Below are 288,358 nucleotides of genomic sequence, written 5' to 3'. Positions count from 1 at the left end.
AACACTGTGAGATCTTGTCTCTACAAATTTATTTATTTTTTAATTAGCTAGGTGTGGTGGTGCATGCCCGTAGTCCCAGCTACTTGGGAGGCTGAGACAGGAGGATCACTTCGGCCCAGGAGATTGAGGCTGCAATGAGCTGTGATCGCACCATGACACTCCAGCCTGGATGACAGAGTGAGACCCTTACTCTTAAATAACATTTTAAAAAGAAAAATGTCTTTGTTTAGTGTTGCTCTGTGTGTGTGTTTGTGTGTGTGATTTGAAACCGAGTGTGTGTGTGTGTGTGTGTGTGTGTGTGATTTGTAACCGAGGTTGGGATTTCAAGAGAAGAACAAGAAAGTCGAATATTTCCAAACTCTTCTCTCATAAAAGGAAAGAAGATTTGGCTGGGCTTGGTGGCTCACACCTGTAATCCTAGCACTTCGGGAGGCTGAGGCTAGTGGATCACCCGAGATCAGGAGTTCAAGACTAGCCTGGCTAACTGGTGAAACCCCTTCTCTACTAAAAATACAAAAATTCGCCAGGTGTGGTGGCACATGCCTGTAATCCCAGCTACTAGGGAGGCTGAGCAGGAGAATCACTTGAACCCAGGAGGTGGAAGTTGCAGTGAGCCGAGATCATGCCACTGCACTCCAGTCTGGGAGACAGAGCAAGACTGTCTCAAAAACAAGAAGATTTTTAGCAATCTGATGACACAAAAGTGAAATGGTTACGACAGCTGCCAAATTCGGAAAGATTACTCCTTCCAAACATTAGGTGAAGCAAGATGGAACTAGTTTTAGAAGCTGCAGGGAGTTTGGATCCCGCTTTCATCTCATTATATCCACAGTTGAGAGAATTTCAGGGTGGAAGTGGATCTAAAGTCCCAGCACACTGCATGTCTAAGGGTACCATGGTTCTCAGGGGACACTGGTGACCTGCCCACCTGTCCTTCTTCTCTTGCTTCCTTGGTATTCTCCTCCCCCATTCCTGATGGGCTGTTATTGATTCTGTCTCCACAGCTGAGCTGTAAAATGCTGCATACCGCAGATGACGCACATTTGCCCTGGAATCTTTTCCATCCCTCAGCAGCCTGTGACCCAGCCCTTTGCCAGCTGCTTGGGAGCCAACACTAATGACTGGGCCGTGAGCATCTCAGACGAGAAAACCTGCAGGCAAGAAGGAATTCCTACCGGGCAGCATAGCACTCAGACCAAACTGCAGTTCAGCAATAATCGGCTGAGAGGGAAATGACTGGGACATTTCTTGATGTCTGGAAACAATATTTTGTGGAGAAAGGAACTGACAGAATTTCTATGTGAAATTGTCAGAACCAAGGGGGCTCAGGAAATCCACCTGGGTTCCGAGAAGACTCCCTGAAGGGTGTGGTGGGGAGCTTTATCTTCAAAAGGATGAGTGATTGATGAGGTGGCAGGGGCAGGCTCAGAAGAGTGAGGTAGAGAGAGAGAAAGAGCTGAGGCCCAAGCTTGGCGGCTGGTCAGCAGACAGCAGGGAAGGTTTTCGGGTACTGGGTGGGGCTGGAGGTAGGGTGACTGTCGATCAGGGTAGAAAGGGTATTAAGCACCATATTAGGACACTTGTACTTTATACTTCAGGGAAATGAGAGTTTAAGGAGGGAAGTAACAGGATCAGGTTTTTCTTTCTGGTAATCATTCTGGCTGCAGTACAAAGCATCGACTGGAATCTCTTCGTAGTTCAGTATCACATGGTAGGTGCTCAGTAAATATCTGTTGAAAGAATGGTCAGTGAAAGAAAAAAAAAATCCCTTTTAATAGGCTTAATGGACTTGCAGCAAACAGTGTCGCCTATGAAACTCTCCAGACAGGTGGGGTGTGGAATTTGACACAGATGCTGCTGCCCTACTGCAGCTGTGTTTCGTTCTGTCTTTAATTTACCCATGCTGCAAGGGAAAGGATGACTTCTGGGTCTGCTGACACCATTCTAGAGCTCTGCTCCTCACAGCACAGTCAGGCAGCAGCGGCATCAACTGGGAACTTGTTGGAAATGTAGAATTTCTGACCCCACCCTAGACCAAGGAAGTCAGAATCTGCATTTAACAAGATCCCCAGGTGATGAGTAGGCATTTGAGGGTTAGAGGAGCTGAGTGTAGACTCGGAAGCTCCGCCCTGCTGATGAATCATCAGGAGAACCCAGGATAAGTCAGAAGAGTTGGGAGGGCCGGGTGCGGTGGTTCACTACAGAAATCCCAGCACTTTGGGAGGCTAAGGCAGGCAGATCACCTGAGGTCAGGAGTTCGAGACCAGCCTGGCCAACATGGTGAAACCCTATCTCTACTAAAAATACAAAAGTTAGCTGAGCGCGATGTCAGGCACCTGTAATCCCAGCTACTTGGGAGGCTGAGGTAGGAGAATCTCTTGAACCCTAGAGGTGGAGATTGCCGTGAACTGAGACCACTCCGTTGCACTCCAGCCTGGGCAATGAGAGCAAAACTCCATCTCAAAAAAAAAAAAAAAAAAAAAGAGTGGAGAGATCTGAGAAGTCCATATTTTTCTAGTCTTTCTGCTTGAGACTACAAGTGGGACCACACTAACAGAAACCTATGGATTTCCCAGAAACCTCAGCAATTTCATATAATTCAATCTAGTACCCTGGAGAGTCCCCAGAGTATGACTCATGAGGCCCCCTCACTCAGTTACCACATGGCCTTCCCACTTTCCTGCTCTCTGACCTGGGCACCAGCCACGGCTCCCAAGGATGCTTGCTTTGTGGAGCACTCTGTCTAAGAGGCGAGAATTCTTCTGCGCTGCCTTGAATGACTTCAGCAATGACCATGAAGACAACCAGCAATGTCAAGAACGGCTATACACCAGGCACTGTTCTAGGCACTCTTTTGGATTTAACTTTATGAATCGTAATGATCGTTCCTGTTTCACAGATGAAATTCCTATGTCACAGATAAAGAAACTAAACCCCGAGAGGTTAAGGAGCTTGCCAAGTCACAGGGCACGTGAGTGGAGTGACGTCCGCTTATCATTTGGGCCCAGGACAGAGCTGCTTGGTGTTCCAAGAATCACTGCTCCAAACGAGCTGTTTTTATTTATTACTGAGAGCATGAGCTAAAAGCTAAATTAGACACTTAAGAGTAGTTTTAAGATAAGAAAACCTAATGTGGTTAGGGCTTGGCTGCTGTGGGGGTGGATATGTTCCCAGAAGCTGATATGAACTACTGAGTCCCTATAACCTAGCATAATAATCAGGCTCAGACTGTAGCCCCTGCTTGCAGGGCAGACAGAGGAGCTCGGTGAAGGCTGGTACTATCACAGGCAAGCAGCTTTGCCCGAGGAAGCCTGGGTGGGATGAGCAGAAGTGGGATGAGGCTGGTGAGGAGCCCCAGGCCAGGGCCATAGAGACGTCCAGGACAGAGGTACTGGAAGGGTCTGTTGAAGGTGATGGGACACCCCAAAGACAGTGCTGAATGTCTTACATGAGGAAGTGTCTTCATCACCGGTGGCCCGGGGGCAACCTGAGGGAGCAAAACATGACCAGAGGCTAGAGGTCTAGCCTCAGGTCCTGTCCAGGGATGAGAGAAAGGAGAGAACCCGTGTCCAGAAACGCCTTCACTCCAGGTCCACTGCGGTCTCATAACTCACAGTCCTTCCGCTTGCACCCAGCACAGACAGTGCTGAGGAAGGGAAGAGGAAGCAGGAAGGGAAGAGGAAGCAGGAAGGGAAGACTGTGAGTGGACCCGCTGTGCCAGTCTGCAGGAGGCTGAGCTAGGATAAGAATCTCGTGACTTTCAGCAAACCACCATGGCATGTGTATACTTATGTAACAAGCCTGCACATTCTGCACATGTACCCCAGAACTTAAAGTATAGTAATAATAAAATAGAAGGATCTTGTGTCTTGGAAGTCCTTCGCTTCCAGGATTTAGACTCTCTCATTTCTTCCAGGGCTGTCCTAACTTCATTTCTTTTAATTAAAAAAAAAATTTTTTTTTTTGAAACAGGGTCTCACTTTGTCACCAAGGCTGGAGTGCAGTGGTACAATGTGAGCTCAGCTCACTGCAACCTCCCTGTCCTGGGTTCAAGCAATTCTTGTGCCTCAGCCTCCCGAGCAGCTGGGACTGCAGGTATGCTCCACCAGGCCCAGAAAATTTTCTATTTTTTGGTAGAGACAGAATTTTGCCATGTTGGCCAGACTGGTCTTGAACTTCTGAGCTCAAGTGGTCTGCCTGCCTTGGAATTCAGTGTGAGCCACCATGCCCAGCTTCTAACCTCATTTTATGGAACTATGTTAAAAAGGAGCCTTCCTTACTTGGATGGAGAATGGAGGTGTCAGTCAACCCCCAGAACTAGCAGTAGTGCTGACTGCAGTGAGTTGCCTCAAGACCTAGGCATGAGCCAAGGAAGCTGGCATCGGGATGTCAGGGCACTCAGAGGGCAGGGCTGAGAGGCTGCTGGGAACCTGCTCATCCCTTCTCTCCTGGACTCTCAATCCTCCTCCTCCTGCTCCCTTAGTCACCTCCTTCAGGCTGTGTTTACTCTAAGCAGGGTCCTCCTCTGCGGGGCCATTAGTGGGACTGACCTAGGGGAAGGCCTTCTTTAGGTCACATCCCTCTTTCTCCCCTCTCCTGACCTCGGGGTCACTTTTGAGCCTCTGGCCACAGCAGCAGGGACTGGGGAAAGACTGCAAGCTCCAAAGATAATCGCATTTTCTATGTATTTTTAACATTTCCAGTTGAACCCTGGAATAATTGAATACAGGATTCAGCACTAAAAAAACTAGAAACTGTTCTGATGAATAGACGCAGGGCAGAAGCCCTGGTGCCCTCTAGAGAGGGTCTGCCCACAGAGGCAGCTGTGGGCGAAGCCAGGCAGATGGCAGCCTGCCCTCTTTCCTGCCAGCACACACATCAACCATTTGGCTTTTTACGAGAAAATCCAAACAAAGGGGCATGATTGTGTGAGATGCCAGCCTGTGCGCCAGCCTGAGAGCCTGCCCAGGGGATGGGATGGCCAAAGGCTGGGGCTGGACGTCACAGGTCAAGAATGCAGAAAGGCTCCCTGCAGCCTCCTCTTTCAGCAGAGGAATGGAAAGCTATGAGCTGGTGTCTCCCGCAGGAGGAAGAGCTAGGATCAACTCCAGGCAATAGCCATACTGTCTTCCTCCCAGAGAGACCCCTGTCAACACTGCTAGGGGTAGAGGAAAACAAATAAACAAAAAAGGAGACCAGGCTAATGAGGGAGAGAAGCAAGAGCTCTTTGAAGGAGTCAGCCCTCATTATTAAGCTGCATATTTCGTAATAACACATCTTGGCTGTTTCAAGAGCCCTGGTTTGAGTCCATTCACCTACAAGAACCTGAGTCCTTATTAATATGTGAATTTCATTAGACCTGCTAGTTTGGGGGATGTACATGTTGCTTCCTGTATGAAAATAACCCTGATTTCCAGCCAAAGCGAGTGAATGATGTCCACTGTGCAAAAATTAGCGGGTGCGCGGGCTGGCTGTGCTTACTTGCGATTGTGTTTCTTTCCCCCGCGGGCTTGGAACCTCTGGAGGCTGGAGCATGTTTATCCACGTTCCCATCCCTAGCACGGTGTCAGGCACTGTAGCAGGTACTCAGCAGATACTTGTTGAAGTGAAACGATGATGAGATAGAAACATGACAGAAGGAACTATTAGACTCAGGAGAATTTCGGGATAGGTGGAAGATAGCCATGGTGGGACCAGAGTTTTGAACCTCTCTTTACCATTCTCCCCTCACCTTCCTCCTCCCCTGGAATTGATGAGAAACTAACCCTATGAACTCTCAAAAGAAACAATCAAAATTCCCTTTCAGAACAAGACTTCTAGTGAGGAGAAACTGCTGGAAGCAGATCCATAATAAGTAGGATAGGATTAATAGCTGCAAAGGAAAGAGAAGATCCAGGTGAAGCAGGGAAGGAGCCCTGAAGCCGAACTCTCAGCAAGTAGGTCAATAACCAAAAAATCACTTTCTGAAAACAACAGAAGGGGGCACTATAGATCCATGCAGCTATTAAACTATGGAAGTCTTTCTTTTCCTCCTAAAATTATAGGAAAATGAATTTCGCTTAAAAATGAACAACGGAGCCTGGGCCTGGTGGCTCACACCTGTAATTCCAGCACTTTAAGAGACTGAGGTGGGTGGATCATGAGGCCAAGAGATGGAGACCATCCTGGCCAACACGGTGAAATCCTGTCTCTACTAAAAATCCAAAAATTAGCTGGGCGTGGTGGCATGTTCCTGTAATCTCAGCTACTTGGGAGGCTGAGGCTAGAGAACTGCTTGAACCTGGGAGGCAGAAGTTGCAGCGAGCCAAGATCACGCCACTGCACTCCAGCCTGGGTGACAGAGAGTGAGAATTTGTCTAAACAAAGAAAGAAAAAAGAGCAACAGAAAAGGATCATGATAAAATACTATACAAAAATTCTTTAAGTCAGGGTCTCATTCTGTTGCCCAGGCTGGAGTGTCCCGGCATGATCAAAGCTCACTGCAGCCTCGCCTGCCAGGATCAAACAATCCTCCCACCTCAGCCTCCCTAGTAGCTAGATCTACAGGTACAGGCCACCACACAAGGCTAATTTTTGTATTTTTTGCAGAGATGAGGTTTTTGTCATGTTGCCCAAGCTGGTCTTAAACTTCTAGACTGAATCAACCCACCCATCGTGGCCTCGCAAAGTTCTGGGAACACAAGCATGAGCCAATGCTCCCTGGCCCAATAAAAATAAGAAGAATAAAAAGCAGAATAATGTCTCTGCAGATGATGAAATGATGCTAGGAAGACAACAGAACCAAACTAATGAAAATGTTAACCTAAAATTTCAAAATAGCATTTTAAAAAGATCAAAAAAAAAAATCAAAGGAAGGATAGCAGATATGAAAGAAAAAATAAATGAAAATTGTAAAAACTTTGGAATGAGATTCTTGGAGAAAAAAATCTGTTAAAAAAAAAAACAAAAGAGACTGGGTCTGGTGGCTCACACCCATAATCCCAGCACTTTGTGGGGCTGTGGCAGGCAGATCACTTGAGCTTAGGGGTTTGAGACCAGCCTGAGCAGTAAGGTAAAACTCCATTTCTATAGGGAATACAGAAATTAGCTGGGTATTCTCCCGTCTCTATAGAGAATACAGAAATTAGCTGGGTATGGTGCCATGTGCCTGTAGTCCCGGCTACTTGGGAGGCTGAGGCAGGAGAATGACTTGAGCCCAGGAGTTCGAGGCAGCAGTGAGCCAGTGATCACACCACTGCACTCCAGCCGGTAGCCCCAGCTATTCAGGAGGCTGAGGCGGGAGAATGGCTTGATCCTGAGAGGTAGAGGTTGCAGTGAGCAGAGATTGCACCACCGCGCTCCAGCCTGGGTGACAGAAAGAGACTCTGTCTCAAAATAAATAAATAAAGATAAAAGGAAGAAAGAAAGAAAGTGCTCAGAAGAGGTAGAAATAAACGGGCTTGGCACGGTGGCTCATGCCTGTAATTCCAGCACTTTGGGAGGCTGAGGTGGGAGGATCACCTCAGGAATTTAAGACCAGCCTGGCCAGCATGGTGAAACTCTGTCACTACTAAAAATTCAAAAATTAGCCAGGTGTGGTGGTGGGTGCATGTAATCTGAGCTACTCAGGAGGCTGAGGCAGGAGCATCGCCTGAACCTAGCAGGCAGAGGTTGCAGTAGGCCAAGATGGCGCCATTGCCCTCTGGCCAGGGCAACAAGAGAGAAACTCTGTCTCAAAAAAAAAAGGGAAGAAGAAGAAGAAAAAACAGTAAATAGTAATAAATGAAGTCTAAACTACAGGCACACAAGCGAATAAGCAGAAGAGATACTTCCATAAGAGAATTAGTAGGTGGAAAGAAAGAAAAAATATTTTAATCAAAAGGAAATGAAGGCCAGGTGTACTCAGCACTTTGGGAAGCCAAGATGGGAGGATTGCTGAACCCAGGGGCCGGAGAACAGCCTGTGCAACATACTGAGACCTCATCTCTATGAAAGAAAATTTCTTTTAATTACATAGGTGGCTGGGTGTGGTGGCTCATGCCTATAATCCCAGCACTTTGGAAGGCTGAGAAAGGTGGATGACTTGAGCCCACAAGTTCGAGACCAGCCTGTGCAACAGAGTAAGACCCTGTCTCAATTAAAAATAAAATGATCTGCACACACCTGTAGTCGCAGCTGCTGGTGAGGCTAACACAGGAGGATCTTTCGAGCCCAGAAGTCCTAAGCTGCAATGAACTATGATCATGCTAGGCAACAGAGTGAGACCTTGTCTAAAACAAAAATAAAGGCAATGAAGAAAGGACTTCTGCTTTCAGCCAAGATGAAGCAACAGGAATCGAATTTACCCTCCTGACTGAAACAGTGGGAAAACTGGGCAAAGTATATGCAACTGTGTTTCTCAGGACATTGGACATCAGGCAATGAATGACACTGACTCTAGAGAAAAGGGGAACAAATGAGGTAGTCATATAATTTTCCCAATTTACTATCTGGAGGTATTTTCCATGCTGTATTGCAGGAGGGGAGAAACCCAGAAAGAGTTTGGTGGTCTCATTGAGTTGAAAATACAGAAATCAGAATTCAGAGCCCAAGTTAGAATTTTGAGAACCCGTCAGCTAGAATACAGAGCAGAATGCAGAAGCGGAAGGAACTTCACAGAGAGAGAGCTTGGAGGTCAGCAGAGAGGTCCTCTAGGATCTTCAGCTGAGAACTGATATGCACAGGCAAGGTAAGAAACTGAGAATAGGGAAAGAGCAGCAGGAAAGCAGTAGACCAAACAATTCCCATTGCTCAGACAGGTCAGAATGGAAACACTTCATCATGCAAGGGGCTTTCCTAACAAGGGGTGTAAAAGGCTGGGCCTGGTGGCTCATGCCTATAATCCTAGCACTTTGAGAGGCTGAGGAGAGTGGATCATGAGGTCAGGAGTTCAAGACCAGCCTGACCAACCTGGTGAAACCTCATATCTACTAAAAATACAAAAATTAGCAGGGTGTGGTGGCAAATGTCTATTATCCCAGCTACTAGGGAGACTAAGGCAGGAGAATTGCTTGAACCTGGGAGGTGAAGATTGCAGTGAGTGGAGATCGTACCTTTGCACTCAATCCTGGGCGACAAGAGGGAGACTCCATCTCAAAAAAAGAAAAAAAAAAAGAGGTAAAGGGGATGTTCCATGTAATCAAGGGCCTTGAATTTAGCCTTGAGCCTGTGGGCAAGACGGAATATTTCTTATCTCTAAGTGAGCCTCGCCCTCAGTGGCCACTCTGGCTGCCCGTTTTCACCGGCTGTAATAACTTTCTTGGTGTTATGTTGCAAAGGTCATGCACTATGGAGTCAGAAACCTTGGGTTTCTCTCCAGGTTCTCCACTGAATAACTCTAGGGCAAGTTTTTTAGTCTAAGTCCAAGTTCTTTCAGGATTAGTTTCCTAAATGATGAGACTACTGATCGCTTGGCCCTTCCTTACCCACCTCAGAGGAGGACCCAGTATCCAGGCTGATCAATCACTGTTGCTCTTACCCTGACCATAGGACTGATTCAGGGATGGGTACATGACACAGTTCTTGCTGGTCTTATTTATTTATTTTTGATGTAGGGTCTTGCTATTGCAAGGTCATTTAGGCTGACTGACTGCACCATGGACTGCATGGTAACCTTGGTGACCTGCATGTACACCTCCAGATGAGTTCCTGGAACTAGAAAGTCTGAAGTAACTGGAAAACCACAAAAGGAGAAGAATGACCAACCCCTGCAGTGCCTAATTAACACTGAGACATTCTTCTATTGTTTCTTATTCCTGCCTCAACTGATAAGGCAACCAGACTTTGTAACTGAACTTGCTCAACTGATAGGTCAACGTTGTGACTCCAGGCCCTATGACCCCTTCCCAGCTTGCAAAAACCACCCTGAACTGTAGCTTCTGTAACTTTCCACTGCCTACCCCAAACCTATAAAATCAACTCCTATCCCACTGCCTTCCACTGACTCTCTTTTTGGACTCAGCCTGCTCGCCCCTTGGTGAATAAACAGTCATGTTGTTCACACAAAGTTTGTTTGGGGGGGTCTCTTCATTCAAAGTGCACTTAACAGCTATGTTGCCCAGGCTGGCCTTGAACTCCTGGGCTCACGTGATCCTCTTGCCTTAGCCTCCTAAGTAACTGGGACTATAAGTACATGCCACCATGCCCAGCTATGAATTTTTTCTGTAGCAATGGGGTGATAGAGGCATAAAGTTGCCACTATCTGGGAGATCTTGCCAAAGAATAAAGACAAAACTGGGGACTACAAAGCTAAGAGAGTAATGCAGAAAGAGAAGGTTCTGATGATGTTATTAGAGTCTCCTGGACTTTTCAATTACGTGAGCCAATAATTTCCCACTCTTACTGCTTTCATAAGCAAATTTTGAATTGATTTCAGACACAATCAAAAGCACCCAAACTACATGGTATTCTTTTGAGGATTAAATTAGATAAACAGGCAACAAACTGCACATGTTCAACATATACTATTATTACTTTCTTATCGCTACATATCTTAATGTTATTTTATCCCCTGTACAAGCAGATACCAAAAACTCTATTTTATAGAGGGATTTAAAGAAAGTAACTTGTTGACAACAAATTGATAACGATATCCAGGATTTGAACTCAGAGCCAGAACAAATAAACACAATAGAGGTCTCCATTTTAAACACATAAAACATGCATTAACCATTTTAAACACTCAAAATATTGATCGGCCATTATTGAAACCCATTTTAGGAATGAAGTAATATTCCTTTTTCCCTCTTTTTCTTTTTTTCCCCTTCTTTTTCTCTTTTTCCCTAAAAAAAAAAAAAAAAAGAAGAAAGTAACTTGTTAAAAGGTCCCAAAGTTCATAAATGGCACACTTGAGCTCTTTTTCCATCTCACGCTATAGACAATAGTAACGTCTCCAGCGCATAGCAGACACTTGAGAAATGTGAATTCCTTTCCCCTTTCCTGCAAATCAAGATCCTCAAACCACACCTATCTACCCAGAGATCTACACGAAAGCAAAAGTTGTAAGGGTGCTTCTCTGCTTTCTCCCTCCCTTAGGTACAGTTTGCTCTTCAGAGATTTATCTTTGAATGATCGGACCTGCTAAATGCTTGTATCTTCCAGTCTTAACCTCTCAAGGCTCGCCCCTCTCAGCTGTCCTTCCAGATTCTCAGCCACTTCTGGACCTGGTCATCTAACACGTTCTCTGGCACTGACTTGCCCTCCAGTCCTCGGACTTGCCTTAGTTCCTGTTGTCTGCGGGTTTCTCCCTGGACAATGTCCTCTCAGAGACCATGCGGTCCCATGGCTGCCTCATGACTGGTGTGCACCTGGGTACCTCTTCTTCCCACTCAATTCACCAAGTCGTCTTGTTTCTTTCTCATCAATGGTCAATCATGCAAGTCACAGTGAACATGTTTATTTCTGAAAAGTCCAATGTGTAACCTGATATAAACATTTTCTTGTCTACCATAGAAAGGAATTTCCCTAGAAGTTCTGGGAAGTTGTCATAAGTTGACTAAAAGCTAAAAAGAGAGTAGGTGCGGTGGTTTATGCTTGGGAGGCCGAAGTGGATGGATCACCTGAGGTCAGGAGTTCAAGACCAGCCTTGCCAACACGGCAAAATCCCATCTCTACTAAAAATGCAAAAAATTAGCTGGGCATAGTTGCAGGTGCCTGTAATCCCAGCTATTTGGGAGGCTGAGGCAGGAGAATTGCTTAAACCCAGTCGCAGTGAGCCGAGATCACGCCATTGCACTCCAGCCTGGGCAACAAGAGCGAGACTGTCCCCCCCTCAAAAAAAAAAAGGCCCAAGGTAAGCAGAGTAAACATTTTGATTCAGAAATTCAGTTCAAGAAATCTTTCATTTAGTCCTTGGCTGTTTTAGAAAATGAAGGGTCCTCATTAGCATGAAACACTGCAATCTTACATTTACGAAGAGCACTGGAAGAGGTGCTAAGAGAGTGGGTTAGTATCAGTTCTTAGCCACTGTCTATAGAAGAAACTGCTGGTTACCTGTCCAGTGCCCATTCTCTGCTTCCTAAGAGAACCTTTAAATCGTTGGGGAGATCACGTACCCAGCTCAAATATAATCTTGCTCAGTCAGCTTGTGGAAAAAGTGGGGGCCAAGGAAATGCAAGCAGAAGTCATTGAGGGGATCCTGGCACAGATCTGCAGAGAAGCCTGGCACAGGTGGATGGTGACTTTTTACTCTCCCAGTTCCTTCTCCGTCTTGCCTGGAACTAGGTGCCATGGCCAGAGCTGCAGTAGCCATCCTGCGGCAGGAGACCTTGATGATGGCAGCTGCTGGCAGTGTTCAGGAGAGCAGAAAGAGAAGAGTCAGGGATGCTGAGGGTGTTGTGAAGCTACTCTCCCTGGGCTGTGTGCCACTACATTATATTTTTTAAGTGAGAGAAAAAAATAATCCATTGCCATTGTTGCTTGCAGTGAACATCAGTCCTAACTGATGCAGTGACCTGGAAACATTGCTTAATTAGGGCCTTGGTTTCCTCATTTGTGAACTGATGAAGTTAAATCAGATCTCTAAGGTTCTCTCCATTTCTAAAACCTTATGATTCTAAGACTCTATAAATGCACGAGTACGAAATGCTTGCCTGATCTGTGTTCCACCTTGGCCTTCTGGGCAAATCTGAAAGTGTGTGTGTATTGCTAGCTGGAAGTCAAAATGATTATGTACTTAGAGTTGCCTATGACCGAAAAATTCCACTCCTAGGTGAAATGAGCTGAAAACATGCACATGGACAAACACATGAATGTTCATAGCACTGTTACTTTTTTTTTTTTTTTTCCTGAGATGGGATCTGGCTCTGTTGCCCAGGCTGGGCTGCAGTGATCTGATCTGGGCTCGCTGCAGCCTCAACCTCCCAGGCTCAAGTGATTCTCCCACCTCAGCCTCCCAAGTAGCTGGGACCACAGTCACATGTCACCACACTCAGCGAATTAAAAAAAATTTTTTTTTTTTGAGACGGAGTTTCGCTCTTGTTACCCAGGCTGGAGTGCAATGGCACGATCTTAGCTCACCGCAACCTCCGCCTCCTGAGTAGCTGGGAGTACAGGCACGCGCCACCATGCCCAGCTAATTTTTTGTATTTTTAGTAGAGATGGGGTTTCACCATGTTGACCAGGATGGTCTCAATCTCTTGTGATCCACCCGCCTTGGCCTCCCAAAGTGCTGGGATTACAGGCTTTAGCCACTGCGCCCAGCCAAATTTTTTGTTGTTGTTGTTGAGACAGGGGCCTCTCTATGTTATACAGACTGATCTCAAACTCCTGGGCTTGAGTGATCCTCCTGACTTGATATCCCAAAGTGCGGGGATTACAGGCATGAGCCACTGCACCCAGCTGCAACTTGATTCTTAATAGCAAAAAAGTGTAAGCAGCCCAAATATCCATCAACAGAAGAATGAGTAAACAAAACATGTCTATCCCTACAATGGCATAGTATTCAACCATGAAAGAATGAAGCAGTGACACATGCTTCAACATGAATGGCCCTTGAAACTATATGCTAAGAAAAAAGGAAAAGGCCCAGCCAGACACACAAATAGAATGATTCCATTTATATGAAATGTCCAGAATAGGCAAATCCATAAAGACAGAAAGAGTAGGCTGGGCGTGGTGGCTCATGCCTGTAATCCAAGCACTTTGGAGGCCAAGGTGGGCGGATCACCTGAGGTCGGGAGTTCAAGACTAGCCTGACCAACGTGGTGAAACCCCGTCTTTAAAAAAAAAAAAGAAAAAAAAAAGACAGAAAGAGTGGTGGTTTCCCCGGCTTGGAATGGCGTGGAAGATGGGGGAGGGGCGTAGGGAGAGTGACTGACAATAGGTGCGTTTCTTTTTTGTATGATAAAAATATTCTGGACTTGGTGATATAGTTGCACAACTCTGTGAATATACTAAAATCCACTGACTTAAAGTTTTTTAAGTGGTGAATTTTATGGTATGCAAATTGTATCTCAATTAAAAGACAAAAAAATGACTGTGAAATGTTTTGAGTGAAACAAGCTTCTTTGGGTGTGTGTCAGCAAGCACACCTGCAGAGAAACATGAGAGGTGGGGAGGCAGGAAGGAGGTGGTTAAAAAACAAAGTATGGAAGAGTCTCTTTTCAAGGGAACGGCTTGACTTTGAAGTGCATTTAGAAAAGCATGACCTCACAGTAGGTCATCTCTTACACACCAGAAAGAATTCGCCTTATAGCAGTTTGCCAAGCCACATCTTAACTAAATTAGGGATTTGAAAAAAGGGCCACTCCAGTCCTCCTTAACGTCCTACTTATTTTCACAATAACTAACCCCTGGTAGAATAGTCCCTTTTGTAACCATATTTGCATTAGAGCATTGTGTATGTGGTGTTTTAAAACCAGGCAATTCAACATCACCTGTCAGTGACTTCATTACAGACAAAAGGCTGGCACTATGTCTGTGCCCAACCCATCTGGGAAAGTTGAGTGGGACCAAGGCACAACTTCAGGTTTTCCTTGATACCCGGGAAATCATTTCCCCTTCTTCGTGATCCTCATGTGGCTTTGCATACAGCAGAACCTGAGCCATGCAGCTGCAGTGAAGTCAGCACAGGGGTGAAAGACCCAATTTGTACAGAAAGTGTACCGGGATCCTAAATCATTCTCTGATCCTCAGTTTCCCTACTTACATACCAAGGAGGCCAAATGAGAGATAATCTCTCAAGGGGATTTTTGTTCAAATTGCTATCAAACTAATATCAATCACTTTTGGTGATAAAATGGAAAATCTAACATAGTCTTAGATTATCCCTGAGGCTGATATAGAGGTGGAGGCCAACTTAGGGCACACTGAGGTTTTAGTTTCTTCTCAGACTCTCTAAATGACCTCAGGGTGACTTCAACTCCCCTTCCCTAACTGCAATCTCTGAATCACGCATCACACCTCAGTGGGTCTTGTAATCTGGGTATTGTATCTGCCTGAAAGTAAATATCCTCCTCAGGCCATATCAAGGAGGGATAAAACAATTTTTTGGGGAAATGTTGAAAACAGACACACACCACCACTACCACCACCACAACACTACCACATCACCACCAGCACCATCACCACCATCATCACTACCACTACCACCGTGATCACCACTACCAACACCACCACCCCTGCAATGACAATAGTACCACATTACAACCACCATTACCATCACCACCACTACCATCACCACTACCACCATCATCACCACTACCACCATCACCACCACCATCACTACCATCACCATCACCACTACCACCACATCACTACCACAATACTACCACATCACCACCATCACGACCATCAACACCACTACCACCACCACCACAGCACTACCACATCACCACCACCATCACCACTACCACCATCACCACGACACTACCACATCATCACCACCACTACCACCACCATCACCACTACCACCATCACCACCACTACCACCACCATCACCACCACCACCATCACCACCACTACCACCACCATCACCACCACCATCACCATCACCACTACCACATCACTACCACACTACCACATCACCATTACCACCACCACCATCAGCACACTACCATCACCACAGCACTACCACCACTACCATCACCATAATTACTGCCATCACCATGACAACACTACCACATCACTACCACCACAACCATCACCATCACTACCACCATTACCACTACCACCATCACCACCATCACAACACTGCCACCACTATTACCACCATCATCATCATTACTGCCATCACCATCACATTACCACATCACCATTACTGCCATCACCATCACTACCACCACCATCACCACTACCACCACCACCATCACTACCAACATCACCATCACCACCACCACCATCACTACCAACATCACCATCACCACCACCACAACACTACCACCATCACTACCACCATCACCATCACTGTCATTACTGCCATTACCACCACAGCACTACCACATCACCACCACCACTACCACCACCATCATCATCACCACCACCACTACCATAACCACCATCATTACTGGTGTCATCATTACTGCTATTATGACCACCATCACTACCACATCACCATCACCATCACCACTACCACCATTACCATCACCACCTTCATCACTATTACTACCATCACCATTGTAACACTACCACTATCACTACCATCACCACCATCACCACCACCACCACCAGCACCATCACCACCAGCATCACCACCACCAAATGCCATCACATAATGGTAACATGACAAACAAAACTGATGGTTCCAAAATAGTATCTTCATCCAGGTATTAGTTTGAGCTTTTTCTTCAGTTTGAACTGTTTTTTGATGTATACATTTAAGGCCCCAGAGCATCTGCTTGACAGGTCAGTTTGGCGCCCACTAGTCTAATCACGCCAAAATAAGCTTTAGCAGTGCAGATGTGGTTGTACTGACAGGCTAGCAAGCCTGTTCCCTTCTCACCAGGTGGAAGAGCAGTACCACACATCCAGTATGCCAAGAGGCCCTTGGATACAACCCCACTATTCTCTGAGGGTACCGAACATGTGCCTGACAGGTTGTAGGGAATGCCTGCCCAGGGGCAGATCTAGGGAGCCTTGGCAGCTGCCCCAGGTGTTCGGGACATTTAAAGCTAATGCCACCCTTCAGTTAGGATGTTGGAAGCTTTACACCAGCTCAGCAGGAATCACATCTGCCACTCTGCAGTTAAATATAGAAAACTGAGCTGAAGCCACTGGCTCCAGACACCTCTTTGACTCCACTCACCAGCCCGTCAAGTTTTAGAGATGTGTAACGCTTGATAAAGTGAACTGTGCTCTTTTCCATTTATGGGAGCTAAGTAGCAGAATTAACTTATTTTCACACTATTTGGAATTATACAGCTTATAGTTTTCTTTGTAACTATTTTCAAATATATTTAAGCCTTTTTAATAATGGAAATCTTCTTTCTACACCTTTTTCTTTTTTTAACATATAAGTAAGAGTAGGACCAAGCAGAATAAAATAAACGTAAGGTCAGGTTTGAAGTCTTATATTTTCTAATTTTGAGTTTGTGTATCTTAAACCTAGTTTCCTTGATCCTTTCTTTCTACAGGGGCATGTAAACAAGTTTGTACATTTGCTTGTAACTCACATTTTTTCCTCCTCTCAAAATGAGAAACTAACTGGCCCAGATTAAAGCAGAGTATCAGCACTATTTTGACAAGGTGCAATTTATCCCACAGGAACATCTTAACCGAAAATCCTTTATTGACATTCCGCAGCTTCTTTAGTGGTTGAGTTCAAGTCCAGTCAGACTTGGGTTCAAATCCCCGATTCTACTTCTGCGTGGAAAAAAAAAATTGCAATAGGCTGAAAACTATTCTGATTGCCTACTTAAAGTAAAATTCCCCAACAATTCAGAATTTGTAATTCCATCTAAACTCAAATGATGATAAAATAAGTACAAACAGTTTGTAATATAGTACAAACGACTGCCTGGAGAAAAAGTTGCTTTAGAATTGAGAATGAGCCTATTAACTATTTATAAATCTATAGCTATTCCTAAGTGCAGGTGATACGACTAACTGAAAAAGGCATATGCCTTTGACAAAGAAGTCAAGTCCATATATGGAAATTTACAAGGTAACTATTCTCATCTGCACACTAATAAATGAACAAAATTATTCATTGTGACACTATGCTGTGGGAACCGGCTAAATAAAACAGCGCAGCTACATAATGGATGCTACATATCCATTTAAAGGAGACGTTCTCTGTAGGTTCAAGATACACTGTTTAGTGAGAAGGCTGCAGAATTGTGTTAGTATTACATCATGTGGGAGAAGGAAGAAAAAAGGGAAATACTCTACATGGGCTTGAAAATATATGGAATATTTCTGCAGGGATGTAAGAAAGATAACCATGATTAGAATGGTTCCCCTCCAGAGGATCAAGGAACAGGAAAAAGGGAGACTCACCTTCCACTCTAGAATTTTATGCTGTATGTAGGAACTACTCTAAAAACCCATTTTTTTGTAAAGGAGGTAAAGTCATGGTGGGCATTGCACGTGAAGACACAGTGTGCTTTGAAGTAGACATCTTTGCAACTAATATTTATTAAAGGCATTTTAAAACTCAGGTTGATCTCTCATCTTAACTGTGGTATGTTCAATTTTACCATATCCAAAGAATCAATTCAGTTGTGTTTTGACCTATGCTTTTGCTTTTTGTTAAAGGAAGAATTTAACGCAATGTGTTCAGAAAGTTATATTTAAATTGCTAATGAAGAGAAAAAGGAAGAGAAAGAAGAGAGGACACCATTCCGACACAAATGTTTATGTGATTTTAGCCATTACAACAGTAATTCAGAAATATCTCAAATGTTACATTGATGTCATCAATATTACAAAAGGAAAAAAAAGTGACAGGCAACAGTGAAGAGCACCAGAGACCCAGCGCACACCTAAAGTAGACCATGCTTCTTTCCTTCGACCGCCAGGGTATTGTCCCGGGAAGCCCCCCACCCCCTCGCCTTCCTCCTCAGCTTTCCCTAATCCGCCTCGCGGGGCGTCTACGCCTCGTCCTCGCCCTCCTCCTCCTCGAACTCCCCTTGTTCGTCAGCCGTGGCATCCTGGTACTGCTGGTACTCAGACACCAGGTCGTTCATGTTGCTCTCGGCCTCGGTGAACTCCATCTCGTCCATGCCCTCGCCCGTGTACCAGTGCAGGAAGGCCTTGCGCCGGAACATGGCCGTGAACTGCTCCGAGATGCGCTTGAACAGCTCCTGGATGGCCGTGCTGTTGCCAATGAAGGTGGCCGACATCTTCAGGCCGCGGGGCGGGATGTCGCACACGGCCGTCTTGACGTTGTTGGGGATCCACTCCACGAAGTAGCTGCTGTTCTTGTTCTGCACGTTGAGCATCTGCTCGTCCACCTCCTTCATGGACATGCGGCCCCGGAAGATGGCAGCCACCGTCAGGTAGCGGCCGTGGCGCGGGTCGCAGGCGGCCATCATGTTCTTGGAGTCGAACATCTGCTGGGTGAGCTCGGGCACCGTGAGCGCGCGGTACTGCTGGCTACCCCGGCTGGTCAGGGGCGCAAAGCCCGGCATGAAGAAGTGCAGGCGAGGGAAGGGCACCATGTTCACCGCCAGCTTGCGCAGGTCTGCGTTCAGCTGGCCGGGGAAGCGCAGGCAGGTGGTGACCCCGCTCATGGTGGCTGACACCAGGTGGTTGAGGTCCCCGTAGGTGGGGGTGGTCAGCTTCAGGGTGCGGAAGCAGATGTCGTACAGGGCCTCGTTGTCAATGCAGTAGGTTTCATCTGTGTTTTCCACCAGCTGGTGGACGGAGAGGGTGGCATTGTAGGGCTCCACCACCGTGTCTGACACCTTGGGTGAGGGCATGACGCTGAAGGTGTTCATGATGCGGTCTGGGTACTCCTCCCGGATCTTGCTGATGAGCAGGGTGCCCATCCCGGACCCCGTGCCGCCCCCCAGAGAGTGGGTCAGCTGGAAGCCCTGGAGACAGTCACAACTCTCTGACTCCTTCCTCACCACGTCCAGGACCGAGTCGACCAGCTCAGCTCCCTCTGTGTAGTGGCCCTTGGCCCAGTTATTCCCGGCTCCGCTCTGGCCTGCCAGAGGGAAAGAGAAATCTTAAGTCACTGGTGATTGTATTAAATACCTTACCTCAAACCCCTTAATATAGATCAGTGAGTCGATGCTCAGATAAGAGTATTTCAGATTATCATCGAAATGGCCAAACATTAACATATTTTTTCGTAAATATTCTAAATAAGGAAGGCCGGGATACCAAGCTCTTAGAAGTTGTAAGGCAAACATTTTTACCCTATAGTAAAGCTAAGCCGGCACATGAGTGGATGCTCTTCCCGCGTTCCCACTGGCAGTCACACCTCTCCAGCCCCAGCTGCCCAATGTAAAATGAGGCCCTCATGCCATCAGCCACACCAGGCACTCACCAAATACGAAATTGTCTGGTCTGAAGATCTGACCGAATGGTCCAGACCTAACGGAATCCATCGTGCCAGGCTCCAGATCCACGAGGATGGCCCGGGGAACGTATTTGTTACCTGCAGGGAACAACAGTGACTTAGACCCTCCGGCAAGGAACTCTGCAGAGAAGGGCTTGGTGGCTGCTGCCATCCTGCAGACGTGGATGATGCCCCAAACAAAGGGAGACCCACCACCAGTTTCTCAAAGGGCGCTGTCGGCACAAGGAAGCCCAGTGAAATAATGCAGGGAAGAGTGGGGCTCCTAAATTAAATAGTCCACCCTCTCCCAGGGCCACACCCCTGGAATCCCACGAAAGGGAAAGGGGGGAGGGGTAGAAAAAAACGGAAAGGAGTGGGGGTGGGGCAAGGGCGATGATTACCAGTGGCTTCATTGTAGTAAACATTGATTCTCTCGAGCTGCAAATCACTGTCTCCATGGTAACTGCCAGTGGGGTCAATCCCATGTTCATCACTGATGACCTCCCAAAACTGAGACAGAAAAACTGCCTTTAGCACTGCACGATCCCCAGAAACGCCAAGGCTCACAATGAAATGTCCTCGACTCAGTTCCGAAAACCCAACATTTCAGGAGCTTTTAAGGGCCCCGTGACCCGGAACCAGCCGCGGGGCTTGTATTTTGCACAGTCAGAAAGTTGAAACTGGGCGTTTCCCAGGGGAACAGCTGCTGCTTGCCGCGGGAGGTAGGGGTCCGGGGGTGGAAGGACCAGCCAAAGCCGGGCAGTGGCTGAGCTCGGCGCATGGGTGGCAGCCCCAGGCGGCGGCAGGAGGCAAGGGCAGCCCGCGAGGAACGGGTGAACAGGGCAAGAGGGACGCGAAGGAGCTAAAGGGCCGCAGTTTTAGATTCGAAGCACGTCCTACGACCGCAAGACAATCGCTCTCCTCCCCACCCCCCGCAGTTCGACTCGGGCTCAAGAGCGCTAAATGAATACTTCTCGTGTCCCAGTCCCTCGCGCGGGACGCCACGCATAGCCTTGCGGACACACCCTCGTCTTCTCCAGGCACGCGTGCCTGCCAAGCAGCCAGCGGGGAGGGAGGCCAAGGGGTGACCGGGACTCCAAATGAGTTACCGCAGAAAGAGAGGTGCCCCCTCTGTCCGCGAAAGTCGTCTCCGAGCCCACGCCACCCTCGGCGGCACAAAGCGGCCGGAAAGGTCTGCAATTGGCGATCCCCAGGCCTTCCCTGGACGGCGCCTGGGAACCCCGAGGGGCGTTCAGCCCAGGTTCCCGCCCCCATCGATCCCCTCCGCCGCGGCGCCCCCACCTTGGCGCCGATCTGGTTGCCGCACTGGCCGGCCTGGATGTGCACGATCTCACGCATGGTGCCTCGTCAGCGTCCTCCTGCTCCGGCGGCGTCTAGTGGGTCTGTCCGTCCTCCCCTCACACACCCACAGCGGGGTCACCGGGAAGGCGCTCGGGAACCGACTGGCTGAGAGCGCCGGCCCCGCGGGCTCCGGCTTTTATGCAAGGAGGGTGGGGCGGCCGGCGCAAGCCGCGCCCCCAGCCCGAGCCCCCCAGTCCCCTTCGCGCTGGCGCTCTCCAGGCCGGGCTGACGTAATGCTCCGAGCCCTAGGGACCGTCCGGGGGGCTGGACCACCGGCCCGCGGCCAATCAGAGCGGGCGTGCGGACCGGGAGAGGGGTGGGGGCTCCTGGTAGTAGGGTGGGGGCGTGCTCATTGTCTGGGGCTGTGGTGGGGGTCTGGGTATGGGGATATGGGGGAAGGGTGAAGAAAAGGAGGGCGAGAGGGCGGCGAGGCGAGGGCCACCAGCGCGGCCTGACCGGGGTGGGGGCAGAGCTGGCACCGGATGGGAACGATGGAGGACTGGAGCAGGTGGAGAGTCTGTCAGGTGCCGGTGCCGGCTGGTGGGAGGGTTGAGGTGGCACAGGCTGCTCGGCCACCTCGGATTGCGGCTCCTCCTCGGCCACTGGCCTGAGTCCCTCCAGCCAGCCGCCCTGGTGAGATCACTGCCCTTTTCCTCAATCCTGGAAGTCAGCGACTTCCCAGGCGCCGATGCCCGTCTTATAGAGGGCTGAGGGAGGACAGGTGGCCCCAGAAGCAAGTCGTGTGTGATGGCGACCCTGGACACCTGCGGCCCAAGAGTACCAGCGCGGCCTCCGCCCCGCCCCAGCTTGGGCCTGCCCTCTCCTTTGTCTGTCTAGGGCTGGTGGCTCCTCTCACTGCGCAGTAGCATCCAGGAGTGAAGTGACCTTAGAGCCCCTCACCCCTGCCCAGCCCTTTCCAGGAGTGCACAACGCCCTGGTGGTACCCAGGACCCCTCCGCCCCGAGGGTTGACTTTTGTTCCTCCCAAGTGATGGAGTGGGAGTGGCCGGCGGCTCTGCACTAACCGCCCGGAGGGCAGAAAGAGGGTGGGGTCCCGGGGGCGGGGCTGTCGGCGGAACAAAGGGCTCTCAGAAGCGTGGGATATGCTGTGCAACCGAGTATTTAAAATCACACGTCAGGCGCCCCCCGACCTCGGGTTCAGTTCATCTATTGTCAAGTAAGAGGGTGGGGTCCAAGGGCCGGCCGCCGCCTGAGCAACGAACTTTCTTATCTTCCATCGCGGCGGCCTGGAGGTCCGAGGCTTCGTGCTGCAGTTGAAGGGGGGGCAATAAGACTGAAAACTGCAGCACCGCGAGGGCGAGGCCACCCAAGACCCATGCACACTGACACGAGCGCGTGCGCAGACTTGGAGCACCAACCCTCCCTTCAAATCCGCAGTCTCTAGGTACCGAGGAAGGAGCTGGTCTCTTTGTTACTTTTCGTGTGTGTGTGTGTGTGTGTGTGTGAGAGAGAGAGAGAGAGAGAGAGAGAGAGAGAGAGAGAGAGACACGCTGATCCTGCGTGCGTTGAGGGTGGGAGGGGAAAGGGTGGCAGAACTGCACAACCTGTTCCCTGCAATTCGATGACTGAAGCGCGCCGCCTCACACTTGGAAAGGGCCGTTGGCGAAGTGAAATGACCTCTTTCATACCCTGGTGAGAGAGGCCGAATGACCCGGGCTCCCGCGGAGGAGCCGAGCCTGCAGCTGTTGAACGAGACCCTCCCAGAACTATCAGCAAGCTGTCATCGCCTTCCTTTCCTGCTGTGGGGTGGGAGGGGGGTTCAAGTCGATTCCAATATACAAAGAGAAGTAGCGAGAACAAAAGCCCAGGCATCCCCCAACATCCTGGGCTCCCAGACTGGAGCTCGCGGGTCGGTATTCCAGATGCGGCTGGGGTGCCCCGGTTAGGGTGGGGTCCGGCGACAGGCAGGGACGTGGGGGGGGGGTCTGTCCACATGCCCCCTCTCTGGGTTCCCAGATCTCAGGGCCTGACCTCTGAGTTTCTAATCCAGATCCTACAGATGCCGAAACGTCGAGGGCTAGCAATTCCCAAGGTGACACAGCAAGTTAAGGACAGGGGTCGGACCGGAATCTCGTCTTTAGGGCACCCCAGACTTCAGGGAAAGTTACCGGATCTCAGCCAAAAGGGCTGTGGCAGGTGTCAGTCTCGAGGTGGCGGCTCCGGTGGGATCAAGCCGCGCCGGAAGGAACAGAATGAGGGCGGCACCGGTGCTGCGACTGAAGACATTGTCGGAGCGGTCACCGCCTTGCTGCGAGCTCCCGGGAGCAACCCTGATGCTCAGCGCTGGGAAGTGGGGCGGGGGGCGCTCAGCTCCACGCTGGGTAACTTGAGCTGACCGCCTCCTGCCTCCCTCATCTAACGGTTTCATTTCTTAGCTTCTGTTTCAGAGCCAAATCTCCATTGAGTACCCGGGTGAAAACGCGTGTTCAAGAGCATACAGATGAAAGGACTCTTTCCTCTCAGGTTTCTTTTAAACGAGGAGGTTTGGAATAGGGTGAGACTGAAAATCATACCTCTGAAAGCCCAGAGTGCCCTTGGGGACGTTTCTGGCCCAAGATCTGCTTTCCTTTCATGCGTTTTGCTTGAATTGTCCCCATACCCCTGCCCCTTCCGGGCAGCCATTCTTGTTAACCGTCTACACCCACCCCCACTCCCACTGGAATTGTGATGCTGCACATTTTAATTTTCACAAGCAGCTGATTTTGTGTTGAAACGTTGACAACAGCCACTCCTTTCTCTAAAGTCTTTCGGTTTATCTGATAACCCTTAAAAAAGATAATTATTAATCCATGTAGCTCACTTGAAGAGACTTTCACCACCCGACTTTCAAAGTAAAAAAAAGTCGTTGGCAGTTCTGTCCCCAGCATTTCTGTCTATTCATTATATGCAATGCTTTTCAATCTAGGTCATCGTATATCAGGCACGAAGATTTAGGGGCAACATAATTCATGATCTCTTAATGTTAGTCTTAATGATGTACTAACATTTAAAGATTTTCCCTTCCAGAGACAATTGTTAAAATATCCCTGCATAAAATACAATTCAACATTAGTTTTATACATAACCTATTAAGCGACTGAAGTGAGCAAGATATCCCCTAAACTATTAAAATTATATTTGCTTTCACAATTTTCAGATTACTTTCAGGGCACGTCCTCAAGTGAATTTGCATTTATCTATTATACACATAGTCATTGTCTTTAGTTGAGGAAGTCTGATAGAAAGGAGGTTTTACATAGTAGTAAATTTTTAAAGCATTGTTTTCGTAATGCAACATATATTTTTGACACATGTATTGAAATTACTAGACATTTGGCATTAGGGTTATTTACTGCTTGCCGGCATTCACCGCCTAAAACCCAGCCCGCAGCCCCCAAGGCTGGCTCTACGGCCGAGATGCACGCGGTTTCCTAGGCAACCAACATTTAGCCATTGAATGAAGAGGAGTTGAAAGAAAAAGACTGCAAATCCATCATTATTTCCACCCACACACACACTCACCACCTCTTCTCATAGCTCTCCATTTAAAAATATTGGAAAGCTACCAAGCCTAACATTTATGTAAAAGAGCCAAATGCCCGGGGCACGGGGGCTAGGAAAGGGTGGCAGCACCATACTGACTTCAGAAAGGAGCCAGTGGAGGAGGCACCCGGGATCTGCCAAGATCTGCGCCTTCTCAGCTTTGTCGCTCCCCAGCTTCTATTCCACTGCCCTCCCCCTTCCACCCAGGCCTTCCCTCCTCCGCCTGGGAAGCGCCGCCCCGGCGGAGCTGCCCGGCGCTCTTTAATCATAGGGGCTGCAGGGTGGCAGCCTCAGAGCTCTGTCCTTTCGCAGCCGTGGGCCCCGCAGGGACCAGCCCAGCAAGGTAACAAAAGGCTGGAACCAGCAGCGAACACCCCGAGCCCACGAACGCGGCGCAGTGCCGGAACATTTGCTCTTTGTTCCTCAGTAAGGCCGGGTGTTTTCCCATCTCTGGAGGTCGCGAATTCGGGTTAGAACGGCCGAGAGTGCCGAGCTTCCATGAAAGAGCTTTGCCTTCTTTGTCCTACAAATGGGCGGAGAGCGTAGAACCCTGGCTTTTCGTGGCACCATTTCCCGGCTACAGGCAGTCTCCCCTCCCCCACGCCGTCAATGATTTGTGAGAGTCTTAGGCAGGCGGGGGAGGTCGAGCCCGGGGAACGCACGCTGAGTCCTAGACACAGAGCTAGGCCTGGTAGAAAACAAAAAGAGAAGAAATGATATGAAATACTAAAACGGACAGTGTGCAGGGTGCGGTCTGTGAAATCAACAGACTTACGAATAAGTCCTGGAGGAAGCGCGTGAACGCAAGCAGGAGACTATGGCGGGGGAGCCACTGAGAGTTCCACGGCAGAGGCTAGATCATCGCTGTAGCTGCGGGGCTCTCACCCGGCCGGGGAAACCCTCCGTATCAGCTCCTGCTCGGAAATGTCTCCGCAGCTCACTCCTTCTCTTCGACATCTGCCCAAGACCTTTGTTTGCCATTTAAATGAAATGTAATGAAAACGTGTGTATCCAGGAGGTCACATCCATGCAGCAACACCCCTGCCTCTAGGCTCTAGCTGCCTGGTGGGCAATCACTGGCCACGTCGCAAAAACAGCAGGGCAGCTTCCAAACGGAGCTCTTGGGGCTTCACATGCCCAGTCTTCTTCTTTTTTTAAATTTCCATTTTAATTTTAGATTCAGGGAGTCCATATGCAGGTTTGTTAAAAGGTTCTATTGCGTGATGCTGAGACTTGGGGCTTCTATTGACCGGATTATCCACAACATAGTACCCATCAGGGAGTTTTTCAGCCCTTGCTCTACTCCTTCCTTCTCTCCTTTTGGAGTCCTCAGTATCTATTGTTTCCATTTTTTGTCTGTGTCCACCCAATATTTAGCTCCCACTTATAAGTGAGAACATGCGGCATTTAATTCTCTGTTTCTATATTAATTCTCTTAGGATAATGGCCTTCAGCTGCAACCATGTCGTTGCAACCGACATGATTTTGTTCTTTTTTATGGCTGTGTAGTATTTCGTGTTGTATATGTACCACATTTTCTTTCTCTGTTCCACCACTGATGGACACCTAGGTTGATTCCACGTCTTTGCTATTGTGAATAGTGCTATGATGAACATTAGAGCTAATGTGTCTTTTTGGTAGAATGATTTATTTTTTGAGGGGTATATACCCAGTAATGAGATTGCTGGGTTGAATGTAGGTCTATTTTTAGTTCTTTGAGAAATCTCCAAACTGCTTTCCACAGTGGCTGAACTAATTTACATTCACACCAACAGCAAATAAGCATTCCTTGCTAATAATCTGGTTTTTTTTACTTATTAATAATAAAGACTGCTGTGAAGTGGTATTTCATTGTGATTTTGATTTACATTTTTCTAATGATCAGTGATGTTGAGCATTTTTCATGTTTGTTGGCCATTTGTATGTCTTCTTTTGAGAAATGTCTGTTCACGTCCTTTGCTCACTTTCTAATGAGGTTATTTCTTCTTTTCTTGTTGATTTAAGTTCCTTATAATTGTGGATATTAGTCCTTTGTCTGCTTCATAGTTTGCAAATATTTTCTCCCATTCTGTAGGTTGTTCATACATCTCGATCAACTCTGTCTTGCTTATGGTGTGTGGTCCAAATACCTAGCATAGAATTCAGGTCCTTCAGTTTGGACATCACCTACCTTTGAAGCAGGAAATGCTGTGAAACAAACCTCTCGAACAGGTGATTTATTTGGCTGGGAGCTCTCGCGGCATAGATGCCTAACAGCTGAGCTCCCCTAACAAAGAAAATCCCTGCCCTTTTAAAGGCTTACAACTCTAGAAATTACATGTGAAAGGGTCTTGATCCATGAAGAGGTCCCAGGGTATGTGACTTGGGTGGGGGTGTGAATGTGTTTAAGTAAAAACAATGCCTTCCAGAAAGCTTCCTCCACACCATGCCTGCAATCTATGGGAGTGTGATCAAGGGTGGCGTGCGGCTCTGCCAACCTTTACTTCTCCTATTGAAATGCAATGTAGAAGTCTAGGGGGGAGGGCTCTTAGAAGCTTAAGAGGATTAAGGGTCTCCTTCCTCACTTTTCCGGTGTTATTTGCCACCCTTCTGTAGATGCAGTGTGTTTCAGAAGGCATTTACCTGCCCACTGATCTCCAAAAGGACATGCTTTCTGAAGTCTCTGAGTCTGCTCACAGTAACCCATTGCCCAGAATGACCCTCTCTGCTTCTTCACCCAGGGCATCTGACTCATTCTACATGATGTGGCTCACCTACCTGCGATACATCCCACAAGTTGCCAGTAACAATGAACTGCCTACGCTCTGTGCCCCCAGTTTGCATCATAGGCTGGTACAGGTTTTGCATTTATTACATCAGAGCAGTGGTGTACTGATTTTTCATTGTATATCTCTACTAACAAAAGAAAAAGGAGGTTATACATTCCCAATACATGTATATTTATTTATTCATAAATTATATGTATTTATTTATTCTTATAAGCTGATATCCAAGGCACAGTATACTTAGTATGAGGTACATTGTTAATGATATCAGATATTTCACAGTTAATGATATCAGATATTTCACAGTTTTCTATGACTTCAGTTTTATTTTGGCCAACATCTAGTCAAACTTGGGGTTCCTCATGACTTCCTTACCCTGAAATGAGTTTGACAAAACGCTTCTATAAGGAGCAGAGTGTCAACTTGGCCATTTCCTTATTTTTCGTGTGTGTTCCTATCACAGATGTCATCCTCACTTTGCAGTTTCTTTGCTGTAGCCTTTAAAGCTGCTTGCCAGTTGTGTGAGTCAGGGGAGCAAACAGCAGATAATATGCTCAGCAAACCCAGCGATAATTCCTCCTCTATGGATCTCCCTTTCTGGGGAACAATTCATGACACACCACCACAAAACATAAACGTCCTGTGAGGGCACCGGTGTCATTTTGAACTCTACCTACCTAAAGCATAATTTCTATATTTTTATATGAAACAAAGAGAAGTTCTGAATTTCTTCCAGCATTTCAACAGATGCTCTTGCCTGCCCCATTCTGATACCCCCGATTGGATTTGAGTTAGTTCATTGGCTTTTATACCTTCCACATTGCCTGAAACTAAGTACAGGCAAATAATAACAGAACTTGGGTTAAAAAAAATCACATACATAAGGCAATTAGGAAAAGCCCCCAGGGACCTCTAACCTGAAGCAGGAGCAGATTGTTCTACAGATAAGTACAAAGAAACCTTCTTCCTCCTTCTCCATCATTACCTCTTGGCCAGCTCCAGCCCACATTCCATCCTTCCCAGACTCTGCGGCTCCAGGCTGTGGTGGACACAGTAGGGCTGGATGATGTACCCTCCTCTGCAATCATCTTTCTCTCTCCTACAGCCATTTTCCTACATTTTCACCCTTGTTTGTCTACATTGGTAACACATAGCTAAGAAAACTGATTAAGACAGAATGGAAGAACAGAAGGAAATACTTCCCCAGGAATCAGAGTTGAATTATTAGTCTGCACTCTCTTTTTTTGGTTTGTTTATTTGTTTGTTTTTTTATATTTTATTATTTTCTTAGAGACTAGGTCTCTCTGTATTGCCCAGGCTAGTCTAAAAGTGATCCCCCTGCCTGGCCTCCCAAAGTGCTGAGATTACATGCGTGAGCCGCCCCACTGGTCCACTAGTCTGCACTCTGTTTCTTGCCACGCAAACCAGGGCTGTTAAACAGACTGCTGTCTTGGGGATGAGGTCTGGAGAAGACAGAACCAAGTAAACTTTCTGCTTCTCTCAGAAGTCACCCAAAGGAGAACCAAAATGCAAACCCCATCTTGCAGGAAATTGAGAAAAGATTAAAAAGTGTCAACTTCCTGGAGCTCTTTGATAAAGGAAGAATCTTTTGGACAAGCTAGAAGAAAGATTTGCTGGGAGTGGTGGCTCACGCCTGTAATTTGGGAGGCAGAGGTGGGCGGATCACCTGAGTCGGGAGTTCGAGACCAGCCTGACCAACATGGCGAAAACCTGCGTCTACTAAAAATATAAAATTAGCCGGGCATGGTGGAGCATGCCTGTAATTCCAGCTACTCAGGAGGCTGAGGCAGGAGAATTGCTTAAACCCGGGAGGCGGAGGTTTTGGTGAGCCAATATGGCGCCATTGCACTCCAGCCTGGGCAACAAGAGCAAAACTCTGTCTCAAAAAAAAAAAAAAGAAGATCAAGTCACTCTCATGGGGTGGGGGTGGGGAATCAGGGTTCTTTCAGACTTTTCCAAAACAATAGTCAATGCTAGAAGATAATAAAACAATTTCTATAACATTTTCGAGGAAACTGTGCCCAAGGACTTTTTATATCCAGTTACATTGACTTTCAATTTTAAAGGTAACATATATGTTTGAACATAGAAGAACGAAAAAAGTATTCTTCTTGTGAGTCCTTTTGAGGGGAAGAAAAAAGGACCCCAGAGAATGTAGAAGTAGGTCTCAGAATGAAAGTGCCATACAGAGGTTTGGAGGCCCTGGCAGAGGCTGCGAGACAGCCTGTGAGCTAAGGCGTGCGGGGCCTCTGAAATGGCCTAGAGATAAATGCAGATGTCCCGCTGTGGTGGAAAGCTCTGCACCTTCAGGAAAGATGTTGACACGCTCTTTCAAGGCACTTCTGGGGGCTGCCAGCTTCTCTGAGGTTGTAATTATTATCCTGCAGGGAGCTGGTGTTAGCCAGTTTATTCTGGAAGCTATTCCTGCTGCAAAGAATAGAAGACCTCAAGGAATGGACAACAGACTGCACGGATCTACATCACCACGTGAAAACACGGACGGACTCTCAACAACTGTGAGATTTTAGACAGAAGATCAAAGCAGCAAAGCATCTTCTCAGGAGCTCGTGGTACACAACATGCCTGTGTTTGAGGTGAGCAGGCTGAGACAGTCAGGGGGCCTGAAGAAGGGAATTGGATTCCTGGAGAAAAGCCCCTTCCTATTTTTGCTGCTAAGGCCAAATGTCATGTAAAGAAACAGGATGAGCTACTAGAAAATCAAAACTGTATGAAAAATGTACGTGTTTTAATATAGCATTTTGTAAAATTTTCAGAGAGAAAAATATGTCACAATAAAGGCTGAGTAAAAAAAAGTCTAAGTTCCAACCAGCATAAGAAAAAAATAACCAAATTTCAAATTTCAGAGGTGCATGGAACAATTACTGAGGAAAGATGATTGGAATAAGAAATACACTGAACTCAGGGAACTAACAAAATCATAGGTGAAATCTTTGAAGGATATATAAGAAACTCCTGCTTGCAGAGAGAAGGAAATTAAAGTTTTAAAACATTGCATTTTATAGTTGAAGCTGATCACTGAAGTGAGAAGTGTTTTTTTTTTTTTTTTTTTGAGATGGAGTTTCACTCTCATTGCCCAGGCTGGAGTGTGATGGAGCAATCTCCATTCACTGCAACCTCTACCGCCAGGGTTCAAGCAATTCTCCTGCCTCAGCCTCTCGAATAGGGAACACAGGCACGTGCCACCACGCCTGGCTAATATTTTGAGTTTTTAGTAGAGATGGGGTTTCTACACGTTGGTTAGGCTGGTCTCGAACTCCTGACCTCTGGTGATCCACTGGCTTTGGCCTCCCAAAGTTCTGATGGGCAAATGTTTGCCAAATTCTTTGTTTGCAACATATGGTGACTGATGAGGGGTGATGTAGGCATGACATTCAACCAAAATTCCACCAGAATGCAAAAGAAAAAACCTTACAGCAGAAAGCAGAGAGATTCTTAATGACCTCTATGGAGAGATATGCATGGTTAAAAGAAGCTGATTCAGGACTGGTATAAATAGGAAAAGAAATGACAGAAGCTACCAGCTGCAGAGGAAATGAAAATTTACAAGTAGAGAGTGAAGAAATGTTGAAGGAATTATGGCCAACAGCGAGATCTCACACCACCCCAGACCATTCTTCGTGGTGAGAAGACTCATGATAGCTGGCCCGCTGTCCTTGCTGAAGTGGAAGGGGAGCTATGCCAACCTTAGATAGAAACTAATACAGCTGAACCCATGATTTCAGAGAGAAACCCCCTTCTCCAGGCTCCCGTGCTCTGTACACTGATATTGGAGGAAAACAAGCTCGGCCTACTACCCACGTGGCCACTGGTCACTCCTACAGAATACACCTGGATATGTCCCTGCCCTGGGTGCTTTCAGGCCTCCTTGCCTTCTGCCTCTCATTCCCACTGGTCTTACTCTCCTCCAGACTTAGAGAATGCTGCACTGTGACAGGCTTTCCCATGCAGTCAGGGCCATTTTTTTGGGGTTCTGGAGAGACCTTACCCTTTATTTTATTTATTTATTTATTTATTTATTGAGGCAGAGTCTTGCCCTGTTGCCCATGCTGGAGTGAAGTGGCGTGATCTTGGCTCACTGCAACCTCTACCTCCCAGATTCAAGTGATTCTCCTCCCTCAGCCTCCCGAGTAGCTGGAATTACAGGCACGTGCCGTTATGCCTGGCTAATTTTTGTATTCTTATAGAGACAGGGTTTTACTATGTTGGCCAGGCTGTTCTCTGACACTTGACCTCGTAATTTGCCTGCCTCGGCCTCCCAAAGTGCTAGGATTATAGGCGTGAGCCATCGCGCCCCACCTGACCTCACCTTTTAGAATCAGAGGTCCCCAAGGCTCTGCTTCTGACCTGAAATCACCACTCCACATTCATCCTGTCCCAGAGCAGAAGGACTCTGTCTCCATCTTATGCAAGATTCGAGAATGCCAGGCTCCTCTAGTGGCAGCTCACAGGAGGACCCACAGGCTCTCCCATTCCTTCAGTGCGACAGTGGGTGGAACGTCCCCCATGCTTCGGATCCATTTCCATTTTCCCATTTTTAATTTCATTTTTATTTGCTTAGGCTGTTCTGAAATTGTGGGGTTTTTTTTGAGATGGAGTTTTGCTCTTGTTACCCCTGCTGGAGTGCAGTGGCACCATCTTGGCTCACTGCAACCTCTGCCTCTCAGGTTCAAGTAATTCTCCTGCCTCAGCCCTCCCAAGTAGCTGGGATTACAGGTGCCTGCCACCACGACCAGCTAATTTTTGTTTTTTTAATAGAGACCAGGTTTCATTATGTTGGCCAAGCTGGTCTCGAAGCCCTGACCTCAGGTGATCCACCCACCTCAGCCTCCCAAGTAGCTGGGATTACAGGCATTAGCTGTGCCTGGCCGAAATTGTGCATTTTGAGTCACAAGTGAAGAAGACTCTGACAATGAAGCCATCTGAAGTATTACCTGCCTGCTTTATTTAGCATCAATCCCAGTAATTAACAAACATTATGAAAATGCTGTGAAAACACCTTTAATAAACATTTTCAAAGTTCAAAAATATTGCCAAGATACTTCAAAATGGAAGAAAAAACCCTCACAACCTTATTGTAATTGGAAGTAGTAAGGAGGTCCCCACCTCCACATCATAACAATTTCTTCACTTGGGAATCAAACCATCTGGAATGCCACTCCCTGGGACTCGTTCCTTTGTGCTACGAGTTACCTTTATCCTAGAAACCTATTTAAATCACGCAGTTCCTGAGTGGGCAACACATTGCCTCTAGTGCCTTTAAAGGTACAGGAACTTTTCAGGCTCAGCTTCCTTCAGGATCAGAAGAGCACAGATGTGGTGGGTTCTGCTGAGTGGGAGGTGCAGGGGAGAAACTACCCCTTGCTTCACCATGCTCCTGAAGCTCCCATGATTCTGGGTGCAGGACCAAGCACAGGACACGAGGGCTTCTCCCAGACAGACGCTGGAAAAGGCCTGGCTGACCTTCCCAGGACAATGCGGGTGGCCGCAGTCCTCCTCCTGGTGATTGGGACATTAGCTGGGGAGTCCTGCAGGCCTTTGGAAGTATTGCCACACAGCCAGGCACACCCAGCTTTCGTGAGTGCAAATGGCATTAGAGGCCATGAAATGTGTCTGACAAATACTTCCTGTGCATCAGGCACTGTTGTAGGCATTGGGAAGACAGCAGCAGATAAATCAGACAAAAGTCTCTGTCCTCCAGGAGCAAACACAGTAGGTGAAGCTGTAAAGTTAGAAAAGCTCGATTCTGGCCAGGCGTGGTGGCTAATGCCTGTAATCCCAGCACTTTGGGAGGCTGAGGTGGGTGGATCTAAGATCAGGAGTTCAAGACCAGCCTGGCCAATATGGTGAAACCCTGTCTCAACTAAAAATACAAAAATTAGCCACCTGTAATCCCAGCTACTCGGGAGGCCGAGGCAGGAGAATTGCTTGAACCAGGGAGGTGGAGGCTGCAGTGAGCCGAGATCGCACCACTACACTCCGGCTGTACTGCAGCCTGGGTGACAGAGCAAGACTCTGTCTCAAAAAAAAAAAAAAGGAGAGCGTGATTCCTCAGGTCTACAGTGTCCTGCCTTTTTGTTGATTCCTCTTCATTGACCTTTATTGGATTTTTATCCCAGTTTCACTCTTTTCCGTACCGTCCTCCTTTCTCTGCTAAACAGAGTGTGGTGAGACTGAGAAATTAAAGGCTGCAGATGACTTTGATGACAGTGTAATGGAAAGAGTCTGTGACAGCTTATTAGACCAAGTGCCATCAAGGTTATCTGAGTCACGCTGACACTTTCAATAATGGCACTGTTCCATCCCCTTCCTCGTCCCTTTCTCTCTCTGAATGATTGTAGTTTACCTGGCATCGGAAAATCAGTAACTGATTCTTGGAAAAGAAACAAACAAACTCTCAGCCTAAAAATCTCGTCTTTGGTCATTGTAGAATCATCACTAAGGTGATCTCTAAATCAAAAACCAAATTATGTTGGAAAACCCAAATTAAACAGTGCTAGCCACCTGTAGCCACAACCAAAAATGACTCCTTTATTCTGTAGCTATAGCCAGGAGAAACTGAAGCTTCGATGCGAAATGAATTTCACCCCGGGGCTCTCCTCCATGTGTCATCCCACTGCAGAAATACGGAAGAGAAGGACGAAGGTGAACTTATTTTCCCAGACTTACAGGTCCATTATCAAGTTAGCCAGGGGAGGTTTGGATGGCAGGTCCTCTGGGCAGGACACTGTTTTTACAATGACAATTTGATTTTAGAAGGCAGCAGGAGATAGCTTAATTCACTCAGAAGAGGAGTTGCCCACCCCAATTTGCTTCCTCTGCCTTTTGCAGACTTCAGCTAAGAGGCCTTGGACACAATGCCCAGGCTGTTCCTGCCTCGCATCTGTAAATGGTAATAATAACACGCTTCTTCCTTTCCTCTTGCTTATGGGAGCTGTGAGAAGAGACAGGATAGGTCGCTGCCGTGTCCAGCCTTGCCTGTCATGTCATGCCTCCACATGTGAGATGGCGAGCCCTGGCTGCCCTCACCTTATTCTCACTGTCGTCATGGGTCCGAGCTCCCTAACTGTGACATTCCAGATTTCAGATGTCTGATGTCCCCCACACCACCACCAGCCTTGACTTTGTCTTAAATCATTTTCTCTCTTCGATATATGAGTGCCATTTTGGGGGGAATAGTTTCATTTCAAGTGACTTTGTGCCTCAGTTTCCCAGCCCCAATATTATCTTCCAGTGTTCAGGTTCTCAAATATTTAAAGTAAGTGGTCACAGACTGTAAAGCTTCTGTCTCTGGGACACGGCGCTGCTCCTCCACCTCGCTGCTGCTCTCTGGGCGCTCAGCTACTTGATTTTCTTTCTTTGCTTTGCCTCTCCTTCCTCTTCCTCCCTCCCTCATTTCTTGAATCTATCTCATTTCTCCAAAAACTACTTTTTATTTTTATCTTATTTTAAGTTCTGGGATACATGTGCTGAACATGCAGGTTTGTTATGTAGGTACACATGTGCCATGGTGGCTTGCTTCACCCATCAACCCATCATCTAGGTTTTAAGCCCCTCATGCATGAGATATTTGTCCTAATGCTCCACTCCCCTTCCCCCACCCCATGACAGGCCCTGGTGTGTGATGTTCTCCTCCCTGTGTCCAAATGTTCACATTGTTTAACTCCCACTTATGAGTGAGAACATGCAGTGTTTTGTTTTCTGTTCCTGTGTTAGTTTGCTGAGAAAGATGGCTTCCAGCTTCACCCATGTCCCTGCAAAGGACGTGAACTCATTCTTTTTTATGGCTGCATAGTATTCCATGGTGTATATGTGCCACATTTTTTTTAATCCAGTCTAGCATTGATGGGCATTTGGGTTGGTCAAAAATTACCCCTAAGTGTGATTAGCCTAACTATTGAAAATACTCCAAAAAGACCAAGTAAGACCAAGGGTAGTTGCAGACCCATTTCTGTGCCTTTGGCAGGTGATCGAGTATGTGGGGTTACACTGGTGTGTGTGTGTGTGTGTGTGTGTGTGTGTGTGTGTGTGTGTATCCAGCAAGCTGCATGTGGTTGTCTTTAGTTCTGCTCCTGCCCCCTAGGCCTGTCTTCTGCCCTGGAGATGCCTCTCCAATCTTTCTCCTTTTTTTTTTTTTGAGGCAGAGTTTCACTCTTGTTACCCAGGCTGGAGTGCAACGGCACTATCTCGGCTCACCGCAACCTCCGCCTCCTGGGTTCAGGCAATTCTCCTGCCTCAGCCTCCTGAGTAGCTGGGATTACAGGCATGCACCACCATGCCCAGCTAATTTTTTGTGTTTTTAGTAGAGACGGGGTTTCACCATGTTGACCAGGATGGTCTCGATCCCTTCACCTCGTGATCCACCCGCCTTGGCCTCCCAAAGTGCTGGGATTACAGGCTTGAGCCACCACGCCTGGTCTCTCCTTTTTTTTTTTTTTTTTTTTTGAGATGGAGTTTTCCCTCTTGTTGCCCAGGCTGGAATGCAATGGTGCAATCTTAGTTCACTGTAACTTCTGCCTCCTGGGCTCAAGCAATTCTCCTGCCTCAACCTCCCAAGTATCTGGGATACAGGTTACAGGCATGTGCCACCGCTCCTGGCTTATTTTTTGTATTTAGTAGAGATGGGGTTTCACCATGTTGGCCAGGCTGGTCTTGAACTCCTGACCTCAGGTGATCCACCTGCCTCGGTCTCCCAAAGTGCTGGAGTTACAGGTGTGAGCCACTGTGCTTGGCCCTTTCTCCTTCTTATGTATATGAGATGTTTACATTTCTTCCTTTTGAAAAATTGTCACCTTAGACTATATTGCCATAATAAGCAAATGTAAAATTCAATACTATCGCCTCTCCATGTTTCTACACATAATTCAGTTCTTTGTTAATAACTGATGATGATTTCTACTTTCTCCAGTTATTTCCACCAACTATGCCTTTCTGCTGTCCCTCATCTGTGTATACTTCTTTCCATTAACCCAGCCAGTGTCCAGCACTTCCCTCAGCAGGCCCATCTGGTCACACCCTAAGTCCTTTTCCATCCACAAAAAGTGTTCTTGCACTCTGAGACAGAAGGAGCGCGGAGGCATGGAGGCTTGCCCGGGTTTGACTCTGGGATGAAAAGTTGTTGTCCTTTCCACATCACTCGCTAATTCTTTCCTCACTCTGCTTTGCTCTCCTGGGACTCGGGTGCCATTTATTCTTGAATTGTCCCTTGTTTGGTGTCAGAGAGTTTCCACTCCCTGGAGCAGTGCCCACGGTGCAATTCCAGAAGGGAAGAGGCTTGCCTTTCTTCTGTGCAGTAGGGGAAGCTTGAGCTTGAAAGGGCGGTTGAAAAAGCAAGACAAGCTCTCAGAACCAGAGCACCTGCCTGCAGAGTGTGTCTGTATAGGAAAGAGCACAGGTGTCATTTTAGATCTGGAAACCAATCCTTGACAGCTGTTCATGACTCTGCACCCCTCCAACGTCTTCATGTCCCCAATCTGCTAGCCTCACTTTGAAGTCTACTGCTATAGCCCAGTCACCCACTGAGGGAGAGAAAATCTCTGTGGGTCCCAAATGCTAAGTCCTTGAAAAGGGATTCTGTTGGCTCCAGTCTCTGGGCTGGAAACTTGGAATCTTCAGTCTCCTGGATGAGCACTTTGGGGAGCTCCCTGTGGCCAGTGTGGGACAATAGAAGGGTTCTCTTCTAGAAAAGTGTGCATGGTGGGGTGTAGACAAGTTGGGGTGTGCTAAGAGGCCGGGGGGTCGGGAGCTCTCCAACTACTAAAGGGAATTTTCATTTCCACCCATGAGAAGACAATTTACCCTACCATAGAGCCAGATTGTAGATCATCTAACTTTAACAACTATTAGAGTTTGTATGTTTGTGTTTTGAGATAGGGTCTCCTGCTGTCGACCACACTGGGGTGCAGTGACACCATCTCAGCTCACTGCAGCCTCAAACTGCTGGCCTCAAGTGATCCTCCCACCTCAGTCTTCCAAACAGCTGGGACTACAGGCACATGCTACAATGCCTGGCCAATTTTTTTTTTTTTGAGACGGAGATTTGCTCTGTCACCTGGCTAGAGCACAGTGGCGCAATCCTGGCTCACCGCAACCTCCGTCTCCTGGGTTGAAGCAATTCCTCTGCCTCAGCCTCCTAATTAGCTGGACCACAGGCACGTACCACCTAGCCTGACTAGTTTTTTTTTTTGTATTTTAGTAGAGATGGGGTTTCACCATGTTGGCCAGGATGGTCTTGATCTCCTAACCTCATGATCCACCCACCTCCGCCTCCCAAAGTGTTGGGATTACAGGCGTGAGCCACCACTCCCAGCCTTTAAAATTTTTTTTTTTTTTTTTTTGTAGAGACAGGATCTCAGTATGTTGCCCAGGCTGGTCTTGAACTCCTGAGCTCAAGCAGTCCTCCTGCCTCAGCCTCCCAAAGTGCTAGGATTACAGGCGTGAGCCACCGCACCCCAACCTATCTGTTTAGAATTAAAAGGTTCTACCAGTCTTTTACGAGCCTGTTTTCTCTGTGCTCAGCTCTGTCTCAGCCATGCAGTTTGGAAAGATAAAAGAGGAATCAGCAAAGGTGTCACCTCTCCTTTTGGGTTCCCTTCTACTCTGCTGCAAGAATTTCTGCGATGAAAAGAGCTGATTGCAGGGCAGGATTCCGATGGTGACTTACTCATTCTCTGGCCTCAGCTGGGCTTTGCTGCAGGTGCAGGGCAGGACCTGGGAGGCCGTGGGAGCTCCTTCAGTCAGCAAGTAGGCAAGTGTGTTGTGTTATATGCAGAGGTGTTTTGTTTATGGTCATGGATATTGTTACTGGACTAGATACACAGTCCTATAAAAGGCCCAGAGGGAAGGGGTAAACTGGGAAGGGTATAAGAGAAGCAGTGGATGACATGGACCGGCATGCTGGCACATTCTCTCTAACCTAGAGAGAACCTTAAATACACACTTCCGAGACCAACCCAGATTGCATAAACAAAACAGAAGAGCCAAGTGGGAAAAGCACAGCATTTGGAATCAAATGGCACATTAAAAAAACGGCAGAAACAAGGAATATTAATTTTTAATTAATATTAATTTTTAATATTAACCATAATGTCAACACCTAAAGTTCATCATGCAGTTCCTGACACCGGCTAGGTGCCTGGTGATTAGAACAATTATTCTCAGTGTTATATTATAGGATGGGTGACTGTCTTAGTCCATTTAGGCTGTTATAACGAAGTATCTTAGACTGGGGAGTTTATAAACAACAGAAAGTGATTTCCCCTGGTTCTGGAAGCTGGGAAGTTCAAGATTAAGGTGCCAGCACAGTCTGTGTCTGCTGAGGACGCTTTGCTTCGTGGCACGTTTTTGTTGTGTTCTCATGTGGCTGAAGGAGAAAGCAGCTCTCTGGGGCCTTTTGTTTTATTTTATTTTACTTTTTGAGATGGAGTCTTGCTCTGTTGCCCAGGCTGGAAGGCAATGGTGCCATCTTGGTTCACTGCAACCCCTACCCCCTGGGTTCAAGTGATTCTCCTGCCTCATCCTCCCAAGTAGCTGGGACAATAGGCACGTGCCATTTCACACAGCTAATGTTTGTATTTTTAGTAGAGACGGAGTTTCGACTTGTTGGCCCAGGCTGGTCTGGAACTCCTGACCTCAGGTGATCCACCTGCCTCAGCCCCTAAAGTGCTGGGGTTACAGGCATGAGCCACCACGCCCATCCTGGGATCTTTTTAATAAGAGCACTAACTTCCCAAAGTCCCTATCTCTTTTTTTTTTTGAGATGGAGTTTGGCTCTTGTTACCCAGGCTGGAGTGCAATGGCGCAATCTCGGCTCACCGAAACCTCCGCCTCGTGGGTTCAGGCAATTCTCCTGCTCAGCCTCCTGAATAGCTGGGATTACAGGCACGCGCCACTGTGCCCAGCTAATTTTGTGTATTTTTAGTAGAGACGGGGTTTCACCATGTTGACCAGGATGGTCTTGATCTCTTGACCTCGTGATCCACCCGCCTCGGCCTCCCAAAATGCTGGGATTACAGGCTTGAGCCACCGCGCCCGGCCCCCAAAGTCCCTATCTCTTAATCCCATTACCTTGGGCGTTGTGGGGAGAAATCTAGGACTCAGGACTGAGAAGAGAAATCTGCACTTCAATACCATCACCTTGGGAGAAAGCACTAGAAGCCATCAGGAATGAATGGGAAAAGCACAGACCTCATGCCAGGAATAATCCTGGTCTCACTCTCTACCCACTGCATAGGCCCAGATTATATGCATGAGTCACTGCGCCTGGCCTCAACTTTTTAAAATTTTTAAATTTTCATTGTGATAAAAACTACATAGTGTAAAATTTGCCATGTTAACCATTTCTAAGCGCACAGGTCAGTGGCATTAAGCACATTCACATGGCTATGCAAGTGTCACCGCCATCCACCTCCTGGAGTTTTCATCTCCCAGACTGAAAACTCTGTCGCCATTCGATACCAACACGCAGTCCCCCTAGCCCTTGCGTGGCCACCCCCACTCTCCTTCCTGTTTTTTTTGTGTGTGAATTTAATTACTCTAGCCATCACCTATGAGTGGACTCATATAGTATTTGTCCTTTTTTGTCTTTCACTGAGCAGATGTCCTCAAGGAGGTGCATCCATGCTGTGGTCTGTGTCAGAATTCCGTCTCTTTTTTTTTTGAGACGGAGTTTCGCTCTTGTTACCCAGGCTGGAGTGCAATGGCGCGATCTCGGCTCACTGCAACCGCTGCCTCCTGGGTTCAGGCAATTCTCCTGCCTCAGCCTCCTGAGTAGCTGGGATTACAGGCACGCGCCACCGTGCCCAGCTAATTTTGTGTATTTTTAGTAGAGACGGGGTTTCACCATGTTGACCAGGATGGTCTCGATCTCTTGACCTCGTGATCCACCCGCCTCAGCCTCCCAAAGTGCTGGGATTACAGGCGTGAGCCACTGCGTCCGGCCCAGAATTCCCTCTCTTTATAAGATAAGATTACCTTTGTAAGTGGATTGCCCCTTGTGTAGCTGAAGGTTTTTCATAGGATCTGGTCAACTGGGAGCATTTTGCTGAATTTAGTTCTGCCTTTCCTCTACCCCTGATGCCTTCCTTCCCTTGGCATCGCTGTCCTGATTCCTGTACCAGCTTCCTAACCTGCTCTATCCTGTGCTCCCCGCCTTTGTGCTCAGTCTTGCCCCCACCTTTTGATCACCTTGCAGTTCCCAGAGCTGCTTATGTCTCTCACTTGTTCATCTGAGCTGGGTGTGATGGCTCACACCTGTATGTAATCCCAGCACTTTGGGAGGCTGAGGCTGGTGGATCGCTTGAGCTCAGGAGTTGGAGGTCAGTTTAAGAACATAGTGAGACCTCATTTCTACAAAAAATAAACAAAATTAGCCAGGTGTGGTGGCATGTACTTGTAGTTGCAGCTACTGGAGAGATGGAGGTGGAAGGATTGCTTGGGCCCAGGAGGTCAAGGCAGTAGTGAGCTATGATCACACCACTGCACTCTAGCCTGAGTGACAGAGTGAGACCCTATCTCAATAAAAACAAAAATAAAAGGTGCTCTGACCACAGGTGTTTGACATTCTAGAAGCCCCCTTGGTGTTCTCCCCATCTCCTACCCCAACAAGCAGCTATTGCCTTGCCCTCCAAGAGGAGGTGTTAGTTCTGCCGGCTTCAGGGCTTGATAGAAATAGAGACGGAGTTTCTCTCTTGTTGCCCAGGCTGGAGTGCAATGATGCGATCTTGGCTCCCTGCAACCTCTGCCTCCCTGCTTCAAGCGATTCTCCTACCCAGCCTCTGGAGTAGCATGACCCACCTCACTTGGCTAATTTTGTATGTTTAGTAAAGATGGGGTTCCAGCATGTTAGTCAGGCTGGTCTTGAACTCCTGACTGCAAGTGATCTACCTGCCTCGGCCCCCTCAAAGTGCTGGGATTATAGGCACAAACCATCTCGTTTGGCTAATTTTGTATTTTTAGTAGAGATGGGGTTTCTCCATGTTGGTCAGGCTGGTCTCAAACTCCCGTCCTCAGGTGATCCACCCACCCCGGCCTCCCAAAGTGCTGGGATTACAGTCGTGAGCCATGGCACCGGGCCTACCATTCTTTTTGTGATTCACTCATGTTGTTGCACATTCCATAAGCATCCCATGCAATCCTAGTTCCTTTAGGTGTCATGAACTGTGGATGGCTAACTGTGCCGTATTTATGTGTGAGTCTGCCTCCCGGTTCCAGTGCAGGGAGAGTCAGGGGTCACCGTTCTCAAGGGCATCTTTGTGTCTTGCCAGCACTCAGGACAGTGCCTGGCACACAGATGCTTCAGTAAATGTTTGCCGAGTGAACCCGATGAATGGGCATTTTGTCACTGGGTCTTTTCATTTATTCCTTGGCTTGCTCCCTGACTCCCCTTGAAACACAGCTGCTTTCATTGACCGCGTCTTTATTTGTTGGGTGGATGTGCTTGTTTTCAGTGCCAGGAAGGAAAAACAAGCACAGAAGTCGCCCCTCCCGGGCAGCCATATTCCCGGCTAAGAAGCCCTCCTTTGTGCCAGGAGCAGAGCTGTGCACCGCTGGGTGGACAGTTACAGCCCGTGGGGGTAGGGGGGTCGAGCACTGGCTTGCAGGCAGGCGGTGACTCATGCAGCGTCCCGGGACCAGTGCGGAAAAAAGCCTTTGACGTTCTCAGCAAAACCGCATGGCAAGCTCAACGAGCAGCCCACCTGCCCCTCCCACCCACGCAGGGCCTTACAGATGAATCTGTTTCTGCATCACATGATCCTTTTCAGCAGGAGAGAGACGGAAAGAGAGAAACAGCCTTTTGTTCTGCCAACCTCCATGATTGAATATCTTAAGCACAGCGCTCTGAAGTCAGGCTGAGGATTCTAATAAAAGCATCGGAAGCTTTACCCGGCAGACAAGGTGCTCTTTCACTAGGCATGATTTGGACTCAGGATATAAATTCTCTTTCCTGGGACGGGGAGTTGTGTCTTTGCTCATCCTCGGGGAATCTCACTGCACCCCACTGATCACGCGTGCGTTCCAGAGCTGTCAGGTAGCCCCCTCCACAATCACACATATGTGCAACTACATATTTTCCAACACAAATGAGGGTACACACCATCTGGGGAGGGATTTCCCCTTCCCATATGCGTGAATTCATTTAGCTAAAAAGCATTAACAGTCAGAAAATAAAATCACAGTGAGACCCACATTTTAATGGAAACATTGGACCTTGGGTTTGTGCTGGAGATTTCCAGGTCTGGGATAAGAAACCCAGAGGGAGCGGGTGGAACAGTTCCCACTGGCTTTGGTGGCATGGGCCCAGGACCCATGTCTACCTGCACGGCCTGTTTGGCTGTTTGGAGCTGACTTGGGAGAGGTGCATGTCTCTCACTCAGTGCCACTGTGTGCATGCCCCCGACCTTGCCTGGAAGCCTGTGTGTTCACTTAAATTCAGGTCCTCGGTTCAGCACCCCATAGTTCCCTCATGGATCCTCACCTTCCATCCCTGCCTTGCATCCTCATTCTTCCACCTGGTGAGGGGTGTGGGGAGGTGGAACAGGATCCAAGCCTCAGCTCCACCCTTGATGACCAAGTGCCTTGTGGGCTCTCCATTTAGTGTTCAGTTCCTTGTTTGAAAAAATGAGTCATGGCCAGGTGTGGTGGCTCACGCCTGTAATCCCAGCACTTTGGGAGGCTGAGGCGGGTGGATCACCTGAGGTTGGGAGTTCAAGACCAGCCTGACAAACATGGTGAAACTCCATCTCTACTAAAAATACTAAAGTAGACTGGCGTGGTGACATGTGCCTGTAATCTCAGCTACTTGGAGGCTGAGGCAGGAGAATTGCTTGAACTCAGGAGGTGGAGGTTATAGTGAGCCAACATCATGCACTGCACTCTGGGCTGGGCAGCAGGAGTAAAACTCCATCAAAAAAGAGAAGAAAACAGAAAAGTAAGTCATAATACCTGCTGCCTGGGGCAGTGGCGGGATCATAGCTCACTGAAACCTCCAACTCCTGGGCTCAATCGATCCTCCTGCCTCAGTGTCCTGAGTAGCTGGGACTACAGGTATATACCACCATGTCTGGCTTTCCTGGGATTTCTGTGAGGCTCTTCAAATATGTGACCTAAGTCTTACTGCACTGGGCTACTCTACCCCCCAGGTCTGATGCTGCCCTGGGCCACTGCTCGCCCGTCTCCCCTGCCCAGCACACCCTCTTTCTTCCTCTGGCCTAACTCCCCCTGACATCTCAAGCCCAGCTACCTGCCCAGCGTGGCTCGGCCCCTTCTGACTCCTGAACTGTGTGGTGTTTCATGCTCTGTCTTCTATCGTTGATTATCATTCTGTGTTTGCTGGTCTTGCTGCGCAACAAGCTCTGTGCCTGGAGTTCCGATCAAGTACACAGTCGAGTGCCCGGAGCTCAGTGCATGGAAAATCTGCTGGAAGAAAGGGTCAGCAAGGTGAGGACCAATTGGCCAACTGCTCTCGTGCTGGAAACCTCTTTTTATTTTGCTGTGCTTACTTTGCCATCTTGGTACTGCCCTTCCTTAAAGCAAGTGGGTAAAAAAGCCGGCCTGCCCCAGCCAGATGGGAAGGAATCTTTTCATTCATCACTCATGGTTCCTCCTGAGTCAGAGCCCAGGGCTGACATCGCAGCGGCAGGGCTGGGGAGGGCAAAATTTGGGCTCCTGCTACCCCCATGTCCACAGCAACAGGGTGGAGTGAGCAGAGGTACCTCCTTCATGCCCTTTGGAGGGGTTGCCCAGGGTCTAAGGCCAGAGCTGTCCTCTGGGTAGGGCAGGATTGTATTGACACTTGCTGGGTTAAGAAAACTGTGCTGACATTTTAGGAAGAGCTTTAGAAAAATCTCATCCTGGTTGATTCTGCTTATGGATCACAGTGATGCGAGGCTTAACTTGTTTCCATCCACTTTAAGCCTTTTTCCCTTTGGACCAAACAGGATTATCCTATTTTTCCTTTTGAACCAGGGCCTGAGGACATCAGAACTTGGGCAAGTCTTCTTCTTTTGTGTGCTGGGAAACAGCTGCTGCTGGCCAAAGTGTTTTGTCTGCACTTGCGAAGGGTGCGTGGGGACGGCTGGGACCCACACCTGGAAGGATGCAGGGGCTGCTTTCTGAGATGGGGAAGGCTGTGGGAAACCAGGCTTGGAGGGGAAACCCCTCAGTAAGTTGGAGGTTTCTGTTGGAGATGCTGACCATATGCATTGGAGCTCAGACGAGCAGTTGGCTCCAGAGAAACCAGTGTGGGAGTCATCCGTGCGCAGAAGGAATTAAGCCATGGGCTGGGGAGCTGGAGAGAACAGGGCGCTGGACACTTTGGCAGCACAGGTGGGACGATGACAAAGAACCAGCCAAGGAGCCTAAGAAGGAGGGGACTGGAGGGACGAGGGATCAAGACACAGCAGCGCTCTGAAGGTCAAATGCCGCCCATTGATCAAGGAAGAGACTATGACGTGGCGTGGCAGCCTTGGTGGAAGCAGTTTAGTGGAATGTCAGGAAAGAAGCTGATTTGGGTGAGTTCACAAGAGCAAGGGAAGAGAGGAATTGGAGACAGCACACAGAAAGTCCTTTTCCAGGGGTTTTGCTGCAGAGGGAAGCAGAGGGGATCAAAGGAAGATTTTTGTTGTTGTTTTGGGACAAGATCTCATTCTGTTGCCCAGGCTGGAGTGCAGTGGTACAATCATAACGCACTGTAGCCTGGAACTCCTGGACTCAAGTGATCCTCCCACCTCAGGCTCCAAAGTAGTTGGGACTACAGGTGCACACCACCATGCCTGGCTAATTTTTCCTTTTTCTTTCTTTCTTTTTTGAGATGGAGTTTTTTTTTTTTTTTTTTCTCTTGTTGCCCAGGCTGGAGTGCAATGGCACAATCTCAGCTCACTGCAATCTCCACCTACTGGGTCCAAGTGATTCTCTTGCCTCAGCCTCCCAAGTAGCTGGGATTACAGGCATGCGCCACCACACCCGGTTAATTTTGTATTTTCAGTAGAGATGGGGTTTCTGCATGTTGATCAGGCTGGTCTTGAACTCCAAACCTCCACCCACCCCGGCCTCCCAAAGTGCTGGGATTACAGGCATGAACCACTGCACCTGGCTAATTTTTCATTTTTTGTAGAGATAAGGTCTCACCATGTTGCCCAGGCTGACCTCAAACGCCTGACCTCATGTAGTCCTCCCACCTCATGTAATCGCCCCCCAAAGCGCTGGGATTACAGATGTGAGCCACCTTGCCCAGCTGGTCCCAGAGCAGTTTTCTTATCCATCGTCTTTGAATCTTTGTTCTTAATGAAATTCATGCCAGACACAAAGGCTCACAATCTAAGCTCCTCACAGAAAGAGGAGGGGGTGAATCAGCACCGTAGGCCACCCTGCCTTTTCTCTTTGAAGCGGCCTCTTTCGCCTTCTGATGCTGGGTGGTTTTGCATTTGTGGGCTGTGGACTACCTGGGAACCAGGACCTGCTTCATCGAGCATTCTGCAATTGCAGAACCTGGAGAAAAGACTGTCCCTGGCCGACTACTCTGGAGGAGCAGGAATCCGAGGATTCCCATTGCTTTCTGAAAGCAAAAGCAGCTTTCATCCTGCCCGATTCCTTCCCACCTGCCACCTAGTGGCCCCCTGCAGAATGACACCGGCGGCGATGAAGGGTTCTTGTTACCATTCTGCTCTCTTATCTGATCTTCATAGGTTATTAGCTGGGGAAGGCGCCTTAGAGACAATCTAAGCCAATCTTCTCAATTTACAGCTAAGGTAACAGAGACCTAGAATAAAGGTATAGAGATAATGAGTGGTGGAGCCAGGACTAGAGCTTAAGACCCTGAGGAGGCCTGTGGTGAGGCCCTTCTGTGTTCTCTCTCACTCAGCCATTCAATCAGCATTTGCTATCTGCCTCACATGCAGTCCAAGGCGCTGCACTGCACTGCAGAGTAAAGGCCCTGTGGCTCTCCTTAGGAGCTTCCAGAGAGGAAGGTGAGCATGCAGAAAGACCATTATATAAAACGTATCTTATTTTACATTGCATACAATGATTGCTCTATGGGAGGTAAAAATGAGGGCCAAGAGAAGCTGCTACAAGCCGGCCTGGAGCCAGGGAAGGCTTTTCTGAGGGGTAGTGTTGGGGTGAACCCAGGAGGAGCAGTCTCTCAGGCAGGTAAGGCAGGGCAAGTCCCTGCCCAGTGGCGCCGTGTGCATGGGCCAGACAGATGTGCAGATACTGAACTGTGGAGTTACTGCCTGAGCCTGGTGTCAGGGACACACATGAAGGGGACCAGCAGCTGGGTGAGGGGCCTGGTGTGTCTGCAAAGGTGTTGGGCTACACACCACCAAATAATTTTTTATTAGAGGGCGTAGCATCATCTATAGATCTCTCTGGTAATAGTGAGAAAGAAAAATTGGAAGTCAGTGAATCAAGAAGCAAGGAAATGTCAGACTGCCCCAGCAGCAGTGCAGGCCAGCATGGGAGATAACTGGGAAGAGTCCCATGCTTGGAGTTTGGGAAGTGAGTTAGTCTGGTATGTGTGCCACTGTCGGGAATGCAGGCAAGCTGGCCTGGGGGTGGGATGGAGAGAGGGGAAGGAAGGAGGAGCTCAGCGTGGCTGCACCCACGGGCATGCTGGGAAACAGTCAGGTGGGAACGCCTGCAGGCAGCTGGGTGTGCCTGTGCCTCTGAGAGCAATGCTGGCTGCAGATGCACACTTTAGAGATTAGGTAAGGAGCAAAATCAGCCATGAAAGGGCCAAAATGGCTGTCAGAGTTGACCATGCACATTGGGCCCAAGTGGCCATGTCTTTAATCTGTTGTCCTCATCAGAAAGTCCCCACAGGAAGGACCTTGGGCAAGGCAGTTCTCAGTAGCTGACGGAATCCCTGTGGGGGATGACCCTTGAAGGCCCTCTGCTCCCAGCGCGACAATTCTTCCCTGGCAAGGGGATCTGCCTTCCCAGGCTGGAGTTGCTCTTTCCTCCACTTACTGTCACAACTGGGCAAGGGAGTCCCCTTTGGCACCCAAGTAGATCAGAGCGTACTGAACACTTTCCTTCCTCTTCCCGTGGGGTGTCAATGGCCCTCTTCCTCCTGTTGACCAGAGTGCCTCTCCCCTGCCAGGATGGTGACTGTTCTCAGCTCGCCAAGGAGCCCAAAGTGGCCTGCAGCCGTCATGGCTTTTTGCTTAGTGCGGGTCCTGCGTCCAGGTGGAAGTGTTTTCCCGCAGTCCACAGGGGCAGGTTTGGGAAGCTCACTCCCCTTCAACGGGCTGTTGGAAGAGACGACTGCTCCTGCTTCCACTCTTGGTTCCCTGATTCATGCAGTCTTTTCACTGGGGACACAGCACCTTAGAAAATACTTTAATTGGCCGGGCGTGGTGGCTCACCCCTGTAATCCCAGCACTTTAGGAGGTCAAGGTGGGCAGATCATGAGGTCAGGAGTTCAAGACTAGCCTGGTCAACACAGTGAAACCCCGTCTCTACTAAAAATAGAAAAAAATTAGCCAGGTGTGGTGGTGGACACCGGTGATCCCAGCTACTCAGGAAGCTGAGGCAGGAGAATCGCTTGAACCTGGGAGGCGGAGGTTGCAATGAGTGGAGATTGTGACACCACACTTCAGCCTGGGTGACAGTGCAAGACTCTGTCTCCAAAAAAAAAAAAAAAAAAAAGAAAATACTTTACTTTAATTCAGGGTGCATATACAGGAGCCTGGCTCCCTTGTAAGTTACCATCTCTGAGCTGGCGCATCAACCGTGCCCTCAGAGGGCAGCAGCTTCTGGGTGGTGTGGAGTATGTGATGTGGCCATGGATCCCATGGCCCTCGCCCACTCCCATGTGGGAGCACTGGGAGAATGGTGTTACCTGATGCCCTGTGGACAGGAAAGACAAACTCACACCTGCAATGTGCTTCTATTCCTGTAAGAAAAATTGCCGACTCCTCTGGTAAAAGGAGTCTGTTAGATAGAGTGAACCCCAAGTTTCTCTTCAAAGAATCAGTCGGCTCTCTTATTCTTTAATTCTCTATTTTAAAGTTTAACTTCATTGTAGTTTCAGTAAACAACTTTTTCCACCAGTTCTAATCAGTAGTTCACATCTGTTCCCCTGGTCCCCTGCCCGGTCCTGACTCATCCCAGTCACCTGCTCTGGTCACCTGCTTTGACCCCTGCTTACCTGCTCTGACCTGCCCGTAACCATCCTTCCCACCAAACTACCCACCCTGCCACTCCAGCTCATACCCCTGCTCCCTTTAAAATAGCCAATCAGAATTAGACTAGACTGTGAGGTCTAACCCTAGCCAATGGGGGAACGACATAGGAGTAGGAGCAACCTCCATCAGGTATAAGTACCCCTTCCCCTCCTTGTCCAGGTGTGCACTCGCCATTGTTCCAAGAGCCACACCCTTCTATAGAAGTAAATTGCCTTGCTGAGGAAATTTCTATTCAAGTGCGACTTCTCTTGCAGCATCAAAAATTTTACTTATAACAAGTCCAACATCACCAACTTGCTGCCTCGTGGCTGGCCATTCTCTTTGAGGAGTGGGGCCATACTGAAGCCTTAGCTGAGCTCTCTGCTGGTGGTAGATAGGAAGTTTGGTGGCAGCAGGAGCAAAATCAACCCTCATGAGCAGAATTCCACGCTGTTGGGTCCATGCATAATCTCTGCCACCTTGGGCCCATCGTGCCCATCCTGGGATAGTGGAAGATGAGGCTGACTAACATCCACTGGCCCAGTCATTCTGTCTACGTAGTTGCTTAATCTCTCTTCCGTGGTGGATGTTGTTTGCTGAAAGATAACGTGACACAACGACGTTCACACTTCATGGACACTCCATCCACATGTGCCGTCCCAGACCTTCTTTTTTATCTTCCAGTTTTTCTCCCCAAAGGTCCCTGACCAGCCCAGCCAGGTCATTCCCCACTGCCCATAAGTCTATCTAGAATCCAACCTTGGGCCACTGCTCTGTCCACATGAAGTAGATACCCAGACCCACTGCCTGAGTGAGGCCCCGGTGCCACTGTCATCCATTTGTAGCTTAAACCCACACCCTGACCCATCCGAAAGCTAAGGCTCTTACCTCATTCTCAAGCGATTCCTATGAGATTCCCCTGTATGGCCAAAGGCATGCACTGAAGCAGGGGCATTGGTGAAACAGAGGTGGCAATGGCAAATGCACCAATGTGATATTCTGTGTAATGTCCAGACAGTCCCAATCTTTTCAGACAGAGGGCAGAGATTTGACAGAATCCTGAGCAAAACTGTAAATGAACACTGTCCATCTCACATGAGTGCAAACTGTTTCTCTTCCTCTTCGGATTGGGATAGAAAAGAATACATTTGCTGCCTCCTTGGTGATGTACCATGTACCTGAGGCCTTATCACACCACTCTAGCAAAGATCCCACACCTGCCATGGCAGTTACAATTGGGATTGCTTCTTGGTTGGGCTTATGGAAGTCAGTTGCCATCTTCCAGGACTTGGCTGCTGAACTAAATAGAGATACAAAGACTACCACCACTGCATCCTTTGTCTCCTGATGGGTAGCACTAATTTTCACCATCCTCCCCAGGATGCCATACTGTTTTTGACTTGCTTATGTGGCTGGGGAAAGGGCAATAATTTTAGAAGCTTCCATTTGGCTTTCTCCACTATGATAGCTCCTACCCTATCAGCCACAGACCCAATGTGGGTGCTGGGCCAATGTCTAGGTATGTATATCCGAATTATACATTTGAGGACCAGGGAAATGACCCCGATGGGTCCACAGACACAGTGGACCTTTGGCCAAGACTCCATTTATTTTTTGTTTCTGTATGCATGGTTCCCCAATCTAGAGAAGGACTGTGATGACACTTCAGGTCCCCAGATCTCAATTCCAGCTCTACCCCTTGAAATGTTTGCATTTTCCTCTTTCTCTACTGTGTGGCCAGCCTCTCACTCAGTTCATCACTTGGGGAATGGCTGTGGAATTGCTACTGTACGTAGTTGTGCAGGCAACCTGGTCACCTCTCCAATTCTTGGGTTCCAGGCTCAGAAACTGAGAAAGGCAGCATAATACTTTTTGGGAGTGACTGCATTCAGCCGCCTGACCATCCATCTTTGATTTCTTTTTATGGTGTAAGGTGGATATCGTCCTTGCAGTAGGCAGGCTTGACTTACTCTATGGGCATCCTGGAGCCAAAATGGCCCATCAGAGTTGTGAGTTGTCCTGCATTAGGCCAAAGTGGCCTGGCTTTCACACTGCCTCCATCAGTTATTAGATGTAGGCTGCCCTGGGGAGGGTGTGCCGGCTCTGAAGGAGGCCACAGCAGAAGGGAGGATTTCTAGCAGTTGAGAAAAGTCCTTTCTTGAAGTGGACCTAGGTGGCACATGCAGACTCTTTGGAGACGCCATCACAGATAATGAGGGAGGTTCCTGAGGACGTGAAAAAACAGGGTCAGAGCACAGGTGGATGGATTGAGCTTCAGTGCAAGGAGGGGCCTCTCTCACTGTCACAGAGCGAGCAGGAAATAAGATAGGGTCCAGTGAAGAGAAGGGTTTTAGGAGAGGGACAAGGAGTTGGGAAAATCTGGCCTGATTACCTCTGTTTTCTTTTCTTTCCCTCTCTCCCTCTCTTCCTTCCTTTTCTTTCTTTTGACTTTTCCTTTTGTTGGGAAAATCTGGCCTGATCACCTTTCTTCTTTCTTCCTCTCCTCTCTCTTTTCTTTGCCTTTCTTTTCTTTCCACAGACTTTTGCTCTTGTGGCCCAGGCTGGAGTGCACTGGCACAATCCAGCTCACTGCAACCTCTGCCTCTCAGGTTCAAGCAATTTTCTGCCTCGGCGTCCTGAGTAGCTGGGATTACAGGTGTGGACCACCATGCCTGGCTAATTTTTGTATTTTTAGTAGCAATAAGGCTTTACTGTGTTGGCCAGGTTGGTCTTGAACTCCTGACCTCAGGTGACCCTCCCCTCTTGGCTTCCCAAAGTGCTGGGATTACAAGCATGAGCCACCGTGCCCAGCCTATCAGAAGCAAGGGCGTCTGCTGAACCTGGACTTGGGTCAGCTCAGGGCTTGGGAGCATAGTCAAGGGGAGTGAGAGAGGACGCTGTCTAGGGACTGCAGGGCAGGGTTTCAGGGTGCTGATATTGGGCATGACTGGCTGTGACCCCCTGCCTGTGTGTTCCCCCCAGCAGTGACGGAGAGGAGCACTGACGTTTTGATACATGGATAACCAGTGAAACCATCCTTACAATCCAGATTTAGAAATGTGCCATGCCAGCCAGGCCTTGAACTCTCCACCGGTAGGTAACTTGGTTTCCTTAACCTTTGAGTCTTCCTAGCTGATGAAGGGGCATCTATTTTGGTTCCTCAGATCACAATGTAAAGGGATAAACAGCCGTGATATAGCCATACAATGGGGCACTGCTTAGCAAGCTGCTGACACACACACAGATGAACCCAAGATAATTATGATGAAGGAAGAAGTCAGACAAAAAACAGTACATACGGAGTGATTCCGCTAATATAAAACTCAGGAAAACGCAAACTCATCTGTGCGGCAGGAAACAGATCAGTGGTTGGGGCAGGAGTGATTACTGAGGAGCAAGAGGGGTACTGGATGCATTCACTCTGGACTGTGATGGCTTCACTGGTTATACATGTGTCAAGACTTCAATTTGTACACTTTAAATACATGCAGTTATTGTATGTTAATCACATTTTAATAAAGCTGTTTAAATATTGACCTGAAAGCAAACTGTATTATTGAATCATCGATAATTAGCAAATAGAACAAAACAATGGAAAATGCCCTCTTAAATTTCAATTTAGTCAACTTAGATCTATGAGAGATTTAAAAAACAGATCTTTCATGGGGTTCCAAGTTAAATCCTAAAGTCAGGTGTAACAGAATCTGACAAAGTGGGCTGTTTTCTTTTCCCACGTTCTCAACCCATTGAAGGCTTCCTTATTTCAACTCTGTAATGTCCCAAAGAGTTTAAGGGGTCTCTCCATGGGTATGACAATGGGATGATTCATGGTGCTTCTCATGAAACTCTATTGCGATCCTTTCTACTTCTCTGAAAAGCACCTGTTTTTATTTGCATTTTACAGACGAGGAAACTGAGTCTCAGGGAGATTAAGGGCGTAGTCTGAGGCCTGTGCTTGTACACGATTGCAGCTCGGGACTCGGCGTCCAAAAGGGTGCCTGCCCGTCCTCCTGCCAACTTAGTAGACACAATTTTCCTTTCTAAAGGCTTTCTCCCAATACCCTTGCCATTCTTAATTAGGGCTAGCTACAATGGAGGCCTCCCTGGAGTTAAAGGGCTGCTAGGAGGAGGAGGTGGGACGAGAGATGGCTGTTCTCAGAGTGCTTAAAGAACTAATTAAAAGTGAATGTCTGTAGGGCGCCGTGTCAAGGCCTGGGAGGGCGGTGCGGCTGGCTTCAGTCCTTGAATGCCCCACCTCAATAATAATATATTAATTAGGGCGGGGGCAGGGAACAAAGCGAGGGAGAGTTCTGTTGGGCGCCCGTGGGCTCCTAGAGGTCACCGTCGGACTCTGCGACTAAAATGGGTTTTCCCGGCGCGTCCAGAGAGGTAATGGAGTGCGGCTGAGGCCAGCAGGACAGCCCAGGACAGCAAGGTCAAGTCTCGGTCTACTCAGCTCAGGGCCGGCAGCCGCCCCGCCCCGACCACGCCCCCAACCCAAGCCCCTTCCGAGCTCGCCCCGCCCTGATCACGCCCCTCACCCCGCCCCTCCGGGACCGAAAGCGAAAGCGCGCCCGGCCTCTCGGCGCTCGCTCGATCGGGTCTGGCCGGGCTGGCGGCTGTGACGACCCGGTGCTGTGGGTCCGGAGCTGAGAACGGCATGGAGGGTCCGGTGGCCGCCGCGGGCTGGGACGTCTCCCTTCACAACTTCAGTGCGAGGCTGTGGGAGCAGCTGGTCCACTTCCACGTCATGCGGCTGACGGACTCGCTGTTTCTGTGGGTGGGGGCCACTCCGCACCTGCGCAACCTCGCCGTGGCCATGTGCAGCCGTTACGTGAGTGCCTGGCGGCAGAGGGTGCGGGCTGCGGGGCGGGGGCGTGGGGGCGCGGGGACTGCGCGAGCCCCAGGCCTCTCCTGGCTCCACTGGTCGCCCGACTCCCCCGAAGCTCTCCTGCGGTATGTCTTAGGGAACCCGCGGGCGCCCGGGCCTGCACCACCCCGGGAGCTGAGCGCGGGCCCCGAGCCCCTCTCCCTGTCCCGCCGCCCTGCGACTGCGTCCCGTGGTCTCTGTAGGTCAGAATGTCCTGGACCTCTCCTCGCCGCGCGCGCTCGGGGACTCGTCTACCTCGTAGCTCTCGTGTCATCTGGATTTTGACCACGCTGATAATTTTTAGGGGACTCCTGCTTCTCCACTTGATATCTCAGGCACCTTGCAACAGGCAAACACCAGGCTCTCGCCCCCACACCTTTCCCTCCCTCCGCGTGCGCGGTGCTGTAATGGCAGCTCCATCCTCCTCGTTGTCGTCTTTGATTCCTCTTTCTTCACACTTCTCTTTCTCAGCATTCCACGCGCTGATTCTCCAGGCACTGCCGCCAGTCAAAGCAGACAAAACCCAAGCCCCCCTCACCTTCACCTTGCCACGCTGGGCCGAGCCTGGGACATCACCATCTCCCCTCCTCTCCCGCCTTTACAGCGTTCCGCATCGCTGCCTAGTGTCTCCTGGTTTCTTGGGGCTGCTGTCGGGAAGTGTCACAGACCTAGCGACTTAAAACTGTAACAGAGGTTTATTCTCACAGTTCCGTAGGCCAGAAGTCTGAAATCACGGTGGCGGCTGAGTTAGTTCCTTCTGGAGGCCCCCGATGGAGAAACCATCCCAAGCCTCTGTCTGCTTCTTACGGTGCTGGCGATACTGCGTGGTCCTTGGCATGCCGATGCCTCACTCCAGTCTCTGCCTCTGCCATCACATGTCCATCTTCTCCCTGTGTGTGTCTCTCTGTATTTCCCTCTTCTTTTTAAAACATTAAACTTTTTTTTTTTTTTTTAATAAAGATGGGGTTTCACCATGATGGCCAGGTTGGTCTTGAACTCCTGACCTCAGGTGATCCACCCACCTCTGCCTCCCAAAGTGCTAGGATTACAGGCGTGAGCCACCGCGCCCGGCCTAAACATTTTTATTTATTTATTTTAGGCTAGTCAAGTGGAGCAGTGGGAGTGGAAAAGGAACAGGAAATCTGACCGGTTGTGATTGGTTAGTTGTAAACACCACTCCACTCAGACCAGCCTCTTCTCTTCGTTTTTTTTTTTTTGAGACAAGGTCTCTCTGTCACCCAGGCTGGAGTACAGTGGCATTATTGTAGCTCACTGTCACCTCAAATTCCTGGGCTCAAGTGACCTTTCTTCCTCCACTTCCTGAGTAGCTATGACTACAGACATGTGCCACCATACCTGGCTAATTGTTTTTTTTTTTTTTTGGAGATGGGGGTTCTCACTGTTTTACCCAGGCTGTTCCTGAACGCCTGGCCTCAGTGATGATCCTCCTTCCTCAGTCTCCCAAAGTGAGTCTGACCCTTTTCTCATAAGGACATCAGTGATGTTGGATTAAGGGCCCACCCTACTCCAGTATAACCTTGTCTTAAATCAGATTTTTTTTTTTGAGATTAAGGATTGCTCTGTCACCCAGGCTGGAGTACAATGGTGCAATCTTGGCTCACTGCAACCTGTGCCTCCCAGGTTCAAGTAATTCTCCTGCCTCAGCCTCCCGAGTAGCTGGGATTACAGGCACGGGCCATCATGCTGGGCTAATTTTTGTATTTTTAGTAGAGCCGAGGTTTCACTCTTGGCTAGGCTGGTCTCGAACTGCTGAACTCGTGACCCACCTGCCTTGGCCTCCCAAAGTGCTGGGATTACAGGCGTGAGCTGCCACTCCCAGCCTGAATTACATCTTAATTACATCTGCAGAGACCCTATTTTCAAACAAGGTCGCGTTCATAGGTACCCAGAGGTTAGCACTTCAGCATATTTTTTTGTGGGGCACAGTTCAGGCCACAACACTGCCTTGAAACCAGGGCAACAGAATGATAGTTTTAAGACTGAAGTTGGATATTTTCATTTCTCTGCTCAAAACCTTTCAGGAGGTGAACTCAGAGCACCCAAAGACTCCAGTGACCTTCGGGCTCTGTTACCCCTTAGAGCTCCTCCCTGCCCTCACAATCAGTAGTGCTGCTCTTCCGGCCTTGTTAGCTCCCTCTCTCAGCTATTGAGTGTTCCATGGTGAGGTTTGTCTGGTTGTCCAGGGTGAGTGTGTGTATCCCTAGCTCCTGATACGCTGCTCTCTATGGCCTAGTGGAATGAATGAGTGAGGCCGCCTTAGTGAGGCTATTCTGAGGAAGTGAGCCTTCCTGCCTTAGTCAGGCAGTGAAGACTGAAGATGCTGGGGGCAGGAAGTCATGGGCAAGCCCTTTAGTTGTGCCTGACAATACCTGGAAAGGCCTCAGGAAGGAGATGGCATTTGAATTCTTTTCTTGCTTTTCTTTTCCTGGGTGTTTCCTTATTTTAAATAAAGCTGTTGTTTTAAGCCATGTAGCCTGTGACACTTCCTGGGTGTTTCCTATTTTTTTTTTTTTTTTTTAATTTTCTGGAGGGTCCTGGTGGTGGGCCTTTGAGCAGGCAGCAGTGGAGGAGGCCTGTGGGGACCATGGGTGATGGGTGGGGTCGTGTGCTCTGTGCTACCTCTCATTCTTTTCTTAATCCCAAGACTTTAGTAATAGTGGGCAAGGCTTTGGGCACTGGTCAGACCTGGTGTCGCTTCCTTGTCTCCCTTTGTGCAGTGTTGGTTTGGGCTAGCAAGTTTGGAAGAAGTAGGCTCCTCTTGTGGGCGGCTTTGGTCACCCCACCACATGGTGGTCACAGCTCCCAGTGGGGTGTATTTTCCTCATCTGGAAAGAGACCCTCCAGCAAGTCCAGGCAGGAAAAGGAACAGAGGACTGATTCAGTTATCTGACCTGTCAGAAGTCCAGCCCCACTCTTCACTGGCCACAGTGTGCCTGGAAGTTCTCCCCAGGGGCAGAGGGCTGAGCCAGCTGGGGAAAAGAGGTGCAGGCCTTAGCCTGAGGCGGGAAGCACAAGCTTCCTGTGGCCCGTGGGCTGGCCCTTCATCTACCGTCCATGCAGGTAGAGTCTATGGGAGCTTTTGCACTTTGGTGGCAGGGCTGAGAAGTTCTAGTAGACTTTGTAGCCCATAAAGCCTAAACTCCTTACTCTTTGGCCCCTCTCAGGAATTTTACCAGCCTACGTGTGGAGAATGGCTCCAGATGATGTGTGAGGTCTCCTTCCTTCCGCTTCCCCAAACTCCTATGTGTAAGACTGTAGGCAACAGAAACAATGCAACCTGGAGCTGGCTGACCTTGGATTGAGCAGGGATTTTTGGCGCCCAGAGAGGCTGTAGGACTGGTGACACTGAGTCCTACCAGCCTGGGGGAAGCTGGCCTGGGACCTGGGCCCCTGCCTGTTCCAGGATTCTTGGACCCTCAGCCGGTTTCTAGGAGTGGAAGGCGGTGCTTCAGCTGCAGCAACGCCTCTGGGTATGCATCTGCTGTGAGACCGCAGTCCTGGTGCGATTTTTGAAATAATAAACTGTGAAGAAGGGTAACACGAAGGGGCTTTACTTTTTACTTTTGGTGGAAAAGACCACCCTGGGTAAGGTAGATTTTCTTTTTTTCTAGGAGGTTTAACTATAAATACTATTACCGTGCAGTTAAATGTTGAACTTGAGGAATCTGTGTACGGCAGGCTCATTAAGATCATATTTTTTTGTATCATTTTCAGTGAAAAAGCATACAGTAAATGCTTTCATCCTTCTGTGCGTTTTGATCTGTCTTTTGTAAAGTCGCTTTGAGCCTTTAGGAGATGAGCAGCGCCTTTGGTCTGTGCCATGCTGTACTGTCGGACGCGCAGTAGCTTTGTTCCGTTCACTTGTCCCCACCAGGACAGTTGGGGTGGCAGGGGGACCAAACCCCAAAGTCTCTGTACCTCTAGAAATCTTGCCACTTTCTAAGATTTTCAGACCTCTGTATCCAGGCTGCTTATCCTAGAAATCTGCTATATTGATAAGAGCAATTTTGGCCATATTACCAATAAGTTTTTTTTTTCTTTTAAGCTAGACCTTCTTTACTTTTTTTTTTCTTTTAATAAAAATGTAGAAACAGCGTCTCACTTTGTTGCCCAGGCTGGTCTCAAACTCCTGGTCTCAAGCATTCCTGCCTCCACAGGCTCCCAAAGTGCTGGGAGCACTTATGGAACTAGCTAGACATTTTTAATGGTGAGAGATTGCTCCCAAAGTAGTTGGGAGCAGGTTACCCCCGCATCTCCGAAGGCCCATTTGTTGATGTGAGCATCACTGGTGCTGCTTGTTTCACCTTATTGCTTCTTGTCTGAAATGCGGTTGGCCAAGCATGTTCGGAGTTGTTGTATTCCCTATTTGGATGCTGGTGGCTGGTGCCCTTTCTCAAAGTCATAGGACACTTGCTGACCCCGAGGAGCCCGCAGGGGCTGGAGTGGCATGCTCCCTCATAGGCTGAGATGGGGAGATTAGGCGTTCTGCCTCTGTGCTAGCTGCTGTGGGGTGCCAGGTACCAGGGCACAGGTGCCCAGACTGGAAGTCACCTCCTTCTTGCTGTGGCCTGAATGATCTTGTTTGCTTCCCTTTTGATTGTAACGTTGACCTTCATTCAGCATGCTTTGGAGTTTCAGACCCTAAAATGAGCCCTTCATGTGAAATTGGTCCTGAAACTTATTAACAGCACTGTGGTTCCATCTTCATCTGTCCCAACTATATCAACCTTGTATGTGACATGGGGTCTACCTACTTGGGTGTTGACGGATGCCACCCCCTCTTTCCCTCGGTTACCTGTGTCTGCCCTCTCAGAATCTGCCACTGCTGCCCTTGTGAAGAATCAGAAGCCCCGACGCCAGAAGTGTGGCTGGCCTGCGGGGGCTGGAGAAGCTGCAGTGCCCTTTGCTTTTCTTTTAGGACTCCATCCCCGTGTCTACCTCTCTCCTTGGAGACACTTCCGACGCGACCTCCACTGGCCTTGCCCAGCGCCTAGGTACGTACCCACGGCTGGTGCTGCAAGCCAGCCAGGTGGGAGCCCCACTCTAAAGGAACCATGAGGCAAGTCCCTTTGGAAGTAAAGAATCTTCATGTTGAGAACAATCACCTCATTGGTGCTGGGAAGCTCAGACCTTTGCATGTTGTGCCTTCTTTAAGGGACACATCCGTGCCCACCTGTCACTGCCACTGTCCCAGGTCTGGCCTGTTCCCAGAGGATGCCTACTTCGTCCTCGGCTTGAGTCCACGAGCCGATTTCCCTTTCATAAGTGCCTTACCTCCTCCTGGGAGAAGAGAGTGAGCAGTGCCCACAGCCCTTGTGTGCAGTGGCTCAAGGTGTAGCCTCCAGCGTCTTAGGAGGAGTCATTGCAGCTGGTGGAGCAGGTGTCACCTGTGCAGGAAGGACTGTCCTTCACTCACAGTGTGATGCGCCTCAGGGCTGGGAGGGGAGACTGGCCTGGCCTGTGAGTGTGGCATAGAGCAGGGATTAAGGAAAGGCAATGAGGCTGAAGGCTCCGCCCCTCCCACACCCCAGCACATACTTCCTGTACATACCCAGGTGGGCCAGGTAAGGATGCTGTGTGTTCTGTGATGCCCAGCCCCAGTACCTGTGGCCGGTGTGCACAGGATATCTGTCTCCTGCCCAGACTTGGCCATCTCTAGCTCGCCCAGATGCTTCTGCTGTGGAGTCAGTGACGGAGTCCCTCTGTGTCTTGGGCAGAGAAGGACCTGATCCCTGACAAGCCAGAACCTCTGTGTCAGTCACACTGAGGTGAATACACATGAACAGCATGGCATGTGGCCCCGGGGAGCGCTGGCCAGCGAGGGAAGGCAGGGCAGGGTAGAGCGTCCCCAGCAGGCCCAGGGCAGTGTGTGGAGAGGACAGAGATCAGGGAGGACACAGGTCAGCATTTCAGGAACTCGAAGTATTCTTTTTCACTCCCCTGGAGGTAAAGACTTGACTTGTAAGTTACTTTGGTAATTTTTAACCAGGAAGTAATTTAAAATTTACAGAAAAGTTACACAGAAGATAGAATTCCTGCTTAGCTTTCGCCCCGATTTCCCGATTGCCGTCCTTCCCGCTTTGTGTTTACATCTTTTTTTTTTGAGCCACATGAAAGTAAAAGCCCTCTTTTGTGTCCGTGTGTTACTTTGTGTTTGTGAATATGTAAGGGGTAGCACGCTTAGATGGAACAGGTTACTGTGTGGCCCTGGCTGGTGGGAGAAGGCTCAGGAAGGTGTTCATATTTATACAGACAAAAAGCTGGGTGGGGTTGCAGAGACACTCCAGTAGAGAAGGTGCTGTGAGCTTGTCTGGCAGGCTGTAAATAACTTTTATATCAATAAGGTAAATTAGGCTCCAGAATGTCTGTGAGATGGAGGCCTCGTATCTGTATGCAAAAAAGGGGTTCTCAGTATCTCGACAAGTCGAGTGTGCTGTGGCTTCCAGCATCTCTGAAGGGACTGGTGCTGCAGAGCTCAGACCAAGAAGGGGTTGTCCAGCAAAGTCCTGTACTATGCCAGTTGTCTCGAGCCTGGGCCTTGGCCCTAAAGTTGAAAACGCCCTGTAATGAAAAGGGAGTGATGTCCCTAGTCAGTATCTTACTTGGGAGATGAAAGCAAGTAGGGAAAGGGAAGGCCTGGGGGGTTCTGAGTAGCTCTGGAAGCATCGCAGGAGTTGATGTGGCCAAGGGGAACCCCCCCTCCTATGGCTCTGGAGGGCAGAGCTTGGGTCTGAGGGGGATGATGCCTCCACACACAGCTTTGTTTCCTGTCTCTGCAGTTAGAGCAATTGGAATCCCAGGGGGCCCCCTTGGGGTAGAGGGGATCTTCCTGCCCCTGGGAGAGGGCAGGGCGTGACTTACAGACTCCTCCTGGCCAGGCTTGGCGAGACCCAGCTTCCTACCACATTGCCTGCCTTCAGATCACCCTCTGCACGAGTGGCCCCAGCCTGCCTAATGGAGCTAGGAAAGGGTGAGGCTGGTCCCTGCAGGGCTGAGCAGATAACTGGGCACAGCTGTCTGCCTGTGTGGCACACTGCACCCAGCACGGTGGTCTGAGGCTCTGTGCTAAGTACTGTAAGCTGTTCTTTAAACACCAGCTCTTGGAATAACCGAACAGCCACCTTTCACCACACACATTCCTTTTTTTTTGAGAAAAACCGCTTTACCTCGATGTAAACACATGCCATACAGTTCAGCACTGTCCTGTGGCAGAGGGTGAGCTCTCCACCTTCTCATTTTCTCATAGGTGCATTGGCTGCCATGTAGGGACAGTCAGTTAAGCAATCCCCAAGACCCCTTCAGCCGTAAAAATCACAAAGCCTTGTACAGCAGAAAAACAGGCCTTTGGGGTCCTGGGCTCTCTCCTTCCTCAATTTACAAACAAAGCTGGAAGAGGTGTCTAGGCCATGGTGGGGCCTGTGCCCACGCCTGCACCCCCAAGCGACACTGCCTCTCAGGGTTCTTCGTGGGACTGTAGCTCAGACAGCAGCAATTGAAAGGATAGAACTGCTGCCTGTATGAGATCCTGTGACGTGTGTTCTAAATCAGCCTTTAGTAATGGTGCAGGTGGCCTCGTGCCCCTCAGCCTCACCGCACCACCTTTCTGCCTTTTGGTGATGAGGCTAAGTACATGGTTACCATATGCAGAGGTGGGGACAGGTCAGTGCCTCTCCAGAGGTGAGTAGATCCTGCACTGGCCCTAGGTGTGGGTGTGGGGGAGGCTGAGGGAGGAGGCCCTGCACTGGGACAGGCAGCATTGAACTGCCTTAGCCTTCCTGCCCACATGTTTTCAGGGTATCAGCTTTTAGATTTCTGGGCATGTGACTCTGCTTGATTTTTACATTTGGCCCAATGTGCACCTCAGCTATTTTTTATTGATTCTGTGGAAAGGGGCTAAAACTTACATTCACTAGAAAATTACATGTGTGTCCACATGTCTATATATACACACATGAATGTGTGTGTATGTATACACATACATGCAAATGCATGGAAATGCAGGATTACCATTGGGAGAGAAGTGGAACTGGTTAGGGGTGGGGTGGTGCTGAAGGAGAGCTTTAATATTTTATTTAAAATACTTTATATTTTGTGTTTTTAAAAAATTAAGAAAAAATGAGAACACCAAAAACCCATCTGTGTAGAGCAGAGGTTCTTAAGCAGTGCAGGGCACCTGCAGGGCCTGTCCCTGCAGACAGCTGGCCCCAAATCCTGGCTTTCTGGTTCAGGAGGGCTGGGTGGGGCCCAGGAGCTGCCTCTCAAACAAGTCCCAGGGAGGCTGCTGAGGTGGGGCATGCCCTTCAGATCCCCGGGTCAGGTGCAGAGACTGGGAGAGTCCTGAGTGACTCCTCTGCATTTGCAGCACCTGCCTGAAGAGAGGCGTGGAGATTAGAGCTTGCTTCTCTCCCTCCAACCCCTCCTCTTTCCCAGCATTTCCCAGCTGCATGTGGGTGTGAGGAACACGGCCTGCAGCGTTTCAGGCATGGCTATACCAATGTGTTTTCTCTTTTTAGCCAGGAAGACCAACAAACAGGTGTTTGTCAGCTATAACCTTCAAAACACAGACAGTAACTTCGCATTACTTGTAGAAAACAGGATCAAGGAAGAGATGGAGGCTTTCCCCGAAAAGTTCTAGCTGAGTGGCAGCAGTGAGAATTTGTAACTTATGTACAATGTACATGTAAATAAATGGATCGAATTTTGATTTATCATCAGGCTGCTTTCCCATTTTGTTTTTAAGGGGTTAATCTTTTGAGCTTCCTTCTCAGCAGTGTGTGGGCCAAAAGGCTTATACTGAGCCACCTGGGGAAGGCGAGGCAGAGTGGGAGGTACACACGTCCTCATTTGGCTCTGAGTGCTAGAGGGATGAAATAGGATTTTTGTTGGGATTGAAGGCTGTAATCTAATCTAAAAGAGTTTCAATTAGACAGGACTGTTATGTACATCTAGAATTAAAGTGCTTTATAAATATGCTTTAGGTTTGTGTGTGCATTCTTCAGAATTCCGCCTTGTGAATTGATGCATTGATCTCTTCACTGCGGTGACCCCTCCCCAGGGCACTTCTCTTCTTGCTGTGTTTTCCCTAAACCCTTCCTCTGGGGACTCCTTTTTTGCTGTGTTCTCTCTTGGGCCTACATTTGAGCACCTCCCTATGTTGCCCCATTACTACATTTGTGGTCTGGTGAAGTCTGACTTCTCTAGGCTCTGTCTTCTCATCTATGAAGTGGGAGTAATCCCCACATTGATCAGTTCTTGTTAAGATTAAGTAGGTAGGTAGAAATGCTTTGCAAACTATGGCAGTTAAATGTCAGTTATGCTTTTATCCCTTTTTATGGATTCAGAGGCTTCAGGTCCTTCTTGCTCTTCCTGTCATTTCATCATCTTCCCTTCTTCCCTCTCTTATATCCCCAATCCAGAGTACCTCAGGCACCTGCTCTGGTCATTTGTACTCCTTAGCCTTTAATCTTTAATCCTACCACTTGAAGTAGGTTCCGGTCTTGGCCCTTCTCCAGAGGTTCAGATGGTCTGGGGCCCAGGCTTTGGCAGGATTGAAAACCCCCCTGGTGCCTCTGTGCAGGCAAGGTTGAGGACTGCTGGCAAAGAACTTCCTAATCTCTGGGGTCCATCTGAACCCTTTTGTTCAGAGGCAGATGGTTCAGGACCCTGTAACATGTTTCATTCAGAGGGAGAGTCTTGCACTGTGCCAGCAGCAGGCAAATAGAGGTGGTGACCCTGGCCAGGATGGAAAGGCGCTTCGGAGGAGTAAGTCTGTGGTTCCGGATGCTTCCCTCCTTTGCAGACTGTCCGTGCTAACCTCAAGGCCTTGGCCAGTCTCATTGCAGCTTGCAAAGCCAAGTGGACACCTCTCTGGGAATATAATAATAAGTGACACAAAATCAGGGCTATGGAGAGAAGAGTTTGGTATAAATACTTTATTAAAGAAATATTGTCATTTTCGTTAAAAAATACTACATTAGAGAAGAGAGTTTTGGGTTACCAGTCTTTCCTCACAGAATCACAGTGTAAGATACTCATTCTTGAGACGTCTCTAGGAACCTTCAGACCACGGATCAGCAGAACATAAATGAACAAGGGAAAAAAATTCCTAATTTTACTGATGGCCCCCATCTCAGGTGGTCTGAGTGGCACTCGGTAAACAATGTGTGTTTAATCCAGCCTCTGCCTCTGACTACGTTTAAGACCAGGACTCGAAGCAGAGTGAGCCGCCTCCCTCCATCCCACTCGGGGTCAATGAAGACAGCTCACAGAGGCGTTAACAGTAGTGATGCAGTGAGGTCTGAATGAACGCGGACTTGATTACTCATCAGTGGTAGTGAAATGCCCTTCGTTGGATACCATCAGGTGAGGTAGCGAAGACATTCCAGAGGAAATCTGTTAATGGGGCAACATTTTTATTTCTGTACATTTACATACAAATTTTCCCCAAAGGTACAACAGATGGGACACCATGCAGACACACAGCTGTGAAGGACAGTTCAGAACTCAGTGTAAGCTTGTGCTATGAACGAGCACCGTCAGAGAATCCCCACCCACACGCACAGAAACACGGTTACTATGTTACAACCTCAGAACAGGGAGGGAAATGTTCCCCACTAGACAGGACACACCATGCTGCTTTTCCAAAACACAGGGCACATGGAAGTGAGGCGGTGCCTTCCAGACAAGAGGACAGTGGGAGTGCTGGCCTCTCCCGCATGTGCGGCACCTTGGGCCGGGTGGTGTGATGTCACAGGCTCACTTATGGTACTTCCAGTTTGGGATTGCTCATTTGGCTCTAGGAAGTGGTGGTGTCTTGGGTGCTATACTTCCCTTCCAAGGTTTGTTTTTGTTTTCTTTCTGTTCTGTAGCCAAACCATCTTACCAGTAGGGGATCTTACTGTCAGTAAACAAAAACATTTAACCCTTTTTCCTGTTTGTGATAACTAGAGTATTTGATAAGAGTTTGACTTCAGGAAAAGAAGAAAGTGAAGAAATGTTCAGCTCCATCTCAGGTGTTCATAATTGTGCATAATTTTATTGAAAGGCTGACAGGTAGGCTGGTAGAACGCAGGGGTGTGTGGAGGAGAGTAGCAGGGGGTGGGAGGGCCAAATTGAAACACTGGGTGCCTGAGAAGGCTCTATTAGCCAGGAAGGGAACAGGACTGAGGGGCTCAAGCGCGACAGACTGCTGGGAAGCAGGCGGCCGTAGCAGCCTCCCCTGCAGAGCCTGGCGGCCTAGACGTGTGTCAGGCTTGGGTGGGCCCTGCCGCCTTACTCACTTGGTACCAGATTTCCTGTGGGCATAGCCCACAGAGAAGCATTGCTCTGGTAACATTTCATAAAGTGCTTCTTGGCAGCCTCAGCTATCCCTAGGCTGAAGCTGCAACAGAACGGGCACCCAGCCTCCTCCTGAGGTTGCACTGGGAGGAGAGCTGTGGGACTGCCTTGCTGTCTGAGAGACATAATCCGCTAACCGTCGGCTAGTCAGCCTCACACCCGCTGGACTCTGGTCCCAAGAGCCCAGGCCTAAAGCTAGCCCCTTTTCCAGTCACTGATGGATTAGTCCTGATGGCAGAAGTGCTGAGCACTGTCTTTGTTGGAGGATTTTTATTGTCATTTGAGGTGGAGACCAGAGACCACGACTGGAAGAGTACGAGTGCTGTACCTTGCCGCCGCCTTCCTAGAGACTTCGGGCAGCACTCTACAGCTTCAGTTTCTAAAAAAAACTGTTTACACGACCAGTATGCGACTGCTTGCAACTTCCATCACTTAGCAAGTCCTTCCACAGTATAGCAAGTGGACTGCGGGGTGGCCTGTTGCTGAGGGTGATGGGTGCAGATGTACACATGTCCAGGTGCAGGTTCAGGGGCTCGCTGGATCCTTCTCACCTTCCCCCCTTCCTCAACTGCCTAGTGGCCTGGCTGCTGGACAGGTCCTATTCTGTACGTAATGGGGTTTGTTGACAGGTGGCTTTGTAGCAAGTACTCCAAAAAAGGTAAAAGGAATTTCACAAATTTGGCACGCAAAGGCTGCACAGATCTAAAGAAAGGCCTTTGTATAGGTGAATGCAAACTAATGTTGAAACATGGAAATGTGACTTTAAAAAAGAGGGAAGGTGAGGAGGAGCTGGACGTGGAGCAAGGGAAGTGAGGAGAGGCCGGCCAGACTCCCTTCCTGGGCGTCTCAAGACCCCAGGTGTTGGCCTGGCCCAGCCACTGGAAACAGGAGTCTGCTTGCCTCTTGCTGTGTCTTTACATATCACTACGCTCCTACTGATGTGTGGACAGGATGTGGAGGAGACATGGGTGGAGACAGCAAGAAGCAGGCCAGGTGGAAAGCTGGAAGGGGAGATAACCCCTTTTCTGCCCTGTGAATTCTAGCAACCATCGGAAGTCAGTTCATTGTCTCACCCAGGCCTGAGACCACAATTTCCCTGGATGGACACAGTTTGTCTCCATGGCAAAGACACACTTTGAGAACGGGTGAATTGAACAATTCCAGTAAGAAGCCAGGCTGTCCAGAAAAGCTGGTGCCCAAGTTGCTATAAAGTGGTGCCTGCCTTTACCAAGGAGGCTGTCTCTTAGCGGCCCTGGATGTCCTACAAGATTCCTCTGAAAATGCCAAGAGGAAACCTTGACTTTCTGGGGTGAAACGAGGAACATGAAGAAACCCTTGGAGATCGGGGCAGGGGCAGCGTTGAGCTTTGGTGAGTTATTGCTTTCTCTCAATTTGTCTTGGTGCTTTTGAGAGGCTGGAGGTCATTTGTACTCACCTATGAGGATTCAATCTTGGCTCCCTGCCCGAAGCCCTGCCCCTGTGCTGAGCCAATGACTAAAAGCAGGAAGCCGGCCCAGGAAGGCAGGCGTGAGGGGGCCCAGCTCCTGCAGGTGCTTCCTGGAGTGATGTCTGAGGGATGGCCATCCAAGCTGGTGATCTTCGTGGTGTGTGCTCGAGGTGTGGGTGATGGGTGTGTGTGGGAGGGCAGCCCCGCTTCTGTGGATTTGCTTCCACCATCTTTTTGAGTTATTTTCCTATTGTTTGTAGCTTAGAAAGGAGCCATGTTTTCAAGTAGTGCCAGCACAAGGGCTGGCTGTGCACGAGGGGCTGTTCTGCTGGAGCCAATCTGGGAGAGGAGGAATAAAAACGAGCACAGCTCAGGCCTCGACGCATCTGTTAGCTGTGTACTCATAAAGCTGTGGCGATGTGACTGCTGCTCCGTTAAGATTTCTGGTGAAATGTTTAAGCTTTTTCTCCAAGAGCTTTCAGCATCAAGTACAAAAGGATGATCCTGAAGGAAAGGTGCAGCTGGTTTTAATGGTGTCTGGGAGCTGTTTTCTCCTGCATATGGAACAGAAGCTCTTACCTTACAAACAGAAGGGGAAAAGGACCTTAAAAAACCATTGCAGACTCTCTAGCAAAAGCCTAATTCATGTACATTTCACTCTGTCTAAAATGCAGTCCCGGAAACGCTCCATGGTCATGTCCTGCTTCTGCACACAGGCAGGCAGTGTGGGGGGCTCCTGACGGCAGAGGTGACATCTGGCTCCCGGGTGCTGCGAGGAGCCACGTCCCATCTCCGGAGAGGGGCAGGCCGTGGCCGTGATCACTGTGGCAGCTTCCCAGAGTGCCCATGTCTTGCTGCCGAAGGAGGTGATGCCATTTGTGATCAGTGAGAGGGAGAGGAAATAAAGTGCTTCTTGTAAAAATGACCAAAATAAATACAAACATTTAATGGCAGAAAAGAAAGTCTTGGAAGGGTTATTTCCAAAGAGTTTGTCTCCTCCGACCTGTGCTCCTTGGACTTTTAGAAAGACAGGATTTCCCCATACCACTTGAGAGGCTCAGCTTGGGTGAGGCAGCTTTCCCACCCCTGGCCATGTGTTCGGTCCCCGGTCTGTAAACCTGTGTCCAAGCTGCCCCAGATCCTTGAGCCCCAGGTTTTGCAGGCCCGGCTACATGGCCTTCATGCCATTGGCTGTGGCGCCCTCAGGCAGCGTGTCCCCTGTGGCTGCGGCATCGTGGAGGCCTGAGTAGTCCTTGAGCTCAGCATTGGTGAGCAGCAGTGGCTGCTCCCCCTTCTTGTGCGGCAGCAGTGGCTGGCGCGTGTAGTGCTCCCCATTGGAAATGTTCTCAGGCAGGTTCTGGTCCCTGCTCTCGGGCAGCAGGAGGATGCAGATGATGCAGATGAGCGTGCAGCAGGCAAAGATGATGTGGTGCAGGAAATAGCCTTTCTGGTTGTGCAGCTCGATGATGGGTGCTGTCAGCATGCCGAAGCCCGCGCTGGCCAGCACCAGCCCCAGCCCGCCACATCTGCAGGGGGAGGGAAGCACAGGATGAGCCACTTTGGCCCAGCGGCCAGATCCCGGGAAACCTTGAGGTGGACTGGGGAGCTGCCTCTGCAGGGGCCCTGCTGCCCTGGGCACTGCCCAGTGTACCACGACCTTGGACATCCCATACCACCTGCACCCTGGCTGTATCTGTCCCGGGCCACTCTAGGTCAGTGACTGTTTTTCCTCATGAATTTGAAAACTTTTACTTACTTTTTTATTTTATTTTTCTATTTTTATTGTTTTTTCAGGGCTAGGGGACCATGAGAGCTTGCCTTAAGTAATATACAAGGAAAAATGAAATATAATTAAATTATGCCATTTCCCCAAGGCAGGGGGATTACCAAGGGTTAAAGAGGGTACTAAGGACATATCAGCGAGGACAGAGACTTTCTCTTTGTCATAACTGGAGAGATTGCAAGATACCTTAAAAGAGTGATTTCTTCACTGAGTTGATGTCCCACGTGTCTCCTAAAATTGCTCTGTGAACCACCAGTAGACACTGTCCCATCTCTGAGGATTGTGCTTGAAGGGTCCCCCAGGTGAAGCTGTGCACTGACAGAGAGGGATTCACTGCAGCTCTGAGCTCAGGACAACCAAAACCCAGAAGGCCAGCCATTGATCTGCACTCCCTGTGTGCTCCAGGTGTGGGAGCGGCCAAGAGTCCGAGGATTAGTAGAGACACAACACCTACAAAACCCCTATCCCTTAAACCTCTCTACCTTGACCCAAAAACACATTACTGGAACTGAGGTGTTCTCTGGCCCCTGAGAAAGCAGTGCTGTGCCAGGCTGCAGTAGGACCGTGGTGCTCAGGTAACAGGCCAGGGCAGAGAGGGCTGCCTGGTCCCCAGTTCTGGGGCCTCACTGAAGGGGGCAGGCAGAGGTGGCCTTGTCTCAAGGAAGTGGGAGTGGAGTTGTCTTCCTAGCTCCAGAGCAGTGGGCAGAGTAGACCTTTGGTTTGGGGAAGAGCTTTTTAATGGGGCTGCTCAAGAGGTAGGCACCCTCCTGGAGTGAAGAGACCTTTGTCTTTGGAGCTGCTGAGGCTGAGTGGGCTGAAAGGGAGGTCCGTACACAGGTAGGAGGCAGGTACATGACTCCTGGTCTTGACTAGTCTGTGGTTCTCTCGGTTGGCACCATAAGTGGCTCCTAACTCACCAAGACTGTCCTACAAGGTTACAAGATACAAGGTCAGCATACAAAAGTCAATTATATGTCTACATGCTAGCAACAAAACACCCAAAATTGAAGTCAAGAAAATTCCATCCACGGCTGGGTGTGGTGACTCACGCCTGTAATCCCAGCACTTTGGGAGGCTGCAGCAGGTGGATCACAAGGTCAGGAAATTGAGACCATCCTCGCCAACATGGTGAAACCCGTCTCTACTAAAAATACAAAAATTAGCTGGGCATGGTGATGCGTGCCTGTAATCCCAGCTACTCAAGAGGCTGAGGCAGGAGAATCACTTGAATCCAGGAGGCAGAGGTTGCAGTGAGCTCAAATCGTGCCATGACACTGAGTGACAGTGTGAGACTCCATTTCAAAAAAAAAAAAAAAAATCCATTCATGATAACATCCAATGAATAAAACGTTTAGAAATAACAAATGGAATGCAAGACTGTACGCTGAGAAAGTTTATTGCTGAGAGAAAATTAAAAAGATAAAAAGAGAGAGTGACATTCCATGTTCATTAATTGGAAGACTCAATATTGTAAAGAGGGTAATTCTTCTATAGATTCAACATAATCCCTATCAAAATTCCAGCTTTTTTTTGTTTGTTTGTTTTGAGAAAACAGCCGATCCTAAAACTTATGTGGAAATGCAAAGGACTGAGAGTAGCCAAAAACAATTCTGGTAAAGAACAAAGTTGGAAGGCTTGCCTTCCCAATTTCAAACCACAAAGCTATACTACTTAAGGCAGTTTTGTATTGGTGTATAGATCAATCAGTGGAGCAGAACGGGGAGTTCAGAAACTAACCTTCACATTTATGGTCAACTGACTGTGGACAGAGGCAAATCCAGCAAGAGGGAAGGGATCATTTTTCAACAGATGGTGCCGGGACAACAGGATATTCACATGCAAAAAAATGATGTTGGACCCTTCACATCATGCAAAAAAATGAACTCAAAATGGATCATAGAATCTAAGTGCTTAGACTCAGCTCAAACTGTAATGCTACTAGAAGAAAACAAGAGAAAAGCAGTGTGACCTTGGGTTAGGCAAAGATGTCTTACACGTGACATCAAAAGAAGGATCCATAAAAGAAAAAGCTGGCTGGGCGCAGCGGCTCACGCCTGTAATCCCAGCGCTTTGGGAGGCCGAGGTGGGCAGATCACAAGGTCAAGAGATGGAGACCATTCTGGCCAGTATGGTGAAATCCCGTCTTTACTAAAAATTCAAAAATTAGCTGAGTGTGGTGGCGCACACCTATAGTCCCAGCTACCCTGGTGGCTGAGGCAGGAGAATCTCTTTGAACTCAGGAGGTGGAGGTCGCAGTGAGCTGAGATACTGCACTCCAGTCTGGTGACAGAGTGAGACTTTGTCTCAAAAAAAAAGAAAAAAAAACTGATCAGTTGGACTTCCTTAGGATTAAAAACTACCCTTCAATAGAAGATACATGTTTAAGAAAAAGACAGACCATAGACTGAGAGAAACTATTTGTGAAGCATATATCAGATAAAGGACTTGTAACTAGAATATATAAATAATTCTTACAACACAAAAAGAAGACAGATAATCCAGTAAAAAGATGGGCAGGCCAGACATGGTGGCTCATGCTTGTAATCCCAGCACTTTGGGAGGCCAAGGTGGGAGGATCACTTGAGGCCAGGCATTTGAGACCAGTCTAGGCAATAAAACCTCATCTCTATTAAAAAAAAAAAAAATAGACAAAAGATTTGAGCAGACATTTCTCCAAGGAAACTATACAAACTGTACATCCAAGAAGACACAAGAAGATGTGCTACATCATTAGTCATCAGAAAAACACAGATAAAAACCACAGTAAGACACCACGTCACACCTGCTAGTATGACTAATGAAAAAGACAGCTGACAAGGACTGTAATAAATAAGACGTGTCAGGATGTAGAGAAACTGGAACCCTTGTTCACTGCTGGAATCAAAATAGTGTGGCTGGCTGGGCCCGGTGACTCACACATACGATTCCAGCAATTTGGGAGGCTTAGATGGGAGATCACTTGAGGCCAGAAGGCTGAAGCCGCACGGAGCCACAGTTGTGCTACCGCCCTCCAGCCTGGGCGACAGAGTGAGGCCTTGTCTAAAAATCAATAAAACAGCCACTTTGGAAAACGAGGTTGGCAGTTTCTTAAAAAGTTAAACTTTTGTATGATCCTGCAATTCTACTCCCATGAAACAAGTGAAAACATAATTCTATATAAAACTTACAGGCAAATGTTTACTGCAGCCTTATTCATAGTAGCCAAAACTTGGAAATACCAAATGCCCATCAACTGGTGAATGGATAAATAAAATGCAGCCTGTCATATAAAATGGAATATTAATCAGCCATAAAAAGGAATGAAGTCCCGATGCTACAAGGACTTAAAAACATAATGCTAAGTGATTGTATGGATCAGTTTATATGAAAAGTCAAAAAGGCTGGGCGCAGTGGCTCACGCCTGTAATCCCTTTGGGAGGATTACAGCACTTTGGGAGGCTGAGGCAGGTGGATCACAAGGTCAGGAGTTCCAGACCAGCCTGGTCAACATGGTGAAACCCCACCTCTACTAAAAATACAAAAAGGTTAGCTGGGCGTAGTGGTGCATGCCTGTAATCCCAGCTACTCGGGAGGCTGAGGCAGGAGAATCACATGAACCCGGGAGGTGGAGGTTGCAGTGAGCTGAGATCACGACCCTGCACTTCAGCCTGGGTGACAGAGTGAGGCCCTGTCTCACAATCAGTCAGTCAATCAATGGCAAATGTGTAGAGGCAGAAAGTAGATTCGTGGTAGCCTGGGGCTGGAGTAGGGATCACTTCAGAGGAGGAGGAGGGGATTTTGGGGGAGAAAGAAATGTTCTGTACTGCATTGTGGCAGTGGCTGCATAGCTATGTCCGTTTAGTAAAAGTTATTGAATTGTTTAAAGTGGATGAATTTTTTGGTCTGTAAATTTTGCCTCAAAAAAAAAAGATATTCTTTTGCTTTTTCAAAAAAATAAAACTGTTCCTGCTGTGGGGGCTGGTACAAATCTCCAAAGCTTTTAGTTCTGGGCAGCTGCCCAGGCCTTGCCTCTTCTTTCCAGGAACTCAGAGACCGGCCCTGACTCCCCTTTCCACTGCTACCTCCGGCCAGGGTTTCTGCTTCACTCTGCCTGCTGTGGCGGTGAGCAGCCTGTCCCTTGTGCTGGGGTCTTCGCAGGCTTTACTGCTCAGGATGGGGAGAGCATCCCTGCCTTTGGGACCTGCTGCCTGCTCCCACAGACCCTCTCAGGCTGTCCTGAGGTTGACAAGGGGGGACATGAATGGAGGAGGCAGGGAGGATGGGAGTGCCAGGGTTCCCAGGTGGCCCTCTTAAACCAGACATATACAGGTCTATGCTAATAACCCCAGGAAGAACTGCAGATTCGGAGCCTTTTCCTCAGAATGCAGTGGAAGAATAGTGATTGTGTGTGTGCGTGCTGTGTGTGTGTCTGTGTTTTGGGGGGTGGGGGATAATGAGTGATCATCCACCACCTTTTGTCCTGTTTTATAACAAAGGAATAGAAGACACGTCTCCCTCCCTTCTTTCCCTCTAATGTAGAAATGGCTGCCTCTCTGTAGGTTTGCAGTCTACCCATCTGCATCCACAATGGGCCCAGGGCTGGGGGGCACAGGTGCAGCCTTGCCAGGACTGCAGCTCTAGGGGGCAGAGAGTCACAGGATTGTTCCCCTTCCCAGCTCCTTCCTGTCCAGCCCGTCTTGGGTCTGCTCCTCCCTGGCGCATCTTCTGCACCCCCTGGACTTTGTTTCCTCACTGTTGCCAAACCGATTTTCCTAGAACACAGAGCTAATCATGTCACCTGGCTGCTCAAAGTCCTCCAGTGCCTCCCTCCTGCCTGCAAGGTGATGGACAGGTCCCGGGGGTGCCACTTCTTCCTCCTGTCTTCTCCCTTTCAGTCCCACTACTCATGGCCTGGGGGTCCCTCAGCTCTGTCCGGGGCTTACTCAGTGAGGTTCGCCCATGGGGGCTCAGCCGAGCTCCCACAGGTTAGCTGGGTTGGGCGCTGTCTGTGTGCTTTTGGAGGAAGGAGAGTTGCCTTCCGGTACGGGGGCTTTATTAATGTCTGTTCCATTAGATGACTGTCAAGACCAGAGCATCAGCCGTTAGCCTCCAAGCCTTGAGTAAACCCACATACAAAGGAGCAGCCCAAAAGCTATGGAACGGACTTTTGCTGCCACACAGGTGTAAGTGCCATGACTGGAAGCACGAGTTCTGGAGCCCCTGAGCCTGGGCTAGAATCCTGGCCCCCCACCCATCAGCTTCACCTCCTGAAGCCCCAGTCAGCGTCTGTACATGGGGATGAGAAAAGCTCCAACGTTCAAGTGCGGTGGGGTTTAAAGCACAAATGTGACTGGCATGGGAACAGGAAGATCCTGGATTGGTTCTAGGGAAGGTGGTATTCAGTGAGTGCCAGGGAGGGGGCCACCCAAGTCCTCCAGGGTCTAAGGAGTGGGAGGAATGGGAGTCGAAGAGGTTTAAGTGGGAGGCGAAGAGGATGAGCCTCACCCATGGGCCTAATGCCTCCAAGAATGACATGGAGTTCTAAAAGTTGGCAGAAGGTGCTGTGCCACTGGGACCCTTCTCCTCCGCCCTGGCCTTCTCTTTAGCGAGGCACCAAGCCCTGCAAACACTGCCTCAACATGCTTCACACCTACCCACCCTCACCCTTCCAGGGACCTCCGCTCCTGCTCCCCAAGCCCTGGGCATCCTATCCCGCCTCCTCCACCACTGTGCACTTGCTGCACACGCATTCCCTCTAGAGCTGCTATTCGTGGGAGTCCCCAGTCCCAGCCACCCTTCCTGAGTCCAGGCTGAGCAGGCTCTCCTGGGTGCTCCCCTGCATCCTCAGGACACTTGTGTCACCCAAAGACACATTCATGTTGCATGTCTGTGTGTCTCCAATAGACATGAGACATTTCCAGGGCAGGACCAGGCTCCACTCAGAGTGCTGTCCCCAGCAGCTGCTTGGCCACGGAGACCGGGCTGGCACCTGGTCATCTACTCAGCGCTGTAGTCAGATTTCTAGACTGGCCCCAGTGATTCCCACCCTCATGCCTTGAGTATGCACTGGGCTTCAAGGTACAGATAACTTACTTTTTAGCAATAAAGTACAGCCAGGATAGTGAGATGTTCCTCCACAATGAGGTTCCAAAAGGGACTCTAGCAGACTCTTGCTGGCTTTGACAAAGCGAGCTGCCTTGTGATTGTGGCCAATGGCCAGTGAGGAGCTGAGGCTCCCAGCCCCACAGCCCTTGAGGAAACAGATTCTACCAGTGCCTGACTTGGTTTAGTGGTGGACCCTACCCACTGATGGCAGCCTGTGAGGGACCTGGAGCAGAGGACCCAGCCAGGCCATGCCCAGACTCTAGGGCAGGGAAGCCGTGAGATAGTAGCTGCATGCTGCTTTAGGCCCCTATGTTTTGGGGCGATTGGTGATGCAGCAATAGAAAACCAAGATACTCGGTGAGTGGCAGATTCCCAGCCTTAGCCACAGAGGGAGACTGACAGCTGCCTCTCATGCAGGCTGTGATGGGCATGAGCATGCCATACTAGACAGCCCTTCCCAGGGAAAGGCTGAAGAGTTGCTGGAATAGCCACACCACTGTGCTGCTGGGCCTCAAGGGGATATGGATGAGAAAGGGCAAGACTTTGGGGGGATATCTCCCAGATACTCACATTCTTCCCAGGCAGAGGGTCCCAGACCACCATTCAAAGACACTCTGCATCTTTCTGTCATATGTGTTCATGTGCCTGACCTTACTAGTCTCTGAGCCCTTCAAGGGCAAGAATTATTTTCTAGGACGTCAACAGGCACGTGTTGTTTGTGTTTAATGAATACCAGATGCTCGCGGATCACACTGGCTTCCTGGGTAGGAAGGTCAGCTGACCCAGATGAATGGGACAGGTTAAATATAGATGACCACTGCAATGAGCAGTAAGAGCAAATCCTTCTGTAAGATGAAGACTGAACACCTAAAATAGCCAATTAAGTCTTTCTGGTCGACCTGGCTCTTTCAGGAAGCCACAGGGCATATCAGATGCTAGGGATAATGGACCCGATTTTGATGGGGACATTGTTTTTTTGGAAACTTCCGAGATTTCTGTCTGACCTTCCTGGCACTGACAAGCAGTGAGCAGACTCCCCTTGCTCACATGGGAGTCATGTACAGGAGGGCAGAGAGCAGACCCCCCAGGAGGGGTGGGCATGGGGCCACCATTAAAGGGCAAACAGCACGGGGCAAAAGCCTCATGTGGTGCCCAGTGAACCACATCATACTGATCTATCTTGCTAATTGTGCCAAATGAAACATATTTAATTTGCAGATCATCACAAAAATGCCTACATAAATGTGGATATATAATATGCAACAAATGTACATATGCATATATAATATGGAATATATCTTTTTATTTTTTTCTACAGAAGCAACTCTCTTGTTTTCTATCAAAGATTCCTTGACATTATTCAGGAATATTAGGAAAATTTTGGCAGAAGTTGGTATACCATTTTTGGCTTTGTTTTTCTTTCTCTCCTGAAATCTCAGATTAGAGAAAGAGATTGTTACACCCTTGGTTTTAAGGTGTTGGGTTCATTTCCTGCCCCTGAAAATGTAGGCTCTACCTGTGCCTTTTCTGCTTTTCTCTGGGTTGTCACTAGAGGGCAGCATACGCCCGTGTTTACAAGTCAGAGCTGCCTGACTTACGGACAGAGAACTGAGGGCACGCGCTGCCTCCTTGTGCTTTAGGAGCAGAAAATTGTAATATCCACGGGATATCATTATTTTACTAGCAACAGGATCTAAAGAAGGTAGAAAGATTGCTATTCAGACCGACGTATTAGAAATGGCAAACTTCACTGAATTAAGGAATCCAAAATCAAATTGCTGTTAGCCATGTGAACGTGACCATCTCTCACTGCAACACCAGAGACCAGCTTCCCATTCCACCTCCTTTTATATTACTTAATGTATTTTAATTATGTTACGTGACTACGTTCCTGTGAAGTTGAGGATGAGCAAATATTTGTACTATTTTTTACAGAAATAAATGTAACTGCTGCAGATACCCAGCGAAGAAGAATAATAGGACGGTCCCAAGCTGAGCCAGGCCCTTTGCACGTGGTTTCTCTCCATTCTCCACCCCCGCCTAACAAGGTACCTTAATCAGTTTTGTTTTGAGACAAGGACACGAAAGCCAGCCAAGGGACCCACCTGAGGCCTCACAGGGAGGTGGCCTCAGGATCACGGGCAGCTTGTCCGGCTCCTTCTCAGGCTCTGGGCCGCATCCTCAGCACCATCCCCTCATCCTGCCCGGCTCCTCAGCGCTTGCACGTCACAGGCGCTACCGGCATGGGTTACCTGTTACCTTCCTGTCTGTCTCTCACTACTTGTTTTCAGATGTCAGACATTTTTAAAGAAGTTGAACAGACTCCAATGCTCCCTTAACCCCAGGCCATGCTGGCCCTTGGTGCCAATTCTGGAGGCAGCATTAGAGCAGAGGACAGATGTCAGGGAGGCGTCAGTCAGGGAGGGTCTCAGGGAGGCCCATCTGACTTATGACCTAGGAAGGGCTGGGGTCGCCGGAGTGGGCAGAGCAGGAGAGGGCAGGCAGGTGTCATGATCTCCAGCGCCTGCCTCCTCTCTCACCTGGACCCCTGCGCGAGGGCAAGGGAAGCCTCGCAGCCTACCTGCAGCACCCAGATGGACAGTGGATAGAAAAGATCAGCCCAGCACAGCCAGCAGCTGCTTCCAGATCCACCAAGGACCCCAGGCCACTTCCGCCCATGTCAAGCTGGGAGAGGCGCATGGTCAGATACATGGTTCCTCCTATCCCGCCTGCAAAGTCACCCAACTCCCAGTGTCTTCCAAGTGAATCTGATGAGCTGTGCACTGGCTGACAACACACCTGGCCTGGGCCTGAATGGGGAGCTAGTTCTCTGTCATTGTGAGGTCTGGACAGTATCTCACGAAACAATACTTTACTTGGCCTCTATTATTATCCTTGGGGTAACAGATTTCTGCAAGCCTTTGTTGCTTTTTGTTGTGGAACAAGTATGAAAAGTATGAAAGCATTTTTTGAAGTTTTTGCAGAAAATTTCATATCCTCGTATTGGCTTCTGGGCAGTCCATCCTGGCCCCTTACCCTTTGCTGCCAGAAGGCTTATCTGTAACATGGTGTCACAGGGAAAGGCTAGTTCTGTGCTAAGAAAGTTGGAGCTCATGGACCCCAGGCCATCCATCCCAGCTTCTCTTGAATTTCTCTCTGTCAAGTGGGGGGATGGGAGGGGAGTCCACTTCCATCCCAGGGCCTCCATGGGAACTGTTCCTGAGTACATTTACAAGAAAGGGCTGTGGCCTCCTGATGGCATGGGTGAGAAGGGCTCCCAGCGAGAAGAGGGATTTGTCAGGAATGCTAGACATTCTCCCAGCCTGGGCAGGGACCCCCTTTGGACTCAATTTCCTTTCATCCTCTGCAGGCACAAAAACATCACCAAGGGTCACATACTTTTTCTAGTTTGTCATCTTGGCAAGCTGAATCTGAGAAAGCGTTTGTTAAATTTCTATCCCCAAATCTTTCCTGGTTTGAATTAAAGAGGAAAAGGATACAGCATTTCCTGCAGTCTAGCTTGCCAAGCCAAATCTAACAGAGAATAATGAACCCTACCAACTGCCAGAGTTAAGAGGCACCCACCAGCCCCCCAAAAGATGCATAATCAGGCAAAGGCTGCAAGAGGCCAGCTGGAAACCACAATGTCTGACTGTGGCTTCTGCTCTATTGAGAGACTTGCCTTGGCTGTTATCTTTGATAAAGGAGGGACATTTAGGTAGGTGAAGGGAGGACAGGGAGTGAGCTGGCCGTCTGCCTGAGGTGTCTGGCAACTGCAAGCACTAAATAAGCTCCTGACTCATCTCTCCCCTGTGGCTTCTGCAGAAGGGAGAGACAGAAGTTACTTGGCACTTAATCATACAATACCTTGGCATTTCTGCCCAGGTACCCAGGTACCCATAGAGGCTAGGCCTCTATGATACAGATCCAAGAGAATGAATTAGAGTGCGGATGTGAAGGTGCTGGTGTCAGCATGGCTACTGGAAACGTGGGAAGGAAGAAAGTCCACAGACCTGCCTACTTGCTCCCCAAGCCTTCCCCCGCACCAGAGGGGCTGAGATGATTCGCCTCCACATAGCCTGCCTTGGAATGGAGTGGCCCCTACTGGATTTTGACAAGGGTGTGACCATGCGGGCTTAGTTCATGGCTGCGCTCCTGCTTCCTCTCCAGTTCTGTTCTAGGAAGGCACACGCATGAGGAAAGCTGACGGCACTCCTGTAAGAAGTGCAGTGTGGTATAACTCAGGCTCCTCAGTAAGTCACAAACGGTTTAGGAAAATGACTGCGGCTGAGTGATGCCCTTTTAGGGGAGGCATGCCTGTTTATTAGGCTGCAAGCATGGCAGCCGTCAATGGTGTGTAGCACCATGAACCATCACCCAGGGACAGAGATGGCGCCAGGAAGCGGCCGGCCTCACTTTCCGAGCTAAAACCAAAGCAGCTGAGTGCAGGTCAGTCACACTGTTGGGAAGGATGAAAGGTCCATGGACTCCACGAGGCTGGGACTGCGCTCTTGTGCTTTCTGGGCCTAGTTCTTGGCACACAATGGCTCTCCATCATGTTTCTTAAATGAGTCCATGACTCACTTGCTGGGCTTTCTTTCTTTGGGTTCATGACATCAACTTCCCAGGTCAGTAAAAAAATAAGGGTCTTTCTACTTTTTAAAACATTTTGAGATAGCTGAGCTGTGAAGTCTCTCAGCAGAGCTGGCAGCACAGGGTCTGGTGGAAGTGGGGACAAGTGCTCTGCTGAAGTCCCCCCTCTGGCCAGTCACTGACATGTTTTCTGGGCCCAGAGTAGCTCCCTGTCTCCCCTTCCTCCTGCTGCTTCCTGGACAGGACCCCAGGAGCAGGTTCTCTTCTGACTCTCGGGAGCCTCAGGGTTGGGTGCAACCAACACCTGAGCTGTGAACCACGAAGCCAACGTGCCCAGAGCCAGCAACGGAGCTGATGCTGGTTAATCCCACACCAGCCTGGAGCCAGGGACTCATCTTTGAGTCCTGAGAAGCTGGCATCCCCTGGGGTGTCTCCCATTACGTACCTTATCACTGTGGGGGTGATCTCCGCACAGAAGAACACGCTGAGGCTCCCCACTGCATGGGAGGCAAACATGCCCACGATGGAAAATGCGATGGAGAATTTGTCCTTGACGCTGTCACTCATCCCTGGCAGATCAGAAGAAGGGCATGGTGAGGGAAGAGAGGAAGCCAGGCCAGGGCAGGAGGGAGGCCCGGGGCTGCACGGCATGGCTCCTCCCCTCTGCCCAGCGTGCGGCAAGGATGGGTGTGCACTTCCCTCTGGGGACCAAGCAGCACCTCCAGGACTAGAAGCCCAGAGCCCCTGAAGTAGGTTCTGGGGCTCCTGTGAGTCCCTGTGTGTCAGGCATGCTGGAGCTCATGGCAGCCTCTACTGGAATTCCTCAGCCCAGAGCTATGCCTGGTGGGAGGGCAGGCTGGTATGTCCCCAGTGCCACACCAGCGTCCCTCTGCCCTGGCCTACGTTTGCTCCAGAAAGGGCCCTGCTCTCCACAGAGCCCCCACTGCCTCAGGTCTGATGTCCCAATGTGTGGGACAGGGTAGCTGAGTCAGTGTTGATTTAAGGACACAAACAATCAAGCCACAGAATTGATCGCCCCAGAGGGAAAGTGTTCAACCCATCAAAGCCCTCGGAAATGGCGCCAGAGACCGACCTCGCACCAGGGCAGTGTCTGGCACCGTGCATGGGCATGCTGTCAGGCCACACAGCTGGGGCTCAGCTCAGCTCCCACGGGGCTGCAAAGAGGGCAAGCGCTCCCCAGGGACACGGCGAGGGCTGGGGCAGGCCAGGCAGGTGCAGCAGCAGCTTCGAGGTGCAGGCCAGGACTCTGCTGTCCCCATGGCTGGAGGGCAGCAAGCTTACATGAGTCAAAGGGGGGCACTGGCTTCCCCTGGCAGCACAGACAGCCGGGCCCCAGCACTCCCGGGCACTCTCACCCCACCCAGATGCTGTCCACAAGACAAAGCATGTTGGTGCCAGGCCAGGGCCTGTGCCTGGTGTCAGGGGAAGGGGCGGGGCATGCGTGCCAAGCAGCACAGAAACAGGGAAGCACCGATCGCTCTTTCTAGAGGCAACAGGGAGAATACAAATGTATCCGTATAGTGTCCAACCTACGGCCAACTTCAGCTGCAGTTCTTGGAGGGCAAGGGGGAGAAAGAGAGGAAATGGAAACCACAGGTCCGTGAGTCTTCCAGAAAACGCCCATTTGGATGCAACACAAGATGCGGACGCATAGCCCATGCGCTTGGGACTCACCTGAGTCTGGGTGCTGGCTGTACTTTCCAATCACTGGGCCCGCCGACAGGATCACAGCCACACGCACAAGGGCAAAGCAAGCGGGAAGAGAGGAGAGAGCACGTTAGGGGTGGAGTTAGCTCAACGTGTTCCCACGTGTCTTGCTTCCAGAAAATTCCTGTCCATGTCTGGGATGGCGCTGGCTGCCAGGGCAGTGGAAGTCATACTGCACTAACACAGATCTTTTTGGTAAGAAGACAGGGGTTAGAACCGCTGGACTCAGAGCCTGGGGATGAAATGGAACTGTTACAGTGAGACCGTAGCAGGTGCAAAGGGTGAGCTTCCTCACATATAGAGCCACCCATGGGTCACTGTGGCCTGACTGAAGCAATGTCAAGTGCTGTGGGGAGTCCCTGCTGGCCCAGCTCTGCCCCTCATGGCTGGCCGCTTGGGGTTCCTGTGCATTCCTGTGCAGGGCAGAAGGGGCACTGCAACACCAGGGGGTGAGGCCCCTGCCACTTCCATCCCACCCGTGTGAGTGGGGCAGAGTATCCCCAGAAGGGCAGCTGGGGAACGGGGATGGAGGGAGACATCTACCACGTCTGCATTCCATTAGCTAAGCCTAATAGCGTCTCCCGGCAAGGGACAGATTGCATAGGAACTGTCCAAGTTAGAAAGCTGCTCCTGAGATTGAAACAAGCCATCTCTAATCCAGGCTGCACGACAAGGCCGCTCTGATCAGGGTGCAGTGGACAGCCCTGGCGTCTAGTTCTGAGAGCCTGGGTTCATTTTCCTTATAAGGGCAGGGGAGCCCTGTGGGGTGGATGTTCCTGCAGGGTCCCAAGCCTGTCCCAGGAGGACCCTGCCAGGGCAGGAGAAGAGGCTCAGAGGTCCTGCCTGCTCATGTCACACCCTGGGCTGGCCACGGAGGTGCCGTGGGGTTTGTCCACACACAGGGGTGGGTATTTGTTGGTGAGGAGCTACACAGAGCTTGCCGGAGCGGCCTGATGGATTCTCTAGCTTTGCCTTAGATTATTTCTAACTTTTACTGAGAAATTCTTTGGTTCAAAGAGAAACTGATGAACCCGGGAACATCTGCTGAAAGCAGGGCCCCATGGGAGGGTGACAAAACAGATTATTTCCCCCTTAATGTCACGAAAAAGAAACAATCCTCTTTCTTCTTTGTCATGTGGTGAGTCACACAGAAGCAGTGTACCCTTTAGCAAAGTCCCGGCCACCAGACTCGGAAGGAATAATAGTGCAGCCTGGGCCAGGCAGGGGAGGAGGACAGCCCAGTGCCCTCTGAGGCGGGCTCCACAGACGCTCCCATGGAAGCTCTGTCCTCTCCAAAGCAGCTCCTTCCACCGACAGATTTTAGAGTGGCCACTGGTGTCCGACCCAGCCCTTTCAAACACCCTTGGGGGTTAGGCAGCTCCCCTCCCCACACCGGCCCGCCTCCCCAGCCCACTCACAGTTGAGGAGCCCGAGCTGCAGGAGCGAGGCCAGGGCGGTGAGGATCATGAAGAGCAGCAGCCCTCCCCGGCGCCCGAGGAACCGGACCACCAGGCACATGGCCAGGCAGGACACCAACGCGATGCTGGCCGTGGTATAGTAGTCGGCGTAGAAGTTCTCTAGCAGCGGCACCTTTACCTCATGGCCCATCATGCTCCTGGCGAAGCAGTGGTGGATCCCGTACCCTGTCAGCCTGCAGAGACAGTGAGGATGGCGGTGGGTGGGCTGCGCCATGCCAGGGCCTGCTCGCAGGGTCGGGTGACCAGGAGACGGAGAAGCAACTCAGTGTGTCATAGAAAAGCCCGTCATGACGGAACCATGAGCAGATGCAAAAGAGGAGACGTCAGAGAAAGATGGAATGCATCCCCTGGTGGAGGTCCACGCTCAGACTCCTTGCCGTGGCTTTAGTAGACAGGTGTGGGCACAAGAGCGGTGAGTTCTTTGGTTAAAACAACATGTGCTTTCATGGGAATCCTCCAAGACAAAGCGCTTTCTGGTTACTGACTCATCTAATCGGGGTCACACAGCAGACCCTGTACACCCCCACTGCACAGCGGCAGGCGGGGCAGAGCAGCTCTGGTGAGGCTCGCAGCAGGTAAGAGACAACTCAGAGACAGCCTCTCTGAGTCTATGCTTCTTTGGGCACTTAGAGTTCTGGAAAGGTGGAGATCTACCTATACCAGCCTCAACTCCACCCACACAGCCTGGAGGAACCAGGCAGAAGCCAGGCCACTGGAAGGTATGGTTCTCAGGAAACTCTGTCTTGATTTGTTTTTTGAGACAGCCTTGTTCTGTTACCCAAGCTGGAGTGCAGTGGTGTGATTTGGCTCACTGAGACCTCCCCTTCCCTGGTTCAAGTTATCCTTCCACTTCAGCCTCCCAAATAGCTGGGATTACAGGCACTTGCCACCATGCCCAGCTAATTTTTGAATTTTTTGGTAGAGATGGGGTTTCACCATGTTGGCCAGGCTGGTCTCGAACTCCTGACCTCATCAAGCAATCCACCTGCTTTGGGTTCCCAAAGTGCTGGGATTACAGGTATGAACCACCATGCCGGGCCTCTATTTTGATTCTTAATTTATCCCCGTTTCCTCCAGACTGCCCTGGGTCAAGCTTCTTTACTGCCCCACATGAGTGTATCAACCTGCTGGGAAATGTGTCTGCCCTGGAAAACAGGCACAAAGGCATGGCCGCGCCCTCTCAGGGAGGCTGCTGATGGCCATCTATGGGGTGCCTCAGGGCTCTCAGGAACCTCTGGGATGTGCCTGTGCGTGATGAACCTGTGCTGCTGAGAGGGTTCCTTGTTATGTCTGCTCTCGGCATCCATCCAAGAGCCAAAAACTCCCCTCCTCTCTCCCAGCCACCCTTTTGTGCTTCAGGGAAATCTAAGTACTTTTCATCCAACCTTGAGGATGCATCAAGGTCAACTGTAACAAACTCTGTCATAGGGGGAAGCCACCCAGTGCCATGTGGATGCCTTTCCACTCGGGAAATATGCAGAGGACCCAGCCCCCGGGCAGCAGCTTTATAATCCAGCAACTGATTTTGTTCACTGAGCCTCCAGAGTTCCTCTTCTGGCCTGCTGAGATCACAGGGCAATCTTCTACCTTCTTGTTCTGGTAGAAATGAAGCCTCCCCGACCACAACAGGTCACCTGAGATAACAGAGCCGGAGAGCTTGGTTTCCGTCCCCACGAAATGAATTGTTAAAATGGAAACTTGCCATCTTGTCTATGTCAAGTTTCGTTTTTTCCAACAACATAAAATTTGGAGAAACCATTCAACTCCTAATGCCACCAGCTCACATAGCATCTACCTGAGCCAGACAGCAGTGGGGTGGCCATGCCCAGTGCCAGTGCTGGGTGGAGGGGCTGAGGCTGGGGCCCAGGGCTTGGCCTGGTGTCACTGTGGCTGTGGCAGGTCTCTTGCCTCGGCCTCCTGAGCTCCAGGACAAGGCTCTACTGTTGCTTTGGCGGTAGAGCCTCTTGTACCCCTCCCAAATCAATTTCAACCCAAAGCCCCAATATGGAGAACTGAAGAAATGAGCTGCTTTGACAGAAAAAGCTGTGGGGATACTTGTCCCTGAGCCCTCACCCTGGGCCTCTGTCTTCCTTGCCTGGTGACAGCCCTGAGACCTTTCAAAAATGAGTGTAACACCCCAGATGACCTCTAACCCAAATGAGTCAAATCCCTCCCCTGCCCAACCTTAGTGACCTCTGACCCTGAACAAGGGACCACATTGCCCAGTCGAGGCCACTGAGCTGTCAGTCAGGACAGGAGTGATCTTCTAGGTACACACCAAACCCAGGGACTGGGCTGCCAAGAATCTTCGTGAGTGATGCCCCTGCCCCTGCAGGACCCAGCAGGTGGGGTGAGACTTGTCCTCTGTGACTCATGAGTTCACACATAGGACCATGATATTCTTCCACAGGTTCCATGTCCCCACCCACCTGCCGCCACCCGTGGCTGCCCTGGGGCCTCTGGCCAGGCTGGCTGTGGGTCCAGGAAGAGCAGGGCCAGCTACAGGCAGGGGGCATGGATGCCTTGCAGCCAAGGCCTCATCGGTCTCGAATCCCCTGTCCTGAGGCAGGGCTAAGAAGCTCCAGCCTTGCAGCATCCCCCACCGTGCCCCTGAGGAAGTGCATTCATGTGCATCCTGGTTTCCTGGGCCTCATGGGCATGGGAGAGGCCCTGCTCACAGGATTTACATGCCTGGGCTGGGGGTGCTGGCTGCTCGAGGCTTCCGGGAGGGGGAAGTCGATACCTTCTAGCCCGCCCATGTCACTCTTCACACATACCCTTAGGATTCCAGGTTCAGCAGGGTAGGGCCCTGGTCTTCACCGATGCCCGCCTTCTTCCCCGGCCCCCTCCCACCCAGCTGGCACTTGTCCTCTGTGACTCACGAGTTCACACACAGGACCACGATGTTCTTCCACAGATTCCGTGTCCCCACCACCTTCACGATGCAGACCTTCTTGGGCCTCCGGGAAAGCTCCTTCTCCAGCTCTGCAAAGAGACAGACCCTGTGAACCCTCGGCAGGCACCCACAGAGGACTGGGGCAGCCAGCACAGCCCTGGCTCCCCAGTTCAGCTCCACAGAAGGGAAAGAAAGCCTTTTTCTTTTCTTTTAAGCCAGCAGATAGGGTCTAGGTTTCAGGATAGAAAGGCTGGAAACCTAGACCCGCCTCCAGCTTTGCAGTTCAGGTTTCCCTAGGGTGCCTGAGAGGGCGCCAGGTGCACCGTCAGCACGTTTCCACTGCAAAGCCTTTTTTTGGAACCAGGCAGAGTACACACAAATAAACACACAGCATAGACTCGGTTCACTTTTGTCTGAGTACAGAGCTCAGGGATGATATTCCAGGCGACCGAGCCACTCTTTAGGCCCTGGGCAAATCTAAACGAGCAGTTCTGTTCCGTACGGTCTGCATCCACTGTTGTCACCTCCGGCTCCGAGACTGGGAAGGCCACACCCAGATACACTCCTAAGCCTTGTGGGGTGAACTTACCACAGCTGTAGCTACTTCTGCAGAAACTGCCCTTAGGGCATATGAATCTTTGAAAGACAAAACATAAGTGAATCCATCTGCGTGTATGTGTCCATATGCGTACATGCACACATTCATACGCATATGTACACGTGTGCACATTTTAGTTAACAGAAATCCTTGGGAGCTGGACAAGTTTGCTTTCAAGGGATGTGACTAACTATAAAGTCGTGAGACTGAGTTTCTTGTGCGGCTCCTGCCACGCTGAAAGCCCCTCTAAAGGGAGTCTGCCAGCCCTGTGTTATATTCACCAGGCCAATGGGCCTGTGGAGGTGCTGGGGTCCATTTGGCAATTTACAGGGAAGATTCAGACTGGAGGTGCCCTGGCCTCCAGGAGCTGTCTGCCTGTGCATCAGGGAGCAGGAATGCCACTCAGCCTTCTGTCACCTCTCTGCCCTCCTAGCCTGCTATGTCTTCGTGGAATAATCCCTTTCTGGGGAGCTTAAAAAAAGACTTCCCGAATCAGAGGGGAACTAGGACTCTTCAAGACCGTCAAGGTCATGAGACACAAGACCGAGCAGCTGTCAGACCAGGAGACTAAGGAGGGAGGAGGACGAGATGCAGTCCTGGGCGGCACCAAATAAAGGCTGGAGTTTGGTGAATAGTAGTGTTCCAATGTCACTTTCTTAGTTTTGACAATAGTATCATGACAATATCAGATATTTGTAGTTGGGGAAGCAAGTGGGGGTATATGGAGATTCTGTAGTATCTCAGCAGCTTTCCTGTATATCTAAAATTATCTAGAAATAATACATTTATAAAATAAAAAAAAGCGGGGGGAGGGGAGGCCTCTGTCTACCGAGGAAGGCTTCAGTGCTGGGAGGAGTGTTGTTGCCTCTGGAGGGACCCTCCTATTCCCTCAGGGGCTGCGTCTCCAGGACCCCGGTCTTGTGCTTCTAAGGGCCACTCTGAACCCTGGATGACCCAAATTCAGTCCTCCTCTTCCACCTCCTTCCTGCCATCCAGTGGCTGGAGGGTTACAAAGCTCCTTCATTACAGTTTGAAGAAAACGTGTTGCTTAACTGTAGGGATTTAACTTTTTATTCAAACACATTGTTTTTGAACTCAGTGCCACCAGCCAGGGCACAGAAGGGAGAAGGAGAAGCCTTTTTCTTGTCTAAGGGATATCAAGCCTCCTGAATTTCCAGAACTTTCTTCCTTCCCATACAAGGTTGAAGTCTGTGTGCAAGCCAGCGCATTTCAGCTGCCAGCCCATGGGTCCTCTCAGCTCCCAAGGTCTCCTGACCATTATTTTTCCTCAGCAAAAATGGACCACTTTGACTACAGGAACAGTTACTCTATGCAGAGAGCTTGAAAATAATCACGGTTAACAGAAAACCTTGGATCCAATGATCTGAGGATCTTTGCTATTAGAAAACTCACCAGAAACCAACTGTAATAGCTACATTTTCTCACCATGGAAGACTGAAGAGAATTTAAATGTCCATTAGCATATTCATATAAGTTTACAGTTTTAAAAAAAATACCCCCAAATGAACTCCTAATATGTTATTGTTTATGAAGTATGATGTTAAGGAAGCAAATACAGGCCAGGCCTGGCGGTCACACCTGTAATCCCAGCACTTTGGGAGGCCGAGGCAGGCGGGTCACGAAGTCAGGCGTTTGAGACCAGCCTGACCAACATGGTGAAACCTTGTTTCTACTAAAAATACAAAAAGTACCCAGGATGATGGTGTGCACCTACAATCCCAGCTACTCAGTAAGCTGAGGCAGGAGAATCACTTGAATCCAGGAGATGGAGGTTGCAGTGAGCCGAGATCATGCCACTGCACTCTAGCCTGGGTGACAGAGCAAGACTCCATCTCAACAACAACAAAAAGGAGCAAATACAATTGCATTATGACCTGAGCTTTTTAAATAAAATTAAACCTAGAACCCAGCATGAAAAACTGACTGTAGTCTGCAGAGGTAACTGCATTCTTCTAAGTGGAATTAGATTAACCTTTCCAGGGCTATTGATACGTTGTCAGGGTGTCTATTACTCACACCACCAGCCTTGTTACTCACAACACCACCACGAAACTTCCACAGCACTAAGTCTATTCTTCTGGGCCCAAATCTACAAGCTCTGTTATAGAACATTTAGATGGCTCTAACACCCTCAGTGGTAGCTGAATCCAAGAGGCCTTTTTGTCTGTCCAGGTATCAGATGGACATCTAGAGACTTCTCTAAACTCCTCTGCACGGAAATGAATGGGCAACAGGGAGCCGAGCCAGGTTGTGTGACACTAGCCTCCAGGACATGCTGCTGTGAGCACCTGGCTCTCACGGTCCCCCTGAGACAAAGGAGGAGGACGACACATCAGCCTGCTTGACTAGAGCCATCAGAAAATTTCCAACCAAAAACCATGTCAAGCCTACTGATTGATGATCCAGGTACGTCCAACTCCATCCTGCAGCCCCTGTGCCTCTGCATTTTCACCAGGTCGGGGCCGAGGTCTGGGTGCTGTGAGGAGCCTGATGAGCTTGGGCAGAAGCCCAGCTTCTGCACTTCTGGCTGGCTCATTGGAAGAGCTACACTGTCCTTGCTCTTAGCCCAGCTGCTCATCTGTGAAGGAGGATAAAGCGCTTGAAGGCCAGATGGGAGAACTCCTCAGGGAGCACGTGTCCTCCCACCCGTGCTCAGCAAAGCCAACATCTCCCAGCTTCCCTTCACCAACAGAGCAAGGGAAAGGATGCCCTGCTGACCCTGCTGATCCACTGGAAGGAGGGCGTGACCTCTCCACATCTGGCCATCCAGTGTGAGAGTTAACAGGCTTCCTGCAGACAGCAGAGAAGGAGGAGGCAGTGGCTGCTCACCCAAGACCAGGTTCGGGAGGAGCAGGGAAAACACACAGAGGACTGGAATTTGCTTGTGTGGGGTGTGAGATAAACTGGCTTTACTGTTGTCCTAGTGGACGACGCTAGTGCATTAGGAGTGAAATTGGAAAAATACCAATTATAGAGCTAGAAAGCAAGAAAATAAAAAAGAAGGGGTAAAGGAGCAGGAGGAGGAGAAAAAAAGAGGAGGGGAGGAAGGGAAGCTGCCACTTCTGCCACAAGAGTCATTAAAAATGCACACTGGCGCACGCCTGTAATCCCAGCACTTTGGGAGGCTGGGGTGGGTGGATCACGAGGACAAGAGGTAGAGACCATCCTGGCCAACATGGTGAAACGCCGTCTCTACTAAAAATACAAAATTAGCTGGGTGTGGTGGCACGTGGCTTTAGTCCCAGCTACTCAGGAGGCTGAGGCAAAAGAACTGCTTGAACCTGACAGGCAGAGGTTGCAGTAAGCAGAGATGGTGCCACTGCACTCCACCTGGCAACAGAGGGAGACTACATCTCAGAAAAAACAAAACAAACAAACAAAACTGTACACTAAATGCTCCAAGGAGGCAGCCCTGAGCCTCACACCCGTGTTGGGAAGTAGAAAAAGCACCTGCTGCCTTTCCCACCAGCCCCTCTCCCCTCCGGGATGGATTTAGAATGGGTCCACTCAGCCACTGGAATAAATGCTTTGAAAGCAAGCGTAGATAAGCATCCATAGGAATCTTATCATGAAATCACCTTAGACAGCACAATCTTCAATGTCTAGCCAAGCTTTCAACAACTGACCTGGCACCGCGACCTCTCTCATCTCTGTCCTTTTCTGCCCAGGCACAGGCTCCACCTCACCCGAGCCTAATGAGTGAGCCACAGGCTCACTTATTTCGGAGCGGCAGGGAGCCAGGACCCCATGCAGCCTGCCTGAGGGCAGATGTCACTTTTATCACTTACTGGTGGTGTGACATGCGCAAGGTACCTAGTGTGGAACGTGGAGGTGGCCTGACACATCCACCCTCTTGTCATCCCAGGATCTGAACACATTGTTAAGACAGAGTGAGGCAGGTCAGGACAAAACCCAAGCTCTGTCATTGCTAAGGGAAGGGGGGAGTCCCACACTGGGCAAAGATGAGGACGCTCAGATCACAGACTCACCCATGTGCCCTGGCCATGCTAGGCAGATTGGCTTCTCTGGCATAAGGTGTGGGGCTGCCAGGAGAGGACTGACGCTGAGCATGGAGGATGCCTGCGCCCTGTACGTTCCTCCCCACAAGGAGAGAAGACAGGAGCGCATTTGCTCTCCCTCCCCTGACGCTAGAGGATCATGGAGTTCCTGTTCTCCAGCACTCAGCCTCTTTGTGCCCGTTCTGTTCCTGTCAAGTAGGGAGAACAGCTCCTTTCCCTCCTGAAGCTCAGATGCAGATGAGATGTGTGTGAAGCATTCCCCATCAACCACCGTACCTGGCAGTCACTGTCCAGTGACTTTTTGCTTATCTTACTATCTGCTGAGCATTCTACATTAGAAGATCTGAAAACTGAAATGTTCCAAAATTGCGTATTGTTTGAGCGTGCACATGATTCTCAAAGGAAATGCTCTTTGGAACATGTAGATTTAGGATTTTTGGATTTGGAAAGCTCAACTAGTAAGTCTAATACAAATATCCCCAAATCCCGAAACATCCGATCCCCGAAACACTTCTGGTCCCAAGCATTCTGGATGAGGGATGCTCAGCCTGCAGGACTGAAGGCACAGCCTTGTGTGTGGCACTCATCCTGGGTCTCATTTTTGCATTAGGCTGCTGGCCATGTGGCCACATTAGAAACCAGCGGGCCTTCTGCTCCTGCTATAAATGCTCGAAGCCTCAGGATTACGAGATGGGAGCGTTGTTAGCACTTGGGCACGTGATGTGATATGAAGGCTGCAGGACTGACACTGAGAGAATGATACCCAGGAACACACCCTCATATCTGAACTAAGTCAGCAGCCAGGCCACTGAGAACACCCAATTTGCTAGAAGATAAACCAAGGATAGCTTTACCAGAGAAAAGGAAATAAGAAATCTGGGAACATCAGGTTTCCTCCTGGCATAAATCCAAGGTTAGGGTGACCGACAGGGCAAGGGGCAGCCCTGCTGGACCCCACACATACTCCAGCCAGGCCCAAGATGTTCATCTACCCAGAGGCGATGCAACCTGCAATCCTAACCCTTCCTTCCTACAGGAGCCCTGGGTTTGTTTAGCCCATAAATATTCACGGCACGCCTGCTATGCGTCAGGCTTTCATCTGGGCTGCTGCTGGGGGCACAGAAGTGTCTGGCTCTACAGACAGGGGCCCTGTCTTGTCTGGTCTCGCAGCTCGGCAGGGGTGACAGGCACTAATAAGGAACCCTGCAATTATTTGTCATAGCTGGGATGAGGGGAAGCAGGGAGAAGGGCTGAAGCTATAATCGTGAATAACTGGAGGGCTGACTTGATCTCTGAGGAGCTGGCCAAGGCAAGAGTGGGAGAGAGGACAGGGAGTATGCACGGGGAGGGCCCTGTGCAGAAGAAGACAGTGCATCCTGGGAGCCAAGTGAAGGCCAGGGTGTGGGGCGCAGGAAGGCCGAGATCAGAGAGGGCCTCTGCGGTGGCTTGGGGGACCTGGGGTCTGCCTGAAAGGCACTGGGAAGCACTGGAGAGGCTTGAAGCCGGTGGTGATGTGATCAGATCATGTGTGACCTGGTGGCAGGGAGGACGGAATAAAGCTGGGAGCCCAGCCAGCCAGCCAGGGCGCAAGAGGGTGACAGACATGAGGCTCAGAGCGGGTGCTGGCTGTGGGATTAGACAGGGTCATGGGAGGAAGAGTCCATGCAGAAAACCCAGTCTGGGCAGAGGAAGCTGGAAGTGGCAAATGTAGCCTCTGAAGGCACGTTGCCTTCTCCGGCACTCAGCACACCTGACAGCTGGGGTGGCAGAGCACAGAGGCCATTGTGAAGGGCTGCTGGGCAGAGCGAGTGCCTGAGGACTGCTCCCCATGGAGGTGAAGGTGAAGCCTCTCTCCTCTTTGTTAAGTCCCGTGTCACCAACTACCTCTCACCCAGCCTCCTGCCTGGGACACTGGAACGGAAATAAGCACCAGCAAAACTCATAAGCAAAGAAATAAATTTTTAAAAAGGATTTAATACCACTTTCCAAATATAGGAGGGAAATGAATCAGTGTAATTAGGATTGAGAAACAAGCTACTCCCAGACAATATTTTAACGTGAAAGAAATGGAGTGTGATGACTTAATTAGGGAAATACCACAAACAAATTGTCCTGTAAGCCTAAGAGCATTAACCTGCTAATGAGTGAGGTCTGGAGAAGTCTGTGGAAGCCATCTGGACCATCCAAAACGAGCAAGCACAGCCCCGCTGGAGAAACCTCGACTGAGACTCACTGCTCCAGGCAGGGAAGTTTGCATCTCCCCGGAGCTCTCCCTCATGTTAGAGCATCATGGCAAAGCCACCCCTGCTGGACTCTGCGGGTCAAGTCCTAGCTCAACTGCTTAGCAGCTGTGTGACCTGTGGAAGCTACTTAGCCTCTCTGTGCTTCTGTTTCCGCAGCAGCAAATTGGGCTAATTATAGTGCCTCTCTCATAGGCTGTCATGGAGAAATAATACAAGTAAAGCACTTAGGACTAAATATTAAATATGAGTTAATATTTGCACATTCTTTAGAAAAGTAACTGACATGTAAGTGCCATGTGAGTGTCATCTTGTTTCTTGTCATTGTCCCTGGATAAGAAGGGACGACGGACGCACACACCTGCACTCAGCACTCTTCACGTCAACCAGACCTGGCTCACGGCCTTCTTTGGTCCAGCCAAGCAAAAGCTTCGAGCGTCCCTGGGTAGGCCCCACCCCACCTAGTATATGGTCCAGCCTGGCTCTCCTGACTCTCAGGGCACTGCACAAGTTGGGGCAGAGGATGACATCCTGGCTGAGCTATGGAAGCACCGAGGAGCTTCTAGTGACATAGTGTCCCCGATCTTCTGAACTGGGAGTCTCACGAGAGGCCTGTCCAGGTACCAACGGCTTCTCTGATTCAGGGTTCCCGTGCATCCCTTCCCATCATAAATGGATACCTGCAGGGCACATTCTCCCACCTCACTCAGGCCTCTGCTCACCTGTGCCCTGGGAGCGAGGCTTCCGCAGCCACTCTGACTGCAGTCACCTTCCATCCCTCAGCCCTCCTGATGTACGCACGCCTAACTTCCCTGTCTGTGCGCCCCACCTGCCTGCAAGCTCCGTGAGAGCAAGGCTTTGCCCCTGTCTTCTCTGCTCTAGAACAGCGCCTGAAACACAGCAGGCATTTAGTAAACACCTGCTGGTTTAATGAATGACTCATCAACACAAGCATTTCTGGTTATGGGGGAAAATGGGCATATTCTCTCTTGGACAATGGCCTGGATGTTATTTTCCCAGGGAATTTTATAACAATAATCTACCCCAGGTCTTCGGTTAGGGCAGTGAGTCAGAGCTTGGGATGAGCCCCCCCAGTGATTTTCAGAGGGAGCTCTGTATACCACTTGCATCAAAATCTCTTCTAGTGCTTATTCAAAACGCCAAGTTCTTAGGGCTTATCCCAAATCTAGTGGGTCAGAATCTATGAGTGTCACGAGAGGCCCAGGAATCTGGAGTTTAACAACCTCCTGGTGATACGTGTGGATGTCCAGGTTGAGAACCCCACCTAGCTGTGTTAAAGCTCCCAACACACACAAATTCTATGGTTCTGAATAACTGTCCAAAAACGCTTCGCCTTCCCGCCTTCAGCTGCCCAACAAATAGGTCATGGCCAGGTAAAGGCAATGGTGGCTCTCTGAAGATCATGCTTAGCAAAGGTGAGGTCATGAGGGCCATCTACGCCCTGAGCCAGCGCTCTGGCCATGTTTAAACCTGGCAGGCAGGCGGGCTATGGGCCAGATAGCCAGATCTTCCCTTGAGCAGTGTATGTTGGGCTCAGGGCACACTTCTGGATTCAGGCAGGAGGTGAGGAGAACCAGAGTGTGCTGGACTTGATCGTGAAAGAAACCAACGCCTAGAAAGTGAGGAGAATGTCGAGGCTGCTAATTGCCCTTGTGCAGGCCAAAAGGTCACAGGAGAAATGTACAGCTGGTTAAAACAGCTGTTGGTGCCACAAAACCAGCCCAGGTATCAGGGACCTGCCCCATGGAGCCTCTTTGAGCCTTGGCCAGCCCGTGGTGTGCTCACCTGGCATCACGCCCTTGATGTCGCTCTCAGGGCTCACGCAGTTCTTCTGTGTCAAGTGGAGGATCAGCCTCTTGGCAGATTCAAACTGCTGGGTAGCCATTAGCCACCGGAGGGACTCAGGGAATATCCTTTAAAGACACAAAGGGAATGGGTGAATGTCTTCCAATTCTGCACAGCACTGGGAAGCGTGGCTTAGGTGTGGCCCGGGAGCTTCCCAGGCAGGTCGCGGTCAGTCTCCAGACACGCATCAGCCCAATCAGGGGAAATAAAACTGTGGGCACTGAAACAGTCCCAATGTTCTTTTCCAAAGTGTAAAAATCGAGACCTTAAAAATGCTTAACCAAAGTTAAAAACCACGCGTTCTCACCCACATATGGAAGCTAAAAAAAAGTGATTTCATAGAAGTAAGAAGTAGAACAGAGGACATTAGAGGCTGGAAGGGTGGGGGAAAGCTGGGGATAGGGAGAGGTTGGTGGAAGGATACAAAATTATAGCTAGGTACAAGGAGCAAGTTCAAGTGTTCCATGCCACTGTAGGATGACCATCGCTACTAATAATGTAGAGTTTTACATCACTAGGAGGAGGAAGTTAAATATTCCCAACACAAAAAAGTGATATTTGAGATGATGTGCATGCTAATTACCCTGATCTGATGATTTTACATGTATTGCACCATCACTGTGTACCCTATAAATATGTAGAATTACTATGTGTCAATTAAAAAATAAAAAATAATTTAAAAGTATAACAGAGTAGCAGATAAGAACAAAATTCTACCAGCTATGTCAAGAAATCAGTATATGCCTTTCAAAGTAACCATGATTTCTTTTTTTTTTTTTTTGAGACAGTGTCTCACTCTGTCACCAGGCTGGAGTGCAGTGGCGCAATCTTGGGTTAAAGTGATTCTTGTGCCTCAGCCTCCCGAGTAGCTAGGTCTACAGGTCCACACCACCACACCCAGCTAATTTTTCTGTTTTTAGTAGAGATGGGATTTCACCACGTTGGTCAGGATAGTCTCGATCTCACCTCGTGATCCACCCGCCTTGGCCTCCCAAAGTGCTGGGATTATAGGCGTAAGCCACTGTGCCCAGCCATAACCATGGATTTCTAAAACATGCAGAAACAATTCATGGAAGGCTGGCGATTTTTTTGTATTTTATCACAATAAATAGTAATAGAATAATTTTACATTTAAAAAGTCACTTCCCAATGCGACCAACCTACAGTTATTTTCAGTTTTGGAACACAAAAGCTCACTCTCCGGGGTTTCCTTCAGAGCTCTTTCCCTTTTGCTGCTAACTGCACGCCACTTGTCCCTCAGACATGCCACAACACAGTGGTTTTGAGTTTTACCAAAGCAACAACATCTATTTTTTTTAAAAGATGGAATCTTGTGAGGAGCTCCAATACAAAAAAAAAAAAGCTAGTGTTTTCTTATCAATTTTATAAATTTACGCTTATGACATGACAATACTTCCAAGCCCCTCAAAGAGAACACCGTGACTGCGCAGAGCAGGAGTTCCATCTCTGCAAAAGTCCAAGTCATCAAAGCCTGAGAGTGGATGTATGGGAGTGGGTGTGGCTATGGGCTAATAATACTTTACTGCAAAGCAGAAAGCTGACTCCCGACTGTTTGGGAGACAAAAAGTAGAAATCAAATCTCAGGATGACAGCCCTAGCCTCTTGTAGCCCTCAGCGTTCTAGGTATCACTCCACTTTATTTTAGTTAAATCCTTTCAAGAAAGTCAGGGCTGATGCTGGTAAGAAGTTATTATAGCTACCTAACACCTGCTTTGCAAGCTTGGGAGAGTTTTTAAATGACTCTAGCAGCTGGAAAAAGTATTAGTGGGGTTTCCCTCACGCCAGGCCAGATTCATTATGTTGGAGACTAAACCCCAGTGTGATAGTAGCAAGAGAAAGGGCCTTTAGGGATGATCAAGTCATGAGAACAGGAGGCTGAAGAGCGGTGCCTTGCCCCTTCCTGCATTTGAAGACATGGAAGCCTCCCTCTATGAACAACACACGCTTGCCGGACACAGAATCTGCGGGTGCCTTAATCCTGGACATCTCAGCCTCCAGAACGATGAGCGATACATTTCTGTGCTTTACAAAGCCTCCAGACTAAGGTATTTTGTTGCAGCAGCAGGAAGAGACTGTGAGAAGTAGAATTTTTTTTTCAAACTCACATCACTACTGATATCTAATAACTACTGCCTCCTCCTTACTTATTTGAAGAGAGTTCACATTTCTATTTGTTTGTAACTGTGCTTTACATAAAGAGCTGGTTCCCACTGAATTTAGTGGTACCTTTGGGATGGTCTGATCTCACTCACTCTGGGAGACACGAGAAACTTCTTGAAGAGCTAAAAGCTGTCCTGCTGAGCAGGTGTGTGGAAAGCAGGAGGCCTTTGCGGCAGGGACAGGGGGTCTCCAGTCATCTCACATGGAAGTCCCAAATGCGAATGTAGGCATTGATTTTTTTTTTAAATAATCAAAGTTAATGTTTGTTTTACTGGCCTCTAGCTATAACAAATTAATTGTGAATAACATAATCCAAGCAAATAGAAACGCTCAGATACATGACATTCATATTATATAGTATTCACATTTTGCTGTATTTTAAAAATCAGATCTTTTCTTTATAATAAAATAACCAAATACAAATGCTGACCCCTTGTAATTTAAGTTCTGATCTATAAAATTTCCATCTTTCTGATGCATTTGGGTTTAGTATCTTTTTCTGATTTCTCAGGACAGACATAGAGGTCATTATTAATTTTTCTCATGTATATTTAAGACTTTGAAATTTCATCTAAGTATTATCACTTGAGATACATTTGTGATTTGATTCTAAATATTTTGTGATTTCCATAATTTTTGCTTATCTCAGAAACAATATATGAATACATATAAATATGTTAAGATGACAGCACAAGTGATTTTGCAGATGGACTCTACAGTTTTAAAATGTGGCATACAACATGGAAATTTGTGTCCTTTCAAAATAATTAAAATTTATTTATATCAAATGCTTATGGAACTAACTCCACGTCAGGAAATGGATTTTGAAAATCAAGACCGTAAATGAAGAACAAGGCCCAGATGACACGGCAGTGGAGGAGCTGTGCCATACCTTCTAACCCCTAGGGCCAGACCCCCAAGGGCCACTGCCCAGGGCTGAAGGCACAGGTGGAATGAACAAGCGGGGAAGAGCCTCCACAAGAGGACGTAACTTTTTCATTGCCCCCAGCAATCTCAAGTCCTCTTCTTTGATGTATCCTCAATTGTTACCTAAAAGGCGGGGAGAACCGTGGAGATGTGCTCACTATACAGTTTTGAAGCCAGGATGGGAGGTGAGTGACAGCTCAGGGAAAATCCAAACTGAGGCATGTCTGAGTATGGACATTTGAGTGGTGTCATTTTGCCTTCAAGATAAGGCCCCTGTCAAATGAGTTAGGAAGAATTCCTTTTGTTTCATTTTTCTTTTGGAATAGTTTGAAAAGAGCTGGTATTAAATTTTTAAGGGTTCATTAGAATTCAGCAGTGATGCCCTCTGGTCCTGGATTTTTGTTTTTTGGAAGACTTTTTATGACTAATTCAATCTCATTACTGGTTATTGGTCTGTTTAGCCTTTCTATTTCTTCTTGGTTCAGTCATGATGGGCTGTATGTGTCAGGAATTTACCCATTTCCTTTAGGTTTTTGAATTTATCGGCGTATAGGTAATCATAGCAGTCTCTGATGATTCTTTGTATTTCTGTGGTATCTTTTGTGATGTCTTTTTTTTTGCTGTTGTTTCTATTTATTTGGGTCTTCTCTTTTTCTTAGTCTACCTAATGATTTATGCATTTTTAAAATCTTTTCAAAAAAAGCAACTTTTTGTTTCATCGATCTTCTCTATGGCTTTGCTAGTCTCAATGTCATTTATGCCTGCTCTGACCTTTATCATTTCTTCCCTTCTACGGCTTTTGAGATTAGCTTGTTCTTGCTTTTCTAGTACCTTGAGATACATCATTGGGTTGTTTATATGAAATCTCCCTGGTTTTTTGGTGTAGGCATTTGTTGCTATAAACCTACCTGTTAATGCTGCTTTTGCTGTGTCTCATAGGTTTTAGCATATTGTGTTTCTGTTTTCATTTGTATCAAGACATTTTTTAGTTTCCTTCTTAAGTTCTTCCTTGACTTATTGGTTGACTTATTCATCACTATGTCACTCAATTCCCAAGCATTTGTACGGTTTTGAATGTTCCTCTTGTTACCTTATTTCTAGTTTTATTCCATTATGGTCAGATAGGCTACTTGGTATGATTTTGATTTTTAAAATTTTTTTGAGACTTGTTTTGTGTTGTAACATATAGCTTAATCCTGGAGAAACTAAAACTTTCTGCATAGCAAAGGAAACAATCAACAGACAGAAAAGACAACCTACAGAATGAGAGAAAATATGTGTAAACTATTCATCTGACAGGGGATTGATATTTAGAATATATAAGGAATTCAAATACCTCAAAAACAAAAAAAGAAATCTGATTTTCAAAATGGACAAATAATCTGAATAGACATTTCTCAAAAGGCACAAATGGCCAAAAAATACATATAAAAAATGCTCAACATCACTACTCATCAGGGGAATGCAAATCAAAACCACAATGAGGTATTTATTGATTCACCCCAGTTAGGATGGCTATTATCAAAAAGACAGAAACAGATGCTGGCAAGGATGTGGAGAAAGGGAGCTCTTATATGATGTTGGTAGGAATGTAAACTAGTACAGTCACTATGGAGAATAGTAGTAGAGAGGTTCCTCAAAAAACTACAAACAGAACTACCACATGACCCAGCAATCCCACTACTGGAATTCATCCAAAGGAAAGGAAATCAGTCAAAGACACATCTGCACTCTGAATTTACGACAGCATTATCTGCGATAGCTAAGATGTGAAATCCACCTAGGTGTCCAACACAGATGACTGGATAAAGGAAATGTGGTATATAGACACAATGGAATACTATTCAGCTGTAAAAAAGAATGGAATCCTGTCATTTGTATCATCATGGATGGAACTGAAAGACATTGTTAAGTGAAATAAACCAGGTACAGAAAGTTAAACACTACATGTTCTCACTCATGTGGAAGCTTAATAAAAGGTAATCTCATAGAAGTGAAAAGTAGAACGGAAGATATTAGAGGCTAGGAAGGGTAGGGAAAAGGGAGGAAAAGGGAGAGATTGGTTAAAGGATGGAAAATTACAAGAGATGGAGGGATATGTTCTAGTGTTCTATACCACTGTAGGGTAACTATAATAATATATCATATAGTTTCAAATATTGAATGTTCCCAACGCAAAGACATGATAAATGTTTGAGAGGGTGGATATGCTGCATGCTGTGATGTGACCACTATACATTTAACGTAGCAAAACTATGTATCCCACAAACACGTACAATTATGATGTGTCAATTTAACAGATGCCATTACAAAGATACAGGCCTGCATTGTGGATACTAGGCAGATACTGAAGTTACTGGAATTCCATCAGTCCAGGCATTGAGTCCCAGAGAGGATTCAATTCTGCTGTTCTCCTTTCTTATCTGGGCCCACAGAGCCCTTGCCCTTCAGAAGAAAAGTCTCTCCTTGTCCCAGACTTCAAAGCCATAGGCACAGATCAGAGCCTGGGGCAGGAGGGCATGTGTGCAGCCCAGCAGTGCAAGGGCAGACAGACCTCTGAGATTCTGCCTGCTCCTTAGTGACCACTCACTCATCTCTGTCATACTCAAACTGGGTCTAAAGACAACACAGTTTGGATACCTAAAAACTGACAACAGCAAAAATCAATGTCTTTATGAGAAGTGATGATGAGCAAGTACCCTTCTAGAGAGACTCTGAGAATTGCAAAGCTCACGGAAAAGATTTCACGGACAGTATTGTTCACACAGGCAGGAAGTGACCTTAGGATTTAAGAAGTGGGTATGGACCTCTTTGGGAGCCCAACATTTCAATGGGTCTCCAGATTGCTTTTTCTAATACGTACCGAACATTGTCATCTCAAATGAATGTGTAGTGACAAATCCATTGAGTGAGTTGGATGGAAGCCTGCATGGTGTGGATTACAGCGGGGGCATTCCTAGGCAGGTGGTCCAGGGGCTGGCTGGTGAGGGGAGGCTCTGGGAAGTCCAGGCTCGGCTTGGGCTGTCTTGGAAGGTGAGTGGCAGCAGGGCAGGCCCTGCATCCCCTCATACTGCTGGAGGTGTGTGGGGCAGGACCCAGAGGTAAGGCATGGGGGTGTGGGACAGTGCGCTTGTTGTGTTCAAAGAATTGCAAGCTGATAAACTCGAATGCTGGGAATGAGGTGAGAAGAGGTGAGAAGAGGAGAGGACTCAGGGCCCAGGTAGCAGAAGATCCTGAGCCTTATGGGCTCTGATGAGCAGCAGCCACAGGACTGGAGTGGACTGAAGTAAAGAGTGCTCCCCAGGAGATCTGGACATGAAACGAGGGACAGACTTCCCTTAGCCACACTGCTGTCTCCACGGGCAGGCAGCACTGCCAATCACCTTCCCCACGATGGGATTTATGACCAACAGGCATGGTTTCACCAGCTTCCCCCATGTCTAATGCTTTCCAGTTCATTGTGTAGTGGCACTATGATTGCTCCCATTTTATAGTTGGCAAAATTCAGGCAAAGAGAGTTCAAGTACGTTGCCTATTCCACAGCTATTCAGTGGCAAAGCTGGGATCTGAACCTAGGCAGTCTGATGAGAGAGTGCATACCCTTAACCTCTGTGGACACAGCACAGCAGCAAATCCATATTGCCTGGATGGCACACCAGTGACTGAAGTCGGGAAGTACTGCTCCGGAGAGCATTCCTCCTCTGGCGTTCCCAATGCCACCAGCCCAAAGGGAGCAGGTGGGGAATACTTCAGTTTTATGATGCAATCCATGAATTTAAATTTGCTGCAAAATCATAAAGAACTCATTGGTCTGTCAGCCTCTGAGCAAGCCCAGGGATGGTTGTTTTAGTTTGGACCATGTGCAGTGTAGTTGCATTATGGGAACTTAATATGAAATCTCTGCTGACAAGTACATAATGTAATAAAGCCATGCAAATTAAAAAGCCAGCCAAAGGCCCAGGACTTGAAGAAACAGAACTGAGCCTCAGAGAAATGGATCATTTTCAACAAATATCAGGAAGCATGGTAGGTAGCTGGAGCCACATCTTCCTGGTGCATCCTCACGTGTAGACAGCCAGAGAATGACCTTGAGAGTGACTTCAGCAACTGTAAAATACAACCAGGCATAAAAACCACAGCAGCTTCTCTGGGAGAAAGTCTTGAAGTTGGCTCTCAGAGTGGCTGTGGCCAGGATGGCAGTGCAGGAGGAGAGGCGCAAGCTGGAGGAGTCTCACTATCTTAGTCTGTTTGAGTTGCTGTAAAGGAACATTGGAGGCTCTGGAGGGTTATAAAGAAAAGAAGACTAGCCCGACCAAGATGGAGAAACTCCATCTCTACTAAAAATACAAAAATTTAGCCAGGCGTGGTGGCGCATGACTGTAATCCCAGCTACTAGGGAGGCTGAGGCAGGAGAATCACTTGAACCCAGGAGGCAGAGGTTGCAGTGAGCTGAGATTGTGCCACTGCACTCTAGCCTGGGCGACAAGAGCGAGACTCCGTTTCGAAAAAAAAAGAAAAGAAAAGAAAAGATGTTTATTTGGCTCACAGTTCTGTTAAGGAAGTGTAGCACCAATATATGCTCTGCTTTTGGTGAGGCCTCAGGAAGCTTTTACTCATGGTGGAGGACAAGGGGAGCTGGCATGTCATGGGGTGAGAATGGGAGCAAGAGAGGGGGAGTTGCCAGGCTCTTTCAAACAACCAGTCCTCGAATGGCCTAATAGAGAGAGCTAGCTCATTACTGTGGGGAGGGCAGCAAGTCATCACATTGGCGGGGGAACCACCCCCATGACCCAAACACCTCCCACCAGGCCCCACCTCCAACACTTGGGGGCACATTTCAACATGTGATTTGGAGGGACTCATATACAAACTCTATCACAGGTAAGGGAAAAAGAAGTTGGTTCATGCAGCAAAGGGCTTCTCTGAAGCCACAGGAGTAGAACAGAAGTTTCTAAAGCTGTAAGTATTTAATTCTTTACTTTGTGATGGTACTATCATTATCCCTACTTTACAGATGGGAAAACTCAGGCCAAGAATGTTCAAATACTTCTCCCAGGATTATACAGCTATTCAACAGCAGAGCCGGGATTTAAACTGACAGCCTGACTGGAAAGACTGCCAGGCTGGGAAGACCTAAAGGAGCCCAGCCTTCACACCTAACAAGTGATTGCTCTAAGCTGGCCAGCTCACGGATCCCCAGGGCTTGGGAAGGTCGTGGGCAGAACTAAAAGCCTCCATTCACCCTCCAAGCCCTAAACCCCATGTGGGGAGCAAGAGGCAGAGAAGGACAGAGAGCCCTGCAGAGGTTACTCAGATACAGAGTGGATAGTATTTTTCTCTTTGCTTCTAAAGAGCCGTTCAGGACAAGGATTCTGTCTAGAGCAGAATGTTCAAGCCGAGGTCACCCAGGACCAGGAAGGAACAGGCAGAGATGCTGCTGGGCTGTGTGTCTGCGATCTCTCAGTGGTAGTGAGAGGCAGATAGCTGCCTTCCCACCAAGCAGGTGCCAGCATCCCCAGCGCGGGGTGGATACAGCAATGGAGGGTCACAAGGATTCCTCCTCTAGGGTGAGTAGGATGCTTGCTAATTTGGAGGATCTCACAATAGATGTTTGCTGATGAACTGTGAACATGCTGAGCAGATGGCACACGGCAGTGCTACGCCACACACAGGTGGCACTTGGTTACTGACGAGGTGAGGGTGGGCATAAAACCTGTGTTCTCAGCAGCACGTCCAAGCAGCTGTCCTCACTGGCTCTGGGTCTCAGTTCATCTTGATGCTCTGATCCCCCACATTCCAGTAGAACTAGGGGACTGTGGAGAGGGCTATTTCCTCCTGATGACACGTCTAGTGGACCTCTTGTCTGAAGGCGAATGACAGATTGGACACAAGCCCTTTTCAAAAACCCCTTCAGGATGGTTAGAAGGTCCACAATCTTCATTCATGATTCCAGAACCCCTAAAGTATTTTGGCCATGATACCTGAACTGGCCTGAACTCAACGCGGGCAGAACCGAACTGGGATACCAGTGCCTTTAGCCTTCAGTTGTCCTTCCTCGTGGAGCCCCGCTGATGTTCCACTGCAGGGTATTTGTATGCTGGATGACAGACTAGCACCAGGCCTTACTGGCGTCCAATATGGCATGGATCTCGGATCAGCAAGAGCTGCACAGGAACCACGCCATGGTGCATGCTGAGCACCTGCTGGTACAGCCCCCTGCCCCGGGACACTGCCCACAGCAGTTGGAAGCAGTAATCGTCTGTGAGTTACAGTGGAGGACACTGGAGTCAAGAGTTTGGCTATGGAATTAATTAAGCAAATCACAGATAAACCCATTCGCTACTTAAAAACTAAAAATTTACAGATTCCATCAACGGATGACTGGATAAAGCATGGTCCATCTGTAAAATGGAATATGATTTGGTCTTGAGCAGAAAGGATCTGACGCCTGCTATGGCCTAATACGGGTGAAACTGGAGGACACTGTGCTCTGCAATAAGCCAGTTGCAGAGAGATGGACACCGTGAGGTTCTGCTCACATGAGGCACTACAGGAGTTCGACACCAGAAGGTGGAGCGGGGGCTGCCGGGACCTGGGACCAGGGAATGCGGAGCTACTGTTTAATGGGCAGGCAATTCTGTTTGGGAAGATGAAAAAGTTCTAGAAATGGACAGTGGAGATGGTGGCACAACATTGTGGATGTGGTCACTGAGTTGTGGACATGGTCACTGAGTTGCACACTTAAATATGGTTAAAGTGGAAAATTTTATGTTATGTGTATTTTACCACAATTAAAAGAAAATATCACAGAGAAGAAGAAAGCCCCCCTCCCCCGATACCACTTACCCCAATCCCAGTGTCTGGCACTCACCTTCCCATCCTCCACAGCTAAGCCCTCTCCAGCTGGGCACGTGTCCTTCTAAATCGTATTCAGGGCATCGACTTGCACCTGCATCTCCAGGTGCCTCCTCCACTATGACACACTGCCGCCACACTCAGTGAAAAATGCCAGTCTCACTCTAAAAATGCCCTTCCTTCCAGACTGGCACGTTTGCCCACCTGGTGCCCAGAGACAGTTCCCCCAGGTGTGTGCAGTGGCTCATCTCCTGAGGTCTTGAATACAAGCACATTAATGCCTACTTGTAAGGAGAGGGCACTAACTCAAGGTCAATGGAACCTCACAACAACATGTGAATCATGCCATTTTCCAACATGGACTTGGGACATAAAACCTAACATAAAACCACAGCTTGGGCTGGGTGCAGTGGCTCACAGCTGTAATCCCAGCACTTTGGGAGGCCAAGGCAAGCGAATCACGAGGTCAGGAGTTTGACACCAGCTTGACCAACATGGTAAAACCCTGTCTCTACTGAAAAATACAAAAATTAGCCAGGCATGGTGGCGTGGGCCTGTAATCCCAGCTACTCAGGAGGCTGAGACAGGAGAATCACTTGAACACGGGAGGCAGAGGTTGCAGTGAGCCGATATTGTGCCACTGCCCTCCAGCCTGGGCCACAGAGCGAGACTCTGTCTCAAAACAAAAAACAAAAAACCACAACATGGATTGGTGGGTCCCTTACCCCATGGCTTCAATTAATCTAAAAAGAGCCAAAGATCAGGCACTTTGGGAGGCTATGGCAGGGCAGGAGTTTGAGACCAGCCTATCTAACACGGTAAAACCCTGTCTCTACTAAAAATACAAAAATTAGCCAGACGTGGTGGCGGCCACCTGTAATCCCCACAACTCAGGAGGCTGAGGCAGGAGAATTGCTTGAACCCAGGAGGCGGAGGTTGCAGTGGACCAAGGTCGTGCCACTGGACTCCAGCCTTTGCCACAGAGTGAGACCCTGTCTCAAAATGAAAATAAAAAGAAAAATGAAAAGAGCTAAGAATCAGAAATTAAGTAAAAAGGGTCTTTGATTGAATGCAGAAGTTACTCAGTCCACTCACTGAAAACACAGACTTGCTTTACAGAGGAGTGCCCAGGGTCTTCACTCAGACAACAGAATCCTTGAGGGGTAGGTCTGGAACCTGGGGCTGAAGGCCCCTAGACCAGTAGAGTTTTCTCTACATCATACCATGAATGCGGTATTGCTTACACAGCAGGAAAAATGTATTCTACAAAGAGTCTCACCCAAATTAGCTACACGAAAGTGCTGGTTCTTAGAGACTTATATGGAAAATGTGTTTATGTGGAGCTTTTCCCCAGTGGCATCATGTACACGATGTTACTATATCAAGGCAGGGGAATTTCTCTGTGTTTTCTTAATAGCACCACATCGTCGCTTCTCAAAGCTGAGTGTGAGCGCGCAGTTGAAGTCGGAGTGCCCTGTCTCCTGGGGCACCCGGCACAGCGCAGGGTAATTTATGATTTAACAGCAGTGTGTTGCTTGTGGTCTGCATTCCCACCTCTGCCCTCTTTCTTGGAGTGGAGATTTGGCTACGTTTCAAGCCCGTCTGATTTACACTTCACGGATCTGTTCTACATCCCTGTAACCTGAATAATTTCTCAGTAGAATCTGTAATTAAAACTCAATACTGTGAAACACTATGAGGTTGATCATTTTTCCTTGACGTCTAAAAATAAAACAAATTATTCCTCTATCCAGTTGGAGTCTCTGACATAGACAAGTATACTATGTTGGCTGCCTTCTTGCCAATTCACCTAACACTCCCTCTGATGAAATGCCAGCTTGGCAATTCTCTGTAAAGATGCACGTCTACCCTCATTAACATACTGTACTAGCACATTTACTCATAAAGAAAATATAGGAAGGAAGTAAGATGAACTGCCCATGCCTATTAATTTTACCCTCAAGTCATTCCTTTATTTGTTTTTCAAAATATTTAGTTTTAGGGTGACACCTGTGCAGACAGGTGTGTCTTCCTGTCTGTGGTTCCACGTGATGCCATTCACGGGATAAACATGTACTGGGCACCATCCACCTGCTGTGGATGAGCTGGCCCTGGAGATGAAACACACAGTGTCTGGGTCCCAAGGAGCTCACTGTCTAGTTGGGGCAAAAACGTGTAAATTAATAAATGCCGAATAAAGGAGGAGCTTCTATCAAATAGGCCTTCCCATCACAGAGTGGGGGACACAGAGCAGGGACCGGGGCAGGGAGGAGAATCTCCAAAGGCATTATGGAGATGAGATTTCCCTGAATGTGACGTGAGAAGGGCTGTCGGCTGCAATGAGGGTACTTCTGATCTCAACGGCTGATTCTAGCTGCTGACGCTTTGGGCTGTTGTCAAGCATCAGAGTGTTATAAGATTCTGAAGAATTGTAAAAAAATAATAAATTAAATGCTAAAGCTGAATTAAGTACCAGTTTGGGGAGTATCTTTAGTTTCTGGTTCAAAACTTTTGCAAAAAATATAAGCTTGGATTCTGTACATCATCTTCCACTTGGATTTTTTAAACGTTAGTTCTGTTTGGTATAAAACAATAAGGTGGCTTTCATTAAATGTCAGAATTTAGAGAGAAGGGATGAGTGTCATGAAATCGAATAGAGATAGGCTCTGAGGATGGTTAGACCCCAAGGTTTTCCTAAGGCAGATGAATTCTTGGAAAATCTCTCGAGAAAAAGTGTTTTTATAATTTAAATGACTATCCTGCTAATTTATCTGTTACAAAAGCTCAGAATCCTGTGTCTCTTTTGTCTTTCAAAGTGATATACACTGAGGGTCCAAAGTTCTGTTCTAGAAGAATCCTGGTGGGAATCTCCTGGGATCCCTGGGTTTGTGTGCCAATTTTGTAGCCTTGGGCAAGTCGCCTTATTCCCCAGGCCTCAGTTTCCCCACATCTGTAGACCAGGGGGGACGGAGGGCTAATGCTCGCTGTCACCTCCTTCTGAAAGGTGAAGACGCTGCTCCTGGCAACACACGCAATAAACGCACTTATGCCGCTTTTGGCTTTTGCCAGACCAAATGAAGTCAGTGCCTAAACGCCTTTGGAGTCAGACCTTTCATGATTAACCATCTCTGAATATATAACAATCAGCATACATTTAAAACATGCCTCAATTCATATTATAAGCGGATGAATACTTAGAGTCCAGTTACAGATTTACCTACAACCTGTAATCTTCAATGTAGCTGGGTTAACTTTCTCCCTCCATCTGCACCTTTCACTCATTTATCCGTAGAAGCAATTATCAGGCTGCAGAAAATATAAGGCACGCAGAACCTTAAAAATATAATGTGGTAGGGGGATGAATGTGGCATTTTCGCAAATGGTTTTTTAAAAGTTTGATGTTGTAAAACAATGTGAGGAGGTAAGTGGGCAGACGAATAGGGGACTCTTGCTTCTGCTTCTACGCCGAATTTTATTGACAACTATGTTGGCAGCCTCACCTCCCAACAAAACGAGTCACGATACCTTAAGCAATTCTGATGGCTGAGGGAGGCTGTCCCGATTGCACTCAGGACTGCCACTCTTTAGGTACTGGCCGTGTGCTCTGCCAGAGGCCCTAGGGCCAAGCAGACGGGTGGCTGGGTCCCTGCTGCCCTCACTCCAGCATATCAACACCCTAGCAACTGGCCCTGGACACCTGTCAGCAGAGGCCTACCCACTTGGCCTCTGTCAGTTGCCAAAAGCCCAGCCCCACCACCCCACAAAGTGCACGCACATGCACATCTGTACCTGTGCACACATGCACACGGAGACGCACGCTGGCTGCGCTCTGCCCGTTTCAAAGCTGCAGTACATCTCAAGCTGGCCTGGAGCGACCTCAGCTTCCTGGTGGGAGCAGGGTGGTGAGATGGACTCTTGGGGCACATCTTAGCATGGGACAGGAAGGACGAAGCCTGGCACTGGGGACAGCAACACTGGCCTCCAGAGCAGAGGCTGGATGCTCCCTTCCCGGTCCGCAGGAGTCTCTCCACTTCTACTTGCAGGCATTTGTGTTGATGCAGGGGTTCCTATTGTCTTACACAATCTCTGAGGAGTGTAGCCTGAGGGATCCCTAAAATTCCATGCCATCAGCAACTCCCAAAATACCAACTTACAGAAAGCATTCCAATCTCACTTTTACTTGCTCCATTTTCATGACTGAATATGGGATACCATTTCATTTCCACATCTGCCTTTTGTCAGTATTACCCAATCTTTCTCCCATCTAGATAGTTCACAGGCAAACAAGATTTGACCCAAAATTTTTTTTGATGTTTCCTATCAAATTGATTATCGGATAACTTGTAAAAATAATTATTGCCTATTGCCTCAAGCTCCCAGTTTCATGACTGGCTCTTCCATTTTCCTTGGAGGACAGCATTTTCCTGCGTGGTTTAACTGCTGCTATAACTGAATTCAGTTTCCCTCCTCTCATGCAGGGATACCACAGCACTGACTCTTTCTGTAAAGAGTCTCTTTGTATAATACAGAATTTTGCCCCTTTTTAAAAATAAAACTGTTTTTGACAGAGGTGTTGTGTCTGTCAAGTGTGTTTGGGCAAGAAAAAAAGGCTGATACCTGCTGGATTATGTATGTATAAAAATTCTTAAAGGGTCTTTTAAAAGTCATTTCAGGCCAGCAGCAATGGCTCACGCCTGTAATCCCAGCACTTTGGGAGGCTGAGGTGGGTGGATGACGAGGTCAGGAGATCAAGACCATCCTGGCTAACATGGTGAAGCCCCATCTCTACTAAAAATACAAAATATCAGCCTGGCATGGTGGGGGGTGCCTCTAGTCCTGGCTACTTGAGAGGCTGGGGCAGGAGATTCGCTTGAACTCAGGAGGCAGAGGTTACAGTGAATGGAAATTGTGCCAGCCTGGAGACAGAGAAAGACTCTGTCTCAAAAAAAAAAAAAAAAAAAAAAAAAAAAATTCATTTCAACAATAAAAAGAAGCAAAATGAATTGATCAACTTAATGTATTTTTATTAAGCCCCTTTTAGGGCAGGTGCTCAATAAAATAGCCATGGGGACTCGGCAACACTGCATCTCTCTGTGCCTCAGATGCCTCATCTGTACTGGAGGCCATCCTTGTATCTACCTCAGAGGGTCTTCAAGCAGATTTAAGGAGCTAAGTTACGTAAAGCTCTTAGCAGTGTCTAAGAAATAAACCCTGAAGAGATGCTAAAAATCGGTATTATTTCGATCAAAGTATCTTTAATAGTATTTAAAGGAGCCACAAAATTATGGCTATTTACATATTGGAATTGTATTTTTTTAAAATGAGGCATTCATCTAACCTGAGGTCATTTAAATGTTTTATAATAGCTTTCCTTTTGAAATTAAAAAATACTGAAACTCCTTTTAGCATGTCCATTTTTTTCTAAGAGTTTCTACAGAGCCAGCTTTGGGAGTGCCCTCCTCCCGGCCAGTGTCCTTTAGGGCAGCGCACGCTCACGTCCTCCACACTGAAGTTTAGCTCTTCATTTGTCGGTTCTGTTCCTTACTCTCCATGTTACGCAGTGCAGCTTGATCCGTCTCTAATTTCCTCGTGATTTCCCATATGACTTATTTTCTTCTTCTTACTGCTTTTCCAGGTGCTTTTGACAATCACGCTGATTGCCAGTAGTTCTTTCCTCTCGTCACAGTGAAATTCCAACCGAACAGAGCGCAGTTAATAATTCACCAGCCTCACACACTCAGCCCTTTGCATTTCTTTCTCCAGGTGTTTCATGCAAGACACACACATTAGGTAGGCTCCAGGTGACAATCTTTTTCTAATAGCTATGTGCCTGATTAAAAGCCCTGGGGGAAAGTAGAAGAAAACTGTACCCACATGCTTCTGGCAGGCTTGGAGGGATGGGTTTGGGTGTGGAAAGCACTTTGCCAGCAAGATGCCTCCTCTGTGCCTGTGGGGAGGTCAGGAAAGCAGGCTGGGCAAGGCTTCCCTTCTCTGAGCCTGGAACACTGCCGTGACTGAAGACTCCACAACGTGCCTGCACGTGTGTGTGTCCCCACAGCACGGAGGAAACGCGTAGAGCCAGGACCCAGCTTATTTTACTTTCTTTCATCACTTCCAGGAATACATATGACTTCTGCTGTCTGAGACGGTCAGGACATCCGCTCCCATCGTGGAATTGGACAGGACCATCAGATCTCACAGACCCTTCGAGGATGACATCAGTTTCATTTCACTACAGAATCTCGAACCCTCTTTCATGTATGAAAAGTGTGTGTTCTACGCAGCTAATTCATAGGATCTTCTTTTGCAACTTACCATCCTTTTTCAAAATATGTTAGGTCCTATGTGTGCTTCCCAAACAGCACAGCTCAGCAGCATCTCCGGAGTCCTTCTTAAAACACAGGCTGCCAGGCCCACCACAGAGGTTTGATTCAGCAGGCCTGGGACTGGGGCTGGGGCTGGGTGTGAGATCCGGGTGTCTAACAAATGCCCAAGTGATGCTGATGTTGCTGCCTTAGGGACTGCACTTTGAGAACCACTGACATTTGAAAAACAGTTTTTAATGCTTTTCCCACACTTGTGAGTGATTTGGTGAAGCTTTCTTCACTTCTTGGTTTCCCCACTTACAAACAGGAATAAATCCCCCAACCCCCAGTTCCTTGGATCCAGGAAGGGCTAAGGAATTCGAGAGTACTATGGTGAATACATCTTCACACAGAAGCAGTGTGCAGCTGATTTGAGGAAAAGCGTATCTCTAAAAAGTTAAGACGCACTCAATTAGCCGACGTCACAGTGCCTGTGTCTGCCACAAGGGAGGCATAGTATGTCCAAGTGCGATGTCTTCTTTCCTTGCCCCACTGCTCCACGAGGGCAGGGCTGTCTGCCTTGCTTACGATGACACCTCCACCCCTAGAAAATACCGCTTTAAGCACTCACATGTTGGGCTGAGAGCCCTCACTGGGGTGCTTGTTGAATTAACATAAAAATCCTGCACCTACTCTTAGAGCAGATGAACACATTGTTTTTTAAGAGATGGGGTCTTGCTCTGTCACATGGGCAGCAGTGAAGTGGCACAATCATAGTTCACTGCAGCCTTGAACTCCTGGGCTCACATGATCCTCCCCTCAGCCTCCTGAGTAGTTGGGACATAGGAATGTACTCCCATATCTGGCTAATGTTTTAAATTTTTTGTAGAGATGGGGTCTCACTGTGTTGCCCAGGCTGGTCTTGAATTGCTCTGCTCAAGTGATCTTCCTGCCTCAGCCTCCCAAAGTGTTGGGTACAGGCATGAGCCACCACGCCCAGCTGCAAATTTTTGCGTTATAAATGATACTGTGTACTCAGTACCCTTAATTCACCTGATGAGCAAAGGTGATGCAGGCACCAACGTTTTGGGAGAGTGGCACTCACATCTCCATTATCTCTAGAAGCCTTTACTTCCTGTGACTTCCTCTAAATCACTTTAGATAAACACCACGTGGGCAGCTTCTCCAGCAGCCTTCTCCCTCCTTTGTCATTCCTCAACAGTGAATTCCTGTGCAGGAAAACTGATGTCACCCTGTCCCACATATTACCTTCCTGATCTTCCACGCTGCAGTTTTCTAGGATGTTCTAACATATTGCAGATCTGGACCTCCCTGTCCAGCCTCTGGGTACATCATGCTGTTGCCACTGCCACCTCTTCCTGCCAGTGCCTCCACTTTGGGTCACTTCATTCCAGAATCCTGGAACCCTGTGGCTACTGCATATTAATTAAGCCTCTGTATTTTCTGTTTGTCCTAATGTTTTGACGGTGTCTTGCAGAAGGACTCCCAGCTGAGCGGGGAGCTCTGTCATTAAGCCATACACCTGGTGCAGGCTGCGGACACTCAGAAGGGGCACCTTTCCCCAGTGTGTACAATTTCAGAGAGGCAGCCCTTGCACCCAGCTCCCTCTTCCATCTAGGCACCCCCGGCCACTTATCTTCCCAGCACATCTAAGCGGAAATCCTCCCAGATACTCCCAGATGTTCCCTTCTTCTGGTGGTTTGGATCTTGCATCTGCCCCCAACCCTTCACTTGTTGGCTGTGACCCTGGAAGGATTTCACGTTTATTCTGGAAGATGTATCAGTCGGTATGACTTTCTTCTAGATGAGCGCTGAAGTCCCACTGCTCTTTACTGAGTGATAATAAATACCTGAGGAAAATGACTAAAGGTGCCTTTCTCTTCAGGCATCTGCACCCATCAGTGGAATTACCGCTTTGACCGGTTTACTTTCAGTTGAAAAACATTCACAAGTACTCTCTCCTCTGCTGCTCTTCCTTCACAACTAAGTGCTCAAGTTTGACTCTGCAAAGCACACAAGAGTACCAATGCCCAAGCACATGCCCTCCCACTCTCTGGCCACCGGCTTCTGCAGCTCTTCCTTCACCTAAAGCTCAGCCGGTCCTGCCACAGTCCAGAAGGCTCAACATATTATAAGCATCCCCCAGCAGCTCATGCAATGACACTGCTCGCCTATCTTGGTTCCACTTGCTGGGGCATAAATCATTCATGCGTCCCATTTTCCCCGCGTCACTGGAGAGCTCCTGTGCTCACTGCATCCCTGCCACATCTCTGCCCAGTCTCTGGGTGCATCACGCTGCTGCCTGGCCAGTGTCTCCACTCTTGGGGTCACTTCAGTCCAGAATTCTGGAACCCTGAGGTTGCTGCATATTAATCAAGACTTTGTATTTTCTGTATTTCCTAATGTTTTGACATCTGGGGCCTTGCTGATTCTAGAGAGAGTGTTCCTCCCATGGTTGGCTAATTCCTAGACAGAGCAAAAGATTCACCTGCAAGTGCACTTTTCACATGCAAACCAACCCATCCAGAGCCGACACCCCAACCACTTTCTGCATTGGGCTCTCACATGTGGGCCATTATCTACCTGCCCCAGTCACCCAGGGGCCAGGTTCCAGACCTGAGGGACAGCCCTATGCCCACGAGCTGCAGAAATGACCAAACTACCAAAACTAAACCTGTGCAGCCTGCCTCACCTGCTCCTCCTGCAGAAACCACAGTAAAGGCTCCTGCCCACATTTTCCCCTCACCGGCGGCCTCCTGACCTACCCTGGTGCTTCCCAGGAGGCCCTGTGTAGCCCAAGTGCCCCCTTTACCTGGGAACTGAGAGTAACAAATGATCTTTCAATGGCAATTGTCTCCTGGCCTGCTGACCTCACTCTACCTGGATCATAAGAAAACCATATCTTAACACAGGCTGCAGCCTCAGTCAAACCTCTTGCTCCCCTCAAGCTGTCACTCTCCATAGTAGGATGGCAGGAGAGGACTTCAGGCTCCAGCCCTCCTGAGCTTCCATGTTTCTTAGAGCTCTGGCCTCCCCATCTCAGGAAACGGACCCAGCTGCCGTCTCTGCCTCCTCTCTCACCTTGATAGTCACCCAGATCCATCAGCAAGCCTCACCAGGATCACTCTCAAAACATCTCTCGAATCAGCCCTCTGCAGGTAACACCTGGCCTTCCCAAGTGCAGGCACCAGGACATCACACAGTCCAGCGTGCACACTGCCTCTGTCCCGGGCCTCGCCCGGCTCCATGCCTTCTCCAGAAAGCAGACAGATGGGTCCTCACAGAGCCCAATACAGGGCATATGACCAACCTGGGCATACAGCAGCCTGCTTAAGACCCTCCAGTGCGTCTTATGTCTTTGTAGAAAAAGCCTGTGCTCCTCAGGCCCCATAGGGTCTGACTCCACCTGCCTTTCTGAGTCAGCTTCCATCCCCGTCTTGTCCACCATGCTCCAGCCACGCTGGCCATCCTCTCCTTGTTCCAGGATAAGCTGAGCAGAAGCCAGCTTTTGCCTTGGCTGTTCCCATTCGCCTAGGACTCTTTTCCACCCAGAAGTTTGTGTGACTTTCTCTTGCCAAATATTTAGGCCCCAGCATGAACATTGGCCCCTCAGAGGGGTCTCTCCTGACCACGCTACTTGGTGTGTAAACGCTATTTAAAAGCATGTTTGGCTGGGTGCGGTGGCTCATGCCTGTAATCCCAGCACTTTGGGAGGCTGAGGCAGGCGGATCACGAGGTCAGGAGATTGATCACCCTGGCTAATGCAGTGAAACCTCATCTCTACTAAAAATAGAAAAAGTAGCTGGGCGTGGTGACCTGTGCCTATAGTCCCAGCTACTTGGGAGGCTGAGGCAGAAGAATCGCTTGAACCTGGGAGGCGGAGGTTACACTGAGCCGAGATCGCTGTGGCCATTGTTACCAGCCTACATGACAAGAGTGGAATGCCATCTCAAAAAACACAAGGCATGTTCCTCGTGTTTGTGAGTATGCGGTCTTTAGGCTCCCGCCCACCTCTGCCCCACAATGTGCTTTTCAGGTGATCGGGGGCTCACTCTGGAGACGTATCTAGAATGCCTGGCATCGGGGAGAGCATGAGGTGGTGTGGCTGCTTAACAAATATCAGCTCCCTTCACATTCCTATATCTTCCACAGTTCCTGAGAGGCACACTCCCCAGTCTATAGGTTTTGGCCCTCAGGGGGGTTTCCCCGTGGATCTGTGAACTTTGCCTGTGAGCTCACCTTTAAAGAGTCCTGAATGCCTCTGTGGGAGGCTCTGTTTTGGACCCTGAGGGGTCCAATGAGCTTCATGGGTTCTTCCATTGATATTTAGCCTCAGGGAGCACCTGGAATTTGGAACACACAGCCCTGTGTGGTACAGTCTTCAAGGCTCCAATTTCTTCAAGTGAATCTTTCTCTGCCCATGGTCCAAGGCAGTCTGCCAGCTCTGGGCTGAGTCCCTGTGGCAGGCAAAGATCTCCCAGTCCTGTGGCCATTGACAGTTTTACCTCCTGGCTTGACTGAAGGAGCTCAGTTCTAACTAAATCAGAGGCCTGGGAGCTCAGTGCTAGCCCCCACAGGTGTTCAAACCCAAGCTCCTCACACTCCTCTCTGGTGCAGATGCCCTGGGAGCTGCCTTGGTGTCTGCTCCTGCTGGGATTCCCTCCTTGGTTTGACCCCTGGGGACTTCCCTTTCTTCTTCTTCTTCTTTTTTAAAATAATATGGAGTTTTGTTCTTGTTGCCCATGCTGGAGTACAATGGTGTGATCTCAGTGCATCACAACCTCCGCCTCCTGGATTCAAGCAATTCTCCTACCTCAGCTTCTCGAGTAGCTGGGATTACAGGCGTGCGCCACCACACCCAGCTGATTTTGTATTTTTAGTAGAGATGGGGTTTCTCCATGTTGGTCAGGCTGGTCTCAAACTCCTGACCTCAGGTGATCCACCATGTCGCCTCTCAAAGTGCTGGGATTACAGGTGTGAGCCACTGTGCCTGGCCTGGAACGTCCCTTTCTTGCACTGGAGCTCAGCGTCACACTTGTAAAAAGCGCTGTATTGTATCCAGCATTTGCGGGTGTGTGTGGAGGGGTCATGTCTGTTCAGTCTGCCATCTCCACCAGAAGATCCCTTCTGGCCAGTCCCAACACTTTTGTCTTTACTGTCCCTACCCAAAGAAGCCACCCCTTGGGGACTGTGCCTTGTGTAGCTTGGTTTCTAGTCCTTGTTAATGTACGTGCTCCCTTGTCTGCTCTTCAGAGACACAACCCTCCGAAACACCCTGGGGCATGCAATAAATACTTGCTCATTAAAGGAAGGCAAGCAACTTTCAATATTTTGCCACCAACAGCTGGTCATGCTGGCTGGTGCTACAGCTCACCCCCTCTCCCCAGCGGGCCACTTCATCCTGTCAAGTAACAGAACCCAGCAGCAGATGGGAGGAAGACTATAAAAAAAAGAGTAGGCAATGACTGGCTTTTAAAGCCAACAATTCTAGAGGAGCATTTTAAGGCTGGTAGGCAAAGGTGGTTTACATTTCTCACCATCAATGTTTTTAACCTGGCCCCATTACACCCAGACTCCTATATATATTAAGAGGATGCAATAACAGTAACAGCAGTGACTAATATTTAATATTTATGAGTATTTATAGAGCAGACATGTACTAAGCACCTTAATAGTAATATAAACATGAAAATAATTATGATTATCATGGCGGTTAACATACACATGGCAGTAAGTGACAGGCATCATTCTAAATGTCTCATACATTAATTCACTTCCTCCCAACCCCATTATTGACCATGATGACTCAGCTGGTGAACTCGAGGCACACAGAGATTAAGTGACTTGTTTAGGGTCACACAGCTATTAAATGGCAGAGCTCCAGGCTCCATGTCCGAGCCTCCCTTCAGACTGTGCCTCCGTGCATGTGTTTTCCACGCATTATTTCAGACTTCAAAACAACCCCATGAAGTAAGAACTATCATGATCCACTTTTTACAGAGATGACAAAATGGGGGCTCAGGGAGGTGTGCAGCAGGCTGAACGCAGCACAGCCAGTCGCTGGGCCAGCTCTACCCAGACTGCAAAGCTGGAGCTGTAAGTGGGAGGCAGAGCACCTGGGAACCACTGTCCTCACGCACACACAGGCACATACATGCACATACACATACACGCACTTACACACACACGCACACACATTTACTTCTGCAAGTCCCCTAGATGCCTTTTCAAAAGCTATACAATTTGTTTTGTTTTGTTTTTGAGACAGTTTTGCTCTTGTTGCTCAGGCTGGAGTGCAATGGCACAATTTCTGCTCACTGCAACCTCTGCCTAGTAAGTTCAAGCAATTCTCCTGCTTCAGCCTCCCAAGTAGCTGGGACTACAGGCATATGCCACTATGCCCGGCCAATTTTTGTATTTTCAGTAGAGATGGGGTTTCACCATGTTGGTCAGGCTGGTCTCAAACTTCTGACCTCAAATGGTCCACCCACCTTGGCCTCCCAAAGTGCTAGGATTACAGGCATGAGCCACTGTGCCTGGCCTATGATTTGTTTTTAAAACTGTGTATTTCAAAGAATTTTGCTGAGGTTTTAGAATATATTTAAATAAATGAATACCTTACCTTGCCGATCAATAGACCTCAATATGTTTCTAAAGTTAAAAAACAAAAACAAAAACCCAGCCCTTCTCATACAGGTCAGCCCTGCACAACTGGAGCTGCTTCAGAAAAACCTTCTCTGCCATGTCTCCCCGTCATGTGTCCTCCTGCCTGGGACAGGTGGGAGCAGAGCCTGGGTGAGGGAAACAACCCTGTCTGCCCTCCCAGGAGTATGAGTTGCCAACAGGGTGTGCTCTGTTCTCCCAGCCTAGGAGAGAACCCTGGTACAGGCCAGCAGCAGAGGAGGTGGCAGAGAGGATCTGCTGGGGTGGGGACGACGGATGGAAGCTGAGGGAAGATGGGCCTGCTGGGGAGAGGGGGTGAGCTGTAGCACCAGCCAGCATGACCAGCTGTTGGTGGCAAAATATTGAAAGTTGCTTGCTTTCAGCATACTTAATGCTTTGGAATGCTGTATCTCTAAAGAAGAAACAAGGACTAGGGGCCAGGCAGGGGAAGACAGGAGCCAGATGTGACAACAGCCAGCCCGCTTCAGGTCCAGGCTCTGACATGAGCCAACGGGGGTCGGGGGACCACAGTTCTGTCCTCTGTACGATGGGCTGCTGAGATATGGGGGGGGGAACAATTTATTATGACAAAGTGCTTGCCATCTGTACCTGGTACATGAGGAAGCACAGAACAGCATTTGTTAGATAAATCGGTGCCCTTGAACTCTGAAACAGCTAAGTCCAGCAAAAGCCACCAAAAGGGAAGGGGTAGAAAGGCTTCCTTAGGAGATAAAAGGAAGAGAGCTGCCCACTCCATCCTTATCCAGGGAAACTACTGCTCATTCTCTGCCCCTTAAGGCCCTGTTGGGGCACAAAGGCTGTTCTAGAACACACCTGTGTCATGGGAGGGGTCTGGACGTCTGACTTCAGACAAGAACTGGAGGGGGCCCCAGCAGAGGAGCCCCATTCTGGCAGCTGTGGCTGCTGAGTGGACTCTCTGGCAGGTGACCTCTTCCCAGCCACTACTGCTGGCCCCATGCTGCTGCCAAGGTCCTCACGATACAGGGAGCGAGACCCAGGCTCTTGAGGAAATGCACCTGCACCCTGTGGTACATCTACTACCAGGGAGGGGATGGGGACAATACCACTAAACCAAAAGGTAGGTGCTTTCTTCCCTCCCAGGCACCTGAGCAAAGGAGGCTCGGCTCCAGAGAAGCCTTAAAAAAAGGACACGGCTGACTGCAGGGCCAGAAAGTTGGTTTTCTTTGTTGACTAAATAGTAGCAATACAGTGTCACGTGCATAATCTACTTGTAGGTGAGGTGAGAGTATCAGCATGGAGGGGGATAGGAAGGAAGGGAAAGGAAGAAAAACAGCATTTATAAAACGGTAAAACAATCATTTTTTTGGTAATTATCTCTCTATCCATGGAGCAGTGGTTTTTAACCTTGACTCAACATTAATTCCCTAGTGAGTTTTTTTTAAAAAACCCAGTTGCCCTATGAAACCCCCTATACCAGTGTGTTTAGTGTTCCCCCCCCCCAAAACTAGCAAATAAAAACATTTAAGGTTACTCTTAGTTCAGAAACACACATTGGACTGATACTGAGCAGGGGTGGTCAAGCTATTTTTTGTAAAGGACCAGATAGTCAATATTTTCAGCTTTATACCACAGCATCCTGCTGCAGCCACTCAACTATGTGTATAGCCAGAAAGCAGCCATAGTTAATACCTATGTAAATGCATGAGCATGGCTGTGTTCCAATAAAACTTTATTTGCAAAAACAGACAGTGGGCTAGATTTGGCCCACAGGGTGAAGGTTACCTACCCCTCACCTAGAAGAGATAGGGGGGCTTTTCTAAATCACTCCCTTAATATCTCCAAATTCACCCCTCCCAACACAAGACCCCCACCTCCCTGCAAATCCATTCATAAAAATTCATGTCAGAATAACCCCGTGGGGTGGGTAGCAAGTAGGTGTGAAATCAGACTGACCAGTACATTTGCAGATTTATGGAGCTGGGTGAAAGGGATGGGGGGCTCATTCCACTCTTCTGTCTACTACTCTATATATCTGAACACTTCCAAGGCAGAAAGTTTAAAAAATAAAATGGTTTAAAAAGGGAGGAAAACCTCAGACAGAACCACAAGCTGAAATGAGTGGAGAGTTTGGGGATCATGTCCTGCCCGTGGCTGGGCATTCAGGAAAAACGTGCAGACACACCAGCCCAGGGCGCCGTGTGGAGGATACTCACGACCAGTACAGCAGCATGAGCAGGAAGGGGCAGATGATGAGGGCCTGCAGCACCTGCCAGTCCCGGCACAGGGCGGCTAGCCCTGGCATGAGGAACTGCCCCGCCATGGCCACGAAGCTCGCCACCATCGTAATCATGAACCGTTTTCCAGGGGGACACAGCTCTATTCCTAGAACACAGAACCAACGAGAGAGAGATGAGTGCCCTGCTCGACGGCCCGGGGAGAGTCCTGGGTGCACTGGGGCCAGTGCACTGCTCAACCCACCACCAACTGAAATCATTTCCATCTGCTGCGCACCACAAGTGCCCTATGTGGTGTGCCAATGTTTTATGAGGGCACTGAGGCTCCCAATTGGGAAGGGAAGTGAGATGGTTATTCAAGGCCACAGAACTAGTCAATGACAAGGGGATGCTGTAATTCAGAGGTGCTCAGCTCAGAAACCAGGAAATGGTGCTGCTTATGAGAGAGATCACCTATTGTTCCCGCTTCCTCTGTTCTCCAGATGTCACTGAGCTTGCTGTCCAGCATGTTCCCCCTCATGCCCATCCTGTTGCCATTCCTTCCTGTCCATGATGCTGTATTAGGGGCCATCTTGACCTCTGGACAGAACACCAGGCATGTCCATCTACTCACTCCAACCCATGTGTACCACCCACCCCTTCTTCTGGTTCTTGCTCCAGTGTGCCTGGGGCACTCCAAGTTCCGGGCAACCTACTCACACTGTGAGACGGTGGGGAGGCTGAGCTGAATCCCACTTTGTCTATTAAACAAGACAAAAACAAACTATAAGGCTGACTCAGACCATATAGCAATGATCCTACCAGAAAACCCCTTCTCCATGTGGGAGTTCTGTTGGCCGTTGTGATGCAGGAGAGTTGTGTGTCCTTTCTCTGTTACTATGAGACACCTCTCCCTGGGCAAGGGCCATGTCTAATTCATCCTCATAGCTCCAAAACCAAAAACAGTGTCTATTTTCAACAAATGCCCACTGAGTAGAGGGGGGACTACGGCCCCTCCTATTTGCAAGAATCTATTCTTTTCCTTTGACCTTGAGTCAAAAAGATCAGAAAACTTTAATCTGTAGCACCCAAGTGACAACCAGTACAGACCTACTGCATGAATCACCGTAATGAAAGCCCTTTATAGTAGAAAAGCAGCTGGGTTATATATATTTTTTCCCTATAGAGCATGTAAAATTCTTCTGCAATATGTAGTATTTTCAAAGGTTTCTTGCTTGCTTGCTCTCTTAAACGTAAGGTAAGAAGAAGAGGAAGAAGGAAGATGGGCGAGAAGAAGAGGACAGAGGAGGAGGAAGACAGATCCTTGGGAGAGAACACTTTCTACGCCTGTGTGTTAGAGGCTGTTTGGACGGTGGGCTTCATGGATCAGTTGTGACAGCTCATCTGCTGGCTGTCTAGAGACCACAGCATAGGGAGGAGGTCAGAAGGCAATAAGAAGGGAAACAGACTAGAGAGAGAACAGATGAATTACACTTGGCTATGAGGATATTATCAGCCCTAACAAGGAGAGGGCACTATGCCAGCCAATTCCTATAGCAGCTCATCTGCTGGAAAAAAAATTATTATGCCATCAGAATTTCCATTCCTGCTCAGTCACAAGCAAACAGATCATCATCATAGCTAACAGTGAACAAGAGAGAAACCAGATTTTACTGATTATTGCTTAAAAAGAGGTTTCTACCATTTAATTAGGAAAACACGATTAAATGGCTCACTCTTGCCCATTTGCTACGATGCTGTTAATTTGGTACCATAGGTCAGGTTCATTTAAAAGATCACTTCCTAGCAGGGTCCAGATCTGGCATTTCTGCTCTTGCAAATAATAAAGAAAACAAGGTCTTTAAGAAAAGATTAACAGTTGTAGGTCTCGTTTTCACATATTAAGCACAAGCAGTAAATTGGCTGCTATGGAAACCAGAAATCTACATTAGGGTGGTTAAGTTCAGTGTTGGAAGCTTGGCATGGGCTAGTATCAGATAAGGAAATTCAGCACTTGGCCATCCAGGTAATCTTTTAACAAAGTCAAAGAGATAATATGGAAATATGATGGTGTTGTATCAGTGGTTTGCTGGTACAGCAGACATATGTTGCTTGCTGTTTTTCTCTTAAATACCTCTCTTTAATTTAGTGACATGATACAATGAAAATGTCTGCAATTGGCTGGGTGCGGTGGCTCACACCTATAATCCAGCACTTTGAGAGGTGGAGGCGGGTGGATCACGAGGTCAGGAGTTTGAGACCAGCCTGGACAACATGGTGAAACCCCATCTCTACTAAAAATACAAAAAAAATTAGCTGGGTGCGGTGGCACATGCCTGTAATCCCAGCTACTCCAGAGGCTGAGGCAGGAGAATCGCTTGAACTTGGGAAGTGGAGGTTGCAATGAGCTGAGATTGCACCACTGCACTCCAGCCTGGGCGAGACAGTGAGACTCTGCCTCAAAAAGAAAAAAAAGAAAAACGAAAATATCTGCAACTACACTTCTTTTACCAGAGCCCGCTTTGGGATGTCTAACCCCACATCCTAATCTACACTGATGTGATGTCACACAAAGGATCATGAGGCCGCTTCCCAGACCAGGTTCTAGGTTTGAAGATGAGCAGGGAAAATGGTCCCTGGCTGGGCCAGTCTGACTTCAGTCTCCCCTTGCTACAGGTGAATTGCTGTGGCTGGCACATCTCTTAGTGTGACTGTCAATACGACAACGATTAAATGGTCATAGTTTTTCTTCCAAAGGTTCTCTCAATCCTCTCCTGTATGTAAGTGGTCAGTGTGGTCCCTAACCCTTCGCTGCCTATGCTGCCTAAAGAGTAGTACATGAACCTGCTGTGTCGGTATCACATGTGAGCTTGTTAGAAATGCAGCATCGGAGGTCCCGCCCAGACCTATAGAATCAGCATCTGCATCTGAATGAACTCCCGAGACAACTCCTTGAGAAGCACTGGCTCACTGTGTTTCCCCAAGATTGTAAGCATGTTTTGCCTCACAGACATATCTGTGGGAGCTGAAGAAGTGGAATAATTTTCTGATCTCTCCACTCCTTCTGTTTTTGCTACTAATCCTAGTAGAGCCTCGACTTTATTTCATCAGGTAGAAAAACACAGAGCACTCCAGCAGACACTTGGCATTTTAGCATTCCTGCCAAGGCAATGGAAAAACACAGCGGGCTGATGGAAGGACACAGGTGTGGACATCTGCAGCTAACTACCTTATTTGCCTTGACTCACCAGAAAATCTTTCCAAACTGCTTGAATCTAACTATATTCTGAATATGGCTATAAAGATGTTTTTGTAAAAGGAAGCAACGAGTAAGAAACCGCCGGTACTTGAGGATTGCCATTAATCACGTTTCTCTGGAAGATGAGAAATCCGTTTTTTTTTTTTGAAGTGGGGAGGAAAGAACACATGAGGACATTAAGCCTTGAGTCCTGGCATCCCTAAGGAGGGGCGGGGATGCAGGTGGATGGTTTCTGCTGGGCTCTACAATAGAAGCATTTGGTGCAGCAGCTCCCACACCTTGGAGATGGTTCCAGCCACCTGGCCAGGCCCACTGGGGCTTGAACTTGCAAGGCAGGGAATGATGTCCGCAGTCCAACTGCCCCTTCAGGGCCTGGCTAATGTGGGGAGCAGATCACTCACAGGCAGGCGTCCACAGTGCCCACGGAAGACCTTGGCTGGCAGCTGTGTCCTGGTACTTGCTAGAATCAATCTCTTTGCCAATGGAGCCAAACCCAGATCCTCTTAGTAGATTTTCATTTATGGGTAGCAAGACTCCCCCTGGTTATCTAAAACATTTAAGGGCCATAATAAAATATCGTCTTGGGTGATGCATCAAAGATTCAAACATTAAACTATTTCAAGTGGCCAGTGTGCAGCACTTCCACTGCTGTGGTTAAAAGCCTGGACTCCGTAGCCACAGTACCCGAGTTCACATCCTGCTCCTGGTACTCAGAAGCTGCGACCTTCGTTCAGTCAGTTAGGAGTTCTGTGCCTCCATTTTGTTGTCTACAAAAGGGGGTGCTGTGAGCACTAAAGAGTGTATTTTGTTGGAACATAAGTGCTATGTGTTAGCGTTTATGAGTAACAATCTCATGCATGATTTTTGCAGATTTTGGAATACTTGCATATGTATAATGAGGTATTTTGGGCAACAGACCCAGGTCTAAATACAAAATTCATTTATGTTTCATCTACATCTTACACACATATCCTGAAGGCAATTTTATATAAGATTTTAAGTAATTTTGTGCATGAAACAAAGTATTCACTGTGACCCATCACATAAGGTCATATGTAAAATTTCCTACTTGCGGTGTCGTTTAGGTGCTCAAAAAGCTTCAGAGCATTTTGGATTTCAGATATTCTGATTAGTTTCAGATTAGGAATACCCAACCTGCATAACAGTATAATTATTGCCAAGTCTCTCTTTGGTCTCATTTGACATGGTGAGATCCCATCTCTAAAAACCAGCCAACCATCCAACCAATCAAACAAACCACGTTACTTTTCCCTAACACCTTAATGAGGAATGCTTATGAGCTACTCTTGGCAGCTAGATATACTTTGTCAATAAGCAGAGAAATTATTGAGGGCTGTGAGAATGAAACAGTACGTAGCTGAGACTGAACTGAGGCATTTGGTCAGTGAATCAGCAGGGACCATGACTCAGTCTGCGCACAGAGGCCGCCTGGAGGCTCTGATACAAACATGGCATTGTTAGGAGGCCATAGCTCGGGGAGATTTGCTTTTCAGAAGTTGTCAGATTCTTACCAATTTTCAGGAGGAAAAGAACATTGTGCCTCCCAGAGTAGACACTTCACATGATGGAGGAGGAGGGCCCGAGGGAGTGGGGTGTGGGGGTCTGATGTGTCATGTGGCGAGGCTATAGTCACAGGAGTTGCTCAAGCATGAACTTGGGTGCTGCCGGGAAGATGGCTGATAGGTGTGAGTGAAGTCCAGAATCAGCTGACTTGGAGGGAGGGGCTTCTAGATAATTTGGGTGGGTCTTGCCTCATCTGTTGAAAGACCTCATCTGTTGAACACCCAGCCAAGGCTTCCTTGAGGAGGAAGAAGATTCCACCTGTGAACGGCAGTGCCTGCCCTCATGCCCAGGAGTCCTGATGCCTAGCCCTCCTGCTGGCCCCTCATGGATGTCAGCCTAGCCAACCCTCACAGTTGTGTGGGCACAATCTCCTGTTGTTTCCTTTTCTCTGGTTGAACTCTGAGACAGAGGTCAGAGAATCCTGCACATCACACAGGGTCACATGGGGCCTTCCACAAAGCCCATCTCCAAAGCTGCACCCCTTCCCCTCCCTACTCCCCACTCTCTCATCCTGTCGCTGCTTCTCTTCCCCAGCCAGCCTGGACCAGGTCCCAGCCTCACAGGGCACTGCCGAGCTCAAGGGGCTGTCTGTCAAAACACTGCACCATGCAGGGAAGGAGCCCCATGGAAAACACAAAGCTCCGAGCTGTGCTGCTTGACAGGGCTCAGCCCAGCTCCAGCAGCTAAGGCATCTGCCGCCCAGAAACAGCAGGGGGAGACCAGACTTATCATTCCCCTCCCACCTTCCTCACCCTCAACAAACACACACTGATCTAACTCTTCATTGGATTCGGTAATTATAAATACAATTTCAAAAACCTTTTGAAGCCAATCTTTAAAAAAAAAGTCCCCATCTTCCCATAACACACAAACGAATAAAATACAACACGTATTCTTCCTTAAATACGTTTAAGAAACTCTTGAATGCTTATGACAATAGGAAAAATAGACATTTTCTTGGGATTGCTAAGTGCTCTGGCTTCTCTGAAAGGAGTGTACAGGATTTTTCTGGACTGGAGTTGGCTAGTAACAAAGGAATATATTACGTTGACTGACAATACTTAAGCCAGAGGACAGGAATTCACAGAATCGTACCCTCAGAACAAAGCGTGCCCTGCAGGGTCGGGAGGAGGCACGAGCTCTGGTCTAACGGTGGGGGTTAGATTCCTCCCTGGCCTCTGCTGGGAGGTGTGAAGTTACTCAGCCACTCTGAGCCGCTGTATCCTTGTATCCATGGTAGATAACGCCCGTACCTACCACAGAGGGTGATCATGAGAAATCAAAACTCATGAAGTGCTCAGAGTGCATTGGCTCATTCTGATGCCACAGAAGGCTTCCTACATGTCACTGACCTCACAAACACGAGGCCGCCCTGCTAAGCGTCAGGGTAGCCGATGTTGCGATGAGGCTAACTCTAGTGAATCAAGCTCTTCCATCTGGGACCTAAACTATCCTGTGTTTTTAAAAAAGTTTGGTCAAAATGGACTCAGATAATACAGTGCACCAACTCCGTGTGACAGTATTCTTTTCTTTCTTTTTTTTTGAGACAGTGTCTTGCTCTGTCACCCAGGCTGGAGTGCAATGGTATGATCTCGGCTTACTGCAACCTCTGGTCCCAGGTTCAAGAGATTCTCCTGCCTCAGCCTTCCGAGTAGCTGGGACTACAGGGGCCTACCACCATGCCCGGCTAATTTTTTAATTTTTAGTAGAGATGGGGTTTCACCATATTGGCCAGGCTGGTCTCAAACTCCTGACCTTATGATCCGCCCACCTTGGCCTCCCAAAGTGCTGGGATTATAGGTGTGAGCCACCATGCCTGGCGACAGTGTCCATTTCTTTCTGGGCCTCTGCTATCCAGGGAGAGCTGGCCAGGCTGCTTAAAAAGGTAAGCATCTTGTGGAGAAGGGTGTTTGTCCAGTCACAGACATGTGAAGGACCCTCATGCCTGACGCTTGTGTCTCCTCTGAGGGACTTCATTTCAGCCAGAAAGGCATGCACAGACCCCCAACTACTCCTCACTGACTTATGGAATTCCGAGGAAAGCTGCGCAGAGGTCTGAGTTGAGGAGCAGCAAGGCTCTCAGGAGAGAAGAGCTCCCAATGAGCCCAGCAACGACTGAGGACCCACTTCCATGGTGCCTTCTACCTTGAAACCCCTTGGTGAGAGAAGCCAGCCTTTGTGACATCCCAGCTGTGCTGCCCCAGGCATTCCACAGGCCCAAGGCCACTCTGGGGACAGGGCGAGTCTACACAACTCACTAGCAGAGGGAGGTGAGACGGGCTCAGGAAAGGACAGCATCTGCCCACGTGCTCAGGCTCCCAAATTAAACACAATTCCCAGAACAGGCCTGTGGAATGAGAAATCCCTTCACACAGAGGCCAGCACCAAACAGCTGGGCCATCCTCTCCCAAGGGCAAGCCTTCGCGAAGGCTGACCGGGCCACTAGGACACGGGGGCTTGGGGATCCCACTGCCCTGTCCAGTCCTGGAATGCACAGGATTCACAGAGGCTGAGTCTCCAAATCCGCTGTCCTTACAAGTGGACCACACCCCCTCCTCTCCTCTCCCAGCCCTCCTCCATCATTCAATAGACTAGAAGCCCATTTCTGCCAGCAGAGGGAAAATGTGAAAAGGAAGGAGGCACAGCTTTCTGAACAGAGACTGAAGGGCTGGCCAAGCCACCTGCCTCGCTGGGCTTCCTCCAACCTGGTTCCAGCTCGGCCCTAGGCTGCTAACGCCCACCTGGAGGCTGCCAGAGTCCTCTGAAGACAGCCCCATCATCCTGGACTGCTCACCTCCCTGGCAAGGTGGAGAACTGCAGGGAGCTTCCTCTTGCTGGATGGCCTCACCATCTCCGGGGTCACCAAACAAACCTCTCTCCTCTCCCATGCACTCTCCCTCCTTCCTGTCACTCCCCAAGTGGGCCTGGAAGTCAACACATCACTCAACAATTACTGCCACAGGCAAGAATGCATGGCCCCCAGAATCCTGGAAAATAGACCTTGGGGCCTGTGATTGTGGAGCTTCTTATTATAGCAGAAGGGCCTGAAATTGCCAGTCACGGAGACCCAAATAGCATGTGAGGGTATGACCGTAAAAGGCTGCTATTACAGCTTTACATCTTTCCCTCCACATGGAAGACTTCCTTTTTCCTCTTAACTTAGGACCTGCCAACCCAAAGGAATGGTCAGAACAATCTGAAAGAGTAGTTTTATCCATTTAGAGAAAGAGAAAATTTTAAAAAACAAAGAAATTTTAAGCGTTTCTTACAAATCACATTCTGGTGCCTGCCAGACATGTAGACATGGGCATTAAATGCTCAAAGGCAGAGATACTGAATTAATTACCAACTGAATACCTATCATGTCTCCAGTAACAAGCTAAGTAACAGCTCTCACTTGCTGAAAGCTAAATGCTTTGGGAGGTATTTTTCATGTGTTAAACTCATTTCATCTGCACAATGACTGTATCACGTAGGTATCATTTTTAGTTTTTCATGCTCATTTTACACGAGAGGACCCTGACGCTCACGGTGATTGAGCGACCTGTCCAAGATCCCACAGCTAAGAAATAAACAAGATGGGAGTTGAAGCCAGCTTCCCTCATGTTACTCCACACCTCTGCAGTCTTCAAGTACAGCCTCCTCTGTGCCCCACCAGAATCTAAGCTCCAAGGACGGAAGGGCTTCTTAGGCTTTGCCCACCCCTGCTCCTCAGAGCCTAGGACTGTGCCTGACAGACACCAGAAGCTCAGATAATTGTCAAATGAATAAATGCAAACATTTTTTCCTAATTCAGTCACTTTACCTGTGCCCCTCAATCAATTTAGTCAATGTGGAAGAAATTGGCCAGTGAATCTGTAGCAGCTAGCCTGGCACCTTACGTGGGGACTTTTCAAAGTCCACATCATGGTTCCATATATTCATATGCAAGTAACAATTTGAGGAAAATCAACCATAAAGCCCTATATGAGAATTAAGTTTCCTTTCAGATAATAAGTTATTTTTACTACTTTCTGTCTTTTCTCTAAAACTAACATTTTAATGACTCAAGTGAGGAATAGGGATTTAAATGCTCAGCAATCTCCTGTTTAAAAACAAAGACTGACACTCAGTAGCACATGCTCAAGAATTTAATGACACTTTTAGTCTCCTAGTATCTAAAAAGAGCAGAAAAAGCCAACGAGAGGAATGACTTCAAAGATTAGAATCACCTCCCAACCACTAGAATTCTTTCATTTCAGGTCTGTCATGCATTTTCAAGCTAAGTGAAGGAGTAGAGAAGGGACAGGGTGGCTTCAAGGTGGACGCTAGTTTACCGCCCAGGTTTTCCAAAGTGACAATTGTCAGTTTTTTCGGTGCTATCCTTTCTATGGGTCAGAATCACACGCAGTGAGTGGCTATGTATAATTATACCACGCCTTTGAGCAAATGGAAAGCTCACAGGCCTTCACATTTGAAACCTCCAAGGAGTGTGGTCAAATAGATGAGCCCTACTTCATGCTCTGACCCACAACAGCTCTCAGCTCCCCGGCTGTCAGAGCGTAGGAAAGATCATCTCACTTTTATTTCTCATCATCAGTGTCATCGTCAGTTGTCATGATTTTATGAGCTTGGCAAACAAGAAAGATCTCAACACCAGTTCATAGTGTCATTACTGTGTGGCAATCTAGTAATAGTAAATGCATTTTACTTTTTGGCATAATTCTCCTAAATAGAGAAGAATTATTAGCAACTTAGTCTGTCCAAATAAGTCTTTTCTCTTCTTCTCTTATTTTCCCATCTTCTCTTACATCTGGATTTAAAAACACTTTTCTTTTGACTGTTCACATATTCACAAAGAAGAATCATGTAATGAATCCTCATATGACATCTGCTGGGTGCCGCAATTATCAATATTTTGCCCTCGAGGTTCTTCTCCCTCTCTCTCTCTCTCTCTCTCTCTCTCCCTCCTTGTAATATTTTAAATCAGATTCCTGAAATCATGTCATTTTACTTTTAAATACAAATATGTCTCTTCTAAAAAAGACATTTCACATCTAACAAAATTAACAATAATTCTTTAGTATTATTCAGTATCTAGTCTGTGTCCAACCTACTCAATTACTCCAAAAAAGTTTCTTGATGGTTTCTTTTTTCAAAAATCAGGATCCAAACAAGATCCACATATTATATATCTTAATTCTCCTTCAATCTAGAGACCTCCCTGCATCCTCTTTCCCCATGACACTTGAAGAAACCACTTTTATGTGACTACTTTTCCACGATGCTGTTCACCTGTTCCTTCATACCGTTTTAACCTCTAAACGGGAAGTTCCACCTAACAGTCCAGTGAGACCCGGGTTCAGGTTTTTGGAAGAGCATATCGCAGGTGGTGTCTGGGCATCCCAGTGCTGCCCTGCGGGAGGTCACCTTCTGGGAATGAGGCTATCACTGATCCCTGGAGCCAAGTGGCGGTGCCTCAGCCTTCCATCCTAGAGTCGTTCACCAACGTTTTCCCTAATGGTTTTGTTAGGGAGTGCAAAATGGTGCTTTGATTTTCTAATTCCATCCTTCACTGTGCACTGTTTTCATCTTGAATAACTTTGTAAGAAAGAACTTGTATGCAGCAATAAGGGCCAGCTCTTTGCCCTGAAATAGTCAGTTCAGAAGAGGCAGCACCAAGAAATCACAATCGCTCTGGGTGATGGATAATTTCACACTATATGCCCCCTCCGAGGGTTCCCATTCCACTCAGAGAGAATGTGAAGTCTTTCACAGTGACCCACATGCTTTCCACCCCCGCACCCCTCAGACCACATCACCCGCCCCTCCCTGCCCCATCAATCCACGTCAGCCACACTTGCTTCCTGCCACTCCTCAAACCCAGCAAGCACACCCCCGTTCTGGGCCAGGCACTCCCTGTCTGTCCTCCCCAGAGAGTTGTCTATCTCCCTCCTCCTTTCCTCAGGTCTCTGCCTAAGTGCGATCTTGCCCGGCAGCTTTGCCCTGATCATACTATATAAAATGCTAATCCCTGCCCTGTTGCTTCCCCATGTTGCAATCACACAGAGGAGACCACCTCCCAGACAGTGGTCTGCAAGTGTGGTCCCAGACCTGCAGCAGCAGCCTCACCCGGGGCCACCATCTCAGAAACACAGAGTCAGGGCCCTTCTCAGTCCTACCGTGTCAGGAACTGAGGTTGGTTCCAGCGATCTGTGCAGTAATTCTGGCGCAGGCTCCACTTGAAGAACCACTGCAGTGTACTTTGCAGATATTAGCCACTGAAGCTTCCAGATAAGTGGATGAGATAGGGAATGTTGATCCAGCTGCTTCAGGAACACCCTTTGAAAAGCAGCGTTCTGAACACTGAAGAGTTTTATACATCTCAGCCCTGAGAATCCATAGTTAATTTTCCCATTGTAGTATTAGCATATTAAAAAATAAACAAAGCCAAGCTGCTTTAGAGCTTACAACACCTATTGGCCTACTGGCCTTGGGGTAACTGGATACTGACTTTTTTTTTTGAGATGTTATTTCACTCTTGTTGCCCAGGCTGGCGTGTAGTGGTGCAATCTCGGCTCACTGCAAGCTTTTCCTACTGGGTTCAATCGATTCTCCTGCCTCAGCCTCCCGAGTAGCTGGGATTATAGCCACCTGCCACCGTGCCCAGCTAATTTTTGTATTTTAAGTAGAGACAGCGTTCATCATCTTGGCCAGGCTGGTCTGAAACTCCTGACCTCAGGTGATCTACCCACCTCGGCCTCCCAAAGTGCTGGGATTTATAGGCATGAGCCACTGTACCTGGCCTAGATGTTGGCGTTTTTAACCAACACCAGGCATGTGACTTTTTTTTCCACTAAAAAAAAAAGTAGTTCTTCCAACACCCAAAGGGCAAAACAGGCAGAAGCTTAAGAGACCCAACATTGCAAAGAAATTCAACTTTTCTCAGCCTATTTCAGATGAAAGGAAACTCAGAGAACACTCATCAGGGTTGGCAGAGTCAAATGCCAGGCAGATAAGGAACGTGTGAAGCCCGCCGGGTGCTAGGGGTGGAGCCTATGGCACATTGCCCAGTGCTTGCCCAGTTTAAAGGCCTTTAAATTCAATTAGAAATGAAAACACTGTCTAGGTCACACAGAACATGAGTGGGGTCAGGGGCTGACTGCACACTGCCAGTCTGCAGCTGCTGAGCCTTGTCCAACCTGCTCATTTTATTCAAGGGGAAAATAAGGTCACAGAGTTAGCTGGTAACGAAAGCAAACTGTGATTTCACTGGGGGCTCTTCAGGACCCTCACCGCATTGGCTTTGGAGAATACAAGTCCCTAGGATTACTTCTGAGTTTTTGTAAAAATGGACGTTACAATAAAAACAAAAGTTGGAGTTGATAGGACATAGAGCAGTTAAAAGTAGCTTCCTCCTCCTCTACCAAATCAGAAAGCTCTTTCGTGTTCCATTCAACATAATGATGGCACCAGCCAATGAAATAAAGGGTCAGACCAGGCCAGCAACGGGAAAGGGGTTTTCAAGAAACAGGTCTGTGATTGAGGAAAATACTGGCAGGTGAGAGCGATATGTGGTCTTCCTTTCAACCTAAGTGAAAGTGCAGCTTAGCAGTGGCAGAGGCTCCGAGACCTTGTAAGACCCAGTGCCGCCTTGCTCTGGTGCCATCTTGTTCCTGGGCCATCTTGTTTTTGGTAGAGTTTGTCACACACAGTGTCTGCCTTTGAATTTCCTGCTCGTGGAGACAGAGCCATGAGGATTCTGACATACGGAATACTAGTTCTCAGCCAAGTCCTGCACCAAGAATTTAGTGACAGCATCCTCCCTGAGTCTCGGCCATCTCTGGGGTGAGTTCCTCTTGCCCATGTGTCAGGTGGGAGCAAAGCCTCAGCGGGCAGGGCTCTCACATCCCATACAGGGGACTCGATGGGTCACACTGTGTGTATCACACCCATGCCCTGCGGTGTGCACAGCTTGGACTGCCAAATAGATGCTGAGCTGGGGGCTTTTCTTCCCTGGGGGCTCTGTCTTGCCCTCCAGTTCTATAGCTTGGTTTTTAAACAGCAATGACTTTTGCACCAACCTAATAAGATATCTGAGAAGTGGCTGGAAGTTGTAGAAAGTGCACACAGCCAGGTGCAGTGGCTCACGCCTGTAATCCCAACACTTTGGGAGCCCAACGCGGGCAGATCACGAGGTCGGGCGTTTGAGACCAGCCTGGCCAACATAGTGAAACCCCATTACTACTAAAAATACAAAAAATTAGCCGGGCATGGTGGCAGGTGCCTGTAATCCCAGCTACTCCAGAGGCAGGAAAATCATTTGAACCCGGGAGGCGGAGATTGCAGTAAGCTAAGATCACGCCATTGTACTCCAGCCTGGGCAACAGTGCAAGACTCCATCACAAAAAAAGAAAATGCACACACACAGATTTGCACTTCACCCAATTCAGTGTTAAGCAAATGCTTCTCAACCAGGTGGGAGGCTGGGAGTCAGAATGTGTGTGTGGTCATCTACTTGGGTGGGAAGGAGGAGACAACACCTCCATGCCACGCCCACATTGTTCTCACCTGGACTGCCACAGTCACCTCTGATGAGGGCTTTTGCTACCAAAGAGCTCTTCTCTTTAATCCATCTGACATCCTGCTGGCAGGTTACTGCCGCTAAAACACAGTTCTATTTCAATACTGCTAAAAAATTCTACATCAGTCCAAATTCTGAGCCCACCAAACACGGTCCTCCATGATTTTGTCCCAGGCCTATTCCCCTTCTCACAGGCTGTTCTTCTCACATAACTCAATGTTCCTGGCCAGCCAGATGGTTGTAAAGCCCTATCCTGCCACGGTAGTGAGCTCCTCAAAAAGGAAAACCACTCTCTCACCTGTATCCTTCCTAACATCTAGCATTGTATTCAGCACTTACCGGACGCTCCACTAACTCCCCCTGAATCAGACCACGTAAATGAGAGAGCCACATTTTGTTCAGCTAACAAATTGAGTGCTTTTTTTTTTTTTTTTTTTTTGAGACAAGTTCTCCCTGTTACCCAGGCTGGAGTACAGTGGTGTGATCATGGCTAAATGCAGCCTTGACCTCCCCGGCTCAAGCAATCCTCCCATTTCAGCCTCCCAAGTAGGTGAGACTACGGGTACATGCCACCAAGCCCAGCTGAGTTTTAAAAATTTTGGTAGAGACAAGGTCTTGTTACATTGCCCAGGCTGGTCTTGAACTCCTGAGCTCAAGCAGTCCTCCTACCCCAGCCTCCCAAAGTGCTGGAATTACAGGTGTGAGCCTCCGCGCCTGGCAGACTAGCTTTTATTAAGCATATGCACACAACAGCATGACTGTCCGTCATGAACATAGCCTCTGAGGGCTCTGTTCTGAACACAAATGCCACAGGAGGGCCAGGCGGCCTGTTTGTCAGAGCAAATCTCCACCCACCCCACACAGTTGCACTCAGTGACTATGTGTGCGTAAGGCGGAGGTGCCATTTACAGAGCTGCCAGTGGTGCTGCTGGGGAAGGCGGTGAGCATTCAGGGAGGCTTTGTGGGTGCAGGTACTGGGCACAGTGCCTTTTAGCAGCTGCACAACCACCTCTGTGGTAAGTGTTACAATTCTTTCTTTTTTTTTAATCTTGCCTTGTCCTGCCGCCAGTGTTAACACTCTTATTTGAAGCTCAGGAAAAACTAACTCACTGACTCCCATAAATGCAATTAGTAAAAGGAAGAGCTAGATTTCAAGCCCAGGCCCCTGCAAAGCCCTGATGGGAAGGTAACAAGAGGCAAAAAAGCAGGGACCCAGGTGAGTGTTTCCTGCATGCCATGTGCTCGGGCTCCACAGAGGGCATGGACAGCCTGGTGTGGGTGTCAGGCACACAGAGGCCACAGGCTGGGCTCAGCCTCCGTGATCCATGGGGACTCACTCGGGTCCCGGGTTATCAAATTTGTGAAAGGGATGTGGAATGAGATCACAAAGTTGTCAAGAGGCTCAGAGCACATCAACTTGAAATATGTAAATATGCTGCTTTTGCAAAAGGATTATTTTGGGTTGAAAGCAATTGGGAAACAGCAGATGCAGGAAAAGCTCTCAACTCACCCAACTTTCTGCCTAGAGGCAGGATACAAATTTCTCTTTGTGAAGTTGTCACCCCTGAACTCCCTCCCTTCTCCCACAGGAGCAAGAGGAAATGAGATGACTCATCACTGAGGACACTACCGACTTGAATCCGCATAAACAAACCTCACAAAATAGCCTCGTCTTCCATCAGTTTTCCCCATATATTTACCCATAATGCACTGCTTCTAGAACCCTAAAACCTTTTCCTTTGTCTTGTAATTTCTCAAATCATTTATCACTTTCTGTTAAAATGGTATATAAGCTCTCAGGCTCAACCATTTATTTGGGCTTTCATTTCTTTTTCTGTGAGACTCCCCTATACACGTAAAAATTGAAATGCTGACATCAAGTACAAGTATGCCCTTTTCTCCTGTTAATCTGTCTGTATTCATTTTTTATTTTTTGAGATGGAATCTTGCTCTGTCACCCAGGCTGGAGTGCAGTGGCACAATCTTGGCTCACTGCAACCTCCGCCTCCCATGTTCAAGCGATTCTCCTGCCTCAGCCTCCCGAGTAGCTGGGATTACAGGTGCATGCCACCACGCCTGGCTAATTTTTATGTTTTTAGGAGGCGTTGTTTCACCATGTTGGCCAGGCTGGTCTTGAACTCCTGGCCTCAAGTGATCTGCCCGCCTTGGCCTCCCAAAGTGCTGGGATAACAGGTGTGAGCCACCATGCCTGGCCTTAATTTGTCTTTAGTCAGTTTTACTGACAGGTTCCCAGGTTCTAAACCTAAAAGGGTAGAGAAAAATGTTTTTTCTTCTCTTATAGTTACATCCTTAAAATTGTACCATTTCATAATGTGATAAGAAGAAGAATGCTGTTAGAGATTTAAAAGCCCATACAGAATTAAAAGTGGCAGCACGGAGTTGAATTATGTAAGATGATATTGCCTGTTGGGTTTCTTGCTCTTGTCTGAGAACATCAGCTTTTCCCAGTCTAAACCACTGTTCCATCAACATTGACCAGATGGGGAACGTGGGGCAAGAGAGGTCAAACAAAGGTGCCCAGGAGGGCCCCATGGAGAAAGTGACCCCTAAGGCTGAAGTCTGAGCAATCTGATGGGGATGCCAGATGAAGAGGGGATGTGTGTGAAGAGCACAGAGCCGCAGAGGGAACAACAGGGTTGAGGGGAGGCAGGAGCCAGTCATTTCTTAGGTGATGCAATAGCTCTGTGGCTATTATTGCTACTGCAGCTAAAATCTATGTCAGCCTCCTACCAATTAGGATCTCGTATCCTTTAAAACTCCTCCCTCAACTTAAAAAAAATTAAACAGTGTGATTTCCCCCACCCCTAATCTGATAACCCACCACCATGCACACAGGCCACTGATGGAGACAGATGGTGATCTGTCTTCAAAGACCTTGTCAAGTCTTGCCACAAAGCTTTTTGTTTTCTGTTCATTCCCCAGGTGCAGTTGAGTTCCCAAGCCCTGGTCCTGTCCCTTCTGGGGTGAGAGCTTTCCAATTCTTAATGTCAGAGGCGTGTGAACCAGAGCAATTCCATCTTAAACAGGAGCTGGGCAAAATGAGGCTGAAACCTATTGGGTTAAGGCATTCTAAGTCACAGGATGAGACAGAGGTCAGCACAAAACACAGCTCATAAAGACCTTGCTGATAAAACAGGGTGTAGTAAAGGAGCCAGCCAAAACTCAACAAAATTAAGATGGCCACAAGAGCGACCTCTGGTCATCCTCACTGCTACACTCCCACCAGCGCCGTGACAGTTTGCAAACACCATGGCAGAGTAAGGAAGTTACCCTATGTGGTCCAAGAAGGAGAGGCATGAATAATCCACCCCTTGTTTAGCACATCATCAAAAAATAACCATAAAAATGGGCAACCAGCAGCCCTCAGAGCTGCTTTGTCTATGGAGTAGCCATTCTTTTCGTCCTTTACTTTCTTAATAAACTTGCTTTCACTTTGCACTGTGGACTTGCCCTGAATTCTTTCTTGCATGAGATCCAAGAATCCTCTCTTGGGGTCTGGATCGGGACCCCTTTCCTGTAACAATGACACTTGAGGAACATCTGAGCCTCCTTATATAGATGTATGAAATTAAAAATGTGTCCATGAGAATACACCTTCCCTCCTCTCCTCTCCCCACAGGGGAGGTATTTCCTAGTCTAGAAAGCGCTCCCACAAAAGCAGTATTATCCAAAAGGGATGGATTGGAGAAGGGAGTGGCAAGGGCAAGGGCTTTGAAATTGGTTGGAATTTCCATTTTCCAAGTACCAGCTATATGAATGACATTGAGCAAGAGGGTTAACATGCTTATGACTCTCTTATGAAATGACAAGAGGTCCTATCTGTTTGTGAGAGTCAAATAAAGTGATGATATAAAGCAAAACGCCTGCCCGGCACATTCTCTCTAGTGTTTTCAAACAGCACAGTTTAATAATTCAGGGATACGATTAAACAGCCCTGTGGGCTGGCCTGAGGACCCATGCACAATCACAACAGCCGATGATAAATTGCCCCTTTACTTCCAGGCAACCATGATATAAACTAATTTTTGCAAAAGTTTATAATTCTTGCAAAAGTTGGGAACATTTTGCATAAGAAGAGCAACTTGCAAAGTGACCCGATTTCTAACCACAGTATAAGGACCTTTGTAAATAATCCTTTGTGTAAAGGCCAAAAACGATTTTCAAGGTCCCGTGTGAAAAAGCAGGGGACAACTGCTGTAGCAAATTTTTAGTGACTGGAGTGCCACCCTTATGGAAAACAGCTGGGGCTTCTGAGAAAAGGGCAGTCTCGTGATGTGCTGGAGACGTGAGAACTGAGAGACTGTCCCTAGGTACTTGTGGGTTCTGATTGGATCCATCTGGAAAGGATACATTAACCATTTGGGAAAACAGAAACTGGGGCAATATGGGATTAAGGGAATGATATTTAAAGGACTCATGTCTTCACACTTATGTGCCTTTTTTCAGGGTCAGGTTAAGGAGGAGGGGTCAGTCTCTCACACTACACACAACCTTCAGCATTCCCATCACCAACGCCTGTGGTGGCACCTTCCCTCCTTTCACAGGGTTGAAGGTGGCCTGCTGTGAAGTCAGGGGTCACATGGCTCCTATGAGCTCCTGGCTCTGAAGGAAATATGTTCAGAACACACAGCAGTTAATACAGAGAAACACTCCCCACACAGAGGTTCTCCAGAGGCTGGCCCAAGTCAGATGACCTCAGAAGCTGTTTCGAGGTTCAGCGGAAAGAGGGTTTCTCAGAATGCACTCCCTCCGATCAAGTTGAGAGGAAAAATGTTAAATATGAAGGACTGAAATGTTGAAAAAGTTATGCCACTGAAGCATACTTTTTGTTGTAGTTGTTCAAAAGATTTTGTTCCAAAAGCCTAACTTTTATGCAGTGCAAGAGGCTGTTTCAAGGTGAAGTTTGGAGGACGCACCTGAAACTTTTTAGAATGACAGGTGTCAGACCTCACTGCGAAACTCCTAGGTGCATGGTGTTTGTTCTCTCTCTTTCTTTCTTCCAACTCCTTGGGTCCAGAACATGAAAACCCAGAAAAAAATCACAGTGTTACTCCAGTTAGGATGTGACTTTGCAGTGACTGGTTAATCACTGCTCCGGTGTTAGATGACATTCAAATGTAAATGCTGTCATTACCAAACCATCTCAGACTTCTTCTGAGTTAGTGTTCAGCCAGCTCTCCTGATGGCGCTGAGCTGCCTCTGACAGAGTTGGCAAAAGAGAAAAGAAGCAAAAGAGAAGAAACCACACGCACAATGTATTTGTCATCTGTTGTGACTGAAGTGACTGAAGCTTCCCTGTCAAGGGAGGGAGGTGGGGTTGGGGAGAGCAAGCAGAACAAAAGCTGGGAACAACGTTCCAGGCTGGGGCCATTCTTTCCACACCTGTAAATCCTTTAAAAGAAAAGTTAACAGATTTTTAAAAATCATACAACTTAAATCTTCATGTACTACTTTCATTTCCTAAACAAATCCTAGGCCCAAGTGATTATCTACATTTCGATTCATAGATAAGAGGAAGAAATCTGTTTAGTAGCATTAAAAAGATAATCCTGGCTCAGCAGCTCCTAAACTAGCATCTTGTTCCTCTGGGAACATAATATGGGTTTAAATTCTAGGTGTGTCTATGTGAAAATGAAAACTTATTTTCAGTTACCATTCTGTTTTAAGATGGAAGCCAGATTTTGAAATCCAGCCCAATGTAGTTTGCTGTTTTAAGGATATGCATCTCCTTAACATAATTCTCCTTCAAAGTCATTGTGTGGCCAATAAATTGAGATAAAACAAAATTTAAAGGAATGCCTTACTTATTTATGCAACTTATTATTTAGGTAACTTATTTAGTTACTTATTTAGGCAACTGAATACTAAAATTTGAAATTCATAATGAATATAGTCCCAGAAACTACGAAAGTGAGGCCATTTGGGCTTATGGCTCACCCTCTGTGAAAAGCACACAGGCCTTTTCTCTTCCAGTCTGCAGAGGTCTCTTAAAACAGTGCTTCTCAAAGTGGGGATTCCTTGACCCACGGCATCCGAATCCCCTGGGGTCCTGAGTCCAGATTCCAAGAAACAGATGCCTTCAGGAAGGAGTCCAGGAAGCCAATCAATGGGGGGGCCCAGGACATTAGAACCTTGAGGAACTTTTGCCATCAAATGTCAGCAAAATTGCTAGGATTTTGCATCTGCCTGAAACTGCCATCAATCATACAAGTAACAGCTTCATCTTACTGCTGGGGAGTAAAACCTTTCCCTCCACCCTCCTAGTTTTAGTGCTTTGGGCCTGTGAATTAAACCGACAGAAGAAAGGCTGGCAAGAGAAAAGACAAAGTGTATTCACGCACCTGCAGGAGCGTGCAAAAAAAATGGCTCCGAGGAGAGGCTGGAATCTGGGGCTTTATACACCATCCTGACACAGGGCGGGGGTTAGGATTTCGGGAGACAATAAATCGTGGAGAATGACTGAGAAATACACGGGGAATACGTCAGGGAAGGTTTTAGAAAGGTGTGATTATGCAATTTCTTATCCTACACCAACTTCTCATCTTCGCCTCTGTTGGGGGAAATCTCCTTTAAATGGGGATTTACTACGGTTGAATTCTTTGGGAAAGCTCAGCTTATAGGTAGATGGGGGAGGGCAGACAAAGCCACACCCTGATCTACTGGTTCTCAAATGCTTTCAGCTCAATCCTTATGCTCAGCTCAAAATAATCCTTACGGCCAGTGGCACAGTCTGGACCACTTCAGCAGCAAACAGTCACTGCATCTCCACATCTCTTCCTAACCACACTCTGGCCATGTATACAAGTGCTAATCCCATTTAACAGGGAGGCCCCAAGTTTAGTTACCAAACAGGCCTGAGGTCATATGCTTTATAGTATCCAGAACTTGAATTGAGATCTTGGGATTTTAAACACCAGATTTATCCTTTAAGAACAAAGAAAACACCACTAGTCCCCACAAATACACACACACATGCACACATGCCTGCCCAAATCCTCATGAATTAGACATAATGTCTTCCTTTTAGACATCTTGTTTTCAATAAGACTAACATAATTTATCACCATGACCATTCATGAGACCAGCCCTTAACAAGCTAAGCTCATCAGTGAAGGCTCTCTCCCATGTTTGTTGAGACATAATTAAATACTCAGCAACCAGCCAAATGTCGAAAGACCCTAGGTTGCTTTTGAACTGTCCATCTGCTTCCAAACATAATGACAGTGATCGATGACCTTAAGGAGTCAGCTGTATTTAAACCTAGAGAAGAGATAATCACTGTCAAACATTGGTGCTGGCCAGAGAACAGCCCTTAAATACATACACACAAGAAGGAAGGAAAGGGTTTCATTTAGAAAAGACAGAACACACAGGATGGCAGAAGAAGGAACTTACATTCTATAAATACTGAGAATATTTTCTCGAGTAAATTTTAGACTTGATTCACATTCCTAAGTTAGAAAATGTTTTAAGAAGATTTTTGCTAAGGGGAATGGCACACAAATTAGAATCTACTGTCCATTCTGACAGCACTGGGGAATGTCTTGGTTTCTGTGGCTTTTTCTTCCAGAACTGTATTGTCCAATACAGTGGTCACAGATGGCTATTTAAACTTAAATTAATTAAAATGAGGTACAAGTAAACCTTCAATTCTACAGTTGCACTGACTGTCCAGACTTCAAGTGTTTTACTGGACAGCACTGATCTAGAATCTGATGTTAAGATGTCGAAATGAAAGCACCTTCCCAGCATTCTCAATGGCATGTAAGTAAGAAGGAGGGAAAAACTGAACTTAATTTAAAAAAATGTAATATTTCACATATATAGAAAAAGCATAAGAAATAATAGAGAACACTTGTGTACCCAAAACAGCTTGGCCAAATTTCTACATGTGCCATATTCTCCTCCCCTCTTTCCTTCCTCCTTTCTAGCAGACGCTCGACTGGATCCCTCTGATGAGTCTAAAAGGCGCTATTGAAAAGTTCAAAGGACGCAAGTGATAGTGTCTAACAGGACCATGTGGTTACGAGCTGGGCTCCGGAGCCAAACAGCCTGGGTTCTAAGTTTTCTGGAAAACTAAAAGCCATTCTAAAATGTCTGGAATTTCACTGAAGGTTAAAGTGAAACTGATTTGTACACAGAGTGATGCATAAAGATCCCTTTTCTGGAGGTAGTAATGAACAGCGTGTCTCGAAGGAACCAATTCCAAACTTTAATCATAAAGAAGTAAGTAAGCGTTAGGCAATCATGAACTCCTTCAGTATCACCTTTTGGTCCTTATAATTTCAGAAGCAAGCTTCTTGCAAATGATCCACCTGCTGCCTCCTTAAAATGGGGTAGAGGTGCTTCTGGAGCTAGAAGCAAACACAGGACAAAACTCATTTATTGGCAGCACTGGGAGTCTGTGCTGAGGGAACCATCTTCCTAGTCTTGGTGAATTGTTCAAGCAAATTTAAGTATCAGGAAACAGATGGACCCCTCACTGAGCAAACTTCCTTTACACAAAGAAAATGGCCATTTGTTGCCCAGTATTGGAATAGACAAAAGACCCATGGCTGAGACTGTAATAAATATGTCCCTATGTCCAAATGCAAAGAACAACTGGCTTGGTCAGAATTCTTAACTTTCTTTTATCTCAGTGTTACTTCTACTATATTCTCAAATTCAGTACCTGGCCTCAGCATCTAGAGAATTAGCCCGCATAGGTGTTTCAAGTGGTACCGAGTGATTGAGAAGCAAAGACACATGTTTGAGTTTTGTATAGTCCGCCCCATTCATCTTAAGAAAACCACCTCTTACAGGGAAAGCACTCATTTTTAAGTTACAAAGAAAGTACCAGTAGTTTATAGTTCTCTTTTTTTTTGAGATGGAGTCTTACTTTGTCACCCAGGCTGGAGTGCAGTGGTGTGATCTTGGCTCACTGCAACCTCCACCTCCTGGGTTCAAGTGACTGTCATGCCGCAGCCTCCCAAGTAGCTAAGATAACAGGTGCACACTACCACAGCCGGCTAATTTTTGTATTGTTAGTAGAGACAGGGTTTCATCATGTTGGAGTTTTGGGATTACAAGTGTGAGCCACCACACCTGGCCCCGGTAGTTTATATTTCTAAAAACATGGTGCCCTTCCCCAAGATAAGAGGATAAGAGAGAAATGTGGGACTCGTAATCATATGGAACTGAGATGGTCAAATGTTTGCTGACTACAGTAATACATTTCTATTATTATATAAAACCAGCTCTGCCTCCAAATAATCATGAAGTAGAACTGGCCTACCTGCTGCTAAACAGATTTTGTTTTAGTTTTAGTTTTATGTATATAACCTGCTGTACATACAGCTGAGCTTGTTTCTATTTTGGTGTCTCCCATTCTCTGAGAGTGTTGGCTGCCGTGGCTTTCCTTGGTATCGCAGAATACACCAAGTGACTCAACACACACGCTTGCTGTCAGCTGTCACACTGCCACTAAAGGGTTTCCGCTTCGGCATTTGAGATGTTCCCCTTACAGCTGATGGCTGATTCAGCCTGGCGTTACTGAAGCTCTTCCCGCCCGCCTCGAACTGCTCAAAGCCCAAACGGGCTCCTGGCTGTTAAAGGGCACGGCCCCCTTTGGATGTGCACAACGTCAACTTGACATCCGAGCGCCATCTTTGCCCAGGTCCCAGCTCGACATCTCTGCTGACCTGCTCACATGCTCACGTACCTCTAAAACCCAAAACTGCACATCTGAAGTTGCACTCACCCCTGCCCCTCTTCACACAAAAGCCAGCTCTTCCATCCACTTCATGTCTGTTAATGACCCAGGCTGAGAACAGGGGCAGCAACCCCTTCCTCCCTTGCATGGATGAAGTCCCAGGGTCCGGCCAGCTTCCTCCCTACAAATCCTCTTAGTGACTGTGCACCCCATTGCTGCTGCTCTGCTCCAGCTCAGGTAGGGTCCCCTCCGTATCTGCTGCCACACAGCTTACAATGGTATTCCGAAGCAAGCGTCTCTCCAAACCCTTGTGTTGGCCGGGTATGGTGGCTCACGCCTGTAATCCCAGCACTTTGGGAGGCCGAGGTAAGTGGATCGTCTGAGGTCAGGAGTTCGAGACCAGCCTGGTCAACATAGTAAAACCCTGTTTCTATTAAAAATAGAAAAAATCAGCTGGGTGTGGTGGCATGTGCCTGCAATCCCAGCTACTCGGGAGGCTGAGGCAGGAAAACTGCTTGAACCCAGGAGGCGGAGGTTGCAGTGAGCCGAGATCTCGCCATTGCACTCCAGCCTGGGCGATAAGAGGGAGACTCCGTCTCAAAAACAAAAACAAAACAAAAACCCTTGTGTCGACCCCACAATTCTGTGTCATAACATCCAGATCCTGGGTGGGCATGCAGCACCTCCAGCTACTCCCAGCTGCACCCTCCCACTGCCTCTTGGGAGTCCACAGAAGCTGTGCCCATTCCCTGGCCATCCCTTGGACTCACCTGCCAGTTGGTTTCCTGTCATGCCTTTGCTCAACTCAGTCCTATTAGAAATATTGCGCCCTTGATGACACCCAGGATGAATTCTAACCTAGGACCTGGTGAAGCTGTCTTGGGTCAGGGCACACACATGACACACAGCATATACCCGCTAGTAGTATCTACAGGGTAACATACATACATTTTAACTATTCACATGAAGCAAAGATACCATGGGAATTCCCTGAAAATACAGAGGTACGTATTAAGGGAATCACCAATAACCCAAACACCCAGTGTTCATATTTTATATTTGTATATTTCCTCCCAATCTTTCAAAGTTTTTTTTTAATTATCAGCTTGCTTTTATTATTTTGCATTATGTTGCACATATTTCCCCAAGTCATTAACTTCCCCCCATGCTGTGATGTCCTATGAGTGCCCAAAGTTTGACCATGCGGCCATATCACTCGTGGACTTACTCCTCGCGTCACTGCTGGACATCAGCGGCTTCCTATTTTGTACAGCTGCATTGTCTTACACGCACATGTGTGTGTCCCCCTGACTGAACCCTAGCGTTCTTGTGGGCCATGTCCTCCTCTCACACTTCCTCACGCCTCTCAGGATGGTGAAGAGCTGGCATAGAGAAGACTCTGGTGGGTGCTGACGGCTGACCTGAGCAACCCACCCCCAGCGTCGGGCGTCATCACAGCTGACCTCTGAGCGCTGAACTGCACAGGAGGGTTTAACTACCCCAAGAGCACTCCGTCACTCCTTTCCCTGGTAACAGGAAGCAGGGCTCTGCCACGCCATGACCTCTCAAATGCCTTGGGTCTCTGCTGGATCTCTTGGGTCTCCTAAGCTGCCTCTCTCCCAGTCTCCCTCTCTCATTCACTGCTTGTGTTGGCTACCTCCTGATTCTCCTCAGTGGCCTCTTCTTGCTCCTCCTACTTTACATTTTCTGATCTACACCTTTTAGGATAAAAATCTGATTTTTTAAGACTTCATATTGAATTTTTAAAAAATCTGATATTTTCTCATTATTCCTCTAATCCCCACTGGAGATTCACTTTATCCACAAGATTCCTGAGTCTTTGGCTTGGCATTGTAGGTCCTACAGTCTGCCCTGCCCTCAGGCTGTGGCCAAGAGCCCTTCCTTCTACTGCTGGAGATGAAGCTCTGCCCAGCGCCGGGAGGAGTGCGACTGGTGCCCCAGCCTGGACGCCCTCCTGTCTCCGTGCAGTGATGTGTTCTCATGGAGGTTTTTGCTCTCCACTCCTTCGTCTAACTCAGGCCTGCCTGGCTCCTATCTCACTGTAGGCTCCTCCTTCATAGCACCTGTCCCATCTGTGGGGGACACACGTATCTAATTACCTGCGTGCCACGTGTCTCCTGCCCTGGACTGAAGGCTCCAGGAGGAAAGAGACATTATTTTTTTTTGTCAACCCCAAACCTCTAGTCCTCGGTGGCTGCACGTTCCACGACTCCATGCTTGTGGATGGAAGGAGGTGGGGACGTAGGGAAGTGAGGGAGGGAGTTGGCTTCTGACCACGGCCTGGAACAACTACTACAACTATGGAGTCTGCCCTCTGAACCAAGGCCTAGGCGCCATCTTTCCTGGAACAGGAGCTGTATTTTCTACAAGCTTCTGTTTTCTCTTCTTACCCGAGCTTTGGTTGACCTGTGGCTATCTGCTCAGAGTGACAACAGCAGCCTGTGTTGTGTTTGTCTTGCTTTCAGGTTCTTTGCTGAGCAAAGCCACTGCTTGCTTACTGAGTCCCGTCTGCACCTAAGTGAGTGCACACTATAGAATCTAGCCCTGTTGACAGAAAAATGCAGCCCACTACTTGGCACTTACTGACCTGGCGATCACATGAGCATCCGCCACATTCCAGGCACTGGGCTGGTGCCCTTCCCATCTCCCAGGACCTGACCCACCCGACACCTGAGGCCAGATACTTCATCCCAGTGGCTGCTCACTCATCCCAAGATCCAACTAGGAAACTGTCCAGGAAAAACAGAGCTTCAAACCTTCCAGCTGCAGAAAGTCACTGAACCTTACAGCAAGCATCCTCAGTCACAAGGAGACAAACCCATCCCAGCCAACAGACTGCGTCCCCATGCCTCAGGGCCAGGGTAGGGAGGGCTCAGGAATTTAGAGGCTTTGCTCCAGAGGAGAGTCAACTGGTCCTCTCTCCCTTTCCACCTGTCTCCCAGCCTTCATCACCACTCTGGAAATAGACATTCATCTTTCATTACCCTTTCAGAATAGTAAACAGTGTCTCCCTCTGAGTAGACCAGCAAGCCACAAAGCCTCCCCTGAGCAGGATGGCAAGGAAAGGGAAGGCTCCTCTGCTTCTGCCCTCAAGGACAGCTGCCTTTTCTGCAAACAGCTGGGCGATGGGGCACTTCCCACGGGGGCCAGCTGGCCTCTGCTCTTCACTTTTCCCTGCCGAAGTCTGCAGAGCCCTCAAGGAAGCCTGCCCTAGCCAACAAGCAGCTCGGCACTGAGCTGGAGCTTCAGACTGCGCAGCGGGAGCTCCAAACACCTTTCTGTCTCCTGTCTTTCTTCCTCCCCACTTCCTAGGGACCTAAGAGGCAGCCTCTCTCTTCCTGTCCCACCTACCAGGGACTCTTCAGCCAAATTGACTCCTATCACCAAATCACAAAGCCAACCCCCAGGGAAGCCCTGTGTCCCCTGGAGTTTCTGGAACCATCTCTAGAATGTGGATCACTCACGGGGCATCCCCCGCAGGCCCTGAATTATTACAGTACCAAAATATACTTTCCTTTCTCCTCCACCTCCTCACAGCCTGGCTTGCATTAGGCTAACCTTCACGGCTGGCATAAGCTGTTTTCATCAGATTAAAATGCGTGGCCCCTCTTCCCACACACTACTGTATTTCTGTTTGGTGAAGAATATTCAATACTCAACCAACCAAGTGCTTTAAATATCACTGAATCTTGGGAGGTGGAAGAGCAGAGTGGAGAAGATGAATTCTTTGAACTAAAATAAGCCTAACATGAAAGTAGGAAAATCACATGGAGTGGGCAGTGCTGCAAGCAACCTAATACCTCAGGAGAGATAAGGGGGTGGCTATGGCTCCCATCGATCACAGACCTGGGACACAGCACTTCCAGGGCTCTTGATTCCTGTGACACATGAAGGCAGATGACCACAGTCGCCTCCATCCCCTGTTGTAGGCTAACTCAATTCACACTCCCTTGGTTCTTCGTCTTGGTAGGACCATGGTTGATAGAAAATTCTTTCCCAGTACTGGACGGCATAGTGACTCAGCATGTGCTCGCACACTCACACACATACATACACCCCCCCGCCACAAAAAGTTTCATAAAACAATACTTAACCCTTATTGTGTGTGATGTACTTAATTCTATTCTTTTTCTTTAAAAATGCTGGCAGGACTGATGGGATGGATTTTATCACCCGTAACCCAATCCCTAATGTGTCATAAACTCCAGTTTTAAAAGCTGCTCTAAAGTCAGGTTGGAAAACTATGACCCTCAGGCCAAATCCTGCTGAAGGCTGCTGTTTTTTGTACAACACACTACTTGTTTTTACTCAGCTTGCCTGTAAGAATGGTTTCCACATTTTTAAATGGTTCAAGACAACCAAAAATTTCAACGTGAAATTGAAATTTTAGTGTCAACAAACGTGGCTTTTGTGGAGTGCAGCCACACTCATTCACTTCCAGAGTGTCCGTGGCTGCTGTTGTGGTAACAGCAGTAGGCTTGGCAGAGACCGCATGGCCTGAACAGCCCAGGATATTCGTGTTCTGGCCCTTTGCAGAAAACCTGGCCCCTACCTGCTCTGAAGCTTTGACAGCTGCAGACTGGATTAGCTGATCCATTCGTCAAGCTGGTGGTCAGAGCCAGCATGTTTTAGTTTCCTTTCTGTTTCTAATAGAAAAATCAGCATTTTCACTCAAAAAATGCAAATGGTGACTTTTATTAGAAGAGTAGATTCCTCAATGGAGACTGAGTTATTTTCACATCAGAGACAAAAAAAAAAACAAATGGAATTTCTTGGGGGTAGCAGGGAGCTGGTCTCACTGTCCTTCCCACTCCCATTCTGCGGTCAATCGTCTTGTATCTTCAAAGGGCACTTGAATTTTTAATCATCTTCTCTTATTGAGGCATTTAATTTGTGGTGAAAGAGAAAGATATTTTTCTGAACAAAAATCCCTTTTGAATGTCCTAACTTATAATGGTGAGCCTGCATTTCCTCTATGAGAAGTAAGGCCAGGCCGATTGGAACAAATTCCACTTAAAATTCAAGAAACCCATGTGAGATGAAAAGTACCCTCAGAATGGCCACAAACAAAGACCTCATAAAAGGCTAATGCCATCTGTATAGAATTACAGGAAAGAAAGTGAGAGCTGGAGAGGCCCTGCAGCTAAAGCCCCCAGCTTTTGTGAGGCTCAGGCGGGATGGAAAAAAAAAAATCTCCCTATTAGCATTCTAGCCGGATGGCCCTTTGTCCAGGGTAATCAGAGTGCGGTGGAAAATGCCAGGCCATTTATCCTCTTGGGGTGGAAAACCAAGGGGCGAAGGAAAAGGTCGGGGGAAAAATAATCTGATGTTATCAGCTAGTGTTGGCAGAAAGACAAGTCTTGAGATTTTATGGGGTGGGGGTGGCAGAGCTGGGCAATGAACACAAATCCTAGGGGTTGCCCTGAGCGTGCCAGGCAGTGGGGAATGTTCAGCCCACAAGTACTGAATGGTTAGGACTAATGAGCAGTCATCCCAGCTCAATCAACAGCCTTCTCTGTGGCTTCCTGCCCACCCCTCCCACCCGCTGCTCTGGAAACCTCTCTCGCAGCCTTTCTTGGCTTTAGCCTAAGAACATGCCACTTGCCACTTTGAAGATTCTGTAACACATCTCCCCGAGCCACACTGCACCACAGGGCGGGCCCTGTGCATGCCATATGTCTGCTGTTTGGTATCAAAACTGTCCCCAAGGAGACTTGCTACTTCACTCAGGACTGAGCCAGGAAACCCAGGTTCTAATGCATTTTCATCTAATGTACATGACCCCCAGGTGACCAGGAGGATGGGAAGCAGGGCCAAGGCCTGAGCTACCGCAGTCCTGGGGACCACTTCAAGATAGATGGAGTCCCTCTACACCACACCAAACCGGAGAGCAGGGATGGATGCTCTGGGTGGATGACTGTTTCTGAAATGGGAGTCAAGGTGAAAGCACTCAATGTCCTCCCCTCCTCAGGCAGAGCTCCTGGAGTGCTGAGAGGTGGCAGAGACCACAGGCAAAACAGGCCCACCAGGACCACAGATAAGGAAGGGAGGAACAGGACAGGTTGTGTAAAGAGATGTGTGAGTACCTCTGGTCCTGCTGCTCTGACAGTGAAAACCACATACACAGACATGCAGATATACACATACACACACACACTCACACAGCCATAGATACTCACAAGCATGCACACACAGACATGCAGAGACACATACAAACACAGCCACAGACACTCACAAGCATACACACACACACACACAGCCATGGACACTCACAAGCATGCACACACAGACATGCAGAGACATACGCTCACAAGCACAGCCACAGACAGAAACATACACAGACACGCAGACACACACACACACTCACACAGCCAGACACTCACAAGCATGCACACACAGACATGCAGACACACACACAAGCATACACAGACATGCAGACACACACACACTCAACAGCCATAGACACAAGCATGCACACACAGACATGCAGAGATACACACTCAAACACAGCCACAGACAAACACACACAGCCACAGACACAAGCATACACACAGAGACATACAGACACACACACACATGCCACAGACACAAGCACACATTCATAGACACACACAGAGACACATATTGACACATTCACATATACAGCCACACACACGTAGGCACACTTGCAGACACACAAATATACAGAGAGAAAGACCAAAGGTGAGCACACACTGAGCCCCAGCCATGATGAAAGGGAAAACAGGCTCTGATCTCTGCCTCATTCTTGTTTTCCCACCTGAAAATCAGAAACCTGCTACTGGACTCACCTGAATCATGGGAAATGGCCTCACTTGAGTCTTAAATCATATTCTCACAGCATATAAAAAGTGGAGGTCTGAGAATAATTGGTGTTGCTTACAGATGTTCAAAAAGCAGAAAATGACAATTCTTTCATTAACCTGAGTGAGGGAACAGCACACAGTGCAAACTCAGAGCCAACAGCAGTTTAGAGATGCTCCCCAATATGTATGGATAAGCCGCACACCCTGGGAACAGCCGGGAGGATGTCAGATGCCCCTGTGACCTGCACATTGCTACCAGCACCCCTGCAGGTCAGCTTGTCCCATCAGGACTTTGTTGCTGAGGAACACGGTTAATATTTGATTAATACAGTGATTATATTCACTTTTTGCCTTAACTTTCAAATAAGACTTTTTACCCTGTCCCTCAGTAATGATGATACTGTCTCAGGAGATGCGAAGACTCCCCAGCAAGTGCTCCACTGAATCTAAAATCACATATAAGTATCACCACTTCCCTGTTCACAGGAATAATCTGTTATACTAGGAGATTTTGAAGGCAAGATGGCAGGGGCCCATAAAAGACACATAACTGTGGGCCTTTACCTGGCTGCCTAAACCGAAACCTAGTTTTCCAGCATTTGACCCAAAAAAGGGGAGCTTGGTCTGTGTTAGATTCCCTACACTACAGCCAGAGCCCCATTTAAGAGGCACTGCCTGATTCTCCCAGTTGCCAATCTCGCCCTCTTCTATGGCATTTTAGTTAAAATAACTTCCTGTGTCTCAACATCTGGCTTGAGCTGATGGCTTCACACCTGAATCCCACCCAATGGGAAATGGCCATGACCCTGGTGCCGGGCTTGGAGACGTCACCTGCTTGATTCAGGCATTCATTATGCTTTACAAAATAAGACTATTAGGAACACAGTTCAGCTGAAAATCACAAGACTAGGGCTACTGAAATTTTTGCTCCCAAATCACCAGATCAGTCAAGCACCACCTTTCCAGACAAGGGGCTGTGCTCATCCCCTTTCTGAAGCTGTGATGTGGCTCTTCTGCCCTGTGCACTGCCACCCAAATGTCCTCATGTGATTTCTGGCTTCCAGGGTTGCTGTTCCCAAGGGCTCCCTCCTCAGGAAGCCACACCACTCCCCACCTTCTTAGCAGAGGCAGACCCTCCCCTCCATGGCCAGTGTTTCCCAGGACCCCAGTTCTGGCCCAGAGCATGACAGTATTGAGGAAGTGTCATGCAGAGGTTCCTTACAAATCCCAGGCTACCAACTTTTCCAGCTCTCCTATACGTGGGCCACTTTGCTTTTTCTAAGAAGACACAAGGAAAAATGCTGTTCCTTGGGCAGGTTGACTGAATCCTCTGATGTGACAGGTAGTTAAGCTGCTTATCTGGACAGATAAACCTCCTTGGCAGTCCTGCATGGATTGTGGAAATTTAGATGATGACCACATGTGTTTTCTCCTGAGAGTTGGCATGGCCAAGACAAGAGCCACATACAGCTTCTAAGCGAAAAACACATACAGGCTCACACATAGAACACATAGCATGGTGCACCCCCCAATGGAGAAGCAGTCAGGGCATCAGATGGGCAAAGACATTCTTTCAAGTCCCCTCAAAGGTAAATTCAAAAGGAAATGCACATTTACAGAGGAGAAAGTGACTAAAGTCACACAGACTTTCCTTCTCTTGACTTGTGTACTTTTGTATCTTTACATGAGGTGGGTTGGGTGAACAGCAGAGAATCTCAAGAAGATTCAGATTCTCCTTCCATGTTTTTGCTGCATTTAGTAAGTGCCTCCATCACAGTGACCACTGTACTGTGGCCAGATCCACTGATATAGTAAAGACTCTGCACCTCGAAGGCAAGGCAATGTCTTTCCATCCTTGGAGACCCAGCGTCCAGCAGGCACTCAAGGAAGGATAGGTGAACCATTTATTAGTGGGTAAAGTAATGGATGAACTGAAACAGTCTGTTTTTAGCTGACGTCCCAGTAGAGTGTTAGGGGAAGTCAAGGTGTTGGAGGGGTTGCTCTAGATTTCAGTGATCCACACCATCTCTAATTTCTTACTAATCAAATAGTGAATGTCTGACAAATGGGGAAGGTACTATGCTGGGCCAAGTGGCCACATAATGGGCTGCTGAATACCATAGTTCAACATCTTCTTCAATTGGCACTTGTCTTTCCATGTCACTTAAGCAGGCCGGCCTCATTAGTTCATGGGTAGACAACACGCAAAATAGAAAAGTAGGACCTGAGGGTCAGAGGGCTACAGTGTCAACTCCGCCCCTAAAAGTACATTTGGACGATTTGTGCTGTACCCTTTCCTTTAAACAGGCAACAGGCAAAACAATGAGGCTCCTACTACCAAGTTTACAAAAACAAAAACAAAAAAACCCAGCATCTCTCCCCATGGCAGTATTCAAATCCTTATCTTTGTGCTCCCACCCTCCACTCACTTGGAAATGGTTCCCTGTCTTCACTGTCACCACCATCCCCAGCTAAAAAAAAGTGCCCCTCCAAACACTATCCAGTAGCTCTTCAAATAAAACAGGATGAATAGAGAGGTCTTGATACAATCAGTTTTTTCATCTTCAAAATGGAGACCAGAAACAATAGAGCAAAGAGATTGATTTATTGGGTATAGTGAGAAGCCTCTGAAGTTAAAAGACAGGAGGGAGACAAGTCTGTTTGCCGGTTCTCCACACCCTATTCTATGCAGCAGAGCAACTCTCCCTGGGTCAAGAAAAAAGAGCTCTATGATAATCTCTTAAAACTATGTCTGTAGTTACAGATCGGCATTTTCCCTCTTACTGTCTGTGTAAGAGAACAGGACGTTGCTAGGCGGAGGGAAGTTACTGCATGAAGGCCAAGGTCATCACAAGGTTACTGTTCTCCTAAGTCTGGGCTTGGTCTGGGCCCTCCTGCCCCGATCCCTGCATCAGCCCCACTCTCAGGCTCCAGAGCTGGGCCCCTGGTGCCCAGTCAATCCTTTCTGTGCCTTCCCAAATTTAATCTCATTTTCTGGCTCATCTACTATTCTCCTTTGCTATTTCTTAAGTCCTGGGCCACGGGAGCCCAAGGTCTCACTCAGCCCTGCAAGAACCCCAGCTCTCAAAGCTGGCATCGCTGTCGCTCATTCCCCGTCCCTGCACTGACACGGAGGAGCCACTGGATAATATAGTTAATATAATATAATATAATATAATATAATATAATATAATATAACATAACATAACATAACATAACATAACATAACATAACATAACATAATAATGCTGAAGTATTAAAAAAAGAAGGAAGTTCAGAAAAACAAACAGTATGACAGCATTTGTAGAAAGTTTTTTAAAAAGGCAAAACTGTATAACATGGTGTTCTAGATGTGGTAAAACCAAAGAAAACTCATGAGGGTGAAAAACAGCAAATTGGAGTAGGGGGGCACGTGGACAGGGGTAGGGAGGATGTGTGGAGCGGGGGGAGGGACGGAGGGGCGGGAGGGTGGGCTTACTAACGAGGCTTGTTTCTGAGTCTGGGTAGTGGATACATGCGACGTCAGAAACATCTCAGTTAAGGAAAGAAACAGAAGCATGCGTGTTTTCTCTGGAGGGCTTTCCTTCCACGTGCCAGCCCTTGGAATCTGAACTCCTGGCTCTTGGAAACATTCAAAAGGAAATGGTGGGCCATGGAACAGCTGACAGGATTGGATGGTAAAACAGTGCCTTGGATCCAACCTCGGCAGCTACAAGGGTAAAAGGCCACACCCCCATCTCAGAGATGGCAGCAACCTCATCCAAGGAGCAGGGGACGCCTCAGAGGAGTGATGTTGGCAGTCTCTCACTTCCTCATTTGCCTCGGAAAATAAAGCTAACCCTAAACTTAGCCACCCTGCACTACCCTCCCGCTGGCTTCTCCATTACACTGGGCAAATCTTCAGCCCCAGAGACAGGAGTGTTTATTTTAGAAGCAAACCCGCTGGCCAGGACACCAACCACGTGAAACATTTCTTCCTAAGCCTGGAGCTTTGTTGTAACCATGCTGTCTTCTTCCTTATTGGCTCAGCAGTGAGATGGGCTGGCTTGAACTCTGGGGCTTGAAACTTGCCCAAGGTATCAACCACCACCCATAATAAGGTGCACGATCATGCTCAAGGCCTTCAGAGAGATCATCTGTGGATGTGTTACCTCATATGCCCTCACCAAATCCTATAAATAAGAATATCAAGTAGTATCCCCATTTCCAAGATGGGAAATGGTACCTTCAAAGGTCAGGTCATGGACACTGATGCCGGTGGTGCCTCTAGATCCCAACTACTGTGGTTTGTTCTAAAGGCTGCAGCAGCCTGGACCACAAAGACAATTTCAAAGCAGTAAACCTAGCAATACAGACTGGAAGAGAAAACCAAAACAGAGCCCAAAAACCCGAAACAAGGCAGGCGCTGTATGAAATGCTCACATTTACTCCAGTGCCCACAACTACATGCTCAGAGTCTCAGGAATCCAGCAGGATTTCAATGCCATGGGAATATTTATCACTGTTTTTGCCAAACAAACTCCCTTACCTTAACAAAGGTCAAGTACACTGTAAAACTCCCAGTGCAAACAAATGGCTGGAGGACTCATCCCAGCTTCTGTAAAGTCTTTGCTAATAATTATCCAGGCAGCTTTCCTAATGTGGGTGTGGCTCCGCAATAGTCTAAGGATTAATCCCCTTATTAATTGGCATGAGGAAAGGATTGCAAATACAAAGTGTGTCCTTCCTGGCTTTCTACCTGCTGAATTAGGCTCAGGTCTTCATGGGTTCCAAAACTGGACTACATCTACTGTGTTTACCTCATTCTAAATATCAAAAAGGTATCTAAACGCTTGTCATAAGAAATTTAGAATTTCCCTTTTTGGTTACCGATGTAAAAGCTCCTTAGCTTAGGGACTGTGTTCTTAGTCAGCACGCCATGCCCAGTTCCTGGCTCACAGAAAACACTGAATGATGACAAATAGTGAAAAACAGAAGGAGGCTGTGCGTAATGAATGCATTTCATTCACGTGTTCAGCAAGGATGATGAAGTAGCACCATGCCAGGAGAGATGCCAAGATGAAGAGGCCACATCACCGGCCTCAAGGGACTGACAGTCTGATGGAAGAGACATGTGCCTGTAAGACACAGATGGGGTCCTGTGCTGCAGGAATGCAAAGAAAGGGTCAGGCTGGCTTTGCCAAAGAGGCTGCATTTGAATTTTCCCTTAAGGGAAAAGTAAGTAGGTCTGTCCTGCCATGTGGGTGAGGGGAAGGGAGGAGGCCTGGGAGGAGAGTTTTCAGAGAGGCAACCAGCTCTTGCAAAGGCGGCCAGTGCAGAAGAGGCTGGACAGGTTAGGTTCTCAGTATCAAAGTCACCAGGATGGAGAGAAGTTGGAACCTTTCAATCCTGTAGGTAGGGGTGCAAAATGGTGTGGTCATTATGAAAAACAATATGGCAGTTCTTCAAAAACCTAAAAACAGAACTGCCATATGATCCAGCGATTCTCCTTCTGGGCACTTTTCCAAAAGCAGTGAAATCAGGATCTCAAAGCACTTGAGAGGAGCACCCCCCCATGTTCACTGCAGCCAAGATATGGAAACAACCCAGGCTTCCACTGATGGATGAATGGACACATGAAGCACAGTGAAAAATACAATGGAATAGGATTCTGCTTAAAAAGGAATGGAATTCTCACACATATGACAACATGGATGAACTTGGAGGAATTATTTTAAGTGAAATAAGCCAGTCACAGAAGGACAAATACTACATGATGCCACTTACATGAAGCATGTAAAAATAATAAGCAAGTTCAGAAAATGGTATGATGGTTGCCAGGGGCTGGGGGAGGCAGACACGCGGAGTTACTAGTCAATTAGCATAAAGTTTCAGTCAAACAAGATGAATAGGCTCTGGAACTCTACTATACATATTGTGCCTATTGTTCACAATACTGTGCTGTACACTAAAGAAATCTGCTAAGAGGATAGGTCTCATGTTAAATGTTCTTACAACAATAATAAAATAAAATAAAATAAAAATAAATAAGGCCCCAGGAGAGTTTCTGTTTCATCAACCCAATGAAAACACCAGAAGGAGCCACAGCTCCAGTGAGGAGGAACTGAGAAGGGATTTCCTATCGGGAGGCTAGAGGGGTGGTGGGAGCCTTTGCCATTTCAAAGGGAAGCCCTGGCTTCCTGGGTGGTGTCTGCTTGCTACTACCCAACGCCCCGAGCTGCCGCCCATTGCATTTCCACGTCAGCATCAAGTCAGGTGTGCTCCACCCATGTCTAATCATGTCTCAGTCATTCAGGATGAAGAGAGAATAGGGAGTTCAAAATAGATAACTGCAAAAATGAAAGCTCTTTTACTAATTTAGTGCAACACAGAGACAGTCCAGAACAACACAGACTACATCCAGAATCACATTCAGCAAAGATGATGAGGTAGCACCATCATTTCAACTAAGAAAAAGATGGGCACTGAGAAGGAAAGCAAGGAACACACCAGCTGAGACTCATTTCATTCTAGGACAGTATGAGAATGAGCATCTCCCTGGGAATTCACCGCCATCTCTCTGGGAATTCACGGCCCTCAGGCAGATGACAGATGCTGCTAAGCTATGCTAGCTGGTGTTGCCACATTTATTCTTCATCACTGAGTAGTTCTCCTTAGGTCACACAAGTAACTATCCATCTGAGTGCAAGTTTAAAACCAAAGAGGACATACAGATGGCCAATAAGCACATGGAAAGATGCTTGGCATCACTGTCACTGGGGAAACATACATCACAGTGATAATGAGGGGCCCTTCACATCCATCATGATGGTGGCTGTTGTCAGACAGAAACAGAAAATAACAAGTGCTGACAAAAATGTAGGGAAACTGGAACCATGGTGCAACACTGGTGGGAATGTACAATGATGCAGCCAACTGGAAAAAACAGTACCACTGTTCTTCACAGAATTAAACAGGACTACCATCTGACCCAGCAATGCCACTTTTGAGTATGTATTTCCCCAAAGCAAAAGCAGGGACTTGAAAAGATATTTGCACATCTATATTCACAGCAGCATATTCGCAACAGCTAAAAGGTGGTAATAACCCAAGGGTCCATCAACCGATAAATGGGTAAGAAAATACGATCCATCCAGATGATGGAATATGACTCGGCCTTCAAAAGGGAGGCCATATCCGACACATGCTACAGAATGGAGAAACATGTTGCTTTTCTTCTAATTTTCACTGTTTTGTCCTTAGAGATCCTTGTTCTGAAGGAATTCTGAAGACATTATGCTAAGTGAAGTAAGCCAGTCACAAAAGGACAAACATTGCATGATTCCACTTAAATAGGTTCTTAGTCAAATTCACAGAAACAGAAAGTAGAACGGTGGCTGCTTGGGACTAGGCGGATGAGAACAGGGAGTGAGTGTTTCTTGGGGACAGAGTTTCAGTTTGGGAAGATGAAAAGAACTCTAGGGATAAATGGTGGTAATGGCGGCATAAAAATGTGAATTACTTAATGGCTCTGAATGGTACATTAAAAATAGTTAAAATGGCAAATTTTATGCCATGTTTATTTTACCATGATAAAACAAACACTCCCTAAAACAACAAGAAAAAAGGCAAGTCCGTAGTATTGGCTTTTGAGAGCTCTGGCCTCACCCATCCACCCGAGGATCCTTAAACTCTGGAGGATCAGATAAGTTCAATCATCAGGAGGTGGGGTGAGTCACAGAGCTCACAGCATTACTGCTCTTGGGGGCATTTCTCCCATGGGCCTTAAAATCAAGAACTGCATTCTCACGGTCGGGTTGCAGGCAACGGCTCAACCGTGGAGGGAGGTCACTTCAGGGTCTTTGCATACATCCGAGTCAACCTCAACAGTCTTCTTAGTCCACACATCTCTGTATCACTTATTGCTATGTTGACTGCTTATCTAAGCCCCAGATACTGTCCCAGTTTATTCAGGAAACAAAGAGGCCTACAAGCTGGACTGAGCCCCTAATGGGTCCTCAGTGATGTCAACACAACAGATGTGCAGGCACCCCCAGGCAGATGGGCCCCTCTGATGGAGACCTGCATTCGGCCAGGCAGGCCCACAGGTGGCGTGGTCATCCAAGGCGGGAACAGGATTGGACAAAGGCTGCCCTCAGGCAAGGATGCTGGGGTGGGGAACAGGGGTAGCAGGAACAGAAAGTCAGAGCGGGGACTGGAGTGATGAGAGGCGCTGGTGGGTATCAGCAGCTGTGGGAAGCTAGAGGCAGCAGGGACGTCCAGGCCACAGAGTGTCCCACATTTCATATGCCTGTTGTTCGTATATTTTCTATTCCTACCCCCCATTTTATGCCTGACTCCAAGTTAAATCACTCAAGGACTTAAGACCCCAGCCAGCTGTGACTTAGATCATGGTTTCTCCCCGAAAGGAGTCTTGTAGCAGGGTTACACAGAACACACCCCCTCGACTGTCTTTCTACCCAAAAAAAAAGAGAGAGAGGGAAAGGTGCTTCAATAGGAGTGACATGGGGACCCCCAAGCTCTGCCCTTTAAAGACAGTTAAAGACCCCTACATCGCTTTTTTTTTTTTTTTTTTTTTAAGGAATTGGGTCCCTTCCATCTGTGGCCATAATTTAACCCAGAGCCTGTCCTCTCTCAAGAGCTGTCCGGCCTCAGGCTATGGCTGCCTCAAGCAGCATCATGTGGCCAGGTTAGCAGCAGAATGTCACGGAGAGGGGGTCCAAAGTTCAGCTGCTGGGAAAGGCCACACTGGCTGGGGTACCAGGAGAATGGTGACCCACCTGCCATCAATTCTATCTCTAAAACTCTGGGGTTCGGGTCTCCAGACTTAGCTTCTGTGCCCAATTTCACAGAGAATATTAGTCTCTCTGCATTAGTAAACCTCACTCTCATTTGAATTCAGACTTGAAAGCCCAGTCTCAACACAGCAAACCCCATGGGATCCAAGAAAAATCACTCCATGGGTCTGTTACTCAGTTGTCTTTTTGCTGAATCATATTGTTGGGGCAAGAAGAAACATGAGGCCACCTCAACAGATCACAAAGGCATCCAGGCCCGGAACACCTGTAAAGTGGGAACCATGTTCCAGTGCCAGGACCTACGGAGATAAAGACACAGTCCCTACCCTGAGGGATTTACAATCAGGCATGGAACATACTCCAAATCAACACCACACTGCTGCATGCTGATGCTCAAGCCCCACCTCACACACAGGCTGTAGAAACACAGAGGAAACCTATCAGGTCATTCTGTACACCTTCCCCTCAGATGCATGTGCTTGTCAGCAAATTACAGGCCCTATGAGGTCCTCTAGGGAGAAATACATTTTTTTTAAAGTAAACTTTGAAAAAACTTGCATTCATTTTTATCAGGGATTGAAACAACCACTAAGGATACTGTTTCCTGACCCAAGCAGCTGTTAACCAGGCAAAGGCCATGACCTTTCTTAGAACTCTCCATGGCCCTGGGCTCCATGGGATTGAATTTAATGAGCACAGCAAAGCTCCCATCCCATCTCTTTAGCAAGGCAATGCAGGAATGGAACTCTGGGGCCAGGCAGAGCCCCCAAGATGCCATCTACAAATCTGGCCTCTCCGTCTCTCTAGTACACAGAGAGAAGAGGGGAGAACCGGAGCCCAGCTCTCCCTGTGGAGAAAGGCTGCAGGTCCCAGAAGCATGCAGACCTCCAGGAACCAGCAGAGGAAGCATGAATTAAATACGGACATTAAGGACCATCGAATAAAGATTTTGAGGGCAAGGGGAATGGGGTGGTGGGGACAGGGGAATGTCCTGTGCCAGCTCCTGCCACGGCCGCCTCTTTGTTTCCATGTGTGCATGAATGAAATATTAAATAGGCTCTGCCAATTAACAGCCTTTCAACTGCAGACTGCTCAGAGCCCAAGGAAGAGTTTTGATCTGCATTCCCACTGCTCAGCACTCAGCAGGCACAGCGTCCCGTCCTGTGTGAGAATCCTACTAACCCTACTTCCTCAGACACTGGCTGCCCTGGCTGGGTCCGTGCCCACCACAGCCAGCCCAGGCAGCCTGGCCCCTGTGCCTACAGCAGCTGATGCCCCTGCCTGAGAACATTGACCCAGGGCCCTTCATTGCATCCTGGGACATCCCACAGGCCACCACCTGCAGCTTCAGAAACGGGCTCTCCACTTGGGTGGGAAGTAAGGCCTGGCACGCTCAGGCAAGGGCATGTTTTTTGTGACTTATGTTTTTCCCATTTTAAATTAACACAAAATATCAAAGCAGATGGGTCTCCCCCACATCAAAGTCAGTTCTCTCTTCCCGCAGCCCTAGCTGGCCTTTCCACACTAAGCGCAGCAGCATGGGTAAGCTCGGGCAGCACTGCCTGTGTGTCACAGCAGGACTGGACAGTCAGCAATTGCCTGTTGGGCTCTGTCCCAGGGGCCAGGCTACCGCCAGAACAGGACCTGAGACAGGGCCCAGGCCTCCTCCTCGGAGGACTGTGACACCCCGGGACACAGGCTGAGGAGAGGCTCTGAGGGAGAAGGGGAGGGGATAGAAAGGAAAGGGCAGGAATATGGCTCACGTGCTTAGTCACCACTCGTGGCCTGCTGCTCACCTTGATGTGACATGCTGCTGCCTGTGGCCAGCCCTGGGCCCAGCGTGGGCACCCACAGTCACACCCAAGCTAGGACGTGGCACCTTCAGTACTGAGGAGCCTGCTTGTGATTCTCTAGAGGACAATGACACCCCAAAAAGGAAAAAGCACAGCATTCCAGCTTGGTCCTTCCTGGCTTTAACCAATGCCAGGTTCCAGAGAGACAAAGGGGTGATTTTCTGGGGAGCTGCTGGGTGCCTCTTTGGCCTCTGCTCAGCCATCTACTAGATGGTCACTCCAGTGCCCCGTCCCCATCCTGGTATTCTCTGGGCACCAGCTCTACATTCCAAAAGGACAGAGGACATGGGGCAGAGCCGGGGACTGGCTGATCCTCACAGGCATGAGTTGCCTCTGGGCACGGCAAAGGCATGAAGGACATTCTGGTGTGGTTGGTGGCCCCAAACAGTACTGACTTTATCTGGCCTGGCCCATGGGCCCACACAAGGGAAGGCTCTGGCATGGTCTGACATTTGCATCTTACCCAACAGAGCTTTTGCCTTCACTGTCTCCTGAGGCACTTTCCTGAGCTTCTCTGGGATGGGTCACAGGTAACAGAAAGCTCTTTATCCAGTCTGCACACAAATATGCAATGTTGTATTGCTTGGAAAGGAACGTCAAGTATCCTGATGGTGCCACCAGACACCTGCGCAGGGTTTCATAGCTTCAAAAACCTCTCTATTCATATGAGTGCATTTGATTTTCACGGCAACTAGGTAAGCTGGAAGAGGCACAATTCCCATGTTATACTTCAAGGAACCAACATCAGCTCTCTATAGTAAATCACCCAGTTACAGAGCTAAGAGAGTCTCAACTTTAAGACATGAATCCAGGTTTTCTGACTCTAGGACAAAGATTTTTTATATTTATTTCCTCCCTTAAAAAAATTCATTCCCTTCTTTAAAAAAAGTGAGGTCACACCCAGTGCAGGCTCCTTGGTCACACCATGTGATGAGATCACACCTGGCCCAGGGGCCCTGCTCATACCATGTGATGAGGTCACAGAGGAAGCACCTAAATTCAACACAGAGGTGAGTGAGGGCATCAGGAAGTGATCCTACTGCTGTGTTTCCAGGGTCAGTGAGAGGTCTCACGCATGCAGGGTGCAGCTGGAGGGAGCAGTTCGCTCCCAGCCGAGGCAGCCACACGGGAGCAAGAGGCACCTGGCAGGAGGAGCGTGGCATGGAGAGTGGCAGGAGATGAGCTGGTGCTGTCCACTATCTGGGACGTGTGGGCTCAGACTTGGAATCTGGCCTGGGGTCAGTCAGAGCTGCTGAGAGGACATGAAGCTGAAGAGTGATGCAGTGGGTCTGGGTTTGGAAAGCTCCACTCTGGTGGTAGGGGTGGACAGGGGGTAGGGGGACGGCAAAAAGGTGCCGAGGTCCCTGGAATGATCTGAGCCCCAGGGTGCCAACGGGACATTAAAGGGCGGAGAGAATGAGGCACAGGTGTCGGCAGTATAGTTTGTTAACTAATAAACGGCTCTATGGCTGGGCATGGTGGCTCACACCTGTAATCTCTGCACTTTGGGAGGCTGAAGTGGGCAGATCACCTCAAGTGAGGAGTTTGAGATCAGCCTGGCCAACATGGTGAAACTCTATCTGCTAAAAATACAAAAATTAGCCAGGCATGGTGGCATGTGCGTATAATTTCAGCTACTGGGGAGGCTGAGGCAGGAGAATCGCTTGAACCCGGGAGGCGGAGGTTGCAGTGAGCCAAGATTGCACCACTGCACTGACCTCTGTTGTTTGTGTAATTTGGGAAGACACAGGAAGAGACTATAGTGAAGCTGCTTTGACACAGAACAGAATTCTAAAATACTGGCTTGTAGATCCAGTTGTCAGGCACTCTGGTGTTGCTGAGCCTGACTGTTTAGGCGCTGGGGACGCAGCAGTGGGCAGACCCGGTGCCCTCACATAGCACATTCTCTATTTAACAGTGTTTCTGGCCAAGAGCTAACACTAAAGATCACAAATTAGACCTGTAACTCTGGAAATGATCCTCCTGGATTTTCCAGGATAATCTGCTAAAAAGAAATTCTTTTTTTGTTGTTATAATAGACAAGGGTTGAACTACATGTTTTTTTTCCCTAAAAATGTTAAAACATTAAAAAAACAGTCATCATGTCTTTAATGCAAGCATCCTTAACCTTAAGTTTATTGGAAACATCGGTAGCAAAAGGGAAAACAAAACCAGAAAACTTTATCTTCTAGCCAACATACTTCATTAACCAAAGACACGTTAGTTTCTGTTATTCACTTAATTTCTCTCTGGCTCCTTTAACTTCTCACAGCAATGATGCATGCATTGGAGTGTGCATGGCATCACCCATCAGCAGAAAACACAGTGGAGGGGTCATGGGAGTCAGCACCAGAAAAAGAAGGGTGTGAGGTACGATGCCCTATGGTCCACCTTGTGAGCCATGGCGTTCTCCTCTGTTAAATGGTGTTAATTATTTAGCTTGCAGTGTTGTGGGTTAATACATGCTCAGTCCCTCACACAGTTCCTGACTCAACAAACTGCTTCCTATTTTATTATCACCACCAGTAGTATATGCGAACTACCTTTTCCTGAGTTACTGCTACTCAAGCTATCTGTGGAAAATACTTCTATACGATCTATGTAATTGCTGAAGTTCATAAAACTTGACAGACCACTTTCATCCACTAAACTTCAGTCTGAAATATCAGCCTCAGAGAATGACTAAAGCACAGAGCTTAATAATTTACCTCCTGACCACATGCCCAGCAGAAGCCAGCATGAACCTTGGACAGGCAGGATCCTAGCAAGCGGGGGCAGGACCTAGTTCAAGCAAGTGGCCTCTGTTGCCTATCCCATCCTCCACTCAAAATGAAAACTCAGTTGATTTTTATCAGTGTTACTCAACTCCCCTGGCAGAAATCATTTTCCTCCAGAAGGAAGGGCAGGGGGGATTAATGCCAGGTCTTAGGCAGTGAGCAGATGAACAGTGTGCAAACATGGCAATCAGTCATTGCAGGCACCCCACCAACTCCTGATGCCTTCTGTCTCCACCAAACATCTGCTCGCAAACCTTTAGAGGGAAGTGCATGTGTATTTTGAAGGAAATGCTCTTTTCCCTGGAGCTTTCTGCTTCTCTGAGGTTATAATTGCATTAGTGGCAAGAGCATCAGTCTCACGGCCTTTAGAAGGTCAAAGCACATTTCTCAAACAATCCAGAAATCAAATTTTTGAGGCAGGATAAAGGATCAGGCTGGTTCAGTTAGTTGGGTATTCAAAGCCTATTCTTTGGCCATCACTGAAAACGTCTCTTTCTTCCTTTTTGCTTGTGCTTTACTGTGTAATGGGAAATGTCTATTTCAAGATGCTATCATCTTGGGCATTAGCAAGGTAGATGTGATGGTGCCTACAGGGTTGTTCTCCCATCGTCCCTGCCCTAGGAACAGTCTTCTGCAGTATCTGTATCTCACTCCTTGATGCCCCCCAAAATCAGTGCAGGCATGTGGCAGCCTGGCCAGGACCGAGATGCATCTGGATCTCAGAGAGTGCATGGAAGGGGCCAGGCAGCTTCTCTATGACTTTACAGTCTGGGGATGAAAACACTCATGCTCCCATTGCACAGAGGAGGAACCTGAGGGACATAAGTTAGGTTTCCTAAAGTCAAAGCTTATAGTGGCAGTAGAAGGGCTTAGAGTGAATTCTAGGTGAGGTTTTCCAGTGGCTTCTATGTAGAAGAACTCCTATTTGTTAGCACTTAAAGACTAGTCACATGAAATAAAAAAGGAACCAGCCTCCATCAGTGCAGCCAATGACCCTGACTGGGACTCAGATCAGTAACAATGGTTCCTTCTGCTTAGTACAGGGAAGAACCCCGACACTGGACTCTGTGCTTTTCTTGCTGGGTCAAGTCTCATTTTCCTGAACACTGAGTCCTCTCTCCTGTCACAGCCTCATCAAGAAATGTCCATCTCTGCGTCTTCACCAGTGGACCAAGAGGCCCAGCACCCATCACTGGACTTGGGCAAGTCAAAGTGACTGAAGGCAGAGAGCAAAGGTGGGTGGCCTTGGGCTAGGAAGTCACAACCACTCACTTCCCACCCTTATGGAGAGTGTTTTCTGGAAACAGGTGTATTTGAATCCTTGGCCCTATATGACAAAGGGTTGATGGCATCTGCATCTCGGGGATATGCTCCCCTTCCCAGCCCCTCACACCCTGCTCTTCCACATGATCCCGGTGCATGCGAGGATGCAGGCCAGGCTTCCCTGTGAGGCCTTTGCATCCCATGCCCAACCCTGGGACCTGCTCCTTGGCCATGTAATTTTCACCTGGGATCCATGAATGTGTTCATGGATATCAGAGGCCTCTGTAACTTCATGTGAAACCTCTATGCACATGTACATGTGTGTGTAAGAGATACGTGCTTTTGCAGGTGAGGGACTTGTAGCTGCCATCAAATTCTGGAAGGGGGTCTCTGACCCAAAAATATTCCTAAGATTCAGAAGTACTGCCTTAACAGGAGCTTTTGCTTCTGTCAAACTGGCCACATTTCAACATAAACTGGGTCAGAGTGTTGAAAAGCTGAAAAAGCTAAGGATGGGCAATTTAATTTTAAGATTTCAGGGAAATTAAAACCAATCCTCCAATGCAATAAGTTATGGAAAAAAAAAACAATCCAATAGAATGGGGAATCACAAACTGTGAGAGGGATGTGGGGGAGCAAGAACGGCATGAGTGGGGGAAGACAGCAAGGTTTGACAGAGACACCAAGCAGGAGGGGAAGTCCTATCAGGCCAGGCAGCAGCATCCGCTTTCCAAGATGTGAGTTGCCAGGAAGGAGGGTTCGTTATGCAGCCTGTTTAGGCTGCACACCAGTTCCTATTTTTACTTAAACCTATAAAAATGACTATATGGCAAGGAAGAACCTGCTGACACACCAGAATTGCTCAGAGTGATGAGCTAATTAAAATTCGATGGTTTTTCCCAGAGATGGCTCTATTTTTTAACCTAATTCTGACTGTCACTACAGTGTGAGGTTTATTTTTTTTAATGAAAATATTTTTTCCCTTCTTAATATTCTCATGAATAATTTAGCCTGGTTTACAATTCCTCGTCTTCTTCAAGCATTTTGTCTGAAGATGTGGTAACCTTCCTAGGCAGAAGGAACTGGTAAAAACCATGTGAATTCTTGCCCGCCCCCTGCCCCCCCTGCCACAGTTAAACCTAAAGGGTTAAAAAAAAAAATGATGGCACAAAAAGGATTATAGCCTTAGCATTCTAAAAGTCACCGTCACCTCCTTATAATTTTTCTACAACCTTTGTTCAAGGTAGTATCCATATCCACATGTTTTCTAAAAGTCCATGGATAACTGATTAGAAGTAATGGAATAGGTAGTGGTTCAGGCCTGTAATCCCAGCACTTTGGGAGGCCAAGGCAGGTGGATCAGCTGAGATCAGAAGTTTGAAACAAGCCTGGCCAATATGTGAAACCCCATCTCTACAAAAATTGGGTGGTCGTGGTGGCACATGCCTGTAATTCCAGCTACTCAGAAGGCTGAGGCAGGAGAATCGCTTGAACCTGGCAGGCGGAGGTTGCAGTGAGCCAAGATCATGTCACTGCACTCTAGCCTGGATGCCACAGTGAGACTCCATCTCAAAAAGAAAAAAAGGTAATGGAAGAAACATACGTTTAGGTTCTCACTTATAGGGACCCTGGACTAGTCCACACAAGCATTTTAACCCAAAAACTGTTGACATACTTCATGCTTAGAACGTGTGCACACACATTTATAAACATGGCTTGTTTTAGAAATGGTTTTCAATGAATCTTAAGCATGATTATTTTTTCTTGTGAAAATTTCCCTTACATGTAGGTATGTCTCCACATTCAAGAGAAAAACTAATAAGCAAAAATTCACTGTGCTGTAACCATAACTAATATTTGTTGAGAATCACACTTCTCTTTTGGGAGGAAGAGGCAAACTATAAGAGAATAGATCCAATTTTATCGAGGATGGTTATTAGAGAATCAGCTACAATAGACTTTGCTGAATTTCACTTTATGGAATATACATTTCCATTGAATGAATTCCTGGTTGGGAATCTTTTTCCCCTAAATTTATTTTTTCCTGGGATTTTCTTTTAAAAAACAAAAAGTGGGGCCAGGCACTTTGGGAGGCCGAGATGGGTGGGTCATGAGGTCAGGAGTTCAAGACCAGCCTGGCCAACATGGTAAAACCCTGTCTGTACTAAAAATACCAAAATTAGCTGGGCATGATGGTGGGTGCCTGAAATCCCAGCTACTTGGGAAGCTGAGGCAGGAGAATCACTTGAAACCAGAAGGTGGAGGCTGCAGTGAGCTAAGACGGTAGCACTGTACTCCAGCCTGGGCAACAGAGCAAAAAAAAAAAAAGGCAAAAAGCCTTTTAAGAATTATGTTTCTATGGGAAATGACTGAAAGGGAAATTATTTAACAACACCACCAAAATGCATGAAGCAAGCTTTGGAGAGCCTCGACTGCGGGTCTCCGAGGAACTGTGAGGCTCACGGGCAGCAGGGGTGCATAGGCCTTCACAGGGCAGGTGGCTTGCGCCTGGTTCCCACTTTCTACAAAGTTTTCTCTGCACAGGTGTGGAAAGCAAGGCATACTCCCACTGGAGACAAAGCCTCCAGGTGTGCTGCAATGGCCATCTTTGCTGCTCTTAGGCTGCCGCAGCCACAGATACACAAACAGCCCTTGAGCTGGCAGCCAGGTGGCCTATGGGGTAGCTTGTACCTAGCCCCTTCAGCGTGCAGTGGTGGGACCTCCTGGCTCCCCTCAGTGCCTCTCACCTGACTCAGGCCCATGTGCCCTAGTCCAGCTCAAACTCCAAGTTGAGCAAGTCCTCACGATGACCTTGAGTGCACCTACCCCTGCTTCCCTTGTACACATTTAATGCAGAGAAAACGTAGATTGTGGTTTGGCTTCAATAACTTGATTGATCTCTTAAAACCAATAGGACTTTCAAAGCCAGGACATCATGACTCACTTCTCCTCAGAGCTGCCGAGGGGTATCTGAACAACTGAACACCACTGTCACCGGCGTTGGCCCTGCCATGGCATAGGAGGCCTTCTAAGGGCTGATAAGCAGAGATTACTAAGTGTTCAATTTCCTGAAAACATCTCCTACCTGAGATTTATTTACCATTCAGCTGCTCCCGGCAATGTGGCCTTGTTCTTCAGAATCACTTTACTTTACTTAATCTCCAAGAGAGATCGCAACATAAATATGAGCTTACTTGGAAAGAGCCTTGGAGAGCCTCTGTACCATGCTTTCTTCCCCTTGAGCGGACGAGCATTTTATTTTGATGTTTATCTGGTGCCATGGTAACTTCCATGACTTGAAATTTACTTTTCAGACTTAGAAGTGAGGACAGAAAGTCATTTTAGCAAATAATTATTGAGTACCTATCAAACATGGAAGAGAAGATGAATAAGACATTGCTTTTCTCAAATGGGCACAAGTCAGAGTGCCAATGGCTAGACTAGAAATCTGCAAACTTTTCCAGAAAAGAAGCCAAATGGCAACTATTTCAGGTGTTGCAGGCCACATGGCGTCTGCTGCTAGAGAGCAATAGCCACCATAGACTATATAAGTGAACGATTTCCAGGGCTGTGTTCCAATAAAACTTTATTTGTGGACATCGAATTGGAAATTTCCTAAATTTCTGTGTGTCACAAAACATTGAACTTTTTATTTTTTCTCAACTGTTCGAAAATGTAAAAACCAGTCAGAGCTTGCAGGCAGCTATGAAAATAGGCAGCTGGCCAACTTTGGCCAATGGGTGGGGACTTAGACTCCCGGATGGACCCTCAGGTCTGCCCCTTACCAGCTCTATGCGGGGAGGGGAGTTGCCTGAACTTCCTGAACCTGTTTTCTCATCTGCAAAATAGAGACGAAAATCTTTGTCTTGTGAGTTCTAAGAATTAGATACTGAAACACAGAAAACACTGATGAATGTTAGTGGATCTCCTTCCTTGATGATGATAACGATAACTAACCCTCTTGAACACTTATTTCCTGCCAGGCACTGTGTTAAGTGCTACATACTTTTTACAGTATTTTATCTAACCTAAGATGCCATTGATTTTAAGATGCACCATTATTGAATGTACCACCAAGAAAGAAAAAGCTGCCAGTTAACCTCTGATGCAGCATCGATTGTAAGATTCTGATTCACAAATGCCCAAGAGTATGTGTGTTTTGGAGGATGCATCTTAGAATCAATACAATATGGTATTTTCTTTAATCCCACAGTCATCCCAGGAGGTAGGTACTCTCATCATCCCGAATTTACAGCTGAGGAAGGTGAGGAACAGTTTCTAGCCCATGCTTAAACAGCTAGGAAGTATCCATGCTGAGACCGTGAACCTGGGCAACCTAGTCCAGGATCTGAGCTCTGCCTCAAGGGCACAGGCTCCTGTGAGAAGGCTGGACCACCTGGGACTCTGAATATGCAAGGGAAGGGAGAGAAAGTCTGAAACAGGGTGAACACTACCAGGCCAGTAAATCTCATCCCTCTGGTGTTTCAAAGTAGGGTATGAATGCAGTAACAGATAACAGGGATTTGAAAATGTGTAATCAAAGTGGCAAGATGCATGAAGGTCTAAGCCTGCAGGTTCCTTCTGATGGCTGTGCTGGGAAGGGAGGATGGGAGTAGATGCTGACAGCGTGTAATGTGGACAGAGCAGGGCATGAGGAGGAGCCCAGGGAGATCTTTCTTACACTTGAGCTTTCCTGTCCTGTGTGGAAGGAACACATGTGGGCTGTGGAGTTCAGGGGCCAGAGACAAGCCTGCAGCTCTGTCATGTACTGGCAGCGTGGCCTGAGAAAACTTCGGCTCTCCCACCCCCACCTGTGTGTCTCCCATCCTCTCATGCACAGGGCCATCAGCATGGACTCCAGCCTCCCAGCTCAGCTGTGAGCAGGAGGTGAGACCATGAGCATCCCAGAGAGCTGGAGCACAGCCTGGACATTCAGTGAGCCTCAGGGCACGCAAGGCATAGGGCAATCTAGACTAACATTCTCTTCCAAATTCCGACTTGTTTTTATTTCACAATGTCCATCTCAAATCTCTCTTTCTGTTCATTATATTTCATCAACAAACATGTATAAAATACTTAAAATATGCTAAGTGAGAGTCAGGATTCTTGCTGTAAAACTCCAATTAGCCAAAAGCTTACCCAGTCCGTACCTTCAGCCTACGTTACTGTGTAGGAAAGAATTAGCTCAGCAGTCTTGAGACTGCTCTCCTCAGGAAGACTTGCTTGCAAGGCTGGCTACGGCTGGCATCTGGGAAGTTGGATTCCAGAAGGGTTCCCACCATCCCCTAACTGATCTTCCCTATGATGTCTCACAAGCAATGTGGATTGTGCCAAGCACCTGCTTTCCTTCTGGGAGTCTGGGATTTTGGCATGCACCAGGCAGCCTGTGCCTGTATGACCAGTCCGGCAAAACCCCCGGGCACCAAGTCTGTAGCAAGATTCCCTGGTAGACAGCCCTGGACATGTGTTGTCACAGTCCCATGCGGGAGAAGTCAGCATATCCTGTGTGACTCCACCAGGAGAGGACTCTTAGAAGCTGTGTCTGGTTTCCTCTAGACTTTGCCCCATCTGCCTTTTTGCTTTGCTGACTTTGCTCTGTGTCCTTTTGCTGTAATAAATCATAGCCATGCATACAACTATATGCCAAGTGCTGTGAGTCCCATTTATTCAGCCAACCTGGGAGTGGTCTTGGGGACCTCTGATGCAGCCCTCCTCAGACAATTCATTTTAAAATACTGTTCTTCTGCAGTAGTGCTATGTGAGGCATAGGAAGGCCTGGGGGAGAGGGGGAGGGCTCTGACTATTCCCATCCTAAATCAAAAGAAGAAGAAGAAGCTGGGAAGAAAAAGAGGAGAAAGAAGAGAAGAAAAAGAAAGAAGAAGAAGAAAGAAGGAAAAAGAAGAGGAGGAAGCAGCAGCAGCAGCAGGTCATCTATCCTTCCACTCAGTGTTGACCAAGCACCCATTACACACTCAGGGCACACTGTGATCGCTGCCCTTCAGAAAGTTAGAGTCAAGTAAACAAGGCAGCAATGGAGATGATGATGACGGCAGTAACAGTGAACACTGGACACTTACCTGGTGCCTACTACATGCCAGGCACTGTCCTAAGCACTTTGACGTTAACTTCAGTAATCCTCATGGCAACCTTGGGAGGCAGGTATTATTGTTATCTCCATCTTTACAGATGAGAAAGCTGAGCACAAAAAGGTTAAGTATCTGCCCAAGGTCACAAGGCTAATTATCAACAACACATCCTCTGGTTTCAAAATCTCAGTTCTTAACCTCATACCGCCTCTCTTCTGGACACACAGAGAGGTCTACACTAGTATAAACACAGGCCCAACTTTACCTGCATCTTTTTCTTTTTTAAACAGCATTTATGACATCCTCCCTAGCACCAGAATGATTTGTGTGCAAGTCTGAATGCCCATGCTGGGCTATTAGCTGTGTGTCCAGGGTCAAGCCTGGTGCATCTTTGAGTCCCCTCCCTGGCACCATGCACATGGTAAGCAGTCATACGCCAGCAGGGTGGATGAGAATAACCACTAGGGACTGGGAGGCCTGTGATGACAGGCAGCAGGAAACACATGGACGCTGAGGTGGATCCCGAAGGTAAATCCTGGAGAGTCAGAAGGGAAAACAAGCAATCTAATGACGGCAACAGCATGAGCGAAGGGCTGGAGCCAGCAATGACCGCGGAAAGTTGAGGAGCTGAAGGAACGTTGGCTGGAATAAAAGCATGCTTTGGAGAAACTGGGTGGAACGAAACTATGATGACCTGTAAGTAAAAAGTGAAAAAGTCTGAAAGTAATTGGCAGCCAGCGAGAAAGAAAGTGACTATAATGAAAGTGAGGATATGGGAAGATGAATCTGGGGGCAGAAGAGAAGGATGGCTTAGCTGGGCCAAAGCCCCGAAGCAGAGCAAGGAGCTCACAAGTTGCCGCCGGAATCTCAGCACAATGTCCCCCAGCACAGCCAGCCCTGGGGGCAGACCAAATCCAAAACTGGAGGCGGTTTCGGAGCTAGATCTGTCCACGTAAGACCTCGGAGAACCATCGCTGATGTTCTTTCCTACTTTATCCCTTTAGGATTCTAATAGATTTAGGTTAGAATTTGGGTGGTGGCTATGGTTTTTAAGAACCATTTCTAAAGAGAAAACTGATGGACCCCGGTAGTAATTAACAGTGGCAGGGGTCTATGAAGAGTAAATGCAGAAAACTGAGTGAAAAATGTGCTGATGATGGAAGTAAGGACGTCTTGGAAGAAAATCCAAACACATTCTTTATTTCACACAAAATTATGCAGAAAGGAAAACAATCATCTCAATAGCTATAAGAAGTGAGACTTTCAATGACAATAAGCTACAGGAAGAAAAAAATTAGCAGAAAAAATTACCAACAAGCCTACAAAAGAAATGGACCAGCTGATAGTTGGTTTATGCACCTCTATTCATCATTTAACATTTTCAGTACTCCCAGATTCAAAACAAACCACCTCCTGTCAAAGTATTGCTTAGAAACTGCTGTGGAGTCTGATGAATTCTCATGATTATATCTGACAACATTCTGTGTTTTGAAATGGAATATCAGCTACTGACCCTCAGGAAGCTAATAGCTTTTCAATGTATTCAGCACAGATATGCGTCCAACTAAACCATTCTCTGACTACTGCAGTGGTGCACTACGGTGAGCTTTATTGCCAGAATCAATGTGGGCTGGTGGGCTTGCACTGAGGCCATCACTGTGGGCAGGGACACGAGTTCTGGGGAGAAACTGCTCAACCCATTTTCAGCAGACGTAATTTACTGCTTTGTGTACAGTCTCTCTCTTCAGGGAGGGAATTTAAAGCCTCCAATGTGTATATATGTGTTGAATATACAAGATGAGTATTAAACATGACAGGATAAGCACTTTTGCAATTGGCCCCCTTCCAGTTAATCACCTTGTCTTGGACACATGTACTTGGTCACTACTGGCAAAGACCAATTTCTGGTTTAATGGGGGCATAAAGAAGAGATTCAGATACAAATGTCTATCTATCAGCTGTCTCTATTATTAAAATATTCCCCTCAGAGGAAAACATATGCCTATTCTGCTTACTTGAAGTTGCTTTTTAAGTAGTTGGCAAATTAGGAATTTTAATAGTAGAAATAAATTCATTTGGTACCGTGTGTATTTCAATTCTATTTCTAGAAGGCATTAGAAAGCCTCTTCCATATTTCATTTTTGAATATTTTATGGCCATATACATTTCTTTGGAAAAACACATTGCCTTTGAGGCAATAATGATCCTGCAGATTTTATTAAACAATCGTGCCAGCAAGAGCATATTGGTAAATACTAATGCTGGCTTCAGAATAAAAGGTTTATTGTGCAGTCATTGCAGAGCACTATCCATTAGCGAGAAACCAGACTGAAGACTGGACATTCAGCCACTGCCGCCTCCTTCTTCATTTCACCGTCTGATTTGAACAACGCATCTGCCCATTGCTGTGCCTCAGCCACAGAAGGCCAACTCTACATCACAGAGCAAAGCAAACCTTCCCACTGTTCTCCTCCGAAGTCAACCTTTGTGAGCTGGGCTACGTCCCTTGCTGCCCCATCACCTCGCACCTCCCACTCTGCCTGCCCCCACCAATATCCTGTAGTGCCCATTTCAGTAGCTCTGTGCCTCTCCCACCCCAGAATGTGCCTTCTGGTACTTTTGCCCAACTACCTCCCTCTCGAGTCCTCCCTTCCATAGGGAGACTTTCCTATCTTTCAAAGTTCATGCTGTTCTTTCCCTTCTCCTAAATGTCAAAGAATTTCAGCCACCCTGCATCAATCTTATATTGTTCACTTATTTTGCAAATATTTTAAGTGCCTATTAAATATCATTCAGTGTATTTAGGTGTTTAGTTCACTATATTAGGTTATTCGGACAAAAATGGATGGGACAGACATTAATCTTATAGGCTAGCTGGAGTGAGAGGGTATCCTGTAAGAAAGGCAAAGGTGATGTAGGTCCTGCAGGGGTCTGGGGAGTGAGGCTGTGGGGTGGGGGAGATGGGAAGAAGGTCTGTCAAGAGAAAGAGCCTTCTGATTTGGTCCCTGAGAAACAGATAGAATGTGGCTATGCAGATGGTAGATGGAGGAAGAAGGGCATTTCAGATGGAGGGAAGGGTCTACATGATGGTGTTGGGGGAAGGGCTGGGTGGACAGCTTCGTCTCTGATCTAGTAGCAATACTGTCCTCCTTCCAACCGGATGAGTCATCTAGAGCAGAGGTTGGCAAACTATAGCCTGTGGGACAAATTTGGCCCCCTGCCTGTTTTTGTAAATAAAGCTCTATTGTAACACCCATTTGTTTACATATTATGGCTGCTTTATGCTACGGTGGCAGGATTAACTAGTTGTGACAAAAAACATATGGTCTGCAAAGCCCAAAATATTTGCCATCTGGGACATTACAGAAGAAGTTTGCTGAGACCTAGTCTAGTATTGTAGCCAGGGAAGGTGTAAGGAGGAAAGAGCTCTTGCCAAAGAAGGGCACTGCTGATGATTCCTGCTCTGTGGAACTGAGCAGGTCAACAGAGGGAGCACTGGGTGGAAAGCAGTGGGATGAATGCTGAGAGAGTCCACCAACTGCCGGACTCCTCCAGGTCTCTGGATCACTCTGGCTGGGGGGCCACCCTGCTGTACTGAATGGTGCAATGACTATGTGCAACACGTGTGCTCTCTCCAGTCTGTGGGCAGCATGAAGGCAGAAAGCACCCTTATGGCTTTCATGCCATTCCCCTCGTGTGCAGCTGTGCAGGACCTCACGAGTAATCTGTGCTCCCCCAGGTCTCTCACTGAATGCGTCTAGGCTGCAGATCAGTGACTCAGGCTGTGCTATAGAAAGACTATGAGTAGTTGAGAACAGCACTGGGCCAGGCAGAGGCTGTAGGCAGGGAAATGAGTGAGGAGACTATTGACAACATCCCAAGATGGAATGACACTAGCACAGCGGCCCTGGCAGGGAAGTACTTACACCTCACACAGGGAGTTTCAGCTCCCCCAGGGAACAGTCACTCCCGAGCGGAACAACAGGGCATGTGAGGCATCAGCAGTGCTCCGGCCTGAGGATGTTGGTGTTTCACAGCTCCTGGGAGCAGTTCCTCCAGGAAACAGGACACCCAGGAGTCCCAAGGTGTCTGCCAGGCAGGGCAATGGTTGTTATGGAATCTGTTTACCTGGAAACCATCCTGACAGCACATACCTAAGAATACCTAGGACACTCATGACTGATTCCTACATGCCCACGACTCTTCTTTTAACATTTAATATCACCGACGGCTCCCAACACTTTGTACTTTTTGCTCAACTGACCTGGGAGCCTTTGGTCCTTTTCTCTCCAAGCTGGGCCCACATTTGTCAGGTGGGTGCACTGAGAGGCCAGAAGTCAGCATCGCCAGAAGTCCATCAGGCATGGGTGGTGAGAACCAGGACAGTTCTCCCAGGAATAGAAGGCGGAAAGCACATGCAGACCTCGGCCCGTGCGTCAGCACTAGCTCCTCAAAGATTTGAGGGTTATTTTAAAAACTTTTTACAAAGCGACCATTGCTGCTATTGTGACTGAGGCAACAGGTGCCCTTGAAAAGCCATCACTTCTTTTCCTGTTTCGTGTGGTTCCTATCTGTCAGCTGTGACTGGCTTTCAGTATTTGAAGGCCATTAGACTGCTATGCAGGAGGTCTGAGTTCTTACTCTGGTTCAGATACTATCTGTCCAGCCTTAGGCATATCTCTGAACCTCTCTCTGTGTCAGATTTTAAAATTATTATTATTTTGTTAATTTAATTTTTTTTTGAAACAGAGTATCGCTCTTGTCACGTTGGCTGGAATGCAATGGCGCAATCTCGGCTCACTGCAACTTCTGCCTTCTAGGTTCAAGCAATTTTCTTGTCTCAGCCTTCTGAGTAGCAGGGATTACAGGCACCTGCCTCCACACCTGGCTACTTTTAGTATTTTTAGTAGAGATGGGGTTTCACCGTGTTGGCCAAGCTGGTCTTGAACTCCTAACCTCAGGTGATCCACCTGCCTCGGCCTCCCAAAGTACTGGGATTACAGGCGTGAGCCACTGCACCCTGCCTCAGTGTCAGATTTTAACACAAAGGCAGAGCTGACCTGTGCGTGGCCTAGGCTCTAAGTTGTAGGTCAGGCAAAACCCATCTTTACGGAAGAGTTTCTGGGCCTCCTTGCAGCCTACCCCTTTTTGTCCCTTTTTCTCCATGGTGTAACTCTGGTGCCCTTAATGAGCTCCCTGGAGAGTCTCTCCTGTGCCTGACCTGCCTCTGAGACAAGTTCTAGTCTCTGATGTTGAGTCTAGACCATAGCAGCAATTTAAAACGTCCTTCTCCTCCACCAATGGGACTTCACCTTCCCCCAACAAATGTGCTCTCTCCTCTTGGCAAAAGTAGTTTTAAAACCTGCTGGATTGGAAGTTCTTTGAGGGAATGGTCTACCTCTTTAATGACTATGTATAAACTTGAAAAACCACCTAATGCTCCCTGAGAAAGTTCAGAGTGTGCTTCTCATTGTCCAGAATGAGATGTGTATCTCCTGTTTCAGAATGCTGTCACAGAACTATTGAACACCATGCAGCAAATTCAAGGCTTTACACTTGCAGGGGGTAGACAGGGCATTTGGGAGGGGTGAGAGGGCGGGCAGAGGGAAGGATAGACAGCATTTTCCACGTGGTTTCTGAGAGTTTAGGTTAAGTGAAAGAGAAAGGCAAACAGACCTTTTGGGGACTGAAATGCTGCCATTTTTTCCTTTCTCCCAATACTAAAATACTCCCACTAAGTTCACCTCGCTTCAAATCACCATGAACACAAGCTGACAACCTAAACCTTTGCAGCACGTGCTTAAGCAGAAACTTAGGCAATTCAAAAAGAAGCTGTGCAGCTGGGGCGGGCTCAGATGACCTGATGACGAATCAACGAGATGCCCTCATTCCCAGCAGAGGCTTCAAAGGGTTCCTGCAGTTTTGTTCATTACGGATGATAAATACTGTACACACATTTCCCCAGCACCAGGGATCTTAGATCAGGATCAGTTTAAATCTTTGGAGAGAAAGGGGTATGTGTGTGAGTGTGTGTGTGTGTGTGTGTGTGTGTGTACATGTGTACACATGCCTATGGGAGAGATTGAGAAAATATAAGAAAATAATGAGGGATGAGGTGGCTAGAAGGTTAAAGGAAGAGAAATCCCAAACAATCTCTGTTAAAGACGTCAACAATAGAATACAGATTCTTAGCCAGAGTAGCACTGATATCTGAACAACACTGACTCCATAGGGGTGAGTGGCTGACCCAACTCAACAAGGTGAGAGCAGGCTTTAGAAACATTTAGATAAAAGCTTCAAACTGAAATGAATCAGTTTGGATAAACAGGAAGGAAAGCCTTGACTATAACACTTCCACTAACCTATCCTGATATAGTTGGGTAAGATACTAGTATAAGAGTGAATTATTTCAAATCATAACAACAAGGAATTGGTAAGAAGAATACTCCAGGGAATATCCAATTTGAATGCATCAGCTAATAGTATTTGCATACATCTGAGTGGCCTAACAATGGCCTGACCATTGAATCAAACATTTATTGACATTATCATGTAACTAGCCATTTGGGTAGATTTAAATCAGTATGTACAGTCCTATGAAACTGGACTCTATTTTGGAACTTCTTATTTACTCTCTACAAAACTCTATTCACACAAAATCAACCCTAACATCCTTTCACGCTAGTACTAACTCACATCAAGTTATTTTTTTAAAATACAAGCTATTAGCAAGGGCAGGGGAAACCTGCAGTAAGTTTGTATATCAGCCACAGCTGTGTTTCACTGAAGTAACTTTTTAACATCTCAGAGGCTGAAAATGTCAACAACTTATTTCTTGTTCACACTACATGCCTAATGAGGGCTGGCAGGGTCTCTGCTTGTCATTGTCACGTGGGGATGCAACTGAAGGAGCAGCCAGTCACCATGGTGAATGCTGCTGGCTGGTGTGCAGGAGGCCTATCAAGTCTCTCAGAGGTAACTGGATGCTCCAGCCCAGAAGCGACTGGTCATTTCCATTCACAGTTCATTGGTCAGGACCAGTCGCACAGATCTGCCCAACCTCATGGGCATTCTGAGATGTCTTCAACATTTTAAAACTGCTTCAAAGATGTGTTGTATGTGAAGGCACTGACACTACTTCCTGGGTGCTTTGTGTCCTTAGGGGAATGGCTGATGGCTCTAAGCCACTTTCTGTGTCTCCTTCATCAGAGCCCAAGAACCATCAAAAGGACTAACTGAAGTCCCTTCCCATGGCTGTCTCTGTCAGGAAGGGGATACTGCATCTTTCCAGCCTTCTGGGGCCTCTCTGTGGGGAGACAAAGAAGAGAACCCTGCCTTAGCAAGGTCTGAGGTCTGTCTGATCATTAACCACCACACCTGTAGCACAGTGGGGGACTCAGCTGTCTTCAACTTTATACTCTGATCTTTCTCAGGGACATTTCCCTAGGACACCTTTTGTCTATTCTGCCATACGTTGGGCAGGATCAACTAATTACAGGACAGCAGAATGGGGCTGAGAAGCCTCAGTGGTGAGGAGTTTCAGGACCAATCCTCAATAAAAATGTAACAACAGCCAAACTTAAAATATCAGTGCTGCCACTGTGATAAACCATGTCACAGAGAAGAGGGAGGACTCTCCAGCCAGGCACACTGTGCTCCCAATCCCCGCTCTTCCAGTCAAGCAAGCCCAGCCCAGCACCCTGCCTTCTCTCTGCTCTATTTACCATCTGTGTGAGGGGGACAGTAGTGAAATTTATTTCTTACGAGGTTATGGTGAGAATGGAATGAGGAGGAAAGAGCTAGAACAATGCCTGGTAGTGCACAGTAAAGTCCCTACTCTTATCAGCATCCTCTTGGCCTCCCTCAGCCACATTCCTTTCAAACTCACTTGCTGCCACTGTGAGCAAGTCACATCCCTCACTGATTTTGTGAGATAGGCATGCCCCCTGCTTAAAGAATGAGAGGACTACGAGTGACCCAGATTCCCATCTGTCTGCCCCAGGCCCACGCTCTTTCCCTGTAATGTTCCATCTTGCTTACCCTGATGTCATGACAAGGGGGTCTGCTTTAACATAAGGAGAATAACTCAGTGAAGGTGGGTCCTCCACTTGTACTTAGAGCTCTTCAAGGATACTGCTCTGCCCTCTTGGTTCAACAAGGATAAGTCAGTATTTTCTCCATGAGAATCTATTCTGTATGCTTGACAGAGCGACAGGGTTGAGCCTCCAACTCTCAGTCCTCAGTATGCATAGCCAGCCAGGCTCAAGCCTCAGATGCTGGAGATGAAGCAGGGAAGAAAGCATCAGATAAAGACAGTGCGATGAATACCTAAACTCTGCCCCAGCCTAAAATTCAAATCTTACAGTAGTATTTTTAGTTGTGGCTTTGTAACACAGTCCACAATGCATAACATACTGATCCTTAAGATGCACTTAAGCCCTAGCCTGAAAATTGTTACCTTTCTCCCTTGACTTTTGTTTTGCCACATGGCCTTATGAGGTACCACAAACTCAACTTTATCCTTGCCTGTACTATTAATAGACTGGGCAAGTCCCCCTGGATTCTATGATCAAAGTTTCCCATCTCTGACCCAGTAGCAATATTGCCCTTCCTTCCAACAAGGTGAATCATCTAGAGCAGAGGTTGGCAAACTATAACCTTTGGGACAAATTTGGCCTCCTGCCTGTTTTTGTAAATAAAGCTTTATTGTAACACCCATTTGTTTACAATATCATCTATGGTGGTTTTATATTACAGCGGCAGGATTAAGTAGTTGTGGCAAAAAAAATACGGTCTGCAAAGCCGAAGATATTTGCCATCTGGGACATTAGAGAAGAAGTTTATTGAGCCCTCGTCTAGTATTGTAGCCAGGAAAAGCTGTAAGGAGGAAAGAGCTCTTGCCAAAGAAGGGTATTGCTGCTGGTTACTGATGGAATGGTCAACTCACTCACCGTTTACAAGTAGACTCTCAGACCAAAGGGTATGCGCTTCATTTAACAAACATTTTCTTATGTGCCAGGTCCTAAGACTTAACAATGAGCAGGATAAACTCTACCCTTTCGGAGACTGAAATTTTATGTTAGGGTGAAGATGGGGTGTAAGGGAAAGAGAAGGAATAGAGAGATGTGTAAGAGCAATGACAGCCCAAATGATAGCGGCATATTCAGACAGCTGGGAAACAAATGAACTATAAAGCTATAAAGATCAACACAGATGGCACCTCAGGAATAATGCTGAGTGAAAGGTAGAGGATGGAGGAACACACTATGGTTCGATTTATTAAAAATTCAAAACTAAATGATGTACTGTTTATGTATACTAACAGACGAGGTAAAAGTACGAAAAAAAAAAAGCAAGGGAGCGAATCACACAAAATTCCAGTTGGTTGTTCCTCTGAGGGTGGAGCTGCACCTGAAAGGCACCAAAGCTGGGCAGTGAGTATCTGAGTGTGCATGGTGTAGAATCCTTGGTATCTGACATATATCTGCTTAGTATTTTTACATCTACTCCATGGCTAAATAAAACAAAACCATTTTGAACACCGAGTCAATGGTTCTGTGTCTGGGACAGTGGAGAGTGCCACAGGCACACGGATGAGGGGCCTCTGACTCTGATGTCAGGGTCAAAAGAAAATCCCTAGATAAAAGTGACACCAACGTCCTTTGAGGACTTTACAAGCAAATTTCACCCTAAGAAAAAGTCACAGGACAGCATTCTGGCGAAAGTCCAGTGATGACACTGATTACGAGGTTTTTCAAGGAACTGATATCAGCAAAACAGGCAGAGCAAGTGAGGCAGGGGTAGTGGGCAACGGGGATCAGAGGGCCCCCTGCGGCCCTACTATGTGCCTGACCAGCCACAAGAAGCCTTCATTCTAAAAGCAATGAGAGCCTTTGAAAGATTTATGGTACAGAGTAAAGTGACTGACCAAACCTGCCTTTTTACAAGATTCTTCTGTCTGTGGCAACATTGGCTTCCCCTGAGACCCTAAAGTCCCTCATGTTTCTTCTGAGTTGAGGACAGTGCCAGTTTCTGGATGTCCGAAGTAATGATGCACACCCCTACTATTGACAAAAACAAAAATGGTGCCAGGCCAAAATTGCCCGGGGTGCTTCATTATCATAGCAGATGCTTATAGACTACTATAAGCAGGAGAAAAAACATTTGTGCAAATCAACTTTTTGTACATTGAATTAAATATTCGTGCACCTGTAGAGCTTGCGATTGTAAAGACATCTCATGGTGAATCTTTGAAAAGTGGTTGCCCCTTCTCTAAATTAAAGACTCTCCTGTCATACATCAGCTTTATAAAAATAGGATTTTTAAAAAATCTCAGACTCATTTTAAATAAACATTTTGTTTAAGAATGTTTCTTAATCATTTAAAAGCATATATAAGTAAAAATTACAAATGCTGTAAACACTTTATAAATATTTCTAAATCATATTAATGAGAAAATCACTTAACACATTTTCCTGGTGGCAAGAATAAACATGGAGGCAGATAATGATACAGAGAGAATGAAACATGGAACAGAGCTGCCTTCTGGTCTCATGATCACACTACCTAGTTTGAACTTGAACCTTAATTACCAAATAATTACCACATTCATTTTGTCTCTTGTTACTTCTATTTTTGAAAGTGTCAATAAAAACTTTTATTCATTAATGTTTATGGTAAGTTAAGTAGAACCTCGCAGGCAGCCTCCAAAGAATACAGTGATTTTAAAAGTCCCTAAAATCATATGATCCAGCATTTATACTTCTGGGTATATTCCTTCACGAACTGAAAGCAGGAACTCAAAAACATTTGTACACACATGCTCACAGCAGCATGATTCACAACAGCAAGAATGTGGAGGTGACCTCAGTGTGAAATGGGTAAATGAAATGGGGCCTATCTGTACAATGAAACATGATTCAGCCTTAAAAAGGAAGGGGATTCTGATATCTGCTGCAACATGGGTAAACATGGAGGACACTATGCTCAGTGGAATAAGCCAGTCACAGAAAAACAAGTGCTGTTTGAATCCATTTATATGAGGCACTGGTGTAGTGAAGTCCAAAGACAGAAAGGAGAAGGGGGTTGCCAAGGGCTATGGAGAGGAGGGAGCACAGGACTTTGTCGTTAAATGGGTACGATTTCAGTTGGGAACGATGCAAAGAGTTCTGGAGATGGATGGTGATGGATGCCCTACAGTGTGAATGAACTTTCATGCCACTGAACTGTACACTTAAAAATGGTTAAGAAGGGCCAGGCGATGTAGCTCATGCCTATAATCCCAGCACTTTGGGAAGACAAGGTGGGTGGATCGCTTGAGGCCAGGTGTTTTGAGACCAGCCTGGCCAACATGACGAAACCCTGAAAAAAAAAAAAATTAGCCAGGCATGATGGGACCTGCCTAGAGTCCCAACTACTTGGGAGTCTGAGGCATGAGAAGCACTTGAACCTCGGAGGCAGAGGTTGCAGTGAGTCGAGATGGCACCACTGCACTCCAGCCTGGGCGACAGAGCAAAACTCTGTCTCCAAAAAAAAAGTTAAGATGGTAAATTTTATGGTATGTGTATTTTACTATAATCACACAAAAAGCTGTGAAACACAGGTACGTTAACTGAACTGAACCGATAAGTTTACTAAAAACTTTGTCCCCCACTGTTGGAGCTAATTGTCTGAGTTCCCTTTCAAGTCTGGGCTCCTTGGGGAAGTCCTCTGAAGTCACAGCCCGTGCTCAGTGCCAGCCACGCCTGACCAGGGCTGCCCACAAACACGTGTGCCTGCAACTGGCCCATATGAAAAACAAAAACTCCCTGTCCTCAAAACAAACAACATTCCTCAGAGAACACTCTGTTGCCAGGACAGAGAAATGTATTAGAGCTGGAATGCTGCAAAGGGAAATTTGGTCATCTCATTTTTTTCATGGTTCTTTTCCATAAAGAACAACCACAGAATACCCTATTAGGCTGCCAAGATATTGCAACAAATGCCCCAGCCCCGCATTTGAGCAGGACACTGAGGCTGCTGCCAGATTCAACCCATCTCATTCTAAATGATGCGGCTCTCCAATTCTCCATTCACGCCCATCCCTGTGGTCACTAACGGCTGACTTCAATAAGCTTGAAGAACTCACACCTTTCCACACCCCTCCCAATCATCTCATTACCTGGCAAGGTGGATGTATTAATGACCTGGCTTGACGTTAGCTGGGAACATCACAGGGAAGCCAGCGTGTCCTGACTGCACAACAGTTAGGAGTTTAGAAACCCAAGCACGCCTGTAATCCCAGCTTCTCGGGAGGCTGAGGCACAAGAATTGCTTTAACCAGGTAGGCGGAGGTTGCAGTGAGCTGAGATTATGCCACTGCACTCCAGCCTGTGCGACAGAGCAAGACTCTGCCAGAAAGAAAGAGAGAAAGAGAGACAGAGACAGAGAGAGAGAAGAAGAAGAGAAGAGAGAGGAAGAGAGAGAAAGAAAGAGAAAGAAAGAAAGAGAGGGAGGGAGAAAGAGAGGGAGGGAGAGAGGGAGGGAGGGAGAGAGGGAGGCAGGGAGGCAGGGAGGGAGGGAAGGAGGGAGGGAGGGAAGGAGGGAGGGAGAGAGGGGGGCAGGGAGGGAGGGAAGGAGGGAGGGAGAGAGGGAGGCAGGGAGGGAGGGAAGGAGGGAGGGAAGGAAGGAAACCAAGACAGGGGAGGTGGGAAGAGGAGACAGAAAAGGCAGCTGAGGGTGGTGGTGGCCCAAGCCAGAAGGCAGACAAGCGTCAGGCCAGGAGCGAAGAAGGGAAAGTGCACTTGCTCCGCGTACGCCACATGCAGGACCAGCCCGGGGTCCCTGGATGTGGCACCAGAAGTTGATGCTTCTCTTTCCTCCTCAAGAAGTTGGCTTCTCTGGGAAGTGGGGGAGGGTCTGAATAAAGCAGCCACAGGAGGCTCCGGGTTCTGAGGCAGCCTTGTTCTTCCAGACACAGAAGAGGCTGGCACTGCCAGGCTCAGAGGCCGCTTGCTCCTCAGTAGCCATGCCAAGCATGGTCAGGGACAGCCCGAGAGCCCAGTGCGGACTTCCAGGTCCAACCCTCTTGCTCTACAGATGAAGAAAGTGAATCCAGGACTGCTGGGGACCTGCCCCCGGGTCTCCCAGCCTGGGAGGGGTGGAGGCGGCAGTGGGACCAAGTCTCCCACGCCAAGGCACTACTGGAAGGACATCTGGAGAGTCTGCACACTCTGCTGCTGACACACGGACCTTGGGGCAACATGGGGAACACTGACCTGCTTCCGGCAGCCCAGGGCGGGGCAGGCAGCCCAGGGTGGGGCAGGCACCCCAGGGTGGGACAGGTACCCCAGGGCAGGACAGGCAGGCCTTTCTCTGGTTCATCACTCAGACCACCATTCCAGCTTTCGAAATCAACAATCACACATAACTCTCCTCCAACCTCACCCAGCTTTTTACCTTCATTTCTCAGAAAAACCTTATTAACCTTTTTTTTTAAAAAAAACGTGCATTTAGAATAGACAGCTTTTTGGGGTGAGGAGGTGAACAGCAGTGTACCTAGCCACGCGGATTCTCTGCTCCTCATGGCTGTGAGTCCCTTAGATGAAGAAATAAAGTGACTCACTCCTAACAAACTGAGTGGAGAAAGGGAAAAGCAGTAACTTTGCAGAGGAGAAGCCTGGCAGATCCTGTCTCAAGCGAGGAAGGTTAGCGTCACCCGTGACTCATGCTGACATCAGAGCCCCCGCCTCGATACGATGCCGTGGGCAGGGTGGTGCTCTCCCCTCCAGTCTCATCAAGAGAAAATATCAGACAGACCCACACTGAGGGGCATTCTGCAAAATACCAACTCTTTACAACGCTGTCCTCACAATGTCAAGGTCACAGAAGACAAACCCGGGGAACTGTCACAGATCAGAGGAGACTGTGGAGACATGACATTTAATAGAGTGTTCTGGAACAGAAAGAGGACAGGAGAGAAAACGCTATGAAATTCAAGGAAAGCCCGGAACTTCTTGAGAAACTGGCAGGCCCACGGCAATGCCAGTTTCTCAGCTCAGGGGACTGTAGTGTGGTTATTTTTTTATTTGTTTTTTTTTTGAGATGGAGTCTAGCTCTATCTCCCAGGCTGGAGTGCAAGGGCACGATCTCTGCTCACTGCAACCTCCACCTCCTGGGTTCCAGTGATTCTCCTGCCTCAGCCTCCTGAGTAGCTGGGACTACAGGCGCGCGCCACCATGCCCGGCTAATGTAGCATGGTTATGAGTTCACATTAGAGGAAGGTGGGTGAGTGAGGGGCTTACAGAAAATCCCTGTACTGCCTTTGCCACTCCTCTATAACTCTAAAATTACTTTAAAATGGTTTCTGAAATATGATGAAAAGATAAGCACATTTATAGTTCACTCAAAGAGTTAATGAAATCCAAGAGTCGTGGACTTCTCTAGTAAAATTGTCTGAGGGTGGGGTGGCAGGAAATGAGAAGAGAGCTCACGGAGCGGGGCAGGGGGGTGTTCTGGCAGTCTACGACAGTCTGTGCCACAGCATGTCCTTTGGGTGGAATTCTTGCTGCCTGAGAGATCCAACAAGACACCTCTGGCAAATGCAATTTTTCCTACCAGTTATCCTAAAATCCGAATAAAACTGGATGCAGTCTACAACCAAGCACCCAAATCACTGGTACAGCCCCTGATGTTGTAAAATCAAAATGGCTCACTGACCTAGACGTAGGGAGAGGGCAAGCCTGCCACAGAAACACAGAAGGGGATTCATTCAACAAAGAACGAAGGCGAAGGCAACTCATCCAACAAATGTATCCAGTGCTTTGGAACATGAGAATCAATAGGTCAGGTGAAAGTGCTGGTGTCATAGAGCTCACATACTTCCTCAGGGGGGAGGGCAGAAATGCAATGACCAGCACACAATAAACAGAAACAAAATGCAATAAACAAAAACATCAGAGTGGAAGCGTATGCAGATCACAACGGCTGCCATCAAATGAAAACAAAACAGAAAATGACAAGTCTTGGTAAGGATGTGGAGAAACTGAAACCCTTGTGGCCTGTTGGTGGGAATGTCAGATGGAGCAGCCCGCCACTGTAGAAAACTGGGACAGTTTCTCAAAAATATAAAAATACAACCCAGCCATATGACCCAGCCATTCCACTTCTGGGTATATACCCAAACAAGTGAGAGCAGGGACTCAGAGAGATTTGTACAACCAAGTTCACAACAGCATTATTCAAAATATATAAAACATGGGAGCAACTCAAGTGTCCATCAACAGATGAATGGATAAGCAACGTGTGGTCCATCCATAAGGATACATGGATACAATGGAACATGATGCAGCCTTAAAAAGGGAGAAAATCTTGTCATGTGCTGCAGTGCGACGAACCTTGAAGACATGATGCTAACTGAAGTAAATCAGTCACAATAGGACAAATACCATCTGATGCCACTTATGAGGTAATTGTCAAATTCATAGAGACAGAAAGCAGAGTGGGGGATTCCCAGGGGCTGCAGGGAGTGGGGGTGGAGAGTTAGTATTTTATGGAGACCAGAGTTTCAGTTCTGCAAATGAAAAAGTTCTAGGGCGGCTGGGCGCAGTACCTCATGCCTGTAATCCCAGCTATTTGGGAGGCTGAGGCAGTCAGATCACCTGAGGTCAGGAGTTTGAGACCAGCCTGGCCAACACAGCAAAACCCCATATCTATGAAAAAGATAAAAATTAGCCAGGCATAGTGGTGCGTGCCTGTAATCCCAGCTACTTAGGAGGCTGAAGCAGGAGAATCGTTTCAACCTGGGAGGTGGAGGTTGCAGTGAGCCAAGACTGTGGCATTGCACTCCAGCCTGGGCGACAGAGCAAGACTCCATCTCATAAATAAAAATTAAAAAAAGGTTCTGGGGCTGGGTGGCGTGCTGGAGGCACAATGTGAATACACTTAACTTTATTGAAATGTACACTTAAAAATGGTTAAGATGGTAAATGTTATGGGATGTTTTCCACCACAATTGAAATTTAAGTCTGTGCAGAGAATTAGAGTAGGAGACTGTGAGCAGAGAAACAAGCTGGTGAGTGCTGAGTGAGCAGTCAGGGAAGGCCTTTCTGAGCAGGGAGGTGGGGTGAGGAACAGAGTCGATGTGTCCACAGAGAGCCCTGGCGTCCCTTCTGTCTCCTGCTCTCTTACTGCCCTGCCTCACCACCTTTGCAGGCTCGCCACAGTCACCCTGCTCTCACTCCATGAGGATCTCAACTCCTCAGGGTGGTGGAGTCACTCATGGAGATGGCCTAGGGCCTGTGCGGGAGAAAGTACAGGGGTGAAGTTATCCTTCCTGACATACCAATGGATCAGAATCACCCCTGCAAAGCAGGTATGAGGGGAAAGGGAGCTGGTATGTGCATTTCAGCCTGCTTCCAGCTCCTTGAAACCCACTGCGCACACCACATGTAGTGGAGAACAGCCTTCCTGGAACGAGTTTCAAAGATTTGCTCACATTGTTGCCTTTTGACTAACTTTGCAAAGCTGATGCCCCCATCCTCCAAAAACAATACTCAGCCAGTCAAAGGATGGGCTCAAATACAAAAGTGACATCATTACTTTGCATTTCAAAAAAAGGCCTGGTTTGGGATGAAAAGTTCTCCTGGCACAGCATCGCTGGGCCGGCTGCCACCATCCGTCTGTGGGCTCGTCCGGAACAGCAACCAGTGGTGAGCCACAGTCAGGAAGAGGAATGAGGCTCTCTCCATAACCTCTGGGCCTGCGTTACACTTCACATTCAATGACCCCGAGGAGGAAAAGGTACTGAAGAAAGAAAGCAGCACTGCCTGGAAATTTTACAAATACTCAGCCATCTCAGGTAATCGGCCTTAATCACAGACTACTACTCCATCAGATTTTAAAAGATGCCCCTCTGTCAGAATGCAGAGAGATCTAAGTAGAGCCTGCATTTCTTTTCTCTGCCCTACTCCCTCTCTCCTTCCTCCCCAAAGTCCAATTAATTCTGAGTGCCAACCTAACATGAGAAGGCTAAGAATTCTGTTCATATGCACATGACCTCAGTCCTCAGGATCTCCCATGAGAAGAAATCCACATAGCTGGAGTGAACCCTAGTGCTCCAGGGGCCTAGAGTTCTGGGGCACACTTAGGGCTCACTTGCAGGTTTAAATGTTATCGAAGAATAACCTAACGCAGAGATGTACATGCTGGGGCCACTTTGGTTCTCTTTCACTATCAGTCAGTTTCATGCACTAAAACTGGCTGCCACTCAGCATTTCTGAGCCTGGTACCTATCAGTGGACCTTGAGTGGGGCCATGGAGTGTACTACACTCTCCTTTCTTTATATTCTTAACATCAGTTTCAGGTCCTACAGGCCTAACTAATATGCTGTCTATCTGCCAAACCACTGGCTTCCAATGTGGAAGCTGGAGTTCTGTCTCAAAGCCCCACCCAGAGATCTGAGGGAACCGGGACACTTACTGTTGATGTTGGCGCCTCTCTTTCAGTGAATTTGGTCAACTGCCGGAATTGAATGAAGATAAATCATACCCTGACTCATTAGAGTGATGAAAAGTGTCTCAAACTTACCAAAATGCCCCTAATGAGAGGATACAAGATCAGTCCTGCCCCTTCTCTCAGGGAGCTACAGTGAAAATAACAGCAATGACTCATGAGGGAATCAACCAACAATGGTAAGGAAAAGGAAGAGAGTGACTCCAGGTTATCATTCATTATTGACCATTCCCCTTTTGGGCTCATTAAAATGTGATTTGCACATAAATGTCCTCACCAAGTCACGGAGACTTTATTCTGACCGATATCAATTCATTAATCAATACCTGTAGAATGTGGTTGAGCAATTGGTTTTGAATCCAACCAACTGTTCTGGCATCCAAGCCAAATCCGTCTGGATCGTGAAGCATCACCCTTTCTTCTTTCTCTCTCCCTTGAACAGCAAATCCTCTCAGCTCTTCCTCCAAGTTACATTCATTATAAGTCCCTCAATTTCTCTCTATCTCCAGTGCCACCTGCTGAGGTAAAGCCTTTTCGTTTTGTGTCTGGAAAACTAAGTGCAATAGCTTTCTAATTGCTTTTTCTGCTTCCTGCTCAGACCTCTACAGCTCATTCTTCACTTACAACCAGGGTGATATTCACACAGCCTGAATTGCCCTCCCTGCCTCATATCTGCCCGCCTTGGTACCTGCTTTTCATCACTGGGTTGATGGCATGGCTTAGACCTGCCCCCTGCCTGTGACTCCATGGTCCACTTGCTTCTGTGACTCTCTGGCTGCTTTCTCCAGCATCTGAGGATGAAGTACCTTCCCCGAGTCTTAGCTTAGCCCCTGTTACCAGGGAGCCTGGCCAGACAAGATGTGACTCTCCGCAGGTCACATGGGATTGTCCAGTATGGGGTGTAGACTAGAGAGGGGCAGGCCAAAGAGGGACTTGGAGACCTTAAGGGGTCTGGTCTTTACCCTGTGGGCTGTGGAGAGCCACTGCCATCTTTTTGAGGGGCAAAGTGATATGCTTTGCTTTGTGTTTGGGGGAGATCACTCTGGGGGTCACACCCTTCTGATTCTGGGGGCAGTGGCTCATACCTGTAATCCCAGCACTTTGGGAGGCCGAGGCGGGTGGATCACCTGAGGTTAGGAGTTCAAGACCAGCCTGGCCAACATGGTGAAACCCCGTCTCTAATTAGCTGGGTATGGTGGTGGGCACCTGTAATCTCAGCTAGTTGGGAGGCTGAGGCAGGAGAATTGCTTGAACTCAGGGAGTGGAGGTTGCAATACGCTGAGATTGTGTCATTGTACTCCAGGCTGGGTGACAGACCAAGACTCTGTCTTAAAAAAAAAAAAAAAAAGACAAATTCAGTCCCTTAGTCACTCACGGCATATCTCAAGCACTCAATAGTGCACGTGCCCAGTGCTAGACTATCGGGCAGCACAGGTAGAGAACATTTCCATTGATGCTGCAAGCTCTCTTGGACAGCTCTGACCTAAACCCTCCTCTAAGTCCTCTTTGAAACTGTCTATTATGCTTGGTTTGCCTAGCCTGGTAGGATGAGGTGAGCGGGACAATGGCATAAGAAAAGCATGTTTCCCACTTGATTTTCCTTTTATAACTGAGACATGTGACAACCATTGCTCCCACGCCTTTGCCCAAATTCTTCAGGTTCATGTTTACAAACTGTTTATAATAACTTTCAGCATTTGAAGAGGGCAGAGGTCTGCATAGCTTCTCAGGAGGTAATCATTCTCAGATTTTCAAGCATGCCTTCATTCGGAGTTACCTCCTCATCCCTCTGAAAAGAGGGTAGGAACGAGGCAACCGCTTCTCAGGCTCTGGAGATGGTGTGGCTTTTCCCTGTGCCCTGTCCTCCTCTCCCCGCACTCCACACAGGCATCAAGATCAGAAAAGCCAACTGTGCAAATATTCGATTCCACTGTCACAAGGTGAGAAGGAAAAATGCCAAAAAGGAGAGCTTGCAAAAACAGCAGAAGAGCAATGACCCCTGCAGAGAACATGAAATAAGATCCAAGAGTGACCACGCTAAAGAAATGGAAAATAAGGTCCAACCAGAATGGGTCAGAGAACACCACTGTGTTTTAGGTAACAATTACAAAGGAAAAGAGGGGCTGGGCACTGTAATAGCCCAGTACTGTAGCTTGCACTCTCTGGGTGGTGCATTCTGTAATTCAATTAAATCCTTTCAAAGAACAAGATCTGTGTAGCACAGAGTAACCAGATACTCCCCCAACAACTCCAGGCACACATAAAAGTTCTCACAATAATTCCTGTATGTGGCTGGAGGGCTCTAGACTCCCGGGACTCAGGAAGCCCAAGAGAAACACAAGAAAACTGAACGATGATTCCAAAGACCATCTTTTCAGTGGCAAAACTGTCAAGAAGAGGAATGATTTTGGTAAATCTCATTTATGGGAAATATAGATTTGAAGGATTAGTTCTCCATTTAACTTTTTCCAGGAATGCCTACTGCATCAGGTTGAATTTGCTAAACTGTACAAACTATGACTGTTTCATGGCAGCCCCCAGAATCAGAAGGGTGTGACCCCAGAGTGATCTCCCCCAAACACAAAGCAAAGCATATCACTTTGTCTCTCAAAAAGCTGGCAGTGGCTCCTCACAGCCCACAGGGTAAAAACCAGACCCCTTAAGGTCTTCAAGTCCCTCTGTGACCTGCCCCTCTATGGTCTACCTTTGCACATCCCCACAGGACAATCTCACATCCACTGTGGAGAGTCACATCTGTCTGGCTAGGTTCCCTGGGGCTAAGCTAAGACTCGGGAAGGTACTTCATCCTCAAGACACTGGAGAAAGCAGCCAGAGAGTCACAGAGGCAACTGGACCATGGAGTCACGGGCAGGGGGCAGGTCTAAGCCATGTCATCAAACTGGTGATAAAAAGCAGGCACTAAGGGGGGCAGGTATGAGGCAGGGAGGGTGGGTCTCCAAGGTGGGGCTGGGCTCCAGGACACTGGCTCTGGAAGGGGGTGGGACGATTGTAGCCATCTCGTGTGTTCTCGGCAGTCTATAAGAGTTTTAAAATATTATGCTCTCATGTCAGTGAAAATCTTAGTCTTATATTAACACGAGCATATTCTCAATCAACTGGTGGGCGCCTGTAGCCCAGTGTGGACCTATAGTAAGATTCTGGAGCCCACATTTTCGTCTGGATTTACACTCACCAAAGGCCACAAGTCATCATGATTGGCTGCACAAATGCAGGTCTAACAGGTATGAGTAAAGTAGTTGGAGGATCAAGATCTCACATGTGTATGGCTAACCCCACTGAGCCAGAGCATCAGGGGAAGGACCACAAGGACTGTGTCCATCTGTCTCTGTAAAGATCAACTTATTAGCAAGAAGAGGAACAGGAAACAGGCAATAAGGAATGCTTCCAGTCTCAATGACAGCCATAAATGGACTAAATGCACATTTAATTATTACTCTAAAGCAATGCCACAAATCTAACTTTATCTTCAGAAGACTCAGATACAGTAGCACAGCCATCAAGTGACACCTCATTACAGCAAGTGACTGAGGCTTGTCACAGAGCAGGCCAGGGGTGAAATACATAAAGCTTGAGTATTCTATGTCAGCGAAGCCTGAAAATCGTTGCCACCTCAGATGGCAAAATTATGCAAAAAGGCAACTTGTATACTGGAATTACTCAAGTCAAAATGCCAAAGTAGATTAAATATTAATCTGAAGCTACATCTTTGTGCTATTCAACCCAACATGCGTGAATGGATATTTCTGTTTCCATCACATGGAACTCCTGGATTTAAATTATATTATACAGGTTTTGAAACTGTCTGCTGTTAATATTTTGATTGTATAGTTGTTTGGAAGTTACAAGAACTCATGCAAATTTCTCATGATTGTACACTTTAAAATAATGCTATAACAGCATGTTTCGAGTCAAAGAAGGAAGGGGCTGTTGGGAACACAGTAGTATAAACAGGGCACTGGAGCCAGGCAGACTTGGAACTGCCGCAGTTCTGTTTCCTCCACCTCTTAGTGATGTGGAAGAAGTGCTGGGAAGGGAAGAGTGTGGTCCCTTTAAATGATACAGAAGGTGGGAAGGGAAGTACTGGTTAGAGGAGGGCATGGTCTCTGGCTAGAGCTCCTCACTCATGGACCTATCTGAGGACAGGCATTTGCCCAAATGCTGCATTTCCCAAGATCACCCTGGCCTGCCACGCCCCCCCCATCCTTTGCCTATAGAAACCCCCAAGAGGCCCCGTCTAGTGGCTCACGCCTGTAATCCAGCACTTTGGGAGGCCGAGGTGGGCAGATCATGAGGTCAAGAGATTGACACCGTCTTGGCCAACATGGTGTAACCCTGTCTCTACGAAAAATATAAAAATTAGCTTGGCATGGTGGTGTGCGCCTATAATCCCAGCTACTCTGAAGGCTGAGGTAGGAGACTCACTTGAACCCGGGAGACGGAGGTTGCAGTGAACCGAGATCACGCCAGGCTGCACTCCAACCTGGCCATGGAGCAAGACTCCATCTAAAAACAAAACAAAACAACCCAAGACCCTCGCAGGCAGACACACAGACGGCTGGACATTGAGAGGAATGCACTGGCAGGCACCAGCAGGCTGGCAGGCCACTGAAGCACAGAGCGACATGGAATTTGGCGGGGCAGTCGGAGGAGAGCCCAGGCCGCCAAGGAGCCCGACTACAGGGGAAAACCATCTCCCTTCTAGCTCCCCCATTTGCTGAAAGCTACTTCCACTCAATAAAGCCTTGCACTCATTCTCCAAGCCCAGGTGTGATCTGATTCTTCCAGTACACCAAGGCAAGAACCCCGGGATACAGAAAGCCCTCTGTCCTCACAATAAATTAAACAAGTGCCTACAGATGGCTAAACTGAAAGAGCACTCTGTAACACACACCCACTGGGGCTTCAGGAGCTGTAAACATCCACCCCTAGACATCTCCATGGGGTCGGAGCTCCACAGCCTGCCTTCTTTATGCTCCCCTAGAGGTTTGAGCAGCAGGGCACTGGAGAAGTGAGCCACTCTCTCATCCCACGACCTGCACGGGGGACAAGGGAACTTTTCCTGTTTCATTAGTATGTGGCCTTAGGCAAGTTACCCCAAGCCTCAGGTTTCCATTTGTGAAATGAGTGCTCATATCATAGAATTACTGGGTGCATTAAATAGTTCCATAGCACTCGGCAGTGAAAAAGTTCACCTTTGCACAGTCCTCACATGACAACTCTGGCTTAAAGGCATCTCCAGCAAATTAGACGAGGTTGGGGAATTAGAGGTCTCAGTTTCCTTAACTGTAAAAAGGGCTATTTATGGGAGCTACTTTATATGGTTTCTGTGACATTTACATCTCTACATATTTGTGTATATGTATATATGTAAAACTCAGCATAGTTTCTGAACTTAGAAAATGCTTAATAAAGATCTTATTATAATTGTTATCAAGGTACTATCATCATGATAGCCTCAATTGCTTTTTCCTCCTTATTATCAAAAAAGTGCTCAGCTGTATAGCACCGTGCTGGATACATGCACACATGCTGGCGTGTGCCAAAAGGGAAGTCTCCAGCCAAGATTCATTGCAGCTGGTAGATACCTAACTCTTACACTCCAGGGCTGTATATTTTTCTTTCAAAAAAGAAGTAAGGGAATGACATAATGAGATACAAGACACAATCATACAAGCTCCAAGCTCTGAGGCCAGCCCAATGGGGAGCAAATGACCAAGAATGGGGGGCCCTGGGGCCTCCCAGCAAGCACTTCCTAACACATATATATGTAAAACTCAGCATAGTTTCTATGCTCCTAACACAAAGGAGCCAATACTATTTACCAAAGAGGCGAAATCATATTTTCCTCATTTCAGAGTCCTTGTGTACCCCGGTAGCCTTGCACGCTTAGAAAGCAATGGAGTTTGACAAATTAAACTGATGTCAGGGAAGAAATAGTGAAAAAACTAAGTTCCATGGGAACTTAGCAAAATTTCTTTACTATTTAAAACTGACATGGATGGGGAAATAAATTAGCTAGAACTAAACAGCCCTTAATTCCGAACCCTGCCCTTGACTCTGAAAATCTGACTTTGGTTTGGAGGGAGTTCTGAGCCTTTTCCCAGAACTGACACAAAGCAAATAACAAGTAAGACATGCTTTCAAAAGGCAGAGGTTAGAAAGGACACAAGCACCTTTCAGCCAGCGAAGAGGGCAGCCAGAGCCAACTCTCTGGGTGGATACAAAGCACTTTTTTTTTTTTTTTACAAGAATCATCAAAAGCCCTGTGGAAGGAAAAACAAAAAGAAAATAACAGCCCTTAATCAGAGACCCATAATTTTCTGGTCTCTGTGTTCTGTGCAGGAGGTGCGGAGGCCCTCTGAGCTGTCCCACTCTGTCACCTGGGAACACTGCCCCAAAGAGGAGGCCCTGCAGCTTCTCCCAAGAGCATCTCACCCCAGCTGCAACCTTTCCCGCCTCCTCAGGCTCCTTGATGTTGGTTTCTACTGGGGAAGAGGTCTTAGCTTTGGAAACACTCAGGACTAGATTCGGTGGCTCACACCTGTAATCCCAGCACTTTGGGAGGCCAGGGCAGGAGAACTGCTTGAGCTAGAAGTTCAAGACCAGCCTGAACAACATTGTGAGACCTCATCTCTACAATAAATTTAAAAAGTAATCAGGCATAGTGGTGCCTGCCTGTAGTCTCTGATACTCAGGAGGCTGCGCCGGGAAGATCCTTTGAGCCCAGGAGGTTGAGATTACAGTTGGCTATGACCGCACAACTGCACTCCAGTCTGGGCAACAGAGCAAGATCCTGACTCCTAAAAATAAAATAAAATGATAAAACCAAAAAAACTAAAAACACTCAGAAGGCCCCTGAGTCTGACTTGACCAATTAGGCAATCACCAGCAAGGCCCTGCTTCCAGAGTCTGGGCCAGTGGGAGCTGTAAACATCACGAAGAGAGGACCCATCTTCCCACCATGGAGTTGAGCTGGACAGGCTGTTGCAACCCAGGAAGTAACCTGACATGACACCCCCCCACCCCCAGTCTCAGGGCATGTGGTTCCTACAGGCCTGGCTGTGGGACTCGGGAGGTTGTTTGTCATGCAGAGAGAATGCCTCTTCAGAGGGACCACGAGCTCCCATCATAAAATGTGCAAAACAAGAGACTGCCGGTCGTTTTGCCCCAAGTATTTGCTAGGTCTTGCATGGATTTTGGACCAGCAATTGGAATGTGGTTCCTGAACTGTGTTTCCCCCCAGAAGAGCCATTTGAAAATACAATAAAATATAAATGCTGTGTTATTCAAAGTCATGCCCTTCCTCAAGAAGCCATTCACATCCATCCTGGGAGCATACATTCTCACACCAGCCACATCGCAGACAGGAATGGCCATCCACCCCTCCAGAGGGCAGACAGTGAAACCTTATGGCAGAATGTGGCAAACAACAGGGCCAAGCCTACAGCTGTGTCCTGGGTAATGAGCAGTGTCATGAGTTAATATTTAACCATATGAACAAAATGTTTACAGGTGTTTTTAGGGATTAATACCAGGAAGGGAAAGGGAGAGGTTGCATATAGATAAGATAAATCTTGAAAATGACTACCACTATTCTTTTAGTGGCTTTTTCTTACCAATTAATGAGGCATTCTGTGAGTGATGGATACTCAGGTAGTCAGATAGAAGAGCCCAAGGAATGATCTGTCCCGGAGGATTTTTTCTGGAGTTTAATTGTCCTCTCCTACCCCTAAAGTGGTTAAGATTTCTAAAATGCAATGTATGATTGCATTTATTTATTTATTTATTTATTTTTGAAACAGAGTTTCGCTCTTGTTGCCCAGGCTGGAGTGCAGTGGCACAATTTCGGCTCACTGCTACCTCCACCTTCCAGGTTCAAGTGATTCTCTTGCCTCAGCCTCCCAAGTAGCTGTAATTACAGGCATGCATCACCACACCTGACTAATTTTTTGTGTTTAGTAGAGACGGGTTTTCACTATGTTGGTCAGGCTGGTCTCAAACTCCTGACCTCAAGTAACCCACCTGCCTTAGCCTCCTAAAGTGCTGGGATTACAGGCTGAGCCACTGCGCCTGGAAATGCATTTTAAAAGCCTGAATGGATGCTATAAGAGAGGTAATTTATTAAGCTGGCCACTGGAAAAACAATTATGAAGCAGATTCTTGCCCCCGACCTACTGATTATTCTGCAATTCAAACCTAAGCTACTAGACAGCCACAGTCCAAAGTTCCCAAACTTACTTCGAGCCCGGAGAATCCCTCAGATGAGTGGGCCTTGTGGAAGAGGAAAGGACTGATGATCTCGGTGCAGCACTGGTGCTTGCAGTGGGATGGTGGCCATCATGTCACAAACACATAAATGCCCACCAATATTTCCCTGGAACTTCGTGGTTTTACAGATGACAATCACGTTCATCCTATCAGCTACCTGCCCAATCTTTCCTAGTAGTCAGCTACGGTGTTCAAGGTCACAGCTGGCACGTAGGGGGCTTGGGTTCCAATCCAAGTCTGGATTCCATCCAAGCCTCTTCTCAAGTGCTTCCATGTGATCACACATGTGTGTGCACTTGGGTACGTGTTGATGAGAAAGAGAGTGGGGATATGGCACATCTTCACACACTGCCTTTCACTATGGATATTGAAACATCAGAACAAAACTGCATCTCTAACTCAACCTAATTGTATTAAATATATCTGAATATCCAGTTATTGAGTCATGGGAATATCACGTTTCAGGTGACTTAAGCAAAAATAGCCATTACCGACTTGCCTTCACTTCAGGTTTTTTCTACTCAATAATAATGAACATCTGCCACTCTAAAAAAATCAATTTCTTGCACAACAATGAAAATATATCACTAAATTGTGCACAATGAAAAATGGATGAAATGGGCCAGGTGCGGTGGTTTGTGCCTGGCTAACATGGCAAAAACCTGTCTCTACGAAAAATACGAAAATTAGCTGGGTGTGGTGGCACCTGTAGTCCCAGTCACTTGGAAGGCTGAGATGGGGTATCGCTTGAACCTGGAAGACGGAGATCGCAGTGAGTCAAGACTGTGCCACTGCACTCCAGCCTGGGCAACAGAGTGAGATTCCATCTCAAACAAAACAAAACAAAACAAAACAAAACAAAACAAAACAAAAAGGCTGAAATGGTAAACTGTATGTAATGTCCTATGCCAAGTATTTTAGAAACAAAGTTACTCTTTTTATAGTAAAAAAAAAAAAAAGTAACTTTGTTTCTAAAATACTTGGCATAAGACAAGGCAGCCCTTCTCTGGGGCATATGCGAATTAAAACCTATGCTTGAAATAATTCACATTACATTAATCACTACATGGAATTAAAGTTGCTCTTGCCACACTTGCCTCTGACCTACTGGGCAATCTGTGTTATGCCCAAAGGACATTTTTCAATGTCCTGTATCACTTGACTCTGCCCTCAGCCCCTTCCTTGGCTCCCTGGGAACCAGCCTGGTCTGACTTTCCAGTGACCACACAGCCAGTTTCTCCCCATCCCCCTCCACGGGCTCTTCTACCTCCACCCATTTGTTGCTCAACTCCAGAGCCTCTGGGTGAGCTCAGTTCTGGTAGCCTTTAGTTACTACCTTCATGCTGAGGACATAGGGGCCTTGCTCCTGAACTTCTGAATAACAAATCTCCTAGCAAATCCATCCTCTCAGATGCCCTAAGGTTCCACCGAAATGGAAGCCATCATTGTCCCATGTCAGACTTATGGGAGGAAGGAAATAGTAGCTTCAAACTCTACAGGATTTGGAATCAGAATAGAACGCTTGGGCTGAGTCCCTTGTCCCACCATTCAGAGAAAAATCCCCTCTCCAGGTATCTAGACCAGGCCCCTGGCCCTCCTTCACCCTTGTCCCCACTCTTCAGATTGAAGCTGCAATCTACTTCCTCAGAGTCTCCTGTCCCATGAGCATGGCCCTCATTTGGGCTCTTCTCCTTCTTCGCCGCACTACCACAGCAGCCTCCCAGCTCCTAGCTTGGCCTTCTTTTCCTCCTTGGCCTGCTCACACTGTAGCCTGAGATATTACTCCAAAACATTCATCTAAAGACTTCTCTTTCTCAATCAAGATCCTTCAGTGGCCTGCCACTGCTCTAAGGTCATAGAAGACAGGTCTGTGTATTGTTCCATCCTCCTTCCCTGGCTTTGTTATTCATGGTTTAGATTCCAGCCAACCGCAGTCACCCACACTACCCAGAGTGCACTAGGCTCCAGCTGACACCAATCAGCCACACTACCCAGAGTGCACTAGGCTCCAGCAGACACCAATCACCCACACTACCCAGAGTGCACTAGGCTCCAGCTGACACCAATCACCCACACTACCCAGAGTGCACTAGATTCCAGCTAACACCGATCACCCACACTACCCAGAGTGCATTAGGCTCTGGCTGACACCAATCACCCATGTTACCCAGAGTGCACTAGGCCCCAGCTAAGCCCCAATCACCCACTACCCAGAGTGCACTAGGTTCTTCCAGGATCTGAGTGCCCACTGCAAATAGCAAACACCTGTTCCCCCTGACCCCACAGAACTCACAGCTCAGGGGTCTCTTCTGGTACCCACAGTCCCAGCAGGGTGTGTCCTTGCCTCTTCACTCACTAAACTCTGAGTGTGCTAGAGGGCAGGAACACGTGTCTGCCTCTATGTCCTCAATACTCAACAATGGTGAGGGTTTAGTATGTAATCAAGGAACCAACTGCCCACCTCCTGGCACCTGACAGGTCCTCACCTCCTCCACGTTCATGGAGCAACCTCCTCCACGTTCATGAAGCAAATGAAGAAAGGAAGAAGCAGTCTTGTGCTTCCATGAAGGTCACAAAAAACTAAAATTTAAACTCTTCATAACACAGCCTATCTGGCAGGATGTGCTGATTTGAGAAACAGTTGTTGACAACAAACTTTCATGGCTCTGCACCATTTAAGTTCTATTTCTCTCTGTGCTCTCAGCCAATAGTCTGTCTTTTCACTAACAGCAAGTCTTGGCAAACCAGTAATGATTTTGCTTCCCACCAGATACATCCGGATGTTTTCAAGAGGCCTTGTGTGTGTGCACATGTGTGTGTGTGTGTGTGTGTGTGTGTGATTTTTTTACTTGCTTTCAAGGTGACTGATTTATTTCCTCTTTTAATTTGCTTTTAAGAGCAAATACAAAACAAAACAAAGTCAGCCCAATATTGCTCTCTCACATTCCTGAACACTCTTTTCTGGTCAATTCAGCTTTTAGCTTCAGGTCCCATCCTGTCTGCCCAGGTGTGGAAAAAAAAAAAAAAATCCCAGGGTGTGTAATAGAATTCCAGCCGGCAAACGTGGTAAGAAAGGCGAATGGAGCAAGCAAGAAAGGATTTCCCAGCAGGGGCCAGCAAGGGCAAGGTTGCTGACAGGAGGGCAGGGTCTGGAACCCTGGAGAAAAGGAAGCTGTTAACCATTAATCTTACCCTATCACAGCACCTCTTCCCAGATCACCTTTATAGAGCAGCACTGGTGCAGCAGCCACACAGAGAGGACGGATGGAAGTCCAACAACTCTAGTTACTAGTGTGGACTTGAGACGGGCACATCTGGGGGCATAAGTGGAAGCACCCCTGGTTTCACTGCCTCCACTCCCACCCCAAGAAATCTTCAACACTGAAGGAGGCTAATGGTTAAACTAAGAATTCAAAAGCCATAGAATTCTAAAACTGGAATTTACGTTGGAACTCATAGTTTTCCATTTAAAACTATGCTTTCCATTCATTTTCTCCATGCGTTATTCCAGGAAGGGATCACAGAGCTACACAAAACATGGTTTAAAATCTCATCCCCTTATTTTATAGAGAAGGAGACAGAAGCTCAGAGATCTCGCCATCCATCACCGTCACTGTCGGTCAACTGTGGAGTCCACAGTCCAGCTCAGATCTCCTGATTTCCAGGTCCTTTTACTTCCCCTTTTAGAGCAGCGAACAGCTTTGTTTCAAATGAAGCATAGACGCACTACTACAATTCCAGTCTGGAAAAAACCTAGTCCGTAAGGTTCTGACACACAGTTTAAGAACAGCCTCCCCTGTGTGGAAAAGCATCCAAATACTCTAATTTTAAAATACCCAGATGTCCCTGAATATTTGCTACTATTTTCCTCTGATCTGGACATAGACCTACCTTCATCAAATTCAAAACACCAGAAGATATGCACTGGAAAGACTATCTGTACATTTACGCAATATCTACATGTTTTCTTGCACAGACTTCTGGACAGACTGGGCAGACGGGTCTCAGTGATGCCATTGGCCGCTTATTCTTTCTCTACTCTCATATTTCCATTTTTAATATGCAAGTGACATGATATATCCTTACATGCCCTAGAGACATCTGTATTTTTTTTCCAGGAAAAGGTCTTTAGAAAGAAAAGTCCAAGTTTTGGCTAACATGTAAGTAGAGAGAGAGAAAGGTCTGGGTAAATTTTTGTTTGAAGGATTGGCACAACTTCGAGACAAATCAGTCTTCAGTGGCATGTGTGCCTCCCTGCTGGATGGCTCACCCCTCCAGGCTCTGACCCATGACCAGTGGACCTACTACCTAACTGGCCAGCACAGCATCCTCATCTTCCCAGGGGTTGGAACTCCTTCACCAGGCACTTCCATTCTTACTTACCTGGCAGTGAGACCAGAAGCTCTGACTGCTCAGAGGTGGGGCAGGGAAGACAGTGGGGTACACAGCAAATGCCCTGTTACTTTTTGCTTAGAAATTTATTCCTTTGCTTTGCGCAGTTTGCCCGCAGGGTTCGTGTGTTTCCAGTGAAGAAAATGGACCAATGGAGAGACCTCAATCTGCTCCGATATCCCAGTTGTGCCCATCTGAACCCCAGTAAAACCAAAATTCCTTTGAAGCTTAAAAAAAAAGGTTTTGTCAAAGGCCTTTGGTAAACTCTGACTCACTTCCTTGGTGGAAAAAGCCTTGTGAGTAGAGTCAGTCCCACTGGGAGAAGGGCTTTTTGCCCTGAGAACGTGCTGCTACTGGGAAGGCCCAGGTATCTGAAGATGGGGAAGTGGGTGGAGAGAAAGAGACGACGGAGCACATATTCCTGTGAAACTTTCCCTTCACCCAAATGCAGAGCAAATGTTTGTTCCCCAGAAGCCCACACAATAGTTGAAGACATTTCTAGTTGACATTGGCAATCTCCGTTCTCTTCATTCAACACTTTGACAACTCACCCTATGGAGCCATTTGGTTCAGTTTTTTTTTTTTTTTTTTACGTATACAGCATAGTACTGACGCTTAATGATCCTGTTGACTGAAATATGTTGCAAGGAGTATTAGTTCAGAGAAATATCGAAGTGTAAAAGTATATGGGATAGGGAGAAAGAAAAAGCCATCCAACCCCAGCACATTAGAAATTACTCAACCACTTCTGTAAGTGTCTAAAACCATTAGTGCCATGTGAAAAAGGGACCAGCACCCTAGCCAGAGCAAACTCAAACTCTGAGTCTATTACCAGTTAAGTCAAGACTTGGCTTCTATTTTTGCAAAGTAATCAGTCACTGAGTCAGCTGTGAAATTTCTGGTTGTTCCTTGATCTTGTGTAACATTTATCCAGTCATTTAGGCTGTCTGGGTTTAAGGAGGGTTATTGGAGTAAGAACATCTTTGAGAGACTTTTTCAAGAAAATTGTTCATTGTTACGGGGGAAAAAAACCCTTTGTTTGGCCATAGTAACTAAAGTTTGGTCTCTCTGTCAACAAAAGGTATTGTTCATTATTTCAAATTGGGAAACTGTAGTTGGGGGAGGTTGATAGAAGTGGAGAGGGGAAGGGCAGAGATCGAGTGAGGACAGACATTTTTAAACAGTATTTTTTACTTAAAAAATTCTCTCTCACAGGACGTATATATCCAACATCAAATCAACTTAAAAAACATCACCTCTCCTTGCCTCCATTTGAAGAAAGACACATCCCTCACAGTGCTATATTACCTTCTCTGTGATGTCATGGATCCTGGTGAGGAAAAGGATTCATAAAACAAATCACATCCGCCTATGCTGAGAAGTAACTGTTTCTTTAGGCTGAAAATAAGACTGTATTTTCATAAATACATAGGAAAGTGTGATCCATTGTTTCTTTTCTTGGTCCATGCCTCTTGCCTTGCTAAGTCAGTTTTTCTCCACTGTGCGTGTGTGTGTGTGTGTGTGTGTGTGTGTGTGTGTGTGTGTGTGAGAGAGAGATCCAGCCCAAGCGTATTTAGAAATTATTTCAGTGTCTCACAATGATCTCAGAGGCCACTACTGTGCCTGGGAGACTCATTGAGCTTGACTTGTTCTCTCTTGCTCTTGCCAACATGCAACTCTGCTTCCATGCAAACACACCTTGGGAAGATGCCAGCAATCTCTATTTTATGTACCAATTACACAACCATGTCTCCCTTTGGCGACTTGAGGGAAACAAACATGTAAAGTGCATTTAACTGGAATGTACCTTAAAAATCCAAAGCAGAAAAAAAACTTCATCAGCCTTGCTAATAAAGCAGAAAACTTCCACAAGTCAGCAGCATTTCTCAAAATGAAGAGTCCACCTTCACGGCAAGCCACACAAGAAGCTAAAACTGCAGAAATCATTACTTTCCCTACGTATTTTGCCAAGCACCTGCAAGACTGGAAAAACAATGCCATCCATCTCAGTTCTAAGAAAGCACAGGCCTTTCCAGCAGATGCATTAAGTGAGACAAAGACCTTATGGTTGGAGGGGAGAAGAAGACCATCACAAATATAACTTCCAAACGATCAATGCCCCAACATTTCAAACTTTTCTTAAGAGTCAAGAAGTACTTCAACCCTGTGACCTGGCTTATCAATAATTTTCTTCAAGCAAAACGAATTTCCGAGCATTACCTAATCATAAATACTACCTATGCATAAAACGCTAGCAAATACATTGATTGGATACTCCGGGACTGCTTTATTGATTGGGAGTTCCTCTCTTAACTTCTCGTCACTAGCCTCTGCCTTCTCCCAAGACTGCCCTGCGTATAGAGTCTTGGGTCACCCCAACCGTATCCTACCCCATCTCACCTGCCCTTTATTTCCTTTTTAAATTCTCCCTTTATTTCCTTTTGATTCTTCTCTAAAAGCTTTGCTCTTTTGCCATCTCTCAACCAGCTCTCCCAAATTTTCATTGTTTAAATATTATCTCAACAAACTCTGAGTCATCATTCACTTCCCTTTGGTTTAGCTTAGTTGTGTAACTGCAAACACTTAATTAGGTCTAACAGTGAATCAATCACTTGTTAATACTTGGAACATTTTCATTGCGTTGACATTTGTCATGATGTTTATTTCATTTGTGGTCCCAATCTAAGAAAACATGATCATTTATTTATGCCCTGCTATACTACAGAAAATACCTAAGGCTGCTTCTACCAACAACATACACACAAAAGAACACAAATTGTGGAGAAAGAAAAATGTGACAAAGCAGACATTAAAGCAGGGAAGTTAAAATGAAACGAGCAGAGAGGTCAGAATTTAAAGCTCGTGTTATCAGGCCCACACACAAATACTTAAATCAGTGGTTGAAAAATGACGGCCCACTGGCCAAATCTGGCCCACCATCTGTTCCTATAAATAAAGTTTTATTAGAACACAGCCACACCTGCTCATTTACATATTCTTTATGGCTGCTTTCAGGCTACAATGGCAGAGCTGAGTAGCTATGACAGAGACAACATGACCTGCAAAGCCTGAAAAATTTCCTAGGTGAAAAAAATTTATTTTCATGTGCCTTTTTATTTATATGATTCTGCGCCTCGGAGATTGGAGCAAAGCAATCTTCTAGGGTAAGTACATTCTTTGTATGGCTCTGAAGTGGAAGAGAACTTTCTGCTATAAAGAGCTCACTGTGTAATCTAATTTTAAAAAATCCTCAACATAGTATCTTAGAGTAAATATAGCAATTGGCTTCAGAGGCTAATGGCATGATGTCACAATGCAAGTTGGTAAAACAATTCTATTAGTATGTGAGGTGGAAACCATGCCATTCAGGCACAATTCACTCCTGGTCTGGCTTAATTCACCAACAGTCTCTCCAGATGGCAAATACTAGTTATACATGCAGCCCTTCCCTACCCTCCTTCCTTGACCCCGGCAGTCATGGCTAACAGATCAAGGTGTTCTCTTCTGCTCAGCCCCCAAGTGTCCTCAGAAGTCTTCTTCTAGTTCTCTGGCAGCTTCAGCCAGTCATTAGCAGTTGGCTAATGACTACAAGATAAAACCATCTTTGTGGTAAGACAATTTTCCATGGGGGTGGTGAAACTGAGGTTATACTCTGCAGAGCTCCTGAAGCACAGCTATTCCATTTTGTCCAAGTTCAGAGCTGTCCCCTTTTATGACCATCTATGTGGGAGGAGGACTGGATTGCCTTCCCCCTGTGAGAATGGAAGCCTGGCAAGGACAGCTGCCTGGAGCAAGGCTCCCAGCGCGCACCTGCGCATATGTGGGCCAAGGAATGCCTGCAGGCAGGAACAGGAGGCTTCTCTAGAAAAGAGCTTAGACCTGTTCCGCTGCACAGACTGACAGGGGTCAGGGCCATAGACAATGGCACAGGTACTTTGCCCGAGGAGGTTCAAGCCCAACAGTCATGTTATTTATTCAAAGAAACAAAGTCCCCAAATACCATCACCCAGGCCCACTCATCTTGTCTCGCATATCTTCCTAAAGAACTCCCCTAAGAGACAAGGGTTCTAAGATAAATGCAAATCAACTGGAAAAGGTGATTTTTAAGAAACTACAATTCAGTTAAATGTTGATACAACTGCCGACTATGGATCTAGAAGAATAGTAGTCTTTTTCTGTGTCTGCTCCTTCCTGTGACCATAAAACTATGTTCTGAATTGATTATATTTCTAGTGGAACAAAAATTTTAGCTATCTAAAAGAAGCCTTTAATATGCAAATTTAAGAGAATTAGAACTATTCTTATTTTGTCACGGTGGAAATTGCTACTTAATCTATACCCGACTCCTACGCATGTTGTCAAAGAGAAAGACAAAATATATCGTAAATCTTACAGTATTTCCAACAGATCTTTCCAAAAAGTGACTAAAAAGTATGAAACCAGTAAATATGTGAAATATTCTTGCCTAAAACTCTCCTTCTTCTTATGGGTCTGTGGAAATAAGTGAAACGTAACTATATTCAGCAGAGCTAATATGGCCAACAAACAAGAGAAATGAATGAAAGAAATGTCTCATGCTCCTAAAAAGAGCAAATGCTACCAAATCTTGCCATTTACTTTTCTAGTACCAATGCTTAGGATTCAGTTCCAGACCACTTAAGGTCACATCTGGGGACATGAAAATGTGGAAAATTTGGATTCTGTATGGATACCCAATTATGCACCAGATAGAAGCACACAGAATGTCAATGCAGAAAATTCTGGAGAAAAGCCAAAGCCTCCCCATACCAGGAAAGGGCTGATCGCCACTTCTCCAAGCAATTACGCAACCTCCTATGTCCTTTGATGTGCTCTGAGCCTGAGCTGGAGATCAGGATTGAACGAAACGCTGCCCGGCCTCACCTGAAAAGCCTCTTTCACAACACTAGAGGCCTTTGGTGTTTGTTTCCAAAAGCTGCCATCCCAAACAAGCAGCGTGCCTAGTATCTTTCCCAGGACCCCCCAGGCAACAATACTTTTGCTAAATTCTTGCGAGACTAGTCATGAAGGTTACTACTTACGTAACGCATACAAGGTGAGAATTATTCCAGCCAGGCAAAATCCTTCAAAGAACCTGAGTGTGCTGAACATTGTCACATTCACTGACAGTGCCACAGTCAGTCCAAAGATCAGAATGAAGATGATGGAAAACAGCAGCACAGGCCGCCGGCCGACCCTGCATATGGAGAGGGAAAAAGGTTAGGAATCGTTGTGAAATAAGACAGTGATGCTAGATGCTGAAACCCAGTGTCCAGCAGGCACCCAATATGTGTTGAATGAGTACTGGGCAAAAAGTACTGTGCCAGCTCCACCCACTTCACTAGATCCTAAACTGCTAGGGGTAGAAAGGGAGATTTAGCCCCTAATTCTTGAGATAAGGAAGCAGGGATCAACCAACTACAGGGTAAGAGAATTCAGACTTGAGCCCAATCCAATTCCTGTTGTGGAGTCTATTTCTGAGTGTATAGTGATATAATTCAAGGGAAGAGGGACAAAATTAATAACTCTCCAAACAGGAACCTTGATACGCCCAGCATAAAGAGTCTTGAGCAATCGTTGACCTTTGGGACTGGATCAAAGGTCAACATGGTCACCAAGCCAAGGGGCTTTGTTTCCTCTCTCCGGGTTGTTAACTAAGTCAGATACCTGATACCTGATCCTACATACAGCCTATCTGAGTGAGGGCCAAGCCATCTGCCAATTAGTTTCAGCTACATGACAAGAAGTAACTTTTAAGGGATTACACACTAAGCTAAGATAGTGTGAACTGTAAATGCCCCGTGACCTCATAGTGATCTGAGAGTGCAGCCCCTCGGCTGGACTGAGGGGCAGGGAGCCCCGGCTGCAATGTTTCCCTGGAAAGGGCCACAGAAACACTAAATCTGTGGGTTCTGGAGCTGGCCCCCGTTTCAGATCAGTGACCACTAGGGGGCGATGTGCTGCTAGAGTGCCTGGGAGGACAGTAGAGGGTGGTCTAAAAGTCACCAGTTCCTGTGGTCCCTTTCCATCTCTCCTTCATTAACCGATTAAAAATAAAACAACAACAAAAACTCTCCATCAAACACGATTGGCTCAGTCTAAAGGATAACTCAGAGAAATGGGGGCAGAGTGGATGCTGTCTGCTAGGATAAAAAAGGGGGAGAAATCTAGATCTAGTGCCCCCAGTATCACAAAGGGTAGTTGAGGGGCTTCAACTGTCCTAGGCATGTTTATGACAAGGCATCTACATCCAAATAAAATGCCCAGAAAGGACAAATACACAGAAAAAGAAAGTAGATTTGTGGTTGCCCAGGACTGGGGGGTGATGTTTCCGTCATCCTTTGAGGGGATAGGAAGGTTTTAAATTCAAAATGTGGTGATGGCTGTACAGCTCTGCAAATATACTAAACTCACTGAATTGTGCACTTAAAATGGGTGGGTTTATGGGATGCAAATTATCTGTCAATAAAACTGTTAAAAAAAAAAAAACAACAAGCAAGGCACAGCCTTCCGTTATGGAGACAGATGGAATTTTAAGAAAACACAGGGAAAGGAACAACAGGATGAAATTTACTCAGAACTTTTTGTTCTAACCATTCCCATCAGTCACCCTGGTTTAGCGAAGCAAGCCGAGGCGAGGGGCTCCATGTAAGTCAATAATCTCACGTAGAGATTTGAGCCAGTACTTTCCCTTGTCTGGTGCTGGGGTCAGGAAGCCCTTACTAGGAAAGACTGTGTAGCTGATTTTGTCCAAATCTAACTCATTTACAAAAATAAGTTTAAAATACAGCTTTAGTCATTCTCCTAAAATGAAGGAAAATGAACTAACTCTAACATCGTGCATTACCCTTGGCCTCCCTGGTCCGTAAAATGGGGATCAGCATCCTATGTGGTGGAGTGTTGAGGTCATTCACTAGGGGGGATGAGGGGAACAGATGCAACGCCTGGTACAAAGTGAACAGTAAAATGTTTTCGTGTTCATTTCTTTCTACACTTCTACATCCCTGATGCCTACCAAACATGGCTTGCTCTGTTCTGATGTTTCAGAAAAGAGTTTTGATCTTTTTAAGAATGTGGCAACCATTCTAAGTACCTGCCTCCCAAATGGTTGCTAAAATCAAGAAGTAAAACTTATCATCAAGGTCTACAGGGCAAACAGTCTTTGAAGTCAGAGTGTGTTGGTTCTGAATCCAGCCAGGATCATCACTTCTGAACTATGTGATCTGGAGTAAGGCCAGGCTTGTTTGAATGAGCCTCGAGTTCCCTTTGGTAAGGGCCAATTAATCATTACTTCATAATGATGTCGACAGGAGTGGATATGAACAAATGCTCAGCAAGCATTCGTTACATGTTAGCTACAAGTATGGATGGTTTTCACAGGAACTGGCTCCCAGAGCAGAACCGCCTCAGAGAGGACTGATAAAGTCACAGCCTTTGTCTGTAATGCAGAGGACTTTATCACTTAGGATCTGTGGTGGGTAGAACAGTGGTCCTCAAATATGTCCATGTCCTAATCCTCAGAACATGTAAGTATTTTACTTTTCATGGTAAAAGGAATTCTCAAGATGAGATTAAGCTTAAGGACCCTAAGATGAGGTGACTTTGCAGGTAGGTCCAATCTAATGACAAGGAAAATCTCCCCTGGCTCCAGGGAACCAGAGAGGTAGTGATGTGAGAAGGAATTGACTTGACATTGCTGGCTCTGAAGATGGAGGATGGGGCCATGAGCAGGTGGCCTTTAGAAGCTAGAAAAAGCAGGGAAGCAGACTGTCTCCTAGATCTTGTAAAAAGGAACACGGCCCTGCTGACAACCTGACTTTAGACCAGTGAGACCTTTGTTGGACTTGTGAATTGCAGAACTGTTAAGATCATTCATTTGGATTATGGAAGCCACCAAGCTTGCAGTAATTTGTAACAGCAGCCATAGAGAACTGACACAGGGTCTCAACAGGAAACAGAGGTCCCACTCAAATGAAGTGACTGGAGGAGATTTTAATAAAGGGATTATTTATAAAAGAGTAAACAAGCTATGAGGAAACCCACAAGAGATGGTGTTTGACCTTATGGCTCTTGACAGCAGGGAGTAGGGGAAGGACGGTCCTAGCCCCAGAGAGAATGAGGTTCTATGTGGAGGTCATGGACAGGAGGTGGCTGGCCCCTCCAGCCTGGCAGAGAGCAAGCTGGGCACACAAGTGCCTGACCTCACTCTCCTCTCCCCTGAGGATTTACAGCTGCTGCTCCCCACTGGACATGCTCAGCCAGGAGCTGGAGGGCAAGGGGTCCTCCAGGGCAGCCCATACTGGCCAGCTTCCCAGGGTGGGCTGGGGAAGAAGGGAGAAGCCTGCTGCAGTGACAAAGGCCGCGAAGAAGGGAGTGCATCTCTGGGGCTGCAGGCCATCATCTCCCCCCACCCACCTGAACTAGCAGGTTTTATACCAATGCCCAGTGAACATCCCCAGACAAAACTTAGTGTCAAAAACAGTCACTTTTTAAAGAAAGACGAGTACTGTTTAAATGTTGCTAAATGCTGACTGCAGCTTTAGGAAGCATACTATATGACTTAGTCAACTTCCCCGTGCAGCCATGAAACAGGGCTCACAGCCGTGAGGTCTGGAGTTCCCTTTCAATGGGTTTATTTCCTTTTAAGCAAGGTTCAAGCAGGGAATAAAATGCCAGAGAATGGGGTTGGAAAATACCAAGCTCTCAAATGGAAAGGGAAGCCCACTCAAAATGTTCAAAAACCACCACTCAGGCAGTCTGCCCCTGATTCCCAGGGTACCCCCTCAATCTGGCCCATCTGATGAGGACCCTCAGAAAAGCAACTGCAGAGAAAGGGTTTGCGATGTCAGACCTCTGGTTACTCAAAGAGCAAGACCCAAACTCTAGTCTTTTGTCCTCAGGCCTGGTGTGTGATCAGGGAGGCCACATCACATGTGTGTACAACAAGAAGAAAGCCAAGAAAACAACCTTTAAACAATTTCAACTATTACGGACTGCTTCATTAATAAAAGTCGATTTCTACTTTTCTATCAAATTATTTCTTGAATAAGGACACTAATACCCGTCAAGTCTGCATTTTTTTTTTTTTAGAAAGACGGTGACATGGATTATATTAGTATATTTTTCTAACCTATATCAGTGGAGATTTCTGGGAAACAGCATATTTTAGACCAATATAGCTCACAATAGAAACCTATGAACTCAAGTATTTGGTTTAAAAAATAAACCCCGTGTTGCCTCCACCAGAGAAAGCCCGCAAGGGGTCCCCCGCATAGGTCTCCAGAGGTCACTGACTGCTTCTCTGCTGCTGTTCACAGAGAATGTGTCCATGAGAGGCACTTGCAAGTGATGATGAAGCAGATATCGAGCACACAGGAAATCACATTACATGCCAGCTCAGGGAACTCCCAAATAGAACGCTGGTTTTGGCAGAAATTTTCCACATGTGTAATGTGACCCTCTGCTGCTGTCCACCCAGGCCAGCATTCTCCGTTAACTGAGGTGCAGAGGTCACAGGACCTACAGATTTGCTCTGTATCACTCTGGGCCCTTATTATGTCATCAGGCCAAGATGTCCTGATTCACCAGAAAAAAAAAATCCTTTAAAGAGAAAAGAGTGCAAGCTGGGGAGATAGTTAGAGTGTGCCCCTCTCCTGAGCAGTCTCACTACTTGAAAAACCTGTCAACATTGTGCAATTGCCTCCCTGCCTGGACACGTCACCGCTGCTGCTCCTGTGACCACAGAATGTCTTAAATAAAAGCATGGCAGCACCCTGGTGGAGGGGCAGGCTCTGGGGCCATGTGGCTGAGGTTCAAGTCCTGGCTCTCCAGCTTAAAGCTGGGTGAACTTGGGGATTTTACTTACACTTCTGTGCTTTTCCAACTGTAAAACACAGGTAATAATACGTTGTAAGGAGATGTTAATGTATGGAACTACTTGGCACAGTGCCTGCTACATAGTAATCTTTCAGCAAGTGTTACCTGCTAATGGTATCATTATTATTCATGTCTCTGCTACCATCTTTACCTGCAGACCTCTGTCCTACCAACCTCATTCCTTCATCCTGAACTACAAAGGTGCTTTGCTCCAGGCACCCAGACTTCCTCTCCTACCCCCACAAAGCATATGCATTCTCACCTCTGGCCACCGCCTCCCCTGCCCTCAGAGCCCATCTGTATTACCCAAATGCTCTTTATCCCTCAAGACGCAGCTCCCCCCAGATCCTGCAGAGGCATCTCCTGGCTAAGCCAAGGACTCTCCCTCTCTAAAGATCTACGTGACATTCAGAGGTGCTCATCAGCACTGCCTTCCTCATTCAGCTCACATGGGGGAAGGGTCTCTAGCTCCCCCACCCCTATTTTTTAATGCATCTTCTGTATCCACCCCTTAGTGCCCAGCCCCTGGAGCCCTGCACATACGTTTTCAAGCTCTTTCTAAATGAACATCAAAGGTTAGAAGTAGATGGGGCTGCAGGCTACTTCTGCTAGATTCTAGCAGCTAGAGAATTGCTTTGAATTTAAATTCACACTTCCAAATGATCTGCTATGTGCATGGGCCATTTCTCTGAGCTCTGCATTCTCCACATGGCAGCTTTGGCCTTCTGCTCTGGCACTGGGAAAAGACTCAGTCACGGTAAGCTAACACTGACCACTTTTCTTTAGCCACCAGAGGCGTGCTGTGGCTTCCAAAGGTTCGTGCGGCGGGCACGTTGGTACTCACCAGTCAGCAATGCATCCAGTTATTAGGTAGCCAAAGATTAATCCAACCAGTAAGGAGAACTTAGCGATATGGACCTTCCAGGCATTATCACACACAAGATCCCACTAGAGAGGGGCAAATAGAAAATAAATCAGAGAGAAACATACACAGAGCTAGTCGTACTCAATTTTAAGGGCAATACAACAACCCTAGAGGGACTGTGGCACCGTTGCCAGTACCATGCCACATACGCCATTCAGAGTCTCTTCCACGTTTTTTAAAATACAATGAGACATATAATTTGCCCACAAAAGGAAGTGTAACATTTCCGTCTGGGACAGATTATAAGTCTGCAAAGGATGATACAGGAAGTCTGGGGATGTGTGTTCTTCTGTCCCAACCACCACGAGAAATGTAAACCGAGGCAAAGCGGGACAGCAAGGGAGACCAGGCATCCCTGAGGACCAGTGATCCCTCACCCTGAAGAGCTGCTCCGGGGGCCCAGGGGCTGGGAGACCCTGACAACTTTCTGCATGGGTATTGTGGTGACAGGGGGAGGTTAAAAGTTACTTTCATATTTTCATCTCAAAACACTCCCAAAACTTTACAAGGAGCCTTAAAATAAAGGTGAGAGTTAGTAGTGAATAGTGAAATATGAACTTTAACTAAACATTCTATTTTTCCCTTAGAAATGTCCCTTGTGTTTTCCTATGTTCTCCTCTAAAGCCATCTGCTCCACTTGGAGAGAAAACCGGTCAATTAGTAAATACAACGTTCAGATTACTGGATTGTTTAATAAGAAAAATACAATCTTCTCATTTTTCTTTTCTCCACTTGCAGAGTCAAGGGAGAAACCCCTGTTTGTTCCCTCTAAGTGATGTGTGCCCAAGTGTGTGGACTCAAATCCACATGCAGCTTGCATCCGGGCCAGAGGGGCAAATAAATAAGCAGGGTCCCTGCTGGCCAGGCCCCGGAGACAGCAGAGTGGGGGTCTAGATATCCTGCTTCTGCTGCAAAGAAGTGGCCAAAGCTTCCAGTTCTGGACTCTCAACTCTAGGTCAGTGGAGACAGAGAATGGGGTGGTGTGGGGAAGCAGCTGAAGAAATGCATGCCAATGCATTTGAGAATGCCACACCTGGAGGTGTTGTGGGAGCAGAGGCAGGATTGGAGGGGGTGGGGCATATGGAAGGGGGTGGGGCATGCAGAAGTGAGTGGGCTGACCCTGATCCTAGCTAGCTCTGTCTTCTTAGATGTCTCCCCCGGCCCCTTGTGTCTATGCTACCAGACTGCAGCAGAGGATGGATCCTTAGAGGGCACTGAGGTCCTCCTACCCCATGTTCCCAAACTTCCAGAGCCTGATCGAGGCCCCTGAGGTCACAGTTGTGATTCTCAGCTTCAGTGAAATTCAGAAAAAGCCAAGCTCCATGTCAGTGGGTGCAGGGAAAAGCGCCTGGCTGGGGTAAGTAGGCAGGCACTGCCTGTCACACCGTCTCCACTGCTGCCATGGACTCCTGGACACACACGCTGGCTCACCGATGTCCCCAAGGCAGGTCTGGCTTTCCAGAGACCTGAGGAGGGTGACTTCTTTTTCTGCCCTATCGACTTTGAGAGTCATCTGCAATGCCATGCCCAGGAAAAAAGAGAATACGGAATGTAAGCACAGACTGGACAAGGGCCTCGTCAATAAAAGACGGCTTGGAACTTACTGTTGTCAGGGTTTATTCATGAATTTGGCAGCCAGGCACTGCTGGTTGCACAGATTCTGGGTTTTTTTTTTTTTTTTTTTTTTTGAGACAGAGTCTCACTCTGTTGCCAGGTGCCAGGCTGGAGTGCAGTGGTAAAATCTCGGCTCACCGTAACCTCCGCCTTCAGGGTTCAAGCAATTCTCCTGTCTCAGCCTCCTGAGTAGCCAGGATTACAGGCACATGCCACCATGCCCAGCTAATTTTTGTATTTTTAGTAGAGACATGGTTTCACCATGTTGGTCAGGATGGTCTCAATCTCTTGACCTTGTGATCCTCCCACTTTGGCCTCCCAAAGTGCTGGGATTACAGGGGTGAGCTGCCGCATCTGGCCCAGATACTGATTAAGAATTCAGACTTATTAAGAATTCATAACTCCTTCCAGGGTTAATGTCCTTCCATGATTGCTCCAGTGGTCCACAAACTGCAGTCTAGGACCAGCAGCATCAGCACCACCTGGGGACTAGTTAGAAAAGGCAAGTTCTTGGGCCCCATCCCGGGCCCACTGAATGAAAGCTCCTGCAGGTAAGCACAGCAGTGTGGCTCAGCAAGCCTGCCCGGTGATTCTGAGAACTACTGGCCAATGCTGCCCTGCCATTTTGAAGGCAGTGAATGAGCTTCACTCTCCTGGGCTGGGGTTCAAACAACTCCCAAGAGCAGGGAGAAGCTAAAACGCTGTGGGAACCATGCACAAGACTCCTGGCTGCTGCTCTGTCCTGCAAACGCCGGGTTGTACAGCTAGGTGATGAGTTAAGTGGGTTTTTGGAGGCAAGCCTGGAAAACCAACATTCACAAATGTGCTGTTTCTAGGAAAAAATGTATTTTTGATAATAAAAACCTTCCACCATGCAACCTATTTCTAACTTCAGGAATGCAGGTTTTGCCTTAAAATGTGAGTTACAGCTTCATAACCCACAGTGTACACATTCTGTTTTCCCAGCTTGGTTTATACATTCTGGGAGAGGCGGTGCTTACAACACCTGGAACCACTCATCTCCCAGTTGCACCATGCCTGCAGCAGCCTCAGCCAGACACAATCTTGGCAGGAGAGGAACGAATCTTGACCCCAGTTTGCTGCAGGGGAGAACGGCACCAGCTGCTGTCTCAATGGCAGGGAGTCATCTGAAATGCTTTCATGTCTCCACCAAGACTTCCCATTGATGAGTTTACTTGAGGTTAAAGGATGCAAATGAGTACATTATGCTTCTATGAGATGGCCAGGAGGCAGAAGATATTTTAATAAAGCATTCAGGGTACTGGAGGAAATTGCCAATACTGTTGTGAGTTTAGTCACCTGAGCAATGGGTAGATCTGGCCCGGCGCAGCCAGGACCCCATTAAGGTGCTAGCCAATAAGATGCTCAGTGGTCAGCCCTATTAATTAACAGTGCCACAGTGGAAAATGAAGACAGTGGAGGGAGACTGAGCCAATCACACGGCCAGTAGGGAGAGGAAGCCTGGTTAGAAGTATTGATGGCTCCGCAGTTCCTAACCTGCGGGCTTCCACCTGGGATGTAGGGGTGGGGGGCGGGAAACCCAGGGCAAGGCAGCCACCTGCTGCCTTAAACCCTCCTCAGCTAGGCAGAAGAACAGACAGTGTATCTGAAGCAACAAGTAAACCAACTGGATTCCCAGGCCCAGCAAGTTTACCATGATAAGGGTTATTCGTGCGTGGGGATCCGCCTAGAACACCACCCCTGACATCCTGGAGGCGCTGCCATTTAGCAGGGTGGGGTGGGGCTGGGGAACCCACGCCGCCAACGCCTTTGTTTGACTTCTACTTCTGGTATTGACAAAGATATATCACGAAAAGAAAGTATGTTCAGACACAGTATAATCTCCTAAAGAATTTCAGAAGTATGAAGAAACTTTGAGGTCACCTGGCTCTTGAAATTTGTTCACATTGCTCTAGATAAGATACGGCAACTGGTCATTTCAGTGAACATTTGGGTAGCAATTTATTATTTTTCAGATTAAAAAAAATCTAACAGGAGTAATGTTCTAAAAGGTACAAAACCAGAACTTAATGGAATGGGGTTTGCCTCTGACATTACCCTTGTCACCCTTCTCCCCAGCAAGTCAGTCACCAATTCCTGCAGGTTCTACCTTTCAAACATACCCCAAACATACCATTCATGTTCCATTGTCCCAACAGACACCCCGATTTATAGGGATGGGGTAGGCACTGACTCATGTGATTCCAGTCTCCTCCTGGGGTGTGCTCCTATAGTAAGGGCTGAAAGGCCAAAAACAATGCCTTCAGATTCTGGTACACCTACAGTTTCAAATGTGATTTGGTCCTGCCAATCAGGTGCACATCCCAAAACAACTTTCTGTGTGCAACCTCGTTTTAAGTTCTGGATGACTTGTGTTAGGAAGAGAGTTAAGAGGGGAAGAAGGGAGACATCCGTTTTGCTGGTCAGATCTGGCGAGGGTTGGGTGGTCTGGGAGCCAACAGTTCTGGAGGTGGCTAAGGAGGTGTGATCCTGGAACCAGTGGTTGGGACAGTGACTTTCTAATTCTTCAGCCTCCTAACAGAAGCACAGTTCCCTGGACAGGCTGGCTCTGCAGAGTTGTGCCAGGAATCCTAGAGGCCCACTTTACAGTTTATCTAGCAACTCAGTAAGCGCTATTCCCTGTATTCAATCCCTATCTCCTGAAATACTAGAGTGGCTTCTGTGATTTGCAAATTGAAACTGTTCTCTGGTCAAATTTCCTTGGGATGGAATTTGCAGGGGGTAAGCAGACAAGATGAGGCCCAGTCACCGTCCTCCCTCTCCTGAACTAATACAAGAGTCTCCTTGAACTCCAACCGCCCTTAAATCCATTCCCGAGAGAACAGTGGAAAGAATCCTTTAATTAAGCTTGTTAACACCTCATCAGCAGGTTTAACAAGATCATAAAAGTACTAAAGTCAGGGTCCCATTTCATAATCTTAGCCTTCTTTGTCATTTTTCCAAGATCAGGGACATTCATGATGATGCCATGTGACGCTTCTGAGCCATCACCAAATGGTGAGACAAAGGACTCCAGTGTGTCTATGCTTTACACACATTAGTTGCTATGTGTTCTGGCAAAATAAGAAAAAAAAAAGTAGAGTTATAGAAAATCTGGTAGACTGATTTTGTACCTATATACTTTAAGGATAAGCTAAAGAAAATACCATTAATGTTATTTTGAGGCTGGGTGTGTGGTGGCTCACATCTGTAATCCCAGAACTTTGGGAGGCCAAGGCAGGTGGATCATGAGGTCAGGAGTTCAAAACAAGCCTGGCTAAGACAGTGAAACCCTGTCTCTACTAAAAATACAAAAATCAGCCAGAGATGGTGGTGGGCGCCTGTAATCCCAGCTACTCAGGATGCTGAGTAAGAGGACTGCTTGAACCTGGGACGCAAAGTCTGCTGTGAGCCGAGATCGTGCCATTGCACTCCAGTGTCGGCGACAGAGTGAGACTCCATCTCACAAAAAAACAAAAACGAAAACTATAGTTTTATAGATATAGATATATAGATATATAAATATATAGTTTTATATGTATATATAATTTTGAAAGGAATAATTGAATTGCTTGATTGCAAGAGTGGAGAACTATTCATCAAGGAAACTCACAAAATTTCTAAAGAAAATGAAAAATAAACGGGAGATAAGGAAAACAATCTTATTTTCAACAGTAATGAATTCAATGATAAAATGTAAAACAAGAACATAAAAAATTAGAAACAAATAGATTGCCTCTTTAATTCTGAAATGAAGATGAAATCTCTAAAGAGAAAAACTAAGGGGGAAAAGCTACCTAAGGAATCAACTGGCAGATTTTGTAACTGTTTAACCATTACTACTTTACTATTAATTTTAATTATTATTTAAAATATTGATGCATCAAAAATACCATAAGCAAAATTGTAAAGACCTAAATTTGTAATATATATTCATTTACATATCAATATACACCAATAGTGCAATCAGAAATTGAGTAAGTTCCCAGATGATTAACCAAATATGAAACACAAATAGTTAAACAGTGGGAAATGTTTGATTTCACTAATGAAAACGAAGACGGCCGAGTGTGGTGGCCTACACTGTAATCCCAGCACTTTTGGAGGCCAAGTTGGGAGGATCACTTGCGGTCAGGAGTTCTAGACCAGCCTGGCCAATATGGTGAAACCCTGTCCGTATTAAAAATGCAAAGATTAGCTGGGTGTGGTGGTGCGTGCCTGTAATCCCAGCTACTCTGGGGACTGAGGCAGGAGAATCGCTTGAACTTGGAAGACAGAAGCTGCAGTGAGCCAAGATTGCACCACTGCACTCCAACCTGGGTGACAGAATGGCACTGTCTCAAAAAAAAAAAAAAGAAAAGAAAAGAAAATCAAGACAATGTTTTGTTTTTCAAAAGAAAATTTAGAAAAAAATTCTAAAGATGCAGGAGAAACAAAGTGGTACCCACTGTACACAGATCATAAACCAGGTAGTTTTTCTGGAAGACAATATGACAACACGTAGCACATGACTTGAAACGGCGTCCGCTCTTTATCCCAGCAATTCACTTTCCTGGAACTTTATCTCAAGTAAAGTATCAGAGACACCCACGGAGAAAATCCCTATGCAATGATTTTCACTGTTTGTGACTTCTAAGAGCAAAAGTTGAAAACCTGACTAATGTCAGTGGTACCGTACAGCCATTAAAAATTTCACTTTTGAAAATGAATGCTTGAGGAAAACGTCCATGGAATAATCGTGTGACAAAGCCTCACAACAGAAAAGCAGTGACTAGAAGAGACGTTTGTATACGCAGAAAAAGTTAAAAGAAGTACTCCAAAATATTTTAAAGTGATTATCTCTAAAGAGTAGAAATAAGACTGAGTTTTATTTCCAACTTTATACTTTTCTTGACTTTTCCAAACTTTCTACGATGAATCTATAAACCCTCAGGTGACAGAAAAAAATGTACGGAAAAATAATGTAAACTCCCACAGTGGTAGTGATGGTGTTGAGGCGAAGGCAAAATCATTAAAAAACAAACCAACAAAGGAAAAACCTTTTCACCTTCTCAGAAATACGTACTTTAAGACAATCCTGTAAATCAGGCCTAGAGGAAGCTTGTTTTGAAAGTGGCTTGGAACAAACCATGTCTTCGCAGCCTGAGGGTTATGCACGTTAATGCTCACTGACTAAAGCGACAAGTGTTTTTTAGGGAAGTGAATGAAAATTTTTCCCCAAGTTTCATCTTTTGTAGTGGAGATCCCCATTTGAACTTGTGCTATCAGCAAACCACGAGGGTTTTACCAGTCACTGTGCACACTGTTCTAAAGTTGAGCAGCATCAGTTGAGATAAAAGAAAATATTTCTGTTCAGCCCTACAAAGAGGATAGCACCGCTTAAAACTTCAAAAGCTTAAGTAGAGCAAAGTTCCTGACTGGGTCGCAGGAATTTACAGAAATGTAGGGTCAGCATTTTCCCCCCTAAAATAGAGTTTCAGCAGCCTCTCCTGAACCAGTGTTTTATATACCATGGATGTGCTGTGCTCTGCACTTCTTAACTACAGACAATAGAAATGACAAGAACACACACATACAGAGTCCACCTGGAAGATGAGTCACAGATGGACAAAAGAAACACCCTCCACAAGCCAGGCTGATGAAGCATATTAGCTTCAATTAGTTTCTTAACATTTAGGCAGCCTGTGCTACCTAACCATGGTTTTCACATTTTTAATCTGACAGTAGACAGATTTTTTTTCCCCTAAAAGATTCCATCAAAACTCAGGATATACTGCATGACTTGAAAACCTCAAATTACTCTCTGTTTTGTGCCTCTAAGCTCATCCTCCAATTTCAGGAGGTTTGCTGTCAACAGTAGCCAACACAACTGCCAATTAGAGTTGGCATCCTTGCAAGCTTCCTTGAATGACATAATGAACATCCTTGGGTACTCCGGGGGAATTTTTTCTCTTTTGCGTTTTGTTTCTCTGTTGTTTATGAATATTAATTGTTGCTCAAATCACTCCTCACCTTTCCTTTTTTCTACCTTAGTGCTAAAATAATAACCATGGCACATTGAGGGTAATAGCCAGGGAAAACTCGATTGCAAGCTTCCCTTCTAGATGGAAGAAACACCCCAACTCTAGCAGGCTGCATTCTGAGCCACTCTAAGGAAACCCACCCCAGAGCTGCAGCGTTGAAGCTGCTCACATTTCCTAAACTTCATGTAGTTCCATTTTAATGAGTAATGTAGTAATTTTAGTTGTGAGCAATAATCGAACCCTTAAGCAATAATCTATTTTTTGTCTTTTTTTCTTCAAATGACAGCTCTACTGCCTGCTCCTCTTCTGCGCAGTGCAGCCTTCCCAGTGTGAGAGAATAAAGCTGCTTAATTTACTGACACTGGGGCTTTCTTGGGTCTCACTGAATTTGATCATTTTTGAAGGGCTAGAGATGTAGAACTTGAAAAGCAGAAAAATTACCACCTGAACACATCCTCAGTGGTGTGTAGGATTATCTCTGAGGAAAAAATACAATGAGTCACTTTTCTTTGTTTCTTTTACTTTTTCTTGACGGAAATAAGGAGGTGTATCATTCTGAGCAGAGGTCTTCATTACTGAATGTTCTTATTCTTTCGGTACAGTGCCTGGGTGGCATTTGGGGAAGCTGAATAGATACCCACAAGGCAGTGGAGATAATTAATAAGCAACACCCTTTTAGCTACTCAAACCTTGAAGAGTCTTTCCTAATTCTGCAATGTGTATTTTACTAATGGCCCTCATCAACTACCTCTAAGAAAGAAAATTAAGAGCAAGCCCTATAAGTTAAAAAGGAAGGAAGGAAGGAGAGGGGAGAAATGCAGGGAGGGAGGGAGGAAGGAACCCCACAGAGCCCTGAGCATCAAAAGGGAGCAGCTGGGAATGCCCTGTGAGAAGTCAGCACACAGGTTTCTAGCACACTCATTTATATGAAATAGCTTCAAGTCTGTTAACTGGAGAAATTCAAAAGTTGCTTCAAGTGTTACTGGAGGATATTTTCTACTATAACACAGTGTGTGAACAGAGCTGGACTGTAGCATTAAAATTTAAGATGTCCCCATCAATTCTGGAAGAGAGCCAGGGGTGGAGAGCTTCTGCTGGGAGTGTCAGGGGATCCTTGAAATGAGAAGACTAAGGACCCAGGTGGTCCATCCTGAAGGGAACTTGGAGGGTGAAGGAAAGTCATCTTCCACTTGCTGAAAACAAACGCCTCAGTGGCTTCCCACAGCCGCAGGCTACGGCCTTGTTGTAACAGGATCCTGTTACCTTCCCTTTACTGCCCAGAGTCACCTGTCACCTTTTATTCTCTCCATTTGCAAACTGGCTGCCCCTGCCTATCTCCCTCATCACCACCTTCTGCTCCAACCCCTGCCATGACCCAGCCTTGCTAAAGTGCTCCCCAGCTCCCCAGGGCCTCCATGCCTTTGGCCCACGTTGCTCTTCTGAGCCCCACACCCACAACACCCTCATTCTCCCACTTCAACTTTTCTGGCTTGATGTCTGCTTTAAAGGACAAGCCTAACCACAGCCAAATTTATTTAACATTGTGTATTACCTGTCAGTCAAAGTATGGCCGACTTTCTGAACTGCATGCATTTTTTTCTTTCAAGGAACACATTACTTCTGTAAGGACACAACCAAGTGAAAAGGGAAAGGGGTACAAAATTACAAATGTACAAATGAAAGTGCGTCTGTATTTCTACCAAGTTTAATATACTCCACTGAGAGGTATGCTCTCCCAAGGTGAGATCAGGAGCCTCATTTCCGTGCCTCTGAAACATCCTGTACTCATGATAAACATGCAGACCGTTTATTACAATATACCATAATTACCTGTTTACAAGTCTTTCTTCCACTAGCTCAGGGGATGGTAATCTATAGCCCACAGGCCAAACACAGTCCTGTCTGTGTTTGTAAATAAAGTTTTACTGGCACACAGCCGTGCTCCTTCATTCATATATTCATTTGCAGCTGATTCTACACTACAGCAGCAGAGTTAAACAATTGAAACAGAGCCCACATGGCCTGTAAAGTCAAAAATATTTACTGTATGGTCCTTTGTAGAAAAACTTTGCTGACTCCTGCACTAGATTACAAATTCCTTGAAGAAAGGGACCATGTCTTATTCGTTTACACCTAAGCTAATGCTCAGAAGGAGGGAGGAGCAGAGTGATAATGTCAGGTAGGAATGACACTCCCAGAAGTCAGAATGCTCCTATGTTCACCTGTGTTCACTGTGCTCTGCTATTTATCTTCTTAATCCTTGTTCTGTGATTATTTTTTCAAGTATAATTTAATTTAAATAATTAATACATAATTATTATACCAAATTTATATAGGCAATATAGTTTTTAAATGTTTCTGCCAAACTTTTCTCTATTGGTAATTTTCCTCCAGGGAAAGATATTTCTAGTTTTATTATACAAGCCAATATAAAATGGGGTATATGAGAAATTTATTTAAAACAATGAATAATTCTCTCTTAATAGAACAAATCTACGACATTAAATTAAGCATTGTTCTAGGCAAAGAAAGGAAGCTAAGATGAGTGCAGTGTCTTATCCTGTGCTAGGGACTCTGCCAGCTGCTTTGACTGAGCACCCTGACAGCACAACGGGGTTATCACATGGCCATTATTACCAGTGTATCCATTTCACAGATGAAGAAACTGAGGCTGAGAGGTGAAGCTAGTCCAAGATCAAGTGGCTCTTATATAAATTATAAATCTGTATCTGATGGAAACTCAGGTTCTTTCCCCCAGTAAACTCAAAAACGGCCCGAGTTCATACAAATAAAAACAATTCTCTGGTTTATATTAACTTGCTATAGGTTATAGCATTTGTCTTGACAAGTGTTAAACACTTCATTTGCATATGGAAGCAAAGTAGCATACTGAAAACACGCAGGCTTTGCTGTTATTTCATGGTTACAGTGACTAAACAAACAGTAACTTGTAAAGGGTCTGTGAATAGCAGGTATTTGATACATGGTGGCTGTTAAAAATACTAATATCACAGCATCTTTTTAAAATAGAATTTTTAGTACCAAAATGCAGATAAAAGTTATGATCAACTTCCTATTTTAAAGTCGAGGAAACTGAATAAGAGGTGAAGAGACTTGTTCAGAATAAAAAGCTTGTAGCCAAGCCAGACTTGAGCAGAGCCCAGGTGTCCTTGGACTCAGTTGCTCCGTACCAGGCTGCCGTGGAAAATGACATTTCAGACAGGGTGACCTGATACACAGGGAAGCATGACTGTCCCAACAAATTTCACAAGTCAATTACTGCCATGCCAGGAGAGCTGCTGTCGGTCAGTGTAGTGGTACTACCTTCATTCTACTGCAAAACTCTTACGACAGGAAGGATTCAGAAAAAAAAATTAACTCAACATTTTAACTGAGACCTACTCTTAGGCTTCCTGCCCAATACTCACCTTTTGGGTAACATTAATCAGAGTACCACTTCTTCTCCTGTTTTAACACTGTTCTAATCATCTTGAAAAGGATATGGTGTCTTTTTTTTTTTTTTTCTTTGTCTAGCTCAAACTGGAAGCCAGTATAACTGTGGATCTAAATGATCACCTTTTCCATGAAAACAGCTAACACCCACCCGCTACAAACAAGGTGCACAAGCCCGAGGCTGCCCTGGGCCCAATCCACATCCCAAAGTTACTCTACTATAGTAGGTCTCAGCTATAGCAGGTCTGACGACTACAGGACAGCATACTCCTTCAAGTTGTTACCCATTTGGCCTTTGTCTTCATTACACTTGGACTGGGCTCTGGCTTACCTTCATCTCTGAGGAAGGGCATTGCCTGCTAAGCGAGAGACTGGCCGCATGGAATTCAGAGCCTAAAGTGGGGTCTGAGCCTAGCGTGCAAATGTGCTGTCAAGCACAGCTGGGATGCAGGCTAAGAGCTCGGATTTTGAGCCTGATAAACCCCAGTTTTATTTCTAGTTTGGCCCCGCGATCATCAGGGCAAGCTTTTTCACCTTGCAGGGGCTCAGTTTTAACATCTATGACAAAGGAGTCGCAAAACCTTCACTATAGGGTTGTTACAAGAGTCAAAAATAACATCAGGAATGCGCCTGGTGCAGTAACTGGCACAAGGTGATTATTACTCATTAATTTTGTCTGTCAGTTAAGCAGGTCCTCGGGGGCTTATGTCTGTTGGTAAGTAACATTCTGGATCTGAGAGTAATAAAACTACTTCAGAAAGGGTTTTGATTAGAGTCTGAGCCATTCATTTTAGCCTCACCCCTAACTGACCCAAATTAAGGGGTATTTTACTAGTTTTACATCCTGTCTGCATAGTCAGCACCAGAATAGAAAGAGGGCCAGGTGAGGATGGAAGCCACCCTCCAGGGAGCAGTTGTGTTCACAGCTGGGAGGTGCTGGGGGTCAGGCAGGCCCAGGGTCCTCCCACCACCGCTCAGGACGCCGTGCCCTTCACTTTGACCTCCTCGGCAGCATCCTGGGAATAGCAACACAGCTTTGTGTCCAACACTTCCTGCAATCATTCCTTCAATAGACTATTTTTTTTGACCAAAAGAATAAAAATACAGGATGGCTCTCAAAAGCTGACAACATTATTATACCCAAGAGTGTGTTTTTATTTTCTTCCTTTGAACTAACTATTAATCTTCTAAAAACACCGTGCCAAACTGGCAGCATGACAGCAAAATGTGACTGTGCAGTCTGGCTCCTGGCGACCAGCCTCCACCCTCTGGTCAGGAGAGGAAGAAGGTCGGCTGCACCCGAGATGGGGTGGACCAGGAAGGACCTCAACCTTCCACTTCAGTGCCTCGGGCATCCTGGGGACAAGCGGACTGAGAGACAGCTCTCCAAGAGTTTCCTCAAATAGAACCCCAAAGCGTCCTTATGCCAAAGACAGGATCACTACCCTGAGAACTCACCTGGGCCTGGCCGGATGCGTATGGGACAGGGAAAGGAGTAGAGAACACATGTCACAACTCAAACCTCAGCAAGGGGACGGAGAAAGGGAGCAGAGGCCCTCTCACACCAGGGAGGCTGCAAAGCTGCCCAAGTCAAGGCCCTTACCACAGAGTCCCTGCTCAGACATTCCTGCCCCTCCTCACCCTCCAGACTGCTCCAAGTGCTACAGTGTTTGAACACTGGTGACAGGCCTGGGATGGCCAGCTTCTGAGGAGACATCTTTCTGTTACTAGAGGAGTTGGAGTTACAGGACTTGGAAGATGTGAGCTTGCTGGGGGAACTCCAGGGATGAACATGAGAAGGCCTTTCTGCTGTAGTACTAACTGCAATCAGTGGCTGGGGCTTCATGGGCTTGGTCTTGCATAACAAGCCAGGGCATCTGAACTCCAACCCAGCCCTGCCAAAATAATACTCTCCATCGACCCGATGCAGCAGAGCAGCCTTGACAAAGCTTGCCACAGGGCAATCAAGTGGATCCATTCAGCATTCCCCAGTTCTCTCTCCTGTCTCTCTCAAAGGCAAATAGGCAGCAAAAGAGAAGGTAAAAATATATTTACAAAATTAATGATCCAATAAGGAAGCCCCTCACAACTGGATTGTCCTCTCTGTGTAGCTGCATTTGAAAGACGCACTCACTTCTAAGCCAGCAGTTGAAGCATTTTTTGAAAGTGGCATGCCTAAAAGGGCATCAGTACGTGTTCATCTAAAACAGGGAGTAACTGGTTAATTAGCGGTAGCATTCACTGAAAGTTAAGCTGGTGTTTCATTTGCAGGGCTTCTCGGAGCCTTTAATATGTTAATGTACGTCACAAATCCTGAAAGGGGGGCTCTGTGTAATGCATTTTCAAACGTATTTGGCCTTGGAAACCCTCTCCCTCCTACACACTTTCAAGGGCATGTCTGGACTGCAGGATATGAGAGATGTTGCCATGTGTATTTTGTTTGCCCTGCATGACCTAATGTGTGAACACAATGCAAATCGTAACACACAGAAATTCTGGGATTTTAAAGGCTGGGGTAAAACAGTCCTGTCACCCCTGACAATCTACCTGAAGGAAGAGAGGAGGGATATGTATGTTTATCAAAGGATGTTCAAAAGAACCAGAGGAATGTTTTTCTGCCTTTAATCAGAGAAAATAAAAATAACTATTTGCCTCTGTCTTGAGAGCTTATCACTGCTAATTGGTAAGATATGGACAAACACACACTTAAAACACGAAAGAAGTGATCTGCAAAAGGTCAGCCACAACAAGAAGCGGTCAGCTGTGTAAAATTCCACTTCCTTGAGAACAAATCACTGTCCTGTATGTCCCCACCTCTCTGCAGAAGGACAGTTGCTCAGTTAGCCCAAGTCCAGGCTGATTATGAAGTATGCAGGCAATGATTTACACTATGTTATCCTTTAAAAAATAGTCAGGGCTGGGCACGGTGGCTCGTACCTGTAATCCCATCACTTTGGGAGGCCGAAGCAGGTGGATCACGAGGTCAAGAGATTGAGACCATCCTGGCCATGGTGGAACCCTGTCTCTACTAAAAATACAAAAAAATTAGCTGGGTGTGGTGGCACGCGCCTGTGGTCCCAGCTACTCCAAAGGCTGAGGCGGAAGAATCACTTGAACCCAGAAGGCGGATGTTGCAGTGAGCCGATATTGCGCAGCTACATTCCAGCCCGATGACAGAGCAAGACTCCAGCTCAAAAAAAAAAAAAAAAAAAAAAAATAGTCAGGGCCAGGCTCGGTGGTGAAACCCCGTCTCTACTAAAAATACAAAAAATTAGCCGGGCATGGTGGTGGGTGCCAGTAGTCCCAGCTACTCAGGAGGCTGCGGCAGGAGAATCGCTTGAACCTGGGAGGCAGAGGTGGCAGTGAGCTGAGATCACACCATTGCACTCCAGCCTAGGGGACAGAGCAAGACTCTGTCAAAAAAAAAAAAAAAAAAAAAAAAAAAGAGGCTGTATACTCCCCAAAAGCAAAAACAGGGACATAAAAAGATATTTGCACACCCATGTTCATAGCAGCCCTATTCAGAGTAGCCAAGGGCTGGAAGAAACCCAAGTGTTCACTGATGGACAAACAAAGAAATAAAATGTGATACATGCATACGACGGAGTACTATTCAGCCTTGAAAAGGGAGGAAATTCTGACACAAGCTACCCATGGATGAACCTTGAAAACAAGCTTAGTGAAATACGCCATCACTAAAGGACAAATACGGTATGATTCCACTTATATGTGGTTCTGGAGTAGTTAAATTCATAGAGACAGAAAGTAGAATGGGAGTTATCAGGGGCTAGTTTCACGGGGATGTAGTTTCAGGATGGGAGGATGAGAAAGTTCTGGAGATGGATGGTGGCAATAGTTGCACAACAATGTGAATGGCTGACACTGAACTGTGCACTTAAAATGGTTCATTTTATGTTATGTCTACTTTCCCACAATAATAAAAAAAAATTTAAAGAAAGTGTTATCTTCAGACAATGGGCTGGCCAGTATCTTAATTAACTTATACATGGAGGGCAGAGCACCGTGAAGAGAACCCTGGATCAGGCAGGAGAAAGCACGGAGCAGCTGTGGTCTTCCTGCCTGTGGTCTTGTGGACTATACTCCTGAGAAAATCTCCAAGACGCAGGCCACTCTGTCTGACAGCTCATCTCTGCTGTCAGTGAGACGTCCTTTCTCCCCAAGCTTATCCATGGGTGAAAGGATCGAAGGACATTGCCTGCCAAAAGGAAGCATGATCAGACTGTCCCCCCTCCCTCAATCACACACCTCTTTGACTTCTCTCATGTTCAAGGCAGGCCACTCCAAGCTCTTGGGTCCTGGCCTTGTGTAAATATGTTTTCTCCCTTTGTGCCGCCACCCAGTCCCCAGCAACATGGGCCAGGTCCCAGGATGGGCTGCAGACCAGTGCTACAATCTCAATGTTCCATCACTATTTATTATTGGTCACCTACTGAGTGCCAGGCTCCAAGGAAACAGTGCAAAAAGTGCTGTCCTTGCTCTTTAGAGTTTGGGGCAGGCCTAAGAAAGGATGACACAGAAGGGTAAAGAGCTATGGCAGCAGACACACAGAAGGTGCTGTGAGAGTGCCCGTGCCGGCCCTAGCCAGGCGGGGAAGACCAGAATGGATGAGGCTGGAGGGGAGCAGACAGGAGAATTGTTTTTGTTTGGAAACACAGCATGTGTGAGGGGTTAAAAATGTGGGGCAAGCTCAAGGGAGGTTTCCAGGAGGGAGACCTGTATCTGGCTGAACACTGAGTTAGAATAGATGTGGGGGCAGGTCCTGTGAGGACACACCCTGCACCCACGCCACAGAGTGGAATGTTAATCAGGACTAGCCTTAAAATGCAATTAAAATGTTAACTCAGGCTGGGCGTGGTGGCTCACGCCTGTAATCCCAGCACTTTGGGAGGCTGAGGTGGATAAATCACCTAAGGTCAGGAGTTCGAGACCAGCCTGACCAACATGGAGACACCCTGTTTCTGCTAAAAATACAAAATTAGCTGGGTGTGGAGGCGCATGCCTGTAATCCCAGCTGCTCTGGGAGGCTGAGGCAGGAGAATCGCTTAAGCCTGGGAGGCAGAGGTTGCAGTGAGCTGAGGTCATGCTGTTGCACTCCAGCCTGGGCAGCAAGAGTAAAACTCTGTCTCAAAAAAAAAGTTAACTTAACCAAACCTTATTTGGGGCTTTTGGTTGATGCTATTGTTGTTAGAAATACCCTGATCAAGGATCACAGCCTTTCAGAAGAGGAGGACCAAATTCCTGGGCCTGGCTCTGCAGGGGACAGGGAGGGGAGAATGGGAGAGAGGGCTGTTAAAGGTTCAGCCTTTCAAAACCACCTATGGGTGGGCATGAAGTTTGTGGGATACTGGCCAGTCCTCAATTAACAGGTGTAAGTTATGGATGAGCACAGAGGGAGTAGGATCAATCCTATTAGTCGTTTGTACGTTAGTGTGAACTGCTTTCATCTCTTAGCTAAAATTAGCTGCCCAGATATTTTGGTTTTGGAAAGTAGAAATAGAGAGGAAATTTTGAAAAAGAGGTCATTTGAGAGCACCTGGGAAGCATACATAAATGAGGAGATGTTGAATAGCTGGGGACAATATGAAGTCAAAGGAGGAGGAATTCTGAAAGTGAGGGCACACAGCAGATAAGTGTGTCAAAGGCCCAGGTGGTCAGCTGGGGGAACAAAGACCTCAATTTGCCAGGGCTGACCTCCTCATTTTCCATGAGCTTCCACACCTCTGTTTTAGAGGTCTAGAGTTAATGGCTGGGAGATTGCAGGTGCTTGTATAATGCATTGTAGTTGTTGGTTACATGACTGTCCTCTGAGCTCTACTGGGAGCTCTTTGCAGAAGAGGGTTCAGATTAAATGCATATCTCAAAGCACACACTCTGCTGAGAGGGAGTGTCACATCCATCATTTCCTGTAACCCCCACAAAGCTTTATGCTATAGGTGTCATCTCCACCTTGGAAATTAGGTTCCAGGGGGCTGAGTAATTCCCAAGGTTCCTCAGTGAAGAGGCGGTAGTGCTAGGGTTCAAACCCAGTTCTCCTGCATCTGAGCCCAGCGCTCCTCACTGGCACCCCTGCTCCCTGGATCTTCAGCCACTGAGAGCCTGCGGTAGGAAAGCTCTGTTCCTCTGCTGAGCGAACACTGGCTCCTTCCACAATCACTCAGGCTTTCAGGGTAGGCTGGCTGGGAGACTTTGAAAAAGCCTAAGTTTAAAATAAATTTTTAATGGTTGTTCCCCAAATTCTGAGACCACTTTTGCAGAACCTAAAGGAACCAGCCTTCCTTGCCCTTGTGTACAACTGCTCGTGAGCTCACTGTAAAACCGGGCAGAGGGAGGACTTCCAGTGATGCGTCTCCTTCTAGCTCTCCTCTTCGGCTCAGTAATTTCAGTAGCCATCATGATAAATGCATCATTTATGCAGAACATTTGGGGGCTTCGAATTTCTAAACTGTTACCCTAATAAAAGCTCACCATCAATCGTTGAACCTGCTTTCAGAGGAATGCAGTTCGCCTCAGGAGGACATAGGCACACAAGCACAAACATGTTTCCTGATCAAGTGCAGAGTGGCTCGCAAACTTGAAGCCCAGGGAATCCCTGCAAAAAGTACCAAGCTCTTCCTATGTTTAAACGTGGTAGAAATGTCCACCTACATTTCTTTGCTCTTTTTAAGGCTTTTAGCCAGGAGTGGCTAAATCAGGAGGCCCGGCCCTCCTTCTCTCGCTAACTCATCCCTGTTGGAAAATTCTTCCCCAGTGGCCTCTGGAACCTCGTGAAGGGAACATGGAATTCTACAGGGCAGGTTCCATCAAAAAATAATTCCCCTTGGCCAGGCATGGTGGCTCACACCTGTAAACCCAGCACTTTGGTAGACCAAGGCGGGTGAATCACGAGGTCAGGAGTTTGAGACAAGCCTGGCCAACATGGCGAAACCCCGTCTCTACTAAAAATATGAAAAAAAATAGCTGGGCGTGGTGGCATATGCCTGTAATCTCAGCTACGTGGAAGGCTGAGGCAGGAGAATCACTTGAACCCAGGTGGCAGAGGTTGCAGTGAGCCGAGATCACATCATTGCATTCCAGCTTGGGCGACAGAGTGAGACTCCATCTCAAAAACAAAAAAGAAAATAATTCCCCTCCTTGGCTTGAAACCCTACAAGCTGGGGCTTTGTGGCTCTTTGCAGTTAGCTGTGGGCCGCATGACAGCAGAACGCCACCCGTTTTGTTTGAGGTTTTGCACAAAAGCCTTGTCCAGGTCATTCTTACAGAAAGGAGGAAGGATAAAGAGGTCTCCATCAAGCCCTCACGCACAAGAGATGTCTACAAAGAGGTGGGAGGGCCTGGCTGTCAACGCCACTCGCACGTGCTGCAGTGACAGGACGTGAACAGCTGCTAGGTCACCCATGAGACACAAACAGCAGCTGACTGGTTGTGCCACCTCCAGGTGGCTTCTCCCTGCTCAAGTGGCACTATCACCATTCCCACAGCCCCCTTAGCAGCCCTAGGAAGTGAGTGCTAGAAGCTTTGAGGCCACGACTCCCTAGGGCCAGGGATCCTTACTCCTAACAAATAGTAACCCCCTCCCCACATTCCTCCCTTCACTCCTGCTTCCTACCCCAAAATTTTTGAAAAGAAAAAGAAGGAAACTTGCCTAGCTTATAAATAAGTCAAGACTTTTCACTGGCTGCCCTGATTCTGCCAATCAACTTTTAAATATTAGAACAGAGGGGTACCCGGGAGTGGAAGGATTGACAATGTTCAGCTTGTAATGTGCATAGCATTCTGTGCATAATCACCACAGGCTGGAAAAAACCCAGTGTCCATCACTGCCCAAGAGGGAAACACAGTGTGGTCCACCCAGGCAGTGGAATATGGCTCAGCAACAACCAGCAACAACTTTCAATGCACACAGTACCATGCACAAATCCAGGGATGAGACTGACACAGTGAACCACAGGATTCCTTCATGTGATCTGCCAGAATAGGCAAAACCAAGCTGTGGGGATAGATATTAACGCAGTGGTTGCCTAACGGGTGGGCTGACCAGAGATGGGCAGAGCAGAATTCACTAGGGTGAGGGAAATACCTTAATTTAGATGGGCAGATACACGAGCCAAAGCTTACTAAGCTATACACTTAACATCTGTCCATTTTACTATGTGGTCATTTGCCTCCACTTTAAAAAAAATCTGTGAAAGCCAGGCATGGTGGTTCATGCCTGTAATTCCAGTACTTTGGGAGGCTGAGGCGGGTGAATCACCTGAGGTCAGGAGTTTGAGACCAGCCTGGCCAACATGGTAAAACTCTGTTTCTACTAAAAATACAAAATTAGCCAGGTGTGGTGGTGGGCGCCTGTAATCCCAGCTACCTGGGAGGCTGAGACAGGAGAATTGCTTGAACCCAGGAGGTGGAGATTGCAGTGAGCTGAGATCACGCCACTGCACTCTAGCCTGGGCGACAGAGGAAAACACCGTTAAAAATAAAAATCTGTGAGGTTATATAAAATGGGCCCCAAAGCCAGGGCAGAAATATCTGATGGATTGTGGGGAGCATCAGTTTTTTTGTTCCTCCAACAGCACAAGGTCAGGCAACAGAAGGGAGATGCGAGGGGTGTGGACAATCCACCACCAAAATAACCGCAATGCCTGGACTCACCTCCAGAGAGGAGGCATTTGTTCCTACCCTCCCTTGTGCTTAGGAAGTAGATCTCGAGGCCAAGAGCTCAGAACAGAGATGTGAACGATTCACACAGATGCTATTTCAAGGCCTGAGGTTCTTAACAGGGGTGCTATGGGCTGCCTGTCAGTTCCCAACAGAAGCCTCACTGTCACTATATCAAAGGCAAGCAGAATAGCCCTGACCCATCCACGCTGCTCCACAGAAGCCCGGGCAGAGAACCCAGGCCACAGGGGTGCCGGGAGCGGCTGCTGGCAGTGAAGGACCATGCTGGAAGTCCCCTGCCCAGAGGGACAGTGTGCAGGGGCTAGGATTCAGGCTGCTGGGGTCCAAATCTCAGCTCCAGCAGGTGGCTTAGCTTTGCTATTGGCCACAGAGAAGCCCACTTCTCGGGGGTTGTCAGGATTCAGCCGTGGCATCTGTAAAACACTCAGCCCAGCCAACCTGCAGCAATGAAATCTTCCTCCCCTCCCTTCCCCATCTCTTCCTTCTGTTTCTTTCCACTTCCCCTCTCTTCCACCATCCCTGCTCTCCTTCCCCTCCCCCCTCTCCCCTTCCCCCTTTTCCTTTCCCTCCTCCTCCCCTGTGACGGGTACCCACACTCCCACCCCTGCTCCCAGCTACCTCTCCTTATAGTGGTGGAACCTGCCCTTCCTTCTATTACCTGCTGGATTCTGAACGTGGCAGCCAACTCCCATAGAAGCCCCAGCAGCTGCCTTCGCTTATTCTTCTCATTTATGACAGACAAACTGGAGGGAAAGCCCACTTCTCACAGAAGTGATGTGAGAACACACTCAGCCCATGCTTCAGAGATGCAACTGCCTCCCTTCTCCCTAAATGGACTCTGCAGTGGTTTGAACTGTATCCACCCTGCCCCTAACAAGACACGCTGGAATCTGAACCCCAGAACCTCAAAATGTGACCTTGTTTGGAAATAGGGTTTTTACAGAGATGAGTAAGTTAAAGTAAGGTCTCTAGGGTGGGCCTTAATCCAACGTGACTGCTGTCCTTCTAAGGACAGATGAGGATACGGACACAGAGTGAGGACCATGTGGAGACAGAGGGAGAAGATGCCATCTGCAAGTCAAGGAGAGAGAACTCAGGAGAAACTGACCCTGTCCACGGCTGGATCTAGGACCTCCAACTTCCAAAACTATAACATAATACATTTTTGTGGTATTTGTTATACAGCCCAGCAAGCGAATATAGCATGAGAATGAAGCCAGGGCAGAGGATGACCTAAAAGAGAGCTAGAAGAACTGGATATTACAGCCCATCCTATCTCTGAACTTTCAGAGTCATCTATATACTTCTGGGTTTTTTTCTGGGGTTTTAAATTTTATTTTATTTTTTGAGATGGAGTCTTGCTCTGGAGTGCAGTGGCGTGATATCGGCTCATTGCAATCTCTGCCTCCTGGGTTCAAGCGATTCTCCTGCCTCTGCCTCCTGAGTAGCTGGGATTACAGGCACCTGTCACCATGCCTGGCTGTTTTTTGTATTCTTAGTAGAGATGGAGTTTCACCATGTTAGCCAGGCTGCTCTTGAACTCCTGACCTCAGATAATCTGCCCGTTTTGGCCTCCCAAAGTACTAGGATTACAGGCGTGAGCCACCATGCCCAGCCACTTCTGTATTTTTTAAAAGCCAATTTAAGCCAGGGTTTTCTGCTACTTGCAGCATCTGGACTGACCCCCCAAGCTTTCAAACCCTTCACAGTCTTGTGCTATTCTCTCCTCCTAACTGAAATAAATGTCTCCTCCCACTCTTTCCCATTATAGGGCTCACATCCCAGCGATTCCCAACTCACTCTCTTCCCTGTCTCCATGCCCAGTGCACCCCTCTGCCAGCCTGACTCTTGGCCCCACCTCTGGCTCCTGGGAACACCTGTTCTCCAGGCACACTCACAGATGCATCCTCCCTAACTCCTGCTGTTCCCAGCACAGGGCTGTGCCCAAGTAGCCGCTCAATAAACATCTGAACATTACACACTGCTCAGGACATGCCTGATGCGATATTTTCCCCACATAATTTTGAACTATGAGATCAGGTCACTGTTTGCTGTATCGATTCAAACAGATCGTAAAAGAAAGGCTGCTGTGTGTCCTCGCTTCCCAGTACTCAAGGAGAAAATGCCTTCTGGAGACTTAAAAACCTCTTCTCAGTCAGATGATCCGTAGATCCTCAGTCTGTAAATTCCCTGGTAACCTTCTGCCTGTCAAAGATTATTTCAGATTTCCCAAAACTGCTCTTAAAAATGAGATTCATCATCAAAGTTGCCGTTGGCTGGTCTCACCACTCTCCCCTTGGTCCCGTACCTAGGACTCGGCCCAAAAAGAACTAGAGTTATAAATGATAAACAAAAAGAAGGCAAATGAGAAATGAATTAAACAGAGAAACCACTGCTTATACTTAAAATACACCATAAACAGACATATCAAACAAACAAACAAACAAACAAAAAAATCCCCAAAACAAAACCCAAGCCACACACACGAAAATCCCCTCATAGTCTTGATGATATCCAGTTTTGACAAGTTTTTTTCTTATGGGACTTCCCAGAAAAAGACTACAAATAAGTCTTCTCTTAAAATGAAATGATAATTTTTAAAACCCACTCTGGAACTTACTGGATTTTTTTTTTTTTAAGACAGAGTTTCTGGCTGGATGCGGTGGCTCATGCCTATAATCCCAGCACTTTGGGAGGCCAAGGCAGGTGGATCACCTGAGGTCAGGAGTTCGAGACCAGCCTGACCAACATGCTGAAACCCCATCTCTACTAAAAATATATGATTAGCCAGGCGTAGTGATGGGCGCCTGTAGTCCCAGCTACTTGGGAGGCTGAGGGAGGACAGTTGCTTGAATTCAGGAGGTGGAGCTGTGGTCAGCTGAGATCACACCATTGCACTCCCACTTGAGAAACAAAAGCAAAAATCCATCTCAAAAAAAAAAAAAAAAAAGAATTTCACTCTTGTCGCCCAGGCTGGAGTGCAGTGGCACCATCTCAGCTCACCACAACCTCTGCCTCCTGGTTTCAAACAATTCTCCTGCCTCAGCTCCAGAGTAGCTGGGGTTACAGCATGTGCCACAACTCCCAGCTAAGTTTTCGAAAAGATTTTGATGACTCCAGGAAATAGAGTTCCAGAAACCGGTAAGCCCCGGACAGGCCCCTGTGAGAACCCATTACCTTCTTGCATTTCGTTCCCTCTGGCCAGATGGGCCCCAGTGGAACATCTTTGTTGCCTGCTTGAAAGTAGCTCTGTGAGTCAGACATGGGTCCGTGCCAGGACGCCCAGCTAAGTTTCCCCTGCCACTACCATTGACAGCCCTGCACTAGAGGCACCAAGAACATCAAGAACACGCAAAAAGGAAGACAACACTATCCAGTCCTCGGCCAAGCGAGATGGTGCTGTGAGCGTATAAGCAGGGCCCATCCTGCTGGGGACAGGGTCGCTCTGGTTACCTGAGGGGGCCCCTAGCCAGCAGTCCAGCTCATACCTGGCACATTCACTTTTGGAGCTGGCAAAGCCACGAGGTGCCAGCCTTGGCACAGGTTAACAGATGTTTTGCTAGGACTAGGTGATCTGTCAGGCTCACTGCCTGGGCCCCAGGGAGGGAGCCAGCCCGATCTGCTACTCAGCAAATGTAAACAGTGCTTACGTTCAGTTCTGGCCTCCAGCACTTGGTGTCTGCGTCCCACGGGAGAGCTCCAGTTTCCTACTGCTGACAACACTATAAAACCACCGTAATGGGAATTAATTATGAAAAAGGCCAGTTTGAATTAGAGACATTTTGAAAATAAGTACCTTTTACTTCCAAAGAACATTTCCTTTTCTAGTAATTAACGGTTATTCTGAGCAGAGGTTCAAAGGACCTACTTCAAGGAGTGACTTGTCATTAGCAACATTCATTCCTGCATAAATACACTACGGCCCTTTTTCCAAACGTGCTTTCCTAGGCGGGCTAAACCTGTCCACTGCCACCCCCCCCAACGCTGAGCTTTGTTTATCCCATAACAAGCTCAGCAAACCCTTTCTTCACAGAGGGAAGGGAACCCTGGCTGCCTAGTGGGAATTCCCAGCAGGATGAAACACCCTCAGCCTGACCACCCATGTTCCCCCACACTGTGGGACAGAGAACAGAGGTCCCACTGTCCCACCCCACGGGCCTGGCCATCTGTTGCGTGTGGTCAGGAAATACAATGAATGTTTTTATTAGTCTAGACCAGGGTTTCTTCAGCTTGATGTATCTGGTGCCGGATCATCCTTTGCGATGCGGATGGTTCTGTACGCTGTAGGATGTTTAGCAGTTCCCCTGCCTCTACCCACCAGATACCAGTAGTACCCTCCCTCCATGCCCCTATAGGTGTGACAATGAAAAATGTCTCCAAACATTACCAAATGTCCTATGGGAGCAAAAATCACATGTGGACATTGTCCAGATAACTTCTTTTAAACAATGGATGCCGGGGTCCCACAGGCATTTCCCAAAGTTCCCCAGGGTGACTCTAAATGCACTGGAGCCACTCCAGCCCTGAACTCAGATGGGCCAGTTCCATGTGAAGGAAAGGCCCTGTGACCTAGAGTTCTGAACAGCAGTGGCTTAAAGACAGAATCAAATCCAGAGCCCAGTATGATCCGCCCAAGTGTGATTAGTTGCCATTTCATATGAGCTACATAACTTCTCTTAATCTTCAACAGCTCACTGAAATGTGACTTTAGGTTTGAGCTGACTTATGAATCTGTCCTCTTCTTTTTATTCTTGTCATCCTAGAATTAAACCATCCAGTCTCACCCAGATGACAGCAAAGCCCTTCTGCCGCCTCCTTACTGGCACCATGCAGGAAGTGTTTATTAAGTACCTGCTAGGCCCAAGAGCTGAGGATATATATTTGGGCCAGGACAGCAGGGGTGGGAAATGGGAAGGGAGGAAGAGGGAGCCAAGAAGGTCTGCAGGAGGCAACAGGATGGAGGGGTGGACTCCAGGCTGAAAGAAGAACATGGGGGAAGACAGAACATTTTTTGGGAAATAAACAAATTGGTGGGTGGAGCTGAGGGTCCCTACGGGGAAGATCGGGATAGAGGCCGACAGGGACCTTGAACCCCACCACCCAGGTGGGGTTCATCTTAAAGGTCATGGAGAGCCACAGAGGATCTGAAGCAGGGAAGTGATAAAGAGCCGCTCAGCTACAGTATCCCAGGACCAAAACGCTGGGATTTAGGGAAAAGGCATAGATAAGATCAGGTGCCACAGGAAAGGGCCAGTCCAGCAGGTTACAGAATGCACAGGCCCAGGGCTTTAGGGAACATCCTGGGTGCAGATACAGATCAGAGCTGCCCTACTCAGGGTGCCTGCTAGAGCTCTGTCATCGGCTGCACTGTCTCCTCAAAGCTCATATGCTGAAACTCTAACCCCCAGGACCTCAGAATGGGACTGTGTCTCAAGAATGGGCTTTTAAAGAGGGTATTATGGTAAAATGCAGCCACTAGGGTGGGCCCTGATCCAATTTGACTGGGGTCCTTATAAGAAGAGGAGATGAGGATGCAGACACACACACAGGGAGGCCGTGTGAGGACAGACGACAGCCAAGGAGAGAGGCCTCAGGAGAAACCAACCCGCTGAAGCTTGGTCTTGGACTTCCAGCCTCCAGAACTGTGAGGAAATACATCTCTGCTGTTGAAGCTGCCCGTATGTGGTATTCTGCAGCCCTAGCAACTTACCCAGGGAGGCCAAGTGAAATCTTTGAACAGTTCTGTGGGGTCTGGCATCAGGCAAACCTGACAGCCACCTGCAGGGCAGAGACCACGTGCTGCTGGGCTGGGCCTGGAGGAGGCAGGGGCACTGGGCATTGGGCAGAGGAGATACTTTGCAGGAGCTCTGACATGTCAAGAGGAAGAGGGCTGCAGCCCCTGGGTAGCACAGGCCGTGTTTTGTAATGAGGGCTCATTGAGGTGGCTTTCAAGAGGGACTGAATAACTTGGGTGTGTCCTGGGGGTACAGCACCTCAGGGGCTGGCTTGAGGGGCTGCGGACAGAATCCTTGGGTGGACACGGGCCCCCCTCTCTTGGATTTCTCCCATCAAGTCCTAAAATCTTGTTCTTCTATCATTTCCCTGCTTACAAAGTTCAGGAGACTCATTGTCTACTGGGGGGAAAAAATTCAAGCTATGCCCAAGGCTGATTCCTTGCAGGGTCAGGACTCATGTCCTCCTCTAGGCCATGTCCTCTCGGCACCCTGCACATGTCCCTTCCCCGCCTTCATCAGCTCCTCACTGAAGAGGTCCCCTCTCTCCAGCCTTTCCACTGCTCAGACCCAAGCCCTCCTTGGGGATGGCTCAAATGCCACCACCCCCTGGGCTTCCCTGCCCACTGGTGGTAGCAACTCCTCGGCACCTCATCCTGTTCTTGGGCCAGAGCACCTCACAGTGTGCCGCACCTGTCTTCCTGGGGTGTGCTCAGTTCACCCCCACACCCTCAGCTCCTGTGCCCTGTCCCGCTCGACCTGTGCCACACGCCAGGGATGTTCAATTTCCCAGCTGCCTCCAGCTATACCAGGAGCTCCCTTCTCCAGGGTAGACTCGATCTTCTCCCCATCTGTAACACTAGCCCAGGGCAGATGTTCTGAGAGGAAGACCAGGGACACCATGCAAGCGTCTGCAGCATTGCCTCTGAAGGGGAAGGCAGAGGAGGGATGCAGGGATTGTCCAGAACTATCTTTGAGAAGGAGGACGTCACCCAACTTCCCAGCCGCACATGCACCATAGCCACGGGGTAGAAGCAACCCAAGTGTCTGCTGATGGGTGAACAGAAAAACAGAATATGGCACAGGCACACAATGGAGTATTCCTTAGTCTAAGGCAGGAAGGAAACACTTACACATGCTACCATACGGATGAGCCTCGAAGACATCATACTGAATGACATAAGCCAGTCACAAAAGGACAAATACTGTGTTATTCCATTTATAGGAGGTACCTGGAGTAAGCAAATTCATGGAGATGGAAGGTAGCATGGGGTTGCCAGGGGCTGGAGGGTGGGGAATGGGGAGCTGGGGTTTTGTGGGGACAGTTTCAATCTGGGAAGATGGAATCGTCCTGGAGATGGATGATGGTGCCGGCTGCACAACAGTGAGAATGTACCTAACGCCACAGAACTTTACACTGAAAAATGGCTAAAACAGTACATTTTATAATTTGTAGTTTTACCACAATTACAAATAAATACAATTTTTTTAAAGAGTAGGACAAAGACTATCCGCTTACTGCAGACGCTAAAGTATATCCATTTGAGAACAGTGGAATTCCTCAACACGTAGCAATCAAGGGTGCCCAATTTGTAAAGCATCTTGTAAACACGCAAAAGACAGCTTTTCATCTAATCTGGGAGGAAATACTCCATAACGCAAATTATGATGCTAAGAGCATAACCCGTCCATAATTCAATATGACCACTGGGATGCTTGCGGTTGTTTTAAGCTGGCATTATCTCCTTTGCACCTATTTCTAAAATGAATCTAAGAAACAAAGCACGACTGTTAGCTAGTTGAATTAAATTATACAAAGGACTCACCCTCCTTCTCACCACTTTATCAAAACAAAACAAAGCAAAACACCTGATAAACACTTAACTAGCATTCCTATGACTTCACATTCTTAACCACACATCTCTGTGACTCAGCTCTTCGGTTCTCTGTTCAGATAAAGTGAGCCCTCTTCCATTTAAAAATGCCATTCTCTCAAAGTTCAGACAGTAACCGTTAACTTTGAGAGAGCAGCGTTTTCAAATAGAGGAGGGCTCCCTGGCTCCTTCATGCTATTGAGCATTTCAACTAACCGAACATCCTAAACCAAATTGGCTAGGGCTTTGTGAAGCTGATCCTTGGGAAAAGCAGGCCCTCAAAAAGTGTGCGTTGTTTTTTGCAAGAAATCTAGAAAAAGCTATAAAATACAATGAAGGAGAGGCAGAGAACTTACTGAAAAATAAGGAAGACAGGGAAAGGCTTGAGGAAACCCTTGCCCAGCTCTGCAGTGGTGACAACACGCTTTGTCAACAAGGGACTCTGCATTTTTATTCTCCACGGGGACCTGTGAATTATGTAGCTGGCCCTGATTAGAAGAAATGTTTGGAAAGCAGGAGACTGGCCCTGTGTGAAGGCTGGGGTGGGAGTGACAATTGGCAGCACTGTGTTGGTGACTGTCCAATGGCTCCTTCCAAGCTCCCTGGGTGATCTGGAGCTAATATCTAAGGCCATGTTTAATTATTCCTAGAAGAGAAGCCTCAGGAGGTGTGTTCCTGCTAATTCCACTCTCAGCTCAAGTAGCCAGCAGGTGAGTTACATCGTGAGACTCTGGGAAGGAAAAGAATACTTTGTTTAAAGCATTTAATGGTTAAATCATCAATACTGAATTACCCTCAATTAACTGCCAAAAACATCTGCCTATAGCCCCTTCCACCCCAGCCTGAAGAACAGCTGGAACCACATCCTGTCACACCATTTGAAGGAGTCCCCAGCCCTAGGTAACCTCACTCCCTGCTCCAAAACCTTCTTTTCCTCACCCCACGCCATGCTGGGCTCAGATTTGCACTCAGGAAGCTGGAGTTGGACAGAGAGATGCTGGCCTCTGTGTTGGCCATTGCTTGACCAAGCACCACATGAGCAAAAGTGTCAGGCGAAGCCAGTCTGAAGCGGGAACAGAGTCACTTACGGAGAAAAGGATAAGAAGACATGGCTTCTAAGAGGAATGGCAGCGGCAGCGGGGCTCCTAAAAGACGCTCCCACCCTACTTAGTGATCTCAGATTCCACCCTCCACCCGCTGCCCTGCATCTTTCCAAGAAATTCCTTTTATGTTTTGTTAATGTAATTTAAATTTGTTTTTGTTACTTGCAGCAAAAAGAGTCCTGAGCGAGGTCTGACAGGATACGGTACCATGCGGATGCCATGGGTGGGTGAGTGCTGGCGGTGTCCTTTCACAGCAGTAGTTTATTTTAGAGAAATCCACTTCATGCACTCAACAGTCCCTGCCCTTTCCTAGACAAACAGGCCCTTGTCAATCTCTAGGTCCCTTGTACGGAGGAAGATCTGCTCATCAGTAAAGACCAAAAGAACAAAACAAGTAAACCCCAGCCTGCAGAAGATCAAGGTTTTTACAATACTGAGATCAAAGTCCATGGCCTCCCATAAAAATCTCAGCTGCAGGTGGGAAGGGGCCCCAGCCCTGTCTCCAGTTTTCAACTCGCCCTTAGATTTGCTCTCTGAGCTTCGCTGCTATAGGCTCAAGGTCATCATCAACTCTTCTCTCAAATTTCACTCTCTCTGATCCATATTTGCACGCAGCACACCCAAGCCAGGCTTTCAAACACAGGAAGCTCATCTTGCACTAAATGGCATAAACTCAAGATTTCTGGCCTGAGAGATCCAGGAGGCAGTCACATGCTGAGCAGAGCCCCACTCTCCCCGCCTCACGGCCTGGCTACCCAGGTAGTTTCCCTCCTTTCTGATCCTGGCCTCTCTGAGCTCTGTGGCCTGGTGACCTGTTTTGTTTTCAGATTGGAACTCGCCCTGTGGAGGGTGCTTTTTGGTGGTGCTCCTCCCATCCCCGTGGATGCAGGCTTCCTGTCAGAAGGGCACACCTGGCTCTGAACATCATCTGTTTCTGGGCGAAGGCAGCAGACACCTGGCAGCACCCAAGAAATTCATCGCCTTTCCAGGTGTGGCCTTCAGCTCCTCCCCCTCAAAGCACTTCTCAGATGACTCATCCAGCTTGTCCTCACCCCACCTAGGGGAGGAAGAGAGCCACCTGAGGTTTCCAGGGTGGGGGCTGTTTGTCAGGCATGTGGGGGTGGGGCACGCTTCCCAGTGTTCTCCCTCTGTCCTCACAACTGCCCTCAAGCTCAAGGTCAGGCAGCGCTGACCCCCTCTACCATTGAGTAAACAGGTGCTGTAATGCTCCAGGAGACAGACCCATGACAAGTGGCAGAGTCAGAGCTGCAAGCCAGGCCTGCCAAACTCAAACACTCTTGCCGTTTTTTTTTTTTTTTTTTTTTGAGACAGAGTCATGCTGTGTCACCCAGGCTGGAGTGCAGTGGCACCATGTCAGCCTCCCAGGTTCAAGCAATTCTCCTGCCTCAGTTTCCTGAGTAGCTGGGATTATAGGCACACACCATCACACCCGGCTAATTTTTGTATTTTTAGCAGAGACTCTGTTCACCATGTTGTCAGACTGGTCTCAAACCCCTGACCTCAGGTGATCCACCACCTTAGCTTCCCAAAGTGCTGGGATTACAGGTGTGAGCCACTGCGCCTGGCCACTCTTGCCCTTTTCATGACATCAAGTTCAGGTGAGCCCAGACATTTATGGTGTCAACCTCATAAAGTCAAAGACCTTCAGTATCGGGGAGAGAGACAGACATCCTTCCAACCAAGGTCCAGTGAGGGCTTGGATGAGGGGACAGCTGGTTGCCATCTTTCAGATGGAGACTGAGCTGGCCTGAGGGATGAGCAGGAACCAAGGGACTGAAGGAGGGAGGGAAGGGGCTCGGAAAAGTGGAATAGTGTGAGCAAGGCACCGAGGCAGTGAGAGAGGTCGGGCTGGGAACTATGAACACACACAAGATACCACCTACAGCAAGGAGGGGTGGCAGGCGAGGAGAGGAAAGGGGCATGGGGCTCAGGCCTTGCTGGGTGCCGCAGTAATGGGGAGCCATGGAAGGCTTCAAGCAGAGAAGCAACGTGGGCAGGTTTCTATCTTATTTTCTGTCTCTTGGGCCTGTGGTATTAAGAGCAGTAAGACAAGATCGGGGGGCTGACTAGTAGGGCTAAGAAGGCAGAGGGTAGAGACATCTGCCCAGAGAGGTGTTGTATAGAAGCCCACCCATGCAAAGCCACAGCAGAACTGTCCAGAGACCCAAACATACAGCAACCCCACAATTCTCAAGCACAACGGGAGGGTCACCTGTGAAAGGCCAGCGCCAGAGAGAAGTCACAAAGGGTGGGAGTCCCTGACAGCCCTTCCCAGCCCCTCTCCCATGGTGAGGGCCACTCTGGGGCAGAGGGCAAAGAGAACTGGATTCAAATCCTAATAGGTTTGTGGCTTTGGACAAGCTAATGTCCCTCCAGCTCAGCCTTCTCATCTAAACTGAAGGCTTAGACTACATGATCATATTAAACATGGCCACACCCAGGACGATCTTTTACCTAGATAAGGCAGTTAGCAAAGGCAAAGCCAGCTGAATTTGAAGGTAAATTCTAGCCCTATGGTTTTACATTCCTGGGTCTTTGAGCTGTGTGGAAATTTACTTAGTATCCTCCCTTGTTGAGTAGGAGGGCAAGAGAAAATGCCAGAACACTCCAAAGGGCCCATGTTTTCTACGGACAGCATCAGGAACAGACTCAGACCCCCTTGTCTGGCCTCTGAACTTCCCTTAGGACTTCCCACCATTCATCCCCAGCACCCCTGCGTGGTCCAGTACGTCTGCTTCACAAACAGGCCCAGTTTCTTCCAGAGCCTCTGGTCAGGCTGCCTCTCCCCGTCAAAAGTGCTCTTCCCTCCCTTCTGCCTAGGGGTGGCTGCAGAGCCCCGTCTCCATTGCATGTGCAGTGTTTGGGCCCAGGCCCTCTTCTCACCCCACATGCCCTCCACTGATGCCCTCCATTCCCAAGGCCTCATCTCAGCTGGCTAAGGGCATCTCCTTAGTAACTCCTGAGAGTGTCTGCCTCCCCATCAGCACTGGGATAACTCAGCATCTTCTATGGGCCTTGCTGGCTTTTTCACAGCCTCCCCTCCCCACCACACAAGATCTCCCTGCAGCCAGAGAGGTCCTTTCAAAAACATGAATTCTGACTGTATCATATCACTCATCCCACTTAATACTCTTTGATGGTTTTCTCTTGCTCTGAAATTAGAGGAAAAGTTCTTAGCATGGTTTATAAGCCGTCATCATCCCCCATTCCTATATCAATTGCTGTCAATTCCAGGCCCTGCATGCCACAGAGCCTTTGCAAATGCCGTTTGCTATCTCTCTGGAAAACACACACCTCTCTCCTCTTTTGCCTCTCTCTCCACCTCCTACTCAAATCTCAGATCTCATCTCAGATGTCAGTTTCTCACATAGACCAGTCTGTCTAGGTCAAGGTTTTGTTGTTGTTCTAGTCTCTTAATTCCCTTTCTTTCCACACACTTAACTCAGTTTGTAATTAAAAGATTATTTGATCAGTTAGGGTGTGCCTTCCACAGAAGTCTCTAAGCTCTATGGAAGCTGAGCTGTCTACTTTCACATATCATTGTGTCCCCAACACATAGCAGGATGCTCAGCTCAGAACAGGCACTCAAATCTGTGAAAAGGAGGAGAGAGGAAAGAAATTTTTTTTTCTCTCTCTTTTTTTTTGAGATGGAGTCTCTGTCGCCAGGCTGGAATACAGGAGCTCAATCTTGGCTCACTGTAACCTCCGCCTCCTAGCTTCAAGTGATTCTCTTGCCTCAGTCTCCTGAGTAGCTGGGATTACAGGAGCCTGCTACCATTCCTAGCTAATTTTTGTATTTTTAGTAGAGACAGAGTTTTACCGTGTTGGTCAGGCTGGTCTGGAACTCCTTACCCCAGGTGATCCACCCTGCTTGGCCTCCCAAAGTGTTGGGATTACAGGTGTGAGCCACCATACCCAGCCAAAAATTTCTTTTCAAAGTGGCCCAGGGTAACACTCATTAGTATGATAAATATTTAACAACTGGCTCTATGAAGAAAAACAACAAACCCTGATCTGTACTGTTTGTCAGTTCCCATGGTATAAATGCTCCCACCATGGTGAATTTCAAGCTTCCAGCATGACACCACTGAATGCAAAGTTGGATAGACTCGTGCAGTGGGCTCAGCATCAGTAGAAGCCAAGCTGGCTCCCACATACCACCAGTTTGTGGCAAAAGACAAAAATTCAGAAAGTCCAACATGTCTTTAAATGACACCAATTTGTGACTCAATCCTACCTAGGACTAAAGGCCAAAATAAAGTCAAACTGCAAAAAAATGCAAAATGCAAAAAAAATACTGACAGAGATGGAGAGGGAGAGATGTGCGGGTGTTTCAGAACAAGAAGATGAAGAGGGAGACCTAGGACCTGGGAAGACGTCTGTCTCCCAAAAGGAGGCGGAAAGGCTGCTTAACAGCTGGTTAGCCTCTAATCCTTGCATTAATAAAGGCCACTGCCAAATCAAATGTTTAGGACATTGTTATGAGCAAGTCAAACGTGCTCATAACATGAAATGGTGGTTATATCCTCTGACCTTTGCAGCAATTTATCCTAATTGCTCAGTAAAAGCTAAGCAAAAATCTCCAACCCCAAAATAAAGAATAAGATCATAAAAATATTAGAAGAAGGCTAGGCGCAGTGGCTCACACCTGTGATCCCAGCACTTTGGGAGGCTGAGGCGAGCAGATCACCTGACGTCGGATGTTCGAGACCAGCCTGAATGGAGAAACCACATCTCTACTAAAAATACAAATTTAGCCAGATGTGGTGGCACATGCCTGTAATCCCAGCTACACAGGAGGCTGACGCAGGAGAATTGCTTAAACCCAGGAGGCAGAGGTTGCGGTGAGCCAAGATTGTGCCAATGCACTCCAACCCGGCGCAGAGCAAGACTCCGTCTCAAAAACAAAAAAAAATTAGAAGAAAACATAGTATTTCCCCCCAATCTTCCAGGAGTCTTCCAAGCCTTAAATCTAACATAAGAAAGCATAAAAAAGGCTGATTCATACAACTCTAACCAAACCCTAAGTTTCTGCCTAACAAAGATATCATATACAAAATTAAAAAAAAACAAACAGCAGGCCAACCGCGGTGGCTCAAGCCTGTAATCCCAGCACTTTGGGATGCTGAGGTGGGTGGATCACGAGGTCAAGAGATGGAGACCATCCTGGTCAACATGGTGAAACCCCGTCTCTACTAAAAATACCAAAAATTAGCTGGGCATGGTGGCGAGTACCTGTAATCCCAGCTACTCAGGAGGCTGAGGCAGGAGAATTGCCTGAACCCAGGAGGCGGAGGTTGCAGTGAGCCGAGATCACACCATTGCACTCCAGCCTGGGTAACAAGAGCGAAACTCCGTCTCAAAAAAAAAAAAAAAAAAACTGCAGGAAAATGGTTACAAGTCATCCAGAAGGGTTAATTTACATCAGACATGAAGTGCACCTGTAAATATATAAGAAAATAATGCTCCCCACAGCATATGTGCACACATAAAGGCAAAGGAAATGAAGAGATAGTTCAAAGAACAGGAAATATGGATGGCTCAAAAACTTTCAAAAAGGTGTTTAACTTCCTTCATAGTAAGAGAAGTGCAAATCACAGCAACAACCAAATGTAAGTTTTTGCACATCAGACTAGAAAAATATGTAAACATCTGATAACCCCCTGGATCAGGGAGGGTGTGGGGAACAGGTCCACACACATTAGCAGTAGACATAGCTCCGATTTCTACAGAGAACACCCTCACAGTACATATCAACATAAAAATGCAGCCCACTTTGACACTCCCACTTCTAAAAATTTTTTGCACATGTGCAAATGTCTGTGTGTGCCAAGATTTCATTATAGCAGCAAAGACTGGAAACAAATTCAATGCTTCCTCAGTAAGTGATTAAATAAATGGCTGCCCAGTCTAACAATGAAATAGTATGCAGACATAAAAAGGCAAAAAACAAAAAAACAATGTTTAGAATATGCTAGTGTTTCTGAGACAAAATACGTAAACAAAAGTAGAACACTTCTGGAAGGATATGTGAGAAACTGGTAACAACGATTGCTTCTGAAGAGGGAAACTGGGGGCAAAGACAGAAGGAAATGTTACTTTTACTCCATGCGTTCTGTACCATGTACATGTATTACCTATTATGGTCAATTTTAAAAAATAATATGCCTAGAGATGTTCACTGGTGCTGCATATACTAGACAAAAGCCACCACAGGGATGACCTCTGGTAGTCAGTTCAGTCTTAGAAAAAGAATTTAAGAAATTTTAATAAACTAGCAAAAATGTTTTGCATTTAAAGTGTTTTCTCTTTTTCTGGACAAATTCTTTTGATAAGGTGTCAAGAGAAAATAGCAGATTCCATTAGATGAACACTTTTATTAGAACTATAAAAACAGGTATGTATGTAAGGCATTTCAACAGGTATGTGTGTAAGGCATTTCAAAAAAGTTATATGGTAACTAGGATCACAGAATTGTGGGCTGTTTTTAAAAGTGTTACTGTTGCAATGATATAATTATTTCTAGTCTTAATTAAATTGTACTAAAGTTACTTTAAATAACTTCTAGTCTTTAGCCCTAGAAAAACGATACAAATTACTTCCCAGGATATTCAAGCAACTTTCAGGATAAAGGTCAGAAATCTTTGCAAATTCATGACAACAGAAGAAATACTATCAAAAAAGCTTGGAGCTGGACAAATATCCTGCACTTCAAATACAGAAAAAGACAGGGCTTGGGCAGGTCAGCTGGCATTGATTATTGGCAAAATTCTAGAGATTAGTCAAGGAAGTGATGAATATTAGAAACCAACAGATTCAGTCAGAACAATGTAGGATACACTGTGCAAAGTATTATTTTTTTTGAGACAGGGTCTCACTCTGTCACCCAGACTGGAGCACAGTGGAGTTATCTCATTCATTGCAACCTCCTCCTTCCAGGCTGGAGCAATTCTCCTGCCTCAGCCTCCCTAGTAGCTGGGATTAGAGGTGTGTGCCACCATGCCTGGCTAATTTTTCTATTTTTAGTAGAGATGGGGTTTCACCATGTTGGCTGGGCTGGTCTCGAACTCCTGATCTCAAATGATCCTCCCACCTAGTCCCCCAAAGTGCTGGGATTACAGACATGAGCCACCTCACGCAGCTGGTGCAAATGATTAAGAGCAATATTTTCAAGTCCATGGAGTGTTTTTGTTTTTAACTTTGTTGACCAAAATCTCAGAAGTATCTGAGAATTTGGGCTGCGCAGGGAATGCTGGTGTGGGAGAAGGAAGCAACTGAGCTGAGCTGCAGGCCTGTTTGTCCTTAGATCCCCAAACCCTGCTCTCTGTTTGACTTGGAAGGAATTTGATTCTTCTTTTCTGCAAGGCACTGACAATACCTTTCACAGAGCTGGGAGAGAAAATGCAGAGCTTATGAAAATCATCAGAAAGTTGAACACAGATGGTCCCTGACTTAAAACGGTTCGAGTTGATGATTTTTCGACTTCATGATGGTGTGAATACAATAGGCATTCAATAGAAACCGTATCAGTAAGGGCCGCTTTATTCACCAGAAGTGAAAAACGCAATGGTTGCATGAGCATTTGAAGCATACAACCATTGGGTTTTTCACTCTCAGTACAGTATTCCATAAGTTACACGAGATATTCAAGACATTATAAAATAGGCTTTGTGCAAGAAGATTCTGCCCAACTGTGGGCTAATGTGAGTGTTCTGAGCACATTTAAGGTAGGCTGGGATAAGCCAGCATATTCAATAGGTTAGGTGTATTAAATGAATTTTCAACTTTAATATTTCCAAGGGATGAGGGGTTTATCTGGACACAAGACACAACCCCATCCTAAGGAGAGGGACATCTGTACCTGGTTCTTATGTAGAACACATGACACACTCAAAGGTGTGTTCACTGACTGAAAATCCACGATTAACATTTGCTGTGAGGCTGGCTGGTGGCTCACACCTGTAATCCTAACACTCTGGGAAGCTGAGGCAGGAGGACTTCCCGAGGCCAGTTCAAGGCCAGCCTGGGCAATATAGAGAGACCCCATCTCTATTTAAAAATAAAAAATAAAAATTAGTCAGGTGTGGTGGTACATGCCTGTAGTCCCAGCTACTCAGGAGGCTGAGGCGGAAAGATCACTTAAGGCTGGGAGGTGGAGGCTTCAGTGAGCTGTGATCGTACCACTGTACTCCAGCCTGGGCAACAAAGCCAGACCCTGTCTCAAAAAAAAAAAAAAAAAAATACTGGAGACTGGCTTTGGGTTATCATTCTTAATCAAAGAAAGTAATGTATATGAAATATTTTATAAACTATAAAGGGCTGCATAAAAGAGAAGCAATATTATTGTCATTATTTTGGAGGCATTGCAGATTCTGCAATGCAAATTCTGGTATAGATAACATGGACCAACACAAAAAATAAAAACAAAAACGATCCTAACAGGAGAGATCGAGAAACTCAAAATTATTAAGATGAAACCTAAGTCATGGCCATGGTACATGAGCCTAGAACTGAGAAAATGCTGACTTAATGCATCACTCCCAGGAAGACGATGTGGAGGGTTTGGCGGTCTTGATCTAGAGACGGAAGCACGTCATGTCTAGTTAAAGCCTAAGGCATCAACTCTAGGTTTCAGGAAGCGAAGGACAGTATCCATCGGTCTCTTTGGGTTCCAACACACAGGGCCTGGCTGGGTTGCATTCTGGGTGCCATACATAAGGGACATACATGCCAAGCAGAGGGATTAGTATGGCAAATTTTTGCATGTATGGAATTGCTTAAGTACTGTAGATTTTTCAGCCAGGAAAGAAGCTATCGAAAACACCTTTTATTTAAGAAAAAAATTATTCTGAGGAACAAGCAGTACAAATAGGCATGAGCTAACCTGAGTTTTATTTACCAAAGTGTGCCTCTCTGCAAGGAAGAGCAACTATGGGATGGGCGGCCTCGTTAATAAAGCACTCCCTTCCCATCAATGGAAGTGTTCAAACTAGGTCGGGTAACTTCATGTCAGGGATATCATGCAGAAGGGGAGAGAGGATTGTCAGCCCTAAGATCCCTTCTAACTACAATAACCTGGGATTCTAACTGGCTTGACAGTTTTGCATGTGTAGGTGGGTACTCGGATACGGGCAGCCACATGAGAAAGAGGTCCAGAACTGTGCCTGGTGGCTTGTCTTCCTCTCCCTATCTGGCACCTAGGGACAGAATAGTGCATAGACTGTAGGGGCATGCACATGCTAAAGGATATAGGCTAAATATGGGATACATACTGAAGACAGCATGAGGATTATTTGCAAGGGAACACTTATGGAATGGAGAGGGGAAAAAGGCATAAAAGACAGCTTCTCAGACACTGAGCTTTCATCTGCTGACAGAAGGCAAAGGTTCCTTCCACTTCTGCTTCTACCTGGGATGCGGGCTGACAGGCACCTCGTCCCTAGAACTCTGGCGCTCATCATAGAATACATCCCACATTTGTGCCTCTGATATGGTATTCAACATACAGAGCAGCACAGGAAAAGTCTGCCTTCCAACGTGCCAAAATGTGCTTGAAAAGCTCTTTGAAGCATTTGTTATGTGCTTGAAACACACAGAACACTGGGAAAGCAGTCCTTTATTTAGATCTTTTTTGTCTGTGAAAATCAATACGTCCTTTCTAGGCTTTACTGTATAAGAAAATGTGTCTCTAATTATTGTTCCCAGGTTTTCCTTCTCAGTCTGGCCCAGTAACTGCAACATGTCATCAAGCATTGCCCAAAACATGCCACACACATGAGTGCTGTCTGTGCCCCTCTCGAGTGCTAATTTAGAAAAACTGCCCAGCTCTCCAATATGCCTCCATAGTCTGCTTTTAAAAACTATTTTTGTTCTTTCCTCCCACCATGCATGGCTGAGTGTGAATAGCTGTTTCCTGGGTCCTCACTGCCAAGGTAATGGCACTCTATCACACCTCATCACTTTCAAGTTCACTTCTGCTTTGACCCCAGGACAGAGCACTCTTCACACATACTCACTTTGATCCATTATTCCCCCTCTGCTCCAGAAAGGGACTTAAAACACTTAACAATGTTGCCAAACCCTCAGTCTGTCAGACATACACAGTGATTTAAATAGTCATTGTTCTTAATTTTTCTGTGCTGCTAAACCGAAAAAGAAAATTGCCCTTAGTGAAGGGGAAATAGTCACAGAAACACCTTTAGAAAGCAGGGGGTAGGAGGCTGGTGGGATCATGATGAACCCAGCTAGGAGGACCTTCCCCATTACCTCGTAGGGCAGAAGGGGCAGCCCAACCAGCCAGTTCCCACAGGACAAAGCATTTCTGGCCACGTCGGTACAAGATTAAAACAATGATTATGATGATGTAAGAGTTTCGTCTTACACATCCATGAGCTACAACTGTTTACCAATGCACATGGGGGGAGGAGGTTACATGCACACTGACTCTTTGAAACTGTCCAATTTCATACTCACATTTAGACAGAGTGTTTAAAACTCTGCCAGAACTGCCCAGAATGGGTGGGGGGTAGGGGTGAGGAAGAGTCTCTATGTACTTTAAAATGTGAATTAATTATTCTAAACACAGAGGGAGCAAAACTACAAGTGTCTTGACATCTCTTATATGTTAAGAATAAAATTATAGCTGTCTAGGGCATTGAGCGCCCACCATTGCCCACTCTCTGTGTTTAGGCCGTCACACTTGCCTCACATCTCCCTTCTGCTGCATTTCACACAATGTAACACCTCTGCAAGGGAGCTTTAGCTACACGACTCAGAGGACCAGGTGTGTGTTTCAGCTAAAGCACACCCCGTTCTCAGTCCCTCAACCAAAAGCAGCTGCTGTGTAAGAGCAGTGATGACCTGGGAACCCCCAAATGACATATTATCTGAGTCCTTTCCATACTGAAGTGGTGTTTACCGGAGCACTGAGAAAACACTGGAGGAGACACTAGAGTAGCAAAGTCTAAAGTCAGATATCTGGGGAGGACTGAGCATGGGCTGCGGGGCTGGACATCTGCAGAAGTCTTCGCTTCTCTCGCTCTCACTCCTGTTCCTTAAGGGGCTTTACCTGTGTCAGAATCAAATGCGAGATGGGAAACTATTGCTTTGTGGGAGACTCAGGAACAATTCTCTGGGCAGTACAGAGCCGTGGTCCCGGCTGCCCCCTCAGCCTTGAACAAGGCAAGTCCTCCAGGGCGGGCTGGTGACAGGTCAGCTGCCTCACCCCGCAGGTGGGGGGGAAGGGCGCGCTTTCCATCCGCGTATTGGGACAGGAGTTTGGGTGCAAACTAGGAAAGGCTATGGTGCTTCCTTTAAGCCCAAGTAAAGGCTTGTGGTTTGGTGGACGGAAGGAGACGAAGCCAATACTGAATGCCCGCACACAGAGTCTAGCATGGAGAGGGTCGGAGGGACCGGGCGGCCGCGGCCCTTACCTTGCTGACCACGTTCTGGACGAGGCCGGCGCGGATGCCGTAGTCCCACGCGTGGCAGTCGCAGTTGGAGGCGTTGTCCCCCTTGTCCGGAGGGGATGGTAGAGGTGGTGTGTCGCCTCCGTCCGCGCCGCTGCTGTTGCTCCGGTTGCCCGCGGCCTCCCAAGGGGCAGTGGAGAAGGGGGTGGTGGGGAGGCTGGTCCAGTTATCCATGTCCCCCCACCGGCCTGAGGTGGTGACCCCCGCCAGCTCGGTGCCTTTGCCGGCCCCGCGACACCAGAAGTTGGGCTGGTCCAGGAGAAACGAGTCCGAGAACTGGCTGAAGCCGATGAATAGCGCCGGGATCCAGGTGAGCAGCACGAGGGTCTTCTGGTAGCCCCCGCCCAGGCCCCCGAGGAAGGGCAGCACCGACCCGTCATAGTCCAGCAACAAGAGGCTCGGGGCCGCAGCCGCCGAGCAGCAGCTAGGGTGCGGGCCGCCTCCAGGATGCAGTGGGGGCAGCGGCTGGATTTCTGCGCCGCCGCCGAGGCCCGCGCGTCCCCCGAGGGGCGCCGAGGCCGCCGCGTCCCCGGGCGGCAGGGAGCCGTTCTCCTCGGCCGGAGCCGGCTGCCGCCCAGGCCCGCCGCCCGCCGCCTCGCGCCGCCGGTCTATGGCCATGGCCGGGTCCCGCGGCTCCCGCAGAGGCGCATAGAGCGCGGCGGAGGCTCCGCGGGCGCCCCGGGCACAGCGCGCCGGACCAGGCGCCTGCAGCCGCCGCCGCCTAAGAGGGCCCGCGGCTCGAGAGAGCGCTCGGTGGCCCCGGGTGTGTCAGGCCGCCCCCATGTCACCCGCCAGACCCCGCGCCCCGGGCGCTGCGGCCCCGCTCGGGCGCCGGGCAGAGGCGGGCAGAGGCCGGCCGGGCCCTCAGCCGCCGTGGCTTATCGGCTCCGCGGCCCGGGCGCCGGCGGCCGAACCCGCGGTTCTCCGCTGCTCCGCGCCCGCCGCGGCAGGAGGAGGAGCCGGCGCGGCGCCCGACCAGCGCCCTTGTCGGTGGTTGCGGGCCCTGCGGGCGGCGGTGCGGGCAGCGGCTGCTGCTCCCTGGGTGGCAGCGCTGTATTTCTCCGACTTCGGGCGCCTCCCGGAAGCCGCAAGCTCCGGACCCAGCCTGCCTAGCCGGCCGCGCTCTCCGGCTCCCGGAGCCGGCCTCCCTCCTCCTCCTCCTTTCCCTCCTCCTCCCCTCCTCCCTGCTCCCCGGCCCGCCCCCTCTCCCCCCGCCGAGGTGGAGGTAACCGCGGCACCTGCTGCGCTCGGCTCCTGCGCGCTAGCGCCCCCTCCAGTCCGGACGCGCTGCCGCCTCCCGGGATCCAAGGGAGGGGGGCGGGGGAAACGGGACACCCCGGGCCCGCCTGGCGGGAGGATCTCCCGCCAGTGCTCGTTGAGCGCCCGGCAGGGAGGGGGAGGAGGAGGCGCGCGGAACAGGAGGCGCGGGTCGGCGAGGGGTCCAGTTAAAGTCGGCGTGCGCTGGGAACCTGTGGGCTGGGTCTTCTACGAGGCTGGGCTCCCGCAGCCGCACGGTGCCCCCACCCACCTCGCGCGCGCAGGGTCTCCGTGACCTCTGTCTCTTCAGAGGTGCCCGGCCGCCCCGCTGCCCGCGCCCCGCTCCTAGTCCCAAGCCCGCGGGTCTCCGGCCTTTAGAAACAACCCTCTGCGCTTTTTCCAGAAGCAAATAAGGTTGATTTTTGTGTCCGTGGAGCAGGGTCAAGGAGGCTCCTTTGCCAGTTTCAGGTCGCCAGTCCCCCGCAGCTTCTGGCCACCCGCGACCAGCCGCACCCAGTCCCAAATCTCCATTTCTTCCCCCACTCCTAAGTGAATGCGATATAAGCATGACGCGGGGATAGATCTCCAACACAAGTTATAACACACACAATATAAACGTGATGGCATTCCCCACCCCCTCCCCAAGATCTTGGATTCACGTTTGGAACGCCGTGTGCACAGGCGCACACATCTATACTCTCACACAAGAAGACAAACCTCTCCCTCCTCTCATGCTCCAGCGCCAACCTTGCCCAGCCAGCGCTATATAAATAACACCAGCCCTGCGGCAAACGGCTGCATTAGCATATTTCCTCCTGCACCCAGCGCCCGCACCAATGAGAATCATCCGGCACCTTTCACCCCAGCGTCCCCATATATTGGAGACATTCATATTCTGAGAAGTTTATTAATGGAAGTCTTAAATGGAGCAATCCATTTCTAGTCTTATTTGGGGCAAAAAAGCAAGCAAGCAAGCAAGAAAAAAAAAGCAAAAGAAATGTTTTGCTTTCCAAAAGGATACATTCTAAGCTACATATAATGAATGTATTCTTTTGGGTTTTTATTATTTGCTCAGCTAACCGCTGCATAGTTTAGTGGAATACGTTTTTAACCTGCAGTTTAGTGTTAAGGGCAACATGTGCCTACTGCATAAAATGCTGGCACAAACATATGAGAGAATTATTTCCGAAGGCTGCGGGCGGGGGGCGGGTCTTGGGAGACAAGGGAGGTCTTGGACCTTCCTGCGTGGCGGAGAAGGGGAGATTAGATAACAATGGGCGGAAGGGGCCCAAAGGGCTGCAAAAGACACGAAGCCTCTGAGAAATGGGTCTGGAAACCACATATACAGAGCTGGGGAGGGGGGAGGACAGGATAGTGCAGGTTGTGTACGTGGTAATTTTTTTCAACTTCTCATTATTTATTAGCTTAACTTTTCCTTCCCTTCTCTCCCCTCCCCTCATTTGAACGGCTAATACGTGCAAAGTTCTGACCTCTATGCCTGGAACAGAGTAAGTGCTTAATGAATGTTAGCCGTGTATTATTACTAGTACTCCTCTTACCATTACATACAATCCACGTTTCTTTCTGAATTGAAATGTAACTTTACAGATTTTATGTATTTTCCTTTCAGCGGCTAATTCTCCAGAAGAGGCCCGCTTTGTGTCTGCCTCTGCTTCTTTTCCCCACAGTCACAATGACCCATTTGTTTTCTTGTAACTGATCACAAAAGGAGCATTGCCATTGACCTTAATGGCCCTTCCAATCAGAATAACTATCATAGCCAGCGTTTCAGAGTTGGTTTCAAATTCATACTCTCACTCAGTCCTCACATTCAGCGCCCCAAGAAGTGGGCCTTCCAAAAGAATCAGCAAGGATTAGGTGACTCACTACCAGATCAAAGAGTTGGTCCACAGCTGAGCCAAACATCTGGTTTTGAACCCAGATTTTCTGACTGGACATTCCAGGATTTCTCCATTTCATTATTCAGGGGCAGATTACAGAACTATAATGAAGAGTTTACAAAGATATGTGTTAATGTGCATTTTACGTGGGAGAAGCCCTGGCCCTAGGCAAAGAGTTTCAATGTGAAGACGTTATTAGTCTTTGTTTCCAAAAGCTGGTAAAAATCCTCAAATGGTACATTCTCAGAATTTAGGGACACATTGGAAAATGGTACCCTCTAAAACTGAAGCTAAAAGGAAGCAACATAAAACGTTTGAAATTAACCATCTGCAGCACTGACCCAGGCATTATAATTAAGCTGCCGATTAGATTAGAGGTTTCCCTAAATCCCTCTTGGATTGACATTTCCACCAAATCTAGTCAAGAAGATTAAAACGTAACTAATTTAAAATAAAGTGGCCTTCAGTTTATTAAAACATACCACAAGTGACCTCATATCCTGAGCAAAAAGAATAAAGAGGAAGAATTTGACACTCTGCCTCAGGGCATGAGGTTTTAGCTCTATGGACCAGTACAGGATATCCAGACACCTTGTTAACAAATTACTGTTGTTAATTTTCTGCATGATCATGATCATCACCTGCTATTTTTCTTGTTCACTCAGTTATTTACTACCTCCGAACTTATTTATGTTCTGCCTCTAGAATGCCTTCAGGGATAGGTGCCTTGTACTCAGCTGTATGCCTAGTGGCTAAAACAGTGCCTGGCACAGGGAAGGCATCAGTACATCTTTGTTGAATAAATGAGTATAGCAAGTTATTAATCACTCGACGATACTGTCTATTCAGATCATAAAATTCTGTTTACTTTGATTCTTAAATCATCAAGCAACCTTTGCATATTTGTTCAGTCTCTCAAAGATGGTCCTCAGATCAGCCAACATGAGACCTGAAATGAATTTGACAATTATATGTCTTTTTGTAAGGCATTGTGGTTACTGGATTAGCTCCCAATATGATCTTCTCTTGGGCAGTGTAGGCTTGCAGATGGTGGCTTGTAGGCCAAATGCAGCTCACAGACCATAGGCAGTGTTTTCAGAAAAATAATTGCTAACATTTCAAAATTGGGAGATTGAATACTTAGAAAAAAAATGTGTTTTGGGCTTCTCTGTACATAACAGAAGCCTTTTTGTCCTTTTGATGCCCCCAGGTCTGCGGGACCGTGCTTTCTTGGAATGCAGTAAATGAGCAGGTACTCCCCAGCTTGCCTTCATCCCTGCCCCACACATGTCCCTCATGCATGTCATTCAGCCTCCAAAAGTGACTGTGTTTGTAACCCTGAATTTGTAGGAGTATCCTGAACCCAGTGATTTTCATAAAGAAGCTGAGTCATTCCCTTTTCCTTTGAAAGCATGTTAAAGAATCTACCAGTTTATAGTTTCCTAAAAATTGAGAAAGTAAAGAAAGGAAATGAAAGTCATAACCTAATCACCAATACACTTGAACAATTTTATTTCCTTGGAAATAACAAGAGAAAAAAGTTTTTAGCTTGCCTCTAAAATGGATGGAAACCTAATTTTAAATCCTCTATAATTCTGTAAAAGTTAACTCTAAGGAATTCAAGGCAGGGTTAATTAACTTTAAATGTATGCTATAAGTCATACCAAATGGATTTCACATTGGTTTTCTCTGATTATTCATGGTCTTTATACTTGAATTATGGATACATGCATCACATTTTAGAATATCCTGTGTCATTCTTTTTTCCTACTGCAGCTTGATTTCTTCCTTTCAAATAATTATTTGAAAAGTAGGTTACCTTGATTTTGGGAGGGTGGGAGAAAGTGATTGAAACTATTTCCAACTGTAGTTGTGTATACCTGAATACTACTTATATCATCCTTTGCCTTTTGGAATGTCAAGTCTGACTCTTTACCAAGGAATTTGACATTTACAAAACCTATCATAAATGAAAATTAAAAAGCTGTGGTTAAATGACAGAAGTAATAAAAATGTCACGTAATCTATCCTAAGGAAAGCTACAGGTAGTACCTTGAGAAAAACTACCTACTCATCTAGTACTAACCGAATTAATCAAAAGGCCAAGTGAAAACAGATAAAGTGACGATAAGACTTCTATGCAAAGAGCTACGCCATTGTAAATATGATTGCTAGGGTCCAGTTACTTTCAAAGTTTGGTCAAAATTTAATTTTGCACTCTTTTATTGAGTTAGAAAAATTAGTGAAGCAAATTGATCTAAAATTCGATGTTGGCTTCTGTTTGCTGAAAATCACAGATGTCATCTTTGTCTTACTGCACTTAAAAATGTTCTTTGTCACACACACACAAACACACACACACAAACACACACACACACACACACACACACATGAAAATAACACAATGTCAAGAACTTAAAAGTGAACCTTACATGTTTTATTCCAGCATGAAAACAGCCTCTTGTGTTTGTTGAGAATCATTCCAAAGTTTGCAGATGAACCTTGGGTTTCAAGTATGGATGCTGGGCTCTTGATGATGGGTGAGCAGACTGCAGATAATCATTGTCACAAAGGCTTGTGGAAAGGACAATTAAGTAACCAGAACTTGGATGAAAGAAGTTCACTTCAAGAAAGAGAAACTAATGCTCTTTAAACAAGCCTTTTGCCCTAACGCTTTCCCTACTAATTCTAAATGGAGGTGAAGAAAAACTCACAGATGGATGTAGCCAAATCTAAAAGTAGTAAATGGATTTTTTTTCTATGACTGGAGGCTAGTGGGTGACAAGAGGAATGAATGTTCCTGGAGGAGGTAGATTGTTAGACCCAGAATATACTTTCCGAGGTGAGATGTTTTGACCAAGACATTGGTTTATTGAACTTCTTTCTTTAATAAGGCTGCTTTGAATTTATTACCATTACAGAGTCACAAAGGATTTTTCATATTTAAAAATTGACTTTGTATGCATTTTATTTGCAGTCCAAATTCTAGGCCATCTAAGAGGGTGGTGCACTAAAATTTATAGTTCCTATAGCAAAATATATGTAAATATATGGATAAAGTCACTAAAACATTCTAAATTAACAGTATTTTTAAGGTTTTGAATTTTGAACTTTGAGGAAAACACTTTTTCTCTTTATAAGGTGATTTAACACCCTAGTATCAACAAGTACACCTAGCACCCGGATCTTGGTATCTAATACCATTCCCCAATATAAGGAACCAGGGCCCCTTGGAGAGAAATGGTTGATTCTAGGGCAGGGCAGGAAATCTACGAGGTGATCCTGGGGCATTTTGTGTAGTGCTGGGAAGGAAGAGCTGAACACCTCCACATCCTTCCACCCATGCAATTATGGGGTATGTGGAAGGGACACAGGAGCCAACTGAAAGAGCTCCCAAAGTCCAAACCTGGGACCATTTGAGCAAAAAATAAAGTACTGTTGAATAATAAAGAACCCAAATTATAAAATCTATACTATGCATCCAAATGTAAAAAATAAATGATTGGGTAAATGACGAAGAAGAGATAGATCTCCCATGCATAAAATTTTAAATGATTTATGTTAATACTCTGCCTTCAAGCAGGAGTGTAAGTTCTCACTCCTGAAGTGGGGGCTGCACATACTGACTTCCTTCCAAAGAGTCAGTATGGAAAGGGGGAAAAATAAGGTTACAGTGGAAAGGCTCTTACAGTGAAAAGCATACTTCAGCCAGGTAATCGAGGTTAGCATCAATAGTGATGAATCATGCTGGTGCTATGAACACCTGATATGATGGATGTGGTGAGAATGGCACTTGACCTCTGTGATCTTTCTCCCATAAACCCATAACCCAGGTCTAACCATGAGGAAAACATCAAACAAATTCCTACTGAGGGACAGTCTACAAAATACCTGAGCAGTACTCAAACTGTCTGGGTGATCAAAAACAAGGAAAGTCTGATAACCTGTCATGTCCAGATGGCGCCTATAGGAGAGAGGATGACTAAACGTAAGGGGCTCAGCTGGATGGGATCCTGGAATAGGGAAAGATGTTAAGGAAATCAGACTAAACAATGGACCTTGATTAATAATAATGTATCAATACTGATACATCAGTTGTGACAATGTATCAGACTTATCATCTATCAGATGTTAAGAAGGCAAACTGAGTGTGAGATATGAGGGAACTTTCTGTGCTATCTTTGCAATATTTTTTGTAAGTCTAGAACCCTTCTGAAATTAAAAGTTTACTTTTGTAAAAAAAATTACATCTCAAACATCAATATTTCATTTCGATTTCTAAATCTGTGATATGGTTTGGCTATGTTTCCCCATCAAATCTCACGTCAAATTGTAATCTCCAGTGTTGGAGGTGGGGCCTGGTGGGAGGTGACTGGATCATGTGGGCAGTTTCTCAGGAATGGTTTAGCACCATCCCCTTGATGCTGTCCTCAGTATGCTGAGTTCTCTCTTGGAATCTGTTTGTTTAAAAGTGAGTAGCAACCCCTCCAGCAAAAACGTGTTTTGGGCTTCTCTGAATATAACAGAAGCCCATCCCCCACCCTACTCTTGCTCCTGCTCTCTTCATGTGAAGGGTCTGCTCCCTTTTTGCCTTCCACCATGATTGTAAGTTTCCTGAGTCCTCCCCAGAAGTTGAGCAGATGCCAGCATCCTGCCTCTTGTACAGCCTCTGGAATTGTGAGCTAATTAAACCTCTTTTCTTTATAAATTTATGCAGTCTCAGGTATTTCTTTATAGTAATGTAAGAATGGACTAATACGATCAGTAATTACTCTCTGTATAGATTTTTATCTCTATGATGCCTTTTTTTTTTTTGAGATGGAGTTTCACTCTTGTTGCCCAGAGTGAGCCAAGAGTGCAATGGCACGATCTTGGCTCACCGCAACCTCTGCCTCCCAGGTTCAGGTGATTCTCCTGTCTCAGCCTCTCGAGTAGCTGGGATTTCAGGCACGTGCCACCATGCTGAGCTAATTTTGTATTTCTAGTAGAGATTGGGTTTCTCCAGGTTGGTCAGGCTGGTCTTGAACTCCTGACCTCAAGTGATCCTGCCACCTTGGCCTCCCAAAGTGCTGGGATTACAGGTGTGAGCCACCGCACCTGGCTATGACGCCATTTTTAATCAAGTAAAGGTTTAATGGTTTGAAACCCAAAGTTGAGGAGAGGGTGAGACAAAAATTTAAATGATTGAAAAATAAATTTTAATGAGAGCTTGTTATAGTAACGGATTTTTTAAAACTCTCCAAAAGTTAAAAATGCCAATATCATCAAAATTATGAGCTATGGCCCAGGCTCTGGTCTAAGAGACCAGCAAGGCCAGGTAGCCCTCCAGCCCTGCCTGAGACACATGAAAACTACCACTTTGTTAAAGTTCTCTTGTTCCATTTATGTTTACATTTCCATATTCCATTGTGTTTTCATCATTGACCTAGAAATACATTTAAGCCAATTTTTCCTTAGTTTCTTAGACCTTTTTCTTCTGCCTTGTTAACTTTCTCAATGATTCCATTTCTTAAAAGTTAACATAGAACTTTTAGGGAGGCTGTGACATACATGTGTATGGAATAACCAGCCTACTTTTAGGTAATGTAACAGAGTGGGCTGGAGCCTCCAGGTTAACAGTCTTTGACAGAGTCTTTTTATCAGCCAGAAGATGCTGGGAATATAAATTGAAGGGCATTCAAGTAAAGCTCCATTTTCTAGTATGTGTCCCTAAAGTACAGGACCCCTGCTTTAATGTCTCAGTAGCTCCACTGTCAGTCACAGGGCCTGGCACTCAGTAAACATTTGCTGAATGGATGAACGAAGGAATGATGCAATGCTATATAGGATTCCGCCAAAGAGAGAAGAGGGAACGGTACATTCCAAATCAAAGGAATAGCAAGAATGAAATGCAAAGGTAGGAACCAGGTGTGCATGTCTGTGGTAGTTGGTACATGGCATTTCCATAGTATGATTTACTTACAGTATTTATAGAGCAAAATTGGATAATGCTATTTTAAGTATAAACATTACAAGTTTTAAAAGGAAGAAGACCCCAAGGAAATACCTCACCTTTAAAAAATGACTTTATTGAGGTATAATTTACATTAACACATTTTAAGAGTACAGTTCCATGATGTATACACCTTTGAAACCATCTCCTGAATCAAAACACACAGCATTTCACGTCCCCCAAAAAAGATCTGTTGTGCCTCTTTGCAGCCAACTCCCTACACACCACCCTAGGCAACTACCAATCTGCCTTCTCTCAGTACAGATTAGTTTTTCCTGTTCTAGAACTTGGAATAAATGGAACAAGGCAGCTCATGCTAACTTGTGCCTGGTTTCTTTCACTCAGCATAACACTTGTGAAATTTGCCCATGTGGTTGCTGTATCAACATTTTATTCCTTTTTGTTGCTGAGGAGTGTCTCACTCTAGGCACAGGCCTCAGCTTGTCATCCATTCTCATGTTAATGGACATTGTGGTTGCTCCCAGTTTGGGGTTACTCTGAACAAAGCTGCTAGGAACCTTCATATAGAGTTCTTTGTGTAGAATATGTTTTCATTTCTCTTGGATAAATATCTAGGGGTAGGATTGATGTGTTGTATGATGATTCATTTCTCACTTTTTGAAAATGACACCTTGTGGGTCACCAATCCACAACAATTGTCCTTATGTCTGCTGATAGAACAAAGAAAGCACGGCTGGGAAGAGCATCATCCAAGCTGGCACTGAACAGCTTACAACCTTAGGAAATTTGAATAATGCTCATATTCTTCGAGAACACAATGACAATGGGGAGATGGCACAGTATGCTAAAGGGAATACTTCACACGTCATTGCCTGAAAATTGGTTTTAGATGGCATATTAGGTTTTCATACTTCATGGCAAGAAATCTACAGGAAATTATCTGGACTGTGAGTGCATCAGTATCAGTATTTTTTCACATGCAAATTATGGAAAACTCAAGGTAAACTGACTTATGCACAAAGGGAATTTGAATAGCTCATGTAACAAAAAATACCAAGATTTGCTATTAACATGACCCAGCACTGTGTGATTGGGATGCAGGATGCTTCAAAGTCCTCCTGGCCAAAGTCACGCTGCAGGGACTGACTTCACTGCTTTGCCCACATTCCCTCCAGACTCTTTAACTATTTAAGTTTGGAGGTCTGGACACTGGAGAAAGGAGGCCAGCTTCAGGGGCTTTTGCTTCTGTCAGCCCCCAGCTTTAGACTTGTTTTTCAAAGCCCGGTTCTTTAATTACTACTATCTTGGCCGATTTGCCAAGACAGTAAGAAGTAACTGGGAGCAAGCCTGTAATCCCAGCACTTTGGGAGGCCGAGGCAAGTGGATCACGAGGTCAAGAGATCGAGACCATCCTGGTCAACATGGTGAAACCCCGTCTCTACTAAAAATAGAAAAAATTAGCTGGGCATGGTGGTGCGTGCCTGTAATCCCAGCTACTCAGGAGGCTGAGGTGGGAGAATTGCCTGAACCCAGGAGGCGGAGGTTGCGGTGAGCCGAGATCGTGCCATTGCACACCAGGCTGGGTAACAAGAGTGAAACTCAGTCTCAAAAAAAAAAAAAAAAAGTAGCTGGAAGTTTAGTTCCCCCTTAACCTGGGACAGGTGAGCATGGGCAACAAAAGCCCCAGCTCCATGTCCTGCTTCCTTGCACATGAAGCCCTATTTCACCATCTGCTTCTAAGATAAAAGCCTACATCCACAAGGATCAAGTTTCAAGCCCTGAGAAACACCTCACAGGACCTAGTGGGGAAAGGAGAGCATCTGAGTCAGACCTCCTGTGTTTTCGCCCAGACTGTGACCTTGAACAAGCCCCATTACTTCTGCCAGCCTTATTTTCCTCATCTGTAAAATGAAAATAATCATCACACCTGAGTTACTGCCCATCACACAGGTTGGTGTGAGGAACCAATGAGATAATGGGAACGAATTCAGTATTCCTGAGCTGCTATCAGAAGTGGTCATCTTGACCCCAGCCACTCAAGCTATCTATATAGAGCTTACCTGATTCCTCATCTCCACAAACCAAGGGTCAGATTCCACTGTCAATCAAATAGAGAAAAGAGGTTGGAATCCCCCGTGGACATTTCATTCCATTAGCTCTGCTAAATAATTCTGCAGTAGAGTCGGATAGACCCAGAGCTTGAATTTGCTGCGGTGATCAGACTTCCTGGTAGCGAATGTCTGCAGGCCAGACCTGTGCGGTCCTGAATGCCCTGCTACCTCACCTTGCCCCAGGGCAGGAGAGCCAGCCCTCTAGGTGGTCCCCTAGGCTAAAGAGAAGCAAGAGTAAAGGTCTGCCACACCCCAGCAGTGTCCATCCACCTCACAGAATCCCCACAAGAGGCAACCCCTGTTTTTATCCACCTGGCAATTCTAATAATGCTAGATCCTGGCTCCACCTTCTCCCACTTGCCCTTCTTGCTGCAAACACGTTGCTCTGCATCTTGGACAGAACCAGAAAGGTGACCTGATAACCTTAATAATATCTAGAGCATGTGATCACCTTTCCACATCTATCACCTCACTTAAAGTACCCTACACACCTAGGAAGGAAGGATCATTGTACCATTCTGGAGATGAGGATATAAACCTTAAAAGATATTAAGTCGAAGTATCAGAACCAGGACTTAAAACAGAAACTCAGACCTGTCTCATGTCAACGCTCAGAATTCTTATCCACTACAATTAGCCACCTCCCCTGGTCTTTCTGATTCCTGGGGTAGACGTCCAGATCTGACAGGGCTCATCTCCAGTCAGAGGCATGGCCACTCCCCCTTCCTCTCCCTGTCCTCCCCGCAAGAGTTGGGCTCAGTGGGTTTCTGTGACCCATACCTTTGCTTCTGGAACTGGCTTCCTCTCTGCCCCAACACCAGTGAGCTTGGGAAACCCCAAATCACTTCCCTCCAAGAAAATGGCCACTTCCAGCTCCCGAGGCTGGTACTGTCATCCACTGCCCACTCCCTGGAGACATCCCTGAGTCCTTGAGTTCTCTGGAAATCATTTACGAAATCAGAAGGATCATTTTAGCATTAGCCCTTATTCCCTGAACAAAGCACAGGCCTTCTTATAAAGTTGCCTGCCTCCTTTTTGCTTCGGGTTCTGGGATATTCTCCAAGCCTCTTGAGTATAAAATTCTGTAACTTCCACTCTGTCTTCATTACGTGAGATGTTCAGAAAATCCCACTATTGGAAACAGAACTCACTAGACGCTTAGGTAAACTACTTCAGCCTTTCATTTGACACCCGCCATTATTTGAGGCCCCTTAAGGATTCACCGTCAGTGCCTGGAGAGAGTTTGAAAGTCATGAAAGGAGTTAGGTGTGGCTCTGGGGGTCCTAGGAATCTCTGCAGAAGGAATCCAATCAAGGAGAATCCAAACTGTTTCCTGTGACTGTATATCATGTTTTTGCCCATTTCTTCCACCTAATTCATTTTAAAATGACCTTGGCCAGGCACAGTGGCCTGGCCTGTAATCCCAGCACTTTGGGAGGCAGAGGTGGGTGGATCACCTGAGGCTGGGAGTTCGAGACCAGCCTGACCAATATGGAGAAACCCCATCTCTACTAAAAATACAAAATTAGCTGCGCAAGATGGCACTTGCCTGTAATCCTGGCTACTCAGGAGGCTGAGACATGAGAATCCCTTGAACCCGGGAGGCGGAGGTTGTGATGAGCTGAGATCGCGCCATTGCACTCCAGCCTGGGCAACAAGAGTGAAACTCCATCTCAGAAAAAAAAAAAAAAAAAAAAAAAAAAGATCTTAATGTTGCCTCTCAGATAAGAATATTACATATAAAATTAGATATTTTAAAATAAGCAGGCCTGGGCTTGTATGGACAAATTTCTCACCTTTTAACAGAGGATGATAGACTTCCGAAAAAAGTGTTGCTATTGTTCAAACCCCTTTGGCCCCCTCTTCCTGAAATTGCATTTGGAGTCTGCTGCACATTTTTTGAATATTCTCAATTGTGAGAAATCTTTCATGCTCTTGAATTTAAGAAAAGTGACTAAAAGTCAATTGAAACCAAGTTTAGCGATTAAACTGAGAAATCCCATTTGGGGTTTAAAATAACCCGTGACTATAAAATAAGGAGGAAGGATTTCTTTTGTTGTTGTTCAAGTGGCTCTGACGGTAATTATTTTCTTCGGAGACACATGAAAGCTTCCAGGGAGGCTCCCTTATCCGGGTGCGGTGAGGAAGAGAGTGAGATTAGTCCTTGGACTTCTAGAGAGCCCGCTTCCTTCTCTGTTGCTGCTTTCAAACACCACTCCCTTTGTGATCCTTGCTGAGAATTTATCCTTCACGTTTTCATTTAACGAGAGTGACAACATGTCTGAACCCTAAGAGGACCCGGCCAAGAATTTAAATCATTCCTTGCCTACGTGTCCTCTCTGTAAAGGACGTTTTATATTTGCTGCTAGTCTGTCTGATAGGCCTAGCTTTTGAACACAGGTAAGACAAAAGGACCATAGAACAAAGGTGAAATGGTGTCCCCATTCCTGTGGGCTCTCTTTTCTCCACTTTTTAAGTTTTTTATTTTTGAGACAGAGTCTCGCTCTGTTGCCCAGGCTGGAGTGCAATGGTGCAGTCTCTGTTCACTGCAACCTCTGCCTCCCAGTTTCAAGCCTCAGACTTCTGAGTAGCTGGGATTACAGGAACGCACCACCATGCCTGGCTAATTTTTGTATTTTTAGTAGAGATGGGGTTTCGCCATGTTGGCCAGGCTGGTCTCAAACTGCTGACCTCACGTGATCCGCCCACCTCTGCTTCCCAAAGTGCTGGGATTACAGGCATGAGCCACCATGCCCAGCTCTCTTTTCTCCACTTTTGATTCCTCCCCCACTTCCTTCAAATGAACACACAAGGGCGAGGTCCCAGTTCTTGTCCCCAGCTCATTAGATCCCAGGGTGTCTGAAGAGCTGGCCCAGGTTCAGCACATTTGGACCCAAACACAGCTGTATCAATAGTTTGATAGGGATCTTCAGTTGCCTGGATTAACATGCTTATCAGCTGCTCAGGGAAAATCATTCAGGTGGCCCCTCTCCTTCTTCCAATGACTGAGCCCCACCCACGGTTTCTGGACTCCATCCCAAAGTCTCTAATTTTCCCTCTCAAAATTGATTCTTCACTTGCTTAGGTAGTGTCTACACTGGAATTCAGCCTCACTGAAGTTCTCTGTTACTAAGAGTCTGTTTGTATTAAGCCCAAGCGTGAACTCATACTAATTAAGGCCATTATGTACTTTGCAAATAGCCACTTGTACTTATGCCCAGGGCAAGGAGGAACATTCCTTCTATTGGTTGTAACAACACCTACCTTAAGGCCCAGTGGCGGTTAGTCACGGTGTAAGAGGGAAGGCAGCTGCTGGCTCAGGGCTGAGCTTGCTTTCGAGTTGGCTAGTGCACCACAACTAGTTCTGTTCCCAGAAAGGGAGGAATTAATAATGCTCTCTTTCTCAGGACAGTGAGGTTTTTGAGGGATAGCAAATAATGAAGCTAAATGGAGCCTCTAGCTATCTACTGAAGCCCCTGTTTTCTGGGAGGGGGAACTGAGGCCCAGGGAAGTGGAATCCTTTGAGCTAAATGTAAGAGTGTATTAGAAGCTGACATGGTCCTAGAGCTCAGCTCTTCTGGTTCCCAGCCAACACATTCTCCATGCTGCCCTCCTGCAAACTGAATCTGTGTACAACACCTTGGTTTCACCAGTAAATAAATGGCTGACAATACAGCACCCTTCCCCTCTTGCACAGATGATGGGTTACATGGTCATTCCCCAGCTTCATCTCTCTGGAAACAGATGGCTTAAATCTATTAGAATGGGTTTTCTTTGAGTTCTTTCATGAAACATTAGGCTCTTGGGAGGTCCAACTGTGTTCCTTCACATTTAGCACCTAGTAAACAGTGCAAATGAAGGATTAGCATTCAATAAAGGTGAATGAAAGAAGCAAGGAGAAACCAGCTATCCTACCAAGGACCAAATTGGCTCCCCTGTTAGTAAACCCATTAATGTAGTTAATCAGCCACACATGGAAACAAGTTCCTCTTGCAAGCTCATCTTGCAGCTCTATTATTTTGATGAGGTTGCCTGATTTTAAAAACATCGGTGCAATATTTAAAATTCAAAATAAAAAATTACTCATCCAAAGTTTCACTTTCTCTCCAGATCCTTAATGATAGGAGTCCTCAAAAGAGAGTCAGTTATTTTAATAAGGCTAGCCTCTCTCATGAATTCTGCTCTGCTTGGATTTCTAAGCCTTTTTCAAAATTTCTAATTCTTTTTCAATCAACCTCCGACCTCAGCACTCAAGAGTCTAGGAAGAGCTTACTCATGGTCCCCCAGGGATCATTTCACAAACATCTGAAAGCTTCTCACCAACCAGACAATGCACAATGCTGGCTCCTATGACTCAGCACTAACTCAGAGACACACACAAACACACACACACACACACACACACTCACAAGTGGGTGGTTTCTGCGGATGCTCCGCAGAAGCTGTGTTTGGTTTGGGATGGGCAATGGGGCTGAGTGAAGGAAGGCGGTCCAGCTTCCAGTTCACTCTTTCCTTTCTGACAACATAATTAAAATGCTAGACTAACAAAAGTGAAAGAGCTTTGCAAGTTAAAAATGGTGCAAATTCATTATTTGTTAAATGACACTAATAGTGAATTAGTACAGTCATTATTATTATTATTTTTGAGACAGAGTCTCGCTCTGTCGCCCAGGCTGGAATGCAGTGATGCGATCTTGGCTCACTGCAACCTCCACCTCCCGGGGTCAAGCCATTCTCCTGTCTCAGCCTCCTGAGTAGCTGGGACTATAGGCATGTGCTGCCCCACCTAGCTAATATTTTGTATTTTTAGTAGAGATGGGGTTTCACCGTGTGAGCCAGGATGATCTCGATCTTCTGACCCTGCAATCTGCCTGCCTCGGCCTTCCAAAGTGCTGGGATTACAGGCATGAGCCACTGTACCTGGCCATCATTATTATTTAATGTAAAAGTAACTTCCAGTTCCAGTGACTGAATGTGGAGGGGGAGGGGAAAGGACAGCTGCTCCAGAAGGGATTGGGTGGTGGGCTTATAATTGTTATTATTATCATTGTGTTTTTTGGCAAATAAACTCAAGGAAGCTTGACCTGTTAATGGAGGCTTCTTTCGGCACTAGAGACTAATGCAGGTATCTCCTCCTTGCTCTGGATTTCTGTGGGTGTTACTTGTTTATTGGTAGTTGTTTATTATATTTAAAACCATGTGGTAGTTTGATGGTGCCTGTAAATAGAATAAAATATTTTCACTGCTTTTCTAACTGCTACCATGGCACTTTTAAAATATCTCTTAAGAAAAGCAACAAGAGCGGGGGATGGTGGCTTGCGTCTATAATCCCAGCACTTTGGGAAGCCCAGACCGGTGGATCGCCTGAGGTCAGGAGTTCAAGATAGGTTTGGCCAACATGGTGAAACCCCATCTCTACTAAAAAATACAAAAATTAGCCAGGTGTGGTGGCAGGTGCCTGTAGTCACAGGTATTTGGGAAGCTGAGGCAGGAGAACCACTTGAACCTGGGAGGTTGCAGTGAGCTGAGATTATTGTACCGCACTCCAGCCTGAATGACAGGAATGAAACTATCTCAAAAAAAATTTGATAAAATCCTAGTTAGTCCAGGTAACGAGGACAGGGCTGTCACTCAGGTCCATGTACCCCGTGTGATGGCCTCTGAGCAGCAGTGTTGATTCTAGATTTCCTGTGTCCTACATCCACAGGTGGAAACTGGGGGCCACGTTCAAAGGAAACACTTTTGACTACCACTTTATTAGTCAATAATCATAGGAGTTTTTTTGAGGTGGTCATAATTTTGGGGATTTTTTTTTTTTTTTTTTTTTTGAGACTGAGTTTCACTCTTGTTACCCAGGCTGGAGTGCATGGCGTGATCTCGGCTCACCACAACCTCCGCCTCCTGGGTTCAGGCAATTCTCCTGCCTCAGCCTCCTGAGTAGCTGGGATTACAGGCACACGCCACCATGCCCAGCTAATTTTTTGTATTTTTAGTAGAGACGGGGTTTCACCATGTTGACCAGGATGGTCTCGATCTCTTGACCTCGTGATCCACCCGCCTTGGCCTCCCAAAGTGCTGGGATTACAGGCGTGAGCCACCGCGCCTGGCCAATTTTGGGGATTGTTTTCACTGCAAGAGGAATGAAGTGGCTGTGAAAGGTGTGCTATGGTGGGACTCTCCCTGATACACTTTCGTTCACATGACACAGTAGAAAACTCTGGAACGATGTGAGATAAGGGCATCATCTACAGTCTTGTTGGATTTAGAGCAGGTACTCTTTACCTGCGGTTTGTGAATACTGAAATTATTGCTGATCATGCACATTTGTCTGGAGAAAAGGTCCGTATCTGCCATTTGGCTTTCAAATGGGGCCAGACTCCTTGAAAGATTAAGAGTTCCTGAAATGGAGACATTTTTACATCAATTTGTTAAGATGTGCCATAGAAAATAGCACTTTGATACAAAACATTAAACATGCACAGGTTTTAAAAATGCCAATAATTTTAAAATAAATTTAATCTAATTTAGATTTAGAACTTTAAAAGATAGTAAGAAATTAATTCCATGTATTACAGTGTTCCAGAATCAGAAACTCCATTCCCTGAATGTACATTTTCAGTATGGATGATGGCCTTACCAGTGTCTTTAAAATGTGGCTTCTTCATTTATTCATAAAACACAGATTGAACTCATGCCATTCACTGTGAACTATGAGGATGCCAACTCCCAAAGGTTAATTGGACTCATATGGAATTTACTGTCTGGTTAGCAGCCGATAGCAATGCTGCAGAATATGATCGAATAAAGTGTCCAGTATACACAGATAACCCCTGCCCTAGACAGGGGTGTATAACAGCCTTAGAGCATGCAGTCCTTAAACTCCATCCAGACGTTGCCTTTGGAGTTATCTAGGTAATAATAGGGGCAGTGGGCAGGAGGGACAGAGGAAGCAGGAGCAGTTTTATGTAGCCTACCTAGCTTTTAATGTGCATAGGAATTACCTGGGGCTTATGAAAATGCAGATTCTGATTCTGTAAGTCTGGGTGGGGCCTAAGAATGTGAATTCATTTCCAAGATGCTTCCAGGTGATGCAGCTGTTGGCAAACCTCACTGAGTAGTGAGGGGAGGGAAGGAGGTCTAACAGGCCATTTAGGGACCTGCCAGTAGCACAGAATGACTTGGAAAGAGACTCAGGTCACTTTGTTCTGGATGCCTGAAAGAATCTCTCTCTGAGATATTTTGAATGTGCAGAAAAGTTCCGAGAATAATAATTGCTATACAGATGTGACAAATGTGGGTTTCCAACTACATCTGCTGCACAATTTCCTCTCTTTTTCCTTTTTTGAGTCTTGCTTTTTTAACCAGACTGGAGTTCAGCAGCATGATCACGGCTCACTACAGCCTCAACTTCCTGGGCTCAGGTGATTCTCCTACCTCAGCCTCCCTAATAGCTGGTACTGTAGGTGTGTGCTACCATGCCTGGGTAAGTTTTTGTATTTTTTGTAGAGACAGGATTTTATCATGTTGCCCAGGCCAGTCTCAAATTCTTGGACTCAAGTGATCTGCCTGCCTTGGCCTCCCAGAGTTCTGGGATTACAGGTGTGAGCCACTGCACCCAGCCTGCTCCGTGATTTCTAACACTGTGGTGGAAACTTCTTTCATACTCTTCCCTCCTCCCAGCCCCACCTGCTCTGCAGCAGAACCCCCATTCTGACACTGGTGTGTGTTTCCTCTACCCATGCACAGGTGTACATAATCAACATCTAGTGATGTTTTGTATTTTATACAAGTAACACTTCACTTAGTTTTTGGAACTTACACTTTCACTCAGTTCTATGTTTTCAAGACTTGTCTCAGTTGATATTTGGAGATCTAGTGTATTCATTTTGAACATCTATTTCTGCATTATTTCTATGAATTTATTACAATTTATTCATCCATTTGCTTATTGGTGAATATGTAAGTTATTTTTAATTGTTCATTCTCAAAAACAATGATTTGCAAGGATTTTTGTGTATCCTGATACTCATTCTCTATCAGTTTCATGCATTACAAATATATTCCTCCAATCTGTGGCTCCTTTTGTCCTTGATATTGGGTTTAATTTTGTTTCTGGTGGCTTTTATAATATAAAAATATTAGGCCTGGTGTGGTGGCTCATGCCTGTAATCCCAGTACTTTGGAAGGCTGAGGCAGGCGGATTACCTGAGATTGGGAGTTCAAGACCAGCCTGACCAACACAGAGAAATCCTGTCTCTATTAAAAATACAAAATTAGCCAGGTGTGGTGGCTCATGCCTGTAATCCCAACTACTTGGGAGGCTGAGGCAGGAGAATTACTTGAACCCCAGAGGTGGAGGTTGCAGTGAGCTGAGATCATGCTGTTGCACTCCAGCCTGGGCAACAAGAGTGAAACTCTGTCTCAAATAAATGAATGAACAAATAAATAAACAAATTTTCATTTAGTCAAACTTGTCAATCTTTTTCTGTTGTGGTTTGTGCTTCTTTATCTTATTTAAGAAATCATAAAGATATACTCTGTAACTCAGGATTTTATAAACAATAAGAATCAGTAGAGAAGAATTAATACAATACTGTGATTGAATATTGTACTTTTCTTAACAATTTTTTTAACTGTTAGTACACAGATGTCTTTTTACATAGACCTGGGCCTGTTTCATCTCTATTTCTCTAAAGCAGCAGTCCCTAACCTTTTTGGCACCATAGACCAGTTTAGTGGAAGACAATTTTTCCACCAACAGAAAGGGGGTCGGGAGACAGGAGATGAGGGCGGTTTCCAGTTGAAACTGTTTCACCTCAGATCATCAGGCATTAGATTCTCGTAAGGAGCATGCAACCTAGATCCATCCCATGTACAGTTCACGATAGCATTTGTGCTCCAATCTAATGCCTCTGCTGATTTCACAGGAGGTGGAGCTCGGGTGGTAATGCTTGCTTACCTGCTGCTCGCCTCCCACTGTGTGGCCTGGTTCCTAACAGGCCACAGACTGGTACCAGGGGTTAGACCCTGCTCTAAAGAACTGTCAAATTCTTCTAGTTAGAAATAGAGGCACGTCTTGACTCTGTCCTCTTTACTTCTTAATCTTCTGGTTTTAAGTGCATTGCCCACTTTGACTGGTACCCGCTCCCTGGGAGGTTGGAGGACTGGCTAGCTCAGTCCTCAGGGATTCCTGATGACAGTGAGTGGACTCACTCCCAGGTGCCCAAACACCTGCCTCTGCTGGGCTGCCTTCCCTCTGATCTGGTACAATTGCTTGTGGCAATCCATGACTTCATGTCAGTTTCTTTGACAGTGCACCTTTCCCCCATTTTGTGCACTTTTCATCTGCTCAGTGTTGCAGATCAGATCACTTATGCCCAAAAGATGTACCGGGAGCCCTTTGTGAATCCCCACATTTGGAAATGCCATCACTCCCCAGGCATCTTCTCTCTCTCATAACTTTCTATCACTACTGTTAATAACTGCCTCTCCTTTCACAGTCTCTTTTTCATAAAGAAACTTTAGAGAAACATTTGGGGCTTTTGATTTGTGTACTGAGGCATTTGTGTACTGAGCTAAATATCTGGGTGGCAGAGTCAGTATAGTATAAATGTTTTTAGGTCCCCTGTCCTTTGAGGTAAGTTGTTCACCTCCTTGTTCCCTTCTGTACCCCACTCTTAGGGTCCTGTCTTCTTTCCCCCCATCAGCAGTCATTGCTGCTCCCAGGGAGAACACATCCCATCCCTCTGATGTGCTGTCATCTAACAGCATCCTGGACAGTTCCTCTCATTTGTGCTTTAAAGTGTTTGGCAACTGCCGCTTGTCAGCACTGTCAGTCCCACTGTTATTCTGGTGCCTTTGATGTGTATGTGGCTGACCCAGCTGATAACCTGACTTCTCAGCTCCTTGACCTCCTTAGCTTGTGATCTTTTCCTCCACTCCACGTGAACAATCTTTCCACAGCCATGATTCTTGTAGTCAGCTCGGACTGCTGTAACAAAGTAATATTGACTGGGTGGCTTAAGAAACCTAAATTAATTTTCTTCCAGTTCTGCAGGCTGAAAGTTCAAGATCAGAGTGCCAGCATGGTCAGGTTCTGGTAAAGGTGCTCTTCCTGGCTTGCAGGTGGCTGCCTTCTCACTGAGTCACATACCTAGGAGAGTGAGAGAGAGAGAGTTCTCTCTTTCTTTCTCTTATTTTAAGGCCATGGTTCTATAGCATTAGGGATGCATCTTTATGATTTCATTTAATCTTAGTTACCTCTTAAAAACCCTGTATCTAGGTACAGTTCTTTGGGGGCTGTGGCTTCAACATACAGGTTTTGAGGGGGACACAATTCAGTCTACAGCATTCTACCCTATGCCCCAAATTTATGTCCTTATCTCATGCAAAATACATTCATTTCATCCCGACAGTTCCAAAAGTCTTAACTCATTTCAGCATCAACTCCAAAGTCTAAAGTCCAAAGACTCATCTAAAGATCATATAAATCAGTATGAGTGAGACTCAATGAATCTTGAGGCAAAATTTTTCCCCAGCTGTAAACCTGTGAACTTACACAGGTTATCTATTTCCAAAATACAGTGGTGAGACAGGCATAGGAGGGACATTCCCATTCCAAAACAGATAAACTGAACAGAAAAAGGAGACAGCAGACCCTAAGGAAGTCTGAAACCTAGTTAGGCAAATCCCATTATATCTTAAGGCTGGAGAAGAATCCTCTAGTTTGTGCCCTACCTTCCAGACCCACTGGCACAGCCATTTGGAAGGGGCATCTGTAATATGAATAGGCTGAGCATTTCCCAAATATTCAAGTTCTCTTTCTTTTCTAACAGTTCCTTTTTTCCATCCATCTTCCTTCTTTCACATTTTACTATAAGCATTAAGGAGAAACCAAGACTGTCCTTCAATCAACACTATGCTTAGAAATCTCCTTAACTAAACATCCAATTTCATTGCTTGCAAGTTATACTTCCACAAAACACTAGACACAGTTCAGTCATATTCTATGCCACTTTATAACAAGGATCGCCTTTCCTCCAGTTTCCAATAACCGGTTCTTGATGTCCATCTGGGATCTTAGCAGATTGTCCTTCACGTTCATATTTCTAGCATGTACCTCAAAACTCCAGCCTCTACCCATTACCCAGTTTCAAAGCCACTTTAGTATGTTTAGGTATTTGTATCAGCACCCCACTTCTGGTACCAAAATCTGTGTTAGTCACCTTATGTTGCTGTAAGAAAATACCACAGACCGGGTGGCTTGAACAATAGAAGTTTATTTTCTCCCAGTTCTGGAGGCTGGAAGTTCAAGATCAGGGCACCAGTTGACTTGGGGTCTAGTGTGGGTCCTTTTTCTGACTTGCAGATGGCTACCTTCTTACTGTGTCCTCACACAACAGGGAGAAGGAGAAAAAGAGATGGAGCGGGGGCAAGGAGGGAGATATAAATATATTATCTTCCTCCTCTTATAAGGCCACAGGCCTATTATATTAAGGCAGCACACTTACGATCTCATTTGATTTTTTTTTTTTTTTGAGATGAAGTCTAACTCTGTTGTCCAGGCTGGAGTGCATCAGCACAATCTCGGCTCACTGCAACCTCTGCCTCCCAGGTTCAAGTGATTCTCCTGCCTCAGCCTTCCCAGTAGCTTGGATTACAGATCTGTGCCACTACCACCTGGTTAATTTTTGTATTTTTAGTAGAGATGGGGTTTCACCATGTTGGTTAGTCTTGTCTCAAACTCCTGACCTCAAGTGATCCACCTGCCTTGGCCTCCCAAACTTCTGGGGTTACAAGTGTGAGCCACTGCGCCCGGCCCTCATTTGGTCTTGATTACCTCCTGAAGAGCCTATCTCCAGATACAATCACATCAAAAGGGTTTCAGCATATGAATTTGGGAGGATCACAGTATAGCAATGCCCTACTGCCATTGTTACCCCAAACTCTGAGACTGATTGTCCCGTCTCTAACTACAACTTGTCTCCTCCAGATCATCCTCTCAGTTACTCTCACTCTGTCTTCACCTTCACCGAGGTTTATAGTAGTTCAACTCCTCTGTGCATCCCTTTTTCTTTACCACCGCCTTCCTGCTGCCTTCACCTCTTCCCTGTCTTACCCAGACTTTGCAGCCACCACCTTTACAAAATCTGATTAGTATCCCAAACCCACTGTGTTGTTGTTCTTCTAATCTGCTGTGCCCCATTCTTCCAAAACCCTATCCCTGGATCAATCTTTTTCTCCTCTTTGTGCTCCTAAACTTAGGCTACCAAGCTTTGATGAAGAAAGCACTCCAGGTGGGTGTTACTACAAATCACCATCGGCTGAGCCATTGTACTACCTGCCAGCCTTTGATATTTCCAGAGTCAGTGCCTGCTTTCCATTCTCCACAGCATCTAATGCAAGTCATGTCTTCTCATCTCAGCTGCTTCCCTGCTTGGCGTTCAGCACTCTGAGCACAGCTCCAGCTGCACACTCAGTGACAGCTCCTGTTGGGTTCGCTCCTCCTCATGCCTCCTGCTCGCCCTGGTTGCCACTCCCTTCCTCTGTCCCTCCACCCCAGCAGTGGTAACAGCTTCCCACTGCTGCCAGACTCTGGGTGCCTGGACAACCCTTTGTCTTGCTTCTCCAACACAAAGTGGTTGTCCTAAAATTAATTCAATCCTAACAAATTTAATACAGATCCAGTAGCCTAAGGGGCTCTGTCCCACAAGACTGCGTCCATTACATATGCCAGCCACAAGTTTCAGGTCTCCAGGTGGCTCACACTTCTGCTTGACTTGGCTACAAATGCAGGGGTTCCCAGCCCCACCTCAACTTCCATGAATCACTAGAATAACTCAAAGTATTCAGGAAAGCACTATAGTTACAATTATACTTTTATTATAAATAATGCAACTTAAGATCAGCCAAGTAACAAGATGCGTAAGGCAAGGTCTGGAAAGGACCCGAGTGTAGGCGCTCTGTGCCCATGGAGTTGGGGTACACCATTATCTTGGTACATTGATATGTTCACCCACCAGGAAACCCCCACAAGCCTCAGTTTTTGGAGTTTTTATAGAAGCTCTATTACTTAGAGATGGTTGATTAAATTATTGGCCATTGGTGACTGTACTCAGTCCCCACACCCACCACATCTCAGAGGTCAGGGGTGGGTCTGAAATTCCCAGCCCTTTATTCGTGTTGTTGGCCACCCTGGCTAGCGGCCCCTCCCCTAAAGCTACCTAGGGGCCCACCAATAGCCACCTCATTAGTATAAACTCAGATATAGTCAGAGGGGCTTGTTATGGCTAACAAAATACACTCCCATGGCTCAGGAAATTCCAAGGGTTTTAGGAGCTCTGTGCCAGGAACCAGGGGACAAAGACAAAATAGAGACATTTTCTTACAGCACAACCCCCAATTATTTCCATTCCTCCACCCACCCACACCTTTTCAGATGAACCACCTGTGTAGAATTTGTTTCCCACCAGACATAGCGGTCGTCCTCCGCACCCACATGTGGTGTCATCATTGCAGCATTTACAGCACCTCATCACAGTTTTCTGTGCACCTGCTCACGTTCCCCACTAAACCATGCACTCCTTGAGGCAGAAACATGTCCTGGCCGTCCCTATATCCCCACCATTCTAGCTGGGTGCGTGGCCCATAGTGGTCGGCAATCGTTTTTTAAATGGACAAGTGAATGTTCGCTTCTCTTATTCTGGGCATGCATTTATTCAGCACCTTGTATGTCAGAGGCTGCCCTAGGTGCTGAACACAGTGAGAGGTGCCCCAGTCATTGCGAGGCCCTGGCACTTGTGTGCAGCACACACACCATGCTGGGGAGATGGAAGAGCCACCCACATGAAGTTGTGTTTCTGCTAAACCCTGGATTCACCTTGGAGCAGTGCAAGTCTTCTTCCTAGACACGGAGGCATCTATAGGACTGACTGACTCCCCAGGTGGCTCTGGGCTGGGGATCACCCTTACAGCTCCTGCCTCTCACATTCCAGGGACCTCTTGGCCTCTTTTCTAGGACCTGGGGAGCAATGGATTATTTGATCCTTAGCATTTTCAAGCCCCTACTGGAGAGACTCCACCACTGGGGAGAACAGAAACTTTGCAGACTCTTCTCTCTGTCCTAGAGGCGAGGGAGTGGAGATTAGGGGTTCCAACTCTGGCTGGTTCAGATCCGGCCTCTGCACTCACCTGCGCAAGTGACTTAACTCAGTTTCTACTTGCCTTAGTTTGCGCGTCTATAAAATGAGGTGATAATAATGCTAATGCCTCTTAGAATTGATTTGAGGAGCAAATGAATACTTACAGCCTGTCATAAACGCTAATAAACACAATCTGCCATTACTTTTTCTCCTTTGTAATATTCTGTATGGGGGAAAATACAATATGTCTACATATTCATAAAAGAATGTTGGAGAGACACACTAGAAATTACTGAATAGGAGTAGGGAGAATGGCTTTTCAATGTACATATTTTTTAATCAAATTTTTCATGTATACACTTGTTTTTGTTGCATCCAACAGATTTTAGAATTTCTCCCCTGCAGATATGTACAGTCAACTGAAGGTAAACACACACATGTGCACACACCCACACACTCTCATGCCACTCACCTCTGTCCCTCCTCACTGCCTGTGGGTCACAATAAACATCTCCAGGGGCTTATTCCATGACCTCACCATTCATCTGGGCTGAGCTAGAAGAAGGGCATTCAGATTAACGGCCCGTGTTTGAGTCAGGGCAGAACACATCCCATTGGCCATGTCCTGATTATGTGGACTTGTATTTCCATCAGCGATGACAATGGAAACAAATATTGAAGCAGGGCCTGGATTTAAAATGCTTTGAATACATTATATCACATTAATTCCATAGAGGCTTTCAAACCAGACTGATCAGGCATCTGAAAATCATTTATCTTAAATGGGTCTCTGTAATGTACACGGGCATTAAAAATGACAGTGAATCATGTTAACTTCACATTTTATATTAAAAAATAGGAAGCATCTCAATTCCTATTTTGGGGGAGGGCATTTTTCTAATCCCATAATTAGCTTTCTAAGCATTCCAAATAACATCTCATTCCAGTCTTTCAAATAGCCACCTCTTTCTAAAAAGCCAGCGAATGTGTACATTCAGACACAAAGACCAAAATACATCAAGTGATGCTGCTCTGCTACCCTTAGGGGCTGAGATACGGAGAAAGGAGTGGGAACAAGGAAGCCACAGCTGGCATCTCCAGCTCTGGAGGGTTCCCAGATTGCCTCTTCCTTCACCGCAATCACGACTGCGTGGGAAATTCTGTGCCAGGCTTTGGCAACTAAGAATAATTAGAGGGGCTCCCTGACTTCAAGGAGCTTATTCTGTAGTGTCAGGGACAACAGAGTCATGTAATTATAATACAGCACAGGAGCCGCTGAATGGTAGAGTGGAAAGAGGGCTGCTGGAGCGTGCCGAAGGGGGATGCCTGGAAACCTAGGTGAATCTGTTTGTAACTATGTATTGGCTGGTTAACTATCTTACGTATTTGTCTCATCTGAGATGAAACGTGGAGATCGGCTGTCTCATTTTCTTTGTGATTAAAGGTATGCTGCTGGAGGTGTCATGCCAGGGACACTTCCGTAGCAATACATTCGTGTGCACACATGCATTCATTCATCAAACATTCAGTTATTGGAAGGCATTGTGTTAGTTTCTGCAAATACTGAAGATTGACAGGATGGTAGTTTTGGGTTTAATCATTAAATAGGTTTACTGCCCTCTGGCATTATGACTATATCCTTGGACAATAGATTCCAATCCTGGGAGTGGCGGTAGGGCTACCAAAGCCCAATCAGTTGAAAAACCAGAGCATGGTCCCAGAGAGCCTGGGTTAGGAATCACACATTTCGGTTACCCTACTCCCCCTGACTCATGCCCATGGCAGACACTGCCACCCAATCAGGCATTTGTTCATATGGAGACTGCACAGCTAAGAATTTTCTGCAATACAATATTTGCCATTCTTAGTCTCTGTTCTAAAACAATGCCACCCAAAGAGGATGCTGCCCCTCCCACACTTCATAGCAGGCAAGCAACCAGTACGAAAGGCATTTGCCAAGAGAATCTTTGGTTGTTTGTTAGACCACTTAGGGTTGCCTGAAAGGCTGAGGCTAGGAATTCTGTAAGTATGTGGGGTGCTAAACTGCCTCTACATTCTTGATCAGGGTTGGCCCTTTGTACAACTCCGAGAACAGGTCATGCTTTCTCTCGCAAGCAAGAGACTGAGACCCGCCGTGGTTAAATGCCTTTCCAAAGGCACAGAACTAGGGTGGGTGGGGAAATTGCATGTCTGAGACCCAGCACCCATTCCAGGATGTCACAGTTTTCCAAACAAAGGGCCACAGGCTATCTGCCCTGCACTTGCCACATCAGAGTTTATAAGGGAATGTCATATGTATTCTTCCTAAGCTGTACTGACACCAATTGGAATTGGGGAATACAGGGCTTAATTCAGACTACCTCCAACTGCCTGGCATGTATAAGACTCGGCAAACCCTGGGTACGCATGATGGAATCTCCTTCTGAAGGCCCTGCCAGTGACTGAACCTTCATAGAACCCCAACTAAAGTGTGTTTGGAGGGACACCAGCATCAAAATGAGATGGAGGCTTGTTAGCAATGCAGATTGTGGGCCCCCACACTAGATCCTGGAACCAAAAATCCAAGGGTCCCAGGAATCTGCGTCTTATAAGCTCTCCATGGTGAGGATGTGGAGAAACTAGAATGCTGTACGCTGCTGGTGGCAGTGTAAAACGGGTGCAGCCTCTGTGGAAGACGTTTGATGATTTCCCAAAAAAATTAAACAGAGAATTGCCATATGATCCAGAAATTCTGCTTCTGGCTATAATGCTCAAAAGAATTGAAAGCATGTTCTTCAGATATTTGTACACCATGTTCATAACAGCATTATTCCCAGTAGCCCAAAGGTTGGAAGTATCCATCAATGAATGAATAAACAAAATACATACAGTGGAATATTATTTAGCCATAGAAAGAAGGAAATTCTGTTCATGGCTGAATATGAAATAACATGGATGAACCACAAAGACTAGAGGCTCAGAGAAATAAGACGGTCAGAAAAGGACCAGCACTGTATGATTCTACTTATATGGAGTACCTAGAGTAGTCAAATTCACAGAGACAGAAGGCAGAATGCTGGTTACCAGGAAGTGGGGAGAAATGAGGAGTTACTGTTTGGTGGTAATGAGGTTCCAGTTCTGCAGGGTGAGAAGAGTTCTGAAGCTGGATGGTAGTGTTGGTTGCATAACAGTGTGAATGTGCTCAGACCTGCCATTTCTCCTCCCATCCTAGTCCTGGCCCTTTGGAAAGGCATTTAACCACAGTGGGGCTCAGCCTTCTGGGAGAAAGCATGGGCAACAGAGCGAGACACCGTCTCAGAAAAAAAAAAAAAATGGTGAGGTGAGCTTCATACTTAAAATGGTGAGTTTGTATTATGTACATTTTACTACAATTTAATAAATAATAATTTAAAAAAGAAAGAAAAAAAGCTCTCCAGCTAATTCTCATGCCATTAAAATTTACGTGAAAGTTTTTACCTCTTACCTCCTGGCACCCCAAAATCTCTCTTTTCTTTTCTCTTTGCATTTAATGTGTCACCAGATCCTTCATTCTTAGTTTAGAGTTGTCCTTCCTTCCCCATCCCAGTCCTGCTACTGCAGCCAGGGCCTGCACCATGTCATGACTGCCATGTTCCTCTCTGGTTGGGGCCCAGCAGCCTCTGGCATGTTTCCTATTCAAGCCTGCTGAGCAAGCTGGTTTCTCCGAGTACTGTCCTGATGCTCTGTACAGCAAAGCTTTCCACATCCCCTATCAGCTGCCCTGCCCCAGCCAGTCAACCCGGTTGGTCAGGAGTCTCAACACATGTCCTCTGTCCAAGTAGGCCAGCTTCCTTGTGGTCCCCTAAGACACCATGCTCTTTCTCACCTCTGCACCTCTACTCTCACAATCACCCACACAATGATGCTTCCCTCTTTCTGTACTCTGTCCGCTCAGGTCCCAGCCCCACCTTGTCCATCTACTCCTGTCCCCAGTCCTCTTCTTGGCCCTTGACTGCTGTACCTTCAGCACCCACATTGTCCCCCAATGAAGCACCTGGCCGCTATCCTCAGCATTGCTCTTGCCACCCCGTAAAAGGAGGAAACAGCTTCCCAGTACAGACCACTTTGTGTTTCTTTCGTATCGCCTGCAGCAGGACCTAGCACAGTCTTAAACTGCCCAGTAGATATTCGACAGCTACTAGTTGATTGATGCGAATAGATTTCAACTTAGGCAGCTGGGCTGAGCAAATGTCAGAGTACTAATCAGTTTCCAACACATTAGCTGTGCTCTTTTAAATCTATTCGGGGTGTGCAGCCCTGGCCTGAGAATGCCTGACAGTGGCTAAGAAGTACTGGGTCTCCACATTTGGAAAAAGGCAGCTTTCGGGGTCATTTGAGGGCAAGGCTGGGAGCGTGTTGAGCTAGGTGCAGGAGAGCGTGGGAAGCAGTAGAAAAGTGTGAGACACAGGCGGCGTCAACATCAGGGACTCTGCAGGCATCTTCTGAAAAAACACTGTTCTGTGGAAAGGCAGCTTAGATTCCTGACTCTGAACTCGGGGGTGAGCAGGGAGGTAGGAGGCTGGGCTGCTGCAAACCAGACTGTTTTCCAGGGTAAAAGAGTAAAGATCAGGGTCAAAGATCACCCTACTGCTTACCTTTCATTGCTACCACCTCTCACCCCTCCCACCTTCACTCCTGCTAAAGCTGCACCAATCTGGGCAAATGAAATAATCCGAAAAATCAGAGAGCATGCCTCTAGCTAGAGAGAGCTTGACTTTCTACTTCTCTATAGGCTGACGCTCATTTATCAAATACTGAGCTCCTCTCTGTGTAGGTGCTCTGCAGGGCACTGGGACCCCAGGGAGCAAACTACATAAACAGAATCTATCATGCCTGCAACAACTGATGTGTCAGCATCATGCTGGACAGCGGAGATTCCTTGATGTAGACAGCACAGGCTTCCCAAGAAGGGATGATGATTAGGAAGAAAGAGTTGTATGCAGGCATTTACAGTATCACGGGTGGCACGCACACTGAATAGTATTTAGAACTTGATGCTCGTATGTCAGACGTTTGGACAAAGAGAAAGTAAAACTCTTTAATGGGAATTTAAAAAAAAAATTATTTATTTATTTTTTGAAACAGAGTCTCGTTTTGTCACCCAGGTGGGAGGGCAGTGGCATAATCTCAGCTCACTGCAACCTCCACCTCCTGGGTTCAAATGATTCTCCTGCCTCAGCCTCCTGAGTAGCTGGGACTACAGGTGCCTGCTACCACGCCCGGCTAATTTTTGTGTTTTTAGTAGAGATGGGGTTTCACCATATTGGCCAGGCTGGTCTCGAACTCCTGACCTCAGGTGAGATCCAACCTCTTTGGTCTCAAAGTGCTGGGATTACAGGCATGAGCCACCACACCTGGCTTGTTTTTATTTTATTTTTTTCAAATTTTATATGATGTTTAAAAAACCTTCTTCATAGTATTGTTGAAATGACATTCTCCTATTTTTACCTGATCTCAGCTTCTTGTTTTCACAGCCAACACTGTAGGTCACATCCGATAATTGTCTCATGAGTATATTCCATGATTTCTAAGCACTTAGTCGTAGAGGTGTCCTACTGAGTCACGGTCCCTAGAGGACTGGTCTCAGAAGGCCCCTTCCATCCAGGCACCCTAGTTCTGCTAAGGCATCATCAACAAGTAAGAGACTCCTTTCCCTTGGTGATGACAGGTGGTGTACAGGGTGAGAGCTTGTTCTCACCTTGAGCGGTGCTCAACGAATTCTTGGAAAATAAGGATTTAATACATTGCTCTGTTCTGAATAAAACTCTAGCCCATTCTTACCCCCGACCCCATACTTTCTGGCAAGTACTATCTTACAAAGCACTAAAATGACCTCATTCTGTTGTTATTTGAAGAACAAAAGACTTGTTTGTCCACAGATATTTTCCCACCATTGAAACTGGTTGATTCTTATAGTAAGGGTCACTGGTTAATAGGTGTGCCTGCTAAAATGTAAATCTATGATCTGTGGGAAGGATCCCTGAAAGCGGTGGTCGAATCTCCTGGGGAGCTTTTAAAAATGGTAAATCAGGATCTCTGGGAGGTGACCATGATGACTTTTTTCAAGCTCCCAAGGTGGTTCCAATGGGCTGCAAAGTTGAGAACAGCTGCCTTAAGCTTGCAGAATCCAGGGAGCCGCTGAGAACAGCTGAGTCCTTCAGGTCCACAAATACTGTTCAAGGGGGCAGTAGGGTCCCCAGGAGAAGTCCAGCTCCCTCACTAGTCCCAGTGGGATTCATGAACCAGCAGCCCCAGCATCAGCATATTCTAGCCACTTGTTTTAGAAATTAAAATTCCTCGGCTGGGCGCGGTTGCTCATGCCTATAATCCCAGGACTTTGGGAGGCCAAGGAGGGGGCAGATCACGAGGTCGGAAGATTGAGACCATCCTGGCTAACATGGTGAAACCCTGTCTCTACCAAAAATACAAAAAAATTAGCCGGGCATGGTGGCTGTGCCTGTAATCCCAGCTGCTGAGGAGGCTGAAGCAGGAGAATCGCTTGAACCCACGAGGCGGAGGTTGCAGTGAGCCGAGATCACACCACTGTACTCCAGTCTGGATGACAGAGTGAGACCCTGCCAAAGAAAAAAAAAAAAAAAAAAAAAAGCCTCTTCTAGCCAACCCCAGAACAAAGAAATCAGAATCTGCATGTGCTAAGGTTTGAAAGAGCCAGTCCAGATGGCATCTTTCAGAGCCATCCATGGGTGTCTGCTGCTGGTTTGCTGTTATAGGTCCAATTATGTCCCTCAAAACTTACATATTGAAGTCCTAACCCCCAGTACCTCAGAGTCTGACTCAGGGTCTTTACTAAGGTAATCAAGTTAAAGTGAGGTCATTAGGGTGGACCCTGACCCGGTATGACTGGTGTCCTTATAAAAAGGGGAAATTTGGGTTTTAAATATTTTATTTTTTAATTGACAAATAATAATTGAACATATTCATGGGGTACATGTTTCAATATATTTAGTATACAGCAGGGATCCCCAACCCCCAGGACACGGACTGCTACTGGCGCATGGCCTGTTAGGAACCAGGCTGTAAGGGGTGAGTCTGGGAAGAAAGTTGCCCAGGTGCCACAGCGGGAGACTGAAGGCGCAATCTGTCCCAGCATAATAAAGAACTGATTGCTAAGTTATAGCAATGATGCCAAATAGATTTACTACTTAGTTATAGCAATGATATATTTACTGATTACTTAGTTATAGAAATGACACCAAATAGATATTAGATTCAATCACATAATTATATAATCAATCTTATTACATCATTATTCTCTATTAATCTTTGCTTTAGTATAGGAACATTTTAGTCTTATAGTATAAACATAATTGGGTGAAATATAATTAGGAACTGAAGGGACGTTGTGAGAAGTCATCATGAGGCAAGAGTAAATGCCTTGCAGTAGCGCCAGCGCCTGGGAAGGCTCCTGCCACTTAGCAGGCAGGCCTCGTGGTAACGCCAACATCCGGGGAGGCGCCCATTATTTAGCAGGCTGTGAGAGGTGGTTTCCTTCTCACTGGGGAGTTCAGAGAAAACTCTGCTCTGTCCAGCTTTTGAGGAAGGTCTGACACTAGTCAGGCCGGACCACAGACAGTGGGTGAGCAAGTGAGGCTTCATCTATATTTACAGCCGCTCCCCATCGTTTGCATTACCGCCTGAGCTCCACCTCCTGTCGGATCAGCAGAAGCATTAGATTCTCACAGGGCCATGAACCCTACTGTGAACTGTGCATGCCAGTCCCTTATGAGAATCTACTGCCTGATGATCCATCACTGTCTCCCATCAATAGGACGGTCTAGTTGCTGGAAAACAAGCTCAGAGATCCCACTGATTCCACATTATGGTGAGTTATATAATTATTGCCTTAAATGTCATCACAACGTAATAATAATAGAAATTAAGTGCACAATAAGTATAATGCACTTGAAACATCCTCAAACCACTCCCCACCCCCATCCACAGAAAAATGTCTTCCGTGAAACCAGTTCCTGGTGCCAAAAAGACTGGGGAACTGTGGTGTGTAGTGATCAGATCAGGGTAATCAGTGTATCTGTCAGCTCAAACATGTATTAATTCTTTGTGTTGGGAATGCTTAGTATTCTCCTTCTAGCTGTTTGAAAGTACAGAGCATTGTTAGCGATAGTCACCCTGCAGTGCTATGGGACATGAGAACTTATTCCTCCTATCTAGCTGTGATTTTGAATCCTTCAGTAAATCTCTCCCTAATCCTCTCTTCCCCGTCCTTCTCAGCCCCAAGTATCCTTTGTTCTACTTTTTACGTCTATGAGATCAACTTTTGGAATGCTTCCATACGTGAGTATGAACAGTGGTATAAAAAGGGGAAATTTGGACACAGAGACACACGTGCAGGGAGAGTGCCATGTGGACATGAAGATGGCCACCCAAAAGCCAAGGAGCAAGGCCTGAGCCTTCACTCATGCTTCTCAGAAGGCATCAACCCCACCAATACCTTCATCTTGAACAACTCTTTTGCTCTATAACTGTGAGACAATAATCTCTGGTGTTGAGGCCACCAGTTTGCGGTAGCTCGTGACAGCAGCCACAGGAAACGAATATGCTTACAGTCTCCTCTCTATTTTACTGCCAGACTCCCTGAGAAAGGGCAAGAATGGGCCCATCAGCCACTGTCATCCCTGATCTGCAGAGTCACTGGTGGGAGCCTACTGATGGGCTTTCCTGGGGTTAGGGGCCCAGAGCGAATTCCTCAGGCTGTGGGCAGGGTGGCAGTGGGTCACATGGCCAGCTCTCTTTGGAAGGAGGGAGGGTTTCTTCCCACAGAGGACCTCTCACCCAGAACCTGAGTCTTGAGAACCCACCATGGCCAGTACACCGTATAGGGTACTGTAGGGACTAAATTTGATTAAATTGTCTGCCCTGTGACATTTGCAGACTGATTGGTGAAGAGGAAATCTTGATAACCTGATAGGTAGAGCATTTTGGGGCCATCTTTCTCTCTTGTGATATCAGCTTATAGTCCAATCTCTTCATCCCACTAAAGATCAAGCCCTTGTCTGCCCCACACCCAACTTCAAGAGCTTAATGAATCATCCAACCTTTGCTGAAGGCTTTGTTGGGAGATAGAGGAAAGGGCTGCATTGCCTTACAGAGACAATCTATGCAAACATGCCCTCCAAACTCCTCTCTCCTTTTCTCTGTGGAAATCACCCAAACCCTCCTCATCTTCAGGGCCTCCATTTTATCATCCTCTCAACACCCCTTCTCACAAATTTAGTAGCTGGCATGTGGGTCACCAAATGGAAGCCAACTGAACAGCACTATCAGGGAGGCCCAGCCTGAAACTGCTGGAGCACCCCTGCCACTGAGCAAGTTGGGTTTATCACAAGTTTCAGTAGGGGAGGATGCCCTCCATGGGAGTCATGGGGTGTCTCCATAGGAGGGTGTTAGGAAGGTCCTATGACAGGACTGGGGATTTGGTTGAATGATTTGGGGAGGCTGTCAGGAAGTGGAGGTTGGCTCTAGATTGGATGCTGTCAGAAGGATGGGCAAGTCTATGACAGGTCGTCTCAGCAACTCTCTATAAGGAGGGGAGATGAGACTAAGACAGAGCTGTCACCAGCAGAGTGGCAGTCATTGATTTTAGCCAAGAGAAAGGCTTTAGGGGGACATTATTGTGGGTGGCACAGTGACCTTGATTTTGGTCTATGCTCGTGCAGTCGCCTTGCTGGGCCTCATTGCATCATGGTTGCAGAGTGGCATCTGAGGTTGGTATTCTGTGCTGCAGCATATGTCCAGCTGTGAGCATCAGGCTGGTCTCTAGATGTCAAGGGTTGCAGTTTGCTCATTTTCCCTGTACTCCATTAAATAAAAACCAATTCATTCATCCAATTTCATTCATCCATTATTTTTCATGCACAGCTCTGGGCTGGGGTGAGGGGCCTCAGTTTATCTCATGCATGTCCTGTATCAGGTGAGGGGCGTACAATAGGGGCTTTATAATGAAAGATCCAGATGGATACCCATGCATCAGTTCGGCCAGCATGCATTTACCAAGGCCGCCTAAGAACTGGGCTGCCCTGGGTGTGAGCAGTTCCTGGACGAACTCTATCCCTAAGATTCCAAGCTGTTTGCTACAAGTATTTCTGGTGGGGGAGGGCAAAAGGGGTCATATTTGTGTGTGTCTCTGTGTTCAAATCTCCTCCTCTTATAAGGATATTAATCCGACTGGATAAGGGTTCATCCCAATGACCTCATTTAATTTTTTTTTTTTGAGATGGAGTCTCACTCTGGCACCCAGGCTGGAGTGTAGTGGTGCAATCTTGGCTCACTGCAACCTCTGCCTCCCGGGTTCAAGCAATTCTTCTGCCTCAGCCTCCTGAGTAGCTGGGATTACAGGCACCTGCCACCACACGGGGTTTCATTGTCTTTGACAGTCTGGTCTTGAACTCCTGACCTCAGGATCCACCCGCCTCAGCCTCCCAAAGTGTTGAGATTAGAGGTGTGAGCCTTTTTTTTCCTTCTTCTTTTTTTAATGACATGGAGTCTCACTCTGTCACCCAGGCTGGAGTTCAGTGGTGCAATCTCAGCTAACTGCAACCTCCACCTCCTGGGTCCAAGTGCTTTTTGTGCTCCCGAGTAGTTGGAACTACAGGCACGCACCACCACTCCTAGCTAATTTCTGTATTGTTAGTAGAGATGTTGACCAGCTGGTCTTAAATTCCTGACCTCAAGTGATCCACCCACCTTGGCCCCCTAAAGTGTTGGGATTACAGGTGTGAGCCACCATGCCTGGTCAACCTCATTTAATCGTAATTACCTCTTGGGGTTAGGACTTCAACATATGAATTTGGGGAGTGGAGCACAGCTTCATATCATAGATGGAATCATACAGGAGGAGGTAAGAGTGATTTAAGGTGTCCCAGGGCTAAGGTAGAGATGGGTAGGGTGCTCTGCAAGGTGCAAGGATAGAGAAGCAGGCATTGCCAAGTGAGAGCACAGGTCTTAAAGTTTTTGGAGGAGCAGTGATGGGCCAAATCATCACAGATGGGTGACGATTAGATGGTTTCTGTGGGCACAGGGGTGGGGGAGGGTAGTGGAGAAGTGTCCTAACCACGAGAAGGGGAAATAGGTGTGTGGAGGGAAGTACAAGCTGGGGCAGCTGGTGCCTTCTCTTCCCTGTAAAATTTGGGGCAGAGATGAGGAGCAGCCATCAGAGGCCCCTCTCACGAGGGAGGGACATGAACTAGGGGCCTTCCAGTTCCTCTGTGAGGACTGACCCAGGAGAGAAGGAGGTTAACAGAACTCTGAGCTCTCCACACTCAGGTACTGCTTACCCTGTAGGAACTGCCTGTCATCCTGAGCTTTCTAAGAAGAACATGCCCTCCCAAAACCGTGAAGAAAGTCAAACGTTGATTATTCTGTGAGGACTGTGACAAACAGGCACTAAGAACAGGATTTGAAGCTGGCCTGGGAGTGTGCCCACTCTGGACAGACCTTCTGGTGGTGTTCTGGTCTTGGTTGGTTGTTTTCTCACCTCTCCACCTCCAGCCCCTTTCACAGGCTCAGATCTCAGCTTCATCCCATGCCAACTGGCGAACTCTGGGCAGGCGACTTCCTAAGCTCAGTTTCCTCATCTGAAAAATGGGACCATGCCACCTGCCCCCAAGAGCTGCCCTAAGGAATATGTGAGGGGATTTCACAGCAGCTGGCTCAGCCTTCTTTCCGTTCCTTCTTTCATGATTGTGAGGGAGGCAGGTAACACGCCTGAAAGAGAGAAGGGACACTCGGGAGCAATCCATGCACGATCAGCTCTGTGGCACTCTTCAAGGCGTGCTGACTCAGAAGCTTGCTATAGCTCAGAACATTCAAAGGGCCTCCAGTAAGCTAGAGAAGTCATTTTGTATTTACCATAAAGAGGCACCTTGAAAGTCAACCCTCCTATTTTATGGAGGCGGAAACTAAGGCCCAGGTATGCATTGACTTGTCTCAGTCACTCAGCAAATAATTTGCAGAGCTGAGAGGAGAGTGTGGGTTCACATAAAAGAAGTTCAGAAGAACAGGTTTGCTCACTCAGGGCCAGGAAGGAGTCACAGAACAAACAACACAAACTTTAAAATGTATAGATATTAGCTAATGTTTGTACATGGTCTTTACCATGTGACAGGCATTATTCTAAGTACTTTATCCCTATTAAGTCATTTAGTTCTCTTTATGAAGTAGGCAATACTACAAAATGCTCCCATTATTCCCATTCTAAAGATGAGGCACCTACAAGTAATTGCCCAGGGTCACAGAGTTAGTG

The 288,358-nt window shown here is 47.2% G+C and overlaps 4 protein-coding genes and 4 long non-coding RNA genes across 17 annotated transcripts; 5 read left to right on the top strand and 3 right to left on the bottom strand.

Moving 5' to 3' along the window:
• Positions 1–18,294: 18,294 nt before the first annotated feature.
• Positions 18,295–21,435, bottom strand: TUBB2B (tubulin, beta 2B class IIb). The gene is made up of 4 exons (XM_035295066.3): positions 21,266–21,435; positions 20,365–20,473; positions 19,952–20,062; positions 18,295–19,606 (listed from the first exon to the last, which is right to left on the bottom strand). The coding sequence occupies exons 1-4, from the start codon at positions 21,320–21,322 to the stop codon at positions 18,546–18,548; spliced, it is 1,338 nt and encodes a 445-aa protein (XP_035150957.1). The 5' UTR covers positions 21,323–21,435; the 3' UTR covers positions 18,295–18,545.
• A 991-nt stretch (positions 21,436–22,426) lies between these two features.
• On the bottom strand, positions 22,427–23,982 carry LOC144582045 (uncharacterized). 2 transcript variants are annotated; one of them, XM_078368440.1, is made up of 3 exons: positions 23,859–23,982; positions 23,454–23,628; positions 22,427–23,084 (listed from the first exon to the last, which is right to left on the bottom strand). In XM_078368440.1, exons 1-3 carry the CDS (start codon positions 23,965–23,967, stop codon positions 23,066–23,068), a joined length of 303 nt encoding a protein of 100 aa, XP_078224566.1. In that variant the 5' UTR covers positions 23,968–23,982; the 3' UTR covers positions 22,427–23,065. The 2 variants fall into 2 exon arrangements, with proteins under 2 accessions (XP_078224566.1, XP_078224565.1); XM_078368439.1 differs by having other exon boundaries at positions 22,427–22,592.
• LOC118152806 (uncharacterized) lies at positions 22,479–26,697 on the top strand. The gene is made up of 2 exons (XR_004741666.3): positions 22,479–22,729; positions 23,721–26,697. It is a non-coding gene; the product is annotated as an uncharacterized LOC118152806 (long non-coding RNA).
• A 26,725-nt stretch (positions 26,698–53,422) lies between these two features.
• Positions 53,423–62,435, top strand: PSMG4 (proteasome assembly chaperone 4). The gene is given in 5 exon segments (XM_078368437.1): positions 53,423–53,669; positions 58,645–58,720; positions 59,160–59,257; positions 59,260–59,290; positions 62,240–62,435. Coding segments are annotated over 5 exon segments (501 nt in total). The 5' UTR covers positions 53,423–53,495; the 3' UTR covers positions 62,362–62,435.
• A 1,208-nt stretch (positions 62,436–63,643) lies between these two features.
• SLC22A23 (solute carrier family 22 member 23) lies at positions 63,644–251,832 on the bottom strand. 9 transcript variants are annotated; one of them, XM_035295057.3, is made up of 12 exons: positions 250,662–251,832; positions 210,614–210,717; positions 204,936–205,090; positions 118,964–119,132; positions 93,757–93,884; positions 85,059–85,161; positions 82,117–82,349; positions 80,666–80,698; positions 80,521–80,544; positions 79,416–79,539; positions 68,480–68,685; positions 63,644–68,036 (listed from the first exon to the last, which is right to left on the bottom strand). In XM_035295057.3, the coding sequence occupies exons 1-11, from the start codon at positions 251,313–251,315 to the stop codon at positions 68,481–68,483; spliced, it is 1,932 nt and encodes a 643-aa protein (XP_035150948.1). In that variant the 5' UTR covers positions 251,316–251,832; the 3' UTR covers positions 63,644–68,036; position 68,480. The 9 variants fall into 9 exon arrangements, 7 of the variants coding, with proteins under 7 accessions (XP_035150948.1, XP_035150942.1, XP_035150945.1 ...); XM_035295051.3 differs by having other exon boundaries at positions 68,480–68,608; XR_013533801.1 differs by lacking the exon at positions 68,480–68,685 and having other exon boundaries at positions 80,525–80,544.
• On the top strand, positions 109,249–111,973 carry LOC144582044 (uncharacterized). The gene is made up of 2 exons (XR_013533805.1): positions 109,249–109,569; positions 109,898–111,973. It is a non-coding gene; the product is annotated as an uncharacterized LOC144582044 (long non-coding RNA).
• Positions 160,636–170,876, top strand: LOC118152805 (uncharacterized). Its single transcript, XR_013533803.1, has 2 exons — positions 160,636–163,589; positions 166,532–170,876. It is a non-coding gene; the product is annotated as an uncharacterized LOC118152805 (long non-coding RNA).
• Positions 203,215–212,077, top strand: LOC144582043 (uncharacterized). The gene is made up of 2 exons (XR_013533804.1): positions 203,215–203,484; positions 208,794–212,077. It is a non-coding gene; the product is annotated as an uncharacterized LOC144582043 (long non-coding RNA).
• Positions 251,833–288,358: the final 36,526 nt, after the last annotated feature.

This window comes from Callithrix jacchus, chromosome 4, assembly GCF_049354715.1.
Source record: "Callithrix jacchus isolate 240 chromosome 4, calJac240_pri, whole genome shotgun sequence".
Classification (NCBI taxonomy): domain Eukaryota; kingdom Metazoa; phylum Chordata; class Mammalia; order Primates; family Cebidae; genus Callithrix; species Callithrix jacchus.
Note: the sequence above shows the minus strand (reverse complement) of the source record. Positions and strands in the feature narration are given on the sequence as shown.

What these genes read in the sequence shown, in the direction of transcription:
- SLC22A23 (XM_035295051.3), bottom strand. Translation starts at nt 251,315, where the DNA reads ATGGCCATAGACCGGCGGCGCGAGGCGGCGGGCGGCGGGCCTGGGCGG. An exon ending in GTGGTCCTGTGTGTGAACTC is followed by an intron (nt 82,350 to 85,058) that starts GTGAGTCACAGA and finishes CTGTCTCTGCAG; the next exon opens with GCTGACAGGGTACGGGATCC. An exon ending in ATCACCCCCACAGTGATAAG is followed by an intron (nt 68,609 to 79,415) that starts GTACGTAATGGG and finishes CCTCTCTGTCAG; the next exon opens with TGCACAGCTTCACCTGGGGG.
- LOC144582045 (XM_078368439.1), bottom strand. Translation starts at nt 23,967, where the DNA reads ATGGCTGCCCGGAAGGGGCAGGGGTATGGGGACAATTCAAGCAAAACG. An exon ending in GGCACTCTGGGCTTTCAGAG is followed by an intron (nt 23,629 to 23,858) that starts GTATGATTTTCA and finishes CCCACTTCCCAG; the next exon opens with CGCTGAGCATCAGGGTTGCT. An exon ending in GCCCTTTTGGCTGAGATCCG is followed by an intron (nt 22,593 to 23,453) that starts GTAACTTTCCCT and finishes CTTCAACTGCAG; the next exon opens with CACGAAGCCTCGGACCTCCA.
- TUBB2B (XM_035295066.3), bottom strand. Translation starts at nt 21,322, where the DNA reads ATGCGTGAGATCGTGCACATCCAGGCCGGCCAGTGCGGCAACCAGATC. An exon ending in GCAACCAGATCGGCGCCAAG is followed by an intron (nt 20,474 to 21,265) that starts GTGGGGGCGCCG and finishes TTTCTGTCTCAG; the next exon opens with TTTTGGGAGGTCATCAGTGA. An exon ending in TTACTACAATGAAGCCACTG is followed by an intron (nt 20,063 to 20,364) that starts GTAATCATCGCC and finishes TGTTCCCTGCAG; the next exon opens with GTAACAAATACGTTCCCCGG.